This window comes from Bos taurus, chromosome 2 (assembly GCF_002263795.3).
Source record: "Bos taurus isolate L1 Dominette 01449 registration number 42190680 breed Hereford chromosome 2, ARS-UCD2.0, whole genome shotgun sequence".
NCBI lineage: Eukaryota > Metazoa > Chordata > Mammalia > Artiodactyla > Bovidae > Bos > Bos taurus.
The window spans coordinates 130,813,006-131,093,445 of record NC_037329.1 but is presented as its reverse complement, the minus strand read 5'-3'; the positions used below and the strand labels follow the sequence as shown (position 1 = coordinate 131,093,445).

The 280,440-nt window shown below is 50.8% G+C and overlaps 6 protein-coding genes, 1 long non-coding RNA gene and 1 other non-coding gene across 28 annotated transcripts; 3 read left to right on the top strand and 5 right to left on the bottom strand.

Annotated features, from left to right (window-relative positions):
• Nucleotides 1-7,369: 7,369 nt before the first annotated feature.
• On the bottom strand, nucleotides 7,370-80,272 carry USP48 (ubiquitin specific peptidase 48). Of its 5 annotated transcripts, none has more exons than XM_003585792.6 (27): nucleotides 79,948-80,272; nucleotides 58,977-59,097; nucleotides 57,441-57,597; nucleotides 53,470-53,597; nucleotides 53,001-53,125; nucleotides 52,408-52,516; nucleotides 50,101-50,234; nucleotides 49,402-49,484; nucleotides 44,413-44,592; nucleotides 41,404-41,532; nucleotides 40,574-40,723; nucleotides 37,016-37,213; nucleotides 36,127-36,241; nucleotides 35,452-35,582; nucleotides 32,008-32,079; nucleotides 25,797-25,921; nucleotides 25,507-25,629; nucleotides 25,145-25,206; nucleotides 24,764-24,874; nucleotides 24,028-24,158; nucleotides 23,568-23,674; nucleotides 19,699-19,803; nucleotides 16,472-16,627; nucleotides 12,533-12,658; nucleotides 11,059-11,107; nucleotides 8,943-8,969; nucleotides 7,370-7,911 (listed from the first exon to the last, which is right to left on the bottom strand). In XM_003585792.6, the coding sequence occupies exons 1-27, from the start codon at nucleotides 80,079-80,081 to the stop codon at nucleotides 7,889-7,891; spliced, it is 3,111 nt and encodes a 1,036-aa protein (XP_003585840.2). In that variant the 5' UTR covers nucleotides 80,082-80,272; the 3' UTR covers nucleotides 7,370-7,888. The 5 variants fall into 5 exon arrangements, with proteins under 5 accessions (XP_003585840.2, XP_005203391.2, XP_005203390.2 ...); XM_005203334.5 differs by having other exon boundaries at nucleotides 35,452-35,579; XM_005203333.5 differs by having other exon boundaries at nucleotides 41,404-41,529.
• Nucleotides 44,131-44,227, bottom strand: LOC112443677 (small nucleolar RNA U13). The gene has a single exon (XR_003032087.1). It is a non-coding gene; the product is annotated as a small nucleolar RNA U13 (small nucleolar RNA).
• A 26,706-nt stretch (nucleotides 80,273-106,978) lies between the features above and the next one.
• LDLRAD2 (low density lipoprotein receptor class A domain containing 2) lies at nucleotides 106,979-116,295 on the top strand. Its single transcript, XM_015460865.3, has 4 exons — nucleotides 106,979-107,405; nucleotides 110,002-110,436; nucleotides 113,166-113,297; nucleotides 115,092-116,295. Exons 1-4 carry the CDS (start codon nucleotides 107,315-107,317, stop codon nucleotides 115,355-115,357), a joined length of 924 nt encoding a protein of 307 aa, XP_015316351.1. The 5' UTR covers nucleotides 106,979-107,314; the 3' UTR covers nucleotides 115,358-116,295.
• Nucleotides 115,974-225,919, bottom strand: HSPG2 (heparan sulfate proteoglycan 2). Of its 9 annotated transcripts, none has more exons than XM_015460858.3 (98): nucleotides 225,786-225,919; nucleotides 186,493-186,628; nucleotides 184,892-184,936; nucleotides 179,064-179,173; nucleotides 178,903-178,961; nucleotides 178,446-178,606; nucleotides 177,306-177,356; nucleotides 176,748-176,876; nucleotides 176,289-176,543; nucleotides 176,070-176,189; nucleotides 173,996-174,127; nucleotides 173,727-173,871; nucleotides 173,475-173,626; nucleotides 173,231-173,377; nucleotides 171,674-171,837; nucleotides 171,337-171,516; nucleotides 171,051-171,247; nucleotides 170,795-170,942; nucleotides 169,939-170,066; nucleotides 169,348-169,434; nucleotides 169,200-169,258; nucleotides 168,953-169,020; nucleotides 167,698-167,838; nucleotides 167,399-167,575; nucleotides 167,112-167,291; nucleotides 166,887-167,005; nucleotides 165,894-166,005; nucleotides 165,623-165,736; nucleotides 165,412-165,539; nucleotides 164,951-165,037; nucleotides 164,406-164,455; nucleotides 163,990-164,087; nucleotides 163,539-163,679; nucleotides 162,989-163,180; nucleotides 156,685-156,777; nucleotides 156,322-156,402; nucleotides 155,888-156,118; nucleotides 153,502-153,615; nucleotides 152,219-152,346; nucleotides 152,015-152,101; nucleotides 150,872-150,930; nucleotides 150,515-150,682; nucleotides 150,248-150,358; nucleotides 148,166-148,266; nucleotides 147,894-148,074; nucleotides 146,675-146,800; nucleotides 146,355-146,507; nucleotides 146,127-146,269; nucleotides 145,718-145,853; nucleotides 145,474-145,622; nucleotides 145,114-145,264; nucleotides 144,218-144,387; nucleotides 143,972-144,113; nucleotides 143,387-143,538; nucleotides 143,099-143,234; nucleotides 142,850-143,001; nucleotides 141,774-141,909; nucleotides 141,480-141,631; nucleotides 140,518-140,656; nucleotides 140,272-140,423; nucleotides 139,530-139,665; nucleotides 139,261-139,412; nucleotides 138,919-139,066; nucleotides 138,225-138,376; nucleotides 137,854-138,001; nucleotides 136,625-136,776; nucleotides 135,919-136,060; nucleotides 135,447-135,598; nucleotides 134,907-135,048; nucleotides 134,678-134,818; nucleotides 134,221-134,355; nucleotides 133,813-133,994; nucleotides 132,964-133,159; nucleotides 132,521-132,700; nucleotides 131,941-132,201; nucleotides 130,043-130,247; nucleotides 129,276-129,373; nucleotides 128,260-128,526; nucleotides 127,078-127,187; nucleotides 126,753-126,900; nucleotides 126,541-126,657; nucleotides 125,816-125,927; nucleotides 125,015-125,159; nucleotides 124,828-124,927; nucleotides 124,574-124,683; nucleotides 124,325-124,433; nucleotides 123,631-123,729; nucleotides 123,059-123,280; nucleotides 122,514-122,758; nucleotides 121,682-121,853; nucleotides 121,468-121,590; nucleotides 121,323-121,379; nucleotides 118,457-118,532; nucleotides 118,304-118,382; nucleotides 118,114-118,184; nucleotides 117,886-117,969; nucleotides 117,406-117,509; nucleotides 115,974-117,253 (listed from the first exon to the last, which is right to left on the bottom strand). In XM_015460858.3, exons 1-98 carry the CDS (start codon nucleotides 225,849-225,851, stop codon nucleotides 117,081-117,083), a joined length of 13,266 nt encoding a protein of 4,421 aa, XP_015316344.2. In that variant the 5' UTR covers nucleotides 225,852-225,919; the 3' UTR covers nucleotides 115,974-117,080. The 9 variants fall into 9 exon arrangements, with proteins under 9 accessions (XP_015316344.2, XP_059735816.1, XP_059735822.1 ...); XM_059879833.1 differs by having other exon boundaries at nucleotides 118,114-118,181; XM_059879839.1 differs by having other exon boundaries at nucleotides 138,928-139,066.
• On the top strand, nucleotides 180,656-186,858 carry LOC132343458 (uncharacterized). 5 transcript variants are annotated; one of them, XM_059879855.1, is made up of 3 exons: nucleotides 182,025-183,181; nucleotides 184,416-184,625; nucleotides 186,593-186,858. In XM_059879855.1, exons 1-3 carry the CDS (start codon nucleotides 182,856-182,858, stop codon nucleotides 186,828-186,830), a joined length of 774 nt encoding a protein of 257 aa, XP_059735838.1. In that variant the 5' UTR covers nucleotides 182,025-182,855; the 3' UTR covers nucleotides 186,831-186,858. The 5 variants fall into 5 exon arrangements, 4 of the variants coding, with proteins under 4 accessions (XP_059735838.1, XP_059735842.1, XP_059735841.1 ...); XM_059879859.1 differs by lacking the exon at nucleotides 186,593-186,858 and adding an exon at nucleotides 186,472-186,553; XM_059879858.1 differs by lacking the exon at nucleotides 186,593-186,858 and adding an exon at nucleotides 186,424-186,553.
• An 11,842-nt stretch (nucleotides 225,920-237,761) lies between the features above and the next one.
• LOC789612 (uncharacterized) lies at nucleotides 237,762-241,373 on the bottom strand. Of its 5 annotated transcripts, NM_001105022.2 has the most exon segments (3): nucleotides 237,762-238,736; nucleotides 240,654-240,737; nucleotides 241,109-241,373. In NM_001105022.2, a coding segment is annotated over 1 exon segment (828 nt). In that variant the 5' UTR covers nucleotides 238,664-238,736; nucleotides 240,654-240,737; nucleotides 241,109-241,373; the 3' UTR covers nucleotides 237,762-237,835.
• Nucleotides 241,374-263,466: 22,093 nt separating this feature from the next.
• LOC100847958 (uncharacterized) lies at nucleotides 263,467-265,689 on the bottom strand. The gene is made up of 3 exons (XR_139233.6): nucleotides 264,962-265,689; nucleotides 264,417-264,836; nucleotides 263,467-264,014 (listed from the first exon to the last, which is right to left on the bottom strand). It is a non-coding gene; the product is annotated as an uncharacterized lncRNA (long non-coding RNA).
• Nucleotides 265,690-269,295: 3,606 nt separating this feature from the next.
• On the top strand, nucleotides 269,296-276,502 carry CELA3B (chymotrypsin-like elastase family, member 3B). Its single transcript, NM_001166518.3, has 8 exons — nucleotides 269,296-269,356; nucleotides 270,329-270,414; nucleotides 272,240-272,337; nucleotides 272,459-272,593; nucleotides 273,694-273,830; nucleotides 274,277-274,419; nucleotides 275,579-275,731; nucleotides 276,413-276,502. Exons 1-8 carry the CDS (start codon nucleotides 269,314-269,316, stop codon nucleotides 276,428-276,430), a joined length of 813 nt encoding a protein of 270 aa, NP_001159990.3. The 5' UTR covers nucleotides 269,296-269,313; the 3' UTR covers nucleotides 276,431-276,502.
• Nucleotides 276,503-280,440: the final 3,938 nt, after the last annotated feature.

Genomic DNA, 280,440 nt, shown 5'->3' with positions numbered 1-280,440 from the left:
TGGGGGGCATCTGACTTCCTGTCGAAGCTGCAGGCCTGAGCCTGGATCCTTCTCAGGATGCTCCAGGGCTTTATAGTTTGGTTCAAAGCTCTAATAAGGGGGAAGGACTCAAATGAGACTGGTCTAGGCACTTCTGGGGATAGTGCAGGAGGGATTCTATAGTGCAGCAATCGCCTCAGATGGGCGTGTTGGACACTGGTCCTGGGAGATGCTGGGTGAAATCAAACTGAGTCATATTTGGGAAATGATGGTTGAGAGCCTAAAGGCCTTCCCGGGCAGCACGCACTGGGCTGACCTGCCTAGAGCAAAGCCGGGCTTCTCGGGGAGGGCACACAGCCTCCAGGCTTCTCCGAAGCAGCACACCTCTTCCCGTCCTCTTTTTTTGTACATGGTGCTGGAATTGCACCCTTGAATTCCATTCCCATCAAGATTCTGGTGCCTGTTCACTTCTCCAGCTGCTCTCCAAAAGAGCCCTCTTCCCCTCGTGCGGTGAGACACAGACCACGGGCTCCCAGCTGGAAAGGGCTGCTGAGGGAACCGCTTCAGACCAGGCTCCAGGATGGAGCCACAGTGCCTCGTGTGAGCTGCAGCCAGGGGCCCCACGGAAGGACAGGAGGTGTGGAAACAAACTGAGTGAGGAGCCGCAGCTGTGATCTGGACCAGCAAACTCCAAGCTCTCCAAGGGCCCGTGGTCCCATGGTCCCCGAGGGATTGAACAGTACCCGACCCTGGCTGAGTAGCTCCTAAAACGAAGGCACTTTTGTGCCAGGCCTCCCTTTCTTCTTTATAACCAAGGAGCTCTTCAATTACAGCACTTTCCTCTTTACAGAAAAACCTCAGTGCAAGAGGCCTGTGATCTCTCCTGTGTCCTGGGGGCCGTGTGCAGAGACTGTTGGGGGCCCTGGGGAGCAGGCAGCAGGCACGTGCGGTAGGGGGCTGGGCACGGAGCCTGGGTACTGAAGACTGGATGAAGGCCCCAGAGCTCTGCTTTCTCTGCCCTATTTCAATCCAAACCACTCAAGACTGACCACTCACGCATGGCTGCCTCTGGGCACAAGCCTTCTCTTTTCCAAACACTTAATACACTGCGACCCAGCCACCAAGCCTGCCCTCCCTCCCAACTGCTGAAAAATGAGAGCTGGCTTCAAGAAAAAACAATCTGATGTCTAAGAAGGCTGGAGAGTGAAAATGTGGGTTGGTACGACAGTACACTTGGAATAATGCACAAGGGAGTCAAAAAAGGGAATGGAAACAACTCTCCTCTCTGCCCCCCGCCCCTCCCTGGCCAGACCAGAAAGAGGAGGACGGGGACAGAGGGAGAAAATTCGAGGGTTGGATCCCTGAAGTGTGCTGTCCCAAGAGCAGCAAGTCAGGTTGAGGAGGGGCTGGTGAAGAGGATGGGCTGCAAGGGTGGCTGGAACAAAGTCCTGCTCCAGTGAGAGCAAGACCGGATGAGGGCTGGGAGTCAGCTCCAGGGCACGTCAGTCAAGGAATGTTCTGAGGCCTGTGTTTCTTGGGGGACTGCCCTGCTAATGCCGGACGCATGGCAGACAGGACGCCACCCGGGAGGATCCACTCTTGGATGACAATCGTGATCACAGTTAGGAAGTCCTCATTGTGAGGACGAAAGAGTCAAGCCTAAACGTGGGGACAGCACTGGCCACATTCAAGTAATGGAAAGCGCCCCACCAGGGACCCTGCTGCGGCTGGACAAGAGCTTCCCGGGGGTCCGTTCTTCCTTGCTGGGAACCTATGTGCCACGCTGTAGGGTACAGGATGAGGAAAATGACTGGACCCCTGCCCTCGGGGAGCTAGAACAGTCCGGCGATAACTAGGTTGATCCATTTCCTGGGATTTGGTTTTAGGTGCAGACACAGGATCCAGCAGAGCCCTAACTCTGGCTCCCAGTTAAGACAAAAATAACTCACTCTAGTGCTACACAGTCTAGCACGGCTTGAAGCCTCCTTCACCCAGAGCCAGTGCATGCTACAGATGGGAGATGCAGCAAAAACTCCAAACGTAAAGCAAAGAATGACACACAAAAGACAAGTACCTTAGAGGTGGTCCACGGGGGCAACTGCTCACACACACTCCCAGGACTGGGAGGCAGGGGGTGGGGCTGCCGGTGGAGGTGAAGAGGCGAGGCCCCACTATCTCCACAATTTCTACACCCGGCCTCCTTTTACAGCCAACACTGAGGCACGAAAGGGAACGTACTTATCCAGGATCATAAGAAGGGCCGGTAGCAGTCCACTGTTCCCTGGTTACAAACAAATACGCCAGAGAGTGGGGGAAGGGGAGGCCAAGATCCAAGCCTGCAGAGGCCTGTGTGCCAGCCGGCAGCGTTTCAGCCCAGGCGGCCGCGGCCCAGGCCTTCTGGCTTCCTCGGGTGTGTCCCCCCACTTCCTGTGGCCCAGGGCCTGCCTCGCCTGGCAGCGCTAATGCCGATCTGGAAATCAAACTGCCGTTCCAGCTGCTGTTACGAGGCCGGGTCCCTCCCTGACCAAGAGCACTTTCATGTCAAAGGCCCTGGCCTGTGCAATCTCAGCCAAATCCTTGAAAGCAGGTTTTTTTAAATTTTCTTAAAGCATGTGAGGGGAGAACAGATGATGCCCTCTATTTGAGATCAATACAGTAATTATGTTGGACGAGCTCTCAGAACTAACTTCAGGGGAACTGAGACAGCTTCCGGGGATGGCAAGGCGTGAAAACGCAGCGCGAGAAGAGCCACCGCGTTTCTGGTGCCTGTGGATGGAGCCCATCTGGTAGCAGGCTCCACTTCTTCAGGGAATGTGGTCTTATCTCTGCTGGGGTTGGGGTGGGGAGGCAGGGAACACAGCCGTGGCTTAGTCCAGTAATGAGCTGGTGCAGCTCTCAATGCTGGAGGCAGGACAGTGTCCCCTAGAAAAGGCCAGACAACTCCTGGCAAGTTACAAAGGTGACTTGATTCACAAGATCAATTCTACAACCTCTTCCCAAACTCTAACGAGCCTCAGAAAAAAACACTTAACTCTTACCATATGAACAAACGTAACCAACTTGTCTGAAACATATGCATTTTTTAAGAGTGCTGAATGTAATATGGTAAGCAAGTAAAACTGCAGTCATTTGATAAAACAGGTCCTGGGGCTTATCTGTTGGGAAAGTCCCTCCGGAAGCACAAGAAATACCTGTTCCCTGGACTCTACTCTCCACAAGTATTATTCCAGAAGTCTCAAGAGATTAAACAAAGAATGAAAAACATGATTCTCAGGTCAGAAAGGGGCCTGAAGCACTGGCCACAGCCTTCTGCTCTGCTTCGCGCCTGCACAGCTCTGCCTCTGAGGCTCATGGCACCTGTTACTGATGTTCTTGGCAATGACAATCAAGACACCGGAAGCTGCTGCTCTGGGGCAGAACCTGCCTATCACAAAGGCATAAATCGTCAACACTCATTCTGAACGTGTTTTGAATTCCTTTCAACGTGACTGCAAATAAACACAGAGTCAAGGTGCCTTACTGTTTGTCCATTAGCTTCGTTTTCCTTATGGGCCAAGAAGAAATATTTATGTAACAGAGTGACCAGACACACCTGTCCAGCCATTATTTAAATTCCAACGGCTTCCAGCGTAAGCAATGTCCTCAAGTTCTCCGGCAGCTCGGCTCTGTGATTAACAAGACCTCTTTTTGAAGAGGTTGCAGAAGGTTCCATAGCATTTCCTCACAAAGGCTAAAGTCAACTTATAAGAATGATACAAAGTAATTTTTCCAACAAAAATGTATTATTGTGTGGTTCTCAGTGTGGAAGGGTAAATGAGGCGGCAAATACTGCTCTAAGAGATAACGTGGAAAGGACGACAAGCAAAGCCAAGTTAACTTTCTTAATTATGAGGTAAATGCTGAGATTATCTATCTGCTGCACGGTGACCCAAATTCTCACACGTGCCCTTCCAATGCTCGCCTACACATGCAGGTGCCATCTGAACAGCTAGCAGACTCCAAGGCCCAATTAGCTCAAAAGCTAGACTTGGAAAAAACCCACGAATGTTTGGGATGGAGGAGTTTTGTCTCCCTACTAGGTTCTTTGGCCCTCAGGACTCGACATGAAGCTGTTGCTCTGTGAAATGCCAAAGTGTTACCTGTTTACAAAGGTCTGTGACTTGTATTTTAATGAATAAAGGACTCATGTTAATAATCAAATCCCCAGCCAAAATTGGTATCTATACATTGCCTGGGTTTTGAGGGTGGCGAACTGCCAGCCTTCACAATCAGAAACAGTTGGTGCCAAAGCCCTGCCCCTGGGGTTACTGTGGGGTGGCACACTCGCCATTGGCAAAGGGGTGAAAATCTTAAAATGAAAACGCTGGCTGTTCTCGAGACTGAACTCTGGTCACAGTCCCCTGTAACACTAAATAAGCGCAACATTCAAATGCCGGAGAGAAAGGATGTGACACTCCTTCGTGATTCTGAAACAGGAAAGGCAGGCTCCAATGCTTATTTCACCTCAGCAGTTTGTTTAGAGACATAAATCACCTCTTGGGTATTTCAAATGGGTTATTAAATCCTAGCATTCACTTCAAATATTAACCAGGGCCTGGTCAACAAGCCCATGACTACACAGACCAGCCAACCGGACAGTTAGGGGATTAACAGAATCCGAGGAATTCCCTGGTGGCCCACTCTCACTGCCGTGGGCCTGGAATTCAATCTCTGGTCTGAGAACTAAGGTCTCAGAAGCTTTGCAGCAAGTTCCCTCACCCCCCAAAAAAGGAATTAAAAATGGAATAATAAACTGGCTCTGGATTCTGACGTCATAGAAACAAAGGGACGTTCACTTATTTTTAACTGGGCAGAAAGGTTAACTGTAATTCTAACCAATAAAGTTCATTAATACACTGAACTAATACACAGATACTTATTCCCCCTAGGAATGAAGACATCCAAATGGTGACCTACATTCCAGGTAGGTCACAACTTTGTACCAGAATGGCATGTGGCACCCATTAGATTGGGATTGAGGAATGGAAAGAAACATAACGGGGGTAGGGGTGGCAGTGACTTCAAGCTTCATTTTACCTTTCACAGAAGACTCTTATACTTAAAATAATAATAAAAGACAGAAACGAACACATGCATGACGCCTGATGGAAAGTCTCTGCACCTTACAGGGCTCATCAGCCAAGAAACAACTGATCTATCAGTTCAGACAAGGCAAGAATGGATTTTAGGTTCCACGCTGTACCTGTTTTCCCTGTACGAAATGGTGAGGTGGTGATGCGGGCCACAAATACATGTACACAATGCTGCGGAACTCTGGGGACCGGGGCTGGGAGAGGGAGTCCAGTCCAAGGCTTCTCAGCAGGGCTGGCCTGTGCATGCTCTGGGGCCTAAGCATTTCTAATAAAGCCTCACAGCGCTGCTGGTCCTACGGGGCCACAGACATCACTCTGAGCTGGGTGTAGAACATGGTTGGGTCGTGGGGGCCCACCCCACTCCCACCCATTCTGCAAAGTTAACAAAGGAGCCAGTACTGGCTTATCAGCCTGAAAGACTTATCACAGGGTGTTACTTTGTACCAATGCACGAGGGAAAAAGACTCAAGCAACACACTTAAACTGCGATTAACAGCAAACTGGGAAAGGGTATCAGATTTCCGGGGACTGCTGACATGTTTATGTCAATCCTCAGAAAGAACCTTCTCTGGCCAAACAGCTTCTTAGTAGGCAGAAGGAAGCAGCTGCCTCAAGCACTGAGTGAACCACACACAGGTCTTTACCCTGGGGAGGGAGCGGTGCTTGGCGTGTTGTTATTTTATGTTCAGCTTCATGGGGTGGGGGTGGGGGTGGAGTGGGGGAAATCAAAACATCAGGAGAGTAGTTCATGATCTAAACCAGGAGTCCTTCTTTTCCCTGCGTCCACCTCAGGGTGGGACCCACAGGTTCCGAGGATGGATGGCTTCTGAGGGTCCCGTGTGCCGTGCACGCTCTCACACAGACTCGTTAAAACACGCCCTGCCTCCTCAGGGGCCCAGACCAAAGACACTGCAAACACAGGGGAGAACACAGGCAGGGAGCTGTGATTTTACCAAACAGCCATAATTACTCTGATAAAAAGAGCTGTTCCAATGGGATGCTGCCAAGGTTACTGGTTCTCAAACTGAAACCTGCCTCCCCCATCCAGGATTTCAGCTTAAATTTTCAGAAAAGGGAGGGGTTTAAAAAAAAAAAAAAAAAAAGCCTAGCAAACCCCAGGCTAAATAAAGTGTTAGCAAGGGAGATGTCTGAGTCAGCATCTCGGCCCAAAACTCTAGAGTGCGTACATACTCAGAGAAAACAAACAAGCTCCGGTCTTCACTTCCATTTGGAAATCGTGCGTTTTCTCAGGAACGCGGTTTTGCCTCTATGTTGCTAATCAACAATAATCCTGAATTGGCTAACAGGGCACACTCCATCCACACATTTTTTCTTTGTTAAATAATGTGATGTAGAAGATCTTTTCTGGGCATTTCAGAAGAATGCTTTGAAAAAGAGAGGAAGTGAGGGAATTCCCTGGCTGTCCAGTAGTTAAGACTCCATGCTTCCAATGCAAAGGGCGAGGTGGATTCCATCCTTGGTCAGGGGATAAAGATCCCATATGCTGGGCAACATGGCAAAGGAGAGGAGATGGGAGTGAGACCAACAGATGGGATCTGGAGGCTGGGAAGATGAAACGCTATATATAAAAATCTATTATCATCCAAATGGACTTCAGGCCATTTTACTCTTCTGATAAGGTGGTCAGATTTCTCCAGAGGGCAAGGTGTTATTTGATTTCCCACTTCTGAATAATGGGCTTTCTTCATAGCTCAGTTGGTAAAGAATCCGCCTGCAATGCACCCCAGTTCGACTCCTGGGTCGGGAAGATCCCCTGGAGAAGAGAGACGCTACCCACTCCAGTGTTCTTGGGTTTCCCTGGTGGCTGAGATGATAAAGAATCCACCTGCAATGCAGGAGACCTGGGTTCGATCTTCCCTGGGTTGAGAAGATCCCCTGGAGAAGGGAGAGGCTACCCACTCCAGTATACTGGCCTGGAGAATTCCACGGACTGTTTAGTCAATGGGGTTGCAGAGTTGGACACGACTGAGTGACTTTCTCTTTCCTCTGAATAACAGCAGCACTGGAGGATGCTACCTTGAGCAATACATTTGCCACCCCTTCTGCAACGCATGAAAGTGAACAGCCTTGGGAGACAAAAATGACACACGAGCCCCTGGCTCATTGCAGGGGACACACAGGCGCCCCCTCCTCTTCCCAACACTGAGCGAGACCGACCACAGGCAGTGTGTGAGGGGGGCGTCCTGGGGCCGACAAAGGAGTCTGATCTGAAGATACTTTCCCACAATTACAGCAAGTTCTTCACTTTCATGCTTTATTGAAAGTAAAATATGAATCAAAGACAGGTACTGGTAAGCAGGTTATGTCTCTAAAGAATCACTTTTAGTTCAGAGCAGAATGTTGTCCCATCTACTGTGATACAAATTCTTCATGGACCAATGCATCTGGTATGAAACTCGAGCAAGGAAATAGAATGGAACTTTATTCCCTCCCGTGACTATAAATCTCATATGTAAACATGATTTACTGATACTGCTACTAAACTGGTTCAGTCTTTTACTTGCCCATTCCCTCCCACCACCCCCCTTAAATATAAAATTTGAAACATTTCCTTCAAGTCTGATGGCCTTCAGTGCAATCTGCTTTATTTGACATAAGGCATTTTGGGACAGTCACTTTTTTGAATGGTTTTCTGCCTTTTGGAAGAGTCATGTAATGGTTTAATTCTTAAATCCACCTTTTCTTTAATGCCCTAACATGTCAAACTCCTCTTCCCTTCGGGTCATTTCTGAGCAGTCAGCAAGTGTTCAAAAAGATTAATGTCCAAGTAGACCAGTACCTGGGGAAAGAAACACACGTGGAGGCACAGTTGTAAACTGCACGGTTAAGGGTTCATGTATCCCATCTGCGTCACCAACAGGGAATATGCAACTTAATGAGCAAGCACCAACGCCCTTTGACATTAAAAATAAGAAAATACATCAGCCGTCTCCAGGCTTTCAGCTAAAGCACATTTCTGTTGAAAGCCATGCAGCTCGTATGCATTATCTTCACACAAGGTAATCAAATTTTATTGAAGCTTTCATTTGATGGCCGTTTTTCATTAAAAAAAAAAAAAAAAAAAGTTCTGTTTTGTTTGTTTTGTTTTAACCACTTTGGGAGTTTCTTTGTAGTGGGAACGTGTACACAAAAAGCTGCGCTGAGAGGGAGGCTTTACTGAGGCCAGTAGCTTGGCTCACTTGTTCACAAGGAACCCCTGGTATTTGATTCAAACTCATTCTTTGGCAAAAATCACAACCTGTCACGGACCTCTGGACTAGGCCACAAAGAATCAAAATGGCAACAGTTAAATCTGTGAAAGTCAAAGGTCTGAATTCAACTGTGTGCAGAACCCCAGTGGCCAGGATGCAGGAGAAGGCATCGCCGTTAATCCGAGAGATGCCTTGATCCTACATAGAGAAATGAAACCTTTTCACTGAACCTAATGTAGTTCAGCAGATTCTTCTCAAATTCTCATCAGTTACAAACTGTTTTGCTCTAAGATGGGACGGATAAGAGGAACTGGAAAAAGGTCAAATATAAAAATGAAAATGCCACTAGCTACGTGCCCAACTTCCCCCCAAAACGAGACAGAAAAGCACAGCGGACATCTGGTAGTGGACATGCCTGACACACAGGCCCTATCTGAGGCTTGAGTGCTGATACAGATAATGAAGAAGCTTGAATACAAAATGCATTTAACTAAAATTAATTTCAGTCATGAGACTCAGATTGAATTAAATTTTAAAATCAAATTATAGGCTTCACATTAATAGAAAATTACAGTATGACTGTGACACTCATGAACAAAACATGACAAATGTAACTTACCTTTAAACCCTTCTTCTGGCATACACACTGGAAGGAAAAAAAATAAGAATTCCAAATTGAAAAGACTGTTGCTACAGACAGCAATAAGTTCACTTCAATGCCTAAGGATGAAAAGTTTAAAATAGCTTTTAATAACCTTACTCACCTATAAAGGTTACCTTTGAAGTTACAGATAATATCAAACGGCAATCTTTGTTTTCATTTTTATCAAAGCAATACATATGCATCATTGAAATAGACAAATACTGGAAAAACAAGGGTTGTGACTGGAGCCACCATTCTGCACGACTGGGGAGGGGTAGGGGGCCCTGCTGGAGAAATCCGTGGGGCCCCGCCTCCTGTGCCCACACTCTACAGGGAACAGCTTTTGGCCCTTGCGGCCACGTCTTCTGGTGTTTAACCTCTGCATTTCTAGATGTTGCTAATTCACAATTTTTGGTAATACCTAATAGTTTCCTCAAAGAAACAACCACCTCTAACATAACACATGGCCCCTAACCATCCTCCTGACACACGGATATTTTTTGTCGTTAAGCCAATCTCCAGTGCTTACACTATCTTTTTACTCCTTAACAGTGTCCACGGTTGAACCCTCTGGGGTACCCTGGTGATCGTTCTTGTCTGGTATGACTCTGTCTCTCTGGGGTTGGTAACTGCATTATTTCTGTGCTTCATTTTCTCTGTACCATCTCTGATTCAAGGGTAAGCTCCTCAGGACAGTCATCTGTCACTTGCACTCTTCCCAGGGAGCGTGCTCCAATCTGGAGCGGGCGTGCTCAACACCTGCTGCAGTGCCTCGTGCTGGAAGCTCGGAACTGCCCCCGAACTGTCTTCTAGGGCATCTACTCCTGCGTTGGATCCCTGTTTTCAGGTTCCACTGTTGACATCTTTCTTCTTACTCTTGTTTAACAGAGTACACCCTCCCAGAGTAAACGGTAGGTGAGAAAGAAATTTTCTGAGGCCTTATATTCACAGAGTCACCAAACGCGTGTAACAGAATAGTCTAGTCAAGAACTCTAGCCTGAAGCTCACACTTCCTCATTCTCTTGTGGGTACTAGCCCGTTGGTTTGTCCTTGACTCTTCATCTCAGGAATAAGACTGGTTTTCCCTTCCAGACCTCTAGGTGTGTTTAGGATCTTAATCTCTAGATTTGCACTTAACTGTACCCGGGCCTTGGCGCACCCATTTTTATTTTCATGAATTGTCTTCTGTTCTCTGAACGCTGCTTACATACAGACTATTTGCTCTTTCTCTGGTATTGTTCAGCTACTTTTAAAGCTTTCTTGTGCTTCCCGCATCATCGACTTCCTGTCCACCTGCTGACTGATGTCTTTTGGTCCCATGCTGCCCTCTGCCTCACTGTCCGGAGTTCTCTGGCCGTCCACTCCCCTCTACAGAGGCGTGAGGGACTAAAAAGATGGTTGAAAACTGTCTGGTTTGGCTTCACCCAAAGGTAGCTGGGAGATGAACTACTTTTAAAAAAATATCTGTAGGCTCTTTCCTTGAATTTCTCTGCTTTCCCTAGAAGAGAATCTCTTCCCTCCACTGTGGGAGGTAAGAGATGGGCTGCCAGTGTTTGAACAAAGGGCTGGTCTCCCTATTTGGTAGGTAACACGTCTCTCACCTTTCTAGTTTAATTTCTTCGAAGAAACTCTACAGGTCAAGAAGAGGCACTGAATGGATGTAAAGGGAAGGGCTGTGAGGACGTGTGCGGTGGTGAGTCGAATAACTGCTTCTTACACAGTTTCCAACCTGCCTTTAGGTTGCAACCTCACTCCTTATGTTCAGAGGCACCTGGGGCATCTGATTCCTGTATACCTGCCGGAGGCTCTGCAACCTGAATTAGCGCTGCTTTTTGCTAAGCTCGTCTATCCGCAGGCTTCCATCTGTTTCAGTTTCCTACAGTAAACTAAATACTACACTTTCCTCCATTTTCTCAATTTTCATAGATATCATTCTTTAAAAAGAGCAATAACGGTAAGATTCTACCTTAGCACGTAGAAGCTTTATTCAAGCTTAAAAGTAGAAACACTGTAGACTAAAGATTCAATAACTACAACCCCACCATCGTTGAACAAGGTCCTCAACAATCCCCCAAACAAACTGGTCTTTTACCTTGCATGACATCGTCCATTGCAGCATAATCTGCAATTGGTTCATCAGCCTAGAAAACAAATGAAGACAATTCACAACCGCACGGGAATGGAAGCCGGGACGAGGAGCGCGCCCAACCTCCTAACACAAAAGGCTGGCACGGAGTTGACCAGCATGTCGCTCCGACACAAACTCTGTCCAGTGGAAAGCAGCGTTCAAGCCAGAGCTGGCGACGTCCAGGACGAACAAACGGCACCATGAGGCGGGTCAGGACCTGTCATCCGTAGTGCACACTGCACCTGGATGTGGCCCCGCTTCCCTGCGCCTCAGACACTTTTTAGATGCAGCAAGGTCAGATACCCTCGCTTAATGGGTGTGATTTCAGGTGCCAGTGATGACAGCATGAGTTGGGAGAAGTAAAATCAGGATGGTCCTCGAAAACTGCCCATTAGGTTAAAAACACATTTTCATCTTTCCCCATCATCAAGAACGAAATACCCATGTCCTTTTAAAGGCAGGAAGCGAGTGCTGAGTCTGAACTTGTGGCAGGATTAGCTGCAAGGGCAAAGAGGGCAACGACCAGTACAGACCCCAGTTGCCCATCTGAAGTCAAGCCCATCAGTGACACGGGCTGCTTCTAGGATTTTAGACCGGGCTCTTCTGATTCAGCTAACCAAGCAGGTTTTCAGAGTTAATTCCACAGAACCTAGAGTTCCAAGAAAACCAAGCAGAGGGAGGGGGCGGGGAGCAGGATGAGGGGCGTGTGTGTGCATGTGAAAGGCCAGATATGGACCCACATCACCACTTCCAGGGCCCAACTTTATCTGTCCAGAATTGAGGCTCTGCCTATGAACAACACGCTCCCCAGTTCAGAAACCTACAGAACATTCTAACACATCATGCAGGCGGCATGCTTCTAGCCACCCAGAAACAAGAGGCAGAGGAAAGTGACAAAATCAGGCCCTGCCTGGGGGACAGCAGGACTGGGCCAACCAGGCTAGCTCAACGCATCTTCATCCGTGACAGCCTCAGAAGCCCCGGCTTTCTAAAACACACCTACCTCTTTTAAACCTTTTCTCCCCAAGGTCAATTTTCATATCCTGGACAAGAATCTCACTAAGCCAACCAAAGGTATTTTGACTACTGTGGCCAAGCCTTGATTCTTATGTTTCTGTCGGAGCTTAACTGGCTGGTACTTCTGAGGAGGGGCGGGGGATGTTTTAATAGGTAGAAGTTCGGTTAAGTAATTCACCAATCCAGAATTTAGGGAGGAGGTTAAATCTAGATTATTTTAAACAAGAATTATGAAAAGCCCACAGACCCAGTGACTGTCTGACCTCCTCTAAGTCTCTGGTGGCTCATCCAGAGACGCAGTCGACTCACAGCAGTAGCTTGTTGCCACATCCTGCCGAGGACCTGGGAACCTTAACCACCGCCGCACCCAGTCTACACGTGAGAAGCCCCTGAATCCCGCAGGCGCAAAGCCGCTACTCACCTTTAACAGAATCACAGATTCAGGAATGACGCCTAGGGTTCCGAGGGTGGCACAGTCATCACTTAAAACCTTTCCATCGATTGACAGGTTCTGGTCAAAAGGAGCAACTGAAAACGCATGCATGATCTGTGCCAATACAAAAGGAACAAAGGTTCATATAAAACAAAATACTGAGACTTAATACCCTGTGTGAATGAATAATTCTAAGGAAGACATAAAAGACTTCAGAATACAAAAGATACTACGGTTTGGGATCAGCCCACTTGCTTCATTCCTATTCAAACTGCAATCCCACTATATCCGGGAACATCCTTAGGAGGCCTGTTAGAGAATCAGGAGACAGTTGTACCCCCAGGTCCTTTTGTTCTGCCTCTTTTGACCCCTCGGTGGGTGGGGGTGCAGAGAAATCAAAGTGGAAGGTGGGGCGGGGCTGACCGTCACTCTGGTGACAAGGCTGGGGCACGGCTCTTTCGGTCACTTCCACTGTGCCCAGGTCCCACATCCTTTTAATAACCAAATCAATTCTAAATTCTTTCATAAGACCATCTCTAAATTAACCAGCAGGCTATCTGGACTCTTCTCTTTGATGCCCTTCTGTGAGCAGCCTGGAATACAAACTTTAGCCGTTAGGACTGCCATATATTCTTAGATTGAGTCTTGCCTCTAGGAGCCAAATATGAATTTCTTAAGGGTAGGGACCATGTACTCCACCCCAGTTTTAGCCAAGTGTTAAATACATTCAGAAAGACTATTGTGCATATTAAACACTATTTTCAAATTCAGAAGAATAAAAAAAAAAAATTTTTTTTTTTAGTCACATCCAGGTGGTAAATACCAAAGAGAAATAAGGAGTTGGGCTTAGGGAGGCACACGCAGATACCTTCAGCAATACGTTCTAATTCTTCACTTGGGTGTGTTCCAGAATATTCACTTTATTATGCTGCACACCTGAGTTACATAGTCAACAGAATGCGCTCTACTACACATATCTTTTGTTATACCAATATCCACGATGCTATGGGGAAATCATTCTACCCTTTTATGCACTTGATTCTGCTCTTTGAAAAAATCCAGAAAAACTAAACAGGCAGCCCTGAACCACATCTGCATAGAATTGGGCCCAAGAGCTTTATAAGCTGGGAAGACCCTGACCAGAAAGTGATTTTAATAACAGCGCACAAGTAAATAAGAAGAGGGCTAACAAAAATGGCCTCCTCCCTGTTAAGCCAGATTCATAACTGGACTTCTCCAAAGGACCTCAGGCCCTGAGTGGCGAGCAGAGGCTGATTAAACAGCGATCATCACCGATCCTTCTATGGAACAACTGAGCCTATTTCTGGTGAGAAAGGACAGTTCTACCAAAGCCAGCCCAGCACATGGACCTCAGGCAGAGGCGACAGCTCCGCGTTCATAAACAGGACCCAGGAAGAAGCAAGCACAGCGACGGAGAAGGCGTTCTGGCATCAGCTTTAACGAAGGCGATGCCACAACTGCCAACTGCACGAGTGCTGGTCCACAGGGCCTAAACGGGACACACAGGGTCCCCGCACCATCGCAGAGGACGGACGGACAGCAAATACCGCTAGCCACGAGCACCGTCACTCGGGTAGAGAACGGACAACAGCAAATACCGCTAAACACCAGCACCGTCACTCAGGGGCGGAGGCTCATACTCTGTATTTTCAGCCCACAGACAAGGACATTTCAAGTTATTCAACAACTAATGAAAAGACCCCGATGCTGGGAAAGACTGAAGGCAGGAGGAGAAGGGGCTGACAGAGGATGAGATGGCTGGATGGCATCACCAACTCGATGGACCTGAGTTTGAGTAAACTCCGGGAGTTGGTGATGGACAGGGAGGCCTGGCGTGCTGCAGTCCATGGGGTCTCAAAGAGTCGGACGTGACTGAGCAACTGAACTGAACAGAATGAAGATTTATTACACCATGTGTTGAATATTGTGCTAGGTATTGGAACTATAAAGGTGAGTAGTAAACCCACTAGAGAGAGGTCCAGAGGAAAAAAAACCAAGCGGTGGAGATGGTGGCAGAAAGCCACACAGAGCTGGCAGAGCGCACAGAAGGGAGGAGTACGCTGTATAACTGAAGGCCAAGACAGGTTTTGCAGAAGTGATGTTGCCAAAGACGAACAGTGCTTCCTAGTGAGGAGAAAATGCTACTTCAGAGTGAGAGAACAGGCCGAGGGCATGGAAGTCTATGGCCTACAATATGGCAATTCATGAACCACTAGGTGCAGGGAGAATGCTTCAGGAGAACTGCCATTCTACAGGTCTGTGTGATGAGCGAGTGCAGCACAGTGGCTCTGGGAAGCCTAACAGGAACAACGAAAGCTCTGTTCCCACAGCTGCATGCTGCTCGCCACAACGTGCGTGTGTGCAGGTGTATTTATTGGCTGAAATGAGGAAATGCAATAAGCAAATTAGGAATATTTCCTCCTTCCTAAGGCAGGCAATACCACTCGCTCAAAATCCATCTTTGGGAAAATGGAATAAGAGAATTAAATACTGAACATGTTTTGAGAAAAGGGATGGATTTGTACTTCATTTACATTATGGCCTCATAGGTAGATGAATTAAGCAACTATAAATGGGTATGGTCGCCATCCTATTAACCTGGAAATGTGGTCGACCCTACGGAAGAGACGCCATGAAACATATAAACACGCACTACGTCCTTGAAAACTCACCCACCACCACCAGCTGAGGGTCACATGCACGCCCACCACAGCCAGAACGGCGCTCAGGCAGGGCGGCAAGAAGGCCCCATCTACTGGGAGGCTGTGAAAGCACCGCCTCGGAGCACCAAGGGGGGATCACGCTTCACTGCCCCTTCTCTTGACTGACTGGATCACAGTGGTCCTCCACGTAAGGAAGGGAGGGGAGAGGAAGGTCCTGGTACAGGAGCCCTCTGGGACGCGCACATCCGGGGGGCTAGCTGCTGCCTTCTAACAACTGTCTGCAGGTGACATGCTCCAGGATGGAGGCTCTTTCTGCTGACTTTTGATTTACTCTTTTAAAAGGGCGAGTCCACAATAAAAGCAGCACGGGCTCTGACAATGTCTTGATCCACAGGGGCTGTTTCTGTAATTTAAAGGTTTTGAATGTTTCGAGGTTTACCACTGGCAAGCAGAAAGCCGGTGATAGAAACAAGCTTTCTCAGATGTAAAAGCTACAGTAAGAGAATAAAGATATTACGCCAACACATTTATTTTCAGAGCCATGGGTTCAACCAAGGGAAGTAATGTTCCCGGGACAATCTGGAAAAGAACACCCTCAAAGGAAGCCTATACTTTTGCTCAATTACAATGATAAATATCAGCACGAGGCAAAATGCATAACCAGTAAACTACGCCACATCAAAGTAGCAACGAGGGAAACTGGGTCAACTCTGGGGTCTGCATCAGTGACTAGAACAGATAAGCGGCCAGGTTTTCTTTCATGGACATCTTGAATATATTAGCCTCTCTCTCCTGGGTTTTGGGATGTACCATTGGCTCCTCGTTTACAGTACTTTCGCGTTCCTACCAGGAAACAATGCCAGGAGGCACTCTCATCTCTCTTCCACTGTGTAGATGTGCAAAAGCAAGGGGCGAAGAGGGGTGCAGTGGGAGAGACTGGGGATGACCTAAAATGAACCATTAAATGGCTGTCAATATTCCTCCTCATTACTGGAAAGCTACTCAGAACTGGCTCAAGGTTTCAGAATCCCCCACTTTCCCTTTTCACAGATGCTTGGCTAATTTTGGAAAACTATGAAGCTCTTTCCAAAGGAAGAGTTATTTGAATTTGGGGACCCAACAAGTATTATTCTAAACTCAAAAATGCCCTCTCCCAACAGCTCAATACTTAGGTGCAAAGCAGAAACTCGTGAAGGTCCTGTAAGTTCAGAGCATGATTAAACAGATGTTATACTTTCCTCACCTGGATTTTCAATTCTTTCAATGTTTGATTAGCAGAAACGAGAAGAGCTTTTTCACCACGAACTTTTCTGTGTCGCATACTCCGCCGAATAACTTGCTTCTGATAGGCTATATAATTTTGATGGGAGATCTTTTGCCGCTTTGTTCCTCCATTGCTCTATAAAGATCCAGAAAAAAGCAATGAAATTACCCACACCATGACCCCGCTCAAACTTCACAACACAAGGAAAAGCAGTTTATCAGAATGTTAACCATTTGAAATTCAGTTTCAACAGTGAGTAGGAACTCACTGAAGGTTCTTAGAAGGCTCAGACCAAAACTGAAAAAATTAAAGTCCTTGAACTGCACACAAGCTCCAGGATTTAAAAATGTATGTATTATAAAAAGGACATTTAAAAGCAGTGGGGTGGGGGGAGCGGGCCAGAAAAAGAAAAAATAAGCAGAAGGGAAGGTTTGACCTTAAGTCGGAAAAACAGTTATGATACACTGAATCCTAATCTGTGTTATTAAACATTTCCTTCTTTTAGTGAATGACACAGACGCTAACTATAAACTGCTGAGAACTTTAAAAAACTTACAAAGGTTTGCCTTTGAAATTGCAAAAATGTTTGACTTGAAACTAATCAAATATTTAGATCCAGCTTGCAAATCACAGAAAATACAGGGGACAGAAGTAAGTTAAAACGAGTAACATAAGGAGGCAATCGGCTGAATCTAGAATGTGAGACAATCTACTCAATTCAAGAAAAGGAATTGGTCTCTAGTCAATGTCAAAAAGGAAAAGAAAAGGCGGCAGAGGCCAGGTAACTGTTCTGGAAAAAAGTCTAAAGTGAAACAAAACAATGTGTGTCTTGGCTGCATGCTGGTTTGAGGAGAAAAAATTGTTTAAGGCACCCTGGGGATAGCTGAAGAAATCTGATTACAGGTAAACAGGATATTGCCTTTTTTGACAAGAACTGGTTTAAGAACTTAGAGGTGCAATGCCATGATGCGCACAATTGAAAGATGGTTCAGCAAAAAGTACAGGCATATGTAATGTATATTGTACTAGTTTTAAGAAAAAAATAATAGATGAAAACCAAATATTTCTCTAAAATACTCTAATAATGCCTCATGAATAGGTTAACAACCAGACAAGACAAGATTCTTCTGCTAACCAAGCCACAGAAGGAATGAAACAAGATTTTTAAAATACTCTTTCCCCCGGGTTTAATTAAATCTGGATGAGGCAAACCCCCAGGCTCCGGCTCTGGTTTCCACAGTTGTCACCGAGTGTCAGCTGTGCATAATCAGAGCGGTTTCGGGGTCATTATGGACACAGATGCCACACAGTCATTATCAATGGAGCGCCAGAGATTTACAAAGCAGAGAGAGGGTCAGGAAGTGAACGGAGCAGCATTTGCTGAGGCCGCCAGACCACTGGCTGGTGCTGCACGAGGCTCGAGTCAGCTCTCACCGTGAACCTAAAGGGGCACACAGGCAGTTCCAACAGAACAAACACTGAAGGTGGGAGTTGCCACAGCTTTCTCAGTCTCAACAATTCAAAAAAAACCAAAAAAATGTGGGAGCCGGTAACATTTTTCTCAAGCTCAACTATTAAAAAAAAAAAAAAAAACAAACTCAAGTATTTTCCAATTGTGAAATAGGACCTAAATTTCAGTTAGAAATATAAGGGAAAATATCTGTAACAACCTACAATTTTACTTTGGAAATATAAAACACAACCAAATAACAGAGCCCTGAGCATTAGGCAAGATATGTTTTTAAATGAGTCTAAAAGCCTTTCCCAGAATTATATTTTTAAAACATCCATAGAATTTAAATCCAACTTATCTGACAAAAACCAGTCCACTGGTTTTAGAACGCTTTCAATTACCTAAGTAACATCCAATACTGGGTGCATTATTAACCTAAATGGTAGATAAGGTCAAAGTCAAAGGAACTGGGTTGATCTAGCTTAGAGAAAAGAGGAAAGGGGATTTGTTTATGTCCATTAAGGACAAACACAAATGCACCATTTTATATTACAGGGTTTAAAACAGCAATTACAGAAGCTTTGTATTGAGATACTGCAACGTATTACAAAGAAAAGGTTTGAGGAGTCTGAAATTCCGAAAACACTTGACATTCTTCTCGGACCACCTACTCTTTTCAAAAGGAAGGTTACACTTTCTTTTGCAAGATGAAATATTTAAAATATCAGTCAAGAGTATTACAACATCCAAAGAATGAGAGGAAAGACAGAAGAAAATTCAAAGTATAAAGATAACTATGGCATAAAAAACAATGTTCTCCAACAAACATTCTCTATCATATTTGTAAAGGGGAGATCTGTTGCCATGTGCAATTGAGGTATAGAAAGCAATTTAAAAACGGCTGTGGTTATGACAACAATGGATAAAACTAGCTATTCAAAAAAGTTAGTTTCTCAAAAATCTAATCACTTGAAAATATTTTTAGAAGTCTTCTAAGTAACCCTTGGGCTGAAAAGGAAAGCTTGAAATGACATAAATAAGAACAATATATTTTATATATATATAGAGAGAGAGAGAGAGAGAGAGGGAGAGGGAGAGGGAGAGGGAGAGGGAGAGGGAGAGGGAGAGGGAGAGGATTGTATATATAAAACTTTACAAACTGATTTACAAAGTTCACTGAAAGAACAGATTCCAAACTGATTATTAAACCATACTCCCAAACAAGAGGGGTAGAAACACCATAAAAAAACCCCACAAAATAGGTTATTTTAATAGAAGAATTTAAGGTCATCACAATGAAAAATCAAAGACTCAGGTTGCCTCTAGTCACCTGACTAACACCTTGAGAGACCTGAAAGTCTCTTCTATAAACTTCACTGTTATAAAGGCTATTATTATGTGTTTTGTTTGTAATGAGAGAAGTTGAGTTTAGTAATTTTTTCATACATAAATATTCCATGACTAAGCAGCAAACCAGGATTATGGTTAAAGTCTTTTTTCCAGGTGAAAATTTAATCATTACAGTATATTTTAGCCCTTCTTCTTTAATAGCAATTAATTCTGGCGTATCGTAGTCCATGACTTCTCATGAGAAATCAGGACGGCTACAGCATTCTAGCCAGCGAGGAAAAGAAGGGAAAGGGTCCTGAGGACCAGCACCGCACACAGGCCACAGCGAGGCGCCCAAGGGCTCGGAGCGACCGCTTTCAGAGCAGTGGGAGGGGTGACAACGAAAAGCAGCTTCAACACATACTTGATTAAAGTCTGGATCTTTTTCTCCATCCAGTTTAGCTTCTTCCTTATCCTCCTCTGTTTCAGAACTACTCACATTTAGCTCTGGAGCTGAATCCTTCATCACCTGAATGCGCCAGGAAAAGAGAGAAGTAGGTCAGACCCTAGGGAGGCGAGCTATGGAGACGGTGCAGCTTTGACGGCACAACTTCATCAATGGTGGGGTAACAGATCAGACAGAGGATCAAGACACGACGGCAATCTTGTTTTCTGTGCTCTGTGAACACGTTAGTTTTATCCTAACACAGGATAAAGAGAACGGATGAAATACCACTACCGAACTTAAAAAATAATAAGACATCTTTTCCTAAATTGGATATTTCACACTAGATATCAATATATACATGGACTAAGAGGTACAAAAGATACAAGAGAACACTAGGGAAAAAACAGACATTTTTACTCATCCACTTTCCCAGCAAACAAGGTCATAAGGCCTCCTTAATTCAACTTCTGAGGCAGAACCCTAGATCATCAGAGAGTAATCTGTAAGGTAACCTTCTAAAATTCATGTCAAGTTTGGCAAATATCACCAAATATAATGCATCTATGTGGTCTTCAACTTCAAAAACCTTGGAATCAAATTAATGAGGTGTCCAGAGAACTGGGTCAGGATCTACCTAAGAGCCATACTTAATATAGTGAAAATGCTCCAAAAACAGTCCACAGTAACACCGTGCTCCCAAAATATACCCAAATCTATGTTTCACCTACCCTTTAGGTCAACCAAAGCAAGACGCTCTACAGTGGTCTTTCTTATTTCTGTTCTGTCCATATCAACTCCAAATACAATGGCCAGGGTGACTTTTTGAAAGCATAAGTGAGATCACACCATGACCTCCCTTGAAGCTTCAGTGGCTTACATCTAGGCTTCGAACAAAGATCCCAAATCCCTGGTATGATGTACAAAATTCAATTAAAATTTGACTCCTCCTTGGGAGAAACTTCTCTTTAGATCAGTGCCGCCCACTATGGGAGTGAGAGGTGACACAGGTCTGCTGAAGTTAAAACTACATAAAAACCTGGTTCCTCAAGTCAGCCCAGTCGCATTTCAGATGCTCCACAGTCAAGGGTGGCTGGTGGCTACGATGCAGATAAAAACACCTCCGCCACCGCAGAAGCATCCACTGGGCAGTGCTGCTCTAGACAACGCTGACTCTACTTCGAGGGCGCCAGGCTTACGCTCCCACCTGGCCTCCACGTCACAGGCAGGGTCTCTGACAGCTAGTGCTCAGGTAAAACAACTCCTCCTCCAAGGCACCTAGCCCACCCCCTCCCTATTTAACAGGGCACCTCCGCCTCTGTCAGTCAAATGCTCTCCTCTGCAAGACTTCCTTCAACATGCTTGTTCTTATATGAAATCATCTTACACAGCTTATTCTTGATCTACCTCACTAGGTACAAATACTCTCGAAGGTAGGTACAGTGGTCTTCTGCACCAGCTGTATCCCAAGACAGTTCCTAGCACACAGCTGGCATTCAATCAATATTGTACATCGAAATCAACAACTGACTAGACCCACATAAGGCTTCCCTTGTGGCTCAGCTGGTAAAGAATCCACCCACAATGCGGGAGACCTGGGTTCGATCCCTGGGTCGGGAAAATCCCCTGGAGAAGGGAATGGCTGGCTACCCACTCCAGTATTCTGGCCTGGAGAATTCCATGGACTGGGCCCATGGGGTCACAAAGAGCTGGACACGACTGAGTGACTTTCACTTCACTTCAGACCTACATAAGAAAAGTCTTCTTAAGTGAACACTGCAAACAAATAGAAGAAAACAATAGAATGGGAAAGACTAGAGATACCAAGGGAAGATTTCAAGCAAAGATGGGCACAATAAGGGACATAAAAGGCCAAGGACTTAACAGAAGCAGAAGAGATTAAGAAGAGATGGCAAGAATACACAAAAGAACTTTAAAAAATTTTTAATGTTCTGGATAACCATGATGGTGTGGTCACTCACTTAGAGCCAGATACCCTGGAGTGTGAAGTCAAGTGGACCTTAGGAAGCATTACTATGAACAAAGCTAGAGAAGGTGATGGAACTCCAGCTGAGCTATTTAAAATCCTAAAAGATGCTGCTGTTAAAGTGCTGCACACAATATGCCAGTAAACTTCCCTGGTGGCTTAGACAGTAAAGCATCTGCCTACAATGAGGGAGACCTGCATTCGATCCCTGGGTCAGGAAGATCCTCTGGAGAAGGAAATGCCAACCCGCTCCAGCATTCTTGCCTGGAAAATCCCATGGATAAAGGAACTTGGTAGGCTACAGTCCACAGGACTGCAAAGAGTCCAACACAATTGAGCAACTTTACTTCATTTCACTTCAGCAGTGGCCACAGGACTGGAAAAGGTCAGTTTTTATTTCATTTCCAATGAAAAGTAATGACAAAGAATGTCCAAATTACTGTACACTGAACTCATTTCACACACTAGCAAGGTAATGTTCAAAATCCTTCAAGCTAGGCTTCAAAGTATATGAACCGAGAACTTTCAGATGTACAAGCTGGATTTAGAAAAGGCAGAGGAACCATAGATCAAATTGCCAACATCCGCTGGATCAAATAAAAAGTGAGACTTCCAGAAAAACATCCACTTCTGTTTTACTGACTACACCACACTGTTTTACTGACTACACCTTTGACCTTGTGGATCACAACAAACTGTGGACAATTCTTCAGGAGATGGGAATACCAGATCACTTACCCACCTCTTGACAAACTTGTATGCAGGAAAAGAAGCAACAGTTAGAACAGGATATGGAACAACAGAATGGTTCAGAATTGAGAAAGGAGTACGTCAAAGCTGTGTACTGTCACCCTGCTTATTTAACTTATATGCAGAGTACATCATGGAAATGCTGGGCTGGATGAATCACAAGCTGGAATCAAGACTGCCGAGAGAAACAACCACAACCTCAGATACGCAGATGATACCACTCTAAAGGCAGAAAGCAAAGAGGAACTACAGAACCTCTTGATGAGAATGAAAGAGGAGAGTGAAAAAACTGGCTTAAAACTCAACATTCAGAAAACAAAGATCATGGCATCTGGTCCCATCACTTCATGGCAAACAGATGGGGAAAATGTGGAAACAGTAACAGATTTTATTTTCTTGGGCTCCAGAATCACTGCAGATGGTGACTGCAGCCATGAAATTAAAAGACACTGGGTCCTTGGAAGAAAAGCTATGGCAAACCTAGACACTGTATTAAAAAGCAGAGACATCACTTTGCCAACAAAGATCCATATAGTCAAAGCTATGGTTTTTTCCAGTAGTCATGTATAGATTTGAGAGTTGGATCATAAAGAAGAACTGATGTTTTTGAATTGTGGTGCTGAAGAAGACTCTTGAGAGTCCCTTGGACTGCAAAGAGATCAAACCTGTCAACCCTAAAGGAAATCAATCCTGAATATTCACTGGAAGGACTGATGCTAAAGCTCCAATACTTTGCCCACCTGATGCTAAGAGCCGACTCATTGGAAAAGACCCTGATGCAGGGAAAGATTAAGGGCAGGAGGAGAAAGGGACGACAGGATGAGATGGTTGGATGGCATCACCTAATCAATGGATATGGGTTTGAGCAAACTCTAGGAGATAGTGAAGGACAGGGAAGCCTGGCGTGCTGCAGTCCATGGGGCCACAAAAAGTTGAACATGACTTAGTGATCGAACAACAGATCCACATAAATTTATGTAACGATTCCTTTTCCATTCCAGTTCAATGGCTCCACCCTTCAAAGGAACTCCAGGCAATATTCAGTGAAAATCAAACAAGTCAAAAAGCAAGCTTGATTATTACTAGTTATGGCCACAAGAGGGACTGGTACCTTCTTATTATCCACAACTTTATGGACATAGATGGTAGCTTGAGTGTATTCACGCAGGTCCCTCTGCTGTTGACACAATAAGCCTTCTCGACATTCTGGACAGAGTTCTAAGAAGAAAAAAAGTTTTTTTTAAAAAAAGGTAAAACCAGAAAATACCAGTAGCTGAGGAATTACTACCAAAAGAATGAAAGATCTAAAGGAACATTTCAAAGTTACCAGAGAGTATTTAGCAAACTACTACTCTTATTTTTTAATGGCTATATTTTATTATATGCAAATAAGTACATTTTTACTGTCAAAAATATTTGTATGGTCATTATATGATACTTTCCATCTAAGGAATATAGAATGGACCACCACGAGATCTTTAAGTAAAGAATACAATACTGGCATACTCTTTGCCTCCCCGTTAAAATTGTGACTTTTAACTACATAAACCAAGAGTGATATGAATACTTACTAGGCTCAGAAATATACTGTGTTTCTGAAGGGTGTGCATCTCCTCCTTCAGTTCTCGTGATTTTAATTACATGATCCACAACAAAGAGCTTTTGTATCATCTGCCACTCACTGGGCCATATGAGAGCTATACTGTGCAAAAAAACACAACATGCGTTAAGACACAAGGACAGAATCCATCTGTAAACCAAAACTATCCAAACCACTATTCAATACAAAGAAATTGAGAAGGAAAAGCTACACCAACAGCAATGGTAGTTTTTCAAATAAAAGAATGCTCTAACTTTCTTTTGTATGAAAAAAAGCAATGAAAGTAAATATACTGGAGTCACACGAATCAACAGGGCTAAACCTCAAAAGCCAAAGTTGAGCAAAGAAGTTAGCTACAAAGGGTAAGGACGTGACCTAGAGACACTGTCCTGGGTCCCAGCAATTTCTAAGGAGAAAGCAGGGCTCAGGAAGGAGAGGGGAGAAGTAAGGGCAAGTAGCCTCAGGCAGCCTCCCGACTTTTATGGAAAAGCAGTCTTTTTTTCTAGTCTATGTGCTGCCAAAGCGAGCACAAGAAGCAGTCTTTAAAAAAAAAAAAAGACAAGCCAACCTCTGGTTATACCAGAGGAAATAACCCCACAATTCAAGAAAAGATTAGTTCTTAAAATAGACTATGTCAGACGAGACATTTCCTAAACACATTCTATTAATCATCAGAAACAAACATCGCATGAAGAGAAGAAACTCACAGTTTAGAATCTTCTTTGGTCATGGAAGCAAATGTAAACATGAGGCCCCCGTGGGGACACAGGAGAGCGCTGTTTCCGACCGATGACACAGGACTGCACCTGGTAGGTTTCCTACTCAAATGAGCAAAGGACGATCAATATACTTCACTATGGCATGACTGAAGAGAGCATTTTTTATGATTATTTTAAAATTACAGACATTTTTCAAGGATATTAATAATTAAATGTACTTCTTAGGATTATTCATTTAAATTCTCAGGAAAGAAAGCTTTCAGTATAGGCAATTATAGTAAAAGGTAAGGTACCATGATTATAACTCATGAATTAAAAATACTGTAATCAAAAATAAAAAAAGGGAAATAGGTAACCTTTGGTATCTACCTGACAAATTTTCGCCACTCTTCTACAAAGAACTGGGACACAATGTAGAGCACATCTGTTTCCTGGAACAGAAAAATCAGACACAAGTATCTCTTAATTCACTGCATTCTTAACCTAAATCCTATACAGAAAATGTCTCCATATAACTGTGGGTTTGCCCCTTAAAGTCTCGTAAATAAAATGGAAATAGAACCCTCTACCAAGCAACCACGAGGAAGAGTCGAATCCTCCAGCTTAGAAAACTATGCAAATGTGAGAAATGGAGACGATCTCATTATTCTGAAAGCACTGTTCACTCAGCAACTTGGCAAGGGCCTTACACAGATGAGATGGACTCTGCCCCTTTGTGGGAATCATTATACCTCTGGCCAGTTACTGAGACACGGTCTGTTTTTGTCCTGGAACAAATTTGGAAGAGAAGTTTTCTGCTCATTTGCAATCATCTTATGTAAGGCTTCATTTTCTTCCCCTTCTCTTTCTAAAATCTGAAAGAGAACCAAGCAGGAAGCGATCAACCATCTCCAGCTGACAGCACAGGACCTGCCGCCTCCCCACACCTCCACTCAAAGTGCAATGTCAGTTCTCCTGGAAAATCAATCCAGGGAGGAGACACGTGACTTCCACAGCTGTCAGGACCGCGGGCGGCATGCACCTTGCACTGCGAACAGCACTCTTTGTAACTTGGAAATTCGGGAGCCTTTGGAAAGTACTGCTGCAGTTTGCTCCAAGCCTCTTTAGAAACAAGCCTTCTTTCATTTTCTGATATGCATAACTCGCCTAGGTCAAAAAGAAAAAAAAGGGGCGGGGGGGAGTTTGAAAAAAAAGTTAATATATACCCTGCAAAAATCTACTTAATACAAATTTGTAGCGCTTCTTATCCTTCTGTTCCAAAGTGCTGTAATTTTTTCTCTCTCTCCAATTTCAAAATCTCTAAATTTTTAGTTTCATCTAATTCTAAAGGAGCTAGCCATTCCTTTGTCCTTAATCTAGGTCTTTCTTCCTGCCAGTGAAGGAAGCAATAAAAGGGCTTCCAGAGGTTCTGGGGTGCCACTGTGGAGGCTGTCCAACAGCATTTCATCTCCACCTGCATTCAAACAGCACAATTTCCTGCAGAACGCATTTTCTCCCATTTTGTCTTATTACTTTACTAAATTCACCCTGAACCAAAATGCTGTTTTCAATGTTGTGTGACCCTGACAGTTAAATAGTGAAGCCATCTACTGTTAAGCTGGAAGACCCTCTCCAGTCAATACCCAGTTGCTTCGCTGTTACTACTGCAAACACCTGAATCCTGCGGATCTTTAGAAACCGAGAAGAGGAGAAATAAGCAGAGCACCTTCCCTTCCTCAGATCACAGCAACATCCACACGGCAGTGACCCTGAGCCTCATCAGCCTGCCTCGATCTACTGCTCACATGGACGCTTCCAGCATTCCAGGGCCGTTCTCCCCACTCTATCCCTCATTCGTTCTGTGGGTCTAGTTCTGCTGCTTCAGCTGTTCCCAGCAGACAGTGAAGTGCATACATGGACCTTTTTGGTTCATTACCCAAAAAAATTCTTTAAGGTTCCAAAGGAAACTGTGTTTCTACTGCCACTGGCAAGATACCTACAAGTTTAATAAGAGTTAGAAAGCCAAGGGCTTTCTAAATGCACTATCTTAATTCTTTTGCTTTATGTATTTTCCATAATAAAGAATCAGAGAAATTAATACACTAAGGGTCACCACAATTGGTGAATAACAAAGCTGGGATATAAAAACCAGATCTGTCTCATCTAAACTCCATAGTTTCTAATGCCTCAAAATTCATCTTCTTAACTTCCACGCATCACTTCCTCTTAGTGAGCTCTGATTAATCCTAAGAAAAGATTACACTGCTTTAATATATTTACTACTAGAGAAAATAGGTCACAACGTAAAAATTAACTTTATTTCTGAAGAGTAGGTTAACAAATTTTTCCTCTGAGGTTATGAAAACTTACTTTAAAATGCTTACCCTCAGACAGAATTATGGAATTTATTATTATTTTTAAATTTAATTGTTTTATTATTTTTTTCTTTTATGGAATTTATTATTATTATTTTAAACACTAACTGGATAATCAGATTTCAATTTAGTACACCTTTATGGTGAAATATAATACAGCTATAAAAAAGATTAAAGCAGACTTCTATAACTAATTTAAAAATAATTCCAAGGCAATTACACTTTTTAAAGTGGTTTCTTTTTTATTAAAAGTACCCTTCCTCTGCATATATGTGGTATAAACAAATCTGGTTCAGAAAGGGAGAGAGAATGAAGGAAACGATAATACAAACACATATTTTAAATAGGATTCCACAGGCTCTGGAGTCTACACTGCCTCTCTTTTGGGTAAGGGTGCTTTTACTTTATGACTGGCTATAATGTTGCATGTGCATTTCTCAGGTAATTAAAAAAAATAACTCAAGTTTATTTAAAAAGTCAGCAAAGTCTTCTAATATACTACAGTCAGAAATTGGTTAATAAAGTGCTTTGCTCTACCCCTAGCTATGCTTCTAAATTTAGGTTCATATTAACATATCATGATTTAATATATCTGGATATTGTTTAACCTAAAAATGAACTTTTACTCAAGACATGAATTTTTAGAAATCAGACTTGTATCCTGCAATATGTAACACTCTCTTAAATCTTAAGAGAAAGCCAATAAAATAAATTCATTTTGTAAGCAACATCTCTGAATACAAGGATCAAACGAGTCATGAGAGATTTAATTCACCAAACATATCAGGATAATGTAATCCCCAAAGATTCTTCTGGTAAAAATAGAAATCTAGTTAACAATGACTTTAGATTCTGGATAAATCTCCTCCCTGACAAAATCTAGTTCAAACCCTAATATTTTGGGTCACAGAACATCCTAAGGATTTGTTAAAAAAGAAAAAAAGATTAATTAAAAAACTGCTCAGCTCCTTAGTAAACAAGTGTAATAAACAACGTAAGTTAAGAAGGAAGGTTAACTGTTAAATAAACGTAGAATGAAATGGATAAGACAGCCTGATGGATTTGGAATATCCGCAGTAAATGCTGAACTCTGAGACAGCAGTAAACCACCCAACAGAATGTAATCCGTGATTAGTTCACATAAAATCCGTGATAAATATACGCAAGCTTTAGAGTATGAAAATTCAAACAAGGATTTCTAGATAAAAATGATGTTTTAAAATGACATTAAAACCACAGTAACAGGGATCTTTACTGAAAGACATAAAATCATAATGAAGGATAAAAAAGAACAGAGGCAACAGCAACAGATATTATAGGAGGTTAGAAGGTGGATGGATGAGATGTAAGAAAAATGAACTCTAAATCGACGAAAGTCAAGAAGCAAATAGATTTACAACACTACAGAACTGCCCCCACAAACCCAGGAAATTGGGGTACTCGGAAGGGAACAGATTACAGTCTGTTTAAGAGACGGTTAAAATTCTGGCTCCCTCTTCTATACGTTCTACAGATACCTGCCCGCCTCTACCCACAAAAGACACAAGCTGCTCTGATGGCACAAAACCAGGGGCCTCTGGGGACGCAAAGCGGAGACGTGAGGCAGCACACTGAGGTGCATGCGGCTGAGTGAAGGCTTCATACAGAAGGCAGAGGTTCCAAGCCCTCTTCTCTGTAACCCTGAGGTGACAGTCGGCTCTGCAGTTTCCAGGCAGAAGGAGGAAAGATGCTTATGGAGAAATCTGAGAAGCCTGAGAGGAGATAATGAAATTGAGAATTCTGCAGTGAAAGAGCCCCATGGGGACACCAAATGAGGAAACCTGGGGCCCCTCACACTGCACATGTGTGAGGCGTCCGCAGGGCACCTCACATGCTACACGCATGGGACCTGCACAGGGGGAAGTGTCCCAGGGCTGTGGACAGAGATCTTATTAGCTGCCAGAGGTGGAAGGGACAAAAACTGTCTATGAAGGGCTTTGGACAAACAGTACATTGAAAGATCCATTAAGTCCTTCAAATTTTAAAGGAAAAGAATTTCTGATTACACAACTAGGGAGAAACTAACCATCAAGTGTGGTGACCTTTAGCGAATGACTCACCTCTCTATGCCTCAGTTTGCTTATTCATCAGCAGAAGCAGTATAATAATAATCCAGCAGTGAGTGAATATCTACACACTTAGAAAACTCCTGGGCACAACACTCAACAAATGCCCAACCATCATCTTACTGCTTCAGTGCTACGACGACCATGACCACAGCTCAGAAACAAGCCTAAATGTAACTCCACTGAGGGGTGGGTTCTCAGTAAGGTGCCACATCCTGCAGCTGAAAAACCTGCTGCCACGGACATGGTACACTGAGAGGTGCTATCCACAAAAGCAAGAACTGAGACGGTGCTTTTTAAACTCGAGATAACAAGGTGCAGCAACCAAATGGCACTGGGCTGCAGAACAAGCTAGAAGATCCAAAAAAAAAAAGCTCATGTACCGTTTCTGACAAGCTGAGGGGCATGGCACAGGTCCTGAAATCACACGCAGCTCTGCCATGCTTCCTAGTCAAAGCTGTAAAACTGAAATGACAAGATGAGAGAGGTGGGCTGAGAGCAAATGTCAGTGCGCGAGGGAGGAAGACAATCGGTGTTCTGGCACCATTTCACCCTGCTAAGCAGCATCGAGCACAGAAACTTAGTGTTTAACTACAGATTCCTCAACACTCAAAATGGAAGCACTTATGCTGTGTGCAACTCTACAGCAAAAGGTTAAAAAAAAAAGAGAGTTGATATGAAAGCACCAGGAGAAAAGCTAATTTACTCCTGGCTGTTCGCATCACCTTCCTCTAGGGCTTACTTAATCTGTCTGCCATTCAGGGTTACACATCTGCCTTCAAACTTGTGTTCCTACTGTGCTCTAGTAACGCATCAACTGTGTCCGACTCTTTGCCACCTCATGCACTGTAACCTGCCAGGCTCCTCTGTCCACGCAATTCCCCAGGCAAGAATACTGGAGTGGGTTGCCATTTCTTCCTCCAGGGGATCTTTCAGACCCAGGGAACGCACCTGCATCTCCTGCATGGGAGGCAGTGAGTTTGTGTCTAGAAAGGCATGAAGTGGCACTCATGTGACAACTACTATCACCATCACCAAGGACTCTTCATTAACAAAATCACTGATTTAGGGACTTCCCTGGCTGTCCACTGATTAAGACTTTGCGAGTTCAATGCAGGGGGCAAGGGTTTGATCCTTGGTCGGGGAACTAAGACTGTGCACGCTGTGCAGTGCAATCAAAAGAGAAAAAATAAGGTGTGAATGAGGGCAAGGGTTAGGCATCAAGTATGGGTTCCTAATGAGGCAATGAAGAACTAATATAAGGAATTGATTCGTCCCAGTCATAAAAAAAAGATGAAACAGGCCTTCTCTGATGGTGCAGTGGATCAGAATCCACCGCCAGTGCGGGAGACGCGGGTTCGATCCCTGGTCCAGGAAGATTCCATGTGCCTTGGAGCAACAAAGCCCACTCGCCAAAACTACTGGGCCTGCGATCTAGAGCCTGAGAGCCACAACTACGGAAGCCCGTGCGCCCACAGCCTGTGCTCCCAAGGACACAAGCCACTGCAATGGGAGCCTGAGCGCCGCAATGAAGACCCAGCACAGCCAAACATGAAGAGTGAAATAAGGCCATCGTAGCAACACAGATGGGCCCAGAGGTTGTCGTATTAAGGGAGTCAGATGGACAGGTATTATGATACCACTCATGTGGAATATAAAAAATACACAACCAACTTATTTAACAAACAGACTCACAGACACAGGCAATAAAACTTCTGGTTACCAAAGGGGAGGGCAGAGGGAGGATAAATAAGGAGTTTGAGACCAGCAATACATGCTACTACATATAAACTGGATAAACAGTAAGCGCAGGGAACTATACTCAGTGTCTTACAGTAACCCATAATGAAAAAGAATATATATGGGCATGTTCACATATGCAGAACCAGTTTGCTGTACACATAAAAGTAACAACACAATAAATTAACTATACGTCAATCAAAAAAAAGAATTCGGAGTATTCTCAATATGTTAGCACATAACCAGAAATGCCAACAGGGGTTAAGAGATTCACCACTGACATCCGAGTGTCTCTGCGGCCAGTTTTTCCCAGGGGAGGGAGGGAGGGGGAGAGGAAAGAAGGAAGGGAGAGTCAGTGGGGAACCCATTCAGTAGAAGGCTTGGAGAAGGAGATACCTTTCTGGCTTTCAGAGTGCTGACAATGGGAAACCATACGGTATATACAAGGAGTCCCTCTCCAAAGAAAAATCAAACAAACTCATCTATTACAAGTGGGCTCTCACTAAAACCAAATACATACATGAACAAATGCACAGGATTAATAAAGACTGGGAAACCGAGAGTATACATAGTACGCAGTAGCTAGCCAATCAATGTCTAAGACACTAAACCAGAAACAGTCATGAGGAGAAAATAAAAATGCTGCCTTCAAAGTGTTCACATCTGGATAATGACATAGACACAGAAATGGGAAATAACTGAAATCCTCCTTCAAGCTCAGAAAGCCCTTCAATGTGACAAGTGACAAATTTTCCCCTCTAAAATACAGGGAAATTCTATCTTGTATTATTTACAATTTTTCTTGTGAGGAGAAAGGAAAAGGTGTGAGAGGCACTGGCGTGAAGGCAGGCCACAGAAGCTAGCCGCTGAAGAGAGAGCAAGAACAGAACCACCAGGTCACGGCCAGTTCAGAAAGCCACTAACTCTGCCATGCCTTCCACATCAGGGCCTAATCTCTGAGCAGGAAATATTGTTAACAAAATATTTATGATATGCTAAACACTAACAGAGGAAGTCTGACACTTTGGCTTACCATGTGGGCACAGAATGTCTTCATTGAAATTCAATTCCTCCTCGTCCTCCTTTCTTTCTTCCTTTGATTCATCTAATCAAAAGACATACACAGAGTAACTCCTCTAGCTGCTACATTTAAAGTTAAAAGGAGCGAAGACACTACTCTACACAGCTTCAAACAGAAAACTTTAAAACATTCTAAAATCAGACCCGGCTGATTCTGACAGTTGAGCTAAGAAGTGTTTCATCTTTCCCTTAAAAGGAAAGAACAATTTCTGAATGGCAGTTTTACTTTTTAAAGATTTGGGTTATGTAATATGCATTTTTTTTCAAACTGAAAAACAGTTCATCTGTCTTTCCATTAATTCTAATCTACGTACGTAGAATACTGTGTCATAAACCAGGACAATCATATACATGTCATGTTACTTTCATCCATCGATTCTTTAGGGCAACGAGACAAAGCTTTAGAAGGCTAACGAAATAAGGATTCAACCTTTGATGCTAAATACACATAATTAAAACACTCATTTTCCTGTTGCCAGTTCTCTTACAATGGCTGCTCTGCCCACTTGTCAACACTGTCCCAACTGTCAATTTGTAGCTGTGTGTACCAGGGAACAGGATCACGTAAGACAAGTCCTAAGACCAACGGATTACAGAATAGTGGTGCATGGATTTTCCAGGTTAAGCACACAACACACTTTTGATACACTTAACATATATAAAGAACATTTACTTAAAATTAAATTAATAAATTAAAATTTATTAATTAGTCATTAAAAAGGTCAAGTAGGAAAAAAAAAAAAAGGTTCAAGTGGAAAAATGGGCAAAAACACGTGACCAGGTAACTCTCCTGTCTGTTTCTCAATCTGGGTCACACACTGTGGAAATTAGGCAGAGAAGCAGGTACTGCATCTGTGTTTACAAACTAATTGTAAAAAGCTGAAATAAGTTAAATAAATATATACATTCTATATATATATACACACACACATTCAATGTATATTACATATATACATTCAATATATACTACATATTCAATGTATATTACGTTCAACTTATATATACACATGCAATGTATATTTTATATATACACATATATATTCAATGTATAAATATATGCATTCAATGAAATTTAGTCGCTAGATTTTAAAACACTGAATGTCTTTGTAAAGTAAGATCCACAACTGTGCCAATGGAAGCATCATTCTGAAAACCCACTATTTACAGGGATATCTGGTAGAAAGACTTTGTTACTTCTACCTCGCTTCAAGCTTTTAAAATCTTTGAATGGAGGAAGGGGGAGATGAGAAGCATTTTATTACTCTGAAAGCAACATGAAGATGTTTTCAATCTAGGACACCAAGGCATTTTCTATTATGGCATCAAACTTTACTTAAAATGAAGGTTCGCTGGAGCCCCAAAGGGGACACCAATGCATGAAACGGAAAGGGAATTAGGGACCTAGAGAACACATGGCGGCTGCCCAAGGGAAGAAAGGTGGGAGGGGCACGGGGCTCGGCGTTTGGGATTATCAGACCAAGCTTATGTATGTGAAATGGATAACCAACTAGTTCCTACTGTTCAGTACAGGGAACTATACTCAACATCCTGGGATGAACCGCCATGGAAAATAATATGAGGAAGAATGCTGCATGTGTGTGACTGAATCACTCTGCTGTACCCAAGAAACTAACACAAGACAGCAAGTCAAATATACTTTAATGTGGAAAAAAAAGGAAAAAAAAAAAAAAAAGGAAAGATCGCTGATACATATAAAAAGGCTTGAAAGAACACAAGATAGTTAATACCCTGGGTCACATGACACATTAAAAGTAATGTTTTCGATCTTTGTTTTTAATGAAGTAGTTGATGTACAACTTTATGGAAGTTTCAAGTATACAGCACAGTGACATACAATGTAAAAGTCATATACGATATATAATTGTTATAATACATTAACTATATTTAAAACTATCTTTTCAAAAACAATACAAAATAAAATTGAAACTAATGTTAACTTCATGAAGTATACAGCACAATAAAATACACTGACCAAAAGAAAAACACTCCTTCAAATTTTTAAATATTAAAAAAAAAAATCACAGTTTAAAATTAATAGTGGCTTTGGGCTTCCCTGATAGCTCAATTGGTAAATAACCCGCCTGCAATACAGGAGACCCCGGGTTGATTCCTGGGTCGGGAAGATCTGCTGGAGAAGGGATAGGCTACCCACTCCAGAATTCCTGGGCTTCCCTTGTGGCTCAGCTGGTAAAGAATCCACTTGCAATGTGGGAGACCCGGGTTCGATCCCTGGGTAGGGAAGATCTCCTGGAAAAGAGAAAGGCTACCCACTCTAGTATTCTGGCCTGGAAAATTCCATGGACTACATGGGGTCGCAAAGAGTCGGGTAAGACTGAGTTATTTTCCCTTTCTACTGTTTTTATATTCTTAAAAAGAAAAGGCAGTGACATGAGAAGTCCCATACCAAATAAAATGACACAAATATTCAAATGCAGTAAATACAGAATAATTCAGTAAAAGATTAAGAATATTAAAACAATAAAAATATATGTAGGTAAAAATAAATAAAAATATATGTAGATAAATACTAATATCTGGAGATAAAAGTTAAATGAAATAATTTCTTATGGATCACTAATTGTATCTCTCAATTAATAAACTGTTCAAACAATTTCTATTTTAAAGTTAAAAGGTTTTAATGCCTTAACTCCCCATATCTTATAAAATACTGATTACAAAATTAAACTGAGTCATTGACTGACATTAATGTATTTTCCTATTTACAAGCATAACTTCAGAAATATCCAAAGAATTTATAAGTAAAATGCTATTCAAAACCTGCATTTTCTCCTGGATGAAAAATGCAGAAGTTCAAGGTCAATCACTTAACACACCCAGTCTTCCAGTATGGCTAATAAACTATACATTGGGCAATTTGCAACAGACTGTTCTTAAAAACTTTAGCTGGAGCAAAATTTAAAATAATTTTTCTTGGGACTAATTAGAGAGACCCAGAGCCCACAGCAGGTCAGGTTATGAGGAGTGCCCCTTGCTCACTTTAAATAGCTTACAATCTTTTACTTGTTCTGAGACATTTTTGAGCGCTTTAGGCATTACATGGAAGGAATTGAAACAATTTTGAAGGTGTAAGTGTTAGTCGCTCAGTCGTGTCTGACTCTTTGCGACCCCATGGACTGCATAGTCTGCCAGGCTCCTCTGTCCATGCGATTCTCCAGGCAAGAATACTGGTGTGGGTAGCCATTCCCTTCTCCAGGGGATCTCTCTGACCCAGGGATCAAACCCAGGTCTCCTGTATTGCAGGCATATTCTTGACTGTCATCAGGGAAGCCCCAAAACAATTTTACCACAAACAAGTGCTTACAATTGTGGTATAATTCACAGCCACCTACAAACAGGTTTTATTGATAAACAGTACCTTTATTCAAGGTGTTGCCATTCATTTTCCCGTTGCTTTGGTCTGCATCGCCATCTTGCTCATCAAGCTGTTCAAGAGCCAGCTGGCGCCAACTGCGTAAGGAGGACTTCCCCACCCAAAATCCATCACTGCTGTGGAATAAAGAGAGAATGCAAAATTATGCAGGCAACGTTCTTAATATCCTTCTCCCTCCTTTCCTTATAAAGATCACAACAAAACTGAATCAAAAGTTCAATATTTGCTTCTGTGCATTTATACTTTTTTAACCTATTTTGGCCATTTTTACTCCTCACTACTAAATTACAGGTAATCAGATGTGCAGTTTGTTAACATTCTTACTTCAGCCTCTCTCAAGGGGACACCCTAAGGCCAGCTAGAATGGTTTTCCAACATTAGCATTTCCTGATTCCATGACAAAGGCGAGCACCGGGCCTTGGGTTGTTTAGGCCTCAGACCCACACCTCTGCTTCCACCTTTTATAATGGATGGAATACAGCCAGGAGGGCTGCCACCCAGCTCTATCTTTGCCTCAGCGGCGATCACTGCGAAATTTAATCTGGCATGCCTGATCACTCATTACCTTCTTTCTTCCGAAGATCCCAAGTCTCTATTATTCATAAATGATAAGCTACTTGGTTTTTAGCCTATGAAACAATATACACCATGTTAACATACCTCTTCACTGTTGCTTTAAGCAGATTATTTACAGTTTTATAATCTTCGTTTAGTTGGTTCTTCAGACGCAGCACACGGCAACGTTCTACTACACACTCCTTACACAGGGCTTTCACTGAGACAGAGAGCCGAAGAAAAGACAGCGTATTCAGACAGGTTTTCTGTGATGGAAATGGTTTCAGCACTTCATGAAGCAAGGAAGAATGTGAACCCAAAGTCACTAATTCAGACGATTCAGCAACCTGGTATGCGTCCTAAATTATTTTGGTGACATAAACATCAAGACAGCAATAGGGCTATCCTGCATAAGGAACCATCGGTTATAAAACGTTATACTGTGCTTTGACTGTCTGTGCCACAAAGTAAAACCTTTTACAAGATTTTGATGCAAGTTTTGCCAGACCACCATCAAATAATGGAGGCTGTAAATGAGGGGAGAGTGATCAATGTATCTGACAACTCTAAATGTCACGTTAATTGTTTAAGACCTTCATGTGGGTATCAACCAGACCAATACTGTGAAGGGTACTGAATAAAATAACAAAACACTACTAGATGGCTTTCTCAAATGTATCCTGTTTTGTCTGCCTTGTCAGAAAACAAAACAAAACTGAATAAGCAGTATCAGTTTCTTTTCTAATGTCGTAAATATACCATGTATAATGCTTCTTAACTTATACTTGAGGCAGCAGATCCTTTTTGCAAAGTACACGGGAGATGAGGTCTAAGCATAGTTTGAGTCAAATGATCATGGAGACCACAGGAGGAGCAGTGACGCTCCCACATCCACAACTGAGACCAGCACCGAAAACAGACAAACGCTTAAAAAGATCATGATGACGGCTTAATGCAGCGCTCCTTTTTAAGTAGAGAAGACAGCTTGAATTACCAGTTAGTCTTGGTCCTCCTCCATATCTACTGTAGAAAATGTCAGCCGCATATTCAGATATTCTCTTCATAATCGATATTTTATCAGGATGAAGCTTGTCGTGGGAACACAGGCAAGCATGATTATCAATAGGTTTGGTAGGTGTTGACTCATCCAACCACTTCTGCAGCCACTCGAGAGAGACGAATTCATAGGGCTCTGAGGAAGAAAGCAAGGGAAAGAGCCTATGTATTTTTATAGCCTTCTGACTGAATGACATTCATTTTCCTCAAAAGACAATGCAAACTCTTTCCAAAGTTAGGAGAATCAAGAAGACTCATTGTTCAGGGAAGATGTCTGATGAGTACAGCACAAAGCACCGTTTAACTACCCCTCAACTGAGTTCCAGGAGCTGTGCATGGGGCCCTGTAAGATCGGCTGGTATTATTAACCACATTCTACAAAAGAGGCTTCCACAGAGAGAAGTGTCTTGCTTGATAGCACAGCAGAGCTCTGATCAGGACACCCAAGCTTGGTGACAAGCCACACTCGAAGCTAGCTCGCAAATCACATAGCCTCACTCCCATAGTGATTTTCATAAACACTTATCATCCATGTGTGATACACAACTGAAAGTTAAAATGAGAAGTCTGACTAGGTCTTAAGTTAAAAAATTAACCTCACTCAGCTACAACTGCACAAGTCTGTTTAAACACCGGAACTTTTCTTCATCCAAGATGATACTGACATTGATTAAAAGGTAGTTGATTTCCCCACACAAATCCATATTATGTATTTCAAGAAATTAAGTTATGTTAAGCAACTTCTAGGATGAAGTGCACCAGAGTCAAATGTATCGATTCCAAAGTTGGAAAAATTAAGATACAGCCAGACACCTCAAAATGAGTTTTAATTTGGGAAAACGGAGCCCCAGAGTTCCATAAAAGCCAAAATTAAAGATAAAGGGCCAGCTTTGATTACTTACAAAGATCTCCAGTGAGTCCCAGCATAAAACATAGAAGAAAACATACAGAGGTTGAATTTATGTATTTGTATTATGATACTATTTCTGATGAGATCTGAGGGATAGACAATTCAACTCAAAAGCCCATTTTGACCAATTTCACACTTTCCTGAAATTTACAAGTCTGAAAACTAACTTCCATTTTAAGTTCAGTGTAAAACATTTCAATTTTTACAAAAACAAAATTCAGAACTGTTGGATCCCTTATTTGTGCTAAAACTGTATATCACAAACTGAGGGCCTCGCAACTGATTGGTCAGCTCTGACACAGCTGCAGAGGAAGAGCCCGGGACCGCAAGCTGAGTCCAAGTTCTGCCACCAAGAAACTGAACTTGAGCAAGTCACTTGAACTCTCCATGCTTCAGATCTTTTACTTGTAAAATGAAGGTAATAATACCTGCCTTCCACCTACCTCACAGGGATGTTGCTGAATGTAAAAGATAAGATATGTGAAGCATTTTGAGCTTTGTTGGAGGAAAAGAGATACAGAAAAGTTAATCGTATATCTGTACAATATGTAAAAGTGGAGACCTTAAGACTCAGCACAGGTAACATGACTGGGGCATTTTACAGTACATAATGGTAATGAATGATCTCTATCCAAAAGAGCAAAAAAGAAGTCTTAGCATAGCTAATCTTTTCCCAAGGAGAGTTCCCATAGGTTAAACTTTTAGCAATTTCAAGGCTATCAATACAAGATATGAAGATCAGAAGAACCTTGGAAGAGCTATATCAATTTCTACCAAGAGTCTCCTTAACTGGGGTCTACACCAAACAAAGACTCTTGGCAGTTTCTCAAAGATGTTCTCTATTATTGTGATTCCAAAGCACGGGTAATCAACTAACAAACAGGACGAAGAACTCTGTCAGGTTGGGATAACACACTGCATAAAAATCTCAGCATCTGATGAAGTGAGAAAACTATTAAAATATTTACCAAAGGAAAATGTATACTATGGTTCAAAGGTATTTATATACAGTTTTAAATGCCTGGATTTTAACAGGAACTTTTCTTTTGAAAAGGGATGAAGTCTAGAAAGACCACGGCATCAAAAATATCTTAAAGAATTTACCTAGAGATAATTTAGGATTATTAAAAAATAATTTATTTCAATTTAAATAAAAAGGGCCAAAAGCGTTCTGGTTCCTGGTGAGGTTCATATTTTATAGTAAATGACCCTTCTTTTAATATGTTCACAAAGACTTAGGAAAAAACGTAACAAGATTTGATTGGCAGCACAAAACCATGGTCATTAATTTTGAGATCGACAGTATTTTAGGAAAACATGGACTTTCTACCACGTATGCTTACTGTAAATATGAAAAATAATAAAGCTCATAACTGCAAGAGTACTGATAACATATATACATACTCGGAGAGCGTAAGTACAGGTTCTTATAGGTGGAATGAAAACAGCCAAGAGGAGTACAGTGTAAATCTGAAACGTGACATGTTTGGACCACGAGCTTTTAAAGCATGACTCAAAACCAGCACTCTAGTTCATAGACCCAGTAAGTCCTTTCTCTTGTCCTGTGAATCCAGGAAGCTATGATCAAAGTCCAGAAAACAGATTTCGAGGTACCAATTCCTTTGAATAAATTTAGAGATGTGAATTACACGTTCACTTCCAAACTGTTTCCAGTAAAATTAAGGTCAGTCTAGTTCTTTGTGATAATCCCAACTCTTGAAACAGAGTGAGAGTAACAAGTTACAAAGAAAGCTGAGAATCAAATTAAGGTACAGTTCAGACAGAACTTTTGAGAGATATTCTTTGATATTCATTTTTTGCTTAAAGTTATACCAGTAATGGAAAACTGAGATATCAAAACAACAAAACCACAAGTACAATTATGCTTGAGTATTTATTCTCTAAAATTAGTGAAATTGTCTCTTTTTTAGGTAGGAATTGGGTATGGGGAATTGCCTATGAAATGACAGAAAATATATTATTACAAATGGCATACCAGCCTTAAAAGGTTGAGGTTTCCTTTATGAGGCATTAGATAAACTTGAATAAACATACATAGTAAAAGAATGAGCTGGACTGTGTGGGATAATTCTTAAGAAATTAGGTGTCAGCAGAAAGCTTTCCTATCCTCAGACGATTTGATATTCAATTTCAGAATAATCTAACAGTACCATAAAAAGAGCACTCATATGAAAGAATGCCTGTTAATACTGCTGGCGCACAAAGCATGCAAGGAAACAGACTAGGCGAGTTGCTTCCATTGTAGCCTGATCAGATTTTTTCTTTTAAAAATAAGCTAACGTCTCACAAATTAGAGATATCTGTAAGAGTCATATATGCAGAGTGCTGACCTAAACCTCGTAATTTATTAAGAGCTTCCCATTTTTAAAAGTACATGGTTAGAGTTATACGGAAGGCTACACGTTAAGTTAACGCTGGTTTACATAGTAAGCGTTAGGGCATCAGCTGGCATTAATGGGTTATAAATAAGGAGGGGCAGAGGAACGTTTGTTCATATACATTTGTGGACATAAAAGAAACAAGGCACTTAATGGCAACAGTGCTGTCCCAGAATATCTTACAGACCAGCTCCAGCAGGTAACCTTTGGTACAGCTCCTTAACTTCTTCGTGCTTGGCTTTTCCTTTATCCACACTCTGCTTACGCATCTCGGCCATTTCCACACACCACTCCTCAAATTTGGAATTATCTCGATCCACCAGCTCCTGAAGAAAGGCTATTCAGAACAGAAAAGACAGAAAAACCTTTATCCTGTTTTCCAAAGACCAAGAACCGTGCTGAACTCTAAAGTACAACAAATACTGGTTGAGATTTGGCAGCAACTTCCCACTGCGGTTGCCCTCCTGCCTGCAGGCAGAAGTAAAGCTGAAGACAGCCCCTGATAACACCAGGGGCTCCTCAACCCGCTTCTCCATAGTATCAGCCAACTGGAAACACCCAATGGCTCAGAAACGCCACTCAAAACAAACGGTGCCACAGAGCACAGCACAGTATTAGGTAAAGTGACAACTAAAGACTGCCTTCAGGCAAGCAGCAGCTCTTCCTTTTTTTAAAAAAATTAAACCTAGAAGATTTATAAGTGGCTAAACCCACAACTGCTTTACAAGCTGAACAAAACACAATGGAACTGCTCTTTAAATTCGTCCTTATTATCCAAGGGCATTTCTTTCATTGCTTTTGCTTTTCTTTAGGAGGTCAGTGGAACAGCTCTGTGAAAGCCTCCTTTATTTTAAAAATTCATCACTTTAAATCAAATTTATGATTATATGCACTTTTACCACTTACCATATACACAGTCAACCTATCGTAACAGATAAAGGTCACCTGTTCTAATCATTGATCTTGGAGCAAGGTATTCAGAAACCTTTGCCTTAAGTAACCCTGAAAGCTGCGTACCTGGCACCTGAATGGGCGTGCCGGGCCTTTCCCGGGTCTGCAGCCTATAAACCAGCATGTAGGCGTTCCGGGAGCAGTGGGCTCCTCTGCCACACTTAGGCTTCCGTGTCTGGGACTTGGCAGGCTCTGCTGAGGTGAGAGAGATGAAAAGGTGATTAAATTACAATTCCTATCATTTGTTCATTCTTTTGTAGGGGAGAGAAAGCAGTGGGGGTGGTGGTGGTCATAGATAACAATTCCTAAAATACAAGCTAAAAACACATTAAAAGGCAATGTAAATTTTGCAGGCTGGATACATTTTTGAATGTTTATTAACCCCCAGTGCCTGCCATATTCCATTTGTAAAAGCTGCAAAGAAGGTACTGTTTTTCACAATGACTAACCTGAAGCAAATATATAGATTTTATTTTCCTGTTGGTCTTAAATTACAAAAATAAATCTAGGCTTAACTGCACAAAGAAATAAAATGAAATGTTTCCTCCCCCCTCCCCAAATGAAATGAAATGCTAAGATGAGCCACTAATCCCTATGAATTCAGAAGCAGAGAACGTTAGTGTTTTACATGGCATGTATATCACATGAAGGTGGCCTTCAAACTAAGTTTGATTATCCCAGGATAACTTTCTAACGGGGAGGAGGGCATGGACAGTTCTGAGGAAATCAAGAACCAGATCCTCAACTGCCAGTGTACTTTTCTAAAATTGCTGAGGTTCCACTGATGGTTTCTACTTCTCCTTTTAGTCATCCGTCTCCCACTTTACAAAAGAAAGATATAAGCTCCTATCCTGTGACAAGTCTTATCAAAAGATTTATTCACAGTAAAATTTCGTTGCGTTCAATCCTTTTAAAACCTGTATTGGTTTTATCGAATATATAGGAATATTTATTTAAAACAAACAAACAAAAAAACCTCAGAACACTTTCTAGCTTTTCGGAGCTTTACAGTTACAGAAAACTTATAATATTCCATCAGAACAAAATTCTCTAGGGTCAGTGTGATGGAAGCACTAGTACAGGACAAAGAGGAAGTATTAAAAAAAATACTGTTATTAAAAAAATATCAGTTCATGTAACTTTGAAAAGAATGATGGGGATGCATGGAATCTTTATGTTATATAATTTCATTTGGATACAAGAGTAATAATGCTGCAGTTTGTTTCAGTATTTATAATTTGTCAGAAGTTACATTATTGGGAGCTACATAAATTTACAATGAAAAATCCTGGATTTTAAAGTGTGCAGTGAAACACCAAAGTTGTTCAATATTTCTCAGAGAATCAGGAGCAAAAAAGCTTAAAGACTACAGTAGTAGGGAATTAAAAATCTCAGCATGTAAAAGGAAAACCTGTTGGTCATTTCTAACTAAAAACTATTAACATTTAAGATGTTCATTAACTTGTGTAAGGTGGAATATAAAATGATTCATAAACGTTCACAAGAGAATATAAGAATGAATGACTAATGGAATTTAATAAGGATTTTCTATTTTTGATAAAACAGATAAAAGCAGCAATGTAAGCTGCATATAATGAGGCATTAAAATACTGGAATGGGATCCTAACATGTAGGGTCTCTTCCTCTTGAAATGTTCTAAAATTTAAGACTACCTATATGGACAGCCTTAACAATGCTTTTAATCCTACGATTTTCTTACTAAAAATGAAACAGATCAAGAAAACTCAGTAAAGAACAGTTAAATAATAAAAAAAAAGAACAGTTAAATAAAACTAAAGTTTAATTATTCACAATTTAAAGCTAAATGTCAATTTTGTTCCTATTAAGAATATCACAATAAGAAAAAATATAAGCAAATGTTAACTAAGGGCCTGAGTATTATGCAGGTGAAGTGGGAGCAACATTGCTATGTATCTAAAACGTGACTTAAAATTAGGAAACACTTGTAGCATCACACCTGGGTGGAGCACTACTCACAAAGCTAAGTCCAGCACACCTCCCACTTTCACTTTCAAGCTCTATGGAGGTACAACTGATGAACAAAAAGTGTACATAAAAAAAAAAAGAAAATATTCATTCAAATTACAATATAGCCACTACATGACTACCTGCAGCAAAATTCCCTACGCCTTCCTCGAAAGCCAGTGTCAACTGCCGTGGTCCTCCACTTGGGCAAGTGGTATTGATCCTTACGAAAGGACAGTGGCGGGAGACACCCACCTATTCCCATTCCTTTTCCCTTTCTGCATCTCATAGTCCAAGTGACAAGCAGTAAGAAAGTGATTAAAACTTCAGCCAAGATGGCTCCTATCGGAAGACCTGTCCACTCCGTTAGACAATAAACGGGTATTTAGCCCACGAAAACCAAGGTGATCAGAACTATATACAAGAAACTATTTCAGGAAGCACCCTTTATAGCACATCTCATTACCATGGAACAATAAGCAGCTTAATCCCCACAGAGGCATGGCTCCACACTCTAGGGTTGGGCTAAGATACTTAACAGTGAAGGGGAGATGCTGTTCAGAGAACAAAGTTCCCCTACTATTACTTCTCAAAAATATATGTCCTGACCCAGAGAAATATATAGTCCTGATCCTACTATATTAAATCTACTACTCATAGTTTTTAGCTTAATACTTACCACCCTCTTTCCTAGCTGCCCACAATTAACCTGTTAATTGAAAATGAAACATACGCCTTCAGACTGTACTAAAAACAGGACATTATGGAACCATCCCTGGAGCAAAATCACTTTTTCCTTTTTTGTCACGTCAGATGGGTAATGTGCCAGTGTCGTAACAAGGTCTGCACGAATCACGCAATAGCGTGAACACCCAATCATCACGCTCATGAACTACAAAAGGATCCAAAATCACTTTTTGAAAAAATCCAAGCATTGCTATGAAAGTTCAGAGATTTCACGTGTTTAAGAAATGCAAATAGCATTGATAGTCCATAACAATCTTGGGCCATAATAATTTCTCACAGACATTTTTGTTAAAAAAAATAAAATTATATTTTAAAAGGGCACTCACAACTTAAAGGTTTTACCTAGATCTTCCTCAATCCCTAGTTGTAATTTCTTCCCCTCCATCTTTTCTATGTCTTCATCATTAAACTTATACCATTCGCCAGACTGTGGATCCTTCACGTGGGCAATGTAGTGGCCAGAATAAGCACTCACTCCTCTGTGTATGAGGACCGCGCTGAGTTCATACACATAGGACCCACCTAGGGAAGGAGAAGGGGAAAAAGTGAAAGAAAGTTTAGATGACAGTATTTCTTCTTACATCCTGAGCCTGCACTGTAACAATTACAATTCTTTATGCATCCAGTAGAACCCAAAACAGGTCACCTTAGATTTAAAAAATTTAGTCTCATAAAATAACGTGGTAGTCATTGTTTTTATCACCTCTCTGTGTCAACTCTCTACTCCCTCTGCAATATGTACAGATCCAAAGCTACAGCATTCTGGGCACGTAAGGGTTACAAAGTCATTCTGTAGTATACTTCCCCTTATGCACTAACAGACCGAGCCATATGCTTACCAAGAATCAGTTGTTCATATTTTCATAATGAACAATCAAAATGTTCATATTTCCTAACTTCTTACAAAAATTAACTACACACAAACTAGTAAGATTTGAATGCAAAATCGAAAAACTACTATTTCTAGAAAAAAAGAGAATTAAAAAAAAATTAGATATAAGTCATTAAGGAAAATTGCTTTCAAAATAGGTGTAGATAAGAGAATTCCCCGGCAGTCCAGTGGTTAGGACTCTGCGCTCTCACTGCCGAAGGTGAGGTTTGGATCACTGGTCAAGGGACGAAGGTCCCACAAGCCACAGAGACGCTAAGCCCATGTGCACCACAACCACAGAGCCCAGGCCCCACAACAGAGACCCAGTGTAATGCCCCCCAAAAGTCCTGAAATAACCCATGGAACTAGTCGTGGATGTCTCCACTAAAAATAAACAAGTAAAAACTGGCCAGGTTCTTACAGCATGCGTGAGCAAGGGGACCTTGCACTGAACTTGGTCTGCAACGATACCTAACCCATAGGGACCCCAGGAGCCTGGCAGAAAGAAACCTAAGGTCTCTCTGGAGGAGGTGGCTTCATTTCAGCCCTAAGTGAATCGCCACAAAAAATTTTACAGGGACTTCCTGTTGGTCCAATGGTTAAGACTCTGCTTCCGCTGCGGGGGGGAGGAAGGGGGGTGGGCAGGCGTGCTCAGATTCAACCCCTGGTGGGGGAACAAAGATCCCACGTGTCACACAGTGCAACAAAAAGTAAAAAATAAAAATACCATAAAAAATTTTCCAGAGATAACCAGGTACAGAAGAACTGGTAACATTAAAATAACCAAATGGGACAGCAAAAAGAAACTTACATAATACTCCAACAATGTCAGTCATGGATTATAAAATTAGGCTTCTATGTTTAGAGAAATGAGAAACTTGAAAATATAGGCAAGTGACAGGAAACTTTAATAAAAGTGATGCAAATTTTAATCAGAGAATTTTAAGAGTGTAAATTAACAAGAGTGTAAACAGATGAACTGATCCAGTTAAAAGAACAAAATTGTTTAATTAGATTTTGTTCATAAAAATTTGAAATTCTTCAAAATACAGACAGACACACCAATGATGTTTTTCTCCAGCCACCAATGGCCCAGATGAACAAGCAGAGGAGGCAGGTTGAGATTAAACAATGGGTTAGGCTTCACCTGGCAATATCCCAGGAGGCGGAAGGGTAAACTACACTATAATGCTTCGGGGTACAAGTTTATATAGCAAAATGCTAAAGCCAAAACATAAAAAAAGTAGTGACTGCCAGACAACTCAGACTAATGGCTCTATTTCAGGAGGAAGGAGATTGCAACCAGGTGGGTCACACAGGCGGGAGTGGGTGGTACTCAGGAAGATATTCACTTCGTGATAATTCTCTGAACCATTTATTTCTGTATTTTAATTTTTATGGATGCCTTCTATTTTATCATTTTTAAAAGAGGAAAATAGAGTGGAACAAGATATACGGTATTTAAATTATAGAAAGACAAGGTAGGTTATGACCTTCAGAAGGGCTGAGGGAGGGTGAAGACAAAATCACTGAAGGAGAGAGGTCGTTATCAGGTCAGCTGAAGACTGTCTACAGCAGCGGCACTCAGCAGTATCCCTCAAATTATTAATGAAGACAACAAATCACAGAAGTATTAGCAGTAACTATGACTATTACCAATAGATACAAGTTTTTATTGTCATATTATCACTGTGCAGATAACCTGATTTTAGTTATCAATTCATTAAAAAAAAAGAGTACAGAATTAAAATTCCAACTTTATGAAAATCCTTAAGCTGTGGGTTTCTCGGGCAATTTAAAAGATCATTTATTTCTTCTAAGTTTTTTTGTATGGTATGAGAATAGAAAAGGAACTGATGTTTGTCTGGCATATCTATTCCCATTTAAAGGGCTTCTCTGGTAGCTCAGCTGGTAAAGAATCCACCTGCAATGCAGGAGATCCCGGTTTGACTCCTGGGTCAGGAAGATGTGCTGGAGAAGGGAAAGCCTACCCACTCCAGTATTCTCAGGTTTCCCTCCTGGCTCAGCTGGTAGAGAATCCGCCTGCAATGTGGGAGACCTGGATTCGATCCCTGGGTTAGGAAGATCCCCTGAAAAAGGGAAAAGCTCCCCACTCCAGTATTCTGGCCTTGAGACTTCCATGGACTATACAGTCCACAGGGTTGCAAAGAGTCGGACATGACTGAGCAACTCTGACTTCACTTCTATTACTGTATTACAAATCTGTCTTAGTATTTTGATAACTACATTTAAGTGGTTTCTTCCAAAAGTCTATGAATTTTGTTAAGACTTAATGTTGTCTATAGGGTATTAAAATCCCCAAGTAATATCACAAGAGTTAAGATAGTAAGCTGCTGAATATTCAAGGTATGAGAATCCCTCAGTCTACACATCTGTGTATCTGCAGGTTCACTATTTAAAAAAATAAATTCTCCTTTTAAAAACATATCACCTTTTTAGATCTATCTTTTCTGTTTTGTGTGGATATATGTGTGCAGACACATAGGAATAAGAATACAGGAAAAATAAAAAGACTATGAAAGTGGAAGCATCATTCTTTACAGTATGAATTGGACAAATATATAATAAACTGAATCATGATAAGAACTATTCGAAATCATACACTGGAGTCAAGGAAAGGAATAATTTGGGAATTCCCTGACAGTCCAGTGGCTAGGATTCACAGCTTTCACTGCAGTAGCCCAGAGTTCAATTCCTGAATCCTCTGTGAGGGAACTAAGGTCCTACAAGTGGCAAGAAAAAAAAAAGGTAAGGAATAATTTGTACATTTCCTACATTCCTAACCCCCAAGAAACCACTAAGTAACCAGGCTTCTCTAATTTCAAATAATTGACTATGTAAAGGAGGCAGGAAGCAAACTACTGTAGACAGTGAACTACTGCTGAGTTTATTCGATCAGGCAGACAGAACGGTAACCAGGCACCGCGTGCAGCAGCTCTCCTCTCCCCAGCTCTGAGTGTGGTGTGGGGGAGCGCCGTGGCGGCCTCCACCGCCGCCCTCAGGCTTCGGCTGGCTGTGGCGGGCGGGGGCTGCTCTTGGCGTGCCGGCTTCTCACGGCAGTGGCGCTCTTGCTGTGAAGCATGAGCTCTGGGCGCACAAGTTTCAGGACTTGTGGTACAAGGGCCTAGCTGCTCCACAGCATGTGGGATCTTCCCAGACCAGGGATCGAACTGATGTCCCTTGTATTGCAAGGCGGATTCTTAACCACTGGACCACCAGGGAAACCCCACAGGTATAAATTTTAAACTCCAGTATACTGAGTAGAGAGTATCATGCATTTTAAGGCTTAAATATCACTTCCCCACCTTCCCAATCATTTCTTTTGAAGGTTTTAGACTATGGCTTGCCACCAGAACCTTTTTATGGAGACAGAGGTTATGATATAACTTCTGTATTAAAAATTTCACAAACATTAACATCAATCTTAGAAGTAAAACGGTCCATCCAGTAAGGGCAGGAGAGAAACAAACAGCAAGATACTTTTCTCTAACAAGGATCATCCTGTTTACTAAGGTGACTACCACCAAAGAAAAAAGTAATTACATTACAGCATAAATATTGCAACTAGGCCATCTAATGTTTCTGATAAAATGTTTTTTAAAACCATGAATGGAGGCAATGTGGAAATCCTTAATTTTATGAGGAATTACAGATATAGTAGTGAGGCTAACAAAGGCTTACTTTGCCAACAAAGGTCCATCCAGTCAAGGCTATGGTTTTTCCAGTGGTCATGTATGGATGTGAGAGTTGGACTATAAAGAAAGCTGAGTGACGAAGAATTGATGATTTTGACCTGTGGTGTTGGAGAAGACTCTTGAGAGTCCCTTGGACTGCAAGGAGATCCAACCAGTCCATCCTAAAGGAAATCAGTCCTGGGTGTTCATTGGAAAGACTGATGTTGAAGCTGAAACTCCAATACTCTGGCCACCTGATTGGAAGAACTGACTCACTGGAAAAGACCCTGATGCTGGGAAAGACTGAAGGCGGGAGGAGACGGGGACAACAGAGGATGAGATGGTTGGATGGCATCACTGACTCTATGGACATGAGTCTGAGTAAACTCCGGGAGTTGGTGATGGATAGGGAGGCCTGGCGTGCTGCAGTCCATGGGGTCGCAAAGAGTTGGACACGACCGAGTGACTGAACTGAACTGAAATGAGGCTAAGGCAACAAGAGTGAGTTCAGGAATAGCAAAGTAGTTTATTCTTTATTCTTTTATATCCTTAATTATATAGACATTGATGAACCATCTAGTCTTTGTTACGTACTCACTCATAGAAAATAAAAATAACCTCTCGACTCACCTAAAACGCCTTTGTTCTCAGACTGGCAAATAAAATTTAGTGGTAAACTCCTATTCTGTACTCAACACAAGTGGAGTTGATCACAAGTTACAGTCTCTGAGCATTATAATTATCACCGCTTGGTAAAAATATTACCTTTGTGTTCCACATACGGTTCCATATCCAAAATTTCTGAGAAGCCAATGTAGGTATTCAGCTTTTTCTTATGTCCAGTTTGCCTAACCAAGAAGAAAGCTAATTATAATTATATTTAAAACAACCATAAAACAATGTGTAAGTTCTACTGGCTTATTTAAATAAAATAAACTGGGGAGTAGCTAGGTAGATTTCTTTTTACAATCTTGCTCAAAACATGTCACTGATTTGGATAATAAATAATCAACAAGCTAAAAAGTATGAATTTAAAGAGCTAATTCCAAACAGCGCATTTCCAGACATTTTAATACAAAAGAAAACACACATGTTCCAGCTATACAGAAGAAATGCACATGTTAAAAACAAATTGCCTGATTTTAATTATAAAAGATCTATTTCCAGGGGAATGGGGGTTGCACTGTTGTGAATAGAAAATTTACTCAACTTCTTATACAATAACATAAAATATTAAGGTAATTGATACATAAATGTCTGCTTTTCCTTTGCAGTTTTAAGTAATTTTACAGAAAAATAAGGATTCTCTACTTCTCTAGTTCTTAATTATGACAGGCTCCATCTATAACTTTCATCCTCAAATCTAAAGTTTCAAATTAAAAGCATTTTTCTATCATATCTATGGTAAAATCTGTACATTAGTCCACAGTGAGCAGCCCAACACTACAACTCGCACGTATTTACCTGTCAAAGACAAAACGCATCAGCTGTAAGTTCAGAGTACAAGGGAGACTAAGGAGTCGGATCTTCCTTGTCGCGTTCTGCTTGCTTTGACAGTTTTCACAAAAGTATCGATTGTCTCCTTCTAATTTTTCTTCCTGATCAGGAATAGGCACATTAGTTTAAAAAAAAAAAAAGATTTTTGTTTAATGATCAAAACTCTGATGCAAATGACAATTTCACTTTAGCTAACAGTTTTTACTCAAGCTGTTAAGATCAGGTCATTATAAATAATGAAGGACACACAAGATTAAGTTAGATTAGCAATGATGTTATTAACTTGTATACAATGATTTAAAACTGATGTTTCTTTCTGAAATGCATGATTTTAAAAATGCTTGGGTTTTAGGTCTTTTTTTCCTGGTAATCCCGTTTCTGGGAATTGAAGGAAATAGGTTTAAAAAAGAAATCATATGTACTTTAATGCAGCAAAATTAATTTTAAAACAGTGAAAATGGGCGGAAAATACCTACAGGCACCAAATATGAAACTGTATATGCAAATTTCACACGCACACACAGTTAAAATTACTGAACTGCCTTCATTACACAAAACTAAAAGTGCAGAAAAACTCAATGCTGAAGCGAACGGTGGTTTATTTTTAAGTGTTTCATGTTTCCGTATCAGCTTTTTGTTACAGATTACACTTCAGTACAGTGATACGACACTAGTACTACCACTTATTCCTTTGCTCCAGCGTGACACTCTCCCGTTTTCTTCACTCATATCCCCCTCAGCGTCTGACTAGCTGCTCCCCTGTCCCCATCTCTTAATGTTCAAATGTCCCAGGGCTCAGTCTTGGTCTTTACCTCTCTCATGCCCCTGTGATTTTACCATGCCCTGACGTTTTGACCCTGAACCCTATCAAATCTAACATGCCCCAGTGCAGACTCCTACTTCCTCTCCCAAACTTGCTCCTCCCCCCTCCTTCACATCTCAGTCACGCCAACTCCATTCTAGTTCTTGAGGACAAAACCTTAGTAATCCTTGACTCCTCTTTTTCTCCATATCCAGTCGGCAAATTTCTTCAGCTCTACTTTGAAAAATCCGAACACTTCTTATCATCTCTTCAGTTAACCCTTGGTCCAAGTCACCATCGACTCCTTCTGTTTGCCCTTGCCTCACTGTTAGCCTCTTCTCAAGACAGTACTCAAAGTTTTCCTGTTGAAACAGATTACATTGCGTACAGCCCTTGAGGGCATTGTATTTCACGCAAACTTCTGACAAAGGTCCTCCAGGACCTTCGTGCCTCTCCAACATGGCCCTTAGTCATCTCTACTATGACATCTTCTATCATTTCCCCCCGTCTATTTATTTCAACCACACCGTTCTCCTTGCTGCTCCTCTAGCCTGTAGACATATTCTTATCATATGCTCTGAACCTGTTATTTCATCTTCTCCCCTATTCTTGGACAACTCACTACTCCACTTTTTACCACCCTTCCACATTCTCCATGCCCTGCTTTAGTTTTCTTCATTGCACTTATTACAGGTGACACATTAAATATTTTTCTTCTATTTACTTTATTGTTCCTTGTTGCTCCCCATACCACTACATTATAAGCTTTCTTAAAGGCAAAAATGTTTGTCTGCCTCATTCACGATGGTTACTCCCAAAAGTGGAAACACTGCCTGAACACTGTAAAAGTCAATATTTAGCTGAATGAATCCAATAAATGAGTACTTCAAACATGCTGATGGTTGTGCCAAAAAAAAAAGTAAGAAAAGTACAAAAATATTTTAAGAAAGGAAGCTATATAATAAGCTTATCTACTATGCCAGCTGTCTGTTCCTACATGATTACAAAGGTTTCTGATTAGCAACTTTTCCACTCTGAACAAAAGAGAACCATTTCCTTGTCTCTACATAAATCTAAACACACAAAGAGAGAAACATGGAGTGGAGGGGCTGAAGAGGGGTTATATTTTGATGTAAAAAATTACATTCAACACTTTCTATTTCTCATTAAGTGAAAAGGTAAATTAATTTTATGTTAACATAGCTTACACTTTCTTATTCTACTATACCCCAATCACACAAGTTTTTATACATACATAATTCTACATATAAAATAACCTGACATAGCCAAAAATTACGTTAAAGGTGCTTCTGTACTTTTTAACTTACAAAGTTTCTTCTAAATCATTACATAAACAGTTCATATGGAGAAAAAGTTAAAATAATGAATTTATCCATTAAATCAAAAGGACATTCAGAGCAGTATTTAACTGTTAAGGAGCAGAAATAACATATATGCCAAAATCTGAATACCTTCAAAAATTCCGAGATACAATCTGTTAACTGTTTGTGGCCTTGGATATTTAACTCCAGTTCATAAAATTTTGATAAAAGCTTAGATTCTCTGCCACACTGGTTGCAGCTATAATAAAACAGAGTGAGAACATTATGATTAGAGTGGGAAAAGCAGTAAGGTTTTACTGTACTATAACCTGAAGATACAGAAAGAAACATTACCTTAATTCTTTCACTGACATTTCCTACACTATGTATACTCAAAAATAAAACAAAGTGATTGATGAGGCCATGCATCTTATGATTAGGAAAATGTTCAAGAGTTATTTTACTTTTGGTACTGAGTAGGCTCCAATTTTACTCTTGTCAGCTCACACCACAGCCATAAAATAAACAGCAAGAGCTCAGACAGTTTCCAACACCTGGATAGGTTCAATTGCAATTACCAAGTCAGTTGTTTACATGTGCCCATAGAGACATATTACTATAAATATCTCAGGTCCCATACTAAGCCACTAAAGCCACACCGTGGACCTGAAGTCAAAATTACAAAACAGATAAGCAACCGCCTCAGAATAAAACGTATCATGAAAAAGCGGAAACACACTTACACAGTTACATAAGCATATTCCCCACAGAACTGCTGTTGGACAATGTTCCTCACATCGGGATTCTTTTGTTTAGACAAAGTATCTTCCAAAAGAGACATAAAGAGCTTTGAAAATTCTTGGGCATCCTACAATACAGGTTTGAGTTAATTAAAAAAAAAAAAAAAAATCCATACCTTGCTTTTCAATTTCTGTTACAAACAGTAGTAAGTAAAATAACCCAGAAGCTGTCTGTACTTAGAACTTAAAATTTCTGAAAAAGGACTACAGCAATGTTGAATCCATTTTGTGCCCACATACGAATTTTCAGAGATGGAATCAAGGAAAATGTGTAATATGCTAAGCAGTAAATAAACGCTCTAATTCAAAACAGAGGAAATTTATTTTTAAAAATTCCTTCATTTCTTTCTATAATGATTAAAAGGAATGCTTTTTATATTAAAAGATAAATAATTAAAAGAAAGGTTCTTACCTGCTGTTGCCCTGTGTCTAAGCCCAAGGCTTTCACAAATCCTGATGGATCGATGTATCGCCTATTACTGTTTTGTAACAAGGCAAATAAGTACTGGAGATGCTCACAAATCGTTTGAGGCTCATAATCTATTAAAGAAATGTTTGTTTTTAAAAAACTGCTATTTTAAAAAAATATGTACACCTTGTCACATGAGGACATAATTAAAAAACCTTACGTCCAAACTAAATTACTTTTATTACATTTTTTTTTAAACTTTGAAAGAAACTAGTAACCACATCTTTTGGAAGTAATGAGGTAACCTGGGCTGTCCATATACATTCCCTAAAGCCAAGGGCCTACCCACGTCACAATGACAATAATGATCATGACTACAGTTTCTAGAGTATCAAATCCCACCAAAACTTCCAATCCAATAAAAGCCATATACTATATTTACTATGGGCTTCCCTGGTGGCTCAAAGGTTAAAGCGTCTGCCTGCAATGTGGGAGACCTCGGTTAGATCCCTGGGTCGGGAAGATACCCTGGAGAAGGAAATAGCAACCCACTCCAGTACTCTTGCCTGGAGAATCCCATGGGTGGAGGAGCCTGGTGGGCTAGAGTCCACGGGGTCGCAAAGAGTCAGACACAACTGAGCGACTTCACTTCACCTCTTCACTTCACCATATTTACTATTTGCTAAATACTTTAATATAACCCCCATTCATGTGAACTTGCCACAGAACAAATGATAGCAATCTTCAAGCACATTGATTCAAACCTGAATGAACAACACAACAATTTACTGGTAAGAATCCTAAAATTCAGTTTCACGTTTTAATGAGTTGGGGAAAGAAACTGAAGTTGTTCAGTTGTGTCTGACTATTTGCTACCCCATGGATTGTAGCCTACCAGGCTTCTCCGTCCATGGGATTTTCTAGGCAACAGTACTGGAGTGGGTTGCCATTTCCTTCTCCAGGGGATCTTCTCGACCCAGGTCTCAAACCCAGGTCTCCTGCATGGCAGGCAGATGCTTTTACCATCTGAGCCACCAGGTTAAGTCATCAGTTGGGGGAAGGTATGAAAATAGGAAGCATGGATCAAGAGCCCTTGAATAAAAGATTTGAATTTTCCCTCTGTGCTGCCGTTATCAACTAATTGACTTTCAGCTCCAAATCTACCCTTCTTTGCCTGCTCTGTGCCAACAAATATGAGCTCTGCAAAGATTCCTCATTCGCCAGCTAGTGCAAGGTTGACTCTTGTCAGTAGAGGGCGCCGGAGGGCTCCACTGTGCATCTTGTCAGGCTCTGCCCACTCTTAGCCAGCCCTGGCCAACAAACTCCCTCTTAATTCATTAAACAGCAACTCCTCTAGTAGTTTCAGTGGGATTCCTCTAGTAATTTCAGTGGGATGTCTCTGGTAGGATACTTCCTCTTGAATGACTGCCCTGTGAATGATCCGGACACTCTGCATAGGGGATTCCAAGGCCCAGTAACTCCCTGAGGACTGTTTCCGGCAAGGAAACCCACTGAGGTATCTGTTTCTTTTTGGCCATCCAGTGATGCGACAGCCAACTCATTGGAAAAAGCCCTGATCCTGCGAAAGACTGAGGGCTTGAGGAGAAGGGGACGACAGAGGATGAGATGGCTGGATGGCATCACTAACTTGATGGACATGAATCTGAGCATAGCGAAGGACAAGGAAGCCTGGCGTGCTGCAGTCCATGAGGTTGCAAAGAGTCAGATACGCCTTTGCGACTGAACAGCAAAAGTGAGCTTGGGCAGCGCGTTCTCCAATGAGGTCTGGACCTCAAAGCTGGTCAGCGGGGCTCAACGGCTCCTCCTTGTGTGTTCTTTTTCAGCCCTAGGGTTGGTGGCTGCTCCCCTATCTGCTATGTCTGTGTTTTTCAAGTCACCCTGAATTCTTGCTAACCAATTCCCCTATCACTCTAATTTTCTGTTAATAATTCTTTGTTCAAGTCTTTGTGTAGTTTCTGTCTCCTGACTGGTCTGAAGGGTCTCTTACTACTGATTGTGACGCATCCATTGTGAAAAGGAAGCCAACATTTCATTTGTAAAATAAAGATAAAAATCTTACTTCCTGGGGATGCAGGGACTTTACAGGATATTGAAAACTATTCAAGTAAGTCTATATCAACTCCAAATGTCTTATTTTACAGGTTATATCCTACTTGAGATATTAAATACTTATCTTGTGCTGGTTTTCCTATCTGTAAAATAAGGCCAGAATGGGGCTGGGACTGCTGCTGCTGCTGCTGCTAAGTCACTTCAGTCGTGTCCGACCCCGTGCGACCCCATAGACGGCAGCCCAACAGGCTCCCCCATCCCTGGGATTCTCCAGGCAAGAATACTGGAGTGGGCTGCCATCTCCTTCCCCAATGCATGAAAGTGGAAAGTGAAAGTGAAGTCGCTCAGTCGTGTCCGACCCTCAGTGACCCCATGGACTGCAGCCTACCAGGCTCCTCCATCCATGGGATTTTCCCCGCAAGAGTACTAGAGTAGGGTGCCATTGCCTTCTACGGGCTGGAACTAGAACTCAGATCCCATCATTTCCAACCCAAAGCTTTCTCACTACATTGCACTGAGTCTGTTAACAGGACCTGGAAATGCACACTCTTATCAGAGAACAAGGTTAAGGACTTTGATTGAATATTAAAATCTAAGTGTTTAGAAATTAAAAAACAAAACAGACAGTCCTAAAGGAAATCAACTCTGAATATTTATTGGAAGGACTGATGCTGAAGCTCCAACACTCTGGTCATCCGATGAGGAGAGCCAACTCACTGGAAAAGACCCTGATGCTGGGAAATACCGAAGGCAAGAGGACAAGGGGACAAGGGGACAACACAGGACGAGATGGTGGGATGGCACATCACTGACTCAATGGACATGAGTTTGGGCAAAGTCTGGGAGATGGTGAAGGACAGGGAAGCCTGACGTGCTGCAGCGCATGGGGCTGTAAAGAGTCGGACAGGACTGAACCACTAAACAATAACAAGTGCTTAGAAATTAAAAAAAAAAAAAATCACATCTTTCGAAGACACATATTAAAACCACAATTCCCAAAGGAGTCTGTGGTACATTATTTTACAAAATAGAAATTCAGTGTCCACTTGTTCTTAGCAAATTTATATTTACCAATATAAATTTCTCATTGGTAAATTTATATTTCAGCAAAAACAATGCTAAAAATTAAAAAGGATCCATTTTCCATTACTCATCCTTTACATACATTCATTCTTTACCTTCTGTACCATTCATCTAGATTTACATATTCAGAACTATAGCTTTAGGGAAACAAACTTAAGAATTTTGAAGCAAAGATTACTATTAATAAGGACCAAAACTATTACTGTTGTCTAAAGAGCAGCAAGAAGGAAGATGTGGGGCTTAGGAATCCTATTTTTTCTCTTTCAGAGTCAAAGGCAAGGGCCACGAGCCCAAATCAGATCACATAAACGCCAGTACCGGATTTACAGAGAGTCAGAAAAGTTCCCAACTTGGAGCTCTTACACTGTATCATCTCAGAGAAAAACCTCTAAATAGATGTATTAATTAGGAATAACAATCCACATATTATGCAGGAAAAAAACTAAATAATTCCACTAGGAACAGTATGAAACTGGTTTCTAAATTTGCAACAAGTGTACTCACATTATTAGTGGCTTGCTTTGCCAAAGTAGGTTAATCTTAATTTTAGAGGGTATTTTGTAAGTCAGCCTTTTTGAGAATCAAAACAAAAGGCTGTGGTTACACTGAAGTATTTATTAAGCCTCTCAAACCAGGCAGAAGAGTAACCTTGTCTGTTTTATTGACTGATTTCTATCAAGCACTAGAATCTAATGGACTGCAATCACAGTGTATTACAGCGAAAAACCGGTAGCTCAGGTTTCCTCTCGATGGTTGGCTCAAAGCGGTCTAGCTGGCAGTAAGCTCAGGAGTGAGCCCTCCCCACACCCTTCCCCACCCACCTTTTTCTTCTTGGATGCCGTCTCCCATCATGTAGTCACTACAGGTGCTTGGACACAAGTAGAGCGCCTGCCGAAGCTCCAGGTTAAGAAACCACACTTGGAGAAAAGTGTTGACGTAACAAGTGGCTCCAAGGTTAGTGAGGCCCACAAACGAGTTCTATGGACACGAAAAATTTAGTTATAAAATGAACTTTCTCCTAAAATAAGAGAATTATGCCAAATGCTTTTAAAATTTAATCTAAAATGTGTTAAACTGTCTCAATCCCATAAGTCTCTCTCAGAGAAGGTTAAGGGATAGTGGTCTTGAAAGCCCCATGTGGGCTGACTACAGGAGTGGGCAAAAACTCAGGACAGCACCGCCACTCATCACTAGTCTCCAGCCACTTAAACCTGTAACTCGGAGAACAGTGAGCTCTAGGAAACATCAGTGTGAAGATGTGTTACACAGGTTTTTCCTAAGAGGTCAGCATTCAATAGACGGACAAAGTGAAACTTTCAGATAAATTATTTTGTATCCTACACATCTGAGGGATTGCGGGGGGAGGGGTGGGGGCGGTAAGAGGAAGTTTGTTGCTTAGTCCCTGAGTTGTATCCGACTCTCTTGTGACCCCATGGACTGTAGCCTGCCAGGCTCCTCTGTCCATGGGATTTGTCCAGGGAAGAATACTCGAGTGAATTGCCATTTCTTTCTCCAGGGAATCTTCCCAACCCAGCGATCAAACCGTGTCTTTGGCATTGCAGGCGGATTCTTTACCACTGAGCCACCTGGGAAGCCTTTAGAAGAAGGTAGTTACAACTTTTTTCAAAGATAAGGCTGAGAATTCTGAAACTTACAAAGAATCATTCTTTTTAAGAGAGAAAATACCTATACGGGTGACTGTATTGTAAATGCCAGGCTTTATGATTAATATTAATGTACGTTACAAAAAAGGTAAAACTATCTGTTGTATAACATGTAAAAATATAAGCCCAAGGAGGCCAAATCATATCACTATGGTAGCTCGTTCTCTGGACTTACCACCTCCTTTAAAGAGGTATCTTCCCTCGTGGCTCAGCCGGTAAAGAGTCTGCCTGCAAGGCAGGAGACCCGGGTTCAATCCCTGGGTCAGGAATATCCCCTGGAGAAGGAAATGGCAACCCACTCCCAGGATTCTTGCCTGGAGAATCCCATGGACAGAGGAGCCTGGTGGGCTACATACAGTCCATGGAGTCACAAAGACTCGGACACGACTTAGTGACTAACACTTTCACACTTAAAGAGACTAAAAAGAGCTCTGCTCTAAGTAAAAAATGCTACGTTAAGGCAAACACAGAATCAGCACTGAACTAAAACTATTCTTAAACGTTTACTGTATTACATCGCTACCCGCACATCATTAATAACTGCTCCAATTCACGTGATTCAGAGTCTGAAATTCCACTACTGATCCTAAAGCTGCATAGGTTACGTGAAATCAGTAATGGCTTCCGACCAAAGGCACCGAACCAAGCACACAGGGATACCATACGGAAATCTCTTACAAAGCGATGGCTTACCTTTTTTCTCCTCTCACAGTTGGGGTCGTCAATGTTATGAAAACTATTTTCATCGATTTCTCCCAACCAAATGTGTTCACCAATCCCAACCAAGCAATTTGGATTTCCTTTGCAGTTTCGTCTATGGAAAAAAATTGTATAATTAAAAAATACCACAGTTTCATAAGAAACATGCAAATTAAAACTATATAATTTGAAAAAGAAAAACTATAATGATACTATTTTTTTTAAAAATTCTATCTTTCATCTATTAGATTAGCAAAACAGAAAAAGCATAGTATCACATCTGGTTTGCGAGGCTCTGGGGAAAGAGAATCCATTTACCCTGATGAGAATGCAAACTGGTAGGACTCTTACAGAGGGGAATTTCACAACTGCTCACAAATGTGCTACACACACACCTACTCACTGTCCTATCCCTCTCGTTTCTAAGAATTCACCGCAAAGACACATCTCCAACAGTGCAGAAACACGTGCAATAGTTACTCATCACAGCATTGCGTTTAAAGGGCCAGACACAGGCAATACGGTACATCCACACGGTGGAGCGCGACGCAACGACGACAGCAAAACCGCATGATGGTCTCCACTAAATGAGCAGAGGAGCTTCCAGGGTACCGCAGCGAGTAAGGAGCAGATTGCAAGAGCTACCTACAGCGTACTGTTCTTTACTGTAAGAAAGATGGAGAACTAAAACATACACGTATCTGCTTGCTGGAACACTGAATCGCTCTGTTGTACAGCAACACTCAACACAACATTTTATATCAACTGTACCTCAATTTAAAAAATAATAGTAAATCAGAGACTAGTGACAGTGGTTACCTAAAAAGCATGAGTGGAATTAAGATGGGAAAAAAAAAAAAGAGGTGTGTGGTCCTTTCCTGAACATACTGTCTCATACATTGCTGAATTGGGGGCCATGTGAATGGTACACACTATCGGTTAAGGGTGGAAGGAACTCTAAGAGGAGCACAAACTGACTCTTTTAGTTGAGTAACATACCCTGAAAGGAAGAAGATGGGGCACTACCAAGTAACTTGAACTCAAGTCTTCGGCAAGTTCATTTAGCAGTGTCAGGATCAAGATAAAGGGAAGAAAACAATGAAGAACCTTTTCAAAGATACACAGCTTAACAAATCGGAAACTTAAATCTATGCATTCTGCAGTTGAACAAATAAGTAAATACATACTGAGGAGGAAGGGAGTCAAGTTTCGGAGAGGGAAGTTACAAATGAAAGAAAGAATAAAGTGAACCCTACAGTGTTTATTAGGAATAACAGGTTTAAATCTAAATCCATATGGGTCCTAACACGTATGAACAGGTGGATTAGTGTTGTGAGATACAGTACAAGACAGCAGTGATTTGAATTCAGGTAAATTATATATTTATATTTTTTAAAGTATTTGTTATTTATCGGAAATTTGGATTTAATTGGGCAGCCTAAACGAGACAGCCTTTTTGTCAGCCGAGGACCTAAGAGCAGTAACATGAACACAGCCAGCAACCAGATCTTAACGTCTAAATATTCCCCAATGGAAGAACCCAGGGCTCCGGGGAGAAATAGTCAATTTGAAGGCTGGGCAGGGAAAGTACAAGATATACATGGACATATTGCGGTGCCCCCTAAGTAAGAATGTACTCAAAGAGTGAGGGGACATGTTAAAAGGAAGAGCTTGGATGGGGCTCCCAGTGCCCAAATCTGGAACAACTTGAGCAACAAAATGACTGGATTACAATCTGCTCTGTAATACAGGAGTTCACTGCATCTCACTGCAGATGGTGACTGCAACCATGAAATTAAAAGACGCTTGCTCCTTGGAAGAAAACCTATGACCAACCTAGACAGCATATTAAAAAGCAGAGACATTACTTTGCCAATAAAGGTCCATCTAGTCAAAGCTAGGGTTTTTCCAGTAGTCATGTACGGATGTGAGAGTTGGACTATAAAGAAAGCTGAGCGACGAAGAATTGATGCTTTTGACCTGTGGTTGGAGAAGACTCTTTAGAGTCCCTTGGACAGCAAGGAGATCCAACCAGTCCATCCTAAAGGAAATCAGTCCTGAATATTCATTGAAAGGACTGATGCTGAAGCTGAAACTCCAATACTTTGGCCACCTGATGCAAAGAACTGACTCAGTGGAAAAGACCCTGATGTTGGGAAAGATTGAAGGCGGGAGGAGAAGGGGATGACAGAGGATGAGATGGCTGGATGGCATCACCGACTCGATGGACATGAGTTTGAGTAAACTCCGGGAGTTGGTGATGGACAGGGAGGCCTGGCGGGCTGCAGTCCATGGGGTCACAAAGAGTTGGACATGCCTGAGCGACTGCACTGAGACAAGCAGCACAGCAGATGCCAAGTACAGACAGCTAGATGAAACCCCCTGTAGAAGAAAACCTCTCCCAGTCAGTCTCCAATGCCCCCAAGCTCCTTTTACAGCCATCAGCTGCAGACTACAGGTATGCAGGCAGCTGCTGCTATCCAATCACCCAGTCGTGACTCTTTCCGACCCCATGGACTGCAGCGCATCAGGTCTCTCTGTCCCTCACCATCTTCAGAAGTTTGTCCAAGTTCGTGTCCATTACATCGGTGATGCCATCCAGACATCTCATCCTCTGGTGTCCCCTTCTCCTTCTGCCCTCAATCTTCCCCAGCATCACGGCCTTTTCCAATGAGTCAGCTGTTCCCATCAGATGACCAAAACACTGGAGTTTCAGCTTCAGCATCAGTCCTTCCAACGAGTAGATTGATTTCCCAAGATGGACTGGTTTGATCTCCTTGCTCTTCAAGGGACTCTCAGGAGTCTTCTCCAACACCCCAGTTCAAAAGCATCAAATCTTCGGCGCTCCACCGTCTTTACGGTCCAGCTCTCACAACCGTACGTGACCACTGGGAAGACCATAGCCTTGAGTATACAGACCTTTGTCAGCAGAGTAGTATCTCTGCTTTTCAACCCACTAAGTTTGTCATAGCTTTCCTGCCAAGAAGCAAACATCTTCTGAGTTCACGGCTGCAGTCACCATCCACAGTGATTTTAGAGCCCAAGAAGAGGAAATCTGTCACTACTTACACATTTCCCCCTCTATTTGCCATGAAGTAACAAGGCTGGATGCCACGATCTTAGTTTTTTTAATGTTTAGTTTTACGCCGGCTCTTTCACATTCGTCCTTCACCCTCATCAAGAGGCTCTTTAGTTCTTCTTCACTTTCTGCCATAAGAGTGGTGTCATCCACATATCGGAGGCTGCTGTTGTTTCTTCCGCCTATCTTGATTCCAGCTTGTAACTCATCCAGCCCAGCATTTCTCATGATGTGCTCAGCGTATAGATTAAACAAACAGGGTGACAGCAGACAGCCCTGTCATACTCCTTTTCAACCCTGAACCAACCAGTTGTTCCATACAGGATTCTGACTTTCTTCTTGACCTGCACGCATACAGATTTCTTAGGAGACAGGTAAGTGGTCTGGTATTCCCATTTCTAAGAGCTTTACACAGTTTATTATGATCCACAGTCAAAGGCTTTGGCTTAGTCAATGAAACAGAGGTAGATACTTTCCTAAAATTCCCTAGCTTTCTCTGTGATCCAGTGAATGTTGGGAACTTGACCTCTGGTTCCTCTACCTTTTCTAAAGCCAGCTTGGACATCTGCAAGTTCTTGGTTTGCATAATGCTGAAGCCTAGCGTGCAACATTTTAAGCATGATCTTACTAGCATGGGAGATGGGTGCAACGGTCCGACGGTTAGCACATCCCCTTCACGGATCACGGCCTTGCTGTGGTGCAGGGGCCTGTGTGACTTGATGAAGCTATGGGCCATGCCATGCAGGACCACCCAAGATGGACGGGTAACAGCGGACAGTTCTGAAAATATGTGATCCACTGGAGGAGGGAATGGCAAGCCAGCCCAGTGTACTTGCCATGAGAACCTCACGAACTGTACAAAAAGACAGAAAGATGTGCAGGCAGACGCCAGTTCGATCCCTGGGTTGGGAAAATCCCCGGGAGGAGGAAATTGCAACCCACTCCCATATTCTTGCCTGAAACATCCCACAGACAGAGGAGCGTGGCGGGCTTCTGTTCACGGCGTCGCGAGAGTTGGACCCGACTAAGCGTGTGCGCAGAAGCAGCATGGGCATCAAGTAGCATCATCCTGTCTGTACCAATTGTCTTACAGGAGAAAAATACTCGCTCTTCTTTTTATGAGAGCACAGGAGGCAGATTAAGGAGCCTGAGACACGTGCGTGACGTAGGTACACACGTTTACATGTTTGATGTGTAAATACCCTAGCCACTTGACTCAAATTTTTATAACTTACTAGGATACTAGAAAGCATCTGGATTTGCTAATGCTGGCTTAAACATCAAATTTTTCAAGGTCACAAGCAGTTCTGATTTAACCTGGGTAGAGTAATGCCACTCATCTTCTCTGAAAGAGTACATTCTCTGAAACAGTACATTCTTACAACTCTGTAACTATACCCAGTTATCCTTCTTCCCAGAAATCTGTCATTTTGCCTACAGGGGCATCAGGGAAAACAGAATCACAAAACAAAGCACGGAGAACAGTCACTCCGGTTCTCCCTTGGCTCTTTTCCACCCCACTATCTCACTTACTTACATGTCAGCTGGCTTCAAGACTAGGCTTTGTTCTGTGTGGTGCATGCCTATTGCTCTGTGTGCCTAGTTGCTTCAGCTTTCCCCACATTCCTTTTTTTTTTTTAATTTGGGGCTAACTGTTCCTCCATTCCTCTGGTTTTAGCAAGAGCTGCTGAGACGCAGCTCCCATCCAGAACCCAAAAACAACCTCACAAAATATTTAAAAGAAGAACTGAGAGAAGGGAAAAAAACAAAACAATCCGTCTTCAGTGGCAGGCCTTATGGGATGCGTGGGACTTTGGAAGTGTAGTTGTCCCAACATTAAGAATGAAATCAACCTGCTGATTTGCATGAGAAATAGGTGAAAGAGGTTCCCAAACCCCTCCTTAGCTCCGTAGCCCAAGTGTCTCCCTGCCCTTTACCGTTGTTCTGTCTCCAAGTCAAGTCAGACTCTGCAACCCCACGGACAGCAGGAAGTCAGGCCTCCCTGTCCTTCACCACCTCCTAGAGTTTGCTCAAACTCACGAACATTGAGTCAGTGATGCCATCCAACCATCTCATCCTCTGTCGTCCCCTTCTCCTCCTGCCCTCAATCTTTCCCATCATCAGGGTCTTTTCCAATGAGTCAGCTCTTCACATCAGGTAGCCAAAGTATTGGAGCTTCAGCTTCAGCATCAGCCCTTCCAATGAATACTTCAGGATTGACTGGTTTGATCTCCTTGCAGTCCAAGGGATTCTCAAGAGTCTCCTCCAGCTCCAGAGTTCAAAATCATCAGTTCTTCGGTGCTCAGCCTTCTCTATGGTCCAACTCTCACATCCATACAAGACTACTGGAAAAACCATCGCTTTGACTAGACAGACCTTTGTCAACAAAGTGATAGGTCTGCTTTTTAATACGCTGTGTAGGTTTGTCATAGTTTTTTCTCCAAGGGCCAAGTGTCTTTAAATTTAATGGCTGCAGTCCCCGTCTGCAGTGATTTCTGAACCCAGGAAAATAAAGTCTGTCACTGTTTCCCCTTTTTCTCCATCTATTTGCCATGAAGTGATGGACCCGGATACCATCATCTTAGTTTTCTGAATGCTGAATTTTAAGCTAGCTTTTTCACTCTCCTCTTTCACTTTCATCACGAGGCTCTTTAGTTCTTCTTTACTTTCTGCCATAAGGGTGGGGTCATCTTCATATCTGAGGTTATTGATATTTCTCCCAGCAATCCTGAGTCCAGCTTGTGCTTCCTTCAGCCCAGCGTTTCTCATGATGTACTCTGCATAGAAGTTAAATAAGCAGGGTGACAATATGCAACCTTGACGTACTTCTTTCCCAACCTGGAACCAGTCTGTTGTTCCATGTCCGGTTCTAAGTGTTGCTTCTTGACCTGTATAAACAGATTTCTCAGGAGGCAGGTAAGGTGGTCTGGTATTCCCATCTCTTTAAAAATTTCCCAGTTTGTTGTGATCCACACAGTCAAAGGCTTTAGCATAGTCAATGAAGCAGAAGTAGACGTTTGTCTTGCTTTTTCTATGATCCAGTAGATGTTAGCAATCTAAGCTCTGGTTCCTCTGCCTTTTCTAAATCCAGCTTGTACATCTGGAAGTTCTCAGTTCACATACTGTTGCAGCCTAGCCTGAAGGATTTTGAGCACTGCCTTGCCAGCACGTGAAAGGAGCACAATTGTGCAGCAGTTCTTTGGTGTTGTCTTTCTTTGGGATTGGAATGAAAGCTGACCTTTTCCAGTCCTGTGGCCACTGCTGAGTTTTCCAAATTTGCTGCCATATTGAGTGCAGCATTTAACATCATCTTTAAGGATGTGAAATAACTCAGCTGGAATTCCATTACCTTCACCAGCTTTGTTCTGCCCTAGCATTGATTTATTTGTTCATATCTTTCCTGAATTAAAACACCTCCTTAGATTTAACTGAGGCACTTCCCTTACACGAGGTTAGTTTCAAGTTTCCGTTACCTGTATCTAGAAGCCCTAACAAATACAGACTAACTAAATAAAGCTTTTTCTGTTATTAACGTCAAGAGCCAATGTCCATTTCAGCCTGACAGACCCCCTAGTTCTTTTTTTTTTTAAGTAAGCACATCACGCAGCTTGCAGGATCTTAGTTCCTCTACTAGGGATTGAATCTAGGGCCACAGCAGTACAAATGAGTCCTAACCACTGGACTACCAGGGAATTCCCAAATCTCCCAATTCTTAAAAAGCTTCCTTAAGCCTTCCTATAAGACCAGTTAACAAACACAGGGGGAAACATCTCCGCTCTGGAAAAATGCAAAAGTAAAACAGCCATGAAAAATGTTTTCACTTACAGAATTAGCAAAAAAAAAAATTGGTGATGAATCAGGGTAAAGTGAGAGTCACTGTCCATGGTTAAACATGACCCTTTTGGGGAAACATGAGAAAATACCTCAAAATGTTAAATGACACCAAGATTTTGTTTCAATACTTTTAGGCACTTGTCCACAGAATGTCTGCCACTGTGGCAATGAAACAAAATGAAGAATTCTAACAGCTACTTTCTTCCTGGGGCTATGGATACAAGAACACCAAGTGGTTGCAGGAGTAGGCAGGGGGCAGGTTCCGAAACGTGTGGTCTGATACCCTGCTGTGGGACATCACCTGCTGTGCTTTTAGGCCAATAAACACTTTGGTAGCAATGCAAGTGATGGATTGAAGCTGAACAGAGAAACACAACGATTTTCCTGGTGAGAGATGAAGTCCTAAACCTGTTTGGTGGCAATGCAAGCAAGGAAAGAAAGCTGAATCCAAGCATAGCAATGCAATGAAATCAACAGGACTTGGGAACAGATTAGATGGTGCAAGCAAGAAGGAAAAGGAGACATCTGTAGTGATGTCCAAAACTGTAAAAAAAGGAAACAATTTCTCACAAGTCAAACTGTCTGTGAGGGATAGTTAGGGAGTGTGGGATAGACACGTACAGATTGCGAGAGTCATAATGGATAACCAAGGATCTACTGTTCAGCACAGGGAACTCTCCTCAATGTTATGTGACAGGCGTAGATGGGAGGGGCGTTTGGAGGAGAATGGACACATTGTATATATATGGTTGAGTGTATACATGTACATGTATCCCTTTGCTGTCTACCTGAAACTATCACAATATTTTTAATTGGCTATATCCCAATACAAAATAAAAAGTTTATAAAGTAAGTAAAGTTGAGTTATATAATTTAAAAAAAAACTGTAAAGTGGTAAAAAACATAGAAACAAACAAAAAAAAGTAGGCTAACAATCCAGGGGTACAAATGATTTAAGCTTCTTCTACACTCACCACAGGTTAAGAGTGGTAGTTTTGGTTCTGTTTTCACGGATCTCCAACCATCTGTCATTTAGAAGTACACCATCCAGCATAGTGGACAGAAATCAATAGTCACTGAACACACAGTTGCTGTGCAGTTCAGAGAAAATTTATTATCTGGATGGGAGTGGAGGGTGGAGATCTTACTCTCTGCGCGATCACTTAAAGAGTTATTATCGCTGTTTTTCTCCCTCAACACCTTTTAGTTTCTTGGCTCTCTGGCTTCGTTTCACACCCAGCCCAGGGAGAAATCAATGAAGAACGGCAACAAGCCAACTCTCCTGCTTCTGGGGAAGACCCCTGACCATACTAAAGCTTTGCCTAACGCAGCACCAGATTCTGAAAGTGATTTGTGTGTGTGTACACATACACACACATGCAGAGAACAGGTTAGACGAATATTACTGAAATGGTTCCAATAATAACCACTGACTGAACTGTCCTTGAAAATTTCAAATCGTCTGTAACTGTGAATGCCGCCACTCTTACCAGAATGGTGGCTGCTTAGGATTAGTTAGGTCCAGGAACTCCCTTCCAAACTAGTCCCCTCTAACCAAGAACACTCTCGTCCCTCTATCATTTCATAATCTCAAAACAGTCCCTCGCCAGATGCCAACAAGGCAGGAGTTGTTCAGAAGCCTCCCCACCGTTTGACAGGTGGGCGAGGGCAGAGGTTACAGCAAGTCACTGCCTGACTTCAAGCCCTCTCCAGAGCTCTGGCGGCTGACTCAACCTTCCCTGGCTCCTCGTGTCCTACGTGCTAGTCGAAAGAAGACAAAACCAATCCCTGCCATGACTCTGCTCAGAGGAAAAAGTCCCTGTTTCTTCATTTATAAAACAAGGGGGATGGGATTAGGTGAACACTAAAATTTTCTGATCTTTTTAATCTGGATCCCCTTTGAAGCCCACGTTTATAAAAACACTTAAGTACATGAGACAATAAGACTATTCTGCCCTTTCTGCCTCTAGCCAGAAAGAGAGGATGATGAAAACAAGGGTAGAAGTGGTACTGGGTAAGAGGTAGCGGCTGTGATCAGTCTGGGTGATCTGTGCTCGGAGTGCTGCTGCGGGACCGTTTCCAGTTGCTATCAGTCGACGTTACCAGCATCAGTTTTCCACAAGATATGTCACAGTGCCCTGAGTGAAAGTCAACAATGTGACTCTCTAACCAAAACCTATCATCTTCTAAAAGCAACTAGACTCTACAGGTCCACACATTCTGTCAAGTTGATATGCTCGGATAAGAATTACAGGACCCGCTGCTGCCGCTGCTGCTAAGTTGCTTCAGTCATGTCCGACCAGCCCAGGATATACCAAAATAAAAGACAAAGTCCCAGGCAGTAAAGAAGCGCTCACAAAGGACAGCTTCAGAAAAGTGAGCGCTGCACTGGCATTAAGCTCAGCAGGAACCCCACAGGAGGGGGCTGTTGCCAAGCTGGGCGTCTCCAAGGGCACACAGGAACTCACTGCATGTGAAAGGAGAACCCAAGAGCCTCCCAGGCCGAGGAGAGCCTATGGAGACAGGCTGGAGAGGCAAAACCAACGGAGGCTTACACGTTAATCTTCCTGCAGATGCAGTTCATCACAGCTGGAGGCTTTGGGGAGAGGCGAAAGCCCCTGGGAAAGCCCCTGAGGCTGCAGAGAAGTAGGAGCTGGATCAGATCACAGAAGCCCTCAAACACCATGCATGGCAAGAGCTCGGACTTTATTCCAGAAACAACAAGGAGCCAATACACAATTTTACGAAGAAAAAGAACTAGACTGGAACTTTAGAAAGACCCTCTACATGGATACATGTATATGTATGGCTAAGTCCCTTCGCTGTTCATCTGAAACTATCAGAGCATTGTAAATCGGTTATACCCCAAAATAAAAAGCCCAACAGGAAAGAGAAAAGAAAAGACCAAGGCATTACCAGCCGTTTGACAAAAACATAAAAAAGGTTCTCTAGTTACGCTTCTCAAGCAAGGTGGCTTATCAGAATCATCTGAAGATTTCACAAGTTTTGCTTTTCCAATCACTGCCACTCTCACCAAGCTCCTCCTATTTTTACTAAGTTTTAAGCTTCTAATTTTTTTTAAATGGGACATTTTCGAAGTCTAAATCTTGGCTCTTGGCGGAGAGCGGCAGCGAAGCAGAGAAACAACATAGACGCTGTAACCGAGAGATGAGAAACGCGCAAGATAACGGCTGACGCAAGGGTTCAGGGCAACAGCACTCAGTACTGATTGTTTTTGTGGAGGCGGGGTAAGGAACAGGGTTGGATATACGTGGCTTCATTTAAAATATTTATTAAAGGAAGGATGGGAACCACTAGCAATGACTGCTTTCAGAATATTCACAACTGGAAATCCATTAAGTTTTCATTCACCTAACAACCTGATTTTATTTGAAATTCTGAATTCTAACCAAAAGGACACAAGAGACATACAGCCAAGAGGACGACGAGGCATCAGGGTCCTCGCGAAACCTCGTTCACACAGGCAGCCACCGCCCGAAGCAGGCTTCCCAGCCCTGTAGCTGCTCTTTTTCATGAGAAAGAGTCCCAAGGTCAGATCATTGGACACAAAAAGGCTTCTTATCCTTCACCTAAACGTTTACAATTTTTCAAGGCTGCTGCTGGCTTTCCAGGTGGTGCCAGTGGTCAAGAACCTACCAGCCAATGCAGGAGACAAAAGAGATACAGGTTCAACCCCTGGGTCGGGAAGAGCCCCTGGAGAAGGGCATGGCAACCCACTCCAGAATTCGTGCCTGGGGATCCCACGGACAGAGGAGCCTGGTGGGTCACAAGCCATAGGGACGCAGAGTCGGACAAGATTGTGCACACACGGAAGACAAGTTTAGAAAACCCCCCAAAGCAAAGTAGCTATTAAAACAATATTAGTAAGTCCTCTACTAGGAAAGAAAATAAAAAGAGAACACAGCTCAGTGCCCCAGCAGCCTCTCAAAGGGCACCACAGGGCACCCCACCAGACCCCTAAGGAGAGTCCCTCCTCCTCCCACCAGCACAATTTCAAACTGAAAAAAAAAAAAAAAAAATCAAACTTAATCTACTCACTCCTGCTTGGTTTTTTTTTAAAAGCATTTTATGACACACTGCTCAAACTCAGCCATGGAGTGAACATGGCTCATCTTCATCTTCCTGGATTGTAAACTGTCCAAAAAAAATTCGAAGATTTTTTTTATTATTAAATCAAGCAGACAAATTATGGAACACAACACAAATTTAAAAGCCAAAACAAAACAACTCCTAAAAAGAACAATCAGGAAGGATTAAGTCCTACAGGATACTGAATCAGGAAGACCCCCAAACTAAAACAATGTAATAAAATAAAAAGTTCAGAAACAGACCCAAATACACACTGTAACTCAGCATGCAACAAAGGTATCCCCATCAGTGGAGTAAAGACATGAGTCCTACAAGATACTGAATCACAAAGACCCCCAAACCAAAACACTGTAACAAAAAGTTCAGAAACACAGGGCAACTCAGCATGCAACAAAGGTGTCCACATCAGTGGAGGAAAGACATCATCTTTAATAAACAGGGATGGGCAAGCAGGCAGCTACCTGCAAAAAGATACAATTGGATTCATTTCACAGTATCACTTCAGTACAAATTCCAACTGGATCAAAGATTTAAACATTAATTAAAACCACAATAACATTTAAAAAAAAAACCCAGCAAATTTCTTTTACACACTGGTATGAAAAAGGACTGAGCTGATGACTCAACGTTTAGAAGTCACAAAAGATCCATTAATTTAATCTCATAAAACATTTTTGCATGGCTAACCAATCCATAAGTCAAAAGACAATGGTATAGGCACCTCTCTGGTGGCCCAGTGGTTAAGGCTCTGTGCTTGCACTGCAGGAGGCATGGGTTCAATCCCTGGTAAAGGAAGTTCCACATGCCACACGGCACAGCCACAAGAGGAAATAAAAAAGACAATGATACAATTAAAAAATTCTTTTTACAACTCATGTCACAGAAATAATCTCTTAATACATAAAGAACTCCTACTGGACTTCCCTGGTGATCCAGTGGATAAGAATCCTCCCGCCAATGCACAGGACATGGGTGAGATCCCTGGTCCAGGAAGATTCCACAGACAAGGAGCAACTAATCCTGAGAGCCACAGCTGCTGAGCCTGTGCCCTCTAGAGTCTCTGCTCGGCAGCAAGAGAAGCCGCCGCCAGCAGAAGCCTGCACTCCCCAACCAGACAGCAGCCCCCACTTGCCACAACTAGAGACAGTCTGCACAGAGCACACTGAGGAGACTCAGCGCAGGCAAGAATGAAGTTAAAAATACAAGTATTTTAAAAAAGAATGCCTACCAACTGATGAGGACTAATAACCCCAAATAAAAATGGGCAAAGGACACAAGAAGCTGCTGAAAGAGGCATACAAATGGCCTCTAAGCATGAAAAGTTGTCATTTGAGGAAAGCGAAACGCACCGTGAGTGGTGGACTATAGTGCCATTTGCCAAGTAACCCTGTTCTAGACACGTTCTGGATTGGCAGCACCAATGAAATAAGTTCTGGACAATGAGTTGTGAACAGAAACACTGAATGTAAGGACTTCCCTGGCGTTCCAGCGGTTAAGAATAACCATCTTGCAATGCAGGGGGCTCTGGTTTGATCCCTGGTCAAGAACTAAGATCCCTCGTGCGTGTGTATGATCTGCAAATGACTAAGAATGAACATCCTGCTGCTACTCACCATATGAATGAATCTCACAGTGCTGAGCAAAAGAGGCCAGAGGAAATACAATGTAAAATTAATTGTATACAAAGTTCAAAACAAGGTAGATAATCTCTGGTGTTCAAAGTAAGGCGAGTGTGTTGTCTTTTTTTTTTTTTAAGTTCTCTATTTTAATTTTGGCTGAGCTGGGTCTTCCTTTCTGTGCAGGCTTTTCTACAGTTGCGATATCAGGGCTTCTCACCGCAGCACGAGGATCTTCCTGGACCAGGGATCAGACCGTGTCCCTGCATCGGTAAGCGGATTCTTAGCCACTGAACACCAATACTCCCTGCAGGGCAAGCGCGGCATCTTAACCTCTGGACCACCGGAGAAGTCCCCACAGCAGCGTTTTATTTCATCTTGCTGTTAGATACATGAGATATATGTTCCCTGTGTGATAATTCACCCAGTGTAAATCTCATGACTTTGTGCACTTTTCTGTACATAAAATATAAATTTTAGTTGAATAAGAACCACTAGAAAACTTTTGAGCCTTTTTTTAAGCTGCTGTCTACCGGCCTGCCACACGGGCCCTCTAGTTCCCCAGTCAGGGGTGGAACCTGGGCCCCGTGCATGGGGAGCTCAGTCTTAAAACACTAGACCACGGGGGAAGTCCTTCACAGAGAAATTTAAGAAGGCTCCTGCCTTATCAGGTATTTTAAAAATGCTGGCAAGTAACTGGAACTGTTATCCTAGTACAGGGATATTAAGTAGAATCAGCGGAAGGGAATGGGGTACTGTACGTCCCCAAATACGTACAGTAATTTGTCATATAACAGAAGTGGCCTTTGAGTCTTCCCTGGCGGTCCAGCGATTAAGACTCAGTGCTTCCACTGAAGGGGCGTGAGTTCCATCCCTAGCTGGGAACCAAGATCCCACATGCCCTGTGGCAGGACCACTAAGAAAATAACTAAAGACGGCCTCTCAACTAGAGCTGGTGAAGATTAGATTATTCAATAAATGGTTTAAGAAAACTGAGTGCCCATTTAGTAAAAAGCAAAAATAAAGATGGACCCGTACCTCATTCTATGAATCAAAAGGGACAAAACCCACAAAGTAAAAATCAAACAAACAAACAAAAAACTGGGTCGTCTGGTGGTTAAGAGTCCGCCTTGCTGTGCAGAAGACACGGGTTTGATCCCAGTTACGGCAGTAAGATCCCATGCGCAGCATAGCAACTAAAAGGTAAGTCGCTTCAGTCGTGTCCGACTCTGTGTGACCCCATAGACGGCAGCCCACCAGGCTCCCCCGTCCCTGGGATTCTCCAGGCAAGAACACTGGAGTGGGTTGCCATTTCCTTCTCCAACGCATGAAAGTGAAAAGTGAAAGTGAAGTCGCTCAGTCGTGTCTGACTCCGACTCTTCGCGACCCCATGGACTGCAGCCTTCCAGGCTCCTCGTCCATGGGATTTTCCAGGCAAGAGTACTGGAGTGGGGTGCCAACCACATGCCAACTACTGAGTCAAGCACTCTAGAAATCCCAAGCCACAACCACAGAGAGTCCATCAGCTACAACAAAAAGGTCCTCAAGACACAATGCTTTAAGACCCTGACAGCCACAACTAAGATCCGAGGCACCTTTTTTTCAATTGGGAGGACTTGCCTGGTGGTCCAGTGGCGAAGAATCCATCTGCTAATGCTGGAGGCAGGGGCTCAACCCCTGGCCCAGGAAGATCCCAGAGGCCATGGGGCAACTAAACCCATGTGCCACAAGTACTTAAGCCTGCAAGCCCTAGAACTCCACAAGAAGCCATGGTGATGAAAAGCCCCGCACTGCAAAACGAGAGCAGCCCCTGCTAACCGCCAACTACAGAAAAGCCCACACAGCAACAAAGACCCAGTACAACAAAGATACATTAATGGAATTTAAAACAATTTCTAGTTGTGGCTTTAGCCATAACTGGCGGGTGGGTGGGGAACCGATCCAGGACTCTAAAGGACATTGCTGAGGTCCATTTTCAAACTGTCTCCTTTTGTGAAAGTAAATATTATGTTGTTTATATCTTTCTTATCTCTAAAATAAATGGCAAATGAAGGAACTTTAACCTCAGTTGGCTCTATTTCAGAGCCACCCTAGACCACAGGAGATGCCGGAAAAAAATTTTTTTCTGAATAAAGAATGACTACTCTGCATGGCATATAATAAATATTTGTTGAATTTAACAGATACATAGAAAGAAAATGAAAAATATCAAATACCAGCTCAACCTGAGATTAAGGGGAGGTTTCTCACTTTCATTCAAAGCTTGGTTATACTAAGTAATCCTGCAAGTGCTGGTGTAGAACAGCAGAGACACATAAAGAACAAAACTCCACAGACACAGGTTTCATAGAACACAGAATACTTCCTAAACCAGTAACACGCATTACACTGGAAATCTTTAAAGTTGTGTTAAGTAATGAAAGTACATCATTCACTGAGAATAAACTGACGCGGCGCAGGGCCCTGTTGGGCTCCTGGGGACAAGGTCTCTCTGTGCCCCCATTTCTGACTCCAGGAAACAGCCTTCCTTCAGCCTCCTTGACCTTCCCTGCTTCTGAAGGGCAGACTTGAGCAGTCGTTAATTAGGGAAGGGCAGGGCTGGGAGAGAAACAGTCAAGAGCAGCCTTGGGGCAAGGTCCTGTTTTCCCCTCAATGGACACACAACAATACCTTTGAGTTATCTCACAGAGCCCGAAAGCCCCTCCAGGTGGGAGAAGCTACCAATTAACTTCGGTATACTGCCCACAAGGCTTCCCAGGTGGCGCAGTGGTAAACAACTCACCTGCCAACAGGAGAGAAAGATGAGAGGATTCCATCCTTGGGTGGGGAAGATCCCCTTGGAGAAGGAAATGGCAACCCACTCCAATATTCTTGCCTGGAAAATTCCATGGACAGAGGAGCCTGGTGGGCTACAGTCCATGGGGTCGCAGAGTCAGACACAACTGAGCAGGCATGCATGCTGCCCACAAGCATGCAGACCCCAGATCAGCTGGACCTGAAGGTGATTCCTCTTTACCTCACCACTAACCCCTCAGAAGACTGTCCACAAGGTGAGCACACCCTTTTTGAATAATTACGATAAGACTTCTATCTTCCCCAAGAACTGGACTATATAGACTTGTCTATATGAGTTGACTATGTGAGAGTCAGACTATAAAGAAAGTTGAGCACTGAAGAATTGATGCTTTTGAACTGTGGTGTTAGAGAAGACTCTTGAGCGCCCCTTGGACTGCAAGGAGATCCAACCAGTCCATCCTGAAGGAAATCAGTCCTGAATATTCACTGGAAGGACTGAAGCTGAAACTCCCAATTCTTTGACCGCCTGATGCGAAGAACTGACTCACTGGAAAAGACCCTGATGCTGGAAAAGATTGAAGGCAGAAGGGGACGACAGAGGATGAGATCCTCAAGACACAATGCTTTAAGATCCTGAGAGCCACAGCTAAGATCCAGCATCACCGACTAGATGAACCTGAGTTTGAGCAAGCTCTGGGAGTTGATGATGGACAGGGAAGCCTGGCGTGCTGCAGTCCGTGGGGTCACAAAGAGTCGGACACGACTGAGTGACTGAACTGATCCCCAAGCTGGGACACGAGGTTCTGAGGGCATTAGCTCACTATGGCCCCCTTTGCCTGGAAAGTAATAAAGCTATACTTTTCTACTTCACCCAAAACGACCTCCAAATTCAATTTGGCACAGGTGTACAAAGAGCTGAGTTTTCAGCAACAAAACAACTGATCATCTTGGGTCAATAACTGATAAAGCTGTATGGGATCGTGGGGTGTCATTATACCATCTCTCTCTCTCTCTTTTTCCCCCACATCACATGGCATAGGGATCTTAGCTCTCTGACCAGGGACTGAATCCACACCCTATGCAGTGCAAAAATGGACTCTTAACCACTGGAACAGCAGGGAAATCCTACTTCGGTGTATGTTTAAATTTTGCCATAATTAATAAGACTTTTTTAATTTAAAAAAATCTGTTCCCTGACCTCTTCTGAGGATCAGGGACAGGTTAGCAAGGCAAAAGTGGTAAAGTGAGAGAGAAAGTGCACCAACAGAGAAAAGGTATCACCAGCACATCAAAGAGGAAAGGCTCAACAGAAACTTAAGCATCAGGTCCAACAGTCCTTACTAAGGGGTTTAGACTAGAGCCAGGGGCAGTCACTTAAGTGTTTCTTAAACTGGTCTAACAAGGGATTCCCTGGCGGTTGGTGGTTCAGACTCAGTGCTTTCAATGCAGGGACCCAGGGTCCATCCCTGATTGGGGAACTAAGATCCCACTATCCATGAGGCACAGTTAAATCAGTGGCATAACGATGACTTTCTTGAATGCATTACATCTCTGAAATGTTTTGGTTTCTCTGATGAAAACAAAACAGACATTACACTCCTATATACAACTAGAAGTGTAAGTTCAGGTTTTAAAAATTCAAATCAAGATCTTAACTGTCACAAAAAGAAATAATATGACACCATATCCCACCTATCAGATGAAAAAGTCTGACTAACATATTGTGTTGATTATGGAAACAAGACATTCTTACACACTGGTAGTAGGAATGTAAAGGAAACCACCACTCTCATGAGAAATCTACCAAAATGGGGCAATATGAAAGCTGCATATCCCTCACCGAACAGTTTTACTGCAAGGAACTCGAAAGTGAAAGTGTTAGTCACTCAGCCGTGTCTGACTCTTTGCGACCCCATGGACTGTAGCCCACCAGGCTACTCTGTCCAAGGGATTCTCCAGACAAGAATACTGGAGTGGGTTGCCATTTCCTACTCCAAGGGATCTTCCTGATCCAGGGATCGAACCCAGGTTTCCTGCATTGCAGGCAGATTGACCGTCTGAGCCACTGGGGAAACCACGGGAAAGGGACTGATTTGACTACAATCCTTACTGGTTTTAAGAATTAAGACAAAATATTTGCAGAATTCTTTGTACCTAAGATTTAGTATAGATTGCTTTCATGCTGTGACTGTACTAAGCAGTCTCAGAAGGTAAATAGTCCTGAGTCATCTTGTCTTTGCCTGTGGCTACACACTTCTTCAGCTCTGGCATCTCACTGAAAATTTTTCTGTAAAGTGTTTAAAAGATATTGATAATATCTTAATTACTTAATCTCATCTTAAGAGTCAGAAGAAATGCTTAAACAAAAGGGTAAGAGAAATCTTTCTGATATTTAAATAAAAACTGCTTGGACTTCAAATCAGGCCTGGTTTCAAAAGAACAAGTGACCAAAACAAAAGATAAATAAAACTGCTGTGTTGTTATTGTCGTTTAGGAGCTAAGTCCTGTCTGACTGTTTGCGACCCCATGGACTGTGGCCCACCCAGCTCTATCCATGGGATTCTCCAGGCAAGAATACTGGAGCGGGTTGCCGTTTCTTTCTCCAGCGGACCTTCCCGACCCAAGGACTGAACCTATCTCCTGCCTGGCAGATGGATTCTTTAGCACTGAGCCACCAGACAAGCCCCAGAGTCAATGGTATATTAAAGTAAAAGCTTTTTTGTCGCAAAGGGTACTAACTAGAAAGGGAAATAGAGAACCTACAGAATGAGAAAATATATGCAAATACATGGGACTTATACTGAGAATATATGAAAAGCTGTAACTCAAAAGTAAAGACAATCTCATTTTAAAACTGGGCAAGAGATGTGAAAAGACCTCTCCAAAGATCTACAAATGGTCGATAAGCACATGAAAAGATGCTCAACCTTATTAGTCATCAGGAAAACGCAAATCAAAAGCATAATGAGATACCAATGCACATCCACTAGGATGGCTATAAGAAAAAAACTGTGAGGATGGAGAAATTGAAATCGACATACATTATATGCAAACTACTGCAGCCGCTTTGGAAAACAATTAGTTCCTCAAAGTGTTAAACATAGTTATTAAATGACCCAGCAATTCCTCTCCCAGGTAAATACTTAAAGGAACGAAAGAACAGGTGTTCCAACAAAAACTTGCACACAAACATTCATACCAAAGCTATTCACAACAGCCAAAAAGTGGAAACAACCAAAATACCCATCAATTTAACTATGTTGTGAGGTGTTCGTTGCCTTGATTCTGGTAATCACTCCACAATGCCTATCAAATTATGTTGTCCACTTTGGTTTTTAAATATTGATTTGGCTGCAGGCGGTCTTAGTTGAGGCACATGGGATCTTTAGCTGGGGCATGTGGGATCTAGTTCCGCAACAGGGATCAAACCTGGGCTCCCTGCAATGGAAGCATGGAATCTTAGCCACTGGATTACCAGGAAAGTCCCTCGTATTGTACACTTTAAATATGTACAACTGTATTTGTCAATTATCCCTCATGAAGTTGCGGGAAACTCTTTTAGATCCATCAACTAATGAACAGACAAAATGTGTTATGTCCAACAGTGGAATACTATTCAACCACAAAAAGGAACAGAGTATTGACACGTGTTGTAACATGGATGACCTTTGAAAACATTACGCTAGGTGAACACCAGACAAAAAAAGGCCACGTATTTTATGATTCCACTTAATATAAAATATCCAGAATAAAGAAATCTATAGAGATGAAAAAATGAGTGCTTGCCAGGGGATGGAGGAAGGGAAAGTGGGATGTGACTAGGTTAATGGAAATGGAGTTTCCTTTTAGGGCGATGGAAGAAGTCCGGAAGGAGACAATGGTGATGTTTGTACAATATGTAAGGAAACTTAATGCAGTGGAATTGTATACTTTAAAAACGGTAAATTTCACTGTGCGTTTTACATAACTTTTACAATTTTTTGAAATGAAATGGAAACCTGACATATGCTACAACATGGATGATTCTTGAAAACATTATGCTGTCAAAGAAGTCACTAAAGTTGACACACTGTATGATTCCATTTACATGAAATGTTCAGAAAAGGCCAATTTAGAGGTGGAAAGTAGATCAGTGATTACTTGCATGCTTGGGGTGGGGGAGGTGGTTTACAAGTGCCAAGCTAATGGGTACAGGGCTTTTTTGGGGGGGTGAGGTCAGATTGAGTTGTGTTCTGAACAACTTTGTGAATATACCAACTAAAAACCACTGGATTGTACATTTTAAATGAGTGATGTTGTTTAAGAAAAAAAAAAATGCTTGGATATAAAGCTTGCTACTGTTGCAGCTTAAAACTCACCTCTGTGACATTTCCCTTATAGTGAACTCAGCCAATTTCTACTCCTTTCTTTCTATTAAAATCAAAACTATTATAGTGAAACAATTTCTATTTTTTGGTTACTCTGGAAAGTAGGTGGAGAAACTGACTGAAGCTTATCCATTATACAGGCTATGTCATTCCAGTACTGCCTGTTGCCCTCCTCGTGAGCCAGACGATCAGAACTTGGAATTATTCGTTTGCCTTATGGAAGCTCCCTAACTCGTTTCACTTCCCACACGAGACTTTAAAGCTTCAGATCTGAGACCCTGACTTCCATTCCTCCGGGGTCCTGCCTGGAAATGTAACAACTCCAGGAAGTCTTTACTGAGTACTCGCTAAAAGGATACGAAGCATGCCTGTCTTGGCTAAGTCAATTCCACAACACTCCGGAACACAAACTATAGTTCCCGCGTTAAAACGTGCAAAAAACAGCTAAGGATTCGATCTAAAAGGAAAGGCAAAGAAGGTTCGAAGGCTAGGCAGAAGTGAAGGAGAACACCAACACAGCTCATACTGTGTACCTGGCAAAACGGTACTGGGTCAGAGTCGACCCCTCCCCCGGGCGGGGGGCGGGGGGGCGGTAAGAAAAAAAAAAAGGCTAAAAAAATTACTAAATTAGTGAAAGAGGGGATGTCAACTGGAGATGAAGGGTACCGATGACGCAGGCTAACTATATGCGTTTTCCTAAAGCCGCCCTACCCCAAAAATAGGACCCAGCCTTCAGCGTCGACACCAACACAAGACAATGATGAAAAACACTTCCAAGTTCCCAGTTTTCTAAAACCAAACGCCGAGCCGCGGCCAGGATGGAACGACCACCAACGTTTGCGAAGCTCTCCAGTTCCTGCTTTCAACCATCCCCACCGCCATCTTCGAGGTAAGTACTCAGAACCTTTTCTGAAGGGCTTTCAGCATCATCACCTCCGTGCACAGCCCTGCAAGGCTGTGCCTTTCCCGGGTCGCCCAGAAGGCGGAGAGGAGGAAGCCCTCCACGGGGTTCTCTCCAAGCCTTAGAGAGGCACGCAATGGGCCGCCGTCTTCCTTCCCCACCCCAACGGGAGCCCCCACCCCCGCCCCCACCGCTGCCCCACGGTCTGGTTTTCCAAGGTCCGGCGCGAGGAGGGGCGCGAGTCCCTTTGCGCGGGCCTCACCTGCACACGCCGCGGATGCAGGGCTCCAGCCAGATGCGGTAGGCGGTCTCGATGTGCTCCTGCGACACCTCCTCGGGCCGCACCGTCTCCGCCCAGCGCCAGGCCGCCTTCTCCAGCTGCAGCCGCGGTGCCATGGCCTTGGCCCAGGGAGTGCCTCCTGAGCCCGGCCACCGCTGCCGCCGCCGCCTCCACCGCCGCCCAAATGGATCCCGCCACCTGCCAGCAATGAGGACCAGGCGGTGCCTCAGCCAGCTGGCCAGTCAATCACCTGTGCGCGCCTCAGCCGCCGTGCCTGCCCGCCCGCGCCCGACCCGCACGACCAGCCGCAAAGCGCCGCCGCCGCCGCCGACACCCGACGCCCGCAGCGTCCGCAGACGTTGAGGGTGTACTCCCCGCCGCGGCGTGCGCATGCGCGCGCTCCCAGCAGCCTTTGCGCCGCCCGCGCCTCCCTCTCGCCCCTCTGTCGCCCCTCTCTTTTTCGCCTGTCGGGCAGAGGAAGGGGAAGCCGCTATTCGAGGCTCTCTCTGGCCACGTCCTCACTGGCGCCGCGGGGGAAGCGACGTCTCAACCAGTCTCCAGGAAGCGTCCTGCACACCACTAGTCTCACAAGCCGGTGCCTGGAGGCTTGAAAGCTGCCTGTTCTTGCCTTCTGGTACTTCTTTAACCGTGAAGGAGTTAGGCGAGAGGGCACTCAAGGCACACCATAGCTCCGCTGGATTATGGGGTGGGACCTGAAACTTGGGTCCCCATAGAAAACCAGGGTCAGCTCTGGAAGATTTAAAACTTGATCCTGGACCGGTTTCTGACTCCCCTTTCCCGAGCCCTCCTGACGTCATGGCACGTTCTGGCCTTCTCAGTGAGAACTGGACTACGTGTCCCGGCGTACATTGCGTGCTGCTCTTGGGTGCAAGGCATGCTGGGATTCGTAGTCTTCGGAGGCATGGGTTTCCTGTGCCTTGGACTGTGCCGGAGTGCACGCGGGGCCCTGGGTGACGGGGGGCGGGGTTTCTCTACCCTGGAAGGTCGTCCTCGCAGGTGGCCAACCCTCCTCACTGTTGTTATCTCCATATGCTGATTTCGCCCTTCTTTAGGAACATTCCGTTTTATTCCTTTTTAAACCTTCCCTTTATTCCATCTCTGCCTCTGGATATAAAGAGGAACCTTATCAGAGTGTTTTGCAAACTACAGGATACTGCCTGAGTAAGGATTTTGAGGACTTTACATTTGAGTAAGAGCCCTGAGGCAAGCTAAGCGCTAATTTCTGACTCAATAGCTAGCAAGGTGGGTAACCTTGAACTGTATGCTTTTTTTTTTTTTGCCACAATTTGCTGCTGCTGGGATTTTGGTTTCCCCACCAAGGATCCACCCTGTAGAGTGAGAGTGCTGAGCCCTAACCATTGGTGGTGGTGGTGGTTGTTCAGTAGCTCAGTCTTGTCGAACTCTTCACGACCCCATGGACTGCAGCACGCCAGGCCTCTCTGTCCATCACCAGCTCCCGGAGTTTACTCAAACTCCTGTCCATTGAGTCGATGATGCCATCCAACCATCTCGTCTTCTGTCATCCCCTTCTCCTCCTGCCTTCATTCTTTACCAGCATCAGGGTCTTTCAAGTGAGTTGGCTCTTACCATCAGATGGCCAAAGTACTGGAGTTTAGTTTCAGCATCAGTCCTTCCAATGAACATTCAGGACTAGATTTCCTTTAGGACTGACTGTTGGATCTCCTTGTAGTCCAAGGGCCTCTCAAGAGTCTTCTCTAACACCACAGTTCAAAAGCACCAATTCTTAAGCACTCTCCCTTCTTTATGGTCCAGCTGTAACATCTATACATGACTACTGGAAAAACCAGACCTTTGACTGTACGGGCCTTTGTCAGCAAGCTAATGTCTCTGCTTTTTAATATGCTGTCTAGGTTGGTCATAGCTTTTCTCCCACGGATCAAGGGTCTTTTAATTTCATGGCTGCAGTCACCATCTGCAGTGATTTTGGAGCCCCCAAAATTAAAGTCTGTCAGTTTCCATTGTATCCCCATCTATTTGCCATGAAGTGATGGGACCGGATGCCATGATCTTCATTTTTTGAATGTTGAGTTTTAAGCCAGCTTTTTCACTCTCCTCTTTCAGTTTCATCAAGAAAGAGCTTATGCTTTCTGCCATAAAGATGGTATCATCTGCATATCTGAGGTTATTGATTTTTTTTCCCAGCAATCTTGTGTCAGAAGAGTGTAATTTCCTTGGTTCTATCTTACTGAAGGAAATGGCAACCCACTCCAGTGTTCTTACCTGGAGAATCCCAGGGACGGGGGAGCCTGTTGGGCTGCCGTCTATGGGGTCACACAGAGTCGGACATGACTGAAGTGACTTAGCATAGCATAGCATAGCATCTTACTGAAACAAAGATTTGAAACAGCAGACCAGTGTTACAGCACAGTTACAGCTCAGAGTTTTATTTGGCAAACAAAGGATAGTACCCTGTGGAGGTGTGAGGGTGGGCAGACCCCAAAAAAGAGGCCTCAACCCATCTTGGCTCCCTCTTTTTATACATTTTTATCTTCCCCGCCTCCCCAACCCCACCCCGCAGCTTCCCATATGCAAATTAGGTCTAGCCAGGAAGGGGGCATGTTTGTTTCACCTGAGGTTCTCACTCCAGTCCGTGGATATTTCCTTTGTTCCCTTTTTGTGGGCTTCTCCCATTCTTTGTCTTTTAGCACTTTACCCTGTGCTTCATCCAGCCCAGCATGTCACATGATGTACTCTGCATGATGTACTTCACACTTACGGCAGAAAGTGAGGAAGAACTAAAGAGCCTCTTGATGAAAGTGAAAGAGGAGAGTGAAAAAGTTGACTTAAAACTCAACATTCAGAAAACTAAGATCATGGCATCCGGTCCCATCACTTCCAGGAAAATAGATGGGGAAATGGTGGAAACAGTGACAGACTTTATTTTTTTGAGCTCCAAAATCACTGCAGATGGTGACTGCAGCCATGAAATTAAAAGACACTTGGTCCTTAGAAGAAAACCTATGACCAACGTAGACAGCATATTAAAAAGCAGAGACATTAGTTTGCTGACAAAGATCTGTACAGTCAAAGGTCTGGTTTTTCCAGTAGTCATGTATAGATGTTACAGCTGGACCATAAAGAAGGGAGAGCACCAAAGAATTGATGCTTTTGAACTGTGGTGTTGGAGAAGACTCTCCCTGGGACAGTAAGGAGATCCAACCAGCCAATCCTAAAGGAAATCAGTCCTGAATATTCATTGGAAAGACTGATGCTGAAGCTGAAATTCCAATACTTTGGCCACCTGATACGAAGAACTAACTCATTGGAAAAGACCCTGATGCTGGGAATGACTGAAGGCAGGAGGAGAAGGGGACGACAGGATGAGATGGTTGGATGGCATCACCAACTCTTTGGACATAAGTTTGAGTAAGCTCCGGGAGTTGGTGATGGACAATGAAGCCTGGCATGCTGTACTCCATGGGGTCGCAGAGAGTCAGATACGACTGAGAGGCTGAACTGAACTGAACTGAACTCTGCATATAAGTTAAATAAGCAGGGTGATGATATACAGCCTCGATGTACTCCTTTCTCAATTTGTACCAGTCCGTTGTTCCATGTCTGGTTCTAACTATTGCTCCTTAACCTGCATACAGGTTTTTCAGGAAGCAAGTAATGTACTCTGGTATTCCTATCTCTTTAAGAAATTTCCCAGTTTGTTGTGATCCACACAATCAAAGGCTTTAGTGTAGTCAGTGAAAAAGAAGTAGATGTTTTTCCAAATTCTCTTGCTTTTTCTATGATCCGACAGATGTCGGCAATTTGATCGATGATTCCTCTGCCTTTTCTAAATCCAACTTGAACCTCTGGAAGTTCTCAGTTCACGTACTCTTGAAGCCTATCTTGGAGAATTTTGAGCATTACTTTGCTAGCATGTGAAATATAGTTTGAACATTCTTTGGCATTGCCTTTCTTTGGGATTGGAATGAAAACAGACTTTTTCCAGTCCTGTGGCTACTGCTGAGATTCCCAAATTTACCTGCATATTGAGTGCAGCACTTTCACAGCATCATCTTTTAGGATTTGAAATAACTCAACTGGAATTCCATCACCTCTACTAGCTTTGTTCTTAGCGATGCTTCCTAAGGCCCACTTGACTTCACATTCCAGGATGTCTGACTCTAGGTGAGTTATATGCTATCACACTCTAGGTGTGATAATTACACCGTCATAGTTATCTGGGTTATGATCTTTTTGTATAGTTCTGTGTATTCTTGCCACTTCTTAATATCTTCAGCTTCTGTTAGGTCCATACCATTCCTGTCATTTATCGTGCCCATCTTTGCATGAAATGTTCCCTTCGTATCTCTAATTTTCTTGAAGAGGTCTCTAGTCTTTCCCATTCTGTTGTTTTCCTCTATTTCTTTGCATTGATTACCTAGGAAGACTTCCTTATGTCTCCTTGCTGTTCTTTGGAACTCTGCATTCAGATGGGTATATCTTTCCTTTTCTACTTTGCTTTTCACTTGTCTTCTTTTCAGAGCTATTTGTAAGGCCTCCTCAGACAACCATTTTGCCTTTTTGCATTTCTTTTTCTTGGGGATGGTTTTGATCACCGCCTCCTGTACAGTGTCACAAACCTCTGTCCATAGTTCTTCAGGCACTCTTTCTATCTGATCTAATCCCTTCAATCTGCTTGTCACTTCCACTTTATAATTGTAAGGGATTTCATTTACGTCATACGTGAATGGCCTAGTGGTTTTCCCTACTTTCTTCAAGTCTGAATTTTGCAATAAGGAGTTCATGATCTGGGCCAAAGTCAGCTCGCAGTCTTGTTTTTGCTGACTGTATAGAGCTTCTCCATCTTCGGCTGCAAAGAATATGATCACTCTGATTTTGGTATTGACCGTCTGGTGATGTGCATGTGTGGAGTCTCTTGTGTTGTTGGAAGAGGGTGTTTGCTATGATCAGTGCGTTCTCTTTGCAAAACTCTGTTAGCCTTTGCCCTGCTTCATTTTATACTCCAAGACCAAACTTGCATGTTGCTCCAGGTATCTCTTGACTTCCTACTTGTGCATTCCAGTCCCCTATGATGAAAAGGACATCCTTTGTTTTTGGTGTTAGTTCTAGAAGGTCTTGTAGGTCTTCTTTGAACTGTTCAACTTCAGCTTCTTCAGCATTATTGGTTGGGGCAAAGACTTAGATTACTGTGATATTGAATGATTTGCCTTGGAAATGAACATAGATCATTCTGTTGTTTTTGAAATTGCACCCAAGTATTTCATTTTGGACTCTTTTGTTGACTGTGAGGGCTACTCCATTTCTTCTAAGGGATTGTTGTCCACAGTAGTAGATATAATGGTCATCTGAATTAAATTCGCCCATTCTGGCCTATTTTAGTTCACTGATTCCTAAAATGTCGACATTCACTCTTGTCATCTCCTCTTTGACGACTTCCAATTTACCTTGATTCATGGACCTAACGTTCCATTTTCTTATGCGATGTTTTTTTTGTTGTTGTTTTTTGTTTTTTACAGTATGGGAGTTTACTTTCACCACCAGACACATCCACAGCTGCGTGTTGTTTTCACTTTGGCTCAGTCTCTTCATTCCTCTGGAGCTATTTCTCTGCTCTTCTCCTGTAGAATATTGGGCACCTACTAACTTGGGGAGTTCATCTTTCAGTGTCATATCTTTTTGCCTTTTCATACTGTTCATGAGGTTCTCAAGGTAAGAATGGCCCATTGGACTGCCAAGGAATTCTCCAAACTGGATCCTTAATGTGTGCAATTCTTTATAGACAAATGTTCACTGAAGGAATGATGAAAATAAGACATGGTCCTTGCACCTGGGCGTGGGTGAGGGAAGCACAGTAGAAACTCAAAGTAAGGGCCCCTTCCTTGCAAGGCTTGGAGTCCTTGGGCAGCATCTTCCCAGGAGGGATAACTCTAAAACCTGCTCTTCACAGATGAATAGATCTTAGCCAGGTTAGAAGAAATGTACCATTCTAGACAAAGGGAACTACAAGGAAGACAAAGACAGAAGAGAGAAAGGTCTTAGTGTGAGGCCACAACGCTGAGCAGGGGAGGTGAGCCTTTGAGAGACTAACCAAGACTTTGCCTTTATCTCAGGGACTCATTGAAACATTGAAAGCTGGTGCATGATATAAGGGGGATTTGCATTTTTTGTAACTTCCTCAGTCTAAGTCAAGGACAGAGGCTGAGAAACTACTTGTAAAACTAAGGAAGTAAAGAAGCCAGGGATAATGAATGAACGGGGCAGGGTAATGTGTATGGAATGAGGAGACAAACTTGAAAGATTTAGGACATGGAATCCCTAAACATGATGGGTTGGTCTAGACAAAGCCTGTTTGCTTTCTGTTACTTGACCTTCGGGTCTAGGTCATAGCCCTTTCCTAGGTGCTTACAGCTCCCTGTGTGATTGCCTCTCAGCACATGATGGAACTGTGAAGACTGTTCACTATGCTGGCACTGCTATATGCCAGTTTTCTAATTGGATAGTTAAACGAATAGAGTTTCTACCAAGTGAGATTGAAAAGTACAGAAAAGAAAAGTTGAGAAGGGAGATGATTTCCGTTTTTAATACATTGCATTTTAAGTGCATCAGGGCCGTCCATGTAGAGACGGCAGACAAGAGTCTGAATCTCACAGGACGTATTGCTCCTGGGGTTTTTCAGTCTCCACTGGATGAGTCTCATCAGCATTCAAATGTGCTGTAATTTCTCTCAGGTTTAACAAACCCTTCTCTTGATTACACATCCTCTGCCAGTTACCATCCCAGTTCTTTGTTCTTTATAGCAAAACTTCTGGAAATAGTGGTCTAGAGTCTTCTCCAGTTCCATAATATCCCATCCTCCTTAAATCTATTCTAAATCAGGCTCTTCCCCTCCAAACCAATCACATTAAGGTCATCAAAGTCCTCCACATTGTGAAATTCAGTGGTTGGCTCACACTCTGTTTTACTTGACCTGTCTTCAGCATTTGACCTAGTTTTTCACTCTGTTCTCCTGGAATTTTTTTTTTGTTTTTTTGGCTGCACTGGGTCTTCGTTACTGTGCGGGCTGTCTAGTGGCTGCGAGCAGAGGCTACTCTCTGCAGTGTGTGGGCTTCTTACTGCAGTGGCTTCTCTTGTTGCAGAGCACGGGCTCTAGGCACTCAGGCTTCGGGGCTGGCACACAGGGGCTCGGGAGTTGAGGCACGTGGGCTCTAGAGCACTGGCTTAGTAGGGGTGGTGCACGGGCCCGGTTGCCCTGCTGCCTGTGGTGTCTTCCTGGACTAGGGATCAGACCCACGTGCCCTGCATTGGCAGGTGGATTCTCAACCGCTGGACCACCAGGGAAGCCCCACACTGTCTTAACTTGCAGTGTTCCTGAACACAGTTCACGTGCCTGATGCACAGCGAGTACACACAACCTGGAACGCTGGCGTCTGGAGCAGAGGACACTTGACTGCAGGGCCGACTGAGGAGACCTGTGGCTCTTGTTCAAAGAACCTGAACTCCCTCGTGGTTTGGCGGGGATGTATTATAGGTAAAATTTGGGGTGAGAGTTGCAGAGTGTGTGACTTTCTTTTGATTATTTGGTGGTGAGATAAGAGGCTGCCAGGAATCTGCTCAGCTTGAAGTTATCATCCCCCACCTGGGTAGGGGCCTTAGTTCCAGCAGAAGAACTCAGGTATTTTTATGTATATTCCTTGAGGAGGAACCAGGACCCTGCCCAAGGCTGCACTATGGTTTCCTGACTGTACCTCCCCTGTTTCTGCACTCCCTGCCCTCTGCGATTAGTAACTGTTTGAACAAGCCATGAAATTAAAAGATGCATGCTCCTTGGAAGAAAAGCTATGACCAACCTAGACAGCATATTAAAAAGCAGAGACATTACTTTGCCAACACAGGTCCGTCTAGTCAAGGCTATGTGTTTTCCAGTAGTCATGTATGGATCTGAGAGTTGAACTATAAAGAAAGCTGAGCGCCGAAAAATTGATGCTTTTAAACTGTGATGTTGGAGAAGACTCTTGAGAGTCCCTTGGACTGCAAGGAGATCCAACCAGTCCATCCTAAAGATCAGTCCTGAATATTCATTGGAAGGACTGATGCTGAAGCTGAAACTCCAATACTTTGGCCACCTGATGGGAAGAGCTGACTCATTGGAAAAGACCCTGATGCTGGGAAAAATTGAGGTCAGGAGGAGAAGGGGATGACAGAGTATAAGATGGTTGGATGGCATCACTGACTCAATGCACCTGAGTTTGAGTAAACTCTGGGAGTTGGTGATGGACAGGAAGGCCTGGCATGCTGCAGTCCATGAGATCACGAAGAGTCGGACACGATTGAGCGACTGAACTGAAATGAACTGAACTGGACCTGCCCTTTGGAACACAGGGAAAAGTCATGGAGGCTGAATGAAGCCTGTTTTCTACCAACAGGAAATGAGAGACAGAGAAGGGATTTATACCAGAGAGCCCCACAGGGTCCTCCTCGGTTTCAGTAGGACACCACACTCTGCTGGTTTTTCCGTCACACACTGGCCATTCTTTTTCAGGACCCTTTGCTGATTCTTTCTTGTCTCTCTTAACCTGTAATCCTGAGTGGCCTAGGGTTGTGCTTGGACCTCTTCTCGAACTACAGTTACTCCCTGGGTGATGTGATCTCATGGCTTTGAATACCAGCTGTTGTTGTTCAGTCGCTCAGTCGTGTCCGACTCTCTGTGACCCCATGGACTGCAGCACGCCAGGCCTCCCTGTCCATCACCAACTCCCAGAGTTTACTCAAACTCATGTCCATCGAATCTGTGATGCCATCCAACCATCTCCTCCTCTGTCATCCCCTTCTCCTGCCCTCAGTCTTTCCCAGCATCAGGGTCTTTTCCAGCGAGTCGGCTCTTCACATTAGGTGGCCAAAGTATTGGAGCTTCAGCATCAGTCCTTCCAATGAATATACAGAGTTGATTTCCTTTAAGATTGACTGGTTGGATCTCCTTACTGTCCAAGGGACTCTCAAAAGTCTTCTCCAGCACAATTCAAAGGCATCAATTCTTCGGTGCTCAGCCTTCTTTATGGTCCAACTCTCACATCCATACATGACTACTGGGAAAAAACAGCTTTACTATATAGACCTTTGTCAGCAAAGTGATCTCTCTGCTTCTCACTTCTTTAATTTACTGCCCCAAGCCCAAACTGTTTATTTATGTATTATTTTTTATTGTGAGCTGTCCTGGGCTTCCTCGCTGTGCTTGGGCTTTCTCTAGTTGCTTTGAGTCTGCTTCTTGTGGTGGCTTCTCTTCTTTCCCAGCGCTGGCTCTAGGGCACGTGGGCTCAGTCATCGTGGTGCTCGGACTTGGTTGCCCTGTGGCACCTTAAGTCTTCCCAGACCAGGGAGCAGACCTGTGTTCCCTGCATGGGAAGGACACTGTTTACCACTGGGCCACCAGGGGAGCCCCCACTCTCTGTTTAGATTCTTCACCAATTGGACATCCAAACCCTTAGTTTCTTCATCCTGTCAGTTTCTTACAAATGTATTATTTCTTTGTCTAAAAACTAAAAGCTGCCTGCTTTGGCCATTTCTTCGGTCCCATTTCTGCAGTCCTCCCACGCACGTAAATGAAAATTAGTTTCTTTTTCTCTTTTTAAACTGTCTTGTGTATTTTTTATTATATAGTCCATTTTTATTAGTAGTCCAGCCACAGGAACTCACGATGGGGTGGGGGGGGAATTTTCCCCTCCCCAACACCGATTTATGGTCTGATCTTGGCTTAGCATGGAAACCAGATGAACATTCCTCTGTTCAAAAACCTCCCAAAACTCACCACTTCATTCAGTGTCAGTGACAAAGGGCCTCCTGCCCCGTATTGCCCAGAGCTCCTTTCCCACCACTGTCCCTTCCTGCAGCTTTGTTCCAACAGCACTCTCTCCCAGTTCCAGAGCAAGCAGACTCCTGCTCCTTTCATCTGGAGCTTTCTTCCCCTGCACAGCCACAGGGCTTCTCTTTCACGTGATGTTTTGGGAACGGGGAGGACCCCAGGAAGAAGGTCCAGAAGAACAATTGTTAGATATAAGGAGAATCAGAAGAATTGAACACCTCAAGCTTAGGGAGGAAAGTTTCAAGGAGATGGGAATGGTCAGCTATGTTAAATTCCTCTTAATTTTCCTTCTGATTTCTTGGCTCCTTTCACAAAATTATTAAAATAATTATCTACCCAAACACTGTCAAATATAAATATGGGTCACATATGCAGTTTTAAATTTCCTAGTAGCCACATCTAAAAAAGTAAAAAGAAACAAGTGAAATTAATTTTAATAATATATTTAACCCAATACAGCCAAAATGTTTACATTTCCACATGAAGTCAATCTTTTAAAAACTTTAATGTGATATTATTTCCATGCTATATTTTGGAGATTTGGTATGCATTTTACACTTCTCATCTCATCTGAAACTTGCCACATTTACGTTCTCAAAAGCCACATGTGGTGAGTGGCTACCATAGCAGACAGCACAGACCTATATTCTCTTGACTTCGTCTCCTGTTGTACAGCAGAAAGGGTATGGGGTTCCCAGAGAAACAGAACCAGCGTGGCTTCCTTGATATAAGTGAAGCCATTTTAGGCTAAGCCATTTTGTGATCTAAACCTGACCACAATGCTTGCCCTTGAATGGATCTCAGTAGTCAGTCAGTCAGTTCAGTTGCTCAGTCGTGTCTGACTCTTTGCAACCCCATGGACTGCAGCACGCCAGGCCTCCCTATCCATCACCAACTCCCGGACTTTACTCAAACTCATGTCCATGGAGTTGGTGATGCCATCCAATCATCTCATCCTCTGTCATCCCCTTCTCCTCCTGCCTTCAATCTTTCCCAGCATCAGGGTCTTTTCAAATGAGTCAGTGCTTTGCATCAGAAGAGCTGATGACTTTGTCATCTTCCAAAGTATTGGAGTTTCAGCTTCAGCATCAGTCGTTCCAATGAATATTCAGGACTGATTTCCTTTAGGATGGACTGGTTGGATCTCCTTGCAGTCCAAGGGACTCTCAGGAGTCTCTCCAACACCACAGTTCAAAAGCATCAATTCTTTGGTGCTAAGCTTTCTTTATAGTCCAACTCTCACATCCATACATGACTACTGGAAAAACCATAGCCTTGACTAGACAGATCTTTGTTGACAAAGTTATGTCTCTGCTTTTTAATATGCTGTCTAGGTTGGTCATAACTTTTCTTCCAAGGAGTAAGCATCTTTTTATTTCATGGCTGCAGTCAGCGTCTGCAGTGATTTTGGAGCCCAAGAAAATAAAGTCTGCCACTGTTTCCACTGTTTCCCTGTCTATTTGCCATGAAGTGATGGGACCAGATACTGTGATCTTAGCTTTCTGAATGTTGAGCTTTAAGCCAACTTTTTCACTCTATTTCACTTTCATCAAGAACTCTTTAGTTCTCCCTCACTTTCTGCCGTAAGCGTGATGTCATCTGCATATCTGAGGTTATTGATATTTCTCCCAGCAATCATGATTCCAGTTTGTACTTCATCCAGCCCACTAAATAATAATCATAAGGAAAGTGAGGGAATGCAGGAGCACAGGAAAAGCACTCAAGAAAGATCAATAGTTTAGCAATGAAGCAGCATCCTAGTTCTTCCTCAAGGGATATATATAATTGGGTTTTGCTAGAACTAAGGCCCCCACCCAGGTGGAGGACAGTAGCTACATGCTGAGATCCCAGAACCTAAGGAGTGATGATGCTGACCTTTGCTGACCTTTGTGACTTGAATCAACTGAAGTTGGATTCTGTCAACCTGTGCCCAGTTCTATGCTGAATTCTCTTCTGCTCAAGCCCCCTCATGAACATGCATGTACCCTTAGCTGAGAAGAGAAGAAAGCTAAAGGCAAAGGAGAAAAGGAAAGATATGCTCATTTGAATGCAGAGTTCCAAAGAATAGCAAAAAGAGAGAAGAAAGCCTTCCTCAGTGATCAATGCAAAGAAATAGAGGAGAACAACAGAATGGGAAAGACAGATCTCTTCAAGAAATGAGAGATACCAAGGGAACATTTCATGCAAAGATGGGCTCAATACAGGACAGAAATGGTATGGACCTAACAGAAGCAGAAGATATTAAGAAGAAGTGGCAAGAATACACAGAACTATACAAAAAAGATCTTCATGACCCAGATAACCACAATGGTGTGATTATCACACCTAGAGTGTGATATCATATAACTCAGCTAGAGCCAGACACCCTGGAATGGGAAGTCAAGTGGGCATTAAGAAGCATCATTATGAACAAAGCTAGTGGAGATGATGGAATTCCAGTTGAGTTATTTCAAATCCTAAAAGATGATGCTGTGAAAGTGCTGCACTCAATATGCCAGCAAATTTGGAAAACTCAGCAGTGGCCACAGGACTAGAAAAAGCCAGTTTTCATTCCAATCTCAAAAAAAGGCAATGCCCAAAAATGTCCAAACTACCACACAATTGCACTCATTTCACATGCTAGCAAAGTAATGCTCAAAATTCTCCAAGCCAGACTTCAACAGTACGTGAACTGTGAACTTCCAGATGTTCAATCTGGAGTTAGAAAAGGCAGAGGAACCAGAGATCAAATTGCCAACATCCATTGGATCATTGAAAAAGCAAGAGAGTTCCAGGAAAACATCTGGTTTACTGATTACGCCAAAGTCTTTGACTATGTGGATCACAACAAACTGTGGAAAATTCTAAAAGAGATGGGAATACCAGACCACCTGACCTGCTTCCTGAGAAATCTGTATTCAGGTTAAGAAGAAATAGAAGTGGACATGGAATAAGAGACTGGTTCTAAACCGGGAAAGGAGTATGTCAAGGCCATATACTGTCACCCTGCTTATTTAACTTATATGCAGAATACATCATGCAAAATGCTGGGCTGGATGAAGCACAAACTGGAATCAAGATTGCCGGGAGAAATATCAATAACCTCAGATATGCAGATGACACCACCCTTATGGCAGAAGGCAAAGAAGAACTAAAGAGCCTCATGATGAAACTGAAAGAAGAGAGTGGAAAATTTGGCTTAAAACTCAACATTCAGGAAATCGAAGATCATGACATCCAGTCCCATCACTTCATGGCAAATAGACATGGAAACAGTGGAAACAGTGACAGACTTTATTTGGGGGGGATCCAAAATCACTGCAGATGGTGGCTGTGGCCATAAAATTTAAAGATGCTTGCTCCTTGGAAGAAACGTTGGGACCAACCTAGACAGCATATTAAAAAGCAGAGACATTATTTTGCCAACATAGTCAGAGTTATGGTTTTTCCAGTAGTCATGTGTGGCTGTGAGAGTTGGACTAGAAAGAGACCTGAATGCTGAAGAACTGATGCTTTTGAACTGTGGTGTTGGAGAAGACTCTTGAGAGTCCCTTGGACTGTGAGGAGATCCAACCTGTCCATCTTAAAGGAAATCATTCCTGAATATTCTTTGGAAAGACTGATGCTGAAGCTGAAAGTCCAACACTTTGGCCACCAGATGTGAAGAACTAACACATTGGAAAAGACTCTGATTCTGGGCAAGGTTGAAGGCAGGAGGAGAAGGGGACAACAGAGGATGAGATGATTGGATGGCGTCACCAACTGTATGGATGTGAGTTTGAGTAAACTCCGGGAGTTGGTGATGGACAGGAAAGCTTGGCGTGCCACAGTCCATGGGGTCACAAAGAGTCGGACACGACTAAGTCACTGAACTGAATTTCACTTAAAAATTCCCCAATTTTGCTGTTTGGGGAGACACTGCTTTGGGAAAGACCCCCAGTGTTCCCCTTACTTGTTGCAAGTAATAAATCCTTCCTTCTCCCTCTCTTTGCCTTGGTTGTTTCTTTTGACTCCACACATCAAAAGGGGAACCCAGTTTTCTGGTAACACTATTCCCTCTTCAACCAACTGCAATCTGGTTGCATAAGGCGTATGACCTTATCACTCCTCTACAGCTGCCTGTTACCAACTCAAGACAGTGCCTGGCATACAGTAGGTACTTAGGAAATGCTTGAAAAAATGAATGAATGTAACATATCAGTCTGACTAAGGATTAATGTTCTAATTCCAGAGTTGTGGTTAAAAGTAGATTCTTTTTACTACATGAAGGAGGCTTGAAACCTGTACAGACTCACAAATTATATATAAAGCACAAGAAAAATTTTAATGTCATTGGTCATTCTTCCAAGACTCAGTGGGGAAGAAAGGCAAAAATCCCAAGCCAAAAATGGAATTGAAGAAAATTCCCTGGTGGTCCTGCAGTTACGACTTGATGCTTTCACTGCTGGTGGGAAGGTTCAATTCCTGGTTGGGAAACTAAGATCCTGCAAATTGTGGCATCAGTTCAGTTCAGTTGCTCAGTCGCGTCCAACTCTTTGTGACCCCATGGACTGCAGCACACCAGGTCTCCCTGTCCATCACCAACTCCCGGAGTTTACTCAAATTCATGTCCATTGTGTCAATGATGCCATCCAGCCATCTCATCCTCTGTCGTCCCCTTCTCCTCCTGCTCTCACTCTTTCCCAGCATCAGGGTCTTTTCCAGTGAGTCTGCTCTTTGCATCAGTTGGCCAAAGTTTTGGAGCTTCAGCATCCGTCCTCCCCATGAATATTCAGGGTTGATTTCCTTTAGGATTGACTTGTTTGTTCTTCTTTCTGTCCAAGGGACTCTCAAGTGTCTTCTCCAGCACCATAATTGGAAAGCATCAATTCCTTGGCTCTCAGCCTTATTTGTGGTCCAACTCTCATATCTGTACGTGACTACTGGAAAAGCCATAGCTTTGACTATAAGAAACTTTGTCGATAAAGTGATAAACTTTGTCGATGAAGTCTCTGCTTTTTAATACAGTCAAGATACTCCCTTTTATAATTTTATGGTGGACAACTAATCATCCTGTTAATTCTAAACATTTTATGATTTTTATCTGTTCAAGTTATTATGAACAAATTATGTTTTCTCTCTATGAGGTGTATATAGTCATGTTTAAGAGAATCTAACATTCTTGAATCCTTGCATATACTAGTCAATGTGTACATGCCTGGGATAGTTTCTGAAATGTCTATTGTTTTCCTTGTCCAGTTAGTGCAAACTGGACTTAGTGATCTGGTGATATGTAGATATCAGTATTACAAAAAAAAAGATATTACTAGTATTTATGATAGACATAATTTTCTTGGATATATTGAGATCTTTTCTAGGATTTCCGGTGTGTTAGATAAGAACTCATTACACTTTCTGTACATTTTATTTTTACATTTTATTTTACTTTTGTCTTCATTTCTCTTGTCAGTCTTCCCTTTTCATCTGGCTAGTCTAATGACTTGTAAGAGCTTCAGTTCATCCAATGATGCCTTCTTTCTCTAGTTCAGGAAAAATGACTGTGATCTCATTATTTCATCTCATTTCATGTGATCTCATTCATTTCATTATTGACTTTTGTATTGTGGGGTATTAACAATCTTTGCCAATATACGGATAGTGGAAAGGGAAGAACTATTTCCCCACGTGACTCGGTGTTGATAAACCTTCCTTAAGATGGTTATCATGGAGAACTTCCCTGGTGGTCTAGTAGTTAAGACTCCTTGTTTCCAATGCAGGGGGCACAGATTTGATCCCTGGTCAGGGAAGTTCCACATGCCTCAAAGGGTGTGGCAAAAAGGAAAAAAAAAAAAAAAAGATTGTTATCATAGAAAGAGTATGGATGTGGAAGTCAGAAAGCCCTGGAGTTCAAACTCTGGCTCTGCCCATTTTGGCTGTGAAATGAGGATTAACACCATGTTCGGCCTGTGTGGGCAGTGGGTCCACTGCAACCAGAAGGGGGCGCTGTCGGGTAAAACTACAAAAGCGGGCTCTCCCGAGCCTTCTCAACGTTGGGCACACTTCTGCCTGGAACTCTGCTGACCCTCTCCTCATCCAGCGAGATCCATCCACGCTTCATCTTTCAGCTCAGACGCTTCCTCCTCTGGAAGCCAGACTGCTTCCCCACTGCCTGGTTATGTTTAACATCCCTGTGCCTCAACTTCTCCATCTGTAAAATGGGGATGATAATACTACCTACTTCATGGCAGTATTTTGAAGAGAAAATGTTCCAATACATGACAACAGTCCATGAAAACAGAAAGCATTCAATAGATTCTTGATTAGTTTATCATTAATTATATATGTATATATATATATATATATATATATATATATATTTTTTTTTTTTTTTTCTGCACAGTGCAACAGGTGGAATCTTAGTTCCCCCACTAGAGACTGAACCCATGCCTCCTGCATTGGAAGTATGGAATCTTAACCCCTGGACTGCCAGGGAAGTCCCAATAATAGTGTTGTTAATAGTTACTATTATTTATTCATTTATTAATACTTGTTAATTTTACTGTTCTCTGGCTTCTCCCCAGAAGAGAAGGCTGCGGTTCTGCTTCTGTTTCCATGGCCCGGTCTCTAATAATGCTGAAGTGTAGTTTTGCGTGTCTACTAGGCTCTGAGCTGCTTAAGGGCAGACGTGTGTCCTTTACCTCTTTAGCTCAGCAACTAGGGCAAGACCAGGTACTTTGGGACTCAAGGTCAAAGTGGAATGATATGTTAGAAGGAGAATGGGGTCTGGAGCCCCTGGAAAATGAGCATGTAACTTTGCCTCTCATTTCTGGGGCTACATTTTTCTTCCTATTTTTTTTTTTCCCAGGTGGTTCCCCAACCATGGATCAGACCCATACCCCCTGCAGTGGAAGCTAGAAGTCTTAACCACTTGACCACCAGGAAAATTCTGGGGCTACTTTGAACAAGGCCTCTAATCTGGCTGGACTTGGCTTCCTCATCTATAAAAGATGATTATCCCTGCTTCAGGGCTTTTCTAGAGTAAAGATATTCAAAGCACCAGGCTTGGAGTTGGCATCAAGGAATAGTTACTTACTAGTAACTTACAGCTTATCAAACTGTAAGTTGCATAAAAATATGATGTGCATAAAAATAAAGATGAGATATGACTGTCTTGATGTAGGAATAATAGCCCATATTCAGGACTCAAAGAAAGTCTGAGGGGACAGAGTCCTTGGAGATGATCCAGTCTGACTGACTCACTGCACATAATAAAGACAAGGCGATTGGGTGGGACAATAGCCCTTCTCTAGATACCTGCTCCAGTGTTCTTTGCCTGGAAAATTCCACTGGCGGAGGAGCCTGGAGGGCTACAGTCCATCGGGTCACAGTGAGTCAGACAGCAGAGCACACACCCATGCACGCACACGAGAGATACCTGAACATGTAGTGAAGAGACCAAAGCTTCAGTTTTAAGATGCTGAACACTTGGTTTCTTGGTGAGTTGCCACCATCCCCAGACAGTAAGCTGAATAGTGTCCTGCCGCCTTCCAGGGGCAGTTCCTAGGGGGCCCAAGTGTCTTCATCCTCGTCCTGGTGTTGACTGCCCTCTAGTGGGCATTTTCTCCAGCATCTTGGGTACCAGCTGAATTCCCCAGAAGTAACCCTGTGGCTCTCATGCCCTGTCTTGCGGCTTTACCATTATCCAAGTGCTGACTCCTCCCCAAATTACAACCACCCTCCACTTTTCCTCTCCCCTGGAACGTATAATGAGCATCTCAATTTCAGTGGGTCCAAAACTGAGCTCCTCCCCACCCCACCGCCCCTCATCCCACTTATGGCCAACTCCCTCCTTCCAGATGCTCAGGTTAAATTCCAGGGTGCCCTCCTTGACTTCTTTCTTTTCTTCACACCCCAAGTCCAGTCTTTCCACAAATCCTACTGGTTGTGCCTTCAAAATATGTCCAGAATCTGACTACTTCTTGCTACCGCTATCCTAGTCCAGGGCACCATCATTTCTAGACTTATTATTAAAATAGTCTTCTATCTGGTCCCGCAGCATCTGCCCTTGACCAGTGGCTCTCATCGGAGACAAGGCCAAAGGCCTTACAACGACCTCTAGGCCCTGCGTGTCTGACTTATTTCCTATCACTCCCCAGTGCAGTGTTCACTCCACACTGTTGCTGCTTGTGCCAGGCATGCTTCTGCTTCAGGGCCTTTGCACCTGCTATTTCCTCTACCTAGTGTATTCCTCAGAGAACTGCATGGCTGTGCTCTCTTCAGACCTTTACTTAACAAACCCTGCTCTGTGAGGACTTCCTGAATTAGCTTATCAAAATTTCAACATCTCTCTGACATTTCACACCACCCAGGCTTGCTTTATGTTTTTGCTTCTTAATATTTATCACTATTCAAAACAGCATATATTTTACTCCTCTGTCCTTCTCTAAGGGTAGAGTTTTTGTTTATTTTGCTCCCTAAAGTATCTCCAATGTCTAACAGAGAAGTCAGAGACATTTGAAAAATGAATTTACATTCTTCTTTGAATTTAAGCTTCCCAGCAATCTGGTAGAATACTGCAGTCTTGTCCCCATTTTGTAGATGAGAAAACCGAGGCACAGAGAGGTGAAGTCACTTGCTTAAGGGTCACACAGCTAGGAGATGGGACCTGGGGGAATACTTTACCCCCTTTATCTGCAAACGCTGTTTAATACCATTATCTATACTCAGATTTCTCATCATTTAAATGAGGCTCATAAAAGTGCCCTCTTTATAAGTTCATTGTGACAATTATGTGTGATAAAGCACAGAACAAGCTCACAGCCAGTGACTGGCATGTTGCAAGCACTTAAGAAGTGATTGCTAGAAATATGACAAAGTCTGCATTAGTTCATGAAAGGTAGGGATGCTTCAGGCACAGAGCCCAGTCAAGGAACCAGGAAGTACTGTTACTACATTTCATACAGTTTCTGTATGGAAACACCTATGCATCCTTTAGGGCCCAACTCAGAAATGCCCTTCTCGGGGACTTCCCTGGTGGTCCAGTGGATAACACTCCATGCTCCCAACGCAGGGCCCTGGGTTCGGTCCCTGGTCAGAGAGCTGAGATCCCACATGCTGCAACGAAGGCTGCATGTGCTGCAACCAAGACACAGCACAGCTGGATTTAAAAACCAAATGCCCTTCTCTGGGAAGGCTTTCCTGACTTCCCATGGTGCTTCATTTTCTGGGTAAGGTTGGAATTTCTTTAATTTTCTTTGTTTGATCTGAAGCCCCTAGAAGGCTATGAGCTCCTTACGGGCCAGGTTTTTTGGCCTTGAAGTATGGCCAGTTTGAGGGCCCTCTTTAAAAATATAAAATTATAAAGCCAGTTTTGAAAATAAGTATTTATTTAGGATGAGAAAAAATTAATGTGTTGAATAACAGATGTGTTACAATTTGGGGGCAGGTGGTAAGCCCTCCTGTATGTCCTGTGAGGTTCTGTTTTGTGGGGCGAGCGCTGTTTTCCTAATGCCATTTGCTTCATTTTTAAAGCTGAGGTCACGGACTAGAGCGACTAAACAGCAGAGCTGCGTGCGCGGTGAAACGCGACTTGGCGCTCTGATGGTGCTTTCTGCCTTCCTACCTGCTACAGTGGAAAACAGGAACTGCCCTGAAGCCTAAAAATGCAGTGTTCTAAGCCCAAATCCCAGAGCATCTTAGTGGGCTTAGCATTTATGAGAAAGGTACTAACTCCCCAACTACTCAAAACCCTTCCAAGGAAAAGTTTTGCTTTTTCATAAGACTTGTTCCATTCACATCTTTTGCTAACTAGGGTGAAAGGGCTTTAGACCAAACCTCACTTTTATTAATGCCCTTTCTCTGAAAGAAAGTTCTTCCTGCTGACATTTCCAGTGTCAGGAAGCACAAATACTCTATATACATAAGCTTTTATTTTTCTAAAATTTACTTCGTTGAAGTGTGGTTGATTTACAGTGCTGTGTTAGTTTCTGCTCTACAGCAAAGTGATTCAGATATATGTATACACACACCCATTCTTTTCCATTGAGACTTATCACAAGTATTGAATGCAGCTCCCTGCGCTCTACAGTAGGGTCTCGTCTGTCCATTCTACATGTAATGGTTTGCCTCTGCTCACGCCAGACTCCCAGTCCATCCTTCTCCTCTCCCCATCCCCGCTGGCAACCACAAGTTTGTTCTCTGTGTCTGTGAGTCTCCTGTTTCCAAGACGAATTCATTTGTGTCATATTTTGGATCCCACATGTTAAGTAATGTCATACGGTATTTGTCTTTTTCTTTCTGACTGCGCTTAGCATGATAATCTCTAGGTAATGTCATACGGTATTTGTCTTTTTCTTTCTGACTGCGCTTAGCGTGATAATCTCTAGGTTCATCTGTGTTGCTGCAGACGGTATATTTCATCCTTTTATGGCTGAGTAATACTCCATTGTGTACATACACCACATCTTCTTTATCCATCCGTCTGTTCATGGACGTTTAGGTGGTTTCCATGTCGTGGCTGCTGTGAATAGAAGAAGCATAGATACTCTTAGTCATCTTCACTCTTCTCATTACCAATGAGGCCTTTCTCCATCTTGTTCTGAAGGATGAACGAAAGTTTGAGGAGCATCTTTCAGAGGTTAAACCACAGCAAGAAGAAGACCCTCTAGGTCCTCCAGACACTAGGCACCTCCTGCCACACATGTCCCGCTCTGGGTAATGTCTGGGTGAAGCATCTCTTTGGGCTTCCCAGGTGGTGCTAGTGGCAAAGCAGCTCTTGTCCTGGGCAAGCGTACAGCTCAGCCTGTCCCCAGTCTGCAGACACAGCCCACAGGCAAGTTCAGAAAAGGTGCCACTTTCTCTTCTTGAAGCCCATCCTTTTCCCAAATGGCATGTCTGTTACAATAACATCCACAGAGCCAGGTTTTCATGGAAGTTTGCAGCTATCCCACTGAATAGTATCTGTGGGCAAGCCCCAGCATCGCTGAACCCAGCTTGGCATCCACTTGCCCTCGAGCAGTAAAGCTGATCTACCGACACCAGGTGGCAGTGAAGGAGAGTGCAGCAGTGTTTACTTACTTTTGGCTGCTCCACATGGCCTGCAGGATTTTAGCTCCCCAACCAGGGCTTGAGCCTGTGCCTCCTGCAGTGGAAGAGCAGAGTTTTGGCCACCGGGGGAAGTCTCAGTACATCGCTTATTGCAGGGTGCCAAGCAAGGAGTCCAGGTGGCCAGTACGCAAAAGGCCTGACTCCCTCATGACTTTTAAAGGTGGGGGGTGGGGCAGGGGACTGTGTTGTGCGGTGAGTAATCAGCTCGTGGACATTCTTCTGATTGGTTGGTGGTGAGGTAATCAGGAGTCAATCTCATCAGCCTTCTGGTTCCACGGTCTGGGGTCTATGAGCTTGTGGGCAGCACAGAGTTAACTTCTTGCACCTGGTGGAGGTTTCACTGTCTGAAAAACAGCTCAAAGGATATGGCTCAGACTATTATCTATACCCCTTGAGCGGGAAGTAAGTTTCCTGACTTTGTTTAATGACTAAACTTATTCTGTCTTGCTTGACTGTTCTCCTTTCTTTTGGCATTTTCTCAATTCTCTGATTAAACTTATTCTTTGGAACTCAGGGAAGGCCTAGGAGTGTTGCTGAAAGCGGGGTCCAGATGCTTGGCGCTCAAAAGCCAATAAACAGGCCAGGGTGGTGAAAAGGAAAATTCGCTGTATTTCGGATTGTGGCGGACATCTATCCAAAGGCGACTGCCCCCGCCCCTGACAGTCGAGGGTTATAGCCAGAAGGAAGGGGCTACAGGTAGAAATAATACACTCAGCTGTGACAGTCATCTTGCAATTGGTCATCGGTGGTCTGACCAGGGTCATCTGATTGTTTTAGGTACAGTTAATCTTCAGTTGTGATCCACACAGTCAAAGGCTTTAGCGTAGTCAATGAAGCAGAAGTAGATGTTTTTCTGGAATTCTCCTGCTTTTTCTATGATCCAGTGGATGTTGGCAGTTTTATCTCTGGTTCCCAGTAGTCATGTACAAATGTGAAAGTTGGACCATAAGGAAGGCTGAGCACTGAAGAATTGATGCTTTTGAACTGTGGTGTTGGAGAAGACTCTTGAGAGTCTCTTGGACTGTAAGGAGATCAAACCAGGCAGTCCTAAGGAAATCAGCACTATTCATTGGAAGGTCTGATGCTGAAACTGAAGCTCCAGTACTTTGCCACATGATGTGAAGAGACAACTCTTTGGAAAAGACCCTGATGCAGGGAAAGATTGAAGGCAGGAGGGGAATAGGGTAACGGAGATTGTTGGATGGCATCACTGACTCAATGGACACGAGGTTGAGCAAACTCCGGGAGATGGTGAAGGACAGGGAAGCCTGGCGTGCTGCAGTACATGGGGTTGCAAAAGAGTTGGACACGACTGAGCGACTAACAACAACAAATCTTCAGTTCTGGGGTTGGTTTGTTTCCATGAGGCCAATTCTCGGAATTGTGGCAGCTTATGTTGTAGGTACAGCCTAGTCATCCTGTAGTTAATTTCAGTATTTATAAAACAGCTCACAGGATATGGTCAGAATATTATCTACAGCCTTTGAGGAGGAACTAAAGATCCTTGACTTTGCTTAATGACTACATTATTATTTTTTTAATGACTACATTATTACTATTATTTTGTCTCCTTTGACTGTTTTCCTCTCTTTCTGCATTTTCTCACTTCTCTGATTAAACTTATTCTCTGGCTAAAGTTTTTCCATGACAAAAGGAAGGCTGAGGACACAGGGAGCAAGGACCACAGGGTCCAGTTCTGTTTCAGGAGGTTAACGTTTTCTACAGACAAGAGGCAGGTGGAGGATGTGGGAGGGGGTCTGTCCTTGGAAAGCCCCACAGGGTCCTGCTTGGCTAAACCTGGATACTTTGCCTTCTTTAACCTGGCTCTCGGTCAGTAAAGATGAAATGTTATTTGCCACTCTACTCACAGCCATCGAAATCTGACAACTTAAAAAGAAATTTTTACTGAAGGACTTCCCTATCGGTCCAGCAGTTAATACTGATGCTTCCAACCCAGGGGACACGGATTTGACCCCTGGTCTAGGAACGAAGGTCCTGCACGCCACACAGCGTGTGTTTTTATTGAAACATAGTTGACTTACAATGTTGTGCTAGTTTGGGGTGCACAGCAAAATGAGTCAGTTCAGTTACGCACATCTATATAAATGTATTTTTTTTTTTTTTACAATCTCTTCCGCTACAGGTTATTATAAGATACTGAGTATAGTTCCCTGTGCTCTACAGTGGGTCCTTGTTGGTTCTTTAATTTGTATATATAGTAGTGTGTATATTTCAATCCCAAACTTCTAACTTATCCCTTCCCTCCCTCTCCTTTAATAACCACAAGTTTGCTTTCTATGTCTGTGAGAGTATTTCTACTTTGTAAATAAGTTCATTTGTATTGTCTTTCCATATATAAGTGATATCATATAATATTTGTCTTTTTTTTTTAAGAATTATTTATTTATTTGCCTGGGCCAGGTCTTAGCTGTGGCATGTGGGATCTAGTTTCTTGACCAGGGATTGAACCCGGGCCTTTTGCATTGGGAGCGCAGAGTCTTAGCCACCAGATCACCAGGGAAGTCCCTAATATTTGTCTTTCTTTGTCTGGTTTACTTCACTTAGTATGATAATCTCTAGGCCCATTCATGTTGTTGCAAATTATATTATTTCATTCTTTTTTATGGCTGAATAATCGTGTGTGTGTGTGTGTGTGTGTGTGTAGACATCACATCTTTTTTTTTTTTCTTTACAGCTTTTTTTCAGTTCAGTTCAGTCGCTCAGTTGTGTGCGACTCTTTGCAACCCCATGAACTGCAGCACGCCAGGCCTCCCTGTGCATCACCAACTCCCGGAGTCCACCCAAACCCATGTCCCTTGAGTTGGTGATGCCATCCAACCATCTTATCCTCTGTCGTCCCCTTCTCCTTCTCCTCCTGCCTTCAACCTTTCCCAGCATCAGGGTCTTTTCAAATGAGTCAGCTCTCCGCATCAGGTGGCCAAAGTATTGGAGTTTCAGCTTCAACATCAGTCCCTCCAATGAACACCCAGGACTGATCTCCTTTAGGATGGACTGGTTGGATCTCCTTGCAGTCCAAGGGACTCTCAGGGGTTTTCTCCAACACCACAGTTCAAAAGCATCAATTCTTCAGTGCTCAGCTTTCTTTACAGTCCAACTCTCACATCCATACATGACCACTGGAAAAACCATAGCCTTGACTAGATGGACCTTTGTTGGCAAAGTGATGTCTCTGCTTTTTCATATGCTGTTTAGGTTGGTCATAACTTTCCTTTCAAGGAGCAAGCGTCTTTTAATTTCATGGCTGCAATCACCATCTGCAGTGATTTTGGAGCCCCAAAAAATAAAGTCTGACACTGTTTCCACTGTTTCCCCAACTATTCAATATTGTGTTAGTTTCTGCTGTACAACAATGTGGATCAGCCATAAATATACATATCTCCTCTCACTCTTGAGCCTCTCTCCCACCATCCCATTCCACCCCTCCAGGTCATCACAGGGCCCTGAGCTGAGCTCCCTGCACTACAGAGCAGCTTTCCGCCTGTTGTCCGTTTCACACGTGGTAGGAGAAGGAAATGGCAACCCACTCCGGTGTTCTTGCCTGGAGAATCCCAGGGACGGGGGAGCCTGGTGGGCTATCGTCTCTGGGGTCTCACAGAGTCGGACACGACTGAAGTGACTTAGCAGCAGCAGCAGCAGCAGCGGTGTGTATATGTCAGTGCTATTCTCGCAGTTCATCCTGCCCTCTCCTTCCCCCACACTCTGTCTACACGTCCATTCTCTGCATCTGCGCCTCTATTCCTGTCCTGCAAAGACTTTCATCTGTACCGTTTTTCTAGACTCCATATTGATGCATTAATATATGATATTTGTTTTTCTCCTTCTGACTTACTTCACACTGTATAATAGGCTCTAGGTTCATCTACATCAGTACAACTGACTCAGTTTTGTTCTTTTTTTTAATGACTGAGTAATTTTCCATGGTATGTGTGTGTATATATATATATATATATATACACACCACATCTTCTTTATCCATTCATCTGTCGATGGACATCTGGGTTGCTTCCATGTCCAACATCTTTCAAAGTTTAAAAGCTGACAAATACCGTGGGCAATATAAAGTCAACACAGTAGCACGTTTTTATCAATCGACTGCTTAACATCCTTCTACAATACCGTTTCCCTTCCTTTTTTTGGCAGCATATCCTTTTATCCCTTCTATGACAACACTGTATGAGATTTTCCACGACAGGACTAGAAAGATAATCCAGTCTTCCCTTTAGTATGACTGATTAAAATTAGTTTTAAAATTTTTAATTAGTAATGATTTAGACTTTTTCCCTCAACTTGGCAGTTCATTATTATTAGTAAGATTATTCATTCTCTTAAGGATTATTGTCAAACTTGAGATAAGCTCTATCAAATTTCTTACATATGTGAGCTTTAAGATTGGCTTCACACAGTTCAAACCTTATTTCTCCTTCAGTCCCCTCACACCACGAGGGCAGGCACAGCCATGACCTCTGGTTCTGCACCTTCATATCACAGCACTGGGACAGACAGCACACATGGCATGAGGGAGATCCTGGAAGGCGTCCTGGGACGTTCAGAAATAACAAAACGGCACCTGGAAGGAGCCAGAACCCTTAATTATACCCTCTGCAAAGCCAAGTTCAAAGCCACCTCCTTTAGCCAGGTTTCAAAAATGCCCATGGCCATCTGAAGAGAGGTGTGATGGGGGAGATTGGGGTGGAAAGAGACAGTGATCTGAATTGGTTGTGGTTAAAATATCTCACTTTTGCAAATTTTATGAAATTATGAAATAATCCCATGCAAGTAATATGTGCTGATGCGCAAGCCTCATGCGTTTCATGATAGATCCGCTCCTGCCTAAGGAGTTCCCATGGCCTAGCCTTGGAGCACACACAGCAGGGCATCAAGGCGACGTCGAATGTCGGCTCTCGAAAGGAGAGCATTAGAGAGCAGTAGGCCAACGGTTTTAACCTTCCCATAGAGTCCTTAGACTCTGAGGTGGTGTCTCAAAGTCTGAGGCGGGGACGTCTTGAAACACAGAAGATCTGTTTAAATAATAATGATGACAAGCGTTGGGCATTGCACTATAGAGACAGACACTATTCTAAGTCCCCCACTTGTATCAAGTTACATATGCTTTACAATACACCTGCAAAGTTAGATCTACCATTATTCCATTTCGCAGATCAGGAAACTGAGACCTGAAAAGTTTCAGTTTCATATATTACGGTTCTGTATATGATGCCTTTTGAAAAAAAAAAAAACTGTTCCACTAATTACAGTTTTTAAAAAAGGCTGAAATGGTCCAAGCCCTTCTTTTTACACATAAAGAAGTAAAACCCAGAAAAAAGGAAGGTCATTTGCTCAATGCCACATATTAGTTCTTTTTTCCTGGATTTTTGCTCTATGTCAGGCACTGTGCTATCACCTAGGGCTTCAGAGAACAATAAGACATGGAATTTTAGTTGGGGGGGGGGGTCAATGGATAATACATACAACAAGATAGATATAAATAAGCAAAGTAATTCCCTTTGTAGCTCAGTCAGTAAAGAATCTGTCTGCAATGCAGGAGACCCGGGTTCAATTCCTGGGTCAGGAAGATCCCCTGGAGAAGGAAATGGCAGCCCACTCCAGTATTCTGCCTGGAGAATCCTATGGACAGAGGAGCCTGGTGGGCTACAGTCCATTGGGTTGCCAGAGTTAGACACGACTGATCGACTCAACCACCACCACCACCAGGAAAGCAATTTCAGTGAGCACTGAGATAAATTCAGGGACACGTGACTGAGTGACAAGGAGGGAAAGCACTAATTTAGACTGAGAAACGGTCAGGGAAATGTGGTCTGAGCAGGTGACACGTGAGCTTGAAATATGAATGACCCAGAGAAGTCAGCCATGGACCACCACATGGAGGAGGGGCAGTGCAGGCGCAGGAGCAGTAAGGCCCTGAGGCAGGAGCCCTTTGTAACAGAGCCGAGTCCTGGGCCAGCGCTCCTGCACCACTTGCTGCCTCTCTAAGGCCTTCCGAGAGGCCCGTTTGGTGTCCTGGGCCTCTCCCTTAAGCTCGGCCCTAAGATGCCAACTTCTCCAGGAAGGCAGCAGTTCTCTGAGGCTGTGGGACCCCCCTCCCAGAAGCCCTGTGGCTGAACCGGATCTGAGTTTCCTGGTTCCTGTCTGGCAGGGGATGAGCAGGCATCCTCCCCGCCTTCTCTCCCCAGGCTCCTGCCCCAGCCCCAAATCTCCATGGCAACCCTAGACACAACCCTGATCTGAAGAAGAGTCTGGAACCGGGAGCGCAAACATCTCTGGAGAGACCAGAGGAGCTGGTGCACTTGCCTCCTCTTGCTCCCTGCATCCTGCCAACCCCTCCACTGCAGTCTTCCCAAAGACCCCAAACTGCGGATTCTGTTGGTCTGCCCCACTGCTGGGCACAGGATGGCTGGGATGGAGGTCCGTCCTCCGCAGCTGCCCCAGAGGCTGCTCCTGCTGGGGGCAGCCACGCTGACTGCATCAGCTCTGCACACTGGTGAGTCTGTGGGGGCTTGGCTGGGCAGGCAGGAGACTCAGGCCCACCACCCTTAGAGCCTGTTTCCCCAGTCAGCATTCACCCTGATGGGCTGGGATCCCTTGGGTTGGGGGACACTGGGAAACTCTGAGTCTGCTCTTGCCTGGCACCCCCAAATCCATCCCAGTCCCTCTGGGTGGCTGGAGCTCCAAGTCACCCAGAAGCAACGGCCTGGAGGCAGGTGGGGCAGCCCTCAGGTCTGGCACTGGGAAACGCTGTGGACTTTGGAGTCAGATGACCCTGCATTCACACACTCACTCTACCCTTGACATCACTTTTTTTTTTTTTTGTGGCCTCACTGCAGGGCATGTGGGATCTTAGTTCCCCAACCAGGGATCAAACCTGTGGCCCCCTGCACTGGAGGCACAGAGTCTTAACCACTAGATCACCAGGGGAGTCCTGACTTCACAGTTTCTAAGTCTTCATTTCCTCAGCAGTAAAATGGGAAGAACAATAGAGCCTTGCTCCTTAAGGGACTGTTAATATTATCCATGTGAGATCAACCATGCAAGACACACAGACAGCACCCTGAGCATAGGAGGTGCTCGTGCACTCACTCTCTGAAACTCCCCCTGTCCCATGTGCCTCCAGGACAGGTTCTGCCTTTAGTAGATCTGCACAGATATGAGAAGATGCTCCTACATCCCGAGCCCTAAAGGAGAATTTCTCCCCCAAAGACCCAGATCCTGGCTTGTCCTCAAGTACTACTAGTGCCCTTACCATCACCAGAAAAGCCACCTCCTGTTCTCTCTCTCTCCTTACAAAAATCAGAGATGGCTTGAATACTTACACATTATCTCATTAACCTTCATAACAATTCTGTACCAATGAGGAAGTTTGGGGCTGGAACAGATACCAAACTAAAGGGAACGTTTAACATAAGGACATTTATTATTTCACTTAAGAAGAGAGGCCTTAGGTGAGACCAGAATGGTTTTCAGCAGCTCAACTGTGCGAAGATCAGATCAGATCAGATCAGTTGCTTAGTCATGTCCGACTCTTTGCAACCCCATGAATCGCAGCACGCCAGGCCTCCTTATCCATCACCAACTCCTGGAGTTCACTGAGACTCACGTCCATCAAGTCAGTGATGCCATCCAGCCATCTCATCCTCTGTCGTCCCCTTCTCCTCCTGCCCCCAATCCCTCCCAGCATCTGTGCCAAGGCTCCTCCATAATGCTCATGACCTCATCCTTGCAAGATGGCTGCTGCAGCTCCGGACATCACATCCTCAGTCAATGACTTTCAAAAGCAGGAAGAAAGGGGGGCTACTCATCCCACAGGTTTCCTTCCTTTTTTTTTTTTTTTGTTAAGGAGGAAAATCTTTCTCAGGAACCCTCAGCAAGCCTCTCCTTAAATCTTATTGGCCAGAATCAGGTCACATGCCAACCCCTAAACCTGGCAAATAGAATTAGGATTAGAAGACTTGGATTAGGCTAATGACCAGGGGGCTAACACGTTGCTCCCTGACAACTGAGGGGAACTGAGTTTCTTTAGCAAGGAGAACCAGGGAATGGCTATTGTCTGGGCAGGTGCCCAACTGTGTCTCTCCCATCCTTCCTTACACAAGATAAAACTAGCACTTCTGCAGTGCTCAGTAGGTGCTCCCCGAAGCACTACACCCACACCCATATGTGCCCACAGTCCTTTAGTTTCCACTGCAAAATACGGGAAGGTCTGACAACCAATATTGTTTTTTTAACTAACTGGCAACACCTTGACCTGAACTGATAGGAGTCTGTGTATTATCTTTATTTGTCCTGCTGCGGCTGCTGCTGCTAAGTCGCTTCAGTTGTGTCCGACTCTGTGCGACCCCATAGACAGCAGCCCACCAGGCTCCCCCGTCCCTGGGATTCTCCAGGCAAGAACACTGGAGTGGGTTGCCATTTCCTTCTCCGATGCATGAAAGTGAAAAGTGAAAATGAAGTCGCTCAGTCGTGTCCAACTCTTGGAGACCCGGTGGACTGCAGCCTATCAGGCTCCTCTGTCCATGGGATTTTCCAGGCAAGAGTACTGGAGTGGGTTGCCATTTCCTTCTCCAACTTAGGGTAAATGTTCTGTACAACTGCTCTAGAAAATGTGTTTGATCACAGAGGGCTGAGGCAGACTCCGTTTGAGGCTGTATCATCTTTCTAAAATCTGGGAAATCCTGAAACCATATCCCAAGGTGGGTTTTTTTTTTTTTAGATTTTTTTTTAAAATGTGGACTGTTCTTATTGAGTTTGTTACAATATTATTTGTTTTATGTTTTGTTTTTTGGGCCACCTGGCAGGTGGGATCTTAGCTCACTTGCCAGGGGTGGAACCCTGGAACCTGCCGCCCCCCCTCCCCCCGCCACCCCGACCCCCCCCACCCCCACCTCCATTGGAGGGGGAAGTCTTTACCGCTTGGCCTCAGGGAAGTCCCTATCCTAGGGTTTCTGAATAAGAGATTGAGGACTTGAATTAAATTTTGTAGCCCTCACAAATATTCTGAGATGGATCGATCATCTGCCCCTGGGCAGACGGCAGGGGCCAGGCCGGGCACCTCGGTTCCAGGGCCGGTCTCTCCGTTGCAGCTGACCTGGTGGACCTGTGCGGCCGGACCAGGCAGGCGGACGGGCTGCTGCTGCGCTCGCACTCCGCGTCGCGCCGCTTTTACTTCGTGGCCCCGGACATGGACTGCGGGCTCTGGGTGCGGGCGGCCGCCCCCGGCGACAGGATCCGCCTCCAGTTCCGCTTCTTCCTGGTCTACAGCCTGGCCCCGCCGTCCATGCCGCCCCCGGCGCTCAACGCCTCCGCCCCGCTGCAGGCAGACCCCTGCGCCCCCGGCTCCTACCTGCAGTTGTACGAGGGGCCGCCGGGGACGCCCCGGCCCCTGGGAGCCCCGCTCTGCGGCCTGACCATCCCGGCCCCGGTGACGACCTCCGGGGACCTCCTGGGCCTGCGCCTGGTCACCAGAGGCCGCCAGCCCCGCGTGGACTTCGTGGGCGAAGTCACCTCTTTCCGGCTGGGTGGGTTGGGGCAGTCGGCCTGGACACGGAGGGGCCTGGGCCTGCAGGAGAGAAGTGGGTGGCGCGGTCCAGACCGAGAGCCAACGGCGGGGACTTGACTTCCCGCACCTCACACTCCAGCATCCACTCCCTCATACACACGGCGCAAGCATACACCTCGTACACACGACTCCACACACCCGGCACACACAGGCTGCCAACGCACGACCCACCTGGCTTACATACGGCACTTTCGCACACACAGTTCGCATAACACACCTCATACACAGTACCACTTTGCACACTTCCAGGCAACTCACGCCCACGTATGTTCACACACCGGCTCCTCTGTCCTGAATCTGCTTCTCAGACGATTGCAGAGGGGCGGAGAGTTAGGACTCTTGGTGACTGTAAGTGGGGGAAACCTACTTAGGCAAGGAAAGGGAACTGATTGTGATATTAACAGCGATCCCTTATTGAGCATTGTCTCCCGCCCTTGGCAAGCCAGATCTCTGTTCTCACAGCAGCTCTGCTGGGTCATACTCTCCTATTGATGGATGGGAAACAGGCTCAGGGAGGTTAGGCAAAGTGCTGCCAGCCACCCCAATCACAGGCGGAACAGCAGGGCTGTAACTGCTAGAGTTGGTCCTCTGCTCACATTGAGTCAAGGCTTTAGTCCTGGCAGGTTCCCTAGGACTGGAGACACTCACTGATGCTACCCCAGACGAGCTGCCAAAGCCCAGAAATTTCCAAAACCACAGAGAAGCTTCATCGCTCTCTCTGCCAAAATAACCAGACTGGAGCATTAAATATGGGGTCGTGAGAACTTGGAGGCAAGAACAAGGGAGTCGGGGGGCTCTGAGAGCCAACCCAGGTTCACCAGGAGCTGGACCTCGACATGCCAGGCCGTCGACAGCCCTTCAACCTGAGCTGGTCAGAGAGCACGCCCTGCCATCTCCTGTGTCTCTTTGGGGCCATGACTGATGGGGCTTGGGGTCTCCTTTCTGGCTCCTGCACCAAGGGTCCTAATGTTGTTTTGCAAGAAGGTCTCACCGGCTAATTGGAAACCAACTCCTTCCCTCCCTCCCTTCTTTATTTCCTCTCTCTCCCTTTCCCCCCATGACCTTGCCCTCCTGTGAGGCGCCAGCCAGGCATGTCGCAGCTGCTCTGTGTTTAGCAGGATTGGGCTCTGAAGAGCAGGTGGCAGTGGTGAAGCTGTGTTGCAACTCTGGCTCCTTTGGATCGCTTTTTATCATATTACTGTTTGTGTTTCCGCTCATAGATATTCGCTCTGACACCTACACATCTTGTGCTTATGAGAGCATTCACTTTCATATGCATATGTAAGAAACCCAATTCAAGTTGGCTTAGGCCAAAGGAGAATTTGGGGGGCTCCTATAACTGGGATATTAAGGTGTTGGTTCAGGTATAGATGGATCCAAGAGCTCAAGAGATGCCTCCTAGGCTCTCTCTCTTTATTTTTCTCCCTTTGCTTTGGATCTGTTTGGCTTCCATCTCAGGCAACTCTAGCTCCCTCTTTCTACTTGGCAGCAAGGTGACCCTGCAGCTCCAAGAATACAGTCTGTCTTATAACTCTCACCTCAATGAAAAAAAGAGTGAGGATCTTTTCTTTTTTGGCTGTGCCGTCGTGTGGCTGGCAGGATCTCAGTTCCTGACCAGGGACTGAACCCGAGCCCCCTGCAGTGGAAATGCCAAGTCCTACCCACTGGACCGCCAGACAACTGCAGGGATCTTAAGGTTCTAGCAAAAGTCCTCAGGGTCAAATCTGATTAGTCACATGGGCCATGTGTCCATTCCCAGAACCAGGAATGGAATGCTCTGATTCCCATGCTCAGCTCTGAGCCATGGTATTGGTCAGTACTGCCTGACCCAGCTTTTTTCCGCAGAATGGGGTGCTGCATAAGCCAACCTGTCTGCCGCACCTGGGCACCAAGTCATCCCCTTTTCTCGTCCACGCGTGTGCTCATTCATTTAACAAGTATTGAGTTAGCTGCCAGGCACCAGGTGCTCTTCCAGGCTCCAGGGATTCACGCAGCCATGAGTGAAAGAGAAGTCCCTGCCTCACTTGAGCTGACATTCTAGTGGGCGAGACAGACCACAGAGAATCAAGCAAATGTGTGTCCTGCAGAGGTGGTAAGTGCTACAGGGGAACCGGAGTCAGGATAAAGGGGCGGGGGGAGGGGTGGTGTGCGGGTCTCGTGTAGGGGTGAGGGCGGTCCTTCGGGCAAGATGGCATTTGAGTGGAGACCTGAGAGGAACGAGCCGTACGGCTACAGTGCTGAGAGTGGGAGGTGCTTGGAGTGTTCCGGTCACCGGGCCCTCACACGTGCACATACACACTCACAGGCTCACACGAGCATGGGGCGGAACTCCTACCCCGCTGCTTAGATATAAGCTATGTGGCCTTGGTCTAGCGACCTAGCCTCCCTGTGCCTCAGTCTTCTCCTCTCTAAAATGGGGTTGATAACAGTATTGACCCCACAGGGTTGCTGTGAGAACTTGATGAGCTGTGATGCGAACCATGCCGGGCCTGGCATAGCAACTCCGTAAATCTTAGCCACCGTCACCCTCATCATCTTTATGATCACACCCCTGTCTCATCCATACTCTCATCTGCACGCACCTGGAAACAGCCTCTCCTGCTCACATGTCCCACATTCCCTCCCCGAAGGGCCAGACCTGCCCCGGTGCCCAGGGTCCTCATCACATGCCTCCCCTCTCTGCCACAGGATCCTGTGGTGCCTACTTCCCGTGTCGGAATGGCAGGTGCATCCCCCCGAGCCTGGTGTGCGATCGCTGGGCCATGGACAACTGTGGTGATGGCAGTGACCAGGCCTCCTGGCCACCAGCCAACTGCGGAGGTCAGTCGGGGGTGGGGCCTGGGCCCCGCCGAGCAGCTGGGATGGGAGCCGGAGGCAGGGGTGTGGCGGGAGAGGATAAGGGGAAGCAGCAGGGACTCTGTCCAGACCAGGCTGAGGACCTCTAGCCTGAGGACCAGAGGACGTTAGAGCTTGAAGATGCTGGAGGTGATCTGGTCCAGCTGCTTCCAAATGGCGTTTCAGTGGTGCTGAGGGTGCGTTCTGTCATTTCCAAGAAGAACTGACTCATTTGAAAAGACCCTGATGCTGGGAAAGATTGAAGGTGGAAGAAGGGGCCGACAGAGGATGAGATGGCTGGATGGCATCACTGACTCCATGGACATGAGTTTGAGTAAACTCCAGGAGTTGGCGATGGACAGGGAGGCCTGGTGTGCTGCAGTCCATGGGGTCACAAAGAATTGGACACGACTGAGTGACTGAACTGAACTGAAGTCATTTCCATCATGTCTGACTCTTTGTGACCCCACAGAATATAGTCTACCAGGCTCTTCCAGAATACCAGAGTCCATGGTATTCTCCAGGCAAGAATACTGGAGTGGGTTGCTATGCCCTCCTCCTGGAGACCTTCCAGACCCAGGGATTGAACCTACATCTCTTATGTCTCCTGCACTGGCAAGCAGGATTTTTTTTTTTTTTAACCACTAGCACCACCTGGATCAGGGTTCGAACCCGTGTGTCTTGCATTGGCAGACGGATTCTTTACCACTGAGACACCAGGAAAGCCCTCCTTGAAGACATTTTTGTGTATTTTTCTCACTGTCATATCCCTTAGTCCCCAGAGCAATGCCTGGGGTATAGTAGATGATCAAAAAATACTCGTCGATTAAGTGGAAGAATGAACCTCCCTGTGCTTTCGTTTCTTTACCTGTAAACTGAGGATGATAAACTGAGGCTCTTAGATTTGTCATGAACTTTAAGTGAAATCCTGTGGGTGAAGAGCCCAGCGCAGAGCACGGTGCTGCTAGACTGTGCGTTCAGGTCCCCTCTGCTACTTCCAGTTGTGTGACCTGGGCAAGTGACTCAGCCTCCCTCTGTGCTTCAGTCCAGTTGCTCAGTCGTGTCTGACTCTTTGTGACCGCATGGACTGCAGCACGCCAGGCCTCCCTGTCCATCACCAACTCCCAGAGCTTGGTCAAACCCATGTCCATTGAGTCGGTGATGCCATCCAACCATCTCATCCTCTGTCGTCCGCTTCTCCTCCTGCCTTCAATCTTTCCCAGCATCAGGGTCTTTTCAAATGAGTCAGTGCTTTGCATCTGGTGGCCAAGGTATTAGAGTTTCAGCTTCAGCATCAGTCCTTCCAGTGAATATTCAGGACTGATTTCCTTTAGGATGGACTGGTTGGATCTCCTTGCAGTCCAAGGGACTCTCAAGAGTCTTCTCCAACACCGCAGTTCAAAAGCATCAATTCTTCGGTGCTCAGCTTTCTTTACAGTTCAACTCTCACATCCATACATGACCACTGGAAAAGTATAGCTTTGACTAGATGGACCTTTGTTGGCAAAGTGATGTCTCTGCTTTTTAATATGCTGTCTAGGTTGGTCATAACTTTTCCAAGGAGTAAGTGTCTTTTAATTTCATGGCTGCAGTCATCATCGGCTGTGATTTTGGAGCCCAGAAAAATAAAGTCTGTCCCTGTTTCCACTGTTTCCCCATCCATTCCTTATCAGTAAAATAAAAATGCTAACATTTGCTCAGAGGTTTTAGGAGGATTAAATGAGACATAATCATTTAATCATCAAATCTCAGTGTGTTGGTGGTTATTTCCCCCTTCAGCTGCCTCTCCAGAGTCCAGCCAGGAGGGGAATACAGATGACAGTACCTCCCAAACCCTGACTCCCTCTGCAGCTCTCCCGTCTTCAGGCCCGCTGGGGACGGCAGCTGAGATGAGCCCACCAGCCCACTGGGACCCTGCCCGACAGGGTGTAGCTCTGGAAGGTAGGTGGCTCTTGGTTACCACCCACTGTCGCTGTATCCACCGAGATCATACTTGTCCCGCTCCAGGGATGGGCAGGGGGCAGCAGGCCTGGGCCAAGGCCTGAGTGGACTCTCTTTCTGCAGGGCCCCGGCTGCAGGGGGTGGCGCTGGCCTCCTCGCTGTCCCTAGCCTCTGCTGGCCTCCTCCTGGGCCTCCTCTGGTGCTGCTGCTTCTCCGGCCAGCTGGCCTGCCGGGCCCGGGCCCGTGGCCTCTGCTGCACCATCTGTTACACGTGTCCTGGCCAAGTGGCCCCTGGGGGGCTGCGGTCGAGTGAGCCAGCCTTCCAGCATCAGGGGGTGCATTCCTAGAGAGGCTTCGGGCATCGGAGGGAAGAGAGTGGGCTCTGGGATCGGACGGTCCCCGGGTTCTGCCCCCGCCCCCACCCCCAACAGGGCTGTCTACCTCTGAGCCCTCGAGACTCAGTCTGCCCCTCTGGAAGATGGGACGATTTCTGCCTCGGAGGGTCATGCTGAAGGCCACTTGGACAGTTGGCCCTGCAGCTTGTTTTGGCAGCTGGCACTCTGCTGGATCCACGAGGGGCAGGGAGCAGGGGCCTCGTGCGCCTGAAGCTGTCTCACTGCAACCCTGGACCTCGCTGGTCCATCCTGCTTGGGCCCACCCCGGCCCACCCTCAGGGACCACGAGTCCCGCTTGAATCAAAGACACAGGAGACAACAGCCCTGGCGGGGATAGCACCGTTTATTAAGAAAGATCAAGACAAAGACCACAGGAGGGCCCCTTCTAGGACACAGGGGCCAGGCGTCCCGGCCCCACGTCTGGGGGCTGCTGGCGGGGCGGGCGCGTGCCTCCAGGCGGGCCCTCGGGCGCCCACAGACGGGGCAGGACAGGCACATCCCCTCCCTGCCCCTCCCAGTCATGTGTCCCAGCTCCCCGCACCCAAGGCACTTACTCTTTCTGACCACCAAGGCCTCTTCCCCCCATGTCCCCTGGGCCTTCACTTCCAGATCCGTGGGGGGGGACGTGGCCTGGTGCGGGCAGGAAGCCCCTTTCAGTGTGGGGTTCTGCCTGTAGCAGCTCCTGGTACGAGTGGGCTGGAGTTTCCCTTGCAGCCCCTTGAGGGCAAGGGGGCCCTGGGCTAGGTGTGGGGTTGGTGGGGAGGGGGCGATGCAGGCCAGGAGGGCTTGGTGGGAAGGGGAGGCTGCCAGGGGCCGGGGGCCCAGCTGGTCTGATAGGGGTGGAACGGGGCTGGGACGTGGGCTGGTGGGGGGGATTGGGGGCTGCCTGCCCAGGGGTGAGCTGCCTTTTGCTCCACAGTTGGCACTAAAGAGCCTTCCCAACCCAGAGGAGGATGGCCAAGGCCAATTGATGCCCTCCGCTCCGGGTATCTGGTGAGGCTCCAAGGTGGCTGGCAAGGTGCCGGGCTGGAAGCCAATGTCGGCTCCACAGAAATGAGGGCCACCGCCCCGAGGCTGAACAAACGGGCGGCCCAGCACTGCCTTGGGGGGGGCTCTGTTGGTGGGGGCGGTTCTGACCCCACTGAGCCACTGCGCCTAACCCCGTGTCCTGGTGGCCCCCCGAGGCACCGGCTCTGGTGCAACCTGCTGTGCCCACAGCCTGTGGCTCTGCCCAGGTGTGTTTGTGGGTGGGGGCGGGAGGGCGTGACGTGCCCACCCTCCAGTCCAGCCCAGGGCAGTAGCAGCAAAGCGTGGCATCGCCTCGGTTTCTTACAAAATATTCATCATCATCATCATAATAATATTAATAATAATATAGTCGCCGTTGCGGGGCTGGGGTGCGGCCCAGGAGTCCGTGCGGGGCAGGCAGGGCCTACGAGGGGCAGGGGCGTGTGTTGGCCCCTGCCTGGGCACGGTGCTGCATGTCTACTGGCTGCGGGGGCGGGCCGCCGGGCCGGGCGGAGTGCAGCACCAGGTTCTTGATGCAGCCCGTGATGCCCGAGGAGAACCTGCCCCCGGTCAGCACGGCCACGTTGGGGGCTCCGCCTGCGGGGTGGGGGGAGAGGGCGGGCCCATCAGCTCCAGGAGCCCCGGGAGGGGCTCCAGCTCTGCTGGGGGGTGCAGGGGCCCCCAGTTCCCCCTCAGCACCCAGAGGAGCAGGGCCCCAGCCTGCCCCGAGGCCGGCCTTCAGGACTTACCGACGTAGATGCTGCCCTTGGTGTTGACCGCCACGTTCGGGCCTGGGGACTGGCCGCTCACCAGCTCCTCTCCATCCACCTGGATGGAGCCTCTCTGGCCCTCTCTGCATCGGAACGGGAGTCCGGCCCTCACCCGCTATTCCTCGTCCTCCCCAGCCCCATGAGGGTCCCCTCCCTTTATGACAGAGAGGTCCGCCTCCTGCTCCCCAAGCTTTTTCCTGTTCCCCAACCCCCGGCTGGGTGAGAGATCTGGCGCCACACACACAGCTTCCGAGCACCCCACCTGGATTTCCCCCATCCCCTGGGGTGCTCGTGTGCCCATCCCCGCCCGCTGTCCTGGAAGTCTGTGCTCTGGGTGGTGATCGCCCCGCTGACCCCGCCCTCAAATTCTGTCTCCCCAGAGCTCAATGCCTGCCCCCTCCATGTGATGGGGGAACTCTGGCCCCTCACCCCAGTGCCCGGGCGGCGGGGCTCCCTTACCGCAGCGCCGTCACACGATGCCACTCGCCATCGTTAATGGGGTCTTCGGAGACCAGGCGGGCCTCCCCGCTGCCCAGCTGGTAGCTGCAGGCACACAGGCCCCAGAGGGCGTGAGCAGGGCTTGGGACTGGAGTGGGGGAGTTGGGGGTGTGGCTGGGGAGGGGACCGGAGGGAAAGCCAGTGAAGGAAAGGGGGGTGAGGGAAGGGAGAGGAGGGGCCGGGACCCACCTGAAGACGAGGTGCCCGTCCTGAAGCCCAAGACTGATGAAGTCCTTGCCTCGGCCGGACTGTCCCGTCTCCTGCCAGGGAAACACAGCGTCTCTGTGGCCCCAGCGGCTGTGGCCACCCCCTTTCTCTCTTCCCCGGCCACCAAGAGGCTGGGGAGCCTGAGGCCCCGGGCCGGACGCCCCACACTCACCTCGCCCTGCCAGACCAGGAGGCCGCTGGCAGTGCTGGTCCGAACCTCCAGCTCGATGGTCTCAGGCACCTCGGGGAGGCTGCGGTGGAGAAAGAGGGTGAGGGGGCAGAAGTCCCACCCCGGGCCCACAGACCTTCCCAACACTGGTCTTACCTCCTGGAGAAGATGCGGCCCGGGAGAGCGAGGAAGCCGTTGTCATAGAAGTAGGCTCCGTACTGCCCGGGGGCATCTGTGGAGGGGCAGTGGGGGCGATGCTGGGAGCCCCGCCCACCCCCATGGAGCATCCATCCCGCACAGGTACCCCTGACCTCTGTCTCCATCCCGACCTGTACTGCTCCTAAGGGGCTCTGAACCTTCGGCCCCTGGGGACCTAGGGGGCTGTGGGCAGAATTCAGGGGGCTCTGAACTTGGCTGGGAAAAGATTACAGTTCTGGCCTTGCTCACTTCTCCCTGAAGGTTAGCCGCTGCTTCAATTATGCAGGTAGGAGATACATTGAAGGTGACTCGGTCACCAGCGGGAGATTTCCTCACCCCCGTGGGGTAGTTACAAGCACTTAAAAACATTGTTTATGCTTATTGCAACTGTGGTAGCTGTTGGGACTAACAACCCTAAATCTTGTAGTTAATGGTTAATAAAGAAGCAAAAAATGTAAATGTTTTGATGAAAGTGAAAGGGTGAGTCACTCAGTCATATCCAACTCTTCACAATCTCATAGACTGTAGCCCACCAGGCTCCTCTGTCCATGGGATTCTCTAGGCGAATACTGGAGTGGGTTGCCATGCCCTTCTCCAGGGGGTCTTCCCAACCCAGGGATCGAACCTGGGTCTTCTGCACTGTGGGTGGATCCTTTACCACCTGAGCCACCCGGGAAGCCCTTTGATAACCTTGTTTCAGGACAATTGAAATTCATTTGAAATCCTACGTGCTTGATTCATTCTGTGCGGTCAACAGGTAGGGTGATCACCCATCCCTATTAACCGGTTCCTGTTCTGGTTCTTTTTTTTGGCTGTGATGGGTCTTCCCTGTGGCCCTCAGGCTCTAGAGCGCACAGGCTCGGTAGCTGCAGCGTGTGGGCTTAGCTGCTCCAAGACATGTGGGATCCTAGTTCCCCGACCAGGGATTGAACCCACGTTCCCTGAATTGCAAGGAGGATTCTTAACCGCGGGACTGCCAGGGAAGTCCCCTGTCCTGTTTTAGCTCTGCAAGTCCCTCATTCCCAGAAGTCTCTCAGCCCTGAGCAGACTGGGGCAGCTGGTCACCCAGGTCAGTAGCACGTAACGGTTCTGAACCCTTGAGTTCCCTCCATCTTACAGACGGGGAGACAGGCTTAGGGTGAGGGACTTGCCCAGGAAGTGGGAAGCTGGATGGCAGCCCAGATCTTAAGGCTGCATCACCCACCCTGTGTGTGTGGCTATAACATTCCCAACCCTACCTGCTCAAAGCCATTCCATAGCAGCGCTGGCCCCTGAGGCCTGGCAGCTACCAGGGTAGGGGACACATCAGCGGCCTCCACCAGCTGATGAAGTGAGCAGCTAACAGTTACCGAGCACCTACTGTGTGCCAGTTACAGGGCAGGAAGTTTCACATCATCCAGCTACAAACATAATTTTTAACTGGATCCATGTCACAACCCTATGTCTTTGCTACAATTCACAAAAGCTAATATTCTGCATTTTTTATACTCTTGAGAGTCCCTTGGACAGCAAGGAGATCAAACTGATCAATCTTAAAGGAAATCAACCCTGAATATTCACTGGAGGGACGCGTGCTAAAGTTGAAGCTCCAATACTTGGGCCACTGATGCGAGGAGCTGACTCACTGGAAACAACCCTGATGCTAGGAGAGACTGAGGGTTGTAGAAGGGGGCAGCAGAGGGTGAGATGGTTGGATGGCATCACTGTCTCAATGGACATGAGCTTGAGCAAGCTCTGGGAGATGGTGAAGGGCAGGGAAGCCCGGCCTGCTGCAGTTCATGGGGTCACAAGGAGTCGAACAGGACTTAGGGACTGAATGACGACAATATTCTGTGTCTGCTGTGGGCCAGGCATCGTTTGAAGCGTTTTAAATACAGTAAAGAATTTTATCCTCACACTAAATTTTTTCCAAAGTTTTGTGGAAGGATGTTGCTTCTTTCTATTTAATACATGAGGAAACTGAGGTACAGAGAGGTTAAGTGACTCACCCAAGTCACACAGGCAGGAAGTGGCAGGGCTGGGATTTGAATCCAGGCCCTTACCCACTAGACCACCACCTCTCCAACTGTATTAGTGATAAGTAAGATATGTATCTAGAAATCAGGTAGCACAAGCCCCGTAAATGATGTTCAATAAATACATTTTTAAATTGGAGTGTAACTGCTTTACAATGTTAGGTTAGCTTCTGCTGTAGCGCGAAGTGAATCAGCTATATGTACACTTACATCCCTTCCCTTTTGGACCGCCCCTCCCCCACCATCCCACCCATCTAGGTCTTCACAGAGCACGGAGCTGAGCCCCCCGCGCTATACCGCAGGCTCCTACCAGCGCTTTTTATGGTACACATGGTAGTAAAATCATCATCATTGCTTTTAAACAAACTGTGGAATGCTCGAGAACGAGGGTCCTGCCTTATTCATCGGACATTTACTGCTCCCGGGCAGGTACGGGCACACGCATGCCCTTGTTGCTTTATGCGTGAATACAGAGCAGAGAACGGAAGTGAGAGGAGTGTGCGGTCACCCAGCCTGCAAACACAGGGCAGACCCGGTGCTAGGCAGCTCGTCTCTCCTATGCTGTCTCTGCCCAGGGAGCCTCTCACCTGCTCGTCTCTCCTATGCTGTCTCTGCCCAGGGAGCCTCTCACCTGCTCGTCTCTCCTTATGCTGTCTCTGCCCAGGGAGCCTCTCACCTGCACCGGTTTTATTTAGAGGCCAGGATGGAGCAGTGAGGGCGGTGGGTCACTGGAAGAGGAGCTGAGAGACCCAGAGTCTGGGAAGGACAAGTCTGCTCAGCTCCTCTGGCTGTTTATGCCCAGTACATACCGTTGCCCCCGCTGCCTTCAAGATGCCAGTCGGACTCCACCAGGCCGTGTGCAGAGCCTGTGGGGAGAGGCAGGCTCTGGTCAGTGGGCTGTCTCCAGCCCCTGGAGCCCCGAGGGGGAAGACGGAGATACGTCGGGGTGCTTACTGTGTTGGCAGCGTGGGCCTGAAAAGCCGGGGGGACAGAGGCAGTGGGTGCCCTGGCAGGTGCCCCCGTGTAGACAGGGCTCGTGGAGCTGGCAAGGGTTCTCCTCGTGCTCACAGAGGTCTCCTGTGGGTCGGGGCAAAGTTGAGTGGGCAGGGGCCGGAGCGGGCGCTGCCCACCCTGTGCCCCCTCTCTCCCAGCCCAGGGGCTCCCCCACCTTTGAAGCCATCTCGACACAGACACTGGAACTCGTACTCGCCCGCGGGCATGCACGTGGCACCGTGGCGACAGGGCTGGCGCTCACACGGCGAGCTGTCATAGCACTGCCCGACGCCCTGGCTGCCCAGGAAGCTGTAGGTGAGGTCCAGCCGCTTTCCGTTCACTGACACCTGTAGGCACAGGCACACAGAGGGACCTGAAGAACGCAGCGGGCAGAGGCACGGGTGTGCCAGCAGACGGAGGGCATCAGGGGACCCCAGGCTCCAACCTGAGCAGTGAGGTGGGAGACTAGGGCAGGGAAAGTGTGAAAGTTGCTCAATCGTGTGTCCGACTGTTTGCGACCCCATGGACTATACAGTCCATGGAATTCTCCAGGCCAAAATACTGGAGTGGGTAGCCTTTCCCATCTCCAGGGGATCGTCCCAACCCAGGGATCGAACCCGGGTCTCCTGCATTACAGGCGGACTCTTTACCAGCTGAGCCACCAGGGAAGCCCAAGAATACTGGAGTGGGTAGCCTTTCCCTTCTCCAGGGGATCTTCCCAATGCAGGGATCGAACCCAGGTCTCCCGCATTGCGGGCAGATTCTTTACCAGCTGAGCCACCAGGGAAGGAGGAACAGAGTCCAGGGCCTGCTGTGCGCCTGGGAAACACCCATCACGGCGGTCCCGCCTCGGGACGACTTTTGAAAGCAGGTGCAACCATCCCATTTCACAGAGGAGGAAACTGAGGCTCGGAGGGGGAAGTGTCCAGCCCCCAGCGCCCGGGGCTGACTGCAGACGAAGCGAGACCGCCCCGCCTTCCCTGTTGGTGGTCGGGAAGCCTGCTCACCTCACCCACACAGCCGTGGAAGTGGGCGCTCACGTTGGTGGCCGGGGGCAGCTGCACGGCTGGCTCCACGCCGCCCAGGTAGAGCAGGGTGTGCAGGTTGAGGCCCTGGCTCTTGCCAGGTGAGGAGCGCAGCACGGGCCGCCCGCCGTTCACCTGCAGGCTGCCATCCTTGTTGAGACGCTCTGCAGACACGTGGTGCCAGCGGCCCAGGGCCAGCGGCTCGGCGCTCCGCAGGACAGCCAGGCCTGGGGAGGACGCCGGGCAGTGTTGGCACGTGGATGGGCCCCCCTGCCCTGGCCCACCCCGCTGCGGGAATTTGAGCAGGCACAGAACCTCCTTCAGCCTCTCTGTGCCTCCTGAGGAACCCCCAAAGAGGTCTAGGGACTCGAATCGAGTCAGACAGAGAAGGATGCAAAGATCAGGGGTCTCCTGTTGGTCTGACTTCAGAATTTATTCCTCCTGCCTCTTGGGGCCCCGGAGGGCCCGGGGAGTGGGGCATGGAGCCCGGTGCCCACAGCCTGTCTGTGTTTGGTATCTGCACTCACCCGAGCCCAGCTCGTATCGGAACTCCAGGTGGCCGCCGACCATCGCCAGGGACACGAAGTCCTCCACCGGCCCGCTCTTCCCTCCACTGAACAGCAGCACCCCGTCGGGCGCCAGCGGCTTGAACTCCACATCCAGGCGCAGCTCGTGGTGTGTGTTGGTGAGAGCGGGCAGTGCCAGGTAGGAGTCCGTGCCCGACAGGGAGGGGGTGGTCACGGTCACACCTGCGGCAGCCACAGCTCAGCTGGGGCAGTGGGAACCCCGAGGTCCTGGGGGGCTCCGAGCAGGTAGCCTTCCTCCAGGACCCCTGCTCACCCCCACTGTCTAGTCTCAGAGGCTGGGGACCCATTGGGCAGTGGCTGCAGCAGTGGCCTTGAGACTCCCTGCCCCCTGGCGCTGCAGAGCAGGCTGGTCTCCCATCAGATCGGGTTCCTCTCTGGGGCCCTTACTTAAGGAATTCAGGCTCCGGAATAACTGCATCATCCACAGGATCCGTCAGGGCCTCAGGGTGCCCTGCCCAGCTCCCCCTGTCCTCCCTGGGATCCCTGGGGTCTCAGGCCCCCGCTCTGCTTACCTTCCTCACACCTCATCCCTGAGCGGCCCAGGTGGCAGCGGCAGGTGTAGCCGTGGCCGTCGGGCCGGTTCACACACGTGGCGTCGGGTCCACAGGCCTCTGGGGGTGGGGGACACAGTGGGCAGTGAGGTGGGAGGGATATGGAGGTGTCCAGGGAGAGAGAGAGGGGTCCTGATGCCAGGGTTCTACCTACTGCAGCCAGGGCCTCGGCTGGTTAGCCCAGCCAGCCCAGGAGGGCTGCGTGGGGAGACGGGGGAGGGGGAAGGGACTTAGGCCAGGGGGATAGCAAGGTCGAGTGAGCCCGTGACTCCAGGTGTTGTTCCTGGAAGACTGCACCCGCCCGCGCTATGGTGTGGGGGTGAGGAGTCCCTGGGAGGCGGGGGGTGGGGTGAGTGCCCTGGTAACAGGTGGTAGATACCCAGGAGTGGTGATGGGGGCCAGGGGCCGTGCCTGGGTGCAGCGAGCGGGGTGAGGCCTTGGGTGGCAGAGATGCGAGGTGGAGAGGAATTGGTGTAAGCAGTGATGGAAGTCAGAAGCCAGGAAGGTCTAAGTACTTGGGGGAGGACCCACGAGCATGGTGAGTACTCAACCGCTGGGGGGGCAGGGGGTGGTTGAGGGTGGGTATGGAGGCGCAGTGACAGGCAGAGGGAATAGGCTGGCGTGGCAGCCACGAACGGGGCGGGTGGGTACCCACCTGGGTGGCAGTGCAGGGCCTGTGAGTGCTCACAGCGGCTCCCGGTGAAGCCAGCTGGGCACACACACACGTAGCTGCTGCTCTCCGAGTCCTGGCACTGGCCCCCGTTCTGCGAGGCAACCCCCAAAGGTCAGGCCAAGGACACCCTGGCCTTCCCCTGCTTCCCACGGGGTTCAGGAGCGGGGTTCCGTCACGGCCAAGGGCAGTGGCTAGGGGCAGCCGGGAGGAGGGTGCGGCCTCGAGGGTCACCTGGCAGGGCCGGTCCCGGCAGGTGGGGCAGTGGGAGATGCCATGCGCCGTGAGGTTGAGGTCGTGGAAGACGATCTCCTCGCCTTGGATGCGCAGCTCTCGGACACAGCCTGGGGGTGGGGCGGGCGGACAGGATGAGCCAAGGTGGGGGTGCCCGGAGGCCCAGGTGACCACGTCCTCCTGGGTGACCACTGGCTCGGCCAGCCCGGGGGGAGGTCTGACCAGGGCTGCAGGCGGGGGGCAGGGGGGCTCACCTATGAAGCCGCTGCTCAGCCCCGCCTTGGGGATGGCGCCGTAGTCGGGATAGCCGCCCAGGTAGAGCTCCTCATTCAGGTCCAAGCCCTGGAACTTGCCCTGGGCAGAGGGGACATGGGGAGTGGCAGCCGGGCTGGGCGGAGGTGGGAGAGGGGCCAGGCCTAGGGGGACGGGGCTGGGTCTCACCTGCGAGGTGCCATTGACCGGCGCCAGGCTGCCCACGATCAGGGAGCCCTGGGTGAGGCTTCGCAGTAGGGTCACGGTGTGGAACTGGCCCAGGGCCAGCGGCGTGGGGTGGCGGATGGTAGCCATGCCCGAGCCTGCGTCAAACCTGCTCCGTGGGGCAGGGGTAAGGGGACAGGGCAGGAGAGAGAGAACGTGGGGTCTGTAGGGAGGGCCCCAGGCAAAGGGGTCGACGCCACTGACCGCCTCCCCGCCCGCCCTACCCCTGCCCCTCCCCAAGCCTTCTCCCCCTTACACTGTTCCCTGGGAGCTTGTCCAGAGCCGCCCCTGGGGCTCCAAGTGTGCATGGCTCCAGGCCCCTGCAGCCTAGCATGTGGCCTCACTGCTCGTCTGAGGACCCTCTCTGCGATCACGTTTCTTTCCTTCTTAGTTTGCGGCTGGTGTCCCCCAACCGGGACATTACATTCCCACAAGGACCAGAATTTGATCCGTTGTGTTTATCTCTCTATTGGTGCCCGGCACACATTCAGAAATGACTGTTGAATGAATGAATGAATGAATGAAGGAGTTCTGGCCAACAGCCTTGCCCTGGAAGGTAGCTCTCAGCATCGCTGAGTGTTCAAGCTGCAGTTTTGTGCAGGTCAGAGGCTGGTTCCTCCACCACCGGCCAGTAGGCTGTGCTGACCCTGGCAGAACGGAGGTCATCAAGGATAACAGCCACATCTCCTTCCAGAATGCCTCTGATCGAAAGTCCTGCAGTCTAGTCCCCCAGCCCCCATAAATGGGGAGGGTGAGGGTTCTCACCGGAACTCGGGCCTCCCGCCCACGAGGCCGAAGGAGATGAAGTCGGGCTGCCTGTTGGCCAGGTTGGCAGGGCTCCCTGGGATCTGCTTCTGCCCGTTGTATAGCAGCATCCCTGGCGGGCACAGCTGTATGAGGGCCTCCCCGTCCACGCCCCCACCCCACTGCCCCCACCCCAAGCTGGGGAGCCCGCCCCTCCCTCAGGCACACCCCACGCAGCCAGGGCATCTCACTCTCAGGACAGGACCTCAGATAGAAGGGCCTTGCTGAGAGTCCCTAGAAAGAAGCTGAACTTGCTCCACTTATGAGGGAGGGTCAATCTGAAGAAGGAGCGGGAGGCAGAGAGACTCACCGGAGTAGAGAAGAAGGCCTGGACGGTGCAAGTCAGAGACCCGTAAGAGGAGGGAGGAGACAGATGAGAGAGAGAGAGAGAGAGAGAGAGAGAGAGGAGGAAAGGGTGAGGGGGGGAGGAGGGAGGCAGAGCGGAGGTGGGGCAGGAGGGTGGGGGCAGTCGCATCATGGCAGACTTGGAGGCAGGAGGCTTGGGTATAGGCATCTCAGAGGAGTGGATGGAGAAGCAAGGCGGAGGAGAGAGCCAGAGAGGGGGGGCCCGGCAGGTCTGGGGGCCCCGGGACAGGGGGGTCCGAGGACCAGCGGCTGCCAGGGCTGGTGCCACGCTGGCAGGGACTGCGGAGATCCCCAGCGTCAGCTCCGCTCCCGCGGCTCACCATCCGCGGAGTCCGGCCGGAAGGTGATCTTGATCTCAAACTTCCTGTAGGCGTCCTTGATGGTGGGCAGCGGCAGGAAGGAGTAGGGGGTCTGCGTGAAGTAGGGCACCACGCGCTCTGCGGGCAGAAAGCACAGTTCCAGACCACACTCCCCCGGGCGGGGGCAGGGTGCGGCCGCTCCCCCGGCAGGGGTTGGGGGTGTGTGGTCTCACCTGGCACCTGCAACTGGGCGAAGGCCTTGACCTTGCCCTGGCGGTTGGTGGCGGTGCAGACGTACGTGCCCGCATCCTGGGGCTGGACCGAGGGCAGCAGCAGCATGTGGTTCTCTAGGCGGCTGTCGGGCGGCAGGTTCCCGTCCAGCTGCAGACACACCAGCACTGTGAGCCCGGCTGCGGCCGGCACCTCCGTGGGGCCTGCCTCCCAGCCCCAGCCTGAGGCCCCCTCCCTCAGACCCGGAGCGCGGACTCTGGGCCAAGCCTGAGGGTCCTGGGGACACGCCACTCAGGCAGACCTGCCGGCCCCCTGCCCTGCAGTTACCTTGCTCCAGGTGATTTCAGGAGCGGGGTAGCCAGAGACCATGCAAGGGAAGACAGCTGTAGAACCCGCGGGCACGCGGACCTCAGGGGGCGTTGAGATCTGGGGCAAGGCTGAGAGGAAGGAGGGGGACGCAGGCTGTCAGCCTGATGGCGGCCCCTGCCTGACTTGTTTAATCCTCACGCCTTCCCTGGGAGGGAGGCACTGTCTCCCCGTTTCACAGATGAGGGAGCTGCGGCTGGGAGGCAAAGGAGCCGTTCACTCCTGGCTGCAACGATGGAACCTGGCAGAGCCAGGGCTTGGGGACATGTCCAACTGACTCCACAGACTGAACCTCGAAAACCCACCGGGCTGGAACATTGTGCAGCCCTTGAGGGACCTGAAAAGGGGGTACTAGGGCAGCGGGGGTGAGTTTGGGGGCAAGTCAGAGGGCCTGGGGTGAAAAGGAATAGCTTTTGAAGAACACACAGATTATAACTGCCTGGCATCATCTATGCCCGTGTTTCAGTTCTTTGTTTTAATTTTAAAATCTTTAATCTTTTTTGCCATGCCACGTGGCATGTGAGATCTCAGTTCCCTGACCAGTGGACTGAACCTTCACGCCTGGTAGTGGAAGCATGAAGTCTTAACCACTGGGCCACCAGGGAAGCCTCAAGTTTTACTGTCTCGTATATCTGCTTTGTGTCTGTGTTGTCTCTGCCATCAGTGTGGGCTACAGGCGCTCCTCACAGAGCAGGCAGTCCTTCAGGTGAGGACTACGCGTCTGATTTTCTCCTGATGCCCCATGGTACAGGTTTCCCTGCGAGTTCCAGCTGCCCCAGAGGACCACTCACGTCTATCCCCTGCTGCACCTGCTTGTTAGGAAAAGTGAAAGTGAAAGTGGCTCAGTCGTGTCCAACTCTTTGTGACCCCATGGACCATACAGTCCATGGAATTCTCCAGGCCAGAACACTGGAGTGGGTAGCCTATCCCTTCTCCAGGGGATCTTCCCAACCCAGGAATCAAACCGGGGTCTCCTGCATTGCAGGGGGATTCTTTACCAACTGAGCTACCAGGGAAGCCCTGCTTGTTAGGAAACCCGCTCCCTAAACACACTGAGCTGAAACTCCCCGCACGAGCAGGAAGAAGGAGGAGGGCAGGGTGGGCAGGAGACGGCCGAGCACCCCGGCCCCCACTGGCCCTCACCTTGCACAAGCAGCAGCACGTGTGACTGAGTGGTGCCCGCGGCGTTGGTGGCAGTGCAGCGGTACTGCCCGGCGTCGGCCAACTCCACGCGGGCGATCCTGACGATGCCTCCGCTCTGCACGATACCCGGCCGCAGGCGCCCGCCCACTTTGCTCCACGTCACCTGGGGCTTGGGGTCCCCCAGGGCCAGGCACTCAAACTCCACAGCGTGGCCAACCACCACGGACTGCACGGAGGTCCGGATGTTGATGAGTACGGATGGCAGAGCTGGGGAGGATGGCAGTAGATGGGGTGAGGCCGGCTGGCTGAGGCCCGGGCTCTGGGAGGCCGCAGATGACCCCGGGACAGGTGGACACTGCAGCCGAGGCCGCCATCATTTCCCTTGCCTTTTCCTGCGCCCACTTCTCAGCACACTCGTTAGCTCTTTCGTTCATTCACTTCCTCACAGGTGCATCTGCCGTCATTTTCACTGGTTTGTCTAAGCACCCACAAACTCCGCGCATCTTCCTTCTCCCCGCCCTCTTTTGCAAGATTCATAAGCCCCCTTACTCTCTGCTAGTGAAAGTTGCTCCATTGTGTCCGACTCTTTGCGACCCCCTGGACTATACAGTCCGTGGGATTCTCCGGGCCAGAATACTGGAGTGGGTTGCCTTTCTCTTCTCCAGGGAATCTTCCCAACCCAGGAATCGAACCCAGGTCTCCTGCATTGCAGGTGGACTCTTTACCAGCTGAGCCACCAGGGGAGCCCAGATCTAAGCAAGATACAGTCAAATAATTCTCTTTATTTGTACACATTCAAGGGGTTTCTTTGGAGAAGGAAATGGCAACCCACTTCAGTATTCTTGCCTGGAAAATTCCATTAACAAAGGAGCCCGGTGGCTACAGTCGATGCGGTTGCAAAGAGCTGGACATCAGAGTGACTATCACTCACTCAAGGGGTTTCTTGGGGAATATGGTCCCTAAGCCTTTCATCTCTGTCCCCTGCTCTCAGCAGAAGCCTGAAGCCACCCTCCTACCTTGGACAACCAGCTGGGCACTGGCCTGGGCTTGCCCCCATGGTCCCTGGGCCTGGCACACATAGGTTCCTTGGCAATTCTGGTCCAAGTTCTGGATTCTGTGAAGAAACAAATAAGACATCGATGAATAAAAACAATTGCTGAGAATATTTGGCAACTGTGTAGGAGTTAAAAGCTGTCAGAGATCAGCACAGGATGTAAATTTCTAGTCTCCCCAGAACCCTGGGAGACAGGCAGGCAGGGTGAATGTCGCCACACCCATTTCACACCAAGACCTTCTGGTCTAGAGCTCAAGGTCACACAGTTGTCAGGCAGCAGAGCTGCAGTCTGGGCCATGTGTATGTATCTGGCCCCAGAGCCTGTTCCACTTGCCTTTAACAACAGTAAGACATGGGCCACTGAGGACTGCAGCCCCTCCCTGTGCTGAGCGCTGTGCTCAGTGCTCTGGGGTCTCGCATAACCCACTGCATGACAGACAGCCCGAGGCTCAGGGAGGTGAAGTGACTTCTCAAGGCCATCATTGCACGCTCAGCCCTCCCTGTAGGGCAGGGGTTCTAACAGCCCCACTGTTTGCCTGGGTGGGCGCCCCACCCCACTCACCGGAGCACCCCATCATGCACACTGTGTGCCTGGGCTGGGGCACCCCACCCCACTCACCGGAGCACCCCATCATGCACGCTGTGTGCCTGGGGGGGCCACACCCCACTCACTGGAGCACCCCACCATGCATGCTGTGTGCCCGGGGTGGGGCACCCCTCCCCACTCACCGGAGCACCCCATCATGCACACTGTGGCCGGGAGGCAGTGGACCCCCTTCCTTGACCCAGCGGAGCTGGGTGCCTGGGTCGCTGGGCACGACGCAGTGGAACTCCACGCTGGCCCCTATACTCTTAGTCTCCAGCTGAGGCGTGACCTGGACTGTGGGTGCGGATCCTGCTGGTGCGGGCGTGGCAGGGAGAGAGCCAGAGGGGCCTGCGGGGACAGGCACGAGGTTGTGAGAGTGTGTGTGTGTGTGTGTGATATCTCCGATGCGGCGCCAGGACCCGGGAACCCCCATCCTAACATTCAAAGGACGTTCTTCTCCCATTTGCCTCTCTGACCAGGGTAAAAAGACCTTTTACTGGCAGATTCATTTACCTGCTCACTTGTTTAATTATTTATTCAACACATATAAGGGTCTGTGGGGACTCCCCTGGTGGTCCAGTAATGAAGAAACCACCTCCCAAGGCAAGGGACGCAGGTTCAACCCCTGGTCAGGGAACTGAGGTTCCACATGCCGTAGGACAGCTAAGCCTGCAAGCCCCACCTGCAGAGCCTGGGTCACGACTAGAGAGACGACTGCACACTGCAATGAAAGGTCCTATGTGCTGCGGTTAAGACCCAACGCAGCCAAATAAGTGCATATGAAAGAAAAAAAGTCTGTGAAGTGCTGGACTGTGCTTTCACAGGCTCCTGGACTTCGGGAGGGTTCAGTCTTGGAAAGATTCGGACATTTGAAGGAAGGACAGCAAAGGCTATTCTGACCCTAGTCTAAAACAGGAGGGGGCTTCCCTGGTGGCGCAGGGGATAGGAATCTGCCTGCCAGTGCAGGGGAACACGGGTTTGATCCCTGATCTAAGAAGATGCTCCTTGCCACTGAGCAACTAAGCCCGGGCACCACAACTACAGAAGCCTATGCTTTGGAGCCCAGGAGCTGCAACTGCTCAGCCCGCAGACCACAGGGTCTAAAGCCCCTGTGCCCCAGGGCCTGTGTTCCGCAACAAGAGAAGTCACTGCACCACAAGAGTAGCCCCCACTTCTGCAACTTGAGAAGGCCCTTGCAAAGCAGTGAAGACCCATCACAGCCAAAAATCAATCAATCAATCAATAAGTGAATACAAATTTACAGAAAATACGAAGATCCCAGGTGAGGGCACCTACCTGTCCGGGTAGGTGAGTGGGTCAAATGCATATTACCACCATTTACCAAGCGCCCACTACCTGCTCCAGGCTCTATATACATGTATCTTTCTAAGTCAGCCTTTGTGCTAGCCTCGTCCTCTCTACTCGACAGGATGAAAACAATGAAGCTTGAGATCCACTGACTTGGCCAAGGTCGCACAGGCATCAAGCCACGGAGCTGGGGCATTGAACCCAGGACCCGGGCTGACTCTGGCCCGGAGCTCCCGAGGAGACCACGGAGACGCTGGATTCCCTGGAAACCTGCTGAGAGCCTGGGCAGCTGGGGTGCTGCCCCAGCACACACTCCTTGTGGTCACCGTCTGGCATTTACACAGCCCGTTCTTGCTGTGGGTGGACAAGCCCGGAGCTGCTAGGTCCAGATTCAGGCCCTGCCCTGATTGTCCAGTCCGGCAGGTGAGGCAGGCTGGGGTACTTATGTAAACATAGCCTCCGGCAGTGTGAGGTCAATGTCCAGGAGCGGGGTGGGGGACACAGCGGTGAGAGCTACAGGTGCTGAGAACAGTGAGGTGGGTCTTTCTGGAGGAGGCAGGCCCGCCTCGGGCCTTGGGGAACAGGGGAAAGGCAGGAGTTCCCGCTAGAGTAATCAAGGGGGCGCTCTGTGCCCCAAGTGAAGCGCCAGCTATGGGGCAAGTGAAGGGCTCAGACGAGCGCCTAGAGGAAAAACGGACCCCCGTCCTGCCCAGCCCGAGCCGCGGCCGCTCACCTCGGACGAGCACCTGGGCGAAGGCCTCGGCCAAGCCCACCCTGTTGGTGACCTGGCAGCGGTAGCGGCCCGAGTCCTCGGGGGCTGCGGCCTCGAACAGCAGCAGCTCGTTCCTGGCGGTGGCCCCCGCCGGGAGGTGGCCACCCACGCGGCTCCACTGGAAGGTCAGCGGGGGCGTCCCGTGAGCCAGGCACTGCAGCTGCACGGCCTCCCCGGCTCGCACCGAGGCGTGCTCCGGGACGGTGGTGGCGTAGGGCGGGCCTGTGGTCGGGGGTGGGGGAGACACAGAGGTCAGGGCGGCAGCTGACGCTGGGCCCCAGCAACTGGCCAAAGGGACCGGCGAAGCCGAAGGATGCTGAGCTCCGGGGACTGCGGATGAGGGCGGGCCAGGTCCCAGGCAGGCATATGCGTGCTAGGGGAGGGCAGGCTCCCGGGGCCTGAGGGGCCTGCGACCCTCCAGATGGGGCTCCTGGGGTTCCATCTGGGACGGGTGTGGAGCCTGGCTGGGGGTGGTGAGGGGCGCTTGGACCTCCATGCAGTGCAGAGACGGTAGCCTGGGGAGGGCGGGCCAGGGCCTTACTCTCTACGTGCAGGACGACGGTGGCCTCCGCGTGCCCGGCCGGGCTGGAGGCGTTGCAGATGTACTGGCCCGAGTCCTGCTGGGCCACCCGCGGGATGATGAGCGTGTCGCCTTCCAGCCGGTGCTGCCAGGGCAGTGGGGAGCGCAGCTTGGACCAGTGGATGGTGGGCTTGGGGCTGCCTGCAGAGTGGAGCGGCAGAGGTTGGTCTGGGCTGTCCCCCAGGATTGGCTGGGGGGCGGCATGGTCAGGAAGGGACCTGGGTGAGCTTGCTCCTTCATGGGGGCCACTAAGCGGGCCCCTCAGCCATCGCTGGGTGACTGCCCCCTCCCTGGGCATGACACCGTCTTTGGGTCTCCAAAGATGTCTAAATTCCGGGCCCACGCCCCCGCCCGCCTCGTGGGCCCACGCCCCCGCCCACCCGTGGGCCCGTGCCCGTCTGCACCTGTGGCTGAACAGCGCAGGGTGGCTGTGTGTCCGGCTTCCACGGTCAGCTCGACTTCTTCCACCTGGACCTGGGGGGCCCCCGGGGCCACGGCACCCGTGTCTACAATCACTTCCACTCGCTTCTGTGCCGTGCCCAGTGCGTTCTGAGCTAGGCAGACGTAGGTGCCCGCATCTGACGGTTTAGCTGATGAAATCTGGAAGAAGCAAGGGTCTTGGTTAGGGGACCCTTGAGGGGGGTACCTTGGCGGCAGCCCCTAGCTTTTGGCTTGGTTTTAAACTCTTTCCTCTACTTGTTCATCTGTTTTTAGCTTTCCTATTTGACTGGCTACTTGAGGGCTCACACTCAAGACGTCCCACCAGTCCACGCATTTACTTGTCTATCCAGTCACCCCACCCCTCTGTTCATCCATCCATATACCATCCACCCATCTACCCTCCCATCCATCTATCCACTCATCCACCCATCTACCTACCCACCCACTCACCCATCTACCCACTCATCCATCCACCTACTTACCCACCCACCCATCCATCTATCCATCCATCTACTCACCCATCCATCCATCTACCCATCCACCGACCCATCCATCCATCCACCCACCCATCTATCCATCCACTGACCCACCCCACCACTCATCCTTCAATCCGTTCTTTCCTCCTTCCCTTTTCTCCACTTTCCTTCTTTCTTCCTGACTGTCTTCCAATCTACCCATCATCCGCCTAACCCTCCCATTCTCCATCAATTCATCACCCATCTGGTGACCCACCACTCTCTCCTCCAAGTATCTGCTCAAGGATGGGCTCTGACTGGGCCTCAGATCCAGAGATGAGACCTCCCTGGCCTCACCTGCAGTACTGTGTGGCTGTCCAGGAGCCCATGCGCCCGCTGCTCCAAGTGGGTGGGGGCACCGATCCGGGTCCAGCGAGCAGAAGATCGGGGCTCCCCGGAACTGACACACTCCAGGGTGACGTCCTTCCCCAGCTTCACCCGCACAGGGCCCTCGGGGAGCACGGACACCACAGGGGGCCCTGTCCAGAGGAGCGGCACGGCTGATACACACGCGGGGCCCTGCCGATCACGTGCCCTGTCACAGCCCCCTTGTCGGCAGCTGCCAGTGGGCACTGGTCCCCCCACTGAACCCACGTAGGGACCGAGGCTCAGAGAAGGAGAATGCCCAAGAGAGAGGCGAGGGCCAGAGGTGGGAATTGGGGCTGGAAACAGGAAGGCAGAGCCTGCGGGGTCGAAGGCCCTCACCATGCACGCTGAGGTTCACAACACTCTGGGCCACACCGTAGGCATTGGAAGCCACGCAGCGGTAGGCACCGTGGTTGCTGGGCCGGGCGCCCACGATGGTGATGATGGAGCCATTGGGGCTGATGCGGACGTTGTCTGGCATCAGGGAGGGTACGGTCAGTGAGGGTGTCCTCCTGCCTGGGAGCTGCCAGGAGGCGCACCAGCGCCCCGTGCCCCAACCCCTCTGGTCTGGGTGTATCCAGCTCACGAGGTCACAGGCATGGCCAATGAAGATGGAGACATTTCTGGGTCCGGCCCTGTCCCCATCCACATTGGGACACCCAGACCCCAGGGAGAAGGGCTTTACCCAGGGTCACACGGTGAGTTTGGTGCCAGGGTCCCCTCCACCCAGCCTCCAGTGGTGGTCATCGTGCATTCGTACCCATCTCCAGCCCCCCCTGCACCCGGTCCAGCTCACCCTCCAGCTCCTGGTTCCGAGTCTTCCACTCAAGGCTGATGGGGGCTGCCCCATCATGGACGAGGCACTTGAAGCTGGCATCTTGGCCCTGCTGCACGGTGCTGCTGGGCGGGTCAATGGAGATCACAGGGCTCCTAAGACCTGGGGGACAGAGGGCTGGGCTGGGCAGGGCTGTGTGGGTTCCAGGGTCTCCCCGCCTCCCCTGGCCCATGGTGTCTGCCTCACTCACGGTAGGAGGACCCCGCGCTGGGTGGGACAGTGATGGTGAAGGAGGCTTCCTGCTCGGACCCTGAGCCGCCAACCACGCGGCACACGTATTCTCCAGAGTCAGACTGGGAGACGTGGTGGAGCCGTAGCCGGGAGCCGTGGGTCTGTCGGAATGATGAGGGGTGGCCGTCATGCCAAAGCACTTGGGGCAGGGCAAGCCCCCGAGCCCAGCTGTGCCAGTGTGTAAAGAGTTCTCCCTTGGGTCTCAGGAGCTCAGAGCTCCAGCTGGAGAGGGGAGCGTGGTTCACAGACACCTACAAGCCCAACATATCCCCTTTGTAGAGGGGGAAACTGGCTCAGGAGATGATTCAGCAGCAGAGCCAGGAGAAGAACCCAGGTCTCTTGACTCTCCGGCTGGTGATAACTCCTTGCAGGAAAGCATTTGATCCCCTGGGGTCCCCAAGCAGGCCGGGGTTTGTATGGAGAAGGTCGGGGAGGCAGAAGGTAACCGCAGGTCAGACCTGGCCCACTCTGGATTCCTCCCCATCCAGGGCCCCCGTACCTGGTGCCGGGTGGGCAGGCTGCCCCCACGCTTGTGCCAGGTGACCTGGGCGTGGGCCTGCCCGGGGACCACGCAGTTCAGATCGACGGTCTGCCCTTCGGTCACGTGGGAGGAGGAGGCCTCGATGTGGATGGGCTGGGCGAGTCCTGGGGCTGTGGACACAACGGGCGGTGGGTGAGAAAGCCGAGGCTCTGGGGGTGCAGGCAGATGCCGAAGGCGGGGGGCAGTGAGCGCCAGCCGGTGCTCCTTGGAGGTGCGCTGGCTTCAGAGCAGCTGACATGGCTGAGTGCCGCTGACTTAAGAAGAGTCTCGGTCCCCTGGGGGCTGGCGTGCCACATGAGACCTTGGTCCCCAGTGGTTGGGGACCTTCCTGCAGCCAAGGGCTAGAGCCCTGCAGGAGAGCAGGAGGAACAAGGCCAGGAAGGGGCCCCAAGCCTGCGCCCCAGCACCACCCGCGGCTCTTGTCGCTCACCAGGAATGGGACTTGGGCTGGAAGCCTCGATTGTGACCAGGACGGAAGCCTCCAGGGTGCCTGAGCTGCTGGACACTTGGCAGGAGTATTCGCCAGAGTCGGCGGGGGACACGTGGTTCAGCCTCAGCAGCGGGCCGTGGACCTGGCCAGGGTGGGGAGAGTGAACTTGGCGGGGTGTGGAGGCCGGTGGCCAAGTTTTTCAGTTGCCCCAGCCCTGACACCCGTCCCGCAGAACCGTCACGGGCCACCGCGGAGGCGGTCTCCTGCCAAAGGCGACCCCCTTCTGACATTAGACACTGCAGAGGATGTTTTCTGTTACATTTTTCCTGGCAGGAGCAAGCAGTGTCCTGAGTAAGAGTGTTCTTTTCTGTTTTTTTGTTTGTTTGTTTGTTTAATTTTTGGCTGTACTCTGTAGCATGTTGGATCTTAGTTCCCCAGCTAGGGATTGAACCCATTCCCCCTGCATTGGAGTCTTAACCACTGGGGAAGTTCAAGAGCTGTCCTTTCCTAATTCATGCCAAGGTTCTGGGCAGCCCTTGATATGAAGGGTTTAGCCCAACCATGTCCAGCTTGCCCTTGACCCCCTGACCCCCAGTGACCTTCTGCCATTTCTCCTGAAGCCTTGAATGTGCTGGGGCCACGCTCCCTCCTGGGCAGGGGGAGTGGGGAGGGGGTGCCCGCACCCTGCTTTCTTCAGACTCCATACCTGGTGCCGAGCAGGGAGGCTGCCTCCACGCCTGTGCCAGGTGACCTGAGCATGGGCCTGGCCGGGCACCACGCATTTCAGATCCAGGGTCTGCCCTTCGGCCACGTGGGAGGAGGAGGTCTCGATGCGGATGGGTGGAGCTCCGCCCGGGGCTGGCCCACAGGGAGAAGTCAGTGAGCTGGGGCTCCGTGCACCCTCAGCCCCTGCCCCTGGGTGCCCAGGTGTTCAGAGGCTACGCGACGACAGTCCTGATTGCCCCCTTCCCGTTCCTCTGAGGCCTGGAGCAGCTGGGTTAGCCAGGGGCACAGAGGCGCCTCATTCTCTAGACGATGGCCCACCATCTCCTGAGCTCACATCATCGCGGGCGGCCGGGACTCAGGGCCGGGGCCCTCCACACGGCTCACTAATGTTTCCCGGACTTGCACAGTATGTGGTAAGAACCAGGCTCTGGGGCCACACTGCCTGAGTTCAAAACCCAGCCCTGCCATTTATCAGTTGTAGGACCTTTGGAAAGCTATTAAAAAAACTAAACTAAATGAACAAACAAACAAACAAAAAAAACCTTTCCATGCGTCAGTTTCCCCATCTGTAAAACAGAGAGAACCATCATACCAACCGCAAACGCTTACTGTGAGGGTGAAATGAGTTCCTATGTGTAAATATACCAGGGCCCACCACCTAATAAGTGTGTATCATGCTCATTACTCAGCAGCTCAGGTACTATTATCATGAATCCTCTTACAGCCACACGCTGCCTGTGCTGTTAATTCCTTTCCATTTTCCTTTTTAAGTGAGTCACTGAAGATGACCCTTAAATACACAGCCCCATTATAGGCAATGATTTCCATGCAATTATGACAGGTCTGACTTGTTATTGTTTTTTGTCCAGTATACCACCATCGATATAAAAGGTGTTTATCAGGGTACCACTTAAAATCACCCTCTCTGACCCCAGAGGTGCAAGTTGCATTCTTTTAAGGAACCTGTGTCATGGTTGCAAGGGCTCTACCAGCCCCACTAGACCAGATGCAGAAAGGGACACACAGGAGTGGCTCGTGTAACATTTCAGAGTGTGGACAGAGTGCTGGGGGCTCAAGCCCCACAAGCCAGACTCTTGGGTCCGTGTTCTCGGGCCCCTGGGGACAAAACCCGTTCGCTCTGGCTCCCGACCTTGGTCCCCTCCTCACCTCCCTCCTCCAGCCTCCCAGCCCCACTGCAGGGATCCTCACCGGGGACGACAACACTGCCAGAGCCGGAAGCTTCAATGGTGACCAGGACGGAGGCCTCCAGGGGCCCAGAGCCGAGGGCCACGCGGCACACGTACTCGCCCGAGTCGGCCGGGGACACCCGGTGCAGCCGCAGCCGTGAGCCGTGGGTCTGAGGGGCACGGCGCGGGAGAGAAGCAGAAGTGAGGCGGCGTGGAGGATCAGCCCTTGGAGGCCGGGGCCCGGGGCTCAGCCTCTGACCCAGGCAGGCCCCGTGTCCCACGGGGGGCTCCCAGGTCTCCCTCCCGGGCAGGGCGTGAGGGACAGGCCCCAAGCCGGGGCGCCCACATCCAGCAGCCCTCCTACTAGGTCCTGCCCCGCGCTCACGCCCCCACCTGGTGGTGAGCCGGGAGGCTGCCTCCACGCCTGTGCCACGTGACCTGTGCGTGGGCCTGGCCGGGGACCACGCAGTTCAGATCCAGGGTCTGCCCTTCGGCCACGTGGGAAGACGACGACTCGATCCTGATGGGCATGGTCCCGCTGGGGCCTGGGGGCACAGAGACAGAGAGCCAGGGCTTTGGTCCTAAGTCATTTGGGAGCCTCAACTGCAGAAATTCCCACTGCCCCCCAGGTAGGAACGCTAACACTTATTACAGGATGCCAGGCACTGTTCTAAGTGCTTTCTGTGCATTACCAACTCATGTCAGCCTCACAAAATTCACCGACTTCCTGCGATGATGGGTGTGTTTACCACCCACACTGATGCAGTAGCAGCTACCAGCTAGCGCAGCTCCTGTGCGCTTGGTTATTGAAACATGAAGGCCAAGCGTGGCTAGTGGCCACTGTACGGGACAGCTCTCTGAGGCTGAAAGGACCCATGTCCCCGTTTCACTGACGATGGTACCGAAGCCGAGAGGGGAGTCTCTCCCTCAAGGTCCTTAGTGGCGCTGGCAGGGTGTGAACCCAGGCTTCTTTCTGGGGAACCCTCGTCCTGGCCCACCACCTCGTCTGAGTGCCCTGACTACAGAGCCCTTCTTCCCCAGGAAACACAGGTACCAGCATCTCCCACTCCCTTCCTGGGTCACTCACTGGACTCACCGGAGGGGCCACCAGTGCCGGGGGTGACTGAGACCACGATGGAGGCCTCCAGGGCATCGATGTTGTTGTTGGCCCGGCACACATACTCGCCTGAATCTGCCACGGACATCTGGTGCAGCCTTAGGCGGGAGCCGTGGGCCTGGGGGTGCAGAGATGGAGGGGGTTGAGGGGCTGAGGGGTCACTGGCTGGATCAGGCCTCCTCCATCAGACCGGCTGAGGCCACCCTCTGTCTTGTCTCAGCAGGAGGAAGGACCAGCAGCTAACGCTTCGGGCCGCTTGCCCTGGGGGCTGTCCCTGAGGTGCCCACCCCACGGCCGGGCTCCGCTCCATACCTGGTGTCGAGCAGGAAGGCTGCCCCCACGCTTGTACCACGTGATGGTGGCCTGGGGCTGCCCAGCGACCACGCAGTTCAGATCCAGGGTCTGCCCTTCGACCACCGTGGGGGACGAGGACTCGATCCTGATCGGTGGGGAGACACTGGGCACTGGGGACCGAGAGAATGGGCCAGACAGCCGGAGTTAGACGGCAGTGACCAGTGCCAGGACCTCACTACCTCCCCCGGCACCCACTCGCCTGACCCCCTGCCCTCGGCAGTGCTCACCGTGGGAGGAGTCACTGCCCTGGATGGTGACGATGAGTGAGGTCTCCTGGGAGCCGGCACCATTACTGACATGGCACACGTACTCACCCGAGTCTGCGGGTGTCACCTGGGGGATCCGAAGCCTGGAGCCCACGATCTAAGGCGGAGCAGGTGTCAGTGGGTGGGGGCGTGGCCCCTCCACCTCTCCCAGACTCTGGCATCCTTGCTGCCTTGCTTTGGGGAGGGTTGGGGGGGGGCCCTGCCCCCATCCTGGTCTCCTCCTGAACTCCGTCAATGGCCTTTCTGAGCTTCTGGGCTGGGTGCAGGGTGCCTCCAGCCTTTGCACTCTTTCTCAGCTGTCACCCCTCCAGCAAGCCCGCCGAGGCCCTCCGTGGGGACTCTTTCTACAGGGCTGTCACACGGCACACCTGCCTTGCCCATTAGTCTTTGAGCTACCCGCGGGCATGCCTGGTCTCATCCCCTTAGAATTCTCAGTGGCGGGAGTGGGACGTGGCCTGGAGCAGGTTCTCGGGGAAGGGCCAGGAGTGAGCGAATCACAGAATGTTCTGTGCTGGACCCACGCGGGCCAGTGGGACTCCTCTCGGTGTCCCCAGCACTGGCCAGGACCCCTCTGGCAAGAACGCTCTTTGTGTGTTGAATGACTGAATGAGCACAGAGGAGGGCTGTGAGGAGCTCCTCCCGGTTCCCATGGGGGCCAGCCACGCCCCCTGGCGTGCACCCTCTCTGCTCGCTGGCTCCATACCTGGTGCCGGCTGGGGAGGCTGCCTCCACGCTTGTACCAGGTGATGGTATGGGGGGCTTGGCTGGCCACCAGGCAGTTAAGGTCCAGGGTGCGCCCGTTGGCCAGGGAGTCAGAGGAGGACTCGATGCGGACAGGGTACACCACGTTTTGGTCTGGGAGCGGGGAGAGAGGGGGGTCAGGGTGTGGGGGCCAGCGAGGGTGGAGGGGCCCCGCCCAGCCCGTCTGCGGCGACCCTGGGACACTCACAGCGGGTGGGGCCACGGCGCTGCTGGATGGTGACGAGGACCGAGGCCTCCTGGGTGCCTGAGCCGCTGACCACGCGGCACACGTACTCCCCGGAGTCCGCCGGAGTCATCTGGGGCAGCCGCAGCCTGGAGCCGTGAACCTGGGAGGCCAGGCGGGCTCAGAGCTGTGCTGGGGCTCACGGTTCAGGCCCCCTTCCCTGGCCGCCCCCACCCAGCCTGAAAGAGCCTGCGGGAAGCTCTTCCAGGGAGAACCAGCACTCAGGACCCTTCAGCTCCTTTGACGGGGTTTTGGGATTCAGGCTCCCTTCCCTGGCCACCCCCGCCCAGCCTGAAAGAGCCTGAGGGAAGCTCTTCCAGGGAGAACCAGCACTCAGGACCCTTCAGCTCCTTTGACGGGGTTTTGGGACTGGGTCTAGTGGGAGGAAGTAGAGGCTCAGCATTTGTGGATGTCCGATGGAGCAGGTGGATTCCCTAATAGTTGAGTTGGTAAAGAATCCACCTGCAATGCAGGAGACCCCGGTTTGATTCCTGGGTTGGGAAGATCCGCTGGAGAAGGGATAGGTTACCCACTCTAGTATTCTTGGGCTTCCCTTGTGGCTCAGCTGGTAAAGAATCTGCCTGCAATGCAGGGAGACCTGGGTTCGATCCCTGGGTTGGGAAGATCTCCTGGAGAAGGGAAAGGCTACCCACTCCAGTATTTTGGCCTGGAGAATTCCATGGACTATAAAGCCCATGGGGTCGCAAACAGTCAGACACGACTGAGTGACTTGAAAGTTCACTTTCACTATGGAGCAGGTGAGCTAGGCAGTGTGAGCCCATTTGACAGATGAGGACACTGAGTCTTAGGGAAGTCAAAGGACTGGCCAGGCAAGATGGCAGAGCAATATCCGAACTCAAAGCTCCTCACTCCGCAGTCTCGAGGGTCCTTCAGGCCCCCTCCCCGCTTAGCTCCCTGCCTCCTACCTGGTGCCGGGCGGGCAGGCTGCCCCCACGCTTGTGCCACGTGACCTGGGCGTGGGGCTGCCCAGAAACCAGGCAGTTCAGATCCAGCGTCTGTCCTTCAGCCACGTGTGAGGAGGATGACTCGATCCGGACCGGGGGGGTGACCCCCAGCGCTGGGGACAGAGGGCAGAGAGTGAATCCCCAGCTGGGAGGAGGCGGGGAGGGGAGGGTGTGAGTGGAGGTAGGGTCTGCTGGTTTCTGGGGTCCTGCCTTTGCTGGAGTGGGGAGCCTCCCCCCCGAACCCCCATCACTCACCAGGCACAGAGTCTACAGGCTCAATGCTGACCAGGACAGAGGACTCCAGGGGCACTGAACCGCCCACCACTCGGCACACGTACTCGCCCGAGTCGGCCGGAGACACCTGGTACAGTCTCAGCAGGGAGCCGTGGGTCTGGCCAGAATGGAGGTGGGGTCAGAGGGGGCCCTCTCAGGATCCTCGCACTGATCACCTGCCGCCCTGCCTCACTCTGAGCCTGAGAACTGACTTTTAACTCCATTCTGCTCAGAGGTGGAGAAGTGGCTGTCTCATCCCAGGACCAGGGGTGGTCAGGAGAAACCATGGGGAACTGAGCAAACACTAACACCACACTCCATCAACTTCTGGACACATTTAAAATAAAAAAAAAATAGGATGGAGCTGGTAACATGCATATTACTTTTGCTTTATTATTATTTTTGGGTGTCACCGTGTGGCCTATGGAATCCCAGCTCTCCAACCAGGGACTGAAACCAGGCCCTTGGCAGTGAAAACACAGAGTCCTAACCACTGCACAGGCAGGGAATTCCCTAGACACACTTTTAAACGCCTCTGAAATCAATATGCATCTAATAGCGAATTACAAACGGCAGGGTTTTCTTCTTCTTTTTTTACCTCAGAGGTACATAAAGTAACAGTGCATCTTACAATCAGTGGCATCCTAAATGCTACAGAATATATCAATACTAACAGCTACTGACGTGACACTAATACAGCTCTAGCACTTTCAGTGAGCCAGAACTCTGAGCACTTTGCATGCAAATTAGTTCCCTTCATCCTTAAGATAATTCTGTAAGGTTAGTACAATCGTTACCGTTTTACAGATGCTGAAAATACGCTACAGAGAGATTGAGTGATTTGCCCAAACGACTAGGTGGGGGAAGCGGCAGTCACACTCCACTTGGGCTGACCGGTCAGAGCGTCTGGGCTCTGAGCATCGCATCACACACCTGCGCAGAGGGGTCCAGGGCCTCTCCGCCTCAGAGGAGCCTCCTGCTCTCCCACCCCTGACCTCCCCTTCCCAGGGGCCTCCCTCCCGTCCCCTCCTCGGCCTGTCCCTCCTCCAGTCCCGTACCTGGTGCCGGGCGGGCAGGCTGCCCCCACGCTTGTGCCACGTGACCTGGGCGTGGGGCTGCCCGGGTACCACACAGTTCAGATCCAGGGTCTGCCCTTCAGCCACATGGGAGGAAGAGGGCTCGATGCGGACGGGCTGGGTGCCACCAGGAGCTGGGGGAGGAGATGGTCACTCGGTCAGTCAGGCCTCTGCAGCGGCCCCGGCCTTTCCCCTTTTCCCTCCAAGCCCAGGCCGGCTGGCCCCACTCACGGTAGGCGAAGTTGGCGCCCTGGGTCTTGGTGACTGTGACTGTGATGGAGGCCTCCACGCCGTTGCTGGCCCTGCAGACATACTCGCCTGCGTCCGCTGGGGAGGCCTGGAAGATGTACAAGCGGGAGCCACGCACCTGGACAGACGCAGGCAGGGGTGTGAGCGGGGTGCTTCCCAGAGCCCGGCGGGCGCCCCATACCCTGTTCCTCCGAGCTCAGCTCCCTCCGCGCCCTGTGGTCTGCTGTGTAGCCCTGGCTGGCCACCTCCCACCTTTCTGCCCCCGGGTACCTGGTGCCGGGCAGGGAGGGTGCCCCCACGTTTGTACCACGTGACCGGGGCGTGGGCCTGGCCTGCCACCACGCAGTTCAGGTCCAGGGTCTGCCCCTCGGCCACTGTGGGGGACGAGGACTCGATCCTGACGGGAGGGACGGGTCCCGGGGCTGCGGGGAGAGGGGATGGGTCATAGATGCCTCCCAGGGGAGACGGCCAGAACTGCCCACCCTGGAGCTGGCTCGGCCTGGTGGGTTTAGAGTTAGAGGCCTCCTGGGCTTGAGGTCCTCAGCAGAGCAGCCTTGGGGAGGGGGCTGGAGCAGGAGCCCAGGCTTGCAGAGGGGTGTGAGGAAGAGGGAGGGAGGGATGAGGATAACTGAGGCTGGGAGAGAGGCAGGGGCGGGAAGGCGCGTAAGTGGGCCAGACGGAACAGCGATGCGAAGATGGCGGGTTATTCAGGAACGCGGAGGCCACCTGGGCCGGGCCCTGTGGCCAGCGCCGGCGTGGGCCTCCCAGCCCTGATCTCCACGTCAGCAACAGGAGTCACGAGCCCTCGGGAAGGCCCTCGGGCCCCTGCCAGCCTGTCACTGACTGTCCACTCACCAGGGATGGTGCCGGCGTCAGAGGCCTCGATGGAGACCAGGACGGAAGTCTCGAGGGGCCCAGAGCCCAGGACCACGCGGCACACATACTCTCCCGAGTCGGCTGGGGACACCTGGTGCAGCCGCAGCAGCGAGCCGTGGGTCTGAACGCAACCGGGGAGGGTCAGGAGGGGGCTGGAGCTGCTCTGTGCAGCCCCTCCTGCAGGCTGGCCCTGGGCCGGGGGAGGGGTGCGGTGGGCTGCTCTACCTGGTGCCGCGCGGGGAGGCTGCCGCCACGTTTGTACCACGTGACCTGGGCGTGGGCCTGCCCGGGGACCACACAGTTCAGATCCAGCGTCTGCCCTTCGGCCACGTGAGAGGAGGAGGGCTCGATGCGGACGGGCTGGGTACCGCCTGGAGCTGGGGCTCCACCGGGAGCTGGGGCGCAGAGGAGCTGGTCAGTGGCCAGGGCTCCTGAGCTCCCCACTCCCCACCCTGCAGCCCTGGGGTCTGACCAGGCCTGAGCTCGGGAGGACGGATGGGAGCCCTGGGGGCTGGGACCACACTGGCGGGGCCAGCTGGACCCTTTTTTCCCCTCTCTGACCTTCAACCTGCCGTTCCAGGCCCATCTGCCTGCCCACCTAGACCTTGACCCGTGACGAGCTGCTCTGGCTCTCAGGGAACCAGAGTCCTTTAGCACCCTGGGGTGGGGCGGGCCACAGGATGCCGACGATCACTCCCCAGCCCCTTTCTTCAGAGTGTGTGCTGTGCATCCACAGTACACTAGGGGATGCTGTCCCCATTTCACACGTGAGGAAACTGAGGCCCCCAGAGGTACAATAACCAGTCCAAGGCTGGCTGAACCAGGACTGCCGGGACTTGAGCGCAGGTCAACCCGACTCCCAGCTCAGAGCTCAACCCTGACTGCTGCTTCCTGACGAATTCCGGAAACAGTACCCTCCCCATGGGGGTCTCTGTAAGTCAGGTCAAACTGTCTCCACCCTCAGACCCCTCATCTCTCCTCGAGGGGAAGGAGGGGATTGGAGCCTGCCAGGAGCGCCTCTTCCTGTCTGGATAGCACCGAAGAGACCCCGGGGCGCCATCCTCGGGAATACAGGGGAGGCCGGAGGGCTCAGCCCTCGCCCAGCCCCTCTGGCTCCTCACCTGGGGTGTAGCCGGGGCCTGGATGGCGGCTGTGGAGGACAGAGACGATGATGGAGGCCTCCTTGGGGCCTGAATCGTTCTCCACTCGGCACACATATTCTCCAGAATCGGCTGGTGATACCTGGGGCAGACGCAGCCGGGAGCCGCGCACCTAGGCCAGGGAAGGACAGAGGTTTGCGAGGATGGGAGGGGCTCTGGTCGCCGTCCCCTCTGCGCCTGGCTCCGCCCGGGACTGCCCCAAAGGGGGCTGCAGAGAGAGCGAAATAAGGGCGGGCCCTGCTCGTGCAGAGCATCTCCTCCTGGGGCGTGACGGACCACTCCTCGGGGGGCTCCCACCACAGGGCTCAGGGACCCTCGTACCTGGGCGTGGGGAGGCAGGCTGCCCCCTCGCTTGTACCACGTGATCTGGCTGTGGGCCAGCCCTGCCACCACGCAGTTGAGGTCCAGGGTCTGTCCTTCGGTCACAGAAGGCGAGGAGGACTCAATCCTGACCGGTGGGGTGGTGGCACCTGGGATGGGAGGCGGGGTTGGTGGGGGAGTGAGGCAACCGCGGGGGAGCCCCGGCTGGCCCTCCGATGCCTCCAAGCCCCTGGAGGCCCCGCACCTGGAAGGACGACCACTTGAATCCGGGCCTGGGCGGTGCCCGCAGGGCTGGTGGCCACACAGAGGTAAAAGCCGGCGTCGGCGGCCGTGATGGCGGGGATGAGCAGGGTGGCAATGTCTGTGCGCTCTGCACGGGCCTGCCACACAGGGAGAAGGGGTCAGAGGCAGCCTGGCATGGGCTGGCCAGGGAGGGCGGGCAGAGGCGTACAGGCCAGCTCAGAGCCGGGATCGGGGCCCCGGGTGGGCACCCAGGCAGCAAAGCAGGAGGCTGACAGCTTCCCCCTGCCAGGACACCCGGAGTGGGAATTCTGAGCACGGCAGCCTCTTGGAAGTGGAGGGAACTGGAGGAGGAGAGGGGAGGGGCAGAGGGCAGGTGCTGGGACTCGGCTGAGCCGGGCAGGTACCCTCACCTGTGGGGGGAGGCTGCCCCCTTCCTTCCTCCAGGTGATGGTGGCACTGGGCACCCCCGCGGCCCTGCAGTACAGCCTGACGGTGCGGCCTTCGTGTACCTGGGTCCTCTCTGGGCTCACCTGGACCCTGGGCCCGTTGCCCCCTGCAGACAGAACCCTGTGAGAACACCTCCCCACGGCTGCCAGGGCCAGCCCCCACCGCCTCCCCGCTCAGCCCAGTTCTCTCACCGTGCACGTGGAGCACAGCCCTGGCCACGTGCTGCCCGGCGCTGCTGTGGGCGTGGCACAGGTACTGCCCTTGATCCGAGGCCTCAACGGCTGGCAGGCGCAGGATGCCACGATGCACCTGTGCTTTCTGAGGGAGCTGGCCACCAGGGCCCCCTGACGGCGGGGAGGTGGGGTCAGTACCCACTGGGATGGGCATTGCTGGGCCCACCCACCACCGTGCGCCAAGAGGTTGAGGTCCACCTCCTAGAGTCCCACCCCCTGGCACTTTCCCCACATCCAGGAGAGCCAGGCTCTGACAGTTGTACCCACCACGGCCTCACCTGTCCACTCAAGGCTGGGCATGGGGTGCCCCGTGGCACTGCAGCGGAACTCGGCCATCTGGCCCGGCTGCACTGTGAGCTGCGGCGGGTGGATGGAGACCACAGGGGCGGACGGGGTGGCCGAGGCTGAGGAGCGAGGAGACAGCGTGTGGGGTCAGGGAGGGGAGGGACCCGTGCCAACAGCCTCCTTGCTGCTCCCTTTGCTGCCACTCCAGCCCTTCATGGCCATTTGTCCACACAGCAGGCAGAGGGAGTCTCTACATTGTCAGTCAGTGGGAGGGATTTCCCTGGCGGTCCGGGGGTTAGGACTCTGCACTTTCACTGCTGAGGCTGCGGGTTCGATCCCCGGTCGGGGAACTAAGATCCCCACATGCCTCTTGGCTCAAAAAAACCAACACCCAAACATAAAACAGAAGCAATATTGTAACAAATTCAATAAAGACTTCAAAAAAATGTTAAAAAAAAATAAATGTCATTGGCGGTAGGGGTGGGGGGGACTTCTCTGGCGATCCAGAGGTTAGGAGTCTTCCCTTTCACTGCTGAGGGTGTGGGTTTGATCCCTGGTCAGGGAACTAAGATCCCACAAGCTTCACACGCGGCCAAAAAAAAAAAAAAAGTCAGTGGGATCTCGTTACTTGCCCACTGATGGCCTGTTCGTGGCTTTCAGAACAAAAACACCTGAATTCCCTGCTGTGCCTCACTGAGTGCACTCACCTCTGCCCATATCTTCAAGTTCCTCACTCACCCTTCCACGCTGGCCCCGCCTTCCCTCAAACAGCACGCTCCTGCCTCGGGGCGCTTGCACATGCTGCTTCCGCTGTCAGCTCCTGCACGGCTGAACCCCTTCTCTTCCCTTCAGGTCTCAGCTGAGATGTCACTTCCTCTGGGGGGTCCTCCCTGACCACCCCATGTAGAAGAGCTCTCAGCTCAGGCCCACCTCAAGCCTCGCTTTCCTTCCACTCCACTCACATCCCAGCACCGGTGTGATTCTGTTGTTTGTCCACTGTTTCCAGACTCAGTGTCTCCCCACAGAACACGGAGGGCGGGAGGGCAGAGATACTGCTTGTCTAACCCCCCAACCCCATTTCTTCTGAGTCTAGGGCCTGCCGTACTTCCAGTTCAGAAGCTGTCAACTGAATGGAGAGACGCTCACCGGTCCTGGAGAGCGTGGAGGAAGGGGCAGGGCCGGGTGGGTCAGGCGTGGACGTGAACGGTGTACCTTGTACATGCAGCGTGGCTGTGCCCTGGTCCATGGCGAACATATTGGAGCCGGTGCACACGTAGGTGCCCGCGTCACTGGGCTGTACATTGCGAATGGTCAGGATACCGTTGAAATCCATGGCTCGGCTTGGCAGTTTCCCATTATGCAGGCGGGTCCACACCAGGGTATAAGCCGGAGACTGCAGGTGGGGGAGGCCAGAGAGATGGGCGTGGGGCTCAGAGACCCCAGGAGACGGACCCTCGCCAGTGCCCACTCCCTGCCCCGCCCACCTTGCTCTTGGCCGTGCAGATGAAGGTGACGTCGGCTCCGGGGCGCACACTCTGGCTACGTTGCTCCTCCACTGTGACCGTGATGGGCTTGCCGGGAGCCTCTGCGGGGGTGGGAGTTTCCCCGGGGAGCTGGGTGCTGGCCAGGCCCTTGTCCTGGGTCCACTTTCCCCTTCTCTCTCTCCATCCCCCCAGTCTGGCTTAGCTTCCATTCCACTCCCTGACACCTCCCTCCCTCCTCCTGGCTCAAACCCATCATCTCCCTTCTCCCCTGCAGGCACCGAGCACCCATCAGGCTGTGGCCAGAGAACATCACACCATGATCCCCTTGGCTCCGGTTCATCATCACAGACCACAAACGAGCTCTTAACAATTCGCACTTCACCCCAGCGGGGCTCTCTGTCTGGTATGAGTTTCTATCCTCTTAAACAACCATTTCACACCTCCTCCCAACTTCTCCACCCTCCAGAGTCCTCCTTCCACTTCTGTGGCTTCAACTCAACTTCTGGAGAGAAGTGAAATGACTAGTCAGGAATTTTCTACGATCCCCAATCTCCCCACCTCCCTCCTCCCTGGTCCCTGAAGGGCGAGCCTTCTCCCCACCTCCAGCCCACCCTCCACTCCCCTTCCTGAGTGCTGAAGCCCCTCCCGAGGACCCCCTCCCCCAGCCGTGCCCTCCCTGGCTCCCTTCCCATGGGATCATCCCACTCCACAGACAAATGTGTTTTAGAATTTCCCATATCTGAAAATGACCCCGACCCCACATGCGCCCCCCACTGCCCACCTCCTGACCTACTTCTTGCCCTCTGTTCAAAGGCAAGACTCTTGAAGCAGTCATTTACACTGGTTGCCCCCCCATCCATTCTCTGCCCCACTCCAATCCAGTTTCTCCCCATTCTCTTCACTGCAAACCGCTCCTGTCAAAGCATCAACTCTGAGGGTTATTTCTCTGCCTGGAGCTGACCTCCTGGGAGCTTCTGGCGAGGGGGCTACTCTCTCCAGGAAGCCGTTTGCCCCCTGATTCCAGCCACCCCCTCCCCCAGCCTCCTCCTGTCTGCGGGCTGTGCCCACTTGCTTTCTCCTCTATCTGACAAGCTCAGGTTGGGGCTCGCCAGGGCTCTGTCCTGGGTGACTTCATCCTGCCCCACCCCTGTACCCACAGTTCCCAAATTCATTTCTCTGGCCAGGGCCTCTTTCCTGAGCTCCAGATTCACAGCTCCAAAATGCCCACCTCATGTACACACTTCAGTGTTTCCCCAAACATCTCAAACTTTTAACAGGGCTAAAACCACACTTGTGGTTCCCTGGGACCTGCTGGTGGCAGGGGTTGCCGGCATCCCGTGCACACGCTCTGGCGTGGTCACTTCTGCACCCGCCTGCCTGAATTCTGCAGCAGCTGCGTTTCTTTGCAGGAGGGTTTCCTCAGGTCACTGTGCCTGCCCACAGGGTGGGACAGAAAGCAGCAGCCTCAGTGCTCCTGGAACAGGCCCCAGTCAGTGACTGATGGGAGCTGGTGCACGCATACCCCAGCTCCCTTGGCCCTGCGGCAGTGGGTGGGCGCTGGGGCACAGTGGGGGGACTCCAAGGAGCTGACTTTACTTTGGAGTTCCCTGGTGCTGCCCCAGCTGTGTTCAGCAACACCTGCTCTAGGTGGTAATGTGCCCAGTGATGACACGTGCTTTCCTGGGTACCTTCTCTTCTCGCTTTCATTTCATTTCCCAAATAAACTACATGCACACAAATCTTTGTCTCAGTCTCTGCTTTGGGGGCAGCCCGAATGAAGAAACTCTGCTGTTGGAGCCTCTCTCATCTTGGTAAATGGTGCCCTGTGTGCCCAGCTGCTGGAATCCAGACCCTTGGGCATCTTCCTAGACTTTTCTCTTTCTGGGTATCAAGTCCTGCCAGCTCTGCCGGTATCAGTTCTACCATCTTGACGCCATCATCTCTTCCCATCTTTCTGGCCAGTGTCCTCATCCAGGAAACCACTGTCCCCCTCTGGCAGATGAATGCACCAGCGGCTTAGGTCTACAGTGTGCAGCCTGGCCCAGGACAGGCAGTGCTGGGGTTAGGGGACGAGGAACTCACCAGTGACCAGCAGCTCTGCCCGGCTGGTGTTGGCATGATGGAGATTCCGACAGGTGCAAATGTAGACTCCAGCATCCGAGGGCTGGACACTGGGGAAGTGCAGCTCTGAGCCTGGTGGCAAGGCGGGGGGCGGGGGCTCATCAGTGAAGATGCAACCTTTTACGACCCAGTCCTGCATGTGGGTCCCTACAGGATCTCAGTAGGGTAGGCTCAGGCCTGTGTCTCCCCTTCCACCAGGGTGGCCGAGGGGCCTGGGGCCATGCGTACCTTGATGTCGCTGCTGGGTGCTGCTGGGCAAGGGCCGCCCATCTTCACGAGACCAGTAGAAGTAGTGGGGTGGGCTCCCACTGACCTGGCACCGCAGGGAGTGGGGGCCGCCTTGGGGTACTACGCTCCGAGTTGGATGGACCTGCACCACCAGCGGGGCTTGGTCTGCTGGGAGAGGGACAGGGGAGGCCACTCAGGCAGGAGGTCCCCAGCAGGCACCACTGTCTCAAATCCCCCTGCCCTCCCAAAGACTGGCACACCCTGTCCCCACCCTGCTCCCCAGACCTAGTATCTCTCAGTCTCCCCAGGTCCCCTGCCTTGCCATCACCTTTGACCCAAGACCATGGTCCCACTTACCCTGCGGCAGGCACCGGCCCCCTGGCACATTGGGATTACCCACGTATCCTGGGGCACACCTGTAAGGAGGGACAGGGACAAGCTGTGTCAGGCCTCAGGGGACCCAGTGCCTCTTGGCGGACTTGGGGAGCCAGCTCTCTGCCCACTACAGGGTGAGGAGACTCAGAGCTCAGGAAGGATTTTCAGAGACCAAAACGGCCCCAGCGCAGAGCCTCTGTGAGCTGAGAAAGCTGACTGGGGCGGGGCGGCGGGGTGGTGCGGGGAGAAGGTCAGCAGGTTGGATTCAGGGAAATATTCATTCAACAAACATTTATGTCCATGTGGTCGCAAAGAGTCGGACACGACCGAGTGACTAACACACACACACACACACACACACACACATACACTAAGCAAGGTTATGGATGCACAACAGCAAACATGATAAAATCCTTGCTCTTAAGGAATTACAGATATGAGAGTGAGGGACATGCATGCGGGCTGGGGGGGCATGGTGGGAGAGGGGCACTTGTCCAGCCCTGAGAATCAGGATGCTTCCCAGAGGACGAGACTCCTGGGCTGTTCTATTCCTTTGAAGCAGACTGTAGTCAGCAAAGAATTTATCCCCATTTGCAACTATTTATTTGCAGGATTACCCACTGTCTTGTCTCCCATTACAGGCAGTAGACTCTATAAGGGTTGGGACTGAATCTGTTTTGCTCATCACTTTGTTTCCAACACGTTTCTACACTGCACGGCATACAGTAGAGTCTCAATAAAAACGCGCTGAACAATGGAATAAAGCTCAGCCTTGAAGGTCAAACAGGAGTTAGCCAGGATGGGGGCGGGGGTCGGTATGTGGATGGAGAACGATCCATGAAGAGCAAAAACAGCACATCTAAAGAACTGAACATGAAGAAGTCAAGGGACACCCAGCTAGAGTACAGAGTTAGGTGTCAGAGGTGGGATGAGCCTGGTGAATGATAAGGCTACTACCTAAGGAGCTCGGGCTGGTCCCAAGGGCACCGGGGAATCTTGGCAGAGTTTTGGACAGGGGAGGGACACGATCCTGGTAGGGACCTTTCTGAGCAACATCATCCAGGACTCTCAGCTAGGAGTTTACCCCATGCCCCGCTCCCTGCATCCCTCCTGTAGCAAACTTACTGCTCACAGTACTGGCCAGTGTAGCCAGGTTCACAGGCCGTGCAGCGGTACCCTCCAGCTCCCAGGCTTTCACAGGTGCGGGAGAACCTGCGGTAGGAGGCGAAGCTCAGGCTCTGGAACACCCACCCCCTCGTCCCCTCACTTTCGCCCCAAGAGTCAGTGCAATGCCCTCTACCCCCTCGGGCCTTGAGCAAGGGCACCCACATGTTCTCTGGGTTGGTCAGTGGGCAGGCGCAGGGCTGGCAGTCCTCGGGCGTTCCGGCCGTGGCATCTCCATAGTAGCCAGGGGCACACTGCTCACAGAACTCCCCGGCGGCGTGGTGCTGGCATTGCTGCAAGGTGCAAGGATGTCAGCCACTTGCTATTTGGCAAAATTTACCCCAAATCATACTCCCTCCAAGGGATTTGGTAATCCCTTGATCTGGAAATTCCACATTCGAGCTTATCTTAAAGAAATAATCAGGGAGCGGCACAATGAATTCACTACAGGATGTTCCATTCATCTCAGCGGTGTTTTTAAAAGCACAATGCTGGAAACACACCAAGAAAAAAAGAACTGAGAAAATTAAAAAAGGAAATTCCATCCAAAAAGCTATCAAAAAGGATATTGATTGCATTTCTTACATTTTTCTATCTAAATACCTGTAATATCACAGGAAAGTACCCACTTGGGTGTTGTATGGGGGCAGAGTTTTGAAATAAGCACTTAATTGTATAAAAAATGCGTGTGCGTTTTATGTTTTCCTCCAAAGAGATCTATTTTTTTTAAATTAATGTAGCATAATCCTCATTCGATATTTAGTTGGTGGTTCTGTCAACCACCTGGTCCTTGACCACGTATCCCGGAGGGTTATACATATACCACTCTGAAAAGCTCAGGTATAAAAAATATTGAAATATTGAAAGATGTCAAGAAGTGAAAAAAAGTTGATCATGAAACACAGTGATCCTGGGCTTATTTGCAAAACGAGACGTATATTAATCTGTGTAAACCTTTGCCCAGAAAAAAGAACTCCACAGTCTAATGTTGACAGTGATTACCTCCAGATGGTAGGATTTCAGGGAATTTTAACTTTGTTTTTAAGTTATCTCTACAGTCTGATTCTTCTACAGAAAACATGTGTCACACTGGTGATAGGAAATAACAGGAACCAGCCTTCTCTTGTTTTCTGGATTTTTGGGGCTGTACCACGTGGCTTGTAGGATCTCAGTCCCCTGGCCAGTGACTGAGCCCATGCCCGCTGAAGTAGACCACCAGGGAATCCTCTAAAGCTTTCTTTATAAAGAAGGGCGCTAATTCCCGGCTCTGTTCACCCCGCCATGTCTGCAACCCCTCAGTGCCTCAGACCCGCTGGCCCAGGCACTTTGCCCCATGGGATGCGCCCTGTGACTTTGCCCCTGGACGTCCGTCTAAACACACCAAAGCCCTCCCACCCCACCCAGCCCCAGCCAAGCAGCCCCCTGCCCTGGCCCTGCGTGCATCTTACTGAGCAGGCCCCGGTCTCCGGGTGGCACAGGTCTGAGTGGCCATTGCATTCGCACAGCTCACAGTGGCCGAGGTAGAGTCCACTCCCGGTGCGCGTGTAGCCCGGGGCACAGTCCTAGGGGACAGAGGGGAGCGTTGGTCTCCATCTCCAAGGTGGTCCCACCTGCAGCCGGTAGACCCAGAACTCCTCTCCTCAGTCATCTTGACTCCCATTGGCTCTTGGAGGGCAGAGTCCAGGCCCAGCTCCCCGTCCCAGCATCCCCTCTCAGGGGCCCTCCTCTCCTCCCAGCTCTGGAGAGCTCTGGAGAGCTGGGAGTGTCTGCCCCCATCCTGTCTGGCATCCCCAGTCATGGATATACTGAAATAATAGTTCATCCTTAATGGAGAGGACTCTTGAGAGTCCCTTGGACAGCCAAGAGATCAAACTAGTTAATCCTAAAGGAAATTAATCCTAACTGTTCATTGGAAGGACTGAAGCTGACGCTCCCATACTTTGGCCACCTGATGCGAAAAACTGACTCATTGGAAAAGACCTTGATGCTGGGAAAGATTGAAGGCAGGAGGAGAAGGGGGCAACAGAGGATGAGATGGTTGGAGGGCATCACCGACTCAATGCACATGAGTTTGAGCAGGCTCTGGGAGATGGTGAAGGACAGGGAGGCCTGGCGTGAGGCAGTCCATGGGGTCACAAAGAGTTGGACACGACTTAGTGAGTGAGTGAACAACAATGCAGAACCCTTCTCTGGCCCCAGGGCTTCGTTCCTAAAAATTCTTCTAGCAGGATCTTTATTGAAAAACAAGCCCTACATGGAAAAAGGAGCGCTCAGAAGACCTGGAGTTGGGGTGACTCCTTGAAGACTTTTATGACTGTGTTTACCTTTGCCCCATAAGTGAAGGAGGCAGCACCCAGGTAACCAAGGAGGTTTTTACACATCCTAAGTGACTAATCAGGGGTTCTGAGAACAATGAATTTCTATTCGCTCTGCTGCTTCTTTGAAATCTCTCCAGGCCCTCCCCTCCCCGACCATTTCAAAGGGATGTTTATAAATCTGTTTTGTTTCACTGTGGAAAATGTGCACCAGGGATCCTGCCTTCTCCAGGAGTTCTCCAAAACGTGTTGTTTCACCAAAAAAAAAAGTGTTGTTTCATAACTTCAAGGGACATGAAGCTCATCTCCTTGGATGTGAACGCTCCTGTGGCCATGGCAAACGTGCACAGATACAAAGCTGTAGAGACACGGGCTTCTCGCCAGGACTTCCTGAGTTGGGCTGGGGAGCTGGCTGTTTGACCTCCCTGGTGCCCACCTGGCATCGCAGCCCTCCCCACTCTCCTCCCGCGATCCCCCTTCCCCGCTTCCACACCCACTCATCCAGTGTTAAGTGGTTGCCCGCTCTGTGCCTGGGGATTCAGGGGTGAGCAGTCAGCCCAGGCCCTGCCCTCGCGTTCAGTCTCCAGCAGAGCCCTGTAGATGTTCTTGGAGTCCCTCCAACGGCCTGTCCTCCCTTCCACTCCCCAGCCCCCTTCCCTCCCAGTCGAGCTGCCTGTCTCTCCCTGGCCCCAGCCATCTCAGTCGCAGTGAGCAGAGAAGTTTCCTGGGGCCCAGTTCCAACCCTGGCGTTCCCTCTGCAGCTTGGCAGTAGTTCCTGCCGGGGGAGCCTTACTCCAGGTCTGAAGAAGCGCCCCCCGCCCCAGCTTTCCAGGGGTGACCCTTCTGCATCGTAGGCTCTGTCCTCACACATTCCTCTTTCTGACACTTCTGTGTATTTTGTCCTCCTGCCTAGAAGCCTACTCCCATCCACGCTGTTCACCACTCGGAGGCATCTCCAGGCTCTGCTTTGGGCTAACTTTGGGTGTCTCCGTTTGTCTCCGTATCTCTGGCGAGCACCCTGAGAGGGCAAGCTGTGTCTTAACTCTGCAGGGTGTAGCTGTGTGCCCTTGGGTAAGTCACACACCTTTCAGAGCCTCATTTTTTAAAAATAATCTGTTAAAAGGGGGCAATTACACCTCTCTCAGAGCTGTTGGGAAGAACATATGCCCTGTCGCCAAGCATATTAAAGTCATGATGGTGACCGTGTGCATGCCTGCTAAGTCACTTCAGTCACGACTGACTCTTTGAGACCCCATGGACCATAAGCCCACCAGGTTCCTCTGTCCGTGGGGTTTTCCAGGCAAGAATACTGGAGTGGGTTGCTGTGTCCTCCTCTAGGGGCTCTTCCTGACCCAGGGGTCGAACCTGGGTCTCTCACGTCTCCTGCACTGGCAGGCGGGCTCTTCACCACAAGTGCCACCTGGGAAGCCCACGGTGATCACAGGCCGTGGGAATCCCGGCTGACCTCTTGCGGACCCAGCTATGCTGGTGCAGAGGCAGCTGGGCGGGCCACGCTCACCTGGCAGGACGAGCCGACGTAGCCCGGGGGGCAGCGGCATTCCTCCACCTCCAGGGCCCGGGGTCCCTCGGAGGGGCCGGGCTGGGCGACCTCAAGGCTGACCCCGCTGATGCTGGCCGCCAATGGCATGGAGGAGAATGTGGCTCGGACCAGGAGCTCGTCCAGGTCAGCCAGCGCCATCAGAAGGTGCTCGCGGGTGGCTGGCTGCCCGTCAGGCCGGCGCCAGAATTCCTGCGTGGGGGGAGAAGACAGCAGATGAAGGTGAGGCGTTGGCCTTGCAGCACCCCCACCCCCAACCCCTGCCTCCCAGGCACTGGCTGAGGACAGTGAGCTCAGGACCGGGGTGGAGTAAGAGGCAGGGGAAGCTGGTGTCAAAGCCGGGCTCCAAAGCAGGCTGGGGAGGGTCAGACACGGTGTGGCCGAGCGCCTCTCACCTCTTGGAAAACGACCTCGTAGTTCTTCCTCTCCGGGCCCTGCAGCGCTGGCTGGGAGGCTACCAACATGATGTTGTTGCCCTGGGGAGACACCAGCAGGATTGGAGGGGAACCGAGGGGCTCTTGGGGACAGTAGATCCCCCAGTCCCAGCCTCCCATCTCCCCAATCTCCCAAGCTCCTGTGCCCTAAGGAGTCAGGTACAGGCCCTGGAGCCGGGCCCGGCCTCTGTAGTTCCAGACATGGGGTGCGGTGGGGGCCCTAAGCAGTGGGTGGGTGCCGGGCCAGCTGAGCGCTGACTGAAAGGGCAGAAACATCAAGCATGCCCCCCTTCTTCCCGCCTGGCGCTGAAGCCCCATGCTCACCGTGATCTGGACGTCGGGGTCAGAGAGCGGGCTGCCCTGGGCCCCCGCCGTGTAGGAGAGGGTGTATCGCAGCTTCCCGCCATAGGCCGCCACCTGCAAGACGCAAGCCCTGCAGTCGCACCCTGACTCTGCCCTCCTCTGGGATCTGTGTGACCCGACAGGTGAGGGGGCGGAGCCTCGGAAGGCCTTTCTGCACCTGTGCTGTCCCCCCAGCCAACCAGAGCCCCATGGTCACCGAGCTGACTCGACACCCATCAGTTCCCTCACAGTCTCAGACCTGGGGGCAGCGTGCCCCTGAGAAGCCTCTATGCTGTTTTGTAGTTTCCCCCTTTCCCACAGTCTCTTGACCCCAGCAAACAAGCTCTAAGTCCCTTCCAATAATGGAATTTCTCATAAAGCAGACAGGGGTAATGACCGTGAGCACCACAGGGAGGCTGCAAAAGGCTCGAAAGTTCTCAGCCAAGGCAGAGGTGGCAGGGGAGGCTGACAGCCCCTTAGAACTCCTGCTGTCTGGGCCAGCGGCTTCTGTTTGCTCAGAATCCACGTCCCCCGTTTTTGCAAACTGCAGTCCTGGTTTCCTCCAGAGGAAGCCACATCCTACAGGCAGGCTGTGTGGTTTGAGGGGCCCGCCCGCTCCTCCTCTACAGGGGCGACCTGAGCCAGACCTGGCCAATCTGCATATTCCACCACTTCCCTTCTCTGCTGCACCACCGATGAACACGTGAACCTGGCATGTCCGCTCTGCTGGAACAGAAAAACTCCCCTGACTAGTCAGATGGGAAGCGAGAGGATGGCGCCAAGTGAGATAAAGTGCTAATGAGTCCCTGGATCCAGCCATGCCTGATAGCAGATACCCTTGGGTTCTGTAGTTGCATGAGCTGATAGATTCTTTGTTGCAGACAAGCCCACTAGACTTGCTTCCCACTGCTCACAACTGGAAGAGTCCTTCTGTCTGCTGCTGGGGGCTTCCCACATGAGCAGCCAAGACCCCAGCTTTGCCCCACACGACTTTCCTTTCTCTCTCTGCCTCCAGGGCAGATGTTCAGATCAATGCCACACTGCATCTGGCCTAGTCCATTTGTTCATTTGTGTTCATTCAGTTGGCGAGCATTTAATGAACACCTACTGACGACATGCCAGGCCCCGGGCTACACAGGCCCCGAGGACGTTTTCCACAAGTTCAAGGTGAGGGAAGGAATTTATGGGCATAACCAGATAACCATGAAATAGCTTGTTTCCTGTTTTCTTTGGATGCCACCAAGTTCACCGCCATGTCTAAGATCAAGCTACAGGCTGTAGAGCAGGGTGGCTAAGGGAGTAGACTCTGTGGCCTAATATGGGGCTTTGAGTCTGGCTGTACTGTTTGAACTGGAGAAGGCGATGGCACCCACTCCAGTACTCTTGCCTGGAAAATCCCATGGATGGAGGAGCCAGGTGGGCTGCAGTCCATGGGGTCGCTGAGTCAGACACGACTGAGCGACTTCACTTTCACTTTTCACTTTCATGCGTTGGAGAAGGAAACGGCAACCCACTCCAGTGTTCTTGCCTGGAGAATCCCAGGGATGGGGCAGCCTGGTGGGCTGCCGTCTATGGAGTCACACAGAGTCGGACACGACTGAAGTGACTTAGCAGTACTGTTTGAACAGCCTTGGACACGTCACTTAATTTCTCTGAGCCCAATTTGCCTCCCATGGAAATGGGAATAAAAATAATATTAATACCTATGTTAAAAGGTAGAATGAGGATTAAGTAATAAAGGCCACATAAAACCCTGCACCCAGCACAGAGCCTGCTGAGCCCACAGCCTCAGTGCTAGCCGGGTCCTCTCTGAACTAGCTCCACTCTGGTTCCAGTAGATTTTTCCTATCTTCATTTCCCCCTGGACCAAACTGTCTTGTCCTCTTCTCTGAATGTTATTTTATTGCCTATTTTCTGTATTCTTAAAAGGCACTCTAAACCATTCTTGGAACAATACAAATACAAAGTGTATCTGTATTTTGTACTGTTTGTATTTGCCGTGCTAGAGCTTCCCTGGTGGTCCAGTGGCTAAGTGTCTGCCTGCCCACGCAGGGGGCATGGGTTTGATCCCTGGTCTGGAAAGATGCCACATGCCTGGGGCAACTGAGCCAGTGTACCACAACTACTGAGCCCATGCTCTAGAGCCTGTACTCTGCAACAGGAGAAGCCCATATACAACACAGAGACCCTTGGACTGCAAGGAGATCCAACCGGTCAGTCCTAAAGGAAATCAGTCCTGGATATTCATTGGAAGGACTGATGCTGAAGCTGAAGCTCCACTACTTTGGCCACCTGATGCGAAGAGCTGACTCATTGGAAAAGACCCTGAGGCTGGGAAAGATGGAAGGCAGGAGGAGAAGGGGACGACAGAGGATGAGATGGTTGGATGGCATCACCGACTCAATGGACATGAGTTTGAGCAAACTCTGGGAGGTGGTGAAGGACAGGGAAGCCTGGTTCGCTGCAGTCCATGGGGTCGCAAAGGGTCGGACACGACCCAGCGACTGAACAACAGCAACAATGCAGCACATGGTAAGTACTTACTGCTCCTGAGTGAATAAATACAGCCCAGGAGCTAGGCCAGTGATCTGGGCACAGGGCAAAGGCGGGCCAAAGGAGACGTGTCTCACCGCCCAGTTCAGAGAGGGGCCTGTGGCTCACTGAAGGGTAAGGGCTGCGCTGGCTCCAACCTCAGCCCTGCTTGGACCCGAGAGTGGATCTCCGCTCTGGGATTTGGTCTACCCAGCTGTGTCATAAAAGGCCTTGACAAGCAGCCCTCTGATATTTCAGGATCTGACGACACCCCTATCCACCCCTCTGCAAATCCCTGTTACCTTGTTCCCCAGGAAGGTTCTGGGCAGCTGCCAATAATAGAGGCTTTCAGGAAGCAGGGGGAAGCCTTTGTAGGAGAGAGAGAGCTAGGACAAAAGGGCAGGTGGTGAGAGTGGAGGGAGCCGGCCGGGGGCCAAGAGGGTAGAGGTGGGCCCCCAGGGGTGAGCACAGACCCTGGAGGGAGGCCCCGCCCCCGCCCCCGCAGCGAGGCCCTGGCCCTGCTCTCTGGACAACTTGCTCCCCACCGGTCTGGGTCTGGACACCCCGCGGCTCTCACCGGCCGCGGCTTGGGTCGATATCTGCTCATATCTGGCACTGCGTCCCATGTGGACCCCAGGATGATTGACGGGGCACCCCAGAGAACGTTTTAAAATTTAGTGGCTATTCTGGTGTGGATTTAAAAATGCAAAACTAGCATAAATGAGCTGGTACAGGATTGGTGTAAAGAAAAATAAATTGGAATAAATATCTGTCCAAGTAGGGTGCAGAAACGGGCAGAATTTGTGACGCTGGTTCAGCGACAACTGAAGTCTAGTAAAACATGGGGCTTGGAGGAGGAGTCCCTTGGTGGGTGACTTGGCACGTACCTGAGCGCCCACTGCAGAGGACAGAGAAGCAGAGAAGGCGGAGGAGGAGGAGGAGGAGAAGGGGGAGGAGGGCGGAGCTGCTTGCAGGGCAGCTGCAGGCTGGGGATGGGGCGAGATTCTCTGGGGAGGGGCCGGGGGGTGGGCAGCAAAGCTGGAGAGGAGCTGCCAGATTTCAGCATCCATCCGCCTTTGGGCCTCATCCACCTGGGGGATCAGGAGAAGGGGGATGGAGGAGAGGAGCAGGGGGCCAGAAAGGACCCTGTGAGGCCCTGCCAACACCCAGGGGGCCCCAGGCCCGCCTGCTGTCCACTGCCATGGCCTCTGTTCCAATGTGTGGACGCCTGACGCTCCGCCTCCCGTCTCTGCTGCCCTTTCGCTCCTCGCGAGCCTGGTGCAGCCAACTGGGAGAGGCCCAGGCTATGGGGAGAAGCTCAGACAGTGGTGACCTGGCAAGAGAGGGGGCAGACAGCTCTGCCCAAGCCCGGGCTAGAGGGGCCGGAGGCAGGCCCAGGGGCACGCATACTGGGGAGATGGCTCCCCGGGTCTCACGCTCCAGGCAGGCCATGGTACCTCCCCAAGCCATTCGCAGCTCGGCAATGCCTCTAAAGGAACACTGCAGTGGTCCAGGCATCAGGCTGGGGCCCGGCCTGAGGGAAAGTGACTCGGGAAGGCCAGGGGCTCAGCCCCAGGCTTCTACTTGGGACTCTACTCTCTGGGTTCCTCCCCGGGGCCCTAGACGCAGCTGGCCCCCAGGTGGGCCTTGAGTTACCTGTGAGAGCCGCTGTGCCTGGCCCTTGCCCTGTGGGAGCCCCGGGATCCTCCCAGTGGTCATGGCTGCCCGCAACTGCTCCTCTGAGAGGGACGTGCGGTTCTGATGGGCAGAGGGCATAGGCCAGCTCAAGACCACCCCCCCGCCCCCACCCAGAGCCCCAGAGCTAGAGCCCTGGGGAGCGTCCTTTCCCCATGGACATGGCGGCCAGGAAGGCCCACCCAGGCTGGGGAGCAAGAAGCATGCACCCCTCTGCAGGCTGGCACACAGAGGTTCACTCCAGGCTGCAGGAGGGCTGTCCACACAGAGGGCTAACAGAGACTGCTTGGGGGTCAGTGCTGGGGTAACCTGGTGGGCCAGGGACTGTCACGTGGTTTAGCCTCCAGCTGGTGTCCCTGCCTACCAGCCAGCACTCTGGCCGCAGACGGCTGGCGGTAGGACCCGAGCGCACAGCAGGTGAAGCACCCTCCCGGCTCTAATTCCTGACATCGCAGGGCTTGGGTGCAGCCCTGCCCCGGCCGTGGGCCATCGGGCACCACCTGGGCCCATGCGCGCCCACATTGTCTGGGGTGCCAGGAGTCTCCCCATGCGGGGCGGAGGGCATCCAAGAACACACCATGCCCAGGTCACATCATGGTCACACCACTCAGATCACAGGCCTACCTGGTGAGCCCGTCGCATCCGAGCAAAATATGCCTCCCTCTGTGGGGCACAGGGAAATGCCAGGAGATGGCGTTAGAGAGAGAGCGGGGGGAGACAGAGAGAGAGAGAGAGCAAGGTCTGGGAGCTGCAGGGAGGCAGACACTGTGGCCAGGAAAGGAAGAGAAGGGAGAAGAGACTAGAAGGAAGCCAGTCCTGGGAGGAATCTGGCATCCATGAGTCTGTCCAAGGAGGAGGGACACAGCAGCCTCAGAACCCCCCTCCTAAGTGTCCCTGACTTTCCTAGGACCCTGCACTTGGGGACACACCTGTTTGAACACTGGCTTCAACCAGCAGGCGACGCCTGAACCAAGACCCGCTTTCCCTGGGTGTGGCCAGGTGGCCTGGACTGCTCACGGAACCCATTTAGGTGGCCACCCAGGAGTCCACCCCAAGAACCTGAGCCCCACAGCACCTCCCTCACCACTGTCCCGTCATCTCTGCACTAGACCATGCCTCCGGAGGAGCAAAGCCTGTGAGCATCTGTGACTACTGCAGTATTTAAGGGTGGCCTCTGAGCTGGTTGGGCTTCCCTTGTGGCTCAGCTGGTAAAGAATCCGCCTGCAATGCGGGAGACTTGGCTTCGATCCCTGGGTTTGGAAGATCCCCTAGAGAAGGGAAAGGCTACCCACTCCAGTTTTCTGGCCTGGAGAATTCCACCGACTGTATAGTCCATGGGGGTCACAAAGACTCAGACACCACTGAGCGACTTTCACTTTCACTTTTTCTGAGCTGGTTTGCATCCCAGCATTGCCATCTTCAGGCTGTGGGAGCCCAGGCAAGTTCCCTAACCTCTCACTCCAGTTTCCTCATTAATGCAAAAGGGCAGCAGTTGTCCTTAGCTCCAAAGTTGTGACTTACGACCTGTATTGGGTTGGCCGAAACATTTTTCCATAACATTTTACAGAAAAACCAAATGAGTTTTCTGGCCAGCCCGATACAAGGGCTCACAATCGCAGCCAGCACAGAAGAACTCAAAAAACATGACCTACAATAAGAACACCCAACACCAAGCACAGGGCGAATTCCGCAGGAGCGATTGAATGAAACTGAAAGCGTGTCTCATTCGTCCTTTTGTTTCCCAGGGCCTCGCCCAGGACCTGCTGGTTGACTAATTGTGCGAAAGGTAATAATCGTTAACCGGCGAGCACTTACTACACGCCAGAAACGAGCTCTCATCCTCCGAACTGCCCTGGAGCTGAGGTTTATCACCAGGCAGCCCAGAGCTGGGTTGAGGCCTGTCTGACCCCCAAAGGCAGCAGCCACGACGTGGCCGTCACCTGCCTGCCGGCCCACACCGCTCTGAGGCCAGCTTGTGTCTGCATCCCTGCTGCCCAGGGCCTGGCTCAGAGCTGGCGATCAGGGAGGGTGGTCTGCCAGGCCCTGCGGCGCGTCCCACCTTGTCTCCCTGGTACGTCTCCGGGAGCTGCCAGTAGAAGGACTCGTGGCCAAGGTGGGCAAAGTTGCCAAAAGAGAGCTGGGTGCCCTCGGGCACGGGTTCCACGGAGAAGCCTCCGGTCAGGCGGCTGTTCCGCTGCGGGTTCACCAGGGCAAAGCCTTGGAAGTCCCCGGGGGCAAAGCGGGTGGAGATCTGACACAGCAGAAAAAGGATGGGGGGTCAGTCTGGGCCCCGGGGAGGCCCCTGGGTGGGGGAGGGGCACCAGAGGACCCTGGAGTGGAGAACGGGGGAGCTGGTAAAATCGGGGCTGGGACAGAAGTCATGAGGGGATGGAGACCATGTCTGGGGGGAGGAGGGAAGGCTGGGATTGGGATTGACCTGAGCAATAATGGGGCGGTGGGGAGGGCCTGGGGGGGAGCGGCGGGGGTGGCTGGGACCTGCGCTTATGTGGGCAGTGATGGAGGCATGGGAACAGGGATCAGCACCAGTGATGAGCCAGGAGAGGCAGGCAGCAGGCCCCCCCGGGCTAAGGGCGCGTCCGGGCTCCTACCAGCTGGCGAGTGTAGGAGGAGCTGGCACACTGCTGGGTGACACCCATGCAGAAGCAGGGCAGGCAGCCGTCGGGGTTGCTGGCACTCAGGTGGAAGTGGTGGGGCCGGCACTGGCTGCAGGTGAGGCCTTCCACCTGGGCCTGCAGGACGGACAGAAAGGCGGGCGGGGAGCCTGGATGGGTCTCTTGCACGGCTGGCAGCCTTTGAGGACAGTCTTCCCAGCCGTTTCCGGGGGTTCTAGGGGGGCCCCTGCTGCCCCCAGGCTGAGGCCCCAGCTCCCATTGGATGCTGCCTGACACCTCGAGGCCCCAAGCAGTGGGGCAGGGACGGACCCCGTGAGGCAGGCGGGCAGGCCACAGGGACAGCCCTGGAGGCTGGGCGGCACGGAAGGCCCGGTGACCGGTTTGGCCGTGGTTCGGGGCCTCGTGGAGGGCAGGGGTTGGGACTGACCTTGCACTGGCACTGGCCAGCAGGGTCACACTGGTTGCTGACACTGCCCTGGGGGTCACAGCCACAACCGATCTGCTCCGGCAACTGGCCACCGCTCCCTAAGGTGGAGGGAAGCCGCTACAGCTGGAACCCCAAACCCACCATGAAGCATCCCCATTCCCACCACCCTCTGGCCATCACGCTCCACCCGAGGGAACGAGTGTTTGCTTCTGAACACCTGCCACGTGCAGGCATTGGCCACATTCACAGACGCCCTCCGGGGTGGGTGGGCCTTTTACGACCCCCATTTTACAGGCAAAGAAGCCGAGGTTCGGAGAGGCAAAGTCACATTTCCTATGTTGAAGGAGAACGAAGGCTCTGTCCTAGCTCCATCCCCAGGGTGGCCAGATCCCCAAAGCCTCCCCAAGCCTACTCACTTCGACAGGGCTGGCCCTGGCTGGGGTTGCCGTAGTAACCTGGCGCACACCTGCGGTGAGAGAAGGTGCTGGGTGAAGGGAGGGAAGAATCACTGGGCTGTGCTGGGGGCCCTGTACTGGACTCGGTGACCTGAGTGCTGGACGAACTAATTAGCCTAACTCACCCATTGCACAGATGGAGAAGTAGAGGGGAGAAGAGGGGCAGGGACAGGCCACAGGCCATGGAACCAGTGAGATCAGCAGGGTCAGGCCTCGAACCCAGGACTTTCAGCAAGAATGAAGGGTTTCTGGGAAGACTTTGGCCTCACTGGGGATGGGAGTGTTGGGAGGTGGGGGTGATCTGCAGGTCTAGATCTCTGAGAGCCTCAAATGCCAGGTGAAACGTTCAGGCTCTCGGGGTGGGGGGCGGCGCTGACTGTCTCCTGGGGCCTGTGTGAGGCAGAGTTGGGGGCTTCTGCGCCCTCCTGAGCAGGAGAGCTGGGCCCAGCCCACTTTCGGGGGCAGCCCCTCGTGCAAACTCCCCACCCTGCCCACGCTCGCCTCACCTCTCACAGTGACGCCCGCTGTGGCCTGGGGAACACGCATCACAGGTGGGGTGGCCGTCTGTGTCCAGAAAGCAAGTGTGGGTGGCTCTGCGGAGGTAGGGGGCGAATTTCCAGTTAGGTCAGCCGCTGTTCCTTCAGGCCCAGGGCGGGAGGGTGAGGAGGAGGGTCCACGTGAATTAACACGTCCTGAGAGCCAGCTATGTGCCAGGGTGTGTGCTAAGAGTTCCGTGGCTTCATCTCAGGCTCATAGTAGGGGCCAAGGTGTGTGTGTGGGGGGGTGCTTCATTATCCCCATTTCACAGGTGAGGAAGTTGAGGCGTAGAGAGGGAAGTGTACCTCATACAAAGTGACACAGTGAGAAAGTGGTAAGGCCAGGGTTTAACCACTGCCTCTCAGGAGGGCCTGGGAGGAAGGCAATCTGGGACAGAGCACTGGACATTTCGGGAAGGGGCTGGACGCACTGGCCGGCAGCGGGCGCTCCGTGGCAGGGGCACGGCTGGCAGTCGTGTGGTGTCCCACGCTGGGCGTCCCCGTAGTACCCAGGCTGGCACTGCTCACACCGGGGGCCCTCTGTATGGTGCTGACATTCCTGGGGCAGGCAGACCGTGGGGCTGAGGCTGGGCCCCTGGAGGCCACAGACCCCTGGGGTAGGAGGGAAAGAGGGGGGCTCACCTGGCAGGCGCCTGTCTCAGGCTCACAGACCTCAGTGTGGCCGTGGCAGCTGCAGCGTTCGCAGGTGCCCAGGTAGAGGCCGCTGGGCATGCGTGTGTAGCCTGCGTCACAGTCCTGGGCACAGCCAGAGGGACTTCCTCAAGGCCTGCTCTGGGTCGGGACCGCCGGATGGCCGGGGTGGGCTTGGGGAGGTGGGGGAGCTAAAGGAGGAGGAGCCAGAGCACCACCGTGGAGGGGGCTGGCTGGACAGGAGGGTGGGGCCCGGGCTCACCTGGCAGGACGGACCTCGGTACCCAGGCGGGCAGGCACACTGCTCCACCTCCCGCGCAGGGTCCTGGCCGGTGTCCTCAGGCACGGCCACGTCCATGCTAATGCCGGAGACCCTGGGGGCGACAAGACCCCGGAGTGAGTGAGCACTCACGCAGTGCCTGTGCGCAATCCCAGGGGTCCTGCACGTGATCACCTCGTTAATCCTCCTGGCAGCCCTGCCGCGATGCTACTGGGGCCCCGCCCAACTCTCTCTACCTGGGTGTCCATCCCTCAGCAGCTGCCAGGACTGTGGCGAAGGGCTTATACCCGCAACTTTCTCCAGGGAATGAGCCTTCCTCACCAGGAGAGGTCCCACCAACCTACTCCCTTAGGGGGACCAGTGACAGGCCGGCCCAGGGTAGAAAGGCCCCTCTGGCTCATGCAGGATGACTCTGCAGGGCTCTGTGGCAACGAGACCCAGGCTGGTCTCTACCGGAAACCACTCCTTGCTGGCCACTTCCTCCTCCTGTCTCCCTTCCTCCCAGGTTCTCCTTGCCAATGACTCAAATCCCCATCTCTGGCTTTGCTCCTTGGGAACTCCATCTAAGACAAGCCCTGTGGCAGAGGAACTACTATAATCTCCCTTTTGTTGCTGTTGTTTAGTCGCTAAGTCGTGTTCTACTATTTTGCGACCCCGTGAACTGTAGCCCGCCAGACTCCTCTGTCCCCGGGATTTCCCAGGCAAGAATACTGGAGCAGGTTGCCATTTCCTTCTCCAGGGGATCTTCCCGATCCAGGGATAGAACCTGCGTCTCCTGCATTGGCAGGCGGGTTCTTTACCACTGAGCCACCTGGGAAGCCCTACCATCTACATTTCACAGATGATAAAATGAGACACAAAAAGGCTGCAGAGCCGGAAAGAGTTAGAGCTGGCAGTCCGCCTGCCCTGCATTGCACCTCTGAGCCTGGAGCCACCCCCAGACCCTTCCTGCCCTCCCACCCTGGCCCCGGACACCTGCTCTCAGCTGGCCGCTGGGTGTGGGACGCCTGGATCAGGAGGCTGTCGATGTCCGCTAATGCCATCAGCAGGTGCTCCCTGGTGGCCGGCTGCCCGTCAGGCCGCTGCCACGCTTGCTGCCGAAGAAAGAGCTTATGGGCTGCAGTCCCTGACATCCGGACACCCCTGCGTGAGGGGCGCAGGGAGGCCCCCTGGAGGTCTCCTGGGACCGGTGCTGCTCACCTCCCAGAAGGGCACGGTGAAGGTGCTGGGCTGGCCAGAGCTGGGCTGCTGGGAGGTGTGGTGCTCCAAGACGATGTTATTGCCCTGCAAGACCACCAGCGGCTGCCCAGGCAGGGGCGCGGAGCCAGGCTGGGGCCGCTGGGTCACCGTAAAGCGCAGCTCTCCGCCATAGGAGGTCACCTGGGACCCAAGGGGGACAGACACTCAGCTGGGGCCCCCACCCTGAGGTCCTGCCGCTGCTCGGGCCGCAGCCTCTTCCTCAAAGGCCCCAGGCAGCCCCTGCCCACCTTGTCCCCCAGGAAGTGTGGAGGGAGGCTCCAGAAGTAGGGCCCAGGTGGCAGGCTGTGGAAGGAGGAGAAGACCAGTTCCCCGGGCGAGGGTGATGAGATGCCCTCGCTGGCGTTGTGGGTGCCCGTGGGGTTGGTCAGGGTGAACCGAGTGGGCTCCTCGGAGGCCCCCAGCACCTGGCAGAGGCGGGAGAAGAGGCCGGGATGAGGGCCGTGGCCTGCCACTTGGCCCTGGGTCCACCCATCCCTGGGCTTGGCAGTCCTGCCCGTCTGGCCAGCCCCACTCCTCGCCTAGGTACCTGGGCACGGCGCCAGGAGGAGCTGGTGCACTGGCGACTGACACCCATGCAGAAGCACTTGAGGCAGCCGTCGGGGTTGCGGGCGCTCAGGTGGAAGGAGCCGGCCACACACTCGTTGCACAGGCGCCCCACCACGTTGTTCTGGAGGGACAGAGCTGGGAGCTGCAGGGTGGCCCACGGGAGGTGGGGGGCGTGGGGGGCGCTCCCTGCAGCTTCCGGTCTAATCTACCCACATTCCAGACCAGAACCCAAGGCCAGGGGGCCCTGGAAAGAGCACGCTTACGAGGGCTGGCCGCCATGTGAATAGTAATTCCCAAATGATGGAGCCTATACACCCAGTCGTTTTCCTGTTTTCTCTGTGGTTGCTAGGGAGCTCACGAATAAGTTTTAGACTTGAAATATAGCAATGTGGTGCAAATAATTGTTGTTCAGTCACTAAAGTCGTGTCTGACTTTTTTGTGACCCCCATGGACAGTAAGTAGCCAACCAGGCTCCTGTGTCCATGGGATTTCCCAGGCAAGAACGCTGGAGCGGGTTGCCATTTCCTTTCCCAGGGGATCTTCCCAACCCAGGGACTGAACCCGGGTCTCCTGCCTGGTAGGTGGATTCTTTACCAGCTATGCCACCTGGGAAATCCTGGTTAAAATAACTCCTGCTACTATTAATGGACTGTTTAATGCACTGCACTAGTTTCTATTCAACCAGCACCTCATTTAATTTCTTGAAGTTCCTTGAGAGGAATGGGCTATTTCCATGCTTCACGCAAGGAAACCGAGGCTCAGGGATGGGAAATGATTGACATGGTGACATCGGTGACCAGCTTGCTGATCCACTCCGGGACGGAAGATGGGAGTAAAGAGCTTGATTTCCGAATCTGTCTGCTTCTTTGTTCTGCAGACACCTGAGGCTCCCGCTCTCAGGCAAACCATTTCCCTCCTCTGAGCTCCCATCTCCTCACTTCTGAATCAGTAATGCTAATAGCTACACCATTGTGTCAACGTGGAATGAAAGCATGGTCAGAACAAAGGTCCGATGGTCACACAAGGATGGACCTGACCAGTTGCTCCTTTCTGATGCTGGCCCACTTTTCATGAGGAGGGGGATGTCTAGCTAGCCAGACCCATTGGCCTGCAGCGGAGGCCACCACCCACTGGCCAAGGAGCCAGGGAGAGGATGCAGCCTCCTTCCTCCTCCTCCTCCTGGCTGTGGGCCGGAACCCAGGGCCCCCAGGGTCGGGGCGGGAGCTCACACATACCTTGCAGAGGCAGGCCTCCCCGGAGGATCCCGTGCTGCCTCGCTCATCACAGCGCACGATCTGCTGGTCTGGAGACGCAAAGTTGGTGTTGGCAGGGAAAGTGGGAATAAGATGGACATAATCTGGACAGAATGGGGGGATGTGGGGCGCTCCCCAAGGACCAGAGGGAGTTTGTGCTGGACCAGGGCCTTGGGCCTGGGGGCGGGAGGCCTGGGAAGGCGCCGGGGACAGTGTGTGCGATACTCACTGATGGGCCTGCACTTCCCGTTGGGCTGGATGGGGTTGCCCTCGTAGCCAGCGGCACAGCTAGGGGAGACAGAGGGTGGTCAGAGGCATTCCCAGACCCCCCACCCCCTATGGCCTGCTTCTCCCGGCCCCTACCGGCTCTCGCTCACCTCTCACAGCGGCGGCCTGTGTAGCCTGGGGCACACGCGTCACACGTGGCTTGGCCATCCGTGTCCAGGAAGCAGGTGTCCGAGAACCTGTGGGGATGAGGCGGACAGGACGTGGGGCAGGGCTGCAATGAGGGGCCGGGCCAGGGCTCACAGACCGCTCTGGGAGTGACAGCTGTCCACAGGGACACAGCAGGCCATGAGGCCCATCTGCCCTTTTTAAAATTTTTTCTAAAGATATTTTATTTATTTTGGCCGCTCTGTGAGGCATGTGGGATCTCAGTTCCCCAGTCAGGGTTTGCACTCAGGCCCCCTGCAGAGGAAGCACATAATCTGGACCTCTGGACCACCAGCCAGGGCAGTCCCGAGGCCCACCTCCTCTAGAGCTGCAGCCTCGCCGCGGCACTGGAAAGAATGAGGGGCCCGCTGCATGGAACAGGAGGCAGGCCCGGAGAGGTCGAGGGGCCAAGGGTATTCATCCACCAGGCGAGCCTCCGAAACCAGGTCTCCCACCTCCCAGCCCAGAGGATGCCCCAGGCCCAGTCCCCCGTCCGCGCTTCCCGCCCCGCCTGCCCCTCCCGAGCCGGGTCTGACCTGCGGGAGGCGTCGATGTACGGGCAAGGGCAGGGCCGGCAGGCAGTGGCTGTGGCCTTGGTGGCATCCCCGAAGAAGCCCGCCTTGCATTTGTTGCACTGCGGTCCCTCTGTGTTGTGCTGGCAGTTCTGGGGGGAAGGGGAGGGAGGCGCTCAGGCTGGGCGGAGCAGCACGTCTGGGGGCTACCCCCGCCCGACGTGGGGCCACACTGGACCAGATGGGGCTCCATGAGGGTGGGCCCCTGAGGCTGTCTGGATCAGTGTCCCTGGTCATGCAGGAATTACCCCACAGCTTTGTACACAGGGGAACATCAGCTCCATCCTGACGGGGAGCTCATCACCCTGCATGGCAGCCTGTCCCGTAGACGGTTCCAAATACTTGCTCTGTATTGACCTAAACCCACATTCTCCTTTCAATCCATACCCACTGGCCAGTTCTGCCCTCTGTAGGTGGTTCCTTCTACCCCCGATAGCTGTTCAGGGACTTGGAGATAATCGTTTTCCCTGCTTAAACCTTCTCTCAGCTCCCAATTCCAGCTCCCTCCACCATTCCTAAGAAATAATGTAAGATTTATAGGCTCCTTCCTGTTAGGAACGGCCTGCTTAGGGCCATGCTTTATGCCTTATTCTCCAGGAGTGATTGGTCGGACCAAAGTGAAGAGTAGGACTTTCACCTCCCTTATCTGGACATAATATCTCTGTTAATGCATCCAGAGGTCAAGAGAACTTGTGTGGCAGCCACAACAGTCATTCTGGAGGCTTGTGCTAAGCACGTGGGCACAAGGAAGTCTCAGCTGGAGCCTCCCACCCTGCTCTTGCCTCTAGCCAGTATCCAAGTGCCAGATGGCACGACTCACCAGGCAGTGGCCATACACAGGGTCACAAGAGCTGGCGTGGCCATTGCAGTTGCAGCCAGAGCAGGTGCCCAGGTAGGGCCCCCCAGGCACCCGGGTGAAGTGGGCATCACAGCTCTCACAGGACAAGCCGGAATAGCCGATGGGGCATCTGTGGGGACAGAACCAAGACGGTGGCTGCAGGGACCGTGAAGCCTGGTGGTTTCTCCCCGACCTCTGCCAGGGCCTCTGTGGTCCCCGGTCCAGCTGGGTCAGGCACCTGCACTCCTCGACGCTGTGGGCGCGGCCGTGGCTGGTGGCGTAGGTGACGGTGGTATCCATGGCGACGTCACTCAGCCCCACACTGGCCATCTTGTGGTCGTACACCGTCTGGATGAGCACCGCTTCCAGGCTCTGCAGCACCTGCAGCATCTCCGCCCGCTGCACCGGCCGGCCGGACTCATGCACCCAGTGCTCCTGGGGGGGAGCAAAGGTCAGGGTGTGGGGGGAGGTTGTGCATCAGCACCTGCCCAGCCTGTACCCCCAGGGGAGCAGGCCCCACGTACCTCAGAGAGCTGGACCTGGCGCTGGTTCGGGACCCCCGGCTGGGTGGACGTGTGGCCCCGGGAGAGCAGGCGGTGGCCGGCACCCACGAGGACCACGTCCGGCCGCTGCACTGGCTCCAGCGTGCCACGTGCCAGCTCATAGCGCACCTTGTAGCGCAGGGAGCCACCGTAGGAGTCCACCTGGCCGGGACAGGGCGGATCAGGGCTGGGCAGCCGTGGGCACACACGATGCTCGCTGGGTGCCCCCCTCCCAGCTTTAGAGGGAGCGGAGTACAGGCAGGCTCCGAGCATGGATGCGGGGTACTGGGCCCCTCCCCACCCAGGGTGGCCCCGTCACCTTGTTGCCCAGGAACTGCTCGGGCAGAGCCCAGAAGGAGTCGTGGACCAGGAAGCGTCGGGACAGGTCGACCAGCTGAAACTCCTGTAGAGTGGTGTCGATCTGCAGCTGGGTGGAGGAGACAGGTGGCATGCCGGGCTGCGCGGGCATCGTCACGTTCACACCTGGGGGGCACAGGGAGGGATGAGTGCCATGAACGTGCCTGCCCGAGACAGCCACCCGGGTGGTAGTCCAGAGAGACGGAAAATTCTGAGAGAAGTGTGATTTAGAGGGAACGTCAGTCTCTCTCCCAAAGTCAAATAAAAGCCAAGTTTTTTTCCCCCTACTGAATTCCTGGAGCAGCATTTCCCGAAGCACTCTCCAGGCAAAGCCAATGCTGCCGAACGATAGTGGGGAACCATTTGGGAACCCCAGGGTCAAGGAATCTGCTGCAGGACTTCTCAGAGCCTTTGCTTGCCAATAGATCTGTGGACTGTCAGGGCGGGAAGAGCCCTCAGGGGGTAGTAGAAAGCTACACAGGACTGAAGAATGGGTGCCCAAGTCCTGGTTCCACCACCCTCCAGGTGTGTGAGTCTGAGCAAAGGCCTTAGTTTCTCTATCTGTAAAATGGGGGCAACAGTGGCTTGCATCACAGGGTTATCAGGAAGCTAAAGTGAGCGGAACGACACAAAATGCTTAAAACAGAGTAGGACACAAAGGAAGTGCTCAAAAACTCGATAGCTATTACTGTTGCTGTTTTTATGGTGGGTCCTTGGGTCCAGCTGTATCCTACACACACACACACACACACACAGGAATTCTCTCTGCAGCATCCTCCCAGATCTCTAGGGCAGCACTAACCATCCAGGAGAACTTTCTGCGATGATGGAAATGTGCCTGAACCCAGGTCCGTCTGATGTCGAGGCTCATGCCATCCTGCCTCTCAGAGTGCGAGAGAACTGAGCCCAGCTGCCTGACTTTACGTTTGGGAAAAGAGGCCCAAAGAAGCAAGAGTCTCAAAGTCACACAGGCAGTAATAAGTGGTGCATCAACAAGTCAGCTCCGGGCTAAGAATATGCCAAAGCCCGGGCTCTTACACTCTGGGTCACTGATGCCTCTCCATTCTGCAGGATGAGGATGCTGGGGGTGACGACAGGGAGCTGGGCACTTCCCACGGACAAAGCACTATTCTGAGTGGCTTATGCGCTCTAGGCCCTTATACCACCCTGGGTGGGTAATATTTTATCCTCGTGTTGTAGACGAGAAAACTGACACACTAGGTAGGTAACTTGGCCAAGGGCCCACGGCGTGAGGGTCAGAGTCAGAACCCGGACTGGGACTCCACGGCCCGCTCTCTTCGTCAACTAATGCAGACGGGTATCGACTGTAGATTTCACTTTTCCTAAAAGAGCTTGTTTTCCCCCTGAGATGCTTTTCCCACCGGGCTCAGCATTTCTTCGGCAACCCCGTGTGCCTCCCTGGACTGGCTCCATCTGTCCAAGGCATATGCTGCTTTCCCGACTGTCTGCCCTCTGAGCCTGCGGGAGCCCGGTGCCTGTCTCGCACCCACCAACGCACCCTTGAAGTCGTTGGGCTGGTCAAAGCGGAGCCGGATCTGGTCCCGGAAGCGGCGGCTGCTCTGGCACACGTTGGTGACGCCGAAGCAGAAGCAGGGCAGGCAGGAGGCGCTGTGCTCCAGGTAGAAGTGCCCATCAGGGCAGGGACCTGCGGGGCGGCACGGGAGTGGGCTACAGCTGGTCCCTGGCGAGCAAGCCCGGCTCCCGCCCCGCGCCCGGTGCCCGCCTGCCGTGGTGGGCCGTACCCCGCTGTGGGATGAGCTCCAGGACGCCGTCGGGAATGCCGAACACCATGCCTCGGGCGTTCATGGCCTCGCAGGTGTAGGCGCCCTGGTCTGCCTCCTTCACGTCGTGGATGGTCAGCGTGCCGCGGCCGCCCTCACTGGTCACTGTCACCCTGGTGGGCCCCCCCCGAGACAAGAGGCAGGGGTTGGGCCGGGACGGCTGGCCGCACCTCCCCTCCAGCCCCAGCCCCCTGCCGGGACCCAGAGCCACACCTCGGATGCGAGGGGATGTGGCCCCAGTTGAGTCTCCAGTTGATGATAGGGGTGGGGACGCCGATGGCCACGCAGGTGAAGGTCACCGTCTGGCCCCGGGAAGCCTGGATCAACTCCTGGGGAGGGGTCACCACCTGGGGAGGCACTGGGGAAGGAGCGAGCAGGAGTGAGGGGTGGGAGGCACCGAGGCGGGAGGAGGAGGGGGCCGGGGTGGGGAGGCTGCGGGGAGGGGCCAGGGCCCAGAGCTCGCCCCCCAGCTCCTCGCTCACTGCAGCCGAACTCGTCGCTGCGGTCCGGACAGTCACTCTCCTCGTCGCAGTGGAAGCTGGCCGGGATGCAGGTGTTTGTGGACACGCAGCGGAACTTGGTGGGCCCACAGACATCCTCAGGGCGCTTGACAGCTGGAGACAGAGCCAGGTGGTGTGGGCAGCGGGCACTGCCCTCAGGGAGGACCCACCCCCACCCCACCAAGCCCTTGCCTACTTATGGCCCCCAGCCCAGGCTGCCCACCTTCTCTGGGTGTTCCTAGGATCACGCTCTCATCTTGCCTGCTTGACAACACAGGCGCCCTGACCAGGCCCAGACTCTGCCTCCACGACACTGCCCACAATGCCGTGGTCCCCAGTCATCCGTCCAACACACTCCACCTGTATCCCCTGACAGAGTCACACCTGGCACAGCAGTCATGCAGCTCCTCCCCCATCCAGCCACGAGAGACGCACAAGATCAAAGGCATGGCCCCGGGAGCCAGTGCCTTGGGACACCGGGTGCTACCTGGGCACTTCTGTCTACTGGAAAGGCCTTTAGCGAGGGCCTGCTGCAGCCCAGATCTCGCTGCCCTGTACCCCTCTAAGGGGGCCAGGGGTGGCACCTGGCCCGAGACAGCCGTCCATGGACTGGTCAGAGGCCTGGAGCTGACCCGGCCCCAGGGTTGGGCCCCAGCTAGGCATCTCTAGTAGATGCTAACTGACATTCTTCTTCAGGGACACGGAGCTTGAGACAGACACACAAGCAGGGGCAGACAGGGCAGAGGGGTGTAGGAGCAGAGGCCACCTGGCCACAGAGGGGGAGCTCAGAGGAGGCCAGGAGGACCCACCTACTGCTCCTCCTGAGACCCCACCAGCCTGCAGAGCCACTCCCCTTTCACGCCCTCTGTTCTGCACTCGGTCAGCAAGGACTTGGTTTTCCTTGGACTGTTGCCCTGCAGAGGCCTCCGAGAAGCGCTTTTCAACTAAAACCCTCAATTACTTCTCCCTCTCAAGGGACTGGGTTGTCAGGCAAGCTTGGAGTCACAGAGGGGTGACATAAAACTCTGCCAGTCTGCAGCACGACGCTGCCCCTCTCTCTCCAGGGTTTGCTGTGAAGCGGGGACCGCAGGGGAGGCAAGGAGGAGAGGCTGGACCCATGGACATTCGGAATGTCAGCACGCTCAGACTGTGACCCAGGGTCACAGAGCAAGGCTTCCATTATCCTCAATCTGGGGCCTAACAGGCCCCCGGCTTCGCCTCATACGATCGGACATGCAAGATGCTACCTGAGGGGGTCTCTGGCTCTCCAGGCTCACCCACTTAACTGTCACGGTGTCTATCACACTGACTAGGTGGATGGGTGGGCAGTGGAGAGAAGGGTGGCTGGACAGATGAATGGGAGGTGAGAAAGATGTTGGCTCCATGAATGGCTAGTGGAATGGGGAGCTGGCAAGATGGATAACGCATAGAAGGATGATGGATGGACGGATGGAGAAGAGATGGATGGAAGGAACGATGCTGGACAGATGGATAGATGGACAGAGGGATTTATGATGGAATTTACGGTGCAGTGGACAGGAGGAAGGACACTGGATGGACAGGTAGATGAGGGGTTTTGCAGCTCAGCAACGGATGAATAGACAGGTGGATGGTGGGTGGACAGATGGATGGGAGGAAGAAAGGATGTTGGACCGACGGACAGGTCGTGGGTGGTTGAATGGTTACACGGATGAAAAGCTGCAGATAGAGGAACAAATAATGCAGAACCAGCTCTAGATGAAAAACCTCTAGGCCCTTAAAGGGAAGGCTTTACCTCACACGTCTATCATCAAGGGACCCTGGTTTATCAAGCCTACTCAGCCACTCATCTGACCCCCACACAAGCATACGTGACTAATAGTAACGAATAAATAGACACTGACCACCGGCTCTCTAGCCATGGTGCTCGCTACAAAGGCCAGCTCAGCGTCAGAGAGAGGGAGAGACCTCACAAGTCTGCCCCCAGGGCCTCCACCACTCAGCCAGGGGACGGCGCACAGACCCGCCGGAGAGGGGTGGGGGCTCGGGGAGCGCGGACAGCGGGGCGGACACTCACGGCAGTCGGCCTCGTCGGTGTGGTCCTCACAGTCAAAGTCGCCGTCGCAGCGCCAGAGTTTGAGGGCACAGTGCCCGTTTCCACAGGGGAACTCGTTGGGCTCACAGGGCGGGGTGGGGCCTGGGGGAGCACCGGGCCAGGGTTCAGCCAGAGGCCTCCGGGGCCTCTCCCCAGCCCCCACCACCGGACCCCTGCCCCGCGCCCCCGCCTGGCCCGCACCGCAGTCCGCTTCATCGCTGCCATCGGCGCAGTCCTCTTGCCCGTCGCACACGTAGTCTTTGGGGATGCAGTGCCCGCTGTGACACGCGGCCTCATGCGGCCCACAGGGCACAGGCCTGCCTGGGCTGGGCAGTGCGGCCTGGGGGGCTGGGGTGGCTGGGCGCTGCTGGGAGGGGAGTGACTCCGGCTGGGCTGGCGGCGGTGGAGTGGCCCCCAGAGGGGGCGGCTGGGAGCTGAGCGTGGGCATCGGCTCCTCTGTGGACAGAGCCCGCTCGGTGTTGGCACGCAGGGGCGGCTCCTCTCCCCTTGCCCCCGCCCCGTCCCCAGGCCCCTGACCCTGTTACCACCCCTCCCGGGTCCCTGGCCACCTCCCTTCTTGCCTGCAGCAAACTCTCTTGGCAGCACCCCCCCTCCGCCAGGTTGACGTGGAGACCACTGAGTGCCCACACGGCCCCTCACCACAATCGAGCTCATCAGACATGTCCCTGCAGTCAGGCCTCCGGTCACAGCGGTACTCCAGGGCCACACACTCGTTATAGCGGTGGCAGGCGAACTCCGCCTCGGTGCAGGCTCTGGGGACCTGGGGCACTGTGGGGAGCAGGGGAGGCCGTCAGAGAGGCAGGCGGGGCATCGGTGGACGATGTCAGGGAGGACACAGGCACTGCAGAGCTGGGACGGGGTTCTGGGGCTCCGTGTCAGGCCCGGTGGTTTCTGGCTCAGCAAGGGCCCAGAGCACGCATGGTGGACGCATCACAGCACACGTGGGACGCGGGCTCTGTGGCAGCGGCCTCACCCATTCCCCCGTGCGGACCCCACACGCAGCTGGCATGCCACACCATGCAACCACTGGAGCACACGTGGGCAGGCCACAGCCAGGCCTAGCGAGGATGAAGAGGAAGGGGAGGAGGGGCGGCCGGTGCGTTGTGCCCGGCCGCCACGCCCTCATCCTGCCTTGCCCTCCATCCATTAGCTTCTCTAGTGCCCCGGCTTGGCCTGGGCCTGGCTTTACATGCTCACCTGGTGTCACTGCGGCCGCCACAGCGGCCGGGGGGGGCGGGGGTGTCTGTGCTGGAAAGGAAGGTGTGATCAGTAGCCATCCCACCTGGGAGCTGGGGGCTTGCAGGGCTGAGCCAGCCCCATCCTACCCTCCCTAGCCAGAAGGACTCAATAAAAAGTGGGAGGAAGAGGACTAGGTCCCCAGGCATCTTGATCTGGGCCTGGGGATGCCAAGGAACAAACTTGACCTGTGGGCACATTAATTGAGGTGTGATGTGCAGAACAAGGGAGGTGACGGTTTCACCACGTTTTTTTCTGATGGGGTCGCACCATGGTAAGGGTGGGGTTTGTTCAGTTCTGGGTTCCACTTAGTCGGGGAGGAGGGTGACACGTCCCAGAGAGAGAACTGAGATGCAGACTGGGATGGGGACTCCCAGCCCGTGAGGGATGAAACGGGACTGTTTGGCTCAGAGAAGAAAACACTCCGGGAGTTGGAACGTGAGTCAGAGGGTGCAATGAAAAGAAAGCTGGGCCCCACAGAAGGTTCAAAGGTACAAGCTGTGCGTCTAACAGCTGTGTGCCTGGGGCCAGTTTCCTGTGATCTCTGAGCTGTGCTTCTCACAGGTTCTGGCAAGACCAGCACAAACACAGAGTTTGGTTTGCATCCTGGCTTTTGCACTCTCTGTGTATGTGGATTTGGAGCAACCATTTTTCCCTCACCGGGCCTCAGGGCCCTTGTCTCGAAAACAGGAGAAATAATACCTACATCATAGGAATTACTGTGAAGTCTGAATGGGAGTGGCGTGCATACAGTCAGGGCTCAGTGAGTAATTGTTGGTGATTAAACAGAAAAGTATCTTGGACCCAAAAGCACTGTGTGAAGACAGGAATTTACTACCTATTGTCAAGGTAGAGAGGTTAATAGAGAGAAAAGCAGAAACCGGGCCTCATGGGTACCGGCTGGAGGGAATGGATGTTGCTCAACCCAAGATAAGATTGCACGATTGATGGGGAAGATTCATGAGGTGGTGAGCTCCCCGTCGCTACCAGCATGAAAGGCCAAACTAGGAGGGCCCATGGTGGGGACACTGAAGAGAGGGAGGGGGCGCACGTGAGTCTGAGAAACCGGAGGGGTCGCCCCTGGCTCCAGGATGGGCTCACCTGTGCCCAGGCGTCGGAACTGGAATCCCTGGGGAGAGGTGACGTAGGAGGCGATGGAGCCACTGGAGATGACGCCGTGCAGCACCTCCTGAATCTGAGCCCCATCGGCATTCCCTTCCGAGCCCACATCCAGCTCCACAAAGACCCAGCCGTCCAGCTCTCTGGGGGTGGATGTGGGGCAGGGCGGAAGAGGGAGGAAGACGCCTGTGGTCTCAGCTCCTGCCCTGGGGCCCCTGCCTGATGCTCAGGCCTGATTTCAACTCTCCCCTTGGCTCCTGGACAGCCTGCACCCCACATGGGGCAAATGAAGGTCCAAACTGCCCCTCCACCAGTCTTCGAATTTCCACCCAGAGTGGGGCCGCCCCTTGGGCCCCTCCTGCTGCCCACCTGCCCCCAGGGCTCCTCCCCGTCCCTGTCCGCCCCACACCAGCTCCCCCTCCCCCAGGGCCCCTCTCACTTGATGAACACCACGCTGACAACCTGGTCTCCAGGGATCTTCAGGTACTCTGACTCCAGCTGGAGAGGGACATGGCGCCATCAGCCTCCGGACCCTTCACCCCACCTTCTGTCCTGGCCCACCACACTCGGGGAGCCCCCCTCAAAGCCCCTTCACCTCACCGTGTCTACCACAGCCTCCGACACCTCTCGGAACTCCTCGGAGCCTGCGTCCTCCAGCTGAGGGCTATAGTCGATGGAGTGAGTGAAATTTACCAGTGCTCGGAAATAAACTGCAAAAAGGAGTTGGGGGGGTGGCGTCACTATGAGGGCCCCAGACCGGCAGAATGGGGGCCTCAGGCAGCTGGGCCAGTGGGTGGAGACGGGAAGACGGTCCCTGGAAGCCTCCAGCTGAGGCCGACACCTGTGTGCCCATAGTTGTGCCCAGCAGGACTGCCCAGGGCTCAAAACCCAGGCCTCGCACTTGAGCGAAGGGCTTAACTAACAGGGAAAATGGCCCAATCCAGATCCCAAGTGATGGTGCAGAAGAGGAGGCCTCCCCTGGCTCAGAGGAAGGCTGGGTGACAAGGAGGACGCTCCACAGGAGATGGCCTGGCAGAGAAATATTTCTTCCTTTGGTTGTACCACACTCCTTGTGGGATATTAGTTCCCAAACTAGGGATCAAACCAGGTCCTCAGAAGTGAGAGTGCTGAGTCCTAACCACTGGGCCGCTGGGGAATTCCCACCACCCCCATCCCCCTGCTTTTTGTTGGTACAGAAATTACTCGAAAGTGACCGTGACAAGTTTCTCCTCCTCCCACCCCCAACTCACGCCAGTGCCTACTCATCCTTCGGGGCTTAGTTCAGCCATCACCTCCTCCAAGAAGACTGCCTGAACTGCCTTCCTTTCCCAACCCTGGCTGATAGCGACCCCTCCTCTGGGGTCCTCCATCCACTTGATTTCTCCCATCAGCGTACCTTCTACCCGCAAGGTGGCATAGCTCCTCCAAGGTTACAAGGGCCTACAGAGCACCATCACAGAGACTGTGGGCTCTGAGGTCAGCCACATCTCAGGCACGGGCCTCACCTCTCTGAACTTCTGTTTCCTTTTTGTTCAAATGCACATATCAATTACATTTACCGCACCGGGTTGCAGTGGGGAATAAATGACAGCATGCTGACAAGGCCACCTCCCTGTGTGCGAAGATGCAGCCCCGGGCAAGGAGCAAGTACCAGGGAATCAGAAGATGCTGTCATCTTTCTCTCTACTGCTAGACAATAAATGTGATGGGGGGAACCTCAGATCTCACTTACCCCGGTAGCCCCAGTGCCTGGCATACTGTAGGCCTAATATGTGATGGCCAAATAAATTTAGATTGGTGTGAGCATACACTTATACCTACTGTTTACTGAGCAACTGCTGTATACATTTAATGTGCATTAAATCTCATCATGTTCATGAGTTCATGACAGAAGTTTTAAATATGAGTTGTAAATGGAGCATACATGTGTATACACACACACACATCTGGCACATAGTAGGGGCGATATAACCTGAACTATTACTAAATGAGAGGCAGCCTAGCTTAGTGCTTAAAAGCTCAGTCTCTGAGCAAAATTGCCACTTCTATGAAAATAACTGAAAATTGCCCTGTGGCCTTGAGAAAGTTACTTAATGTCTCTGAGCCTCAGTTTCCTCATCTATAAAACACAGACAAGAGTAGTGTCCACCCCAGAGGGCTGTTGTGAGGATAAAATAAGATGAGGAGTAGAAAATGCTTATAACAGCATCTGGCACACACTAGAGGCAGCAAGGGTTAGCTGGATTATCTCTGGTCTTTAAGACAAACCGAAGGAATGGACTTGGTTTTATTTCTTCCCATCTGAGAGACGCATTCGTGGCTTCATCGGATCTATATTGAAGGTCTTTAATAAGCTAGGCCAATACTTTGGCCACCTGATGTGAAGAGCTGACTCCTTTGAAAAGACCGTGTTGCTGGGAAAGATTGAAGGCGGGAGGAGAAGGGGACGACAGAGGATGAGATGGCTGGATGGCATCACCGACTCAATGGACGTGAGTTTGAGCAAGCTCCGGGAGTTGGTGATGGACAGGGAGGCCTGGCATGCTGCAGTCCATGGGGTCACAGAGTCAGACATGATTGAGCGACTGAACTGAACTGAAAAAGCTAGGCATGTTCTAGGGGTAGGGGATATAGCAGTGAACTTCATACGTGACAATTTCTGTCCCCACAGAGATCACTTTGGAGGGGGAGAAGAAAGGAAATAAAACACATGGGTGAGGAATATCTGGACTGTGGGAGGAAGAAAAAAATGAGGGTGGGTGGAGCGGGCGCACTGGGGTAGGGTAGGGCTGCTCCTCTCCGAGAGAGGCCAGCAAGGCCTCCCCTCCCAGGGGCATGCTCAGAGGCAGAGAGCAAGGGCCGGGGGGTGGCTGGGAGAAGAGGATTCCAGGCGGGAGGAACCGCAGCTGCGGGGCCCCTGAGGCAGAAGGGGGCGCAGGGAAGTGACAGATGACCCTCAGGCGGGCGGCAGAGCTGGGCCCGTCCCCCTGCCCCTTCACTCTGCCTCTCAGGCCCCGGGTGCACACCCCAATTCCGCGCCAGGACTCCCCCAAACTCGGTGGCTCACTGAGCAAGCCCCCGGGGAATGGGGATGGCAGCCACGCGACAGCAAGTGTGGCCGGGGTGCCCGCAAGGGAGGGTGCCCGTGAGGGCGCTCTGGACCACGGGGCTGAGCTGGGCAGGGCTGCCAGGGGCTGGGCGGGCGGGGTCCTGTGGGCTGGAGTGTGAGGGCCGTGAGCTCGGTCACAGAGGCCTCTTGTGAGCTGGCACAGAGGCCCATTGAGAGTCCCCACCCTGGCCTCTGGCCTCCACCCCAGAGCCCAGAGCGGGCCGAGGAGGCCAGGCCTCTGCCCAGGAATGTGCCCACGTTGGAGGGGGGGGGGTGGGTCGGGAGGGGGCCGGGCTCCACAAAAGCCCCTTTCTCCCAGGGCCTGGGAAGGGCACGGACCCTCCAGCCTGCCCCCGCCCCCGCCTCCTCCCAGACCGGGGGCAAGGTCGGGGTGAGCGCCCTCCCTGGCGCAGGTAGCAGAGGGCCTGGGCACAAGGTGAGGCCGTGTCTGCTTCAGGAACCGACCACCCGGGCCAAGGGGGCTGCTGGGGGGTGGCCCGGGGTGGGAGTGCTCTCCGGGGCTGGGGGGTCCTGCCCTGACCAGCTGTCTCCGTGCTGGCCCTCATCTCACCCCATCTGGACAGCTCAGCTCAAGCCTAGAGGGACGGGAGGCCCAGAGCAGCCTGGCACCCCGGGTGGGGGTGGGGACCACCCCCAGGGCCTGGAGCCGCCCACCCCACTTACTCTCGATACCCAGTTCCTGCTCAACAGAATTTCCTCCCCGCACACTTTGGCTCCGGATTGCCAGGCTCCTGAAGTGGATCCAAGTCATCTCCAGACTCTAGGGCCTTCACCCCAAGGGGTCATTGTACCCACCCTGCCTAACAGGCACCCCAGGGTAGAACACCAGGGGCCCGGCCCACTAAGCTGTGAGCTTAGATCATGCGCCCGGATGAAGGGGCAGGGGAGCAGGTGGGGCCCACTGGGGCAGGGGTGGCAGCGAGCCTGGCCCCAGACTCTGCAGGGAGGCGCGGGGTCTCAATTGGGACAAAGGGCAGGCTGGGGAGGAAAAGAGGACCCAGAAGAAAGGAGGGAGCGGACGAAATGGGAGAGGAGCGGGCGAGGGGAGGGAAGCGAGTCCCCGCGGCCAGAGGAGACTCCTGGTCATCACACCGGCCGTGGGAGGGGGTCCCCGGGCGGAGGGGGGCGGTCCCCGGGACCTGCAGAGCGGAGCAGCAGAGAAGGAGGTGAGGAGGGGGCAGAGACACAGGGAGGTGGAGAGACCAACTGGAGAGACAGAGGCGGAGACATAAAACAGAAAGAGGTGAAGCAGACAGAGAGAGATGGAGTCGGAGATGCGACCGATACAGAGACACTATCGGTACAGAGATGCAGAGAGCTTGGTGGGGAGAAGCAGAGAAAAGATGAGCCGAAGGCCGAATGGAGGGAGGGAAAGACGGAGGCACGGCCGCGGAGATGGAGTGTCCAACAGACAGAGGGAGGAAAGGTTGGAGAGAGGGGACCAGGCGCGGATGAGACAAACACACAGCGGGAAGGAGACAGCCCAAGGCAGGGCAGGCAGGCGCAGGAGAGACACGCAGACAGGCTGTCGCAGGACGGACAAGAGCCAGAGAGACACAGAGGCCGTTGGTAGACGGGACGCAATGGGGTGAGGGGAGCTGGGCGGGGTCCCAAGGTGGGGGAAGGCAGAACCAGGGGCTGGCCGGGATGGGTAGGCGTTCAGGGCTTGGGGGGTACGGGGCTGGGACAGAGCTGAGGAGAGCCACGCCCCTGCCCGAGGGACGAGGAGAGGGCGGAGGCATCTCAGATGCTCCGCCCTCTGGGCGTGGCTCAGCTTATGGTCAGGACCGCCCTCGCTTACCGGAGGAAGGAGGGAACTGCCCTTGGGCAAGGCCGAAGCAGGCCCACGGACCCTGGGAGTCAGGGCGACTTATCTGCGGCCTCTGGGACTAAGATTCAGCCCAGCTGCCTGAACCTGCCTCAAGGGCAGCGGGCTGGAGCCAACGTTGGGGCCTGGAGGGCCTAAGTCCCCACACCTTCCCGTAGATGAGCCCACTCACCAGGAGAGGCTCCTGCCCTGCCCCTGCGCCCTCCCCGCTGCCTCCTCTCGCTCACCCTGCCCCCACCTCTGCCTTCTCCCGCGCACCGTAGCTTCTCAGGTGAGCAGGAGGGCTAGCAAGGCCCACTCAGAGCAGCCTCGTGGGAGGGGGTCCTGGATGTTTCTAAAGGGACAGGGTGGATGGGACCAGGGTCCCAGCAGGTAGCCTTGGCAGGAGGCAGCTCCAGGGATGTGTCAGCACAGGTCATTCTAGGGATGCCTTGTGTGCCTGGGACCCATCTGACACCCGCACTCTGGCCCCACCCAGATCCCAGCAGCTGTAGCCCTGCAGAGACAGACATGGGGAGCAGCTTCAGACTGGGTCTGAGTTCCAGGTGCTGGGAGGTCATGGGCAGAGCCACGCCACCTAGGGGCCAACCCTCCAGTTTGTACTGGCCCAGTGAGGATGCCCCACCCTCCAGCACTGGGTGGCCCCGAGGCACCAGGCAGAAAGGAAGCGACCCCACCACCCTAGACTCATCCCAACCCGCTGGGATGGGCAGCGCTGGGGACGAGGCGGGGCCGCCCAGTGGTGCCTCCGAGCTGAGCTCCGTCCTTGGCCCCGATCACCCTGTGCCCAGGTACTCCTGGAGAAGGCAGCAGGAACCATACGGTACCCCTGGGTCTTGTCCCGGCTCATTCCTTCTCTGCCCAGAATCCCAGGATGGGAGAAAACAGAGACTCTGAGCCCCCTCCCCGCGCTGGGCCAGCCCCTGCTCTGGCTGTGCATGGGGGGTGCTGGCAGAGTGGGCAGCTGACCGAGGCCTGATTCTTTCCCCCCTAGGAAGCCAGCCCTCTTTCCCCTCAACCCAGGAACCCCGGCCTCCCAGCAGGTGACCCGACCTAAGTCAAGTTCCCTTCCAGGCCCGGCTCTTGGCCTATCCGAATGCCTGAGCTACAGAGCCCCTCGGTCCGCCCATCCCTGCTCCGCTCTGCATCGGTCACCCCAAGGAGGCCTCTGGGGAAGGACTCCACAGCTGAGCTACCCTGGGAGGTGAGATTCTGGCTTTGGATGCTGAGCAGCTGACAGTCCCATCGGAACTGGGCATTTCCCAACACAGGCAGGCAGAGAACCCGGACACCCCCAACCTTGTAGGGACCAGCCAGTCAAGGCACACAGCTGTCACTGGTGGGGATGAGACTGCCCCCATGGCAGGTGCAAGGAGGCCTCAAGGCCCTCAGCCCAGGAGATGGAGCCTCTGGGGCTGGGATTCCCCAGGGGGCAGGCTGGGGGCCTGTGTGCTGTCCCCAGATACTTACCCATCTGGAAGTCCCCACTGCCCAGGTCGCCGCTGCCCACACCGTCTACAAGCAGAAGAAAGACTTTTTCAGCAACAACTAATCTTTGTTGAGTACCTACTGGGTGTCAGGAGCTGCTCTGGGCACCCAGTACACGGTGGGGAAGATCATGAAAACATAGCTGTTGGGACTTCCCTGGTGGTCCAGGGGTTAAGACTGGGTGCTTCTAATGCAGGGAACTCAGGTTCGATCCCTGGGCGGGGACCTGAGATCCCACAGGCCATGCGGCTCAGCATAAAAAGCGAAAGTGAAAGTCGCTCAGTCGTGTCTGACGCTTTGTGACCCCATGGACTATACAGTCCATGGAATTCTCCAGGCCAGAATACTGGAGTGGGGAGCCTTTCCCTTCTCCAGGGGATCTTCCCAACCCAGGGATTGAAACCAGGTCTCCAGCATTGCAGGCGGATTCTTTACCAGCTGAGCCACCAGGGAAGCCTGACATGAAATAAAACACAGCTGTAGTCTCCCCTCCACACCTAGGCAGGGCTGCCTGTGAAAACTGTAGAAAGCCTCCATTAGGGACGGTATGGTCCCGGCTGGATGGAGTGGGCGGGGCCAAGTCAGGCCCGCCTCTAGGTGAGGATGGGAGGGAAGCAGAGTAGGGGGCTCTCAGGGGCTGTAATCACCCTCTACTGTGCATTGTCCCCCACCTTCCCCTTAAGTCTAGCTTATCCTGGGCTGTGTGGAGAAGCAGCCACCAGCCTGGGGTCACACAGGCGTCAGTGAGGGGTCCTGGGCTCACTGGGACCAGGGCTCAGGATGCACACAGCTCTTAGCCCATTTCTTTTTTTCCTAAGTTTTTTTTTTTTAAATTGAAGTATAGCTGCTGTACAATATTATACAGTTTACAGGTATACAATACAGTGATTCACATTTTTTTGGGGGGGTGGTGGTTGGTGCGTGTGCTGCATGATCTCAGTTCCCTGACCAGGGATTGAACCCAGGCCCTGGCAGTGAAAGCGCCTAACCACTTAACCGCTGAGGAATTCCTATAATTCACAAGTTTTAAAGGTTATACTCCACTTACAGTTCTTACAAGACATCAGCTATATCTCATGTAGTACAGTGTGTCCTTGTAGCTTACTTATATCTAATAGTTCGCACCTTTTACTCTCCTACCCTTATATTGCCCCTCCCCTCGCCCCACACCCACTGGTGACCACTAGTTCGTTCTCCACATCTGTGAGTCCGGTTTTTTTTGCTATATTCACTAGTTGTATTTTTTAGACTCCACATACAAGTGATATCACACGGTATCTGTCTTTCTCCAGCTGACTTATTCCACTTAGTACAATGCCCTCCAACTCCATCCATATTGCCATAAAGGGCAAAAATTCATTCTTTTTTAACGGCTAAATAGTACTCCATTGCCTATATGTACCATATCTTCTTCATCCAGGCATCTGCTGACGGACACTTAGGTTGCTTCCCTATCTTTCTTAGTCCATCTCTAGAGGGGCCACCTTAGGCAAGTATCTTGGGGCCTCTTTCAGGACCACTGGGAAGCGCCCAAACTCCACCCTGACCCCCTCCACCCCCAGCCACCAGAAAGGCCTGCTCACCTCCCGAGGCCTCATCAGCCAGGAAGTCCTCGTCATCAGAAAGGTCTGAGTAGCTCCAGCCAGCCCGGCCGGCTGTGACTGTTTCTGCATCTTCCGGCAGGGACAAGCCATCGTACGCCCTCAGCCCGTGGGTCACCTGTGGGACACCGCACAGACAACTGTGTCAAACTCTCCAATTCCTGCCAAGCCCGGGGCCCCTCTTCTCAAAGGGGGACCCAGAGTCCCACCCCAAGGCCCTCCAGTGGTCAAGTCAGATGTGGTTTGGCAAAGACAGTCAGACTGAGGCTATACCACTGTTTTTGACTCAGTTTCCCCAAATCTCATTAGCCACTGAATAAATCCTCAAATAAACAAATAGACAAATAGTAAACTTATACTTTTTTTCCCTTCTTTCTTTCTTTTGTGGCCACATCGCGTGGCTTGCAGGATCCTAGCTCCTCAGATCAGATCAGATCAGTCGCTCAGTTGTGTATGACTCTTTGTGACTCCATGAATTGCAGCACACCAGGCCTCCCTGTCCATCACCAATTCCCAGAGTTCACTCAGACTCATGTCCATCGAGTCAATGATGCCATCCAGCCATCTCATCCTCTGTCGTCCCCTTCTCCTCTTGCCTCCAATCCCTCCCAGCATCAGAGTCTTTTCCAATGAGTCAACTCTTCGCATCAGGTGGCCAAAGTACTGGAGTTTCAGCTTCAGCATCATTCCTTCCAAAGAAATCCCAGGGCTGATCTCCTTCAGAATGGACTGGTTGGATCTCCTTGCAATCCAAGGGACTCTCAAGAGTCTTCTCCAACACCACAGTTCAAAAGCATCAATTCTTTGGAGCTCAGCCTTCTTCACAGTCCAACTCTCACATCCATACATGACCACAGGAAAAACCATAGCCTTGACTAGACGGACCTTTGTTGGCAAAGTAGTGTCTCTGCTTTTCAATATGCTATCTAGGTTGGTCATAACTTTCCTTCCAAGGAGTAAGTGTCTTTTAATTTCATGGCTGCAGTCACCATCTGCAGTGATTTTGGAGCCCAGAAAAATAAAGTCTGACACTGTTTCCACTGTTTCCCCATCTATTTGCCATGAAGTGATGGGACCGGATGCCATGATCTTCATTTTCTGAATGTTGAGCTTCAAGCCAACTTTTTCACTCTCCTCTTTCACTTTCATCAAGAGGCTTTTGAGTTCCTCTTCACTTTCTGCCATAAGGGTGGTGTTATCTGCATATCTGAGGTTATTGATATTTCTCCCGGCAGTCTTGATTCCAGCTTGTGCTTCTTCCAGTCCAGCATTTCTCATGATGTACTCTGCATATAAGTTAAATAAGCAGGGTGACAATATACAGCCTTGACGTACACCTTTTCCTATTTGGAACCAGTCTGTTGTTCCACGTCCAGTTCTAACTGTTGCTTCCTGACCTGCATACAAATTTCTCAAGAGGCAGATCAGGTGGTCTGGTATTCCCATCTCTTTCAGAATTTTCCACAGTTTATTGTGATCCACACAGTCAAAGGCTTTGGTACAGTCAATAAAGCAGAAATAGATGTTTTTCTGGAACTCTCTTGCCTTTTTCCATGATCCATTGGATGTTGGCAATTTGATCTCTGGTTCCTCTGCCTTTTCTAAAACCAGCTTAAACATCAGGAAGTTCATGGTTCACATATTGCTGAAGCCTGGCTTGGAGAATTTTGAGCATTACTTTACTAGCGTGTGAGATGAGTGCAATTGTGCTGTAGTTTGAGCATTCTTTGGCGTTGCCTTTCTTTGGGATTGGAATGAAAACTGACCTTTTCCAGTCCTGTGGCCACTGCTGAGTTTTCCAAATTTGCTGGCATATTGAGTGCAGCACATTCACAGCATCATCTTTCAGGATTTGGAATAGCTCAACTGGAATTCTATCACCTCCACTAGCTTTGTTCGTAGTGATGCTTTCTAAGGCCCACTTGACTTCACATTCCAGGATGTCTGGCTCTAGGTCAGTGATCACACCATCGTGATTATCTGGGTTGTGGAGATCTTTTTTGTACAGTTCTTCTGTGTATTCTTGCCATCTCTTCTTAATATCTTCTGCTTGTTAGATCCATACCATTTCTGTCCTTTATCGAGCCCATCTTTGCATGAAATATTCCTTTGGTATCTCTGATTTTCTTGAAGACATCTCTAGTCTTTCCCATTCTGTTGTTTTCCTCTATTTCTTTGCATTGATCGCTGAAGAAGGCTTTCTTATCTCTTCTTGCTATTCTTTGGAACTCTGCATTCAGATGTTTATATCTTTCCTTTTCTCCTTTGCTTTTCGCTTCTCTTCTTTTCACAGCTATTTGTAAGGCCTCCCTAGACAGCCATTTTGCTTTTTTGCATTTCTTTTCCATGGGGATGGTCTTGATCCCTGTCTCCTGTACAATGTCACGAACCTCATTCCATAGTTCATCAGGCACTCTATCTATCAGATCTAGGCCCTTAAATCTATTTCTCACTTCCACTGTATAATCATAAGGGATTTGATTTAGGTCATACCTGAATGGTCTAGTGGTTTCCCCTACTTTCTTCAATTTAAGTCTGAATTTGGCAATAAGGAGTTCATGGTCTGAGCCACAGTTGGCTCCCAGTCTTGTTTTTGCTGACTGTATAGAGCTTCTCCATCTTTGGCTGCAAAGAATATAATCAATCTGATTTTGATGTTGACCATCTGGTGATGTCCATGTGGAGAGTCTTCTCTTGTGTGGTTGGAAGAGGGTGTTTGTTATGACCAGTGCATTTTCCTGGCAAAACTCTATTGGTCTTTGCCCTGCTTCATAACCAGGGATCAAACCTGAGCCCCCTGCAGTGGACGCACAGAGTCCTAGCCACTGGACTGCCAGGGAAGTCCTGACAATATACTTAAAACCGCTTTGGTAAGTGACAACTCCTCTTCCCTCGGGAGAAGGCAAGTGATATCCAGGACATGAGTTAAGGGGCCAGGAGACACAGGCAGGTAGAGGGTGACCAGGGCCGGTGCAGACGAGGGGTGTGGGCGAGTGACGGGGCAGCCAGGGTTCAGCACGAATGGAAGACAGAAGCACAGATGGAGGGGGAGTCAACCAAAGCTGTGGTCTCCAACAGCGCCTCTCCCCCCACACCTCCGCCCCAGCCATCTTGGCCTCTTGTCTCTGCCTCAGCCTGGCCTCCGAGTCTCCAGGCCACAGGGGACGCATTCCAGCCACGTTGGAGATCAGCTCTGGCACTCATGGCCACACTGACTGGCTCATCTGTGCGCCCAGGGGCGGGGGTGGAGCCCAGCAGCTGGGCTGAAAGGGGGGCAGGTCACCGTGGTGTCAACTCCACGTGACCTCGGGTGGCGCTGAGCCCAGCACGAGCTGCAGCTCCGTTCAACACAGGGGCGGCTTGGACCCCGCACCCCGCAGGCTGGTGCAGAAGGGCCCCAGCGGCCGTGACCCCTGTTTCTCAGGGGTGGGTGTGGGCAGTGAAGGCCTCTTTCCCCTTAGACGATATCGTGTGTATGTGTGTGTGCACGCTCAGTTCTCAGTTGTGTCCGACCCTTTGCAACCCCATGGACTGTATAGCCCACCAGGCTCGTCTGTGCGTGGAAATTTCCAGGCAAGAATACTGGAGTGGGTAGCCATTCCCTTCTCCAGCAGATCTTCCTGACCCAGGGATCGAATCCACATTTCCTGCATTGGCAAGTGGATTCTTTACCACTGCGCCACCTGGGAAGCCCCTAGAACAGACTGAGGCGTTTCCAAAGGAGTTTTACAAGATAACAGAGAGGAAAACATGAACCGCAGTGTCTCCAAGCACAAGAGTGCACGGGTCCACACGTCCAGTTCTAGATGGCCTGGCACGAGTGTCTTGGCCTCAGCCCTATCTGGGGAGCCCAGCCTGGCCAGAAGGAAATAGGCTCCCTTGTAAAAACCAAACCCAGCCCTCACTGGCTAGACAAGGAGAGGCACCCAAGGAGAAGGAAAAAACCAGACAGTCAGTCCCTCTCCTTCACACCGACCACGTCCCTGGAGCCTCTGGCCTTTTCTCACGCTGGTCCCTCTGCTGGAATGCCCTTTCTCCTTTTGTTTATCTGGCTAACTCCCATCCATCCTCCGAAACTCAGCTGAACACCACCACCTCCTCTAACTACTCAGTCGCAAACCAGAACACGTTCCGATAGGCCTGGAATGAGGGATGAATCTCAAACACTTTGTGCTGAGTGAAAGAAGGCAGACAGAGAAAACGCCATCCTGTATGATTCCACTTCCACGAAACTCAGGGGAGATAAGTCTAACCTATGATGACAGGAAGATCGGGGTTGCCTGGGACCAGGGGTGGGGTGGGGCCGGCCAGGAAGGGACACAGGAAACCTTTTGGAGTAACAGTCCCCTGAGTATATAATCAATACATCTCATTCCCATTACTGACCTGTACACTTAAAATGCGTATGTTTTATTGCATGTACTTTATACCCCAATAAAGATGACTCAAAGAAACCCTCTTCTGGGAGGAGTAGTTATGACTCCTCTGCCCCCAGGCTGGGTTCTGGACCGTCTGGGGCTCCCCGTGGAATGGCTGTGCCTACACTGGAATGATGGCACCCTGAGAGCAGGGACTGTGATGAGCTCATCTCTGCCTTCTCAGCACTGCATGGTCAATAAGGGCTTGAACGAATGGACAACAGTGTCATCACCTACTCATTCCAGCTGCTTCCTGAGCATGACTTTGCTCTGAAGGCACCACTCAGCACGGGCAGTCTGTATGTATCTCCCTCCTTGGGTCATCTTTGTTTTGGCAGTGCTACCAAGCCTTGTGGAAGGTCTGCACTGCCCATGTCTATCCCCTGCTATAGTCTTAAGCCCCTTTCCCTCACAATCCATGGGCAAATTCCTCCTCCTGTTCCTTCTCTCCCCTCCCTCTCCCTTTGGTCAAATGCCCATTCCCGCCCTGGGTGGCCAGTGGACTTCTGGGCCGTGCCCATGAGGTCTGCATCCAGGACTAAGCTTTAGAACCTTCAGGAGCTGGTGAGAAATAGATTCCTGGGCTCTTCCTCAGAGACACTGAGTCATCTCCCCACCCCAGGTAGGAGGGTTAATGTCATGCCTGCTCAGGCATTTTGACACTCACTGGTTAAGAACCACAAGACCAGTCCAACATCAGAGGTTCTCCCTTCTCTCCTGGCTAGGGGTAGAGAGCAATGTTCCCTACCCCTTGGGTGGGTCCTACGCAGGCCCTGATTGGCCTAAGGGGAGAGTGAGGCTAGGGCTGGGGCAGGGGCACTGACTGGGCAGAGAAGGCTAGCGGGCAGGATCCTCCCCAGCTGGGGAGGACTCTCCTTGTGTCACTGCCAGCCCTCCCCCTCCCACATGCAAACAAGGCCATGGATGGCATACCTGGGGCACAGAGATTCCTGGCACCCCATAGATACCAGGCCACTGTCTGGAAAAGAAAACCCTGGTGGTAAGCAAGGTCCAGGGCTTTTTTGCAGGGAGGGAGAGGCCACTGGGGCTTGGGACTGGACAGGAAATAGCAACACGAGATTCATCTTGGAAAAAATGTTGGGAACACACATCTGCAGTGAGAGGGGAGAATCCAGAGCATGTCGGGCCATGGACTGGAGCCCCCTCCACCCCAGGGAACCTGGGGAATGGGCTTGTCGCATGCCAGCTTGCCCCGCTTGCAGCCCCTACCCCACAGTCTAAGGCTTTGGGGTCAGATAAGGGCCTGCAGCAAGGGACAAGCCAGCAAGAGCAGAGACTTCACTTGCAAAAAGCTGAAGATCAAGAGGTTTTAGCAGCTGTATTTCACATCTGGAAAGGGAGATGCCGCCAGACCGGAAAGAAGCTTCCAGAAAGAGACCCAGAGTCTGAGACTTGATCATTGAAGGGAATTTGGATTCAGACCTGGAAAGTCTGGAGTCTACGTGGGGAATAAAAAGAACCAACATTCATTGAGTGCTTCCTACGCGACAGGCACTCTAAGGATTCTGTAGGTGTTAACCCAGGTTAGGGGTCAGGTAGCCCCGCTGTAAAGACGGGAACATGTGAGCAGAGTCAGGAATGTGGGCAGAACTGGGATTTGAACCCTGGTGGTCTGGCTCCAACATCTAAGCCCTTACCACTGTGCCACACCACCTCTGCAGCCAAGGCTGGGGAGGGAGTGAACCCACCGAAGTCACTGAGCGTCACTCCCACAAAGCCTCTCAACCACACTGCAAGTCACAGTTCACAGAGCACTCCTTGGCCGCAGAGTCACTTGACCCTGACAGTGACCCCTGAGAGGGATGAACTGGTGTGAATGGCCCCCACTGGCTGGCAGGCTTAGACCCAGGACCTCGGAACGCCCTACCCCAGCCCCTGCTTCCCAGGAAAGGAGGTGGGGCTGCAGCTGGGCCTCCAGGCCGGCCGGGAGGGCAGAAGCAGCGGGCAGAGCCAAGAGGTTGGCCGGCCTCCATCCCCAACGGGACCAGCTCCCAGGGACGCCTGAACCGGCAGTGGCCTGGACGCATACAGTGGGTGCTTAAGGTCCCAACAAGGGCCGCCAGTAGCTGCAAGGTCACAGGCAGAAATAGAGCCCAGGTTTCCTGCCCCTGAGCCTGTCTCCGGCTGGAGGGAGCCCTGCTTCCTCCCAGAGGAACCCAGCACTTCAGGCGGGCATTGCAGCCGGATGGCGGGGCCTGAGAGGAGGGGTCCAGAGGGCAGACCTGGGACTGAGAGGAAGGAGTCAAGCAGAGAGGGGGATTTTCCAGACTCTGCAGGCGAGGGGAAGTTGGGGGGGTGCAGCTGACTCATTCTGGCCAAGGACTATTCTGGAGGGCTGAGAACAATTTCACGGGGTGGAGGTGTGGGCAACGTGCACCCCCCAATGGCCAGGCACTCGCTGAACACAGGCAGGGTGAGACCAGATAGGTGGTGCATCAAACAGGCAGAAGACTTCTGGGAGACCACCACCCCCAGAGGCAGGCCCCCCATTCGGATGCGGTCACACATGGAGCTCCAGGTCCAAGTCCTGCAAAGGCCCTGGGGGACAGGGGACAAAGGCTGGGCCTTCCTCTCCTGGCCTGGGTGGGGATGCCAACCAAGGGAGGGAGCCAAGGATGTCTGGGAAGGGTGTGGGAGTGGAAGGTCAAGCCATGGCAGAGGGGCACCGAAGGCAGAGATTTGTGGCACCAGGGGAGGTCCTGATACAGATAGAGGATGTAAGGTGTGGGGGTTTTAAAAAGGAGTTTTTAAGTGAGGATTACAGGATCTTGCAGAGGTCACGTGTATAGAAGAAAAGTTTCTGGTGCTGCTAAAATCCAAGCGGTAGGAAGCTGGTGGGACGGTGAAGAGATGACAGTAAGAACGGTCATTGTCCACTGAGGGCTTTCTTGATGTTAGGCCTTGTCCTAAACGCTGCCTGTACCACCTCATTAATCTTCACAGCAACCCAGGGTTTGGCGGGGCAGGGAGCGGTGGCTGGCATTATAGGGCTCCTATCCCGCATCTGCGATAAGAGAAATCCAAGGAGCTCTGACACCCAAGAGTGGGATTATTTTTCTTTTTTAATAAGTTTGTAGCAAGCTCTTTTAGTGTCGAGTCCTGACCTAAATCGACATGAAGCTATGAAGAGCTTATTCACTCCACGCAGGATGAACAGTCACAGGTTTTGCTACAGCAATAGTCATGTGTTTGAGTGTGGGGTATTGCCCCAAACTCTACTGAGGATGTCACATCCCAGCTGAACCACTCTACGTTACCGTTCTCGAGTTCAGAGACTTCTGAATTCCAAGACATGGCTGACCTCATGGGTCTTGATTAAGAGACTGTGAATTTACAACTGTTATTTCCATTTTGCAGATGAGGAAACTGAGGCTCAGAGAGGGTCATCTGTGTAAACGGGATCAAGCAAGTAAGGCCCTCTGTCTGGTACCTTGTATACAGTAAGTGCTCAATAAGCAATAGAATTAGCATCATGCAGGGGGTACAGGGTAGAGATGAAGAGCTGAGAAGTGATCAGGGATGCACAGGAGTGTGGGATGTCTGGGATGAAGGGAGGCGTCTGGCTCCTCTGCCCAGGCCCCGTGCTGGCTAGCTGGGCAGAGCCTAGCTGAGCAGGAAGCTTGCTTTGAGGGTTCAAGTTGCCCGCTTGTTCTGAGGCTGATTCTGGGAGGACTGGTTGGGGGGAACTTCTCCAGCGACATTCCTCACAGGTCTTGGGCAGCCAGCCCACCTCCCACCCACTCTCTCCGTGGTCCAGACCTGGGGCTGAGCCCTCTACCACCCCCCACAGCTGGGCAGGAAGGTCTGAGCACCACAGTCCCCAGGGAGGCTGAGCCGCCCAGGGGCAAGGCTCCAGGCATCTGGGCTGGAGTGAGCTCACTCCATCAAAATCCAGAGACAGCGGAGGGGTGGGGGACAAATGAGCCACCGCCTGCCCACCTGCCTTCTGCCAGCACAGATTCTGTCCCCTCCCCCATGTACAGCGGAGGGACCAGCAGATGCTGTCCCCCAAGCCCCCCCGAATCTCCAGCGAGGGCCCCGAACTCAGACAAGTTCCCCCTCCCACTCTGCTATGATGCAGGCTCCCTGGGAACCCCATCACGCAAGCACCACCCCCACATACACACTCTGCTACAACCCCGGCCCCGGACGCAGGGGCCAAGGTGCCATGCCCCACCCCCCGGCCACCGGGCACCCTGTCCGCGGGCAGCAAACGGCAAAAGGGAAGGAATCTGTCAGGGCAGCAGTTTGCTGTGCAAACTGCCAGGGGCGGGAGGGCCCGACACAAAGGCCAAAAGGCCTTTAATCCCCTGGCAGGCTGAGAGGGGCGCCGGGCCGGAAAGGAGGTGGCCGCAGCCTCCTCGGGCATGCCTGCACCGCCCGTGCCACGCGGGAGCCCTGCCAGCTTCCCACACTCGGGCTCCCAAGGTAGCAGGACGTTCGCCAGCCAGGTGGCCAGGAAGAACACCGATGCGCCAGGTGAGGAGAGCGGTCTCCGCTCATCAAGTGCTTTCCTGTGCAGGAGCTGAGGGAAGGTCGAGGCGAGGCTTATCGCACACAAACCCACAGCCTCATAAGCACGATGTGGGCGGCTCCCCCACTTCAATAAGGAGAGACTCAGAGAGGTGAAGTCACTTGCCCAGAGTCACACAGCTCAGGCAACAGAAATCCAGCTTGAAAGTTGGGCCCCTGTGCTAGCTCAGAGGCACAGCTGCCAGCAGGCCTTTCCCTCTGACCCCTGCCCTCTGAACCACGGTGGCCTGGAACCTAGAAAGGCAGCATTCCAGCCAGGGCCCCAGAGGAGCACTGGGGCCCGGTCAGGGCCTCTGACAGAGGCCAGGGGAGGGGAAGCTGGTGCCTGGGGCCTCTCATTCCAGCCCTGCCCCGAACTCGCTGCGTGGCCTTGCACAAGCCCTTTGACACCCTTCCCGTTTAGCAAACTGCAGCCATCTCAGTGAGTGTGGACGAATGTCTCGATCACTGGTGCATCTTCAAACCAGACAACACGGAGGAGGTGTCCAGTTAACGTCTGCTGGTTGAGTGGCATGGTGAATGGATGAATGAATGGGCAACCTTGCCCAACAAGCCTGAGGGAGGAGTTAGCCCACCTGACAAAAGAAAGCAAAGTTCAGAGACACAGAGTGAGGGGACCTCCCTGGTGGCCCAGTAGTAAAGAATCCACCTTCCAGGGCCGGGGGTGAGGGTTTGATCCCTGTCAGGAAGCTAAGATCCCAAATGCCTGGTGACCATAAAGACAGAAACACAGAACAGAAGCCATATTGTAACAAATTCAATAAAGACTTTAAAAATGGCCCACATCCAAAAAACAAGCGAAAAAGGGAAAGCAAGGACTTGCCCAAGAAGACACAGCTAGCATGTACCAGGATGATCACTGGGCTTCATATTTCCCCCTTGGGAAAACTGAGGCCTAACACCTCACCCCAAGGGAATGAGCAGGACTGAGTCTCACACCCTGAAATCCATCCTAGGACACCTTGCCCTTGGGTGACAAGCCCTCCAGGGCTCAGTTCTATCTGTGATAAAAATGGGAGCAAGAACCTGCTTTGCTTCTCTCCTTCCAGGGCTGCTGGGGGGACACAAGCAGAAGGAGGGGTGACCTGCTTTGGGAAGTGTGGCCGAAGGCCCCGTATCTGTCTGGTCCTTTTCCAAGTGGACCTGACCTGGGCTCTGCCTTGAAGGCCCCTGTAGAGTAGCTGGGGTGGGCGCCCAAAAGGACCTGAGACTGCCATAGCTGAACAAGAACATTCTATCCCTGAGTTTCAGAGAGAGGCGACTGGTGGGGCGGAGAGGGTGGGCAACCCCAACTCCAGGCCACCTTGGTCACTTTCTAGCTGGGTGGCCTCAGCTTCCTCCTCTGCTTTAAAAAAAAAAAAAAAACAAGAAGAATCATCCATCAGACCTGCCTCCTAAGGTTCAAGTCAAGTCACTCTGACCTCTACCTGCTGAGCACCAACTAGGTGCTGGCCCTGAGGAGAAAAGGAGGAAGCAGATGGTCACGGAGGTCTGTGTTCCTAGGGGAACACAGACCATCAAACTGAGTGATGACAACACAGTGAGAGGAGGCCTCTGCAGAGGAAGGAAGGGAGCTGGGGAGAGTCCAGAGGAGGGTCCCCCACTTACTTAGCAAGGCTGGTGGGGCGGGGCGGAAGCTGGGGCGGGGCGGGGGGGTGGAACTGGGGAGGGTTTCCCAGGGGAAATGACAGCTCAGCTGGGTTTGAAGGTGATCGTGCCTAAGCAGGATGGAGAAGGGACACAGCATGCACCAGGCAGAAGAAAGGTGGGCTGAGGGCCGGGAAGACATTTGGTGCAGTGGGACATGGTGAGCCGGGCGGCGGAGGACCCTGGAGACCAGCCTGAGAATGGGCTTTTCCACTTAAAGAGCAGCGCCTCCACGTGTGCTGTTGTCCTGGGGCAGGTCACGGAGCCTAATCCTCCCGGTCCTCCCCGGAGTCCCCACTCTCTCCTCCTGCTCCTCCACCCCGAGTCCACTTTCCCCCTGGTGCTGAGCACGCTCCCCGTCATTTACAAGGAGGCAGCTGGAAGCTACCGGGAAACATCCCTGCCTCACCGAGTGCCAGGTGGGGCCAGAGCAGTGGGAGTGGCCCAGCGGGAGCAGCTTCTGGGCTGGGCGGCCCAGCAAGAAGGTCCCCGGGGGCTGAATGTCATCCACCAAGCTTCTGCTGCTGCCAGCAGTGCCTGTGGTGTCCACGTGCCTGCCTGCTGCCCACGGCCCGGCTCAGTCCTCAGATTCCCTGGCTCCTGGGTGGCCCTGCTGCCATGGAACACTGAGGCATCTGTGGGTCTCCAAAGCCACACCAAGCGGGGCGGGCGTGCCCATGCCTTCCGGGGTCACGACCCACAGACTTCATGAATGGAGTTTGTAGCACAGTTCCAGACCTATGAAAGCATGGGGGAAGTGCTGCACGCACTTTTGATGAAATGAGATGCCACTAATAAACGACGAACCTGAACCGACTACATTGGGCCTTGCCACGGCTCTCGACTCATCAGAAGTGAAAGAAAGTAAAGTGTTAGCCACTCAGTTGTGTTTGACTCTTTGCAATTCCATAGACTGTGTAGCCCACCAGACTCCTCTGTCCTTGGGATTTCCCAGGCAAGAATACTGGAGAGGGTCGCCATTTCCTTCTCCAAGGGATGTTCTCGACTCAAGGATCAAACCTGGGTCTCCTGCACTCCAGGCAGATCCTTTACCATCTGAGACACCATGGAAGCCCAAGAATTGGGGGGCGGGGGGACGCCCTGATTATGGCCAACCAGGTCCTGTGTGATCCACCCACACACACACGTATACTTATACATATCTCTGCATCTCACCTCCTACTGGGCCCTCCCCACTCTCTGCCACATCTGTCTCAACAGTTCTCAGACGCACCAAGAGCCCTCCTGCCTCAGGGCCTTTGCATTTGCTATGTCCCCTGCCTGGGACACCATCCTCAGGTGTCTACTCTCCTCTTCCTCTGGTTTTGCTCAAATGTCACCTTTAGAGAGCCCCACCCTGACTACACCCCAGGTCCAGAATCCATCACCATTGGCCGTCACTTCCTTTACCCTGCTTCAGAGCACCTCGCCACCTCGACTGGACATACATGTACATGTTTACCATCTGCACCCGCAACGGAACATCAATCAGCTCCATGGAGGCAGGGCCACTGTCCATTTTGTTCACTGCTGAATCCCCAGCCCCTAAAAGTGCCCGGCATACGATAGATGCTCAATAATTCTGTTAAATGAATGAATGAATGGGATTTACAAATCAAGAGGCAGGCTCAGAAAGGTGACTTGCCCATGGCCATAGAGTTGGAAGAGCCAAGACTTTGAAGGCAGGCCCCTGGTTCCAGAGTGGGAACTCTGTTCCACCTGAGCCCTCCTCCTGCCGTCTCTGATGCCCGGAGCTTTCCAGCTAGGAGGCCCATCTCTGGGGGGACAAGAAGCTGCCCATGGTCACCGGGGAGAGACCTGCCCGCTGCCCAGACCAGCATCCCAGGGAATAGGCGGCAGGTCTCAGAGGGAAGCAGGCCCACAGCTCCGGCTCCAGGGCCTTGCGCAAGGCAGCCAGGCCTCGGTGACTCCATTCCTGCTTGCTCCCGTGGGCATCAGCAACAGGAAAAAACAGGCTAGAATGGGAGCCCAACAGCTGCGGCCAGAAAGGCCGGCTCCCCCCCACCCCTAGGGCTTTCCTCATCTGTTTCCTGGAAGGGGGAACATGTTGGGGGGTGGGGGGCGGGCAGGCAGGGCCGAGCCCAGGGTTGAAGACAGGCCTGTGTGCAACAGAGCTGGAAATAAGAGGAAGGGCCCCTTCCTTCTAAAGGACCCCAGCCCCTCTCCTTATGACTAATGTCCATTCTAGCGCACAGTAATTCTGGACAGGAATAGGTATGGGGGAAGGTCGTGCAGACAAAGACCTCTGGGAAAGGCTGGCTACACAAAGCTTAGCTGGTTCCTAAAGTCCTAAACGTTCCCAAACACCACAACGAGAAAAGGGGCAGTAGGGGGAGGGGGACAACTTGAGTGTTTCTCAAACTTGCTTAATTTGGAACCGTTTCTCATGCAGATGTGATGAGACTACCATAGAACACACTTTGGGAACACCCACCCGAAACATTAATCTTTCCCTCAGCTTAGCTGCCAACTAGCTCTGCCCAAGGGAGGCTTCAGAGGTAAGCTGTAAGCCACCACAGGGGTTTCAAAAAGGGGGTTCCTGAAGACAGAGAAGCCCCAAGGCCCCATGAGATGTGCCAACAAAGTAAAACAGAGGTGACCGCTGGCTGGTGGCTGGAGGATACGAGAAAACCCAAACAGGAGCTGCCCTTTCCCACCCTGGCCATCAGCTGCCCTCTCAGAGGACGAGTCCCTCCGAGGGGACAAGGCGGGTGGCCCAGCACCTGATCACGGCCAGCGGCCTAGGACCAAGAAGAAGGGCCAGGTTCCTATGCCTGGAGATAAAGGGAGCTGAGCGTTCGAGGGAGGGCCCAGCTGCTGAGTGCAGAGATGGGGTTGGGGGATTGCTGGGGGCAAGGGGAGGTGGGAGGGGCTGGGGGTCCGCCAGACGGCATGCAGGCCGAGAGGGATGCAGAATGGATTTCCAGCTCACCGCACTGTCTCGGGCAGCCCCTTCCCTCTCTGGGCCCCAGGCTCCCTTCTCAAATGATGCCGCAAGGCCTAGATCGCTAGTTTTCCAGTCTGTCCTCAGCAGACTCAGGGGCCCCTTTAGAGATGGGGTGAGGCTGTGGTGGGGGACAGGGACAATACTCACCTCAATAAATAACAAATCCACCTTTTCCCATTTTTATATTCTGACCTCCTACATAATATGCCTGGGGCAGTCCCTGATTAGCTGTACGCAAGTCACTTCACCTCTCTGGGTTTCCTCCTCTGTAAAATGGGTATGATTGTTTATATTGAGTATCTACCTCCATAGGGTTGTTGCAAAAATTAAATAAAAGTGCAAAATGCTACATATGGTACTAGCACATGGTGAAGGCTCTGTGTTTGTTGTTATTTATAAAGTAACAAATTTTATAAAATTTATAAAAATAGAATAGTATTTAATCAAAATACTATTATTTTGCCCAGGAGGTGCTAGGTGCTTAGTCACTCAGTCATGTCTGACTCTTTGCGACCCCGTGGACTGTAGCCCTCCTTTCTCCGGGGGGGTCTTCCCAACCCAGAGATCTAACCCATATCATGGCAACCCACTCCAGTATTCTTGCCTGGAGACTGCCCATAGACAGAGGAGCCTAGCAGGCTACCATCCATAGGGGCGCAAAGAGTTACGACTGAAGCAACTTAGCCTGCAGCATACCACTATTATTTTGATAGAAACAAGGGTTTCACTGCTTCATAATAAGTTTAAAAGTTTTCAGCTTAGATGATCCCAGACGTTCCTTCTGGCTTTGTCATTTTATGACATCAAGATCCAGAGATGTTAGGATTCCTAAAATTCTGGACTGTGACTCCCCCCAGCATAGAGGGCGGGGCTCGCACAGGGAATTACAAAGTGAGAACCAGTCAGAAGGCACAGACTTCAGGGAACTGACCAGCAAAGGGTTACCATGTTCATTATCATCGTCTATCTGTTTATACCTCCCCCTCACCCTGTTCCAGAAAGACTCAAAGCAGCTTACAAAGATGTACACAAGACAGCAAGAGAAAAACCAACTCAACGTGCGTAAAAAAAACCTGGGTGCAGCAGACAGGGCTGAACGGGAGGGAGTGAAGAGGAAGAAAGTGTGTCTGGGAAAGTGACGACGGATTTGGTTCTAAGTTTTCCAGTGGCCAGCGGGAAGAAGGAAATCTGACCAGTCCTTGGATTCCGCGTCCCAGGAGGTGAAAACAAACCTGTTGCTTAGAAGAAGCACGGCTATTCCAGATGCTGAGACCATGAATGTCCCGAGGGAAAAGGTTTATCTGTTATCTGGTACCCTTCTTTGTCCTTGACGGTGGGACCAGCATCCACTGACCACGACCCTTTGAAGCTGAGGCCAGGGGCAGAGGCTATAGTGATCAAAGATGCGAGAAGCTGGAATGGAGGTCCAGGGAGCGCCCCCAGCATCCTCGGTCTGGGCAGGATTACCCGTCCCTCCCCATCCCTGAACACAGTGCCCAAAATAGCCAGAGCAGGGGAGGGTGCCAGGAGGCCCGGGACAGGGGACCTGGCTAGGCCCGCCCACAGCGGAGGGCCCCCGTGGGCCAAAGCACACACATCCCTGGGGCACAAAGGAGCATCTTCACTGGGGCACCCGGCCCTCTCTGGGAGTCCCCCACCCACCAGGCACCCCCTTGGCTGCACGTTGCTCACGCAAGAGTCCCGGCAGCTGCTCCACCCTTTCCACAAGGCAGGCCTTCCTGCAGGAGCCAAGTGGAAAAGTCTTTGCAGAAACACCACCCGCACCATATAGGGAAGTGCTCGAAGAACTCCTCCTTCTCTCCCACCTCCAAGATCAGCATCCCTTCAGGAGTCTCCTGGACTCCCCCAGGTGCAGGCCAAGACAATAGGGGCTATTCTGGGCTGCATGGGGGTATTTTTACAGCTCTGGCTGGGCCTCATTCCTGGGGATCGAGAGGCCGTGACCTCCACAAGACCTTCCTGAAATTGTTGCTGCTCAGACTGTGGTGGCTGGGTCCCAACCTCTTTGGCCAGGCCTTAAGGCCCCAAGGGATGCCCTACAAGTGCCTCCTCCTCCAGGAAGCCCTCAGGGGGCCACTGCCTAAGCCCCTTGGAAGAGCTGGGTCCTGGCCTCTGGTCAGCTACTGATCTTCTCAGTCTGCCCTTTCTGCATTTTTGTAGTTTTCTCATCTGCAAAATGTGGATAATACCACCAGTACGTGTAGAAGTACCTGGAGGCTTCTGTGGTTAAAAGGAAGTTGTGTCTCCCCAGCTACCATGTAGGGGAGAAGGTAAGCAGAGTGGGAATCTTTTCTGCTTTGTTACTGCTCTTTTTTTCCGAGCACCTGGCACACAGTAGGTGCCAAATAAATATTTATTGGCTGATATAAATATTTATGGACTGTGTCTGGAACCCCTACAGAACCACCCACAGTGCTAAGTACACAGGTGGCTAATACTCTTTGGTGATAATACTGCCAGATCTCATTTTGGGCACTTGGCCCATGCCAGGCCTTATGCTAAGTACTTTACATTGATTATCTCATTTAATCTGCCAAACACTCCCAAGCAGTAGGTCCTGTTATTGTTTTACAAGCAAGAAAATACGAGTTCCACTCCAAGTGGTTCACGAGCTGGCCTGGGGTCCTAAAACTACGAAGCAGCCAAGCTGGGAATCAAGCCCAGGAATCCTGAGGTCTCTAGCATCCTGCACAAAAGCACTCCCCCCAACTCCAAAAGGCAGCGAAGTGAGCACTGAGCTGGGAGCCAGGCGGCTGAGTGCAGCTATTCAGTAGCTGTGTGGCTTTGAGCAAGTCTCTTGGCCTCTCTGGGATTGTTTTCTTTTCCATGAAAATAGGAGCATTTATTTTGACCCCTTTGTGTCATTGGTGAAATCAAAGAAATTCAGGGAAGTGACCGCGTCCCCCAGGTCAGCCCCTCCCTAGGGTCATCAGCCATGGAGGATGGTGGGAAGATGTCCTGGAGAGGGTGGGGGTGCCCAGTACTGGCTCTGGAACAAAGCTCAGCAGCTGCCGACAACAGCTGGTAAGAACTCTGGGCCTGGCCCAGCAGGGAGAGAGGGACAGGCTGAGAGGTCACCTCTGGCCCTCCTCTGTCACCCTTCCCTGCTGACAGCTGCTGGGGCCTTGGGGCCAAGGGCCCCGCAAGCAGGAGTGGTGGGAGCCGGCTGGCTGGGGTCATCTCAGTTCTCCTGCGGCCAACAGCTTGAATCCCAGGGTGCCTGGCCCCCACTGGCCCCACTGGCCAGGACGCAGGCCTGGCTGCCCCACCCCGTAGCCCTTTCCCCAGTTGCCGAGGGAAGTCTGGGTTGAGGGTAGAGGGGCTGGAGCAAAGGTCTGTGGGTTGAACAAGTCTTGCCTGGAGCCTGGAGCCCCAGAGACCCTGGCAGGATGGGGATGGGAAGGGCTGGCTAGGAAGGGGGTCTGAGGAGAGGTCTCGTGGTTTTCTTGGCGACTGGCCGGGGTTGCAGGCCCTTCGAGGAGGCTTCTTGGAGCCTGGGAGCTCAGCCTTGCCCAGCCGCACCCCAGGCCCCTCTCGGCCCCCTCAGATCCACTCCCAGCTCAGTGCCAAGCCCTTCCAGTCCGCTGCAGCCCACGTGGCTCTTGTTCCTCTGAACTCCTGCACACCCATAATTACCACTGACCATATTTTCCGAAGCAAACAGGGAGCACATTTTAGCAAAGCATTCTTGGGCCGCTTCCGGGAGTCAGAGGCAGCCTGGGAGATGTAGTTTGGATTTCATATTCTAGGACATGTTCACGGTGTTTCAGAAAGACTAATTTTTTTGTTTTGTTTTTGCTCCTCTCCACATCATGTAGGGTCTTAGTTCCCCAGCCATGGATTGAACCCACAGCTCCTGTGGTGGAAGCTCAGAGTCTTAACCACTGGACTGCCAGGGAAGTCCCTGGCAAGACTATTTTTGTATTATTTGATTCATAAATCGAAGCTATCCTAGGAACTGTGTGCTGGCCACAGGCAACCTCACACCACTTAGAGATGACTGGACACCCCCAGCCTGGCGACTTCTTACCTGTGCAGCCCTGAGCAAGTCACCTGACCTCTCTGAGCTTCTGATGCCTCATCTGTAGAACAGGAATAAAAAGGGCCGCCTCACAAGCCTGCTGTGAAGATTCGGCAGGACAACCCTAGAGCTTAACCCAGAGTCAGGCATTTCACCAGGTAACAAGTGTCACTTCTTGCCTTTCTGCTCCTTCCTACTCCTACCCATCCAAGATCTTACACGCCGAGAGTGAGCTCCTCAGAACCCCAGAGAGAATAACTTCTGTTCTGCTCCCTCACAGGCAAGGTAGGGCTCAAGGAAGAAGAAAGTAGAAAGAGAAGTTGCTCAGTCATGTCTGACTCTTTGCGACCCCATGGACTGTAACCCGCCAGGCTCCTCTGTCTATGGGATTCTCCAGGCAAGAATACTGGAGTGGGTTGCCATTTCCTTCTCCGGGGGATATTCCCGACCCAGGGATCGAACCCGGGTTCACCGCACTGCAGGCAGACGCTTTCCCGTCTGAGCCACCAGGAAAGGGCTCCAGGAAACCTACCCACATAAGGCTCCAGTGGAGCCCTGGGTCCTGGGCTGTCACGGATCACCGAGCCCAACAGGCTGACTGATCAGAAGGGGAAACCGAGGCCCAGAGAGGGAAAGTAAGACCATCAAGGAGGCCCCGCCGGTGCTAGTGAGGCTGGAGCTCACACCACCTGTGCCGGACCGCACCTGGGTGATGTCGCCTCGGTGGCGGTGTTACAAAGTGCAGCTGGATTCTACGTATGTAGAGTTCTGAGAGCAGTGCCGGGTAACTCAGAGAGGACGTGGCAGCTTGAAGAAGAGAGGAAGAACCCTCCCTGCAAGTTGATGGCCGAGGCAGACTCAGGACCCAGCCATCCTGGCTCCTAACACAGGGGATCCTTCATTACCCATGATGCCTCCTCCCCGAGGCTGGGGTCCAGGTCACACAGATGAGGACTCTGGGAAGGCGGTGACAGGCGGGGTCTCTGTGGTGGGCTGATCAAGGCCTGAGACCCCCGACTCAACCCCTGGGACTAAGAACTGGCCCCTCCGGCCCGTCCCAAGCCCCAGGCAGACAGGCCCAGAAGAGGAAATGCAAGACAGGCTGGCAAGCCAGGGGGTGCGTGTCCTTGGCGGGGAGAATTCACCTCCCAGGGACTTGGGTTACTGGGTTACCGGAAATGATAAATCTCCCGCTGCCTGCCACCTCCGACCAGGAATGTCGGCTGCCTGGGGCGGGAGGAACATCCTGTTCCACCAGCGCTCGGCTGGCCAGAGACAGCCAGGATCTGGCCCACTCTGCTCCCAGCCCCACGCCTGGGGCCTCGGCTTGGGCTCTGGGGCTCCCCAGACAAAGGGCACCTGTCATTCTGGGATAGTTTTAACTGACCAATCCCAGGAGGAGAAGAGAGGGCTGGACGGGGGACCCCCAAAACATTGAGAGCCATCCCTAAACCTGATCCATTCAATCCTGTCAAACACGGATTCTGAGCCCCAAGCTTAGATGAAGGCACCGATCTTGTTAACCCAACGTAGGAGGTGGCACAATGTAAGCTCTGGGTTAGGGCTAACCTGGTCGGAGGCCCAGCTCTGCTGCATGCCAGCTGGGAGGCTTTGGGTAACGGACTGCAGTACCTCTCGCCCCTCATCTCTGACATGGAACTGACAAGGCCGTGGTGGGAACCCTGTGGCTTTCTCGGAGCTCAGCTGTGACACTCAGCACAGGGAGGGCCTGGCACATAGCAAAGGCCCAACGAAGAGGGCCAGTGGGTGTGAGGAAGGAAGAAGAAGGGAAGATAACCAGAGACTGCCATGAGAGCAGGTACTATGAGCCAAGCATGTTCTCTGCCCTTACGGAGCAGCTGGATCATAAACCAGCACTCGTTAAACAGTGAAAGTACTGGAAGGGAAAATCTAGCAGGGTGAGGGGGCCAGGGAGCGGCTGGGTGGAGGCTGCAGGTCATCAGGGAAGCTGGCACGGATGTGTGAAGGGAGCTGGTGCCTGCATATGCGGAAGAAGAGCTCTCTGAGCACAGGGAACAGCAGCTGTCAAGCCCCTTTCGAATGTTCTGGAAATGTTCAGGAGGCCAGTTATCTAATCCTCATGACTGCCCTGAGAGTGAGGTATGATTATCCCCATTCCCCAGAGGAGGAACAGGAGACTCAGAGAGGCGTGCCAAGATCACAGGAGGAGTAAGCGGCAGGACTAGAATTCCAAGCCTCCTTCTCACCAAAGGGGCCAGGGGTTACTGCCCTCGGAGCTCCATGGGGAGAGACAGAGCAAGAGAAAAGAATGCAAGCTGTTCAACTGAAGACCAGATCCCTCCAGACTGGTCATGGATCTCAGAGAGGTTTCATCTCCTGCCGGGGCTCCCTGTCCGTAGCACTCACGGACCAGCGATGCCTGTTGGTCCACCTCCCAGCTGATGAGGGAGGGGGCAAAAGGAGGGCAAGGGCGAGAGGACGATGCTGGGAGGTGACTTTGAGCTCTTCTGGGCACCTTTGATCCAAAGCTCCTCCCCACAGGTGTGAATGCTATGTACAGACCTGCACCACCTGGAGAGACCCTCCTCCAGAGCGTGCCCCCTGCCTATGCCTGCCTGGCCTTGTCCCCACTCAGCCCCAGGACCCAGCCCATGAAGAGCTCCCTGTGTCCCGGACCAGGCGGAGGCCCAGGATGGGCCTTGGTAACCAGGGGTGCCAAAGCAGGCCAGCCCTCGCGGGCACCAGGCCAGACCCTGAGGCCCGGCCAAGTGCAAACAGCATGCTTGGCGCCCAGATACAGGCGCGTTAGAGCGGGCAGGCTGCCCACTGCCCCCGTCACAACAAACTATCATCTCCACCCTGCTCGAGGGGCCCAGGCAGCCGGCACCTCCACTGGGAGCTGGGGACTGCCAGGGGAGGCCTCCTCCCCCCACCCACCCCGGCCACGGGCAGTGGGAACCTCCGAGGCGGGACGCGGAGGGGCCAGAGGCCAGCAGCTCAACAGGGAGCTAAGCAGAGGGGAGTGGGTGGGAAATTGAGTGGGGAAGGGTGGGCTGGATGGAGCCAAGTCACGAACTTTCCAGCATGACATGCAAAGTTGGGCAAGGGAGAGTGAGACCTCCCCAGTGCTAAGGAGAAGGTGGAGATGGCAGCGTGGCAAGAGGCGCAATCCTGTCTGCCTCCATCAGGGGATCCAGGGGTCTCCCAAGCCTCCACTGTCTGGGGCTTCCAAAGGGGCAACAGTGATTCCTTCCTGCCATAAGCCACCTGGTGGCTACCGAGTACCTGGAATGTACTGGTGCACTGAGAGACTGGTGTCACTGGAAAACTTTGATTTGCTTTAATTAAGTCTTAAATGGAGGGCCACCTAAATCCGGCCACCTGATGTGAAGAGCTGACTCATTGGAAAAGACCCTGATGCTGGGAAAGATTGAAGGCAGGAGGAGAAGGGGACGACAGAGGATGAGATGGTTGGATGGCATCACTGACTTGATGGACGTGAGTTTGAGAAAGCTCCAGGAGTGGGTGATCGATAGGGAAGCCTGGTGTGCTGCTGTCCTTGGGGTCACAAAGAGTCGGACACAGCTGAGCGACTGAACTGAAATTTAGGGACTTCCCCAGTGGTCCAGTGGTTAAGAGTCTGCCTTGCGATGCAGGGGACGCAGGTTCGATCCCTAATCAGGGAACTAAGATCACACCTGCCACGGAGCAACTAAGCCCACACGCCACAACTAGAGAGCCCCCGTGCTGCAACGGAAGATCCCGCGTGACACAACGGAGATCTCGTGTGTCATAACTAAGATTCAAAACGGCCAAATAAATAAACATCTTATATTTTAAAAAATCTTAAACAGTTACATGTGACTGGCGATCACCGTATCGGGGCAGTAGAGATTTACAACATCACCAATCCCTAAACCAAGCCTGGAGGGAGGGTGGTTTTCATTTGACACAGGAGGAAACTGAGGTTTACCTAAAACCACACAGCGGGTGAGCTGCCCAGAAGAAATCAGAACCCAGGTCTGGCCCCTCCATTGTGCTCCCATCCAGGGTCATTGTCAACCCTGGCACAGACTTAGGGAAATCATATGTGCGTGGGCGATAAGGCTGCCCAGTTAATCAAGACATCAATCTCCTGCTTTTGGCCCGAATTCTGTCAGCTACACCGGTTATCACACGCTGACCAGACGGGCCATTTATAAAAGTCTTTGATTTCTCGACATAAAGAAAAGGCAGAATGACGATGGAATAATCTCGGTGGTTGAGGAGCCAAGTCTTTGAGAACGCTGGGAATCTTCAGTGACATACAGCTGGGCTTGGCCTTCCCACTTCATCGCCCCAGACCCCATGCAGTCCCCCAAGGCTCCTGAGACCTGGACGACACTCTCACACAGCACGCCTTCCTGCCTCTGAGCCTCTACATATGCTGTTCCCTCCTCTCAGAATGCTGTTCCTCTGTCTCCCAATCTAAGCTGCTCATCCATCCTTCAAGGCCTGGCTTAACTACCACCTCCACTCTGAAGTCTTCCTGGACCCCCCACAAAGACATCTTTCTCCACCACACATCTGTAGGACTTAATTTCTACCTGTTAGAGGGCTAGAGATTTGGTCTTAATTATGGTGGGCTGCCATCTATGAGGTTGCACAGAGTCGGACACGACTGAAGTGACTTAGCAGCAGCAGTACCAGCAGCATAGCCATTTGAGTAAATGGTTCTACCCTCTTGTTAGAACCAAAGTTCTTTGCGGATAAACACCAGGTTGTTTTTTCCACCATATTTATATATGATAAACTATATATGTGTATATATATATTTAACCCTTAGACACTTCCGAATACCAAGCAGAGGCTAGAGGATAATAAACAATATTTACTAAATTGAATTGAATAAGTGGCTTAGGCTTCCTTAGTGGCTCAGATGGTAAAGAATCTACCTGCCAATGCAGAAGACCCAGGTTCAATCCCTGGGTCAGGAAGATCCCTGGAGATGGAAATGACTACCCACTCCAGTATTCTTGCCTAGGAAGTCCCATGGACAGAGGAGCCTGGCGGGCTACAGTCCATGGGGCTGCAAAGAGTTGGACACAACTTAGCAACTAAACGGCAACAGCAACACAGTGGTTTAGAAGTTTGGGGGATCAGTTTCTTACGGCTCTGCCCCAGTCTGTGATCCTGACGGGCAAGTCCCTTCCTTGCTCTGGATCTCAGTCTGTACAACTGTAAAATGGGGCAACGAGAGTGCTCACCTTTGGGAGGAGAGTCTTACACTTATTTGACAAATACTATGCGCCAGACACTTGACAAATATTTCCTTCTTAACAACCCCATGATATAGGTAATAGAAACACAAGCTGGAATCAAGATTGCTGGGAGAAATATCAATAACCTCAGATATGCAGATAACACCACCCTTATGGCAGAAAGTGAAGAGGAACTCAAAAGCCTCTTGATGAAAGTGAAAGTGGAGAGTGAAAAAGTTGGCTTAAAGCTCATCCGGTCCCACCACTTCATGGGAAATAGATGGGGAAACAGTGGAAACAGTGGAAACAGTGTCAGACTTTATTTTTCTGGGCTCCAAAATCATTGCAGATGGTGACTGCAGCCATGAAATTAAAAGACGCTTACTCCTTGGAAGGAAAGTTATGACCAACCTAGATAGCATATTGAAAAGCAGAGACATTACTTTGCCAACAAAGGTCTGTCTAGTCAAGGCTATGGTTTTCCCAGTGGTCATGTATGGATGTGAGAGTTGGACTGTGAAGAAGGCTGAGCGCCGAAGAATTGATGCTTTTGAACTGTGGTGTTGGAGAAGACTCTTGAGAGTCCCTTGGACTGCAAGGAGATCCAACCAGTCCATTCTGAAGGAGATCAGCCCTGGGATTTCTTTGGAAGGAATGATGCTAAAGCTGAAACTCCAGTACTTTGGCCACCTGATGCGAAGAGTTGACTCATTGGAAAAGACTCTGATGCTGGGAGGGATTGGGGGCAGGAGGAGAAGGGGACGACAGAGGATGAGATGGCTGGATGGCATCACTGACTCGATGGACATAAGTCTGAGTGAACTCCGGGAGTTGGTGATGGACAGGGAGGCCTGGCGTGCTGCGATTCATGGGGTTGCAAAGAGTCGGACAGGACTGAGTGACTGATCTGATCTGATCAATATCACGCTCCCTATTTTATAGAGGAAACTGAAAGTGAAATTAAACAGATAACAGAGTGATGCAAGTCAGGTGCTTAGCACAGCATGTGGCACATGGTAACTGCTAAACTGTACTTCCCTCGTGGTCCAGTGGTTAAGAATCTGCCTGCCAACCACGGGTTCCCTCCCTGATCCAGGAAGATCCCACATGGCGTGAAGCAACTAAACCCGTGTGCCACAACTACTGAGCCCGTGCTCTAGAGTTTGTGCTCCACCATAAGAGAAGCCCCTGCAATGAGAAGCCCGTGTACACAGCTAGAGAGTAGCCCGCACTTGCCGCAACCAGAGAATAACTGCACAGCAGTGAGGACCCAGCACAGCCAATGACAAGTTAATCAATTAAAAAAAAAAAAAAAGGAAGCTGTAGCAATGCTTCTTCCCCCCTGTATAATGAAGACTAAAGAATTGGGAGAAATTTAAGATATTTTTCCAGGGTTGGGAAGTTGTTGATGGACAGGGAGGCCTGGCATGCTGCAGTCCATGGGGTTGCAAAGAGTCGGACATGACTGAGCGACTGAACTGAAGTGAACTGGGTGCACAGATGTTCCTCCAAATATTTGCTGCTAGGCTGACTCAGTCCCAAAAGTACCAGTGATAGAAAGGGTGACCCTAACCGAGGCCAGGGAAGCTCCTATTCTAACCCCCTGCTCCCCAGTCTGCCAGGCGGTGGCCACAAACACAGCAGAGAACCCTTTCCTGCTCTCACCTTCCTCCAAGGACGGAAAGTGTGGAGTGACTCTGCGGAGATGGCTCAGGGCCAGCAGAGCTGACCCCATGGGTGCATGGATTGAGTCTCAAAGGCGAGGGATGCTCCTGGCATTCTCCAGTCCTTCTAAGAGCGTGGACACCCCATTCCTCTCCCCAGGCCCAGTCCAGACCAACAGAGGGGAAGGGAGAGAATAGAAAAAGAGTCCACAGTGATAGAGTTTCTATGTTGGCCATCTCTCCCAGTTTCCACAACTTTTAAATGAGAACTCCTACATCATGGGGGTGGTTTTCAAGATAAAATGAGATAATGCATGTCACGTGGAACTTTTTCATCTTTAACACGTAGGGGACTCACTGGGGGATCTTGTTAGTGTACAGATTCGGGTTCAGTAGTTAGTCTACGGCCATACCACCCTGAGCACGCCCAATCTCGTCCCATCTCAGGTTCAATAGGCTTGGGTGGGGCCCGAGACTGCATTCCCAAAAAGCTCCCAGGTGAGGCCCAAGCCGCTGGCGCGTGGACCACCCTCTGGGTTACGCGGACCACAAAGGGACTAGAACAGCACTTTGCACACAGCAGTCCTCAGTGAAAGCTAGCTGTACTTTTTCTTTTAAAGATGTGTTCCCTAGGGGATCGGGGCCGTTATTTCACCCCGGGGACACTGAGGTCCAGTAAGGTTGAGAGACTTGGCCAAGCACAGAAGACCTGGGCTCCAGGCAGAAGCAGGATTCAAGATCCATCCTTCCCATGCATACACCACCCCAAGCCCCCGTACCCCTCCTCGGGGGCAGCGAGAGAGAGACCTAGGGTGAGGACACATCAGCCCTGCCCCTCCGCCCCGTGGCCGGCCCCTGCTGGGCCAGCCAGGCCTCTGGACATAAGCCCAGGCTCCCCCAGAGAGGCCTTGGGCCATCGCCTCTACTGCCCCGGCGGCAGTCCAGCAGCCTCCCCCTCCATCGCCTTATAAAGTGGCCCCGCGCTGCTCTTTTCCAAGCTGCAGTTTCATTTTATATGGAGTGAACCAACTGTGCTCTCCCTGCAGCCTCGGCCTGACTGCTTCACACATTCCTTCTGGAGCAACATTACCTAATTTAACCATAGTCCCTGCTCTCAACCGCTCAAAATAGCAGCTGCCAGTGGGGGAAAATGCCCTAATGTTATCAAAATAAACAATTCTCCCTCTTCCCCCACTCTGGGCAGGCGCCAGCCCCGGGACCCAGCCCAGGGAAGAGGCAGGGCTGGGAGGACCGAGGTGGGCCTGGGGTAGACAGACGCCCCCTTCTCCACAACCTTCCAGCCCGCTCATGGATGTTCCTTGGACACTCTCTCATACGTGTTCTTGGGGACTCTCTCACGTGTGTTCCCAGGAGCTCCCCATTCCTTTCCCTGGCCCAAAGCCGCCAAATGTTGCCCTGGTTACCCAAGACTGGGATTCAACTTTCACTTTTTCCTAATAATAAAAACTATAGTTGGAAGGATTGCGATCATTCTTCCCCAGGTATTCATTACAAGCTCAATACTTCCCACACCTTGGCCCACTGACACCTGCAAAGTAGGGATTCCGTCTTCTCTCGTTTCAGATGAGGAAATGGGTGCTCAGAAAGGTGCAGAGACGAGCCGCCAGCCACAGAGCCTGGAGGTGGCAGAGAAGGGGCTGGAACCCAGGCCCAGCGGCCCCAGAGCCCTAACCATCTGCCACCTTCTAGCTGGGATACCTCTGCAGGGTCGGTGCCCAGGAGAAGAAGAGTGGAGGGGGTTTTTGGTGCTGGATGGGGCCTGCTCACACGGCTGATGCCAAACCCCAGGAGCTGGTTTATACGTTGGCTCACGTTCCACCCAGCCTGTGTGAGCCCTAAGTCTGTCCCTAGAGCTCCAGGGGCAGAGGCTGCCTGTCAAGCTGGGATTCCGAGTCCCTGCTGCCTGCTCCCTTCACCCCACGTGCCTCAGAGCAAGGCTGCTACCTTCACGCAGGGGACTCCCAACGGCTGACATACCTCAGGTGCAACCAGCGGTTAAGGAGCTGGGAGGGCGGGCCTCCCCCGACTCCTCCACTCCCCCGTGCTCTTAACACACACAGTAATCATTAACCAGGGCAGAGCATCGCACCCCGCCACGACCAGAAGCTCCAGGCCCCTTCCCACCTGAGGAATTCTGGGGCCACTTTCCCAGCCACACTACTAGGGTACTGAGGCTCCTGGTACAGGGCAGGGGTGACTGGGATAAGAAAGACCTAATCTGATGGCACGAGGGCAGGGGGCCCAGCAGGTGCCTAGGGGGCACTTAGGAGCATCTGGGGCCTCTTCACTCTGAGCCCCTCTTGTCCTGCTCCTCACCCCAAATCACGAAGATCCATCAGTGGAAAGCATTTGGCAAGACGATGGACCTGGGGCTGGGAGCCCCCTCAAAGGACAGGGAGAGGCTGAACAAAACCAAGCCCCAAGGTTTACCCAGGACGAAGTACCAGGGGCAGTCATGAAGGCAGAAAAAGAAAATTCACAAAATAATAATTCCTGTTATACACCAACTGCCTATTCTGGCTGGAGATGATTTACACGAAGTCTAATCTTCACTATAACCTGGCAAAGACAGTTATTACCATTCCCAGTGGATAGCTGAAGGCTAGAGAGGTTAAGTCACCAGCCCAGGGTCACAGAGCAACAAGTAAGGAACCAGGACAGGACTCAGGGCTGTGCCTCCTGCTCACGACAGTGTCTCAAAGCATAACCTGCAGAATTATTTTTTTTGGCGGGGGGCAGGGGTGGGCTGGGGGGTGCTCTTAGCTCGGCATGTGGGATCTTAGTTCCCAGACCAAACTCATGCCCCTGGAGTCTTAACCACTGGACCGCCAGGGAAGTTCCTCACCTGCAGAATTCACTGACGGGGGGCACATACGGCTTCCCAGTTCTATCCCTGGGTTGGGAAGATCCCTTGGAGAAGGGATAGGCTACCCACTGCAGTATTCATGGGCTTCCTTGGTGGCTCAGATGGTAAAGAATCCGCCTGCAATGCAGGAGACCTGGGTTCGATCCCTGGGTTGGGAAGATTCCCCTGGAGGAGGATATGGCAACCCACCATAGTATTCTTGACTGGAGAATCCCCATGGACAGAGGAGCCTGGTGGGCAACAGTCCACAGGGTTAAAAGAGTCAGACACGACAGAGCGACTAAGCACATAGCACAGCAGGCCACGTAAAGGAGACTCAGTCCTGCTCAGAAACCCAGGGGTGAGAGAGCAGGTGGGGAAGGTAAGCAGGGTGTCCCCCATATCTGGAGGTGCCAAGTAAAGGTGGCCCCTGGGGCTTCCAGCACCCGAGGCCTGTGGGTGGGGGTCGGGGGGGTGGCTCCTGCAGTATTGCAGGGTGGGGGGTGGGACCTTCACTCCCCCTCCTCCAGGAGGTCACTCAGAGAATCCCCTTTGACTACTCAGGTGAAACCCAGGTGAGGCCCCTAGTTGAGGCCCCGGCAGGCTGGAAGCTTTGATCTTATCACACATTCCTGCCCCAGCCATCCCAGTCCTTGTCCCCTCTCCACCTCCTCCCACCCAGGTGAGAAACCAGGCCAACTTAACCCTTTCCTCCCACTGTGTGCTGGTACTTAGTCACTCAGTTGTGTCCGACTCTTGCGACCCCATGGACTGTGTAGCCCGCCAGGCTCCTCTGTGCATGGGATTCTCCAGGCAAGAATACTGGAGTGGGTTGCCATGCCCTTCTCCAGGGGATCTTCCCGACCTGGGGATCGAACCCAGGCCTCTTGCATTGCAGGCGGATTCTTTACCACCTGAGCCACCAGGGAAGCCCTTTTCCTCCCACTGCTTCAAATCAAATCCAGGCCTGAGCTGATCTCTGCCTCCTTCGGGTTCCCCAGAAGAGTTGGGGAGGGAGAAAAGAGGATGGAAAGCGGAAACAGGAGGGTCAGCCCTACTCCTCTCACGCAGCCCGGCAGGACCGCAAAGCTGAACCCCAGTGGCAGCTTCCATCTCTCCGGAAGCAAAATAACCAGGCACTTCCCCGGTGGTCCAGTGGCTAAGACGCCATGCTGCTGGTGCAGGGGGCCTGGGTTCGATCCCTGGTCAGGAAACTAGATCCCACATGCTGCAAGTAAGAGTTCGCACACTGCAACTAAAAGATCCTGCGTGTCCCAACCAAGACCTGGCAGAGCCAGACAAATAGACAAAAATAAATGAAACAATATAACCAGGCTCAGTATAAATAAGCCTGGCTGTTCCCCACATCCAGGAGCTCAGCTGAGACTCAGGGCAAAAGCAACCTGCTCTCCTCTCTGCATCTTCTCCCCTGCCCTAGTCCGGAGGTGGGGGGTGGGGGGTGGGGCTGTCTCCCCAAGACCCCTCTTCCCACAAGCTACCTGGAGGGAAACAGACAATAACTAGAATAACAAACGGGGACAGAGACAAAGTCACAAAGACCCCCGACGTCTCCTAGAGGTCGTGTGGCCCTAAATAGCTGCTCCTGAGCTCGTAGAAGACTCTGCCTTGAAAAGCAGCCCTCTTTATTGGCTGACCCTCCCTTTATTGACTAATCTCCCTGATCAAACTAGAAGCTCCTTCCAACCACGCTTGCTGTTCATACCTAACACGAGGTTGGGCATAGAGCTGGCACTCCATAAATGTTTGCTGAATGAATGAATGAATGAAAAGTCCCAGCTTGCATCTGGGGAAATCAGGCTCAGAGAAGTTACACGACTCACCCTGGATCACAGCAACAGGGCCAGGAGTATAGGAATCCTATGACCCCTAAACAGACATTGACAGGGTCCCTAGATTTTAGCTCAGCCGCAGCTGAACTGATGTGGGCTGAGCACTGCGGGAGGGACCCCAGATCCACAAGGGAGGACAGGAGAGGCTCAGGAAAGTCTAGGGGAGCAGGGAGCCTTCTCCATCTCCTAGCCCAGGGCCCAGCACATGTGGGCAGGGAGTCAGTGAAGGGAGACACGAGATTGGTAAGATGCCAGGCTTTACCACAAAGGCTTGAGGACAAGCTAACCGTTTTCTCCAAGAACTCAACTTCCCCTTCCTCTGAGTTGGCAAGTGGCCCAAAAGCAAGAAAGGAGCCCATTTCATAGGTCGGAAGAGTGAGATCCAGGGAAGAGGGTCAGTAGTTGGCTGGCAACCAAGCTCAAGACCAGGCCTTGGCCTCTTGCGTCCTGATCTGACCAGTCACAGGCAATGGACTGGAAGGCATGTCACCTCAGCTATGTTGGTGACTTCCTCGCATTCTTTCCCAGCGTTAATGATTCCAACAGCAGGCCGGGGCCTTCCTGCTCACACGTTGGACAACAATGCGAACCCAGGGACGATGGGGACAACTTCTGGCCCCCTGCCCCGAATGCTTTCCTCCTCCACTGGCCAAATCCTCCTTGCTCTTAAAGCCCCACTTCCTCCAGAAAGTCTTTCCAGAGAACTCATGCCAAATTGATTTCTTCCCTGACAATCTGCTATTGTCTAGACTGGAGTTGTGCTGGGTAATTATGACTCGTGAGCCCTACCTCTCCAACAGGACCCGGAGCTGCTGGAGAGTAGGGACCACAATGCTAAGCTCTTCCAGCAGGACCGACAGAGCTGGCTTCAATGCCCACCTTCCTCTGCGCCTGGCTGTGTGATCTTGGGCAAGTCACTGCTCTCCTCTGAGCTTTTTCTCATCTGGGAAATGGAGGCATAATCCCAGCTACACAGGAAAGCTGATAATGCAGACAGGACACTAGCACAATGTCTGGCGCACGGTCGGTCTTGAATGGGTGAATCAGTGAATGCATGGATGAATTCTTGATTTCTCTGCTGTGCAAAGATGGTCAGACGACAGAGTTTGGGACTTGTCTATAGATTCTGCTCCCAGCTGCGTCCCTAGAGACGTGGGCACAGGGTTGGCTCAGAGCAGGCCCCACTCAGCAAAAATCCACTGCACTCCAAACACAGGGAAACCTACAGACCTCAAAAGGAGCTTGAGACCCAATCGAGAAGGATCCAGGTTCCAAAGGGTCTTAGTCCCCAGGAAAGTCAAACCCACCTCCTTGGGGAATGTTGTCACTAAACTGAGCTGGAGGCCCAGGGGCAAAAGGCACTTAAGTCTGAGAATGCGAAGGAGCTGGATAAGCCCACATGGTAGATACGCTGCTTGCTGTACCCTCTGCCAAGGCTGGTCTGGTCCACCTCCTCCAGGCAGCCTGCCGTGACTATGCCAGCCCTCCCAGATCGTCCTCTCTCTCCCCAGAACAGGCCAGACCCACTCTGGAAGGGGTAACAAGTCTGGAGTCACACAACATGGGCTCTGTTCCCAGCTGGGCCATGTACTGAATGAATGATTTGGGCCAGCCATGCCCCCTCTTGGTGCCTCAACTTTCCCTTCTGCAAAATGGAGATAATAATGGTAACATCAAAAAGACTGCTTCGAGGGGACAACCCTGGCAGTCCAGTGGGTAAGACTCCATGCTCCCAATGCAGGGGGCCGGGGTTTGATCCCTGGTTGGGGAACTAGAGCCTGCACACTGCAACTGAGACACAGAGCAGCCAAATAAACTTTAGAAAAAGATTAAAAACTGCTGTGAGGATTGGATTATATAAGATAATGTTGGAGACAGCCCGGGCTTGGCTAAGAGAGGGTGGCAACTTTAATTAGAAGGTGCACTGGCTGATGACCTGGGTGACTGAGGTCCCTGGGGAGGGCACCCTGGACGTCCCGGGGCACAGAGACTGGTCTGTCTTCAGGAAATGATCAGTCCCTGTTCCTCTGGCCGAAGGGTCACAGCATGGCAAACGGCAGCAGGGGAAGAAGAGCTGTTAAGTGACAGAGGCCACTGGGGCTGCGATTTATGGGGCCAGAATTTCAGAGCATCTAGCCCAGCGAGGGATCCAAGAAGAGATATGATCCCAGTTCCCAACTATTTGAAAACTGGAAATGCCAAACAAGGAGATGGATGAGTCAGCTGGGGTGAGGAGGGGAAGCCAAGACCTGGGGCAGTGGAGCGGGGGCAGGGAGGCAAGGCTGGCTCTTTGGGGGTGAGTTTGGGGAGGCGGGGGGACAGAGAAGTGGGGGCAGGCACTCGGAGGTGGGCTGGGAAGGGGCCAGAGGCAGCTGGGAATTCCCAGCCCCACCCCAGGAGAGCATCTGTGGGGTCATCTTAGGCCGCCTCTCAAGTCCCCCCGCCCCCTGCTCAGCCCCAGCCTGTCTCCCCACCCCCACAGCCTGGAATGGGGAAAAGATGCCAATGGTAAAAAATGAAACACCTGGATGTGCCCCCCCCAACCCCCTCCAGTGTAGAAGGGGCAGGTCTCTACCCAGTAGCCCGAGGCTAAAGGCTCAGGGAGGTGGGGAGAGCTTCTCTTTAGTCCTACTGTTTCTGAGAGTCCAGGGGAGCCAGATTTAAAGTTGTGCAACCCCAACCACCCTGGCAACAGACCTGCTATAGGATTCCCCAGGGCTCCCTGGACAAGGTCCTGCCCCCTCCAGTGGGTCTGGGCGGGGGTGGGGTGGGGGGTGGGAGATGGAGTCCCAGGGAGCCCCCCCTCCACCATTCCCATTAAGATGCAGGAACATCCTTTCTGCACCCATGGGAGCCACTTGGCCACACCTCCTGACGCTCAGAGCCCACCAACTGCACACATCTGTGAAGGGGACAAGGCGTCCACAGGCTCCAGCCTTTCCCAGGCCACACCCTGGGGCGTGCCCCGCTCCTTCTCCCCTCCAGGAAGGAGCAATCAGGGTGAACTCTGTCCTGCAGCTGCAGCCTCAGTGGGGGAAGGGGGGGCCGGTGACCGATCAGATGCAGCTACATCCGGGGCTCAGGGACTGAGAAGGACAGGCAGAGGGAGCAGGGATGATCCCTTAGCCTGGTCATTCATTCAACAAGCCCAGAGCAGGCCCTGGGTCAGGAGATGGCAGTAGCTGTGATCAGGAGGAGGTGTGTCAGGCTTGGCACTGGGTACCTCGAGTCAAATAGCACTCCGGCTGTGCCCTCAGCAGGAACTGGGCTAATAAAACAGCCACCAACTGTCAAACACTCGCGCGTTCCAGGTAGGCATCTGCTTGGTCTCATAAGCACCTGGGAAGCAGACATCATGATCCCTATTTCTGACCTGAGGCTCAAAGAGATGAAGGAACCTGCCCGAGGTCACACAGCCAGGCCTGAGGCTCAGAGAGATGAAGGAGCCTGCCCGAGGTCACACAGCCAGGTAGGGGTGAGCCAAGACTCAAAGGCAGGACGCCCTGAGCCCACACATTTCCCTTGACCACGTTGCCCAGAGAAAGGGGCTCTGAGTCCAGCAAGAGCACAGACAAGGGAGGATGGCCAGGTGGGCGCTCTGGCTTGTCTACACGTTTCAAGTCTCAGCTGAGAGCGGCAGCTAGGAAGAAGAGTCTTCCTGCGTCCAGCGACCAGGAGCAGCCCCTTCCCAAGTCTATTAAGGAGCTTGAGTCTTCTTGGCCTGCTGGCTTCTTCAAGGCCATTCATTCATTCACTTGATAAGCGTTCACCTACTATCGTCCAGCAGCCTAACACCAGGCAAGCTGCAGTGAGCAAAACTGAGTGTCCGCCCTCATGGCACTTCCATTCCAGGCGGGGAAGACCGTGAATTCTCACTAAACACATAAATATACAAGCTCTGAACTTAGGCTGGGGGGTTCCCAAGGATCAGTGTCTGTAGCTTCGTTCAGCAAGAACCCCACCCCTGTCCCTACAGGCCAGTGCAAAGTGTCCAACTGGGAGCGGGGGCAGGGAGATGCCCTAGCTGCAAGTCCAACACTGTCCCCACCCCCATGGTCCCCTCCATCTCCTGCTGGTCTCCATCCTCCTCCCAAGCCTGCTCCTGAGGGAGTCCTCCCACCTCGGTTAGTGGCAGCTGCATCTTTCCGATGCTCAAGCCAAAACTTACGGAGACATCCAAGGCCTCTCTTTCTGTCCCCTCCCCAGCCCCCCAAGCCCAGTCCATCGGCAAATCCTGTCAATCCTATTTTCAAAATACACTCAGGATTCAACCCCTTCTTCCCACCTCCCTGGTACAAGCTCCCATCGCCGAAAGGCATCACTGAAGGGCTGGGCCTCCCTGCTTTTGACCTTGATGCCCAACGCTGGCTTCACATAGCAACCAGAGGGATGCCTCCTCTCACCCCGAAGCAAACCCGGAGCCCTTCTGGTGGCTGACCTGCCTACCAACCCTCACTCATGCTGCTCCCGCCACGTGCGTGCGTGCAAAGTCGCTGCAGTCGTGGCCAACTCTTTGCAACCCTATGGACTGTAGCCCTCCAGGCTCCTCTGTCCACGGCATTCTCCAGGCAAGAATACTGGAGTGGGTTGCCATGCCTGCCTCCAAGGACTCTTCCTGACCCAGGGATCGAACCTGTGTTTCTTGTATCTCCTGAGCTGGCAGGCGTCACCTGGGAAGTTCCTCAGCGTTTTGTGCAGATACATCCAGCACACCCCCGGGCCTCTGTGACCACCACTCCCCCACCTTCCTCTAGATCCCTTCGGAATCACAGCCTCATCTGCAGATCACTCTCTGTCCTCTTCCCTACTGTATTCTCTCTTCCAAACACATCTCCACCTGCCATATATAGTTATTGTCTGTCTCCCTGCATTCGCTACAATGCAAGTTACTCAAGGGGAGAGAACCGGACTCTTGTTCTTTGCTGCAACCTCAGCAGGTACCCTGGTCAGGTACTTAGAAGATGCTCAATAGGTATTTGTGCGATGAATTTTGAGTCTAACACTTAGGGATGTCAGGTTACAGAATACTGAATTGCATACATCAGTGTCCATTCATTCATCAACATAGACTGCCAGACTCTGTGTGCCAGATACCCCCGAAAATCCAGTGCAACAGAGAAACGGGGTGCCCTCCCCCATGGCTGAGGGACAGGGCTCCAGCAGATGGCCAGGAGCTGGTCCTCAAGACCTCTCATGATGTCACGGGTCCCCCAACCCGGGGTGATCTAGGGATCCCTGCAGCTCTGGCACAGGTGGGCATCAGGGAAAGGAGGGGAGGGTGGGTCCTAGGGGCGGCTGCGACTTGAAGGCCCCACACGGCCTGGCCTCAAAGAGCTGCCTTGTTCCCAGGACTTCCATGACGGTGCCCCTGGCCCAGCCACCCCTAGCAGCCATGAGCCACTCCCTGCTCAAGGCCACTATTGACATGGACCTGACGCCACCAGGCTGGGCAGCAAAGCTGGCGGCTCCCCGCGAAGTGAGTTCCACACATTCTTCTGGGTTTCAGTCAGCCAGCTCTGGGCGCTGGGGCAGCCAGCAAGCCCCAGCCAGGCCCTAGGAGCAGGAGGGGGCCGCAGGGGCCACGACCGGGCTTAGGGCAACATTCCAGCAGGGCCGGGACCCTCAGCCCAACCTCCTGCTTCCTGGCAGGAGGGAGATGAGGGGAAGGCCAGGGCGGGCCCCGGGAGCAAAAGTGGTGGGTTCCGCAAGCAAGGGAGGTGGGCTTCTCAGATCCCTGGGAGGCTGCTAGGGGACGAGGACACGTTCGCCCCTCCGCCTCCAGCTTGAGCTCTCACGGCTGCGAGTGGGCTGGGGTGGGGGGCAACCGGCCAGCGCTGGGAGTCAGTTCTTCCCACATGCCCCCACTGGTCTGAGGGTCCAGAACCCACATGCCTGGCCTCCAAGTGGCTTCTGAATCATCGCTCCAGATCTTTCCACATCTTGGGCGGCCCCTCACCCTCCCTCCCCTCCCAAGGCCAGGCAGCCCTGAGGCCTCTGCAGGCTCACCCAACACCTTCAGCCTCCCGGGGAACACCTAGCGTAACCCAGTGAGGGCTCCACACAGGGCACTGAGCCATTCTCCCCCTCACTTTCCACACAGAGAAGGGCCCAGCCTGGCCCACTTGAGGCCTTAAGGCCTTGGGCTTAATTCAACTGTAGGGTCTCAGGGACTACTGGTGGGGAAATTAATTAACAAACCTACGAACACACAGGTAAGCCCACAAATGACTGTCCTAGAGTGAAGTCTTTCTCGCTCCCACCAGGACAGGTGTCCCCAGGAGGCCCCGGGGACACTCCGGCACATCCATCCTGAGTGCCTCTGTCCGCAAGCCAGACCCCGTTCTTCCTTGCCCGAGGAAGCCCCCGCACCACCCAGGACCTGAGTCCTTTTATCAACCTCAGTGATGGCAGTTTTATTAATACCTACTGCCTGCCTGCCTGCTCCAAGCGAGCAAGGACACAGGCAGCGCATGTTGTTTCAGAGCCTGGCTCGTGGGGCCACCGAGCAGAGTGTGTCCGTGGCGGAGCAAGTTACACAATCTCTCTCTCTGCCTCAATCTTCTCTGCTTGGAAAATGGGGGCTGTACTAGTGGCTCCAGCTTAACTCATCCAACAGATGTATTTACTGCGTATTTACCTCCGGCCAGGCGTTAAGGATACAGCAGCAGTGAACAAGAGCACAGAAGGCTCTGCTCCTTTGAAGATTAACCCAGGGGGAGCGGGGAAGGTAAACGGGTAAACAAATACATATCGGAGAGCGACAAGGAGAAACAGAGCTGAGGAAGTGGGCAGGGTAGTCGGGGACTGGAGAGACGCGAGGCACAGGGTCACACAGATATCCACAGGACAAGCATTCTAGGCAGAAGGAACGGCAGATGCAAACGCCCTAAGGTGGGAGTGTGTTTGGAACGGTCCAGAAACAGAGACTGGTGCGGTTGGAGGGAGCGAGCAAGGGCGAAGCGGGCAGAAGGAGAGAGTCGAGAGGCAGTGGCGAGGGGTGCAGGTGGGGGCTAGATCTGAAGGGCTGTGGGGGCCAGATTAAGTCAGGGGCTGGGTTCTGACGTGAGCAATGTGGGGAGTGTAGGGAGGTCCTGATTGAGGGGACAACATGCGATGATCTGTTGAGGAACTTCATGCCTGGCGGATGACAGAGGGCATGGACAAACGTGAACAATATCTGTGTGATTTCATCTGGCCTGGTAATAACCCCCAGACCACCCTCCCCACTGCTGCAAACCCTAAAAAACCCAGTTACCTCCTGCCACCTTCTTTCCATCCATCTCCCGGGCCGGCCTCAGGCCCGCAGATCCCAACTTGCCTGCGCTCAGCCTGCGAACAGGCCCAGGCTGAGCCAGCTGGGGGCCAGGACGCCCCAGACACCAGGAGCTCGGCCTGGGACGTGTGAGGTGGGGGGGGGGGGGCATACATCTCTGCCACACCAACCTCCACCTCCCTCTGCGGACAGACGTGCTCTGGAAAACTCCAGGGCACACTCACAAGCCCCTCCTGGTGGCAGACCTGGAGCAAGTGGGGGAGGACAGGGCAGCCGGTTTTGTCAAGGGGAGGGTTGAGGTAACTCGGGCCCTGAGGGCGGGGGAGGTTCCTCCAACCCAGCGGAGGCAGGAAACAGGTATCTCAGAGACTTCCCTCCTGAGTGCTGGAAAACACCACAATCACCCTCAAGAATCCTGTCTCTTGGCAGGGCTGGCCCCACGAAAGGAAGGGCTAAGGCCCCAGGAGGAAGGAAGGGGGTCAGCAGGCCAAGGCAGGCCCTGAGTCACCGGGGCCTGGCCCCCTCCCCCAGCAAGCCTCCCCCACTGCTCTGAACTGAAATTACTCCCACGCTTAATCACAGACCACTGCTTCCTCTGTCTCCTGCCCCCAGTGAGGTCCTGAGCTCCTTAAGGACCACCTCCCCCTCCCCCTGTCCTACCCTCACCCACTCACTATGGGCGTGCAGACAAGAGCTGAAAGGCGCCAGGAGAGATAAAGGGCAGGAGACAAGGAGAAGCCCAAGGCTGCCTAGAGCACAGGGCTAGGAGCCTGCCATTGCTTTACACTTACAACAGACTTCTTGCCCCCATTTAACAGATATGGACACTGAGGCTCAGAGAGAAGAACTTGTCCCAGATCACACAGCTAGGAAGTGGCAGAGGTGAGATTCAAACTTGAGTCCATCATAAGACTCCAGAGACCAAGCTCTTTGAAGTCCTTCGACCCCCAGCCTTGGGTGGGACCGTGAAGATTTCCATGTGGCTGCAGAGGAGACTGTAATCTCACAGGATCAGACAGCTGCCTGTGCACCCGTCTCGGTTCTGGGGAGGTGCAGAGAGCGCCTGGTTCTGCTCACCCATAAACTCCCAGTTTACGGTGTGCTGGTGCACAGGAGGTGCTTAGCGAGAATCTACAGAATGAATGAACCCTGAACTCCCGCTCTCTGTAATGGAATATTTAAAGAAGACGCTTCAATGTTTAAATGCTTAAAGAAGACGTGGTGAATGAACAAGTGACTGCAATCCGTGAATTTCTGTGGAAATTCCTCCCCCTCACAGCAAACAGCTCCTCCCCGCCCCCACCCCCCGCCATCCCCACTCCTGTCACAGTAGAACCGCTGATCAGGGGGCAGAGTTGGGCAAGGGTCAGAAAAGGAACATTCCTTGTGCTAGGCTGGTGCCTACTTTTTTGGAAAAGTAAAGGTCAGGTTGGGAGGTGTAACCTCAGGTCAGGACTGGGGAGCCACTGGATGGGCCCTGATGGATGTTTGTGGGTGAGAGGCTGAGACAGAAAATTAAGGAAGATGCCCAGATGGGGATTGGGGAGGAGAGGTGCTGGGGGTGGGGTGGGGCAAGAGAGGTGAGGGGTCAGGTTTGGGGTAGGGGTTAACGAGTGACTCAGGAGGGCAGAGGTGAGAGGAGCCAGCAAGGTGGGGACAGGGAGTCAGTCGCTGGATAAACACAGGCCAGCTTAGAAAAGTCCCTCTCTTGGCTCTGAGAACAGGGGACAGGGTTGGCTCAGGGACCACCTGAAAGAGGCTGGGTTGGCTCTGTGGGTTCACCACTCAGGCCCAGCTCCCCAGATGTGTCCTCAACCACCTCTGCCACCAGCTCCCTGCCCAATGACCCCGCCCTGCCCTTCTCAGGTTCACTGGGTCCTGAGAGCTGATCTGGGACAAATGTCCTCTCTCCCTCGGCTTGGGCCCATCCAAGCTCAGAACAGGGGAAGGGGCTGTAGGAGCAGGCCTCCCCCACACCTTGAAGATTTGGGAAGAAAGCTGGGGAGACAGATCCACTGACTGTCCACCACAAACTGGCCCAGCAACAAACATTTCTGCACCTACTCCACCCAGTCCTGCTCTCTGAGGCCCTGTATTCTGAGTTCCCCTTAGGCATGTGGGCTGGTCTCAGAGAGGTTAACAGCTTGCTGGGAGGTCACACAGTTGCTCAGTGAAGAGCAGAGATTGATTCAAATCCCTGAGCTGTGGGACTCCAGGGCCTGTGGGTATTCCGCTGAAGACTCAGTTCAGTCCAGACTGGTCCTTTACTTGCGCCTGCCTGGTGACCAGCTCCCCAAGGGGACAGACGTCGTGGTAAGAAAAAAAAAGTTCCCGTGAGGATGGATAGAGTCCCCATCACCACTGAGTGCCCCTGTTCCAAGTTGGCACAGAAAGGTGTGTCCTCGCCCAGCCAAGTTCCCACCCTGCTCCAAGTTCCTCAGCCTGCCCACCTCCCCGCCCCCCCCTCCAGGAACGGCAAGGCCGGGCCATGCCTAGCGCGACTCCGAGACTCGGCAACGTGGCTAGGAGACCCACTGGACTCCCACGAGGGCCGGTCCAGCCCCCGGACCCTCGCGGGGTGCCCTGGGTGGCCCTTCGGGAGAACGCCATGGAGGAGGGTGGCGGTGGCCTGTGCCAGCCCGGGGTCCCTGGCGGGCGCCGCCGTCCTGAGCCAGAGTCCCCAGCCGCGCAGCCTCGGCGCCCCCGCCAAGTTGGCGGGCGCGGCGAGCCGGGCCCGGGGCACCTCCCGCCTCTCCGCCCCGCACACTCACCGCGAGCAGCAGCCCGTGCAGCAGCAGCAGCGTCAGCAGCAGCGCGCCCGCCGCCTGCCGCCCCATGGCCCGGCCCGCTCCACTCGCTCAATCGCTCGCTCGGCGCCCGCCCGCAGCCGCCCGCTCGCCAGCCTGCCGAGACCTCCGGACGGCGAGGCCGGCTCTAGCCTCCCCGGCCCCTCCCGCTACAGCCCCGCCCCTGCGGCCGCCCCGCCCCGCCCCCCCCGGGGAAAGGCCACGCCCCCGGGACTAGGCTCCGCCCTCGGGACAAGGGCCCGCGCCCCGGGACGAGGCTCCGCCCCTGGGATGAGGCCCCGCCCCTGGACGAGGCCCCACCCCCTAGACGAGGCCCCGCCCCGGACCGCCCCCGGGTTCAGGGCTCCTCTCTCCCCGGCCCGCCGCGCAGCCAAACCCGGCCTTTGTCTGGGCCCCCAGGCCCCCCCAACTACTCCGCGCGGGCTGCAGCCCAGCGCGGCTCCCCGCCAAACCCGGCCTGGAGTCAGGGATCGGACCAGGGCCGGCGCCCTGCGCCCGGGATCGCCCTCCCTCCACATGCACACCTCTCTCGCACGCCCCCACCGACTCTGGGACCCCCAAATCCATCCGCTCTCGCCGTCACACCCCGCAGACGTGACTCCGCGCAGGCCGCTCTCCAGGACCTTCCAGAACGGCACGCGCTCACCCCAGCGCCCTTCCTACACGGGTCACACACGCTCGAGCCAACGTGGCCTCCTGAGGTCACCTGCACACTCACAACTTCACGCACTAACGCGCTCGGCCACTGTCCGTGAACGCTTGCTCACGCTCACCTGCGTCACCCAACTTTCAGGCGCTGACAGTCCTCACCCACTCAAAAGATCCTTCTCTCCCCTGAAAAGCCACACCTCTACAGGTGATGCATTTGACACAACTCACACTCTCAGTTGCTCACGCTCACAGTCACGTTTTCACACACGCACAGACGTGAATCCCAGTATAGGAAGCTAAATGCCGTCTTCACGCTCAGGTTCCCCTCAAGGTCTCACAGTTCACATATAGACCAACGTTTCTCACATGCCCAGTTCAGTTCAGTTCAGTTCAGTCGCTCACTTGTGTCCGACTCTTTTGCGACCCCGTGAACCGCAGCACGCCAGGCCTCCCTGTCCATCACCAACTCTTGGAGCTTACTCAAACTCATGTCCATCGAGTCAGTGATGCCATCCAACCATCTCATCCTCTGTCGTCCCCTTCTCCCACCTTCAGTCTTTCCCAGCATCAGGGTCTTTTCTAATGAGTCAGTTCTCCGCATCAGATGGTGCACAGCGCCCACATTTTTTATCTCACACACTAACCACAGTGCCTTACAGAAGACACTCTATATGAAACTGAGTTTCCCCTGACACACCATTTTCCTGTCACTCACAGATCAACTTTGATTCACATAAATCATAACCCTGGTGCCAGAGACACACCAGCCCAGGCCCAGACACAGACAGACACTGCCAAAGCCCCAATCACAGATGCTTGGGACTGACGGCAGTCCCTGATGACACAGACCCACAGACAGCACACGCAGCCCTGACACCAGGCCTCCCCAGGCCGTGGGCTCCTCTGCCTGAAAATTTCCAGCGCAGCCCAGGCTATTGGGTGGAGAGAAAACTGGGATGTGTGAGTGTGTGTGTCACACAGAGGAAAACATTTTGAGTAATGATAGAGGGAGAAGAATAAACCTGAAGTTTCCATTGTTTCCTATGAGAGTTGCTAGGTTCCGGAGACTCGTGGCTGGGTTTTCAGCCAGAATCGAGGTGAGTTGTGGACAGAAGGAAATGCCCAGCTCACTGGGTGGCACCAGGCCTGGCTCCGGAAAGCGTGTTCCCTGTGATAGGGGCCTGCAGGCTTCCAGCCTTCCATCCAGGAGATGAAAAAACACTGGCATCCTGATTGGCACCTGGGGGGTTGAGAAAATATTGGCATTCTCACTGCCAACCTTGATAAATGCCTGTCTCCAAAAGACTAGGAAGCTCCACCCTGTGGGGTGTATCCAGGAGATCAGCTCAGAGCTGTAAGGAGTAGACAGGACATCCACAGTGGTCTGGCAAACTCCCTGGCCCCAACCCAGATGCCAGACACAGCACTGAATCAAGTGTTTCTGCTCAGATAGAAAGGTAGAGGTGGACAGAGGAGGGATCCCTGATCTTGGTGCTTGTGTGTGTGTGTGTTAGTTGCTCAGTCGTGTCCGACTCTTTGCCACCCCGTAGACTGTAGCCTGCCAGGCTCCTCTGTCCATGGAATTCTCCAGGCAAGAATACTGGAGTGGGTTTCCGTTTCCTTCTTTAGATCTTGGCGCTTGCTGCTAAGTCACTTCAGTCATGTCCGACTGTGCGACCCCATAGATGGCAGCCCAGCAGGCTCCGCCGTCCCTGGGATTCTCCAGGCAAGAACACTGGAGTGGGTTGCCATTTCCTTCTCCAGTGCGTGAAAGTGCAGTCACTCAGTCGTGTCCGACTCCTAGCGACCCCATGGACTGCAGCCTACCAGGCTCCTCCATCCATGGGATTTTCCAGGCAAGAGCATTGGAGTGGGGTGCCATTGCCTTGTGCTTGGTGAACCCCTAATCTACTGAAGGGAAGAGGGAAGATACAGTCCCTGTCCTCAAGTTTTCTCAGTCTGATGGAGAATCCTGTCTGTACCGCCTTGCTGTGCAGTCTTGAACACATTTTTCAACCTTTCCATGACTCCAATCCATCATTTGGACAAGGCAAATAACGTTAAGACCTCAGTCACAGTGCCATTATGAGGATTCAAATGAATTAATATATTCATTTTTAAAAAACAACTGTTTCCTGGGACTTGCCTGGTGGTCCAGTGGTTAAGAATCTGCCTTCCAATGCAGGGGATGTGGGTTCCATCTCTGGTCGAGGAACAAGGATCCCCCATGCTGCAGGGCAACTAAACCTGCGCATAACAACTAGAGAGTCGGCGCACTGCAATGAAAAGATGGTCCCACCTGGCACAGTTAAGACCCCACGTGCCACGTATAAGACCCAGGGCAGCCAAGTAAATAATAAAATTAAATACTTGGAAAAAAAATCAGTTTGTGGCACATGGTAAGCCCTAAATAAGCAGCAACCATTTCTTTTACCGCTGTTTCTGGGGGCACTCCCAATCTGAAGAGGGAGACACGACTCTGCCCTCAGGGTGCTCCAGTCTGATGGAGGCGCAGTCTCTGCAGCCAGCGTTGCTCCCAGCCTGAAGGCCGGGTGTACCTCTGCCCACCAAGGACTTCTAAAGTCTGATGGGGGAGTCCAGCCTTGCACTTGGGAACTCCCTGTCTGATGAGGAAGGGTACAAAACTCCAATGACTTCAGAGCTGGCAGGTGGCCAGCCTCGGTGGCAGGATTTTTCCAAGGCCTTGCCTGGTCCGTGGAGGGTCAGCATCCGTGACAAATCCCATTTTGTGAGCTGCCTCAGTCTCCGTTCCCTACCTCGGGCCCTTTAAGTCCCAGAGCCTTGGCTTCTTGGGTGATTTGCTCATAAGCAAAGGAAAAGGAGAACAAGTAACTCTTTGTAGATGTGCAGTCAAGACTAAATCTCAGCTATAAGTCTTGCTTCCTAAAAGAGGCTGGGGAAAGAGATGGTAAAGCTGACTAGACTGGCAGGAAGGGGGCTGACGTAGAGGGCAGGAAACGTGGCCTGTCGAGAAAGTTCCAGGGTAACTCCACCTACCGGAGGATTGGTCATCCCCCTATTTATTCTGCATCCTCTCCTTCCCACTAAGGGATTTGGCCGGCTCTGTTTTATTTTTGCTGTCCTTGGTATCTTTAGTAAATGTTCTCAAGTTGCTTTGTCTACAGTCTGGCTATCTCCTCATATGGCTTTGAAGAAGAACAAAGGCAAGGCCTTGCAGACGCTAGTTGAGCCAGGGAGGCACCTATAATCACACCGTGTATGTACTCATAGCTCTGGGCACTGGCCACACTCTCTGGGACGGAAACAAGTCAAGTCTCACAGAAAGTTCCTTAGATAAGGAAAGACTACCAGAATCTGGAGAGGCGAGAGCAGCCAAACAATTTGGCTTCTGAAAAACAGGAGTCTGATCTAGGATCTCTAGTCTGATGGGGGAGTACAGACTTCGTGGGTCATCCGTCTGCCACTACAAAACCAATAGAACTCAGCTTCCCCTGGCTTCCTCTCCCACTCCAAATCTTTTCTCTGCCTCAGAGCTTCTCATTCCTCCTGTATTTCTTTATTCATTCAGGGGTGCCATGGACGGTGGGGCGGGTTGTTCACTGAACAAGTGTGTGCAGCCAAGGGAGGCCTGGTGCTAGATCTGCCCGGAGGGGATACCTTTTGAGAGCATGACCAAAGGCACCATATGGCCTAGTGGTGGTGCCTCTCATTCAGCAATGAAAGTAAAGATCTACTATGCACAAGTGTTCCAACGCCCGTGTCAGAAAGCAGATGCCGGCAGGGTAAGGATGTGTACTTGGGTGAGAATGTGGAACTGGAAATTGGTGTGAAAGGGAGTGAGGATGGAAGAGAGGGGATGAGATGATGTGGAGAAGAGGAAGAAGATGGGGGAGGACATGGTTCTAAGCAGGCAGTGAAAGATCATGGAGACAGAGGGACGCTTGCAAGGTGGGCAGATGCAGTCCAGGCCAGCTCTCCAGCCACTTGCCTCACCCACTGTGGTCTTTGCACACGTCCTTCCTTGTCCTCCGTAAGTACGACTCTCACCCAAAACCCACCCCCTCTCACCCTGCTGCTCTCTCTCTGTTTTTCTTTTAACTTTCTTTTAGGGTTCAGCTCAAACCTCATGTCACCATAGAAGCCTCCCCAACCTCCCAGACTAGATCGCTCTGCTTTCCCACAACCTCCGTCCCCCATGCTTCTCCTTCTTAACATTTTTGACAATTGCGATCTCTTGGAAGACCATCTAATATGAAGAGTGAAGAGACAGACATAAGGAGGGCAGAGAGCATGACTATCTGGTCTCCACCTTGTTCCCCACTGCATCCCCCAGGGCACAGTGCCTGGCTGAGCGGGCCCTTGTAAACTTTCACCTGAATGAAAGAACAAGTTGGTTCAAGCATGGCACAAGGCGTAAATGTCCCCTTTCTGGTTGTGCTCGGGGCAAAGATCGACTCCCTTCACAGTCTGATCAGCCTTGAATCTCTTTGAATCACAGTCCCAGGCTGTAGGCAAGTGAGTGTATTTCATTACCGCCCTTGGCAGACAAGGAAACTGAGGCCCCAGAGATGAAGCAGCTTGCCTGTATCACACAGTCAGGACAGGATGGAGCCAGGATTTGCGTCTGCGTCTGTCTGTCTAGAACCCACATTCTGAACTGTTCCCATTTCTGCTTCCCACTGGGTTGTTCTCAGCTCTGCCCAGGCTGAAGTGTGAGGCTTCTGAAAATGACCTTGGGTTTGACCCCCTCTTTCTCCCTCCTATTATTTCCCCATCACCCTTCATCATTATCAATTGTTTTGTTTGCTAAGCTTCCACCTTGGGGCCCAGGCCCAGAGGAGGGTTCCCACGCTGTACCTCACAGATCACTGGCCCTCTGAGACGCTCTTTGGAAAGGGTGTTCCCTGGTCAAGAAGTTTGGGAGCTCTATTCTCTTTCCTGCACCGTGGCTACCCCAAGGGACCCAATACAAGAAAGTTTCTGAGCAGGCCTCCAGAAAGTCTCCTGTCCAACTCTGCTCAACTCAGCATTCCTCAACATATTTGAGAATGGAACCCACGTGTTTTTTGGAAAAACCTTTCAACATCTCGCAAGATGGTTGTTTCTCAGAACACGCCTTGCAGATACTGCCCCAGAGTCTGGCTCCTGAGCTGACCATAAATGGTCTCTGTAATTTGAATTTGTCCCTGGAGCCCCCACACCCCTCCAGCCAGGCTGGAATTCCTATGGCCTACAGACACCCCCTCACATTCCTGCCCGTGCACCCCTGCTTCAGCTCGAGATGTCTGTGCGGGGGCTGAAAGTTGGAACTCCATAAATGTTCATTTTGCTTCCTTTGTCACCACACATACGGGCGTTTTCACCCACTGTGATCGGCATATGCTAAAGATTTCCGGTCTTGCTTTTCTCACTTAACATTTTCATTAAACACAGTTCGATGTGTCAGTCAAGACCAGGGCTACTTAAAAATGGCTCTGTGGACCGGTGCCAGTCCCCAAACTGTGTATTACCAGTCTGAGACAAGATAAGAAGCTTGCTCAGAGTGTAACTCGACTATGTCAGTTAAGCACTTTGTTTAGCTCAGCTGACACTATTTTTTTCTTGAAATACTTGGTCCGTTTTGGAAGCAGCACATAGATTTACAATCTGGTATAAGCTCTTCATTGCAGATGGTAATTGTTAGCAATCTGTGGGCCAGCGACTCTGAACTGACTTTGCACATAATATTTCTAATACTTATTTGACATCTTGTCTCGTCACCACACCATCGTTCATTAACCCTATCCCATCATTGGATACTTGGGCTATCTCTAGGTCTCTGTAGAGCTTCCCCGGTAGCTCAGATGGTAAACAATCTGCCTGCAAAGCAGGAGACCCGGGTTCGATTCCTAGATCAGGAAGATCCCCTGGAGAAGGAAATGGCAGCCCACTCCAGTATTCTTGCCTAGAGAATTTCATGAACAGAGGAGCCTGGTGGGCTACAGCCCATGGGGTCACCAAGAGTCAGACATGACTAAGCGATTAGCACGCACACACCAACACCAGGTCTCCGTGATTCATAAAGTGTTGCTATGAGCAGATACGTACACGTCTGTGGGTTTGCTTTTTGCAGTTCCTTCGGGAGCTTAGGGACCACAGATCTGAGGCCAGAGAGGTGGGGCAGCCTGCGCAGGGTCACGAGTGGCAGCAGCCGGCCTCCCGCTCAGGCCTCCGGACCCCGGCCCCTCGCCCCCTCCCCCGGCCTGCACTGCCCTTCCCACTGGGCAGATTTCCGTCCCTTTCACGCTTTTCTTTGCTGGGCTCTGTGCCCTCTGCAGTGTTCCCACATGTTGTCTTTGGGAGCTTGAGAGAAATCCTTTTGGAATGTCCTGTGCCTTCTCCCTGAGTTCCCGGCTTTGTTCAATTGTTGATGAGAAATTCCTGCCTTGTTGGGAGGGGCCCAGGAGGCTGTTAAAAGAGTTTGCCAAAAATGGTGGTACCAATTCGGGCAGAACACACATTGGGGGCTCTGCCTCTCCCCATATTTCAACTTAAAAAAGGACCATGTGGTGGGGAGGGTGTTGCCCACTCCTATTTCCTCTGTAGAGCAAGCAGCAGTAGAGCAATGCTCAGACAGAAGAGATAGGGAGGGATAAAGTGGGCCTCAGGAATGAGGGCTGGGTGGGCCAAGGCTTAGAGGGTTAGCGTCAGAGATGAGGAAAGATAAGGGTGGGGTGAGGTTAGGAGTAGGATGAGTGTGTCTCTCCAACACGCATCATGGTAACACAATGCATTTATTTTCTAGAAGCATAGCATCGTTCTATCAAATGATCTGTTTGAAAAGGGCCACATTGGATTGTTTTAAATAAACAAAAGGAATTCTAATATCATGCAACTATACTTGGTGTTACCAAAGGATGCAGGGACCAGTGGATTAGGCAATTGAGACCACAGGTGGGCTTTCAGGAAATTTCTCCCTTTACTATTTCCTGGGAAGAGCAAGTTTCGGGTGAATGCTCCCCCTGTTCAGAACACTGGTGCTGGGAGCAGCCCAAACCTCCGGGGTTAAATACCATCTTTGCTTTGTCTAAATTTCTACATACTCTGAAGGCTATGATTTCCCCCTCTTTCTCCTGGAATCTGTTCAATAAATACTAAGAAAGAAATTGTACTTTGGATGGAAAGGGCATTATGTTGAGGGACTGAGCCCTGGGGTGGAATCCCAGCTCTGCTATTTACCAGTTGCTGGGGTTTGGGCATGTCATTTCTCTCTCTGAGCCTCAGTTTCCCCCTCTGTCAAATGGGTACTAACCTAGGCTCGCAAGGAAAAGAGTTCTGTGAGTCTATGTTTTAGGTCTTGGCGGCATGTCTGACAGACGGTGTGGGTGCTCAATGATAGTGACATACGTCTGTAGGTGTGAAGAACTTTCCTGGGCCACCCTCAGCCTCGGAGACACCTGCGCCGCTCTGTACACAGCCTGGACGGCACGGCAGGCTCCTGCGTTGTTCTGCAACTGGTATGTGACTTCCTGTTTACATGGTTCCTACAGAGGCATGGCTTGAGCAGTGGGCCTGGGGGACTCTCTGTGGCCTGTGCATGGCCACACAGAGCAGAGGGCCTTCTCTAACTAAGAGCCTTCTTTTCTCCGGACTTGGGCTGAGTGACTGCTGGGATAGAACCCTGAGTACTGAGTTTCTACCCTGAGTAACAGTAAGGCCAGCACAGAGATCCTGTCCCTTTCGGGTACCATCCAATGCTGAACCTTCAAACTTGAGCACCCACTATGTACTGAGCTCTGCACTGACATCTCTCGTTCATTGATCACCTGTTGTATACATTTGCAGAGCACCTCGTTCTTACAAGATGCTGTAATCCTGAAGATAATTACTGGGTTGGACACAAAGTTAGTTTGGTTTTTTTCTATTAAGATGTTATGGAAAAAAACCTGAATGAATTTTTGTGGCCAACCTAATATTATTATTGAGTGCCTGCTTGGCACATAGTACTCTCTAATCAAAATGATCATTCTTTTAAGAGCCCCTGTGTTCTATGCCTATAACCATCTTCATCATAATCATTTGTACCTGACCACTCTGCGCCTCAGCTTCCTCATCTATATAATAGGGGCAATTCTTCCTTGAATGATCGATGAGATGATTGAGTTAATACACACAGAGCATTTGAAACGATGCCTGGAGTATATTGAAGAGCTTAATAAATGTTGGCTGTCATGATTAATATTATCAGTTATTGAACATCAATTATATGTGGGACACTGTCATTATTCTGAAAGTAATAATAATTAAGGTTTTCAGTTTCAGTTCAGCTGCTCAATCGTGTCCGACTCTTTGTGACCCCATGGACTGCAGCATGCCAGGCTTCCCTGTCCATCACCAACTCCTGGAGCTTACTCAAACTCACGTCCATCAAGTCAGTGATGCTATCCAGCCATCTCATCCTCTGTTGTCCCCTTCTCCTCCTGCCTTCAATCTTTCCCAGCATCAGGGTCTTTTCTCGTGAGTCAGTAGTACTAATAGGCTCCTCCATCCATGGGATTTTCCAGGCAAGAGCACTGGAGTGGGGTGCCATTACCTTCTCTGATAGTTAAGGGTACTGGACACCTATTGGGCATGAGGCCTTGTTGTTGTTGTTCGGTCGCTCAGTCGTGTCTGACTCTTTGCCACCCACGGACTGCAGGATGCCAGGCTTCCCTATCCTTCACTATCTCCTAGAGTTTGCTCAGACTCATGTCCATTGAGTCGGTGATGCCATCCAACCATCTCGTCCTCTGTCGTCCCCTTCTTCTCCTGCCCTCAATCTTTCCCAGCATCAGGGTCTTTTCCAACGCCTTTTCAATTACGAGGCCTCATAATCCACATCAATATAATAACTGAGGCCCACCTGTGAGCCAGAACTGGACTAGATACTGGAGACCCCAAGAACAGAGTCCTGGGCAAAGGCATTATAATCTGACAGGGTGAAATTGGACAGTGTTGAAGGTGGGCATCTCTGGGAGAATCAGAGGTGACTCTTAGGCAAATATGGGCTTAGACCAAGAAGGGGAAGCCTTGGAGTGGCCAGACATATGGTTTAGGAATCAGGACACCCGAACTATCTCTTGAGCTGGACCTAAATGGAACCCAATGAGCTATATTCCTTTGAATGTTCACCTGGGGAATGGGTTACTGGGGGCCTGAGAACCCACCAGATAAAGGCCAAAGTCTTCTTCTGGGGAGAGAAGGGATGCAAGAGCAGAGGAAAGAGTGGCTGCCCTGCTGAGCTTTGGAGCCCGGGGGGATCTTCCTGGTCCTCCAGAGATGGAACAAAAGTGGAGGTGAAGTCAATGGGCTAGGGGTTCGGTGCCTCCTTGCTTCCTCTGCCCTGGGACCACTGTGTCAGTCTCATGGAGATTCATACTTGCCGCCTTGTCTGCCTGGCCACAGGGCTCAGGCACAGCCAGCACCTCCTCTAAGAGCCATGGAACCTGGTCAATCTCTGGGTTCTGCATTATTTCAAGGTTAGCCCACTCCATATTCTTAGTTGCTTTTATTGGCCCTCAACTCCTGCAAGAAGGGACTGGGCCTGAAATTCAGAGTCACAAAGAAATGGGGCCTGAACAGCCCCTGGGCAGCCTGGGAAGATGGTCAGGACTGAGGAATTCTCGGGTGGAGGCACCCTCAATTCTCAGCTCGGGAAGCTCCAGGCCTGGCTTGGGCCTAGGACGAGAGAGTCAGAAATATCTAAGTCTGAGGTCCCTTAAGAGACCATCACAACAACCCCACTCATGTTACAGAAGGGGAAACAGAAGCCTGGAGAGGGGAAGTGATGTCCCCAAGGTCTCAGGGCAGGCGGGTGGCCAAAAGAGTCTGGAATCCAGTCTCTAGAGTGCTTTATGCAGGAAGATGGTGAATAACTGGGCGCCTTGTGGGGCCTGATTCTTCAGCACCCAAATCAACTGAGTCTCTGAAGGTTTAGAGCCCTGAGTGGCCCAGAGAACGTTTTCCCAGACAGTGCCACCAAGAAATTTGGGACTACCTCATTCTGACCCTTCCAGCCCTTACCTGGCCTTACAGACCGCTCTCTGCAGAGTATCCCAGGAGGGGGACGCCCATTCACCTGCAACCGTCCCTGCTTGACTGTTCCAGTGCATCTCACATTCGCCATCAAGGTTTCCTCTACATCCACCCTGGACCCTGGTCGTTAAAACCTCATCTTTAAAAGAACAAAAATAGAGGCTTCTCTGGCAGTCCAGTGGTTAAGATCCATGCTTCCATGGCAAGGGGCACGGATGTTAGCCCTGGTCAGGGAACCAAGATTTCTCATCCCGCATGCCTCAGTCCAAAAAAAAAGACACAAAAGAACAAAAAGACAGAAAGCACTTAGAACAGCGCCTGCCACGTTGTAAGTGCTCTGTGAGGGTTTGCTATCATCGTCCTCATCTCATCCTTACTACTGCTTCTACCTTTCTGCTCACATGGAGCTGTGCTAAAATCAATGACAATCCTGAAAGAAAAAGAATATGAATAGGGAATCAGCAACAATCCTTTAAACAAACAAACAAAAAAAGAATGTGAATAGTGGTTGGGAATGAACAGCCTCAGCCAAGGCTAGGAAGCTTCCTGGCCTCACTTCAAGTGATTCATTCAAGATATGAACTAGAGATCCCAAACTCAGATCTGTGGGCCTCACACATTCAGCCTGCAAACGCTCTTGTTCAGCCCTCAGAACACTATATTTTTGTTTTCGTTTTGTTGTGTTTTGGCCATGCCACATGGCATATGGGATCTTAGTTCCCCAATTAGGGATTGAATCTGTGCCCTCTGCAATGGAAGCGTGGAATCTTAACCACGGGTGAAAGTCGCTCAGTCGTGTCTGACTCTTTATGACCCCACAGACTATAGAGTCGATGGGATTCTCCAGGTCAGAATAAGAGTGGGTAGGTGTTCCCTTCTCCAGGGGATCTTCCCAACCCAGGGATTGAACCCAGGTCTCCTGCATTGCAGGTGAATTCTTTACCAACGGAGCTATCAGGGAAGCCCCTTAACCACTGAACCACCAGGGAAATCCCGGCACCGTGATATTTTCAAATCTGTTGCTAACATATAGAAAACCAGATTCCTGGGTTCTCTTGAAAAGGCAACCACCTGTTTGAGAGCTGGGTTTAGATGAGGTATCCCCCTCTCCACCTAGTGGGTGGTCTCCACCACTGCCTACCACCCGCCCCCTTCACCCATTCACCTTGACCTTCCCAATCTTGTAGGTCCTTAAGTGTATATCCCCTCCATCTAAATGGCTTCCCCTCACCCCAGTGGAGGCTTGGAGGAGCATTTTGCCACAGACAATTTATTTTCCGCAACCGCGACCGGATGGACATGTGCCCTCTTCGTGGTTGGTGTCGATGTCACCACCAGCTGGAGGGCTTAGAGATGGGCTCCGGGGCTCTGCAGCCCGAGCGGATTGCTTCCCAGAACTTGGGCAGGCGACCTAAGGAAAAGATCCCGTTGCCGAACAGAGGCAGCTCAGGCAGCTTTATCCCCGGCCTCTGGGGCAGGATGGGAGTGAGGTTCCGGCTCTGAAACCCGCGAAAGCAGCTCGTGTTGGCGGAGTTATCCACGTACTGCACAGCGTTGACAGCCCTTCCGGGCGGCACCACGGTGGTGCTGCCGCAGGGGTAGTCGAAGGCCGCCGCTCTGCTGCTGTGGTTACAGTAACTGCGCGGGCAGGCGTGGTCCGGATGGTCCAGGTGGATGGAGTTGGCGGCGCGTTCCAGATAGTTGGCTGCAAGCCTCGGCAGGTTCAGGGACTTAGGGGAGTTGCTGTAGAAGGCATTGGTGGATCTGTCGAGGTAGCTGATACCTTTGATGAGCTGATCCAGGAAGGTGGGGTTAGAGGGACCCAAGGGACGATCTGTACAGAGCAGGCAGTGGGGGTTGCTGCGACACATGGGCTTTCTGGCCACCTTGGGGCCCTTGGCCAGGTGGCTTGTCTCCACGCACTTGGAGTTGTAGGGCCGGCCCATGCAGATTCTCCTCAACGGCAGTCTGGGGGAGCCCGGGGTGTCGGTGGGCTCTGAAGGGTTGCTGCTGGCCTCGGAGCCGCTCGGGGTCCGAGAGCACTTGAGGTTGCTTGCCCCGGTCATGCTGGGGCCGTGGGGCCAGCCTGGAGTCTGGGCCATGAAGGACACATTGCGGTTGCCGGTGCTGGGACGGCCCGCTTGGTGTCCAGACATTGTCGAGGGCAGGCGGACGAAGCTTCGTGGTACAGAACTGCTGAAATCTCACCTAGAGGCTGGTTCCCTGGGCCTGACGGGGAGAGAGCTGGGTCAGCTCTCCTCGGCTCAGGTGTTCCTCTCCCCATCTTCCTCCCAGGCCCAGGGATTTTTCAAACGAGAAAGCAGGCCCCATGTTCTTCAGAAAGCACAAAGGGCAAGAGATGGGGAGGAAGGCAAGACACTGAGAACAATGGAAATCAGAGGACCCCCTAGAAAAAGTGGGGCAGTCTGCTTTTTCCTTTCTCTGTAGCCCACATTCTGAAATTCCCATTCACCTTTTAAGCAGGGACTCCAGAAGACCACAGAGTCAAAGAACTAAGTCTCTAATGGTGAAATTCGAGGCACCAAGACACACATTCTTTGGAGTAACATCAGTTAATCACCCACTACACCGCACACCCTGCTACTGAACAATATGTCTTAGAAGCAATACGGTATATGTGCTTTTTCTTTGCCAGCCCTTTGCTTGTTCCTTACTTGTGAGTCTTAACTACAAACCCAGAAGGCAGTCATTATTCTATTCCTATCTGACAGATGGGGGAAACTGAGGCTCAGAGGGTTGACGTGGCTTGCCTCAGATCACATAGCTTGTGAGTGGTGGGGGCCAAGGTACTATCTTGAGTGTATCTGATGACCCCTAAAAGATGATGCCGTGTTGTTGGGGGTGACTTTGTCCTCACCAGCAGTCTACTGAGGAAGAGTTCTCATCTCACCTGTTGGATAGGGGCACCGATCGGGAAAACCAGATGGGGAGGGGTGCTTGCTAACCCTGTAACTAAGTTGATCTTGACTTCACGAACCCCAAGGGGAGGGGCAAGGAGATGCTGTAAGTCTACAGTGGGACTTGTGAGACAGAAGTTTCCAGAGTACAGTATTTGGTCTTCATCTTCTCTGATGAAGGGAGATGATCTCATCCACCCCACAAAAGAAGGGTTCTTGGGGTTCCTCCCGGTCTGAAAGTGGACACTTCACAGGGACTAGGGCCTGACCAGGCTCTGGCCCAGGTCACCCTGCTTCCTGTCCTGGGGCCTGCCCAGGTGGCAGGAGCCCCAGCCCCATTCCGTTTGTCCCCCAGGTCCCCAGTACCCCCCGTTTCCAGAAGGAAGGCTCTGATTTCTGTCCCCCAGACTGCCAGCTTGATGCTAATTTTCCACTTCTGCCTGGTGAGAACGGAGCAGTATTTGAACCTGTCCCACCCAGGAAACAGCTGCCCGCTCCTCTCCCAGCCCACAGCCCCTCAGCTGCCCTTGTCCTTGGGTCTGAATCGCGTGGAATGCCCAGACTCTCGCTTCTTCCATCCCAGGTCGAGCCCCACCCCAGCTCGTCCTCCGGATGTAGGGGAGACGCCAGCGGGCTGCCCCCCATGGGCCCTCCCTTCTGGGCGGGCTGGGCCCTCTCCCCGGCTCCCTCTACCTTCAGGAGGTAGATGACTTAGCCCTCCTCTTGCTCTTCACTGGGGAATACCCTGATGCCGCCATTCCAGACTCCTGGCCATGTCATAGAATCACAGAACCCTGGAGCGAGGAGGGCCTCCAGGGGTCAACCTGGTCAGGCTCCTGCCTTAGAGCTAGTACTGCGTTAAGCTCTCCAGGACAGATGGGCCCTATTTTTAAAGTGAGGCTGGGGTGGACGTTTTCCAGTGTCCCCTGTTGTTTTTCTAGCGTTTAATTATGCTGAGAGTCAGGGAGTTCTTTGCCGGGCCTGATATAACTCTCGTTGGCTGTGGTCAGCATCAATTTTCTTTTCTCGTTGGGTCAGCAAACATTCGCTGAGTCTCCCTAAAGAGCTGTCCCTTTGAATGACCCAGAACATGGCAGCACTTGCTTTTCTCCCTTCTAGCCTGGTCCTCATACAGTCAGCCCTTCTGGATTGAGTCCCTACTCTGCAGTGGGCTACAGCCTAAAGATTCCTTTCAGAGCTCCTGTGACCTCCCCTCCCTGGTGCATACCGGGCATCTTGTACATATCTGTCGGATGCATCGCCAAGATCCCCCTTTGAGAGCTCCTGGTGCTCGGCCTCCATTGTTTCCTTCCTGCAAGTAACGAAAATACCCTCTTACTTTCTATTTTGAAAAACATTCAAAAATATTCACTTACTGAAAACTTACAAGATAATGAAGTCCCATAGACTCTTCATTCCAATCTACTAATTATTAATTTTCGTCACATTTAGCACCATACACACGTGTGTGTGTGGATTATTATTATTTTGAGAGTCAGTTGCAGACAACAGCAGCCTTTACTCTTGAATACTTCAGCATGTATCTCCTACAAGCTGAGAGAACAAGGACATCTTCTTACATATCCAGTTATCAAAATGTATCCAGTTATCCAGTTATCTCACGTATCCAGGATAATTAACATTGATACAGAGCTATTAGCTAATACACAGTCCACAATTTACCAATTATTTCCTCCGATGGTCTCTATGGCAGCTATGTCCCCAGTCCAGAAGCCAATACGTGATCAGACATTGACTTTAGTTTTCAGATCTCTTTGGTTTCCTTCAGCCTGGAAGTCCCTCAGTCTTGATCTTTTATGACATGAATAGCTTTGAAGAGCGCAGGCAAATTGTTTAGGAGAATGTTCTCCCATTTGGGTTTAGCTGCAAGATCGCAAAGCACATACACACAAAAGCCTCCCTGGGACAGTCCCGGCTCATAACCTCTGAGAGTGAAGGGCCTTTTGCTCTGGGGCGGGGTGGTTATAGCCACGGCAACAGGGAGCTGGGGGGAGGGCTCAGAGGGACCCCCCAGAAGGAGGAAGAGGGGTGTAGGGAAACTCAGGGGCAGAGAAGCGATGGCAACCGTTCCCTTGTGGGGCCTCAGCCAGATCTGATCCTGCCCTGGGCCGGGGGCTGGGCAGGCGGGCAGACGGCCAGTAAGCGGGCTGGGCCTCTGCGTATTTGTCCTGAAGGTACCCAGGCGCCGAGATCACTGGCCATTTCTGGCCTGGGCACTAAGAGCCTCTGGAAATAGCTCCAGGACAATTATTTCAGGAGGAATGTGCTATTCCCCCATCTTCTCAGAAAGCCAGGCTGGGTCCCATAAGATCAAGAATGTCCGCCTCTGGCCTCCCCGAACTCCAGGGGATCCTGAGGTCCCCTGGGGGCCACAGTGGTCTTCAGAGCTGGGGAGGCTGGGAGGCCAGGATGGGGTTGAGCAGACGAAAAGCGCCCTTCCCCATGCAGGGAGGGGTGGTTCTGTCCTCAGATCCTGGGCTCTCAGGGCCCAGCCTGGAGTCAGGCTTGGCCGGTGGGGGTCCAGCTGACTCTAAGCCCTGGGACACAGGAAGGGGAGGGGAGGGGAGCTGCCCACCCCATCTTTTGCCCAGACCCACCCCTGAGAAACTGACGTGGTAGAGCGCTCAGAATGTGCCAACGAACCCGACGTTGTCAGATCCCGGTCATCGCATCCACCCTGTCATTTGCTCCTCGTAGCACCCTGGGAGGCAGGGGTTTTGCTTTCCAGATGATGTCCTTGAGGCTCAGAGAGAGCAACAGGCTTACCCAAGCTCACCCAGCAGCCAGAATTAAGACCCAGTGTTTGGACCCCAAAGCCGACAGGTTTGAGCACTAAACAAAGATGAGGGTGGGCCACCCACTCAGTGAGGACTCGGTAAGTGACCCTGAGAGCTGAGAGGTGTTGGGAGGGGTCCAGCCTGAATTCCCAGGCTGGAGGGACGCTTAGCCCTGTCTCTCAGTGAGCCTCCGACGTCCACCCCCCAGCCAGGGCCAGCTGCCTCTCTCTCCCTGGCACTGCGGGATGGATGCCAGGGTCTCAGAATATCCCGCCCCTCCCTGCACCGTCTCTAGACACAGTGGCCCCTACCTTTGCCCTATCTGGGCCATCTCCAACCTTGGCTCCTTAGCTGCATTGCCAAATCGACTGCAAATCATGAACTTTTCACAAGCCCCTGCCCCTCCCACTCTGTCCTCTTTCACCTGAACGCCCCTCTCCACATCCCTACTCTCTCTCCTCCAGGTCCCACCAAGACCATCGGAGGCCCTTCCCCCACCCCATGTTCAAAGAGTTCAAAGGCATCTCCTTTCCCTGGACTCCCCAAGAGTGGATGGAACAGCCCCCTTCTCCAGAGACCATAGGACCCTGCCCCGTTACTGCATAGGTGGCTTAATAGCCCCTCACCTGTCACCCAGAGTTCCCCTTCCACCCCCGACCCCCAGACAGTGGGAGGAGGATCTCCTTATTGTTTCAGGCACTTGGCAAGGAGGAGGCACCACAGACATGGAGGAGTCCATCTCAGTCCAGGGGAACAGCTAGAAGCAAGAGCCAGGGCTCTATTGCCACTGTCTCACCCTGCCTGGAGGACACTTCTCCCAGCTTCTGGCCACCCTGAGCACAGTGACTCACCTGAGCCTTTATCTGGCTTGGGGCCAACACACCCACAGGGCTGAAAATCCCTCCTGGGCCGGGCTCTGGCCCTTCTCCCAGCAGCAGTCTTCCATCCACCCAAGCATAATGAGTCACACCCTGCCTCATCCCCTAACGCCCTCAAAGATACCAGCCCTCTGCTCACCAGCCGCCAAAACAGCATTTCCCCAGGCCCACGTGTGGCAGGTACAAGACGGGACAGATCTGTGCTCAGGAGCGCTGGGGCAGGTGTGGCTTGGCAGGAGCCCCGACTGCAAGAACTGCCCTCTTGCCAAGCCACCTCAGGGTTTTCAAGGAGAAGCAGCCAGTGTGGGAGTGGACAGGAATCTCATCTTTATGAGCCCTGGGAAATTCCCTCCAAGAAGGGATGGGGATGATGGTCATGTATAAACTTATATTGTTGTTGTTGTTCAGTTGCTAAGTTGTCTTTTTCCAAAAGTGGTGCACTCAATATGCCAGCAAATTTGGGAAACTCATGAGTGGCCACAAGACTGGAAAAGGTCAGTTTTCATTCCAATCCCAAAGAAAGGTAATGCCAAAGAATGTTCAAACTACCGCACAATTGCACTCATCTCACACGCTAGTAAAGTAATGCTCAAAATTCTCCAAGCCAGGCTTCAACAGTATATGAACCGTGAACTTCCAGATGTTCAAGCTGGATTTAGAAAAGGCAGAGGAACCAGAGATCAAATTGCCAACATCTGTTGGCTCATCAAAAAAGCAAGAGAGTTCTAGAAAACACGTACTTCAGCTTTATTGACTACACCAAAACCTTTGACTGTGTGGATCAAAACAAGCTGTGGAAAATTCTGAAACAGATAGGAATACCAGACCACCTGATCTGCCTCTTGAGAAACCTATATGCAGGTCAAGAAACAACAGTTAGAACTGGACATGGAACAACAGACTAGTTCCAAATAAGAAAAGGAGTATGTCAAGGCTGTATATTGTCACCCTGCTTATTTAACTTATATGCAGAGTACATCATGAGAAACGCTGGGCTGGATGAAGCACAAGCCAGAATCAAGATTGCAGGGAGAAATATCAATAACCTCAGATATGCAGATAATACCACCCTATGGCAGAAAGTGAAGAAGAACTAAAGAACCTCTTGATGAAAGTGAAAGAGGAGAGTGAAAAAGTTGGGCTTAAAACTCAACATTCAGAAAACAAAAATCATGGCATCCGGTCCCATCACTTCATGGCAAATAGATGGGGAAACAGTGGAAACAGTGTCAGACTTTATTTTTTTGGGCTCCAAAATCACTGCAGATGGTGAGTGCAGTCATGAAATTAAAAGATGCTTGCTCCTTGGAAGAAAAGTTATGACCAACCTAGATAGCATATTAAAAAGCAGAGACATTACTTTGCCAACAAAGGTCCATCTAGTCAAGGCTATGGTTTTTCCAGTAGTCATGTATGGATGTGAGAGTTGGACTATAAAGAAAGCTGAGTGCCGAAGAATTGATGCTTTTGAACTGTGGTGTTGGAGAAGATTCTTGAGAGTCCCTTGGACTGCAAGGAGATCCAACCAGTTCATCCTAAAGGAAATCAGTCCTAAATATTCATTGGAGGGACTAATGCTGAAGCTGAAACTCCAATACTTTGGCCACCCGATGTGAAGAGCTGACTCATTGGAAAAGACCCTGATGCTGGGAGGGATTGGGGGCAGGAAGAGAAGGGGATGACAGAGAATGAGATGGTTGGATGGCATCACCAACTCGATGGGCATGAATTTGGGACTGAGTGATTGAACTGAACTGAACTTTTCCCAAATTTGCTGGCATATTGAGTGCAACACTTTCACAACATCATCTTTTAGGATTTGAAACAGTTCAGCTGGAATTCCATACCTCTCCTAGCTTTGTTTGTAGTAATGCTTCCTTAGACCCACTTGACTTCACACTCCAGGATGTCTGGCTCATGTGAGTGATCACACCATCGTGGTTATCTGGGTCATTAAGACCTTTTTTGACACCTCTTCTTAATCTCCGCTGCTTCTGTTAGGTCCTTGCTGTTTCTGTCCTTTGTTGTGTTCATCTTTGCATGGTATCTCCATTTTTCCCTTGGCATTTCCCTTGGTATCTCCAGTTTTCTTGAAGAGATCTCTAGCCTTTTCCATTCTATTGTTTTCCTCTATTTATACATCCTTATATACACTTCTACTGGGAGGAGGACAGCAAGTAACTGTTTATGCTGTGACCTTGGATAAGTATTGAACTTCTCCTAACCTCTGCCTCCTGTTCTGTAAACTAGGAGTAAGGAAGGTGCCCAGTGAACACTGCTGGCTCAGCTGACTTGCAATAATCGCTAATGTTTATGAAATATCCCCATGCGGCAGGCACAGTGTGCTGTACTGGTACATGGGAGCCAGCTCATGCTGGCTCTCAAAAGCCATTTTCGAAATATTCTAGAATCTGGTGAACTTGTTATTAAACCACTAGTAGCTTGACATCAGCCATTTATACTACAGTTCAGTTTAGTTGCTCAGTAGTGTCCAACTCTTTGCCACCCCATGGACTGCATTACGCCAGGCCTCCCTGTCCATCACCAACTCCTGGAGATTACTCAAACTCATGTCCATTGAGTCCATGTCCAGTGAGATCCAACCATCTCATCCTCTGTCATCCCCTTCTCCTCCCTCATTCTTTCCCAGTATCACGGTCTTTTCCAATGAGTCAGCTCTTCACATCGGGTGGCCAAAGTACTGGAGTTTCAGCTTCAGCATCAGTCCTTCCAATGAACAGTCAGGATTGATTTCATTTAGGATGGACTGGTTGTATCTCCTCGCTGTCCAGGGGAGTCTCAAGAGTCTTCTCCAACAACACGGTTCAAAAGCAGTTCTTCCAAGCTCAGCTTTCTTTATAGTCCAATTCTCACATGCATACATGACCACTGGAAAAACCATAGCCTTGACTAGATGGACCTTTGTTGGCAAAGTAATGTCTCTGCTTTTTAATATGCTGTCTAGGTTGGTCATAACTTTTCTTCCAAGGAGCAAGCATCTTTTAATTTCATGACTGCACTCACCATCTGCAGTGATTTTGGAGCCCAAAAAAATAAAGTCTGACACTGTTTCCACTGTTTCCCCATCTATTTGCCATGAAGTGATGGGACCAAATGCCATAATCTTTGTTTTCTGAGTTTTGAGTTTTAAGCCAACTTTTTCATTCTTCTCTTTCACTTTCATCAAGAAGCTCTTTAGTTCTTCACTTTCTGCCATAAGGGTGGTGTCATAAGCATATCTGAAGTTATTGATATTTCTCCCAGCAATCTTGATTCCAGCTTGTGCTTCATCCAATCCAGCATTCTCATGATGTACTCTGCATATAAGTTAAATAAGCAGGGTGACAGTATACAGCCTTACGTACTCCTTTTCTTATTTGGAACCAGTCTGTTGTTCCATGCCCAGTTCTAATTGTTGCTCCTTGATCTACATACTGATTTCTCAAGAGGCAGCTCAGGTATTCTGGTATTCCCATCTCTTTACGAATTTTCCACAGCTTGTTGTGATCCATACAGTCAAAGGCTTTGGTGTAGTCAACAAAGCAGAAGTAGATGTTTTTCTAGAACTCACTTGCTTTTTCCGACAGAAGATGATCCAATAGATGTTGGCAATTTGATCTCTGGTTCCTCTGCCTTTTCTAAAACCAGCTTGAACATTTGGAAGTTCACAGTTCACATACTGTTGAAGGCTGGCTTGGATAATTTTGAGCATTACTTTACTAGCGTGTGAGATGAGTGCAATTGTGTGGTAGTTTGGCATTGCTGTTCTTTGGGATTGGAATGAAAATTGACCTTTTCCAGTCCTGTGGCCACTGCTGAGTTTTCCAAATTTGCTGGCATATTGAGTGCAGCACTTTCACAGCATCATTTTTCAGGATTTGAAATAGCTCAACTGGAATTCCATCACCTCCACTAGCTTTGTTTGTAGTGATGCTTTCTAAGGCCCAGTTGACTTTGCATTCCAGGATGTCTGGCTCTAGGTGAGTGATTACACCATTGTAGTTATATCTGGGTCATGAAGATCTTTTTTGTGTAGTTCTTCTGTGTATTCTTGCCACCTCTTCTTAATATCTTCTGCTTCTGTTAGGTCCCTACCATTTCTGTCCTTTATTGAGCCGATGTTTGCATGAAATGTTCCCTTGGTATCTCTAATTTTCTTGAAGAGATCTCTAGTCTTTCCCATTCTGTTGTTTTCTTCTATTTCTTTGCATTGATCACCTAGGAAGGCTTTCTTATCTCTCCTTGCTATTCTTTGGAACTCTGCATTCAAATGGTATATCTTTCCTTTTCTTCTTTGCTTTAGCTTCTCTTCTTTTCATAGCTATTTGTAAGGCCTCCTCAGATAGCCATTTTGCCTTTTTACATTTCTTTTCCATGGGGATGGTCTTGATCCCTGTCTCCTGTACAATGTCACGAACCTCTGTCCATAGTTCATCAGACACTCTGTCTATCAGATCTAATCCTTTGAACCTATTTGTCATTTCTAATATATAATCGTAAGGGATTGGGTTTAGGTCATACCCGAGTGGTCCAGTGGTTTTCCCTACTTTCTTCAATTTAAGTCTGAATTTGGCAATAAGGAGTTCCTGATCTGAGCCACAGTCAGCTCCCAGTCTTGTTTTTGATGACTATGTAGATCTTCTCCATCTTTGTCTGCAAAGAATATAATCAATCTGATTTCAGTATTGACCATCTGGTGATGTCCACGTGTAGAGTCATCTCTTGTGTTGTTGGAAGAGGGTGTTTGCTATGATCAGTGCATTCTCTTGGCAAAACTCTGTTAGCTTTTGCCCTGCTTCATTCTGTACTCCAAGGCCAAATTTGCCTGTTACTCCATGTATTTCTTGACTTCCTACTTTTGCATTCTTGTCCTCTATAATGAAAAGGACATTTTTTTGGGGTGTTAGTTCTAGAAGGTCTTGTAGGTCTTCATAGAACCATTCACCTTCAGCTTCTTCAGCATTACTGATTGGGGCATAGACTTGGATTACTGTGATATTGAATGATTTGCCTTGGAAATGAACAGAGATCATTCTGTTATTTTCGAGATTTCACCTAAGTACTGCATTTCGGACTCTTTTGTTGACTATGAGGCCTACTCCATTTCTTCTAAGGGATTCTTGCCCATGGTAGTAGGTATAATTGTCATCTGAGTTAAATTCACCCATTCCCATCCATTTGAGTTCACTGATTCCTAAAATGTCAATGTTCACTCTTGCCATCTCCTGTTTGACCACTTCCAATTTACCTTGTTTCATGGACCTAACATTCCAGGTTCCTATGCAATATTGTTCTTTACAGCATTGGACTTTACTTCCATCACCAGTCACTTTAAGAACAGGGTGTTGTTTTTGCTTTGGCTCCATCCCTTCATTCTTTCTGGAGTTATTTCTCCATTCATCTCCAGTAGCATATTGGGCACCTATTGACCAGGGGAGTTCATCTTTCAGTGTTCTATCTTTTTGCCTTTTCATACTGTTCATGGGGTTCTCAAGGCAAGAATACTGAAGTGGTTTGCCATTCCCTGCTCCAATGGACCACGTTTTGTCAGAACTCTCCACCATGACCCATCCGTCTTGGGTGGCCCTACACAGCATGGCTCATAGTTTCATTGAGTTAGACAAGGCTGTGGTCCATGTGATCAGTTTGATTAGTTTTCTGTGATTGTGGTTTTCAGTCTGTCTGCCCTCTAAGGGAGAAGGATAAGAGGCTTATGGAAGCTTCCTGATGGGAGAGACTGATTGTGGGGGAAACTGGGTCTTGTTCTGATGGTTGGGCCATACTCAGTAAATCTTTAATCCAATTTTCTGTTGATGGGCAGGACTGTGTTCCTTCCCTGTTGTTTGACCTGAGACCAAACTATGGTGGAGACAATGAAGATAATGGCGACCTCCTTCAAAAGGTCCCATGCAGGCACTGATGCACTCAGTGCCCCCAGCCTGCAGCACGGCACCACCAACCCACGCCTCCACCAGAGCCTCCTGGATGCTCACGGGCAAGTCTGGGTCAGTCTCCTGTGGGGTCACTGCTCCTTTCTCCTGGGTCCTGATGCACATGAGGTTTTGTTTGTGCTCTCCAAGAGTCTGTTTCCCCAGTCCTGTGTAAGTTCTGGCGGCTCTATGGTGGGTTAATGGAGACCTCCTCCAAGAGGTCTTATGCCACACCCAGGCCTGCTGCACCCAGAGCCCCTGCCCCTGAGGCAGGCCACTATTGACCCATCCGCAGGAAACACTCAAACACTCAAAGGCAGGCCTGGCTCAGTCTCTGTGGTGTCTCCTGGGGTGCACAAGGTTTTGTTTGAGCCCTCTAAGCACCTCTGGTGGGTATGGGATTTGATTCTAATCTCAGTTTCACCCTTCCTACCATATTTCTGGGACTTCTCCTTTGCCCTTGGACATGGCTATCTGTTTTTGGTGGGACCCAACATTCTCCGGTTGATGATTGTTCAGCAGCGAGTTGTAATTTTGGAGTTCTCACAGATGAGCACACGTCCTTCTACTCTGCCATCTTGGCACTACCTTGTTCTTTATCCAGACTTAACCTCTGTTAAGTCTGTTTTGAACCTGTGTTTCCTTGTCCATAAAACCATAATAATGATGATCTGGATAAATTGAAATTTTCCTGGGTTCCAGCAGCTGTGTGTGAAATTTTATGCATCCACTAGACTGGGCCATGAGATGCCCAGGTACCTGGTGTGTCTATAAGGATGCATCTGGATGAGAGAAGCATGTGAATTGGTGGATTGAGTAAAGCAAACTGGCCTCCCCTTGTGTCTGGGCATCCTCTAATCCGTTGAGGGCCTGAATAGAAGAAAAAGGCAGAAAAAGGTTGAATTCACTCTCTGCCTGACCAGTTGAGCTGGGACATCCATCTTCTGCCCTTGATGCTCGTGGTCCTCAGAGCATCAGACCTGGGTTGGAATCTATACCATCAGCTGCCTGGTCCTTAGACCTTTGAACCGCCAGCTTTTCTGGAGTTCCAACTTGAGGACAGGAGATTATATGACTTCTCAGCCTTTGTAACAGCATGAGACAACAGCTAATAATCAATAGTAAATACACATGTGTGTATATATAAGTATAAAAATAATACAGTATATATACATACATGTACACAACATATATTATAGCATATAGTATTATATATATTGCTATATGCATGTGAGTGTGTATGTGTATAGAAGTTTGTGCCCCCCAAAAATTTGTATATTGAAACCTCATCCCCAGATAGGATTTAGAGGTGGGAAGTGATTAGGCTTAACTCCAAAGAATTGATGCTTTTGAACTGTGGTGTTGGAGAAGACTCTTGAGAGTCTCTTGAACTACAAGGAGATCCAACAAGTCCATCCTAAAGGAAATCAGTCCCAAATATTCATTGGGAGGACTGATGCTGAAGCTGAAACTTTAATACTTTGGCCACTTGATGCTGGGAAAGATTGAAGGCAGGAGGAGAAGGGGACAACAGAGGATGAGATGGTTGGATGGCATCACCGACACGATGGACTTGAGTTTGAGTGAACTCCAGAAGTTGGCTATGGACAGGGAGGTCTGGTGTGCTGCAGTCCATGGGATGGAGAGTCAGACACAACTGAGCGACTGAACTGAACTGAACTGAAGTGATTAGGCCGCTGAGGGTAAAGACCTCATGAATGGGATTAGTGCCCTCATAAAGGAGACCCCAGAGCATCCTTGCCGCTTGCCTTCTTTGGGAATGCAGTGAAGAGACAGCCATCTCTCACCCAGGGAGTGAGCTTTCACTAGATACTGAGTCTAAAGGTGTCTTGATCTTAGACTTCCCGGCCTTCATAACTCTGAGAAAGAAATGTTTTTTTAAGTCAGTCTATCAGTTTATGGTATTTTGTAATAGTAGCTCAAACACGAAGACATAGAAGACTCAGAAATATGTATATATCATTTCTTATTGATTCCGTTTCTCTGGGGAACCCTGACTACTACTCCGTACTGAGTGCTTTACATATATTCACTCCTTTGCTCCCCACTACAACCTTACAAGGGAGATGTTAATAGCATCTCCATTTTTTTAGACAAGAACTTGAAAGGCAGAGGTGAGTGAACTCACCTAAAAAAGCGTGGCCAAGACATGAACTCGAGCAGCGTGGCTCAGGCCTGCCCCCTGCCCCCTGCCCTACTGCCTCCAGGGCCATACTCACAGGTTCAGCATCTCCTGAGTGGAGCCACTTGGCTAAGGGTTTTCCATACGCAACAGGTGGACCTGAAGCCCTCCAGTCTTCTGTGACTAGCTTTTCCTTTAATAATCAAATCAAAAGCTCAACCCTCCATTCCACGTGCCGTGCGAAGTCCAGAGCCTGCCCCACTATTCCCGAGGAAGGCCAGGGGGCTGCTGCGGTCTCTGGTCCCTCCCCACTCTGAGTCCCTGCTTCTGGGCCGACTCTCAGCCCCCTCTTCGTGACCGCCTCTTGGTTTGTCCTCGGCCACACAGTGCAGCTTGCAGGATCTCAGCTCCTCTACCAGGGATCGAACCCACTCCCCCTACAGGGGAAGAGCAGAGTCGTGACCACTGGCCTCCAGAGAAGTCCGGGACTGTCATCTTCCGTCAGCAAAGCTGTGCCCTTCTCCCACCCCAGTGACCTCTACTGCCTCCTCATCCGTGCCCCAAGCTACCTGTGACAGACTTGGCCCGAGGAGCTGGCTGACAGAGGGTGACAACACCCAGCACAGGACAGAAAGGCCTGACGTGGAATAGACGGCCATCACCCCGTCCTTCACGTCTCCTGGTCTCCTTCCTCCTCAGGCCTGAGCCGCCCACTCCCACCATGATGCTCTCAGGAGGTCCTTTTCCATCTTAGCTCCTCCCCCTGCCTCGCTCTGGGGCACCCCACCCCAACCCAGGCCTCCCCGTCGGGGGCTGCTGAGGCCGAAGTCGACATTTCCGGTTCCTGGTTGACCCTTCAAAGTGGCTCCCGTGATTCTCCCCTGGGGTGGGTGGGGGATGTCACCTTCTACATGATGCTGCTTTGACTTCCCTGGTGGCTCAGGTGGTAAAGCATCTGCTTACAATGCAGGAGACCTGGGTTCGATCCCTGGGTGGGGAAGATCTTCTGGAGAAAGGACATGGCAAGGCACTCGAGTACTCTTGCCGGGAAAATCCCATGGATGGAGGAGTGTGGTAGCTTACAGTCCATGGGGTCGCAAAGAGTTGGACACGACTGAGCGACTTCACCTCACTTCACTTCCTCCCGCCACCCCCACTAGGGTGTGGAGCAGCCTCTGACAACGTTTCCCTTCCTGTAAATGTGCTTTAGGTGACCAGATCCTTTCAGTAACATTGTGAGGTAGATCCTTTGTCTTCCCAGAGAGGAACTTGGCCCTGAGATTCTGCTTTGTGCTTTTTTTTTTTTTTTTTGGGGGGGGGGGCAGGTTTACTTCCTTTATCTGAGTCTCAGCTGCCTTCTCTGGAAACTGGGATAGGAAGAATACTTGCACCCAAGCTTGATCCCTGGCGTGTTGTAAACTCTCAGTGTTGTTGTTTAGTCGCTAGGTCGTGTCTGACTCTTTGGCGACCCCACGGACTGTAGCCCACCAGGCTCTCTGTCCACGGGATTTCCCAGGCAAGAATACTGGGGTGGGCTTCCGTTTCCTTCTTCAGGGGGGTCTTCCTAACCCAAGGATCAAACCTGAGTCTCCTGCATTGACGGGTGAATTCTTTACCACGGAGCCACCAGGGAAGCCATAAATCCTGGCTGTTCAGTGTTTGACAGATGAGGAAATTAGATTCTGGGCCCAGCTGTGTTCTTTCATTTTATTTATTTTTTGGTTGCAGAGCTTATGGGATCTTAGTTCCCCAACCAGGGATTGAACCAGGGGCCACAGCAGTAAAAGCACCAAACCCTAACCGCCAGATTGCCAGGACATTCCCCCAGCTGTGTTCTTCACACGCTGAACGACGTGGGCCTCAGTTTGCCTAACTGGAGAGGAGATGGTGGCACTGAATTGTCCCTGAAGACTGTCCCAGTCCTGTCCTTCTGAATAATGGCATCCGTGAGTCTTCACCAGGCACGCTTACAGCCTTCTGGACCTCGCCCTGTGCATGTCTTCACCTCTGAGCTCGCTGAACTCCTTTCCAATTTTTTAAATTAACTTTTCTGGGAGTAGTGATTTACAAGCAATGCTTGATTTACAATGTTGTGCTACGTTCCGGGGCACAGCAAAGCGAGTTAGTTACATATATGCTCATGTCCACTCTTTTTAAAAATACTCTTTCCGCGTATAGGCCATTACAGAACGCTGAGTACAATTCCCTGTGCTGTGCGGGGGGTCCTTATCGGTTATCTGTTACACAGTAGTATGAATATGTCAGTCTCCCAATTGCCCCCAGACATCCCCTGAAGGCCCCAAGGACCATAAATTTGTTCTCTATGTCTAAAACTCTATTTGGACTCCATTAACTGGTAATCCCTTATGATTTTACAGTGGAAGTGAGAAATAGATTTAAGGGCCTAGATCTGACAGAGTGCCTGATGAACTATGGAATGAGGTTCGTGACATTGTACAGGAGACAGGGATCAAGACCATCCCCATGGAAAAGAAATGCAAAAAAGCAAAATGGCTGTCTGGGGAGGCCTTACAAATAGCTATGAAAAAAAGAGAAGCAAAAAGCAAAGGAGAAAAGGAAAGATAGAAGCATCTGAATGCACAGTTCCAAAGAATAGCAAGAAGAGATAAGAAAGCCTTCCTCAGCGATCAATGCAAAGAAATAGAGGAAAACAACAGAATGGGAAAGACTAGAGATCTCTTCAAGAAAATTAGAGATACCACGGGGACATTTCATGCAAAGATGGCTTCGATAAAGGACAGAAATGGTAGGGACCTAACAGAAGCAGAAGATATTAAGAAGAGGTGGCAAGAATACAAAGAAGAACTGTACAAAAAAGATCTTCACGACCCAGATAATCACGATGGTGTGATCACTGACCTAGAGCCAGACATTCTAGAATGTGAAGTCAAGTGCACCTTAGAAAGCATCACTATGAACAAAGCTAGTGGAGGTGATGGAATTCCAGTTGAGCTATTCCAAATCCTGAAAGATGATGCTGTGAAAGTGCTGCACTCAATATGCCAGCAAATTTGGAAAACTCAGCAGTGACCACAGGACTTGAAAAGGTCAGTTTTCATTCCAATCCCAAAGAAAGGCAATGCCAAAGAATGTTCAAACTACCGCACAATTGCACTCATCTCACATGCTAGTAAAGTAATGCTCAAAATTCTCCAAGCCAGGCTTCAGCAATACGTGAACCGTGAACTTCCTGATGTTCAAGCTGGTTTTAGAAAAGGCAGAGGAACCAGAGATCAAATTGCCAACATCCGCTGGATCATGGAAAAAGCAAGAGAGTTCCAAAAAAACATCTATTTTTGCTTTATTGACTATGCCAAAGCCTTGGACTGTGTGGATCACAATAAACTGTGGAAAATTCTGAAAGAGATGGGAATACCAGACCACCTGACCTGCCTCTTGAGAAATCTGTATGCAGGTCAGAAAGCAACAGAACTGGACATGGAACAACAGACTGGTTCCAAATAGGAAAAGGAGTACGTCAAGGCTGTATATTGTCACCCTGCTTATTTAACTATATGCAGAGGACATCATGAGAAATGCTGGACTGGAAGAAACACAAGCTGGAATCAAGATTGTTGGGAGAAATATCAATAACCTCAGATATGCAGATGACACCACCCTTATGGCAGAAAATGAAGAGGAACTCAAAAGCCTCTTGATGAAAGTGAAAGTGGAGAGTAGAAAAGTTGGCTTAAAGCTCAACATTCAGAAAACGAAGATCATGGCATCCAGTCCCACCACTTCATGGGAAATAGATGGGGAAACAGTGGAAACAGTGTCAGACTTTATTTTTGGGGGCTCCAAAATCACTGCAGATGGTGACTGCAGCCATGAAATTAAAAGACGCTTACTCCTTGGAAGGAAAGTTATGACCAACCTAGATAGCATATTGAAAAGCAGAGACATTACTTTGCCAACAAAGGTCCATCTAGTCAAGGCTATGGTTTTTCCTGTGGTCATGTATGGATGTGAGAGTTGGACTGTGAAGAAGGCTGAGTGCCGAAGAATTGATGCTTTTGAACTGTGGTGTTGGAGAAGACTCTTGAGAGTCCCTTGGACTGCAAGGAGGTCCAACCAGTCCATTCTGAAGGAGATCAGCCCTGGGATTTCTTTGGAGGGAATGATGCTGAAGCTGAAACTCCAATACTTTGGCCACCTCATGCGAAGAGTTGATTCATTGGAAAAGACTCTGATGCTGGGAGGGATTGGGGGCAGGAGGAGAAGGGGACGACAGAGGATGAGATGGCTGGATGGCATCACTGACTCGATGGACGTGAGTCTGAGTGAACTCCGGGAGTTGGTGATGGACAGGGAGGCCTGGAGTGCTGGGATTCATGGGGTCGCAAAGAGTCGGACACGACTGAAGTGACTCAGCAGCAGCAGCAGCAGGTCAGAAGTAGGAGAAGGCAATGGTAACACACTCCAGTACTCTTGCCTGGAAAATCCCACTGACAGAGGAGCCTGGTAGGCTGCAGTCCATGGGGTCACTAATAGTCGGATACGACTGAGAGACTTCACTTTCACTTTTCACTTTCATGGGTTGGAGAAGGAAATGGCAACCCACTCCAGTGTTCTTGCCTGGAGAATCCCAGGGACGGGGGAGCCTGGTGGGCTGCTGTCTATGGGGTCGCACAGGGTCAGACACGACTGAAGCGACTTAGCAGCAGCAGCAGCAGCAGGTCAGAAATACAGGGGTAGGAAATTCCCTGGCAGTTCTGTTCAGTGGCTATGACTCTGTGCTTCCACTGCCAGAGGCCTGAGTTTGATCCCTGGTGAGAATTAAGATCCTGAAAGCTGAGCAGCCAAAAAACAAAAAAAAATTGTACTAGGGTAGCCCCAGCCACTGGTGTCTGAGGTGGGGACAGTCTTACGGAACTAAGCTCTATCACTTATGGGAGATACCCGGGAGACAGTGCTAGAAATGAACTGTTGGGCACCCAGTGGGTGTCAGAGAATTGCAGAGTTGGTGGGTGTCAGAAAACAACTCACAGCTCCTTTTTTAAAAAAGCTCTCACTGGAAGCCCATGAAAGAAACATGTCCCAAGAGACAAGGAGAGGCTCTGATTGATTCAGGCTGGGAAGGGAGGTGCCAGAGACCACTGGGAAGATGTGACAAAGCTTGGTGATGTGTTCCCAAGGGGAAAAGTACTAGTCTTTAAACTTTTCTGTATGCTTGAAATATTTCACAACTATCAAGTTTAAAAAAAAAAAAAAAAGGCAGGGATGGGATGCAGCAGAAAGAGGATGGAGTCCGGGGTCCTGGGGGCTGGCTTCAGTTACGCCCTCGGACTACTCTCTGACGTGAGCAAGTGAAGGCCCCGCTCCAGGCCACAAGGGCCAGTCTCCAGCAGCCCTGCCAGTGCTGGCATTTTATTAGATGTTTTCATTTTGTTGTTGCTGTTCAGTCACCAAGTAGTGTCCGACTCTTTGCAACCCCATGGGCTGTAGCCCCCCAGGCTCTTCTGTCCATGGAATTTCCCAGGCAAGAATACTAGAGTGGGTTTCTGTTTCCTTCTCCAGGGGATCTTCCCGGGCCAGGGATCGAACCCACGTCTCCTGTCTTAGTCCAGACATGTACTGAATGTCTGTTGGGTGCTTGCCTATTTTCATGTCTGACCTCCCGAGCAGACTCTGGGGCCCGGGAGGGTAGGGGCTGTCTCCTCACCCCTGTGTCCTCTGGGCCCAGCACGGCCCCCAGTACCTACTGAGTTATTTGAAGGAAGGAAGAACAGACTGAATGACCCCCAGGCCAAGTTCTAGGACACCTCCACCCCTAAAGTGTTTGGAGCCTGCAGTTGGGGCGGAGCTCACTGGGTGTCCATCCACGTGCGTGTACCCCTGGGCGCCTGCCCTGGGGTGGGAGTTAGGTGGGAGTTGAGTGTGGCCGTGGGAACAGGAGATGAGCCAGCTTGGAGGTTTGGAGGCCTCCACTTCCTACAGCAGACCCTGCCCAAGACTGGATCCAGCCCTAACCTCTGACCCCACTGGGAAAGCACCAGGAAACAGGCCGGAAGGCAGGAAACTTCCCCTGGGCCTGGTCTGGGCCCAAGCTGCTACCAGGCCTGGGGCTGAGCCCTGAGTCCGGTGGGCCAGAGCCCAGCTCCTAGCCCAACCTGCAGAGCTCAGCTGCTCTGATTGCGAGCTCCGCAGCACCTCCTGTGTCCCTGGGACCACCGCCAGCCACTCGATAAACACGAAGCAGCCTATGTGTGCAGGGAAGACAGCTGGGGTCAGCAGACCTGGGCTCAGTTCCCAGCTCTGCCTCTCAGGCTGGGTGAGTACGGGCACTTTACCTGCTCCCTGAGCCCCAGTTTCTTCATCATATTTGTTGTGGAGATCAAAGCAAAGATGGTCTGCTTTTTTCGAGGAACTCCAAAACAAGTCCAGCTCAGGACTTCCCTGGTGGTCCAGTGGCTAAGACGCCATGCGTCCACTGCGGAGACCCTGGCTGGGGAGCTGAGATCCCCAATGCCACATGGAGCGACCAAAAAATAAATAAGTAAAATAAAAAGCAAGTCCAGTTTACAAACACCGTTGAAGCTACCTGAAGCCCTGGTCAATCCTACTCCCTCCCTGCTTGGGGGGTGTCACCAGCCTGATCGCGTTGATCCTCACCATCAGTTTATCCCATCCCCACACATTTCTATCCCACACATGACTGATTTGCCTGGATCCGAATGCTATCTATATTACGGTATATTGAGTATATTATTCTGTAATTTGCCTTCTTACTGTATGAGATGCTTTTGAGAACTAGCCATGTTGACACATGGAGACTGAGTTACTGTTCATTCTCTAGTGCTGCTTTCTACAAATATGCCATGATTTATCCACGCTCCCGTCGATATACATTTGTTTCCAATTATGTTTGGCTATTTCAAGCAACACCGAAATAGGTATTCTTTTATGTATAAAAAATGATTTATGGGACTTCCTTGGTAGCACAGTGGATAAGAATCCTCCTATCAATGCAGGGGACACAGGTTCAACCCCTGGTCCGGGAAGACTCCATGTGCTGCACAGCAACTAGGCCATAGCCACAACTGCTGAGTCCATGCTCCAGAGCCTGCCTGCTGCAGCTCCCGAAGCAAGCGCGCCCAGAGCCTGTGCTCAGCAAGAGAAACCCCTGCACAGAGACGTCCACGCCGCAACGCAGAGTAGCCCCCACTCGCCGCAACTAGAGAAAGCCCTCACATAGCAACGAAGACCCAGTGCAGCCAAAAATAAATAAGCAAAATTATTTAAAAAATGATTCATGCAAAGATGAATGTTCTCGAGGAGCTTACATGGACTCCAGTAGTGTTTGACTGTCATTTAAATGACACACTCTCCTGAACCCCAAATCAAGGCAAACAACTTAACCATGAAAGAGAACATTTGAGGTTGGGACTTTCTGGAATGCAAGGGCAGTGACTGTCACCTTCTCTTCAGTGCTCCTCCCTAAGCGCCAAGCCCCATGCTAAATGCCCTACCTACCCAGATGATCAAAAAAAAACCTGTGAGGGAGCTACTGGTATAACCCCAGCTGAGGGAACCAAGGCGCAGAGAGGTCAGGTATCTTAGTTAATGGTTAAATGAACTGGTTTGAATTCAAACCAACCCTGTGTCTGTCTGACTCCACTGCCCCTGTGTAGCCCAACAGACCAGGGGTCCCAGATGCGGCAGCAAAAAGGCAAGAAGGACCGATCCCAACCACGGGCTCAGGGAGCCCTTCCCAAGGAAGGTGCCAGTCCCTCCTGGCCTAGACAAAAGGGGAGCATGGCAGTGTCAGCAGTGGACAGCACGCAGGAAGGTGGCACTTCAGGCCCAGGCGCCAGGACTGGCAGAGTAAGCTCTGCCTTCGCCCCTCGCCTCTCCTGCCACACAGCTTGCTAGCCTTTCTCTCGCTCTTCCCATTCTTCCCAGTCTATCTTCTGTCCAACTTTCTCTTTCCAACTCTCCTCTTTTTACCTTTTATTCTTCTCTATTTACCTTTTTTTTTCTCTCTTTTTTTAATCTTTCCTTCGTGGGTCATCTCGCTCTCATTCCCCTAATCATCCATCCATCCATCCATCCATCCCCCTATCCATCCATCTGACAGGAACTGGGTACCAATGCCGTCCATCCATCCATCCATCCCCCTATCCATCCATCTGACAGGAACTGGGTACCAATGCCGTCCATCCATCCATCCATCCCCCTATCCATCCATCTGACAGGAACTGGGTACCAATGCCGTCCATCCATCCATCCATCCATCCATCCCCCTATCCATCCATCTGACAGGAACTGGGTACCAATGCCGTCCATCCATCCATCCCCCTATCCATCCATCTGACAGGAACTGGGTACCAATGCCGTGTCTGGGCCTTGGAACTTCTGTGATGCTGGCCCTAGAACTGCTGATGAGCATATTCGTGTCCCTCAGTCAAACTTCCATGAGGAAACTCTGAGACCCGTCCTCTCCCTCAAACAACCAGAGACAAACACATTTTTACACAAACCTGGCAACCAACTAGGAAAAAAAAAACAAACCTGGAGATACAGTCATGGCTCTCGGGCACCCCCTGCTGGTAACTGGAGAGATTACCTCCTGGGCTAGAGAGTTCCTTCATGACTCCAGGTGGGGCTGGTTGGTCTCTCCGACTTCCCTCCACCTGCCCTGCAGCTTCTGCCAGTTCCACTTTAGGAGCTCCTCAGGGTGGGGTTCTTTTCCGACATGTTTAATTCCACAGCCATTGAAAGGCTCAAGCCAAAGACCAGAGGATGAAGCAGTGAGAGAGGTTGCTACGGATTGAATGTTTGTGTCTCCCTAAATTCTTACACTGAAGTCTAACCCCCAGTGTGATGATAGAGAAGGCGGGGTCTTTGAGAGGTAACAGGTCAAGAGAGACTAGGGCTCTCATGAAAGGTATCGATGCCCTTGTAAGAAGAGACATGAGAGCTGGCTTTCTTGCTCTCTGCCCTCCACGACGAGAGGAGACTATTGTTCAATCACTAACTTGTGTCCGATCTTTGTGAGCAGATGGCCATCAGCAAACCAGGACACGGGATCTGCCGGCAGCTCGTTCTTGGACTTCCCAGCCTCCAAAACCGTCAGATACAAATGTCTGTTGTTTAAGCCACTGTGTCTATGGCATTATGTCACAACAGCCCAAGCAGACTAAGACAAGTGCTTGTTTTAACCAGGAGAAGCGTGCGCTCCCCAGCGTGTATGGAATCAAGCATGTGTGTGCCCTGCTGTGTGTCTACTCAGGGGTGTGGGCATCGGGGAGCCAAGGTGCCCGTTCCAAGCACGTGCTTGCACACCATGCCGCAGGCACGATGGAGACATGCGTGTGAGTGATCCTACCCTGTACACAAACACACCACGGTCCTCAGGGAATGGGCGTCGGAAAGACACGCTCACAGCCTCCTCACACGGAAGTGGAACAACCCAGAGGCCTCGGCCCCCAGAGTTCCTGGTGGCTTGGACCCCAGCTGTCCGCTAACGCATGCCATGCTAACTTCCTTACCTTCTCGGTCTCGCATCTCTGCTCCCCTACACGGGCTTCTTGGGATCACCTCCAGAATAAACTGCCTGCATTCAAACCCTTGTCTTGCTCCTGCGACAGTGAAGGAGGAAGCCCAGAGGAGACAGCACCTCGCAGAGGCTGGCAGAGCACGAAGATGGCAAGATCTTGGGTCCCCAAGGGCGTCACAGTGCCTCTGAGTTTACTGAATGGCAACTGGCCTGCCTCTCCATCCCCACCCCTGCCTCCTGGTTAGGTGCTGCTACTGCTGCTACTAAGTCGCCTCAGTCGTGTCTGACTCTGTGCGACCCCATAGACGGCAGCCCACCAGGCTCCCCCGTCCCTGGGATTCTCCAGGCAAGAACACTGGAGTGGGTTGCCATTTCCTTCTCCAATGCATGAAAGTGAAAACTGAAAGTGAAGTCTCTCAGTCGTGTGCGACTCTTAGTGACCCCGTGGACTGCAGCCCACCAGGCTCCTCTGTCCGTGGTATTCTCCAGGCAAGAGTACTGGAGTGGGCTGTCATCGCCTTCTCCACCTGGTTAGATGAGAAAACCATCATCATTTCAGCCTCTTTTCACGGCGTCTTCTGTTCCTGGTAGCCGAAAGCCTTCCAGTAAGATGCACTCTTCCATGTAGAGGGCAGGTTGGCAGCCAGCTGAGGACGAGCCGCAGTGGGTCCAGCACGGTGGAGTGTGTGTGTGTGGCTGCCTGTGTGTATACCCACGAGGGGCGCGGAGTGAGTGCCTGCTGTGTGCCAGGCCCCGTGGCGTGGCTGTGTACCTGGGACACAGAGCTGGGCTGGCCTGGCATGTCTGTGCCTGTCCCTGTGGCCCCATCAGTTCCAGGCTTTGTCTCTCTTGAGCGCTCACCTTTGTCCTCTGCCCACCTGCTTCTCTCTGCCCTCACCCTGGCTACCCGGACAACCTCTATGGAAGCCCAGCTATCTCCCCAATGGTATTCTTGCTCAGAGACAGAGTCTAAAAACATGTTGGATCGTGTTTTTCCCTTGGGAGTTCTTTTGGGCACTCCACGTGGCTTGCAGAATCTTAATTCCCCTGACCCGGGATCAAACGCGGGCCCCTACAGTGAGAGTGCCAAGTGCTGACCACTGTACGCAGGGGACTCCCATGTTGTTCCCCTGTTACAGGCCCTTCAAAGGGCCCCACGGCTCTAGGGCACCTGCCCGTAGAGGTCTCCAGTCCCATCTCTCCTCTCCCTTCCCATTCCCTCCCACAAAGGCTCCAGACTCAGGTTGATTTCTCCCCGTATCAGGGTTGGGCCAGGGACTGGGGGACCACCCTTCGGGCTTGACTTCCCAGGCACACAGCTGGGTTCAGCCAGTGGGAGGCGTCGGTGGGAGGTGGGGAGGAAGAGAGAACCCAGGGTCTTTCTCCACGGCACGTGCTCCACGGCTCCCACTGGACGGACCTGGGCCGGGCCCCGCTCCTGCTGAGCAAGCCCAGCTCACCTCACTCCTCCGTCCCCCATCCTGGAAGGTAGTCGTGACCACACTCCAAGCCCTGTTGTCTTCTTAGCATTCCCCTCACCCGCAGAACCAGTTCCCTTCGCTTCAGATACTTGAGATTCCTGTTTTCTGGCTTGACCCGGACTGAACTGACACCCGCAGCCATCTAACTTTCCAGCCAGAGGAGGAAACCAGCGGCCTGTATAGGGCTGAGCCCTGGGAACAGGAGAGGATGGACCCCTAACCTGGGTGGACCTCCCCCGCACTCCCCCTTGCAGACTTGAAGTCAAGTCCTGAGAGATGGTAGAGCTCCTGTTTATCTTAGGCAGGGTTTCCTGCTGCCGCCGTCTGAAAACATTCGTGGTACTCGGTGCCCCCATGTCTCTTCTCCCTTTCTTCCCCGGTAAGAGGCATTTTCCCTGTGCCAGGACGTTTCCCAGTCTCCCAGGCAGCCGGGGGGGACCACAGGCTGGTTTCTGAGCATGATCAGAGGAGACGGACACAAATTCCAGGCTGGGTGCTTAAAGACAATGCGTCAGCTTGCCCCTTCCTGTTTCTCCGTCTGGAATGTGGTGTGGTGTAGAGGCCATTGCAGGCTGTGTTAGTCTCCTGGGGCCACAAACTGGGTCATTTAAACACCAGAAATGTATTCTCCCAAGGGTCTAGAGGCTAGAAGTCTAAAATCAAGGGGTCGGGAAGGTAAGTTCCTTCTGAGGGTTTTTCCAGGTTGTAAAAACCTGGCTTGTAGGGGGCTGTTTTTCTTCTGTGTGGGTCTCTCTGTGTCCAAATTTCAGCTTTTTATAAAGATCCAAGTCATCTTAGATTAGGGCCCACCCAAATGACCTCATCTTAACTAATTACATCTGCAATGACCCTATGCCCAAATATGGTTACTTTCTGAGTTACCAGGGAATTCAGACAGGGGAATACACAACAGAACCCATGCCTTGAGGATGAGGCACATTCCTAGCGATGGACTGAGAAATAGAAAGAGCAGATGACTTCCCAGAGCAACACCGCAACGCCAGCCTGGGACTCTGAAGCTGCATGTACACGTTCTCAGTTGCAAAGTCGTATCCGATTCTTTGCGACACCGTGGGCTGTAGCCCGCCAGGCCCCTCTGTCCCTGGTGTTTCCCAGGTAAGAATATTGGAGTGTGTTGCCATTTCCTCCTCCACGAGGTCCTCTTGATCCAGGGATCGAACCTACGTCTTCTGCTTTGGCAGGCAGGTTCTTTACCACGGAGCCACCTTGGAAGCCCAGACTTTGAGGTTAGAGGAAACTACGTTTCTGTCTTATTCACGCACCATTATTTGGGTTCTCTGTTATATTCAAACAAAAGTGTATCCCGGTCAGGGTCCGGGAAGGGAACAGGTGTCAAGCCCAGGAGGTAACTGAGGGACATTTAATAAAAGTGCAGGTGGGGCTGGAGAAACTAACAAGGAAGGGTGGGGGCATTTCAAGACCACCCCCAGGCCTGAAGGGGCAGAGGGAGAAGGCAGCTATGGAGCCCTGAGGAAGGAGCTGTGGGGAAAGGAGGCAGACCCCTGACAGGCGCCAAGGCCTTTGATGGAGGGACGCAGGCCCTGGAATAGACACCCCGACCGCTCCATCTTCCTGTCCTCCAGTTTCTTGCTGGCACCTTCCACTGACTGAACCAAACCCAGAGGACCAGGGAGCCCATGGATGCTTCCAGCAGGCTGGCCAGCAGGGCAGGAGACAGCCGGTGAGGAGCAGAGACGGTCCAGAAGAACGGCTGACACCCGGTTCTTGCGGCCGCACTCCGCCTGCTGGCTGTGGGCTCAGGAGGCTGTGTCTCCTTTGCAGGAGCGTCCCTGGTGACGGGTCAGTGCCTGGAATCTAGTAGGTGTTTGACAAATATTTGTGGATGTGTACGTGCCAGGAGGGCAGTGGAATGAGAGTGGGGAGGGAGGGGGCTGCCTGCCTCCCGCCCCTCGGTCAGCACCGTCCCCCAGAGCACTGCGGGTGGCAAGGGGTGCCGCTCCTGCCCACCAGGAAGACAGGCCCCGGCCCGCACCCCATCCCAGTGCCGCTGTCCAGCAACCTCCCCGGGTCCCAGCTGAGACAACGACTTCCTCGGACAAGAGCCGCCTGCATGGCAGCCCAGCCCTGGGTCCCCTCAGCGGCTTCTTGGTGCCGTCGCAGGGCCGATGGGGCCCCTGCCTCATCTCAGAGGCTGAGCCGTCCCACCCGAGAGGGACGCTGGGCAACGAGGCATCAGAGTCTGGGATTTAAGATCACCTGTGTCTGACTCTCCATGAACACTGGCACCTTCCAGATTCCAAGAAGTCCTACAGGAGACACCCGTGTGAACTTTGTTTAATCTCCCATTTCCCAGTCCCACTGACCCTCTGATTCTTTATTGCGTGCCCACGGGGTTCTGGGTGGGAGCTGAGCTCCCAGCAGAGAACACAGCAGGGGCTCCATTCTCATGGCTTGTTTGCCACAGGATATGGATGAGCATCCTCCAAACACTGCCCTTCAGAACCACCATTCAAGGGACCAGGCGCAGAGGGGCCGGCCTCCAGCGGTGCCCCTCCTGAGAGTCAGGGGAGGAAGAGTCGGCAGGCATTGACGCATCTTCAGCTTCATTCATTCTTTCGTTCCCTCTTTTAACATATTGTGCATTTCATTGAGTAAGCTGCCAGGCTCCTCCTGGCACTGGGAATTCAAAGATAAATCAGAAAGTTTTGCCCTCCTGAAGTTTCCCACCTGGTGGGAAACTAGAAATAATGAAAATGCCCCCCCCACCCCAACTAAGAAAAGGCTCCCCAGCTCCCTCGTACCGTCTCCAGACGCACCTCCGAATTCTCTGTTAGCTCTGCGCCTCCCATTCAGGATGCTGCTTGCTCGGCTTTAGGCTGAGCCCTGCTGTGGACCTGGGCCCTGCAGCCTCCCTGCCAGTTCCCTCTTCCCAGGGGAAAAGCTCCAGCTGCTCCCAGGCCGGAAAATCCCAGAGGATTAATCAGCAGCACCCTGGCAGCGTGTCCGCTAGGCCTTGAGGCTAAGGTGACCTGACAGGGTTAGTGGTGGGGCGGTCCTGGAGGTCCATCTCCCTGGGGGCAGAGCAGAGGGCCAGGGTGGCCACACACCCACCTTCAGAGCCAGCAGAGAGGCTGGGACCCACTCAAGGCCACCCGGATAAAGGCTGGGGTGGCTTATCATGTGACCCTGCAGGGAGCAGGCAGTGATAAACTGGGGGGGCACCTGAGCCAGTCCTCACTGTTCCCTGGGTCTTCATTTCCCATCTGTCAAAAGAGATGGATTAGATCATCTTTGAGGTTGTGTCTGTTTCAGACGCTCTACAGTGGGATCCGGGAAGCTCTGACCTGCCTCTCTTCCTCCCCAGCCACGTCTTCAGTTTCTCCCCCTTTCTTCCTCTGCTCAGGGTCTGGGAAATGGCTCTGAGCTTCAAAGCTGAGCAAACAAACACATCCAGGCCCATTGGGAACAGGGGTAAGGGAGGGCACGGCTATTTTTATCACGCTTTGAAGGATTTTCACAGCTGCTTCTGTTGTTGTCCACACACTTGCTGCAGGCTCAGTCTGTTGGCGTCGCAGACGTCACTGTAGGGGGTGCTCGGAGGGGCTGCACCCTTGAAAGAAACCCTGCCTGCTGATGCCTGGCATTCCATCACAAGGGATCCGTTTAAAGCAGCCAAGCGTTGCCCTCCTCCCACGCTTCCGAAATGTAGCAGCCCCCAAAGAATGGCTCTATGATCTATGACACCAGCAGGAAGGAATCTGGCCATCCTTAGAGTGCTGGGTGTGGAGGACAGGCGAGTGTTGCTCAGTCAAGTCTGCAGAGCTCCTTTGCCTTATTCTGCAAACGTGCATTGAGACCCTGCAAAATGTCGGCCCTGGGCTGGGAGGCTGTTTCCAGCAGCCAACAAGGATGTGCCAAGTCTTTTCTACAATTAGAATAATGTGAACTGAGTTCACAGATTTAGTGCCAGACTCAGTGCTTCACAGGCTTCCCTGGTGGCTCAGATGGTAAAGAATCTGCCTGCAGTGCAGGAGACCCAGGCTCAATCCCTGGGTCAGGAAGATCCCCTGGAGAAGGCAATGGCTATCCACTCCAGTATTCTTGCCTGGAGAATCCCATGGATGGAGGAGCCTAGCGGGCTACAGTCCATGGGGTCAGACACAAAGAGTCAGACACGACCGAGCAACTAATGCTTTCATTTTCTGTGCTTCACACTTCACTGAAATGGTCTCAGATATCGCTCTGTCTCAAAAATACCTCCTGATCCCACCCAAATCTCTCCATCTCTGTCTCTACCACCCAACCCCCACCTCCCATACCCCAACTTCGCCCAAGCAACTGAAATAGCTCCAGCTGGTTCCCTTCACTCTCACCCCACAACCCTTCATACAGTAACCAGGAAAGAGATTTTTTGAAAGTGTGAGATCCCAGGTCCTTCTCCTACTTAATCACCACTCCTGCCCCCATGGCTTTCTCCTTATGCTTGGAATTAAAGACCCAACTCCTTATTAGCCTGACCTGCAAAGAGACCTCATGGGGTCTGGCCTTCACCCACCTCTTTTTCTCTCTTTCTCTTTTTCTCTCTCTCTACATCTGGATTTCAGGTAACAGAATTAGTTCAATCAAATAGCGTGAGTCCACTCATGGGCCACTTTTACTTATTAGACACATAGTTGTTTTAAATAAGATAGTTGCTGCTTGCAAAACCACATCTAACATAACGACACATGGGATTCACAGAAGCATTATGCTAACTGAAAGATGCCCAGACACATAAGATATATATTATATGCTTCCATTTATATGTAAAGGTTCTAGAAAAGGCCGGACTAGAGAGACAGAAAGCAGATCACAGGTTGCCAGGAGGGCCAGGTGTGGAGGTGGGAGGGTAGGGGCGGGGGCTAGAAAGTGACTAGGTGGGAGGAAAATTTCTTTTTGTGTGTGTGTGTATTTATTTTTTTGCCTAGGGCTTCCATGGTGGCTTAGACGGTTAAGAGGCTGCTTGCAGTGCAGGAGACCTGGGTTCGATCACTGGGTCGGGAAGATCCCCTGGAGAAGGAAATGGCAACTCACTTCAGTATCCTTGCCTGGAAAATTCCATGGACAGAGGAGTCTGCTGGGCTACAGTCCAAGGGGTCATAAACAGTCAGACACAACAGAGTGACTTCACTTTCTTTCTTAGTGGCTGCTGCTGCTGCTGCTAAGTCACTTCAGTCGTGTCTGACCCTGTGCGACCCCATAGATGGCAGCCCACCAGGCTCCCCCATCCCTGGGGTTCTCCAGGCAAGAACACTGGAGTGGGTTGCCATTTCCATCTCCAATGCATGAAAGTGAAAAGTGAAAGTGAAGTCGCTCAGTCGCATCCGACTCTTCGCGACCCCAGGGACTGCAGCCTACCAGGCTCCTCCGTCCATGGGATTTTCCAGGCAAGAGTACTAGAGTGGGTCGCCAGTGTCTTCTCCATTCTTAGGGGCAGACACACCATCTTTGATGCGTCATGCAAGATCTTTCATTGGGTGCGTGGGCTCTCTAGTTGGGTAATGAAAATGTTCCAGGTCATGATGGTGGCGGTGGTTACCTGCCTGTATGTGTGCTTGTAAAAAACTAAATTTTACAATTAAAACTGGTGAATTTTATTGTATGTAAATTAATCTTCAATAAAAATATAAAACTAAAGCAAAAACTACCAAAACAAAGCTAGAAGCTCTCAAAACATCTGACCTATCTTCTTTGCCTTCACCCCAGACTTGAAATGCACATAATCCCGAACCCTAGGTTCATTGTGCCTTTGCTTGCCTTTTTATGCAATTTTATTCACTTATCTATATTTTTTAAAAGGTATGTTTTTTAATTTCAGTAGTTTTTAATTCTCCAAAAAGAGTATTAAACAATATTTCATTTTCTGGGGCCTTCTTTTCCTTCTTGCTTTTTACTCCTAGGGATTATCTACAGTGTGGCATGTCATGGTGATTCATTCTTTTTGACTGCTGCTTAATATTCCATTGTATACATAGACTACACATATTCATCCACTTGCCTTCATGGACATTTCTGTTGTTCCTAGGCTTTCGTTACTGAGGAGAGAGGACAGGGATACCAGGAAAATTCTTGGGGCATGCCTCCTGGAGCGCATGTGCATGATTTTTTTGAGAGGTCAGAGGAGTGGGATTGCTGGATCAGGTGTGAAATCAGCTTTAGGCTTTGACACTTCAGCCTTACTGACCTCCTATCTTTGGACAAGCCTCCAGACCTCTGCACTTGTCCTTCCACCCTTGGGGAGCTTTTCCTTCAGGGCTTCCTATGGCTGGCTTACTTGCCCTTTAGGACTCAAATCAAACACTATCTCTTCAGCCCAAATGTCACTCTCCCTGGCCCCCATCTAAATGAGTCACTCCCATCCCCACCTCAGTCCCCTACATCTTATTCTTTTCATAGCATCTTCCAGCACAAACAGAAACAGCCTTTCTATATTTTTGCTGATTTGTCATTGTCTTCCCTAGTAAGCAGACTTGCCTGGAGAATTCCATGGACAGAGGAGCCTGGTGGGCTACATGTCGCAGAGTCAGACACAACTGAACAACTAACATCCTCCAAATCCCCTAGTAGACTAAAGCAGCCCCAAAAAAGCTGGGACCGTTCTTGTTCATGGCTGCATCCCCAAGAACATCCTGATATGCAGAGAGTGCTCAAAAAAAAATATTTTTAATTGAGGTGGAGAGTAATATTAATCCCACATTAGAGATGAGAAAGCTGAAGAGATGAAGCTCAGAGAGGGTAAGCCATGTGCCCAAGGATGCAGAGCTTGGGAGTGGCAGAGCCAGGATTTGAACCCAGGTGTGAGCTGTCCCAGAGCCTATGTTTGCTCCTGGAGGAGGCTGTCTTATTCTGACGTGAACTTTCCTCCCCCCTCCCCTGTTATCAGCTTGCCATTCGGGGCCACCTGTGCAGCCACACTTTGGAGAGCACAATCTGGACCCTGTTGTTGGCTGTCACCGCCCCATCTGCGGTGGGTGGGGATGTGGCCTTGGACCATGGGAGACCTGGTGTTCCACCACCTGTTCCGGGAATGGGGCACAGTAGGGCCCCCCCCCCCATCTTCTGCCCTATATTAAAGCCTTGGGCTATGCATCCCTTTCTTATCGTCTCAAAAGTCATGATGATCCAGCTGCTGAGTTTTCTCCTACTTGTGGCCCTTGGTAAGACTCCAGCCTGTGCTGCCCTGGACCAGGATCCCTTGAAATCTACCACCCACCCTGAGTCTCTCGAACTCAATGCCTCTCATAGGAGAGGGCTCAGCTTGGAGCTGAGGATGGCTGTGGAGGTTTTCAGCTCAGTGCTGGAGCAGGAGAATCGAGGGGAAGCTGTGGGTGATGGACCAGCTCAGGGGGAGGACTGGGGGACCCAAACCCCTGGGTGGGAGTCCTTGACAGAGCCTGTGGTAAACAAAGTGTAATGGTAAAGAGTCTGGGCTCTGTGGTTAGACTGCTTGGGTTTGGAATTTCTGTTCCTCGGCTTAACCCTCCAACTCTCCTCTCACACTCCCCTTACATATCCTATGATCTAGCCTTTTCCTGGTACCTCTGCCATATTACAGCACAGCTCAGGACCACCTTCTCCAGGCAGCCTCCCTAGACTAGCAGTAATGAATGGTAACAGGTCACGTTTACTGAATGCTTACTATATGCCCGGCAGAATGCTTGGGGTTTTTTTCTTACATTATCTTCTGCAATCCTCGCAGCAGCCCCGTGAGGTCTGTACTATTATCATTCCCATTTCGCAGATAGAGAAACTGACCCTCAGAGAAGTAAAGTGGCCCATCCTAGAACCAGGGGCAGAGCTGCACTTTGAATCCAGACAGCCTACTCCAAAGCTGCCCCTCTTCATGACAATAGCTGTCGCCCTCGAGCCCGCTTTGGGCACCAGGCGCTGTTCTAAGTGCATCAGGTTTACTCCTGCCCTGAAAGGAAGCCACGTGTTCATCACCATCCCAGACTCCCAGGACTCCAGAAATCCCTGCTCTTGTCCAAACGCTCACTGTTGATACGCGGCTACCGGGGTCAGAGAGCGGAAGGAGTTGTGTGGGATATCACAGCCTGTCTGGGGCCCAGACCTCCTCTTTGCTTTGGGGGAACCTTGGGACTGACTGACACTTCTCCTGTCCCCTCTAGCCTCGGGCTTCAGCCAGCCTTTCTCCCGCCCCTCCTCCAGAGTTGTCAACGGCGAGGACGCGGTCCCCTACAGCTGGTCCTGGCAGGTAAGAGCAATACCCGCTGCGCTGTTTCCCACCATGGGCTCTGCGCCCCATGCTCTGATTGCAGGGCATCCAGTCCGGACCCCACTGCATGCTTCCGGTATCCACTTCAGTTTCCCAACGGCCAGGAAACCCTTGGATAATCACCTTCATACAGAAGTTTTGCCCATTTAACCTGTAATTCTCACTGGGCTGTTTGTAAGTTAACAGTAGACGCTGGGGAAAGAGAAATGTTTAACCCAAGGGTCAGTGCATTAATGGTGGAAGTTCAGCGCTATGTTTAGGGAGGGATGTGAGGTCTTATTTCCCAGGCCAGGGACCAAAGCCTCGCTCTCTGCTTTGGAAGCACAGAGTCTTAACCCCTGGACTGCCAAGGAAGGCCTGCCACCATTTTCTTCAAACTGATACACTTTTAAAAGCTGAAATGCCTACATCAGCCTCATTTCAGTAATACTGGTCAAGAAATCATGGATTTGATGAGCTGATTATACATTTTTTCCCCTGATACACATTATGCTGCTGCTAAGTTGCTTGAGTCGTGTCCGACTCTGTGCGACCCCATAGATGGCAGCCCACCAGGCTCCCCCATCCCTGGGATTCTCCAGGCAAGAACACTGGAGTGGGTTGCCATTTCCTTCTCCAGTGCATGAAAGTGAAGTCACTCAGTCGTGTCCAACTCTTAGCAACCCCATGGACTGCAGCCCACCAGGCTCCTCTGTCCATGGGATTTTCCAGGCAAGAGCACTGAAGTGGGGTGCCATTGGCTTCTCTGTATACACATTATACAACAGGGCTATAAAGTCTGAGATTAATAAAGGGATGAAGGGCTTTTATGGAGGTCAGTGGAGGGAGGCAGAGAGGACTAGACTCATGGCAGTAACACAGTAGCCACTTGTCACACGTGGCTATTTAAATTTATGTACTCATTTTAATTTTTATTGGAGTGTAGTTGATTTACAAAGTGGTGTTAGTTTCAGGTATACAGAGAGTGCATCAGTTATACAGAAACATGTCCACTCTTTTTTATAGACTCTTTTCCTGTATAGGCCTAAATTTAAATTCATTAAAATTAAGTCACATTTGAAATTCAGTTGCTCAATGCTGACCACATTTTATTGATTGATTGATTGTGCTGGGTCTTTGTTGCTGCACGCAGGCTTTCTCGAGTTGCGGCTAGTAGGGCTACTCTTCACTGCTATGCATGGGCTTCTCACGGCAGTGGCATCTTTTGTTGCAGAGCACAAGGTCTAGGGTGCCCAGGCTTGTTGCCGCTCTTAGGTTCAGTAGTTGCGACTCAAGAGCCCCAGAGCACAGCCTTAGTAGTTGTATGGCTTTAGTTGCTCCAAGACACGTGGAATCTTCCCGGACCAGGGATCAAACCTGTGTCCCCTTCGTTGGCAGGCGGATTCTTATTCACTGCGCCACCAGGGAAGCCCACTAACCACAGTTTAAATTCTCCATAACCACACGTGGCCAGTGGCTGCCACGCTGAGTCCTACCAAACACTTCCATCACAGAAAGTTCCGTGGGATGCCATTGGCCTGTATCAGGTGTCCTCTGGCTCGTTCTGCAAAGGCTGAGAGAGGAAAGTTTTAGCCTCTGTCGGCCCTGTGGTTTCCATTACGGCGACTTAATTCCACCGTTGTAGCTCAAAAGCAGCCATGGAAGGTCCAGTTGTGTGTGGGATGGGCACTGCCCCTTTCCAGAGGATGCCATTCTGTGTGACTACTGCCCTCTAGAGTTGTGTAGGGCACAACCTATACAGCAATGGGTAGCAACCCCCACTGTGGGGCCCAGACCACTCAGAAGCCCCCTCCCTTGCCGCCAGGTCTCCCTGCAGTATGAAAAGGACGGAGCGTTTCACCACACCTGCGGCGGCAGCCTCATTGCCCCTGACTGGGTCGTAACCGCGGGCCACTGCATCTCGTGAGTTCTCTTGCTTGCCCCTGTCCCTGCGTGAGACCCAGGCGGGCTGGGGCCGTGGAGGACAGTGGGAGGGGACGAGGGAGGCCGCTCAGGCCTGGGCTGACGTCACCTCCGCCGGCAGGACCTCCCGGACCTACCAGGTGGTGCTGGGCGAGTATGACCGCTCTGTGCTGGAGGGCTCCGAGCAGGTGATACCCATCAACGCCGGGGACCTCTTCGTGCACCCTCTCTGGAACTCCAACTGCGTGGCCTGCGGGTGAGTGATCTCTCAGGCCGGGTACCCAGGGGCTCCTCTGCGGGCCCCTCTAGGACCCGACACTGATGCAGAGAAGACTCCCAGGGGCAATGCACCTGAAGGTCGGAGCCAGGAGAGCCTCTGGGGATCACCCCCCCCCCAAACCTCTCTCCCTACAGAGGGGACAGCAGGGCCCAGGCAGGGGCAGGAACTCCCCCAAGGCCACTTGGCTCCTTGGCTTCAGAAGAGGAGTGCCTTAGGAACCCCAAATCCAAAGGTTCCTCCATTCAGTGGACGCTCCTCCAGAGCCTCCTGGGTTCCCGGCATTGTGGGCCAAGGGAGGAGCACTGGATTGAGAGTCAGGCTCCAGCACTAAGTCGCTGTGTGGCTTGGGCAAGTCATCAACGTTCTCTGGACCCGAGTGTGACCACATGTCAGAGGTGACCTTCTGGGCTTCCTGGGCGGTCATGACGGTCAAGAAGGCCATCACTGGGTGAGAACACGGAGTAGGCTTCCATGCGTATGCAGAACTGTATGTCTGGGTGGCTTTGCTCAGCATTTTTCCGGGGAGAGGATCAAAGGAGGGTGCAGAACCCCTGTGAGTGCACGAGTGAGGGACCGTGAGGATCAAGACCTGGACCCATCTCCACGGGGCTCCTGGGGTAAGCGCAGAGAAAGTCAGATCCAGATGCAATGACCTGAGTGACAAACAGGCAGATGAAAAGACAGCGCTGGTTCTCCGAGTGTGGTCCCCAGGCCAGCAGCACCTGGGAACTCACTAGGAAGGCCAGTCTTCGGGGCCTCCCAAACCCACTGCATCCGAAACTCTGGAACTAGCTCCGACAACCTGTATATTAACAAGCCCTCCTCTGATTCTGACACGGATGACGTGTGCAAACCCCTGGTATAAAAGCCGAGCACAGTTACTGAGGCCAAGGGTCATTGTGGGCTGAAAAGGCCAGGGGAGCTTCCAGAAGTTGCTCAGCAGTAAGAATGCATGGGATCCAGAGGGAAGCATCGGGGGCATCCTGGAGGTGAAATATCCTGAACAAAGCTAGGGCCTGGAGCTTAGTCTGACTGGAGGGCCAGGCTCCTCCCAGTGACTCTTCCCTCCTCCCCAGCAACGACATCGCCCTCGTCAAGCTCTCGCGCAGCGCCCAGCTGGGAGACAAGGTCCAGCTTGCCAACCTCCCTCCCGCCGGCGACATCCTGCCCAATGAAGCCCCCTGCTACATCAGCGGCTGGGGCCGTCTCTACAGTGCGTGCTGAGTCCTCCAACTGGCCATAGGGACGGTGGGCAGGAAGACAGAGCCTGGGGCGAGGGCTGAGGGCAACACCCAGAGCATCCTTGCACTTTTCTTCCACTCCTCCTCCAGCGGCCGCCTTCTCCCCTCATCCTCCCAAACACGAACGTGTGCAGCGGGACGGTTTGTAGTGTCTCCTTTGTGCCCGTTGCCGGGATGTTCTGATGGACAAAGCAGGCAGGACCACACGAGCTGGTGGGAGGAGACTTCCCCTCACACTGGAGGAGCAGGCTTTCCTCGTAGCCCCCACACCATTCTGGGGCTCCCAGCTCTGACTCAGACCCCGGCCTGGGCTCGGCCCCCCACGGCCCCGGCTCACTGCTCTCTGTCTGCACAGCTGGCGGGCCGGCCTGGGCTCGGCCCCCCCATGGCCCCGGCTCACTGCTCTCTGTCTGCACAGCTGGCGGGCCGCTGCCGGACAAGCTACAGGAGGCGCTGCTGCCCGTGGTGGACTATGAGCACTGCTCCCAGTGGGACTGGTGGGGCATCACCGTGAAGAAAACCATGGTGTGCGCCGGCGGGGACACCCGCTCCGGCTGCAACGTGAGTCAGCTCTCACCCGCCCGCGGCGGTTCGGGGCTGCAGCCCCTCTGCTGGGTGTGCAGGGCCTGGGAGCCGGAGGAGGAATCTTGCCCATTCAGCCTCCAGGCCAGGCGGGACTTGGAGGAAGTCAGCGCAGCCCAGACACACAGCCCTGGTCTGTCACGCTGACTTGATCTGGAGCAAATCACTGTGCCTTCCTGGTCCTCGGGAGTCCCCTTCAGTACATCAAGGAATGGGGCTTCCCTGAGAGCTCATTTGGTAAAGAATCCATCTGCGATGCAGGAGACCCCAGTTTGATTCCTGGGTCGGGAAGACCTGCTGGAGAAAGGATAGGATACCCGTTCCAATATTCTTGGGCTTCCCTTGTAGCTCAGCTGGTAAAGAATCTGCCTGCAGTGCAGGAGACTTGGGCTCGATCCCTGGGTTGGGAAGATTACCCTGGAGAAGGGAAAGGCTACCCACTCCAGTATTCTGGCCTGGCGAATTCCATGGACTGCATAGTCCATGGGGTTGCCAAGAGCTGGACACCACTTTCACTTCACTTCACTTCACACCAAGGAAAATAGGCATCGTGATCTCTAAAGTCACCTTCAGCTCTGGGGTCCTGAAGTCATAATTAAGCAATATTCTCATTGTACTATAAGTGAATATGAATGATACTAACTGTGGGAATAATAATCAGAACTACTACTAGCTTGCTTCCTCTCTACCAGGCATTGTGCTAAGACTGTAGGCTTGTCATCTAACTGTCACAGTATCTTATAAGATAGGCATAATTGGTATCATTCCCCATCACAAAGGGCTTCCCAGGCGGTGCTAGTGGTAAAGAACCCGCCTACCAATGCAGGAGACATAAAGAGAGGCGGGTGGGATCCCTGGGTCAGGAAGATCCCCTGGAGAAGGAAATGGCAACCCACTCCAGTACTCTCGCCTGGAGAATCCCTTGGACAGAGGAGCCTGGTGGGCCACAGTCCGTAGCGTCACAGAGTCGGACACGACTGAAGCAACTTAGCGCACACTCACGAACCCATCACAAAGGAGCAAACTGAGGCCCAGAGAAGTCAGGCCATGTAAGGCTTTCTCGAGCTCCCCAAAGTCAGAACCAATTCCTTGGAGCTCAGATGGGGCTCAGTCCCCCATGGCTATCTGACTGTTCCAGGGTGACTCTGGAGGACCCCTCAACTGCCCAGCAGCAGATGGCTCCTGGCAGGTCCATGGCGTGACCAGCTTCGTTTCTGCCTTTGGCTGCAACACCATCAAGAAGCCCACGGTGTTCACACGAGTCTCAGCCTTCATTGATTGGATTGACGAGGTGAGCGGGGCAGGGTGAGCGGAGAGGGCTCTGGGGGCTTGGTCGTCTGAGAGGTGCTGGGGGGATGGGTGAGAACAGCAGATCCTGATCCCAGGAGATCAGTAGTTGGGGCTGGGGGTTGGGGACCTTCCAGAGGGGCTTGAGGATGTTTTCTGCAGCCTCAAGGGCTTCTGGGTAGAGTTCTGAACACTACTGAACTTCCTTATTTCAACAAGTGTTTAGGAAATGCCTCCTCTGGTCCAGGTCTTTTCTTGTCATGAGAATAGAGTGATGTGTGGTTTGTGGGAAACAGATGACTAAATGAGCAAACTGATGAAATGGGATGGACACTGTGATAGGTGAAGCTCAGGCCCCAGTGACAGTGCCAGCTTCACCTGGGAATGAGTGATCAGGGAGGATTAATATTGTTCATGACAAGAGTATTAGTCACCATCTATGGACTCTTAAACATATGCCAGGAACCGTGATGACACCTTATGTGTTTAATTTAAAACCCACATGAAGTAAGTATTATGATCACTCCCATTATACAGATGAGAAAGTTGAGGCTAGAGAGGTCAGTCACTCTCCCAGGGTCATACAGTTAACGAGTGACACGGCTGGGAGTTGAACTCAGTTCCATATGGCATTAGAAGCTGTTCTCCTGACTACATTCTGGCTTCCCCCCTCTTTTTTTTTCAGACCATTGCAAGCAACTAAGAACCAAGGCCAAGGTGGCAGTGCCCATCCACACTCTTTGTGAAAAATAAAAGATCTCTCAGAAAATTCCAACTTGAGTCTTCTTTGACTCACCTCTCTCTTTCCAGCCCACTTCTAGAATCTTAGATGTTATATGTAGAAATAAGACTCAACCCTCTCATATTAGAATGAGAGAAAAATGAGGCTCAGATAGAAGGGAGTTGTTGTCAAGTGGCCAAGCATCCCCGTTTGCCTGGGAGTGAGGGGACAGGAAAGGACGTGGCATGGTTAAAACCAGGTGAAGGACTTCCTTGGTGGTCCAGCGGTTAGACTTTGTGCTTCCACAGCAGGGAGCACGGGTTCAATCCCTGGTCAGGGAACTAAGATCTTGCATGCCACGAGGTGTGACAGAAAAACAAACAAAAACAAACGGAGTGAGTTCTGGGAAGCTGGACGCCTTGCATAGCCACATGCGCAATGACTGGCTTTTCAGTGCAGGCCTAAAAGCATGGTAGAGGCTGCAGAAATACTGTCCTCACCAGCCCCTTGGGAAGCTCATGGTGGAGGGGGCATGGGCCGTGTATTTTCTGCTTCCACTGATGGGCTGGGGAAGGAGGACCGCAGTCATTCATTCATTCAACAAGCATTCATTCCTTCAACCTGAGGATGCCCACAGGGAGAAGACAACAGGGTTCCTGCCCTGAAATGGCTCAACATTTAGAAAGAAATGAGCAGAGCATATCAGAGTCACTCAGTAAACATTTACTGGGCAACTTCTCTGTTGACAGTTCAGGGCTGAGAGAACAGAGGTGAGCCGGACAAGCTCAGGGAGAGCTCTGGCTGCAGTGGGGGGCGGATGCAAACACAGATGGACATGCGAGGTGGAAGCCGAGGTCAGGGCCCAGAGAGCCACTGCTGACGTCCAGAGGACACAAAAACAACTCAACTCTTTGACTCCTATTTCTCCTGAATACCTTGAAACACGGTTCCCAAAAAGACACACAAACATAACTTTCAATATTAACATTGCTCCCTTGCCCCTTCACTTGAAAAATTACACTTCTAAAGATTAAAAAATAAGACAAAAAAACTACACTTCTAGTGTTTAAAAAGACACAACATGATGAAGGTGAAGTCGCTCAGTCGTGTCCGACTCTTTGCGACTCCATGGACTGTATCCTGCCAGGCTCCCCAGTCCATGGAATTTTCCAGGCAAGAACATTGGAGTGGGTTGCCATTTCCTTCTCCAGGGGATCTTCCCAACGAATAATATATAAAACACCCACATGGCTTCTCTCCACAATAAACAAATTTCACGTTTTTGCTTCATATTTTCTAAGATAATAATTGTAGTTCAGGTGGAGGCCCTTCTGTACTCTATCCAAGGGTCTTCATCTTCAAACTTGCGGGGTTGCCCACCCAGTATTACTGGTTTTCCCTTGGGGCTAGCAGAGTTTTGTGCAGCAGAGCCTCTCCACTGCCCCCTGAGGGACATGTAGTAAGTGTTAGTTGCTCAGTTCAGTTCAGTCACTCAGTCGTGTCTGACTCTTTGTGACCCCATGAATCGCAGCACGCCAGGCCTCCCTGTCCATCACCAACTCCCGGAGTTCACCCAGACTCACGTCCATCGAGTCAGTGATGCCATCCAGCCATCTCATCCTCTGTCATCCCCTTCTCTTCCTGCTCCCAATCCCTCCCAGCATCAGAGTCTTTTCCAATGAGTCAACTCTTCGCATAAGGTGGCCAAAGTACTGGAGTTTCAGCTTTAGCATTATTTCTTCCAAAGATATCCCAGGGCTGATCTCCTTCAGAATGGACTGGCTGGATCTCCTTGCAGTCCAAGGGACTCTCAAGAGTCTTCTCCAACACCACAGTTCAAAAGCATCAATTCTTCCAGGCTCAGCCTTCTTCACAGTCCAACTGTCACATCCATACATGACCACAGGAAAAACCATAGCCTTGACTAGACGGACCTTTGTTGGCAAAATAATGTCTCTGCTTTTGAATAGGCTATCTAGGTTGGTCATAACTGTCTTTCCAAGGAGTAAGCGTCTTTTAATTTCATGGCTGCAGTCACCATCTGCAGTGATTTTGGAGCCCAAAAAAATTAAGTCTGACACTGTTTCCACTGTTTCCCCATCTATTTCCCATGACGTGATGGGACCAGATGCCATGATCTTCGTTTTCTGAATGTTGAGCTTTAAGCCAACTTTTTCACTCTCCATTTTCACTTTCATCAAGAGGCTTTTGAGTTCCTCTTCATTTTCTGCCATAAGGGTGGTGTCATCTGCATATCTAAGGTTATTGATATTTCTCCCGGCAATCTTGATTCCAGCTTGTGCTTCTTCCAGTCCAGCGTTTCTCATGATGTATTCTGCATATAAGTTAAATAAGCAGGGTGACAATATACAGCCTTGACGTACTCCTTTTCCTATTTGGAACCAGTCTGTTGTTCCATGTCCAGTTCTAACTGTTGCTTTCTGACCTGCATACACATTTCTCAAGAGGCAGGTCAGGTGGTCTGGTATTCCCATCTCTTTCAGAATTTTCCAGTTTATTGTGATCCACACAGTCAAAGGCTTTGGCATAGTCAATAAAGCAGAAATAGATGTTTTTCTGGAACTCTCTTGCTTTTTCCATGATCCAGCGGATGTTGGCAATTTGATCTCTGGTTCCTCTGCCTTTTCTAAAACCAGCTTGAACATCAGGAAGTTCACGGTTCACGTATTGCTGAAGCCTGGCTTGGAGAATTTTGAGCATTATTTTACTAGCATGTGAGATGAGTGCAATGGTGCGATAGTTTGAGCATTCTTTGGCATTGCCTTTCTTTGGGATTGTAGTGAAAACTGACCTTTTCAAGTCCTGTGGTCATTGCTGAGTTTTCCAAATTTGCTGGCATATTGAGTGCAGCACTTTCACAGCATCATCTTTCAGGATTTGGAATAGCTCAACTGGAATTCTATCACCTCCACTAGCTTTGTTCGTAGTGATGCTTTCTAAGGCCCACTTGACTTCACATTCCAGGATGTCTGGCTCTAGGTCAGTGATCACATCATCGTGATTATCTGGGTTCTGAAGATCTTTTTTGTAGAGTTCTTCTGTGTATTCTTGTCACCTCTTCTTAATATCTTCTGCTTCTGTTAGGTCCATACCATTTCTGTCCTTTATTGAGCCCATCTTTGCATGAAACGTTCCCTTGGTATCTCTAATTTTCTTGAAGAGATCTCTAGTCTTTCCCATTCTATTGTTTTCCTCTATTTCTTTGCATTGATTGCTGAGGAAGGCCTTCTTATCTCTTCTTGCTATTCTTTGGAACTCTGCATTCAGAGTCATGTCCAACTCTGCGACCCCAGGCACTGTAGCCTGCCAGGCTCCTCTGTCCATGGGATTCTCCAGGCAAGAACACTGGAGTGGGTTGCCATTTCCTTCTCCAGGGGATCTTCCAGACCCAGGGATTGAACCCGGGTCTTCCACGTTGCAGGCAGATTCTTTACCATCTGAGCCACCAGGGAAGTCCAATGCAAGAAACTTACTCTTGGGACGTCCCTGGCAGACCAGTGGGCAAGTCTCCCAGTTTCTACTGCAGGGGGCATGGGGTTTGATCCCTGGTGGGGGAACTAAGATCCTACATGCCAAGGTGTGCGGCCCCTCACAAAAAAAAAAAAAAAGAAAGAAATAAAAAAGAAATATACTCTTGTTATAAGTATATATTATAAGCTGCTTGAGATTTTGGGTGGTTGTTACAGTGACATGGACCTAACCTATCCCCTCTCCTGACTGATAAATGGAGTTTGGTGCTTATCCTTCTACTCCTTATTGTTATATTTAGATCATAAGTATAACTATCCATAAACCATATATTACCTTATTTAGTTTTAAAAAAAATACATGCATGGCATCTTGCCATACTGATTTTCCATAACTTGCTTCCTTCACCAAATATTTTCACCCAGTGGTTTTGAGGTCTAATCTATGCTAGTTTATCTCTCTCCAGTTCGTTGCTGCAAGATTTGTAGAGTATGCTATTGCCC

Excerpts from the sequence above, each read along its gene's own strand:
- LOC789612 (XM_024978554.2), bottom strand. The coding sequence starts at position 238,663 with ATGTCTGGACACCAAGCGGGCCGTCCCAGCACCGGCAACCGCAATGTG.
- LDLRAD2 (XM_015460865.3), top strand. The coding sequence starts at position 107,315 with ATGGCTGGGATGGAGGTCCGTCCTCCGCAGCTGCCCCAGAGGCTGCTC. Across the intron at positions 107,406-110,001 it reads TGCATCAGCTCTGCACACTG|CTGACCTGGTGGACCTGTGC; the intron begins GTGAGTCTGTGG and ends TCTCCGTTGCAG. Across the intron at positions 113,298-115,091 it reads GCCACCAGCCAACTGCGGAG|CTGCCTCTCCAGAGTCCAGC; the intron begins GTCAGTCGGGGG and ends TTCCCCCTTCAG.
- LOC132343458 (XM_059879855.1), top strand. The coding sequence starts at position 182,856 with ATGGAGTCGGAGATGCGACCGATACAGAGACACTATCGGTACAGAGAT. Across the intron at positions 183,182-184,415 it reads GGTAGACGGGACGCAATGGG|GAAGCCAGCCCTCTTTCCCC; the intron begins GTGAGGGGAGCT and ends TTTCCCCCCTAG. Across the intron at positions 184,626-186,592 it reads CAGCTGAGCTACCCTGGGAG|GGACAAGCCATCGTACGCCC; the intron begins GTGAGATTCTGG and ends ATCTTCCGGCAG.
- USP48 (XM_003585792.6), bottom strand. The coding sequence starts at position 80,081 with ATGGCACCGCGGCTGCAGCTGGAGAAGGCGGCCTGGCGCTGGGCGGAG. Across the intron at positions 25,922-32,007 it reads AGACATTCTGTGCCCACATG|GCGAGTTATGCATATCAGAA; the intron begins GTAAGCCAAAGT and ends TTTTTGACCTAG. Across the intron at positions 24,159-24,763 it reads ACCAAAGAAGATTCTAAACT|TATAGCTCTCATATGGCCCA; the intron begins GTGAGTTTCTTC and ends TTTTTTGCACAG.
- HSPG2 (XM_015460858.3), bottom strand. The coding sequence starts at position 225,851 with ATGGGGCGGCAGGCGGCGGGCGCGCTGCTGCTGACGCTGCTGCTGCTG. Across the intron at positions 176,190-176,288 it reads CAGCGATGAAGCGGACTGCG|GCCCCACCCCGCCCTGTGAG; the intron begins GTGCGGGCCAGG and ends GTGCTCCCCCAG. Across the intron at positions 145,623-145,717 it reads TCAAGTGGTCGTCCTTCCAG|GTGCCACCACCCCACCGGTC; the intron begins GTGCGGGGCCTC and ends CTCCCATCCCAG.
- CELA3B (NM_001166518.3), top strand. The coding sequence starts at position 269,314 with ATGATGATCCAGCTGCTGAGTTTTCTCCTACTTGTGGCCCTTG. Across the intron at positions 272,338-272,458 it reads ACCGCGGGCCACTGCATCTC|GACCTCCCGGACCTACCAGG; the intron begins GTGAGTTCTCTT and ends CTCCGCCGGCAG. Across the intron at positions 274,420-275,578 it reads ACACCCGCTCCGGCTGCAAC|GGTGACTCTGGAGGACCCCT; the intron begins GTGAGTCAGCTC and ends TGACTGTTCCAG.